At 41.3% G+C, this 288358-nt stretch overlaps 4 protein-coding genes and 1 long non-coding RNA gene across 35 annotated transcripts in view; all 5 read right to left on the reverse strand.

The window, feature by feature from the left end:
* Positions 1-13169: 13169 nt before the first annotated feature.
* Positions 13170-51957, reverse strand: MND1 (meiotic nuclear divisions 1). 4 transcript variants are annotated; one of them, XM_027456644.3, is made up of 9 exons: positions 51803-51957; positions 51373-51465; positions 50851-50916; positions 49908-49965; positions 48768-48916; positions 32633-32707; positions 30749-30863; positions 14507-14551; positions 13170-13425 (listed from the first exon to the last, which is right to left on the reverse strand). In XM_027456644.3, exons 3-9 carry the CDS (start codon positions 50872-50874, stop codon positions 13319-13321), a joined length of 573 nt encoding a protein of 190 aa, XP_027312445.1. In that variant the 5' UTR covers positions 50875-50916; positions 51373-51465; positions 51803-51957; the 3' UTR covers positions 13170-13318. The 4 variants fall into 4 exon arrangements, with proteins under 4 accessions (XP_027312445.1, XP_027312444.1, XP_071893478.1 ...); XM_027456643.3 differs by lacking the exon at positions 51373-51465; XM_072037377.1 differs by lacking the exon at positions 51803-51957 and having other exon boundaries at positions 51373-51637.
* Positions 51958-55621: 3664 nt separating this feature from the next.
* Positions 55622-166751, reverse strand: TRIM2 (tripartite motif containing 2). Of its 17 annotated transcripts, none has more exons than XM_072037379.1 (14): positions 143731-143973; positions 143055-143372; positions 114369-114509; positions 95804-95985; positions 93480-93717; positions 87003-87154; positions 86134-86314; positions 82761-83484; positions 74249-74352; positions 72830-72997; positions 65474-65654; positions 63664-63734; positions 61202-61342; positions 55622-60165 (listed from the first exon to the last, which is right to left on the reverse strand). In XM_072037379.1, the coding sequence occupies exons 4-14, from the start codon at positions 95935-95937 to the stop codon at positions 60013-60015; spliced, it is 2247 nt and encodes a 748-aa protein (XP_071893480.1). In that variant the 5' UTR covers positions 95938-95985; positions 114369-114509; positions 143055-143372; positions 143731-143973; the 3' UTR covers positions 55622-60012. The 17 variants fall into 17 exon arrangements, with proteins under 17 accessions (XP_071893480.1, XP_012956344.1, XP_071893481.1 ...); XM_013100890.5 differs by lacking the exons at positions 143055-143372; positions 143731-143973 and adding exons at positions 120460-120576; positions 126791-127014; XM_072037380.1 differs by lacking the exons at positions 114369-114509; positions 143055-143372; positions 143731-143973 and adding exons at positions 164891-165028; positions 166605-166751.
* Positions 166752-190040: 23289 nt separating this feature from the next.
* Positions 190041-193958, reverse strand: LOC110352970 (uncharacterized). The gene is made up of 2 exons (XR_002402831.4): positions 192067-193958; positions 190041-191869 (listed from the first exon to the last, which is right to left on the reverse strand). It is a non-coding gene; the product is annotated as an uncharacterized lncRNA (long non-coding RNA).
* A 10702-nt stretch (positions 193959-204660) lies between these two features.
* Positions 204661-243460, reverse strand: FHDC1 (FH2 domain containing 1). Of its 3 annotated transcripts, none has more exons than XM_027456649.3 (13): positions 243327-243460; positions 239943-240589; positions 233247-233308; positions 232566-232668; positions 223771-223856; positions 223590-223690; positions 220922-220992; positions 220714-220821; positions 219745-219815; positions 217300-217417; positions 214920-215084; positions 207314-212147; positions 204661-206722 (listed from the first exon to the last, which is right to left on the reverse strand). In XM_027456649.3, exons 2-12 carry the CDS (start codon positions 240426-240428, stop codon positions 210102-210104), a joined length of 3417 nt encoding a protein of 1138 aa, XP_027312450.2. In that variant the 5' UTR covers positions 240429-240589; positions 243327-243460; the 3' UTR covers positions 204661-206722; positions 207314-210101. The 3 variants fall into 3 exon arrangements, with proteins under 3 accessions (XP_027312450.2, XP_071893484.1, XP_071893485.1); XM_072037383.1 differs by lacking the exon at positions 243327-243460 and adding an exon at positions 242896-243279 and having other exon boundaries at positions 206332-206722; XM_072037384.1 differs by lacking the exon at positions 243327-243460 and adding an exon at positions 242245-242266 and having other exon boundaries at positions 206332-206722.
* A 4430-nt stretch (positions 243461-247890) lies between these two features.
* ARFIP1 (ARF interacting protein 1) overlaps positions 247891-288358 on the reverse strand; it is a 42638-nt gene continuing 2170 nt past the window's right edge. Inside the window, exons 2-10 of one of the 10 annotated variants that reach the window (XM_027456654.3) lie at positions 285887-285966; positions 281885-281986; positions 271673-271781; positions 268847-268918; positions 267240-267349; positions 261013-261234; positions 257443-257600; positions 254337-254511; positions 247891-249493 (exon numbers count right to left, since the gene is read on the reverse strand). In XM_027456654.3, the coding sequence (XP_027312455.1) occupies positions 249338-249493; positions 254337-254511; positions 257443-257600; positions 261013-261234; positions 267240-267349; positions 268847-268918; positions 271673-271781; positions 281885-281986; positions 285887-285964 (1182 nt within the window). In that variant the 5' untranslated portion in view covers positions 285965-285966 and the 3' untranslated portion in view covers positions 247891-249337. Of the gene's footprint in view, positions 249494-254336; positions 254512-257442; positions 257601-261012; positions 261235-267239; positions 267350-268822; positions 268919-271666; positions 271782-281884; positions 281987-285795; positions 285967-288358 lie in introns of those variants that run through there. The other 9 variants (XM_027456652.3, XM_027456653.3, XM_027456651.3 and 6 more) reach the window with 9 other exon arrangements.

Raw genomic sequence — 288358 nt, forward strand, 5'->3', positions numbered from 1 at the left:
CTGGGTTGGCAGCATGTCCATCGCCAGTTTGTGGCTCCTGGCAGCCCACTTCGTGCCACAGCTGACCAACATCGCGCTCTTGTTTCTGAACAGTCACCACCGGCTCCCCCTGCCTCCCCAGCCTCATTAAATACAGCCAGGGGACCCACATACTCACCTGCCCTGCTTTGCCATTTCCCCCCCCCCCCCCCCCCCCCCCTTGTGTGTTTTTCATAGGAGGCTGCCCAGCAAAACACACCTGTACAATCACACAGAGGACTCGATCAGTACAGGACTACACTGAGTTATTCACATAGTAGAGCCCATCAGTGATTGAGACAAAAACAAACAAACAAACAAACAAACAAAAACCTTTAATTTTTATGGCTAGGCAAACCATTCAAAGAGAGGCACTTCCTCCATCTCAAGTAAGCAACTCACAAACTTCCCTGAGTACCCAAAAAAAAAAAAAAAAGGCAGCAAGGATAGCTAACTTTCTTTTTATTTATTTTAAAAGGCAATGTTGCTGTTGCAGTATCCACCACATGCTAGGTAATTCAAAAAATATGCTGACACGCTCTGTCCTCTCCTTGCCCTGCTCTGCCTACATTTTTTAGCACATACACTGCATCCACTTGAAAGCGTGGTGGATCCTTGCACACAGCAGGATTTGCAGCCTCCTGCGGGACCCGCCGCGTTACAATAGCGTTCAAAGTTTTATAAGCTTCATTTAGTTTCAGAAAGCCTGTCGGAGCATTGTCTGTGCTTAAAGAGGCATTTAAAACTAAAGCGAAGCTTTGAAAGCTTCAGAGACAATGACACTGGGCTGCCGAAGCCCACGAGCTCGGGACACGTTTTGAAGAGATGGCATCATGTAGCAAGCATTGCACGCCGGGCTCGGAGCCCTGCGGTACCGAGGAAGGAGAGAGCAGCGAACAGAAAATGTGGACTGCACGCTGCGTTTATGCAGCTACGGGTCTGTGCAAAGTGTCTTTAATCCTGAACTGTTCCTGCCCTCAAGATCAGCACACATACATATTTATTCTCTGGGTCTGTAACAATTTCCAAGCCATTGCTATGTACATTTCTATGTTGTAAAGGAAAACAGACGACAACCCCTGGAGCATGCATGATAGAAACTGCCCAAGATGCAGCAGCCGTGCCCGGGAGCTGCTGAAACCTGAGGATTTGTCCGGCTTTGAATCCTCCTCAGCCCTGTGACGCTGGGTTTGTGTGGGTGCCATGCACACCCCTCGCGAAGAGGGCTTGCCCTCCGTCTAACCATGCTGACCATAGTTTGAGCCAAGAGGAAAACATTCCTCCAAAAACAGTAGCCAGTCCTCAACCTGCGGTGGCACCAAGTCCATGCACGTGGGTTTGGAAATAAGTAAGTGCCTCTCTGCTGCACACCGAGTCCTGCCACTGAAAGCAGCATGCCCTCACAAGGAGGACCATCGCCGCCAGCAGGCTGCCTTTGCCTCCCCAGGATCACCGTCCTTCCTCGGGGCTCAGCTGCAGGCGAAACACTCAACAGAGCGGAAAAGGAGCCAGCGCGAACCACGGTGGAGTTGCCATGTGGTTTAATTTTCAGCTTCAGATGGTTTTAATATGGGTGAAATGCATTTCTACTTAATGTCAGCCCAGCTGGACTATTTTTCACTGCAACCAAAAATTAATAAAACAAACCAGCTGGGGAAAAACAAGGGGCATGGGAAGCGTTAGTCCAAAGTGTTATACCCTGATAGAGGCATAAAGCAACTGGAAGCAGTCAATGCTGCAGGATGTCGGGGAAAAGCCTGGCTGTCCAGGGTGCCAGCAGTGCCATGTAGGTGCATTTGAGGGAGGAAGATACGCTGGTCACATGGAAATACACAGCACAAAACTAAGAATAATTTCAAAATGCATTCAAATTGGAAGGACTACTTGGATATAGAAAAACTATTCTGAAGCACTTGTCTGAAACCCTGAGGTGCTGCTATCCCAGACATGACACTGCAGAACAGCACCGCCAGGCTTCCATGTAAGTGTGCGAAGGATTTGCCCAAGCTGGCCCTGCAAGCCAGGATGCCATGTTCATGGGTCCCAGACGTGCTCCTGTTAAGGAGCCAAACGTGTTCATTTCTTCATGGGGTAACAGAGGAGAAACTGCAAAGCTGCAAGCTGCAGTTACATGACAGAGCAACTGCTGCGATGAAAAGGTGCCGCTGTGCAAAGCTGCAACCCCCCAGCTTAGGCAGCAGGCTAGGTTTCACTTCCACTTGAAACTGAGGGGGGAATTTAGGAATCTTCGAAAAACACCGTAAGGAGCCAGGTTTGTGAAGTACCAGGGGTTTTTCATGCCACAGGCTCGAGACCGGCTCTATTCGCACGCACCGTGCAGAGCCCCCGCAGCCAGCCCCACTGGTTTGATGTCATTTTCTTTCCTCAGGAGTCTTCGCCAGAACTCTTGCAGCATGGTGGGGCTGCAGGGAGGTCGGAGCCACCCAAAGGAACACCAAAAGAGCAGCTTTTTTCTCTTATTCCTACAGCAGCCTAGGTAATTAAGACATCTTAATCACCTTTCAGATGTTACATAGAGAAGCGCTCTAGAAAAATCAGACAACTTGGACACGTTGAAGATCTTACTTCCCAGAGAGCAATTTTAGACTTGGTGGTGGTTTCTCAAAGAACATCTGCAATTCCCTGCAGCCTTAAGTGCTGTCATTTTCTTCTGAAAATGCCACTGTCACTTACACAGCATCCTTCCAAATGATTGTGCGTACTTGCAGTTCCCTACAGGAATTGTCCAGCGGCAGCAGCTGGGCAGGAGGTGCTGCAGGCCAGCGCACAGCCCAGCTCCTATCGGCTGCAGCGGCCTCCTGCCTCCTTCTCCACACACTGTGCTGGAAATGTGCTCTGCAGCATGCCCGATGGCCGTGCGGGGCTGCTTTTCCAAACAAGAAAACCTCTGAAAACAATGCATCCAGCCTAGGAAATACGTGGTGGTTGCTCTAATACAGTATGTGTTTATACCCCAAATCTGTTTAGGTTCCAACAAGAAATTAGAAGGTCTCTAACGTATAAAATTTCCTTTAGAACCTGCCAAAACGGCCATCTGTCAGTTGTGCAAATGCTGAAGGACTGGGGCTTTCTTTAGGATACTGAAGCCCATCATACAAATAATAATAGGTCGAATTTCAGTGCAAAACTGTTCGCTTTTTAACATTCAGCATTGCAGCTTTGCATGTGGCTTTCAGAAGCATTATTCCGTATGCACACTTGCACTTACATGTTTTCTTATTTTTTGGCTCACTGGAGCAAGCAGTCAGCTTTTCCCTCATTCCTGAGGGATATCAGGTTACAGCGAATGTTGTTCTGCTCTTATACACTTACCCAGTGGCATATTAAAAATGCATATTTTTCCATTCGATTTTCTCCTTACCAGAGCTGGGTTTAATGCCACTTTTCTTCTCCCACTTGCTAGGTACTGTTTACAAGCCACGAGCTTACTCCCAGCTATAAAAGCGCAGGCAACAACGCAAACCCTGTTTCACCCCAGCTAGGGATACAGTCCCTGCAAGTCACTGAAGCGCCAGCTCGTTTTTAACGAAGGAAATTTACAGCATATCCCTGAGGCTAAAGCATTTTTTCAGCAAGTTTGTTTTGCAGGAGGTCAGCCGAAGACCAGCTCTGGGGGGCATCGGGGACCCCCTCGCTTGGGTTTGTTCCAGCTCTGAGATGCGTTGTTACAGTCAGGCAGCAAGCTTGAGGGAAAAAGAAAAACCCACCAGAAATATGGTGCAGGCTCGCTTAAAGCTGCCGAGTTCTGCGGGGTAGTGAGCTTCCATCTGCCTGTTCCTTGGCTGCCACTGCAGTGGCTCAGTTCAGCAGTTTCATCTATATCCTGGAAGAAACAAAAATCAGCACGACATCCAGTGGGGTAAGCTTGGCTCCCCTCGAGCATCCTCCTGCGCTACTCCCTGAATGCCTCAAGGCTCTTCATTTCACCAGAGGAGAAGGCCAAGCCAGCATCTCCCCTTCCTGCCCCCATGGAGCAGGGGGCTGGTTCCCCCAGCCCCTGCCCTCAGGCAAACACACCTCACACCCGCCTTGATTTCCCAATCTGAACTGCCCCCGCGAGCTCCTCTCACAGAAGCTGCCTGCTGATTTTGAACAAATTCTGCCCAGGAGAAAGAGTGCACACGTGGGAGCCACTGATTGTCCTGTTCTCAGTCTCCAAACGCTCCAGGAGCAGGTTAGCAGGTTTGCTTGGCTTACTGTCCTGCACAAGTGTGCACTCATCAGTGTTACTAACAAGAAAAATATTATCGACATTTTCTTTTTTTATTTGTCTTCAATCAGGTTAAATACATTGAATCATTAAGTGGAGTTGATGCTAATAACATTCTCTTACAGATGTGCTAGACACCGCTAGTACAGAACACTTGAGCAGCGATTTATCACTATTGTAATTCCCTGAAATACAAAGAGGAGGGCTGTAACTGCTCTTTTTCCGGGAGAAAATGATGAAAGTCTCAGCCGGAAAATATATTTGTGACTTGGTAATTGCCGTGCATGAAGAGCATGAACTAGAGGACTAGACAGAAAAGGCCAGTAAATCATATGGATGTAAAAGCACGTTACCACTCAAGCTAGAAGCACTCTTTAAAGGAATTATATTGTCTGATGGCACAATATTTTATTTTCTCTTAACTGAGCATATAAAGAAGTAGATCACTGCTCAGTGTGATTGTGCATCAGCACCTCACTGCATGGATTTATCTATGGCCATATAATTGTGCACGACCAAAACCAATTACATGCCTTTAAGTAATGATCTCACCAACACAAAATATATGATGCTAAAAAGTTAAAAGAGTCAGAGGAGAACACGTTCCAAAATTACTTATACATTTATATTCTAATACAATGTATAATAGCAAGGGGAGAAGACAATATTTCTAACAGGTCTTTTGCGTGCGTGTAAAAGTAACCAGCAGTGAAAATAAGGGAACCATGTATTCCACGATCCATAGTCCCAGAAGCCAGAGGTAGAAAGTTGGCACGCACATACTCTAACTTTTAATCTGAGGTTACATCTAGGTTTTATGCCGTCTTGTGCATCCTCAGCAGAAGAGCTAGGTTATCTTGCTTCATGCAGATATAAACACATCAGGGCTATCTGTTTGGAAAAAAAAAATCAGAAGAGACTTCATTTAGCATGACCAACACATGAAAAGAAAACAGAGGATGCTTGACGTGACTTGCTCAGGGAAAAGGAGAACATTTAAACCTAATGGTAAATGTTACCATCCCTAAGCAAACAAACAAAGCAAAATGAACTAAACTTGAAACTTGGTTTGTTTCAGTATCTATTTTAAGTAGTCTAAGGTAATACATCTGTCCTTCAAAAGCACTGAGAGCTGAAGATGATTCTTGAACTGTAGAGGGATGAGATTTCTGTCAATTCCAAGAATACTTATTCAGAAATCTACTTTCCTGCCCATCTTTATTAAGATTCTTCATCCTATCAAAGCGTATTTGGGCTCTGCAAGCAAGTAGTAAGTAAAATGGCTTTCTTCTAGACTGTGTAATCCTCCTGTACCCATAACCAGGCTCAGTTGCTCCTGCAGTAAAAGGGTGATTCACTCTCCTGCAGTCATTGACAACGGGAAGCTGAGGTGAATGAAAAATTCACAAAATCGCTCTCATTGATTTAAATTCATCTAGCACGCTGGGGAAGTGGCCCAAGACTAATTCAGAAAGGTTTCTACGCTGCCAGAGATCTCAGCCGACCTGAAGACAGGCAGGTCCGCCAGCAAGGTGCACAGCCCGAGCACGACCCCAGTGCGAATGCTGAGCACACCCGGCAGCCTTCTGAGGGGCCAGGAGGGAACGTGTTGGAACATCCCAGACCTTCTGCAAAATTGTGTTTTTGAGGTCAAAATGAGACTCAAGCATAGCAGCTTTAGCCAAGAGGTCAGATGGAGGAGAGTGGAGACATGTCAAGGAGTCATTCAGTACCTGCGTGGGAATGGAGTGGAAGAGGGACATCACGGGAATGGTGGTGAACCCCAGGACACAGATGGTGGAAGGGAGTGGAGGGAAAAGTCCTAGTCCCCCAGACATAGATAAGTTTCAAATGAAAAGGGAGTTTTACTTGGCTAAGCATAGGATTGCTAAAGGAAATTATTTTCATCCTTTTCATCGACAAAAAAGATTTTTCCAGTAACAACATTACCATGGAAACTGATTTTAAGAATAACAAGAAGGCATTTATCACAGAAACCTTACTGTAAAGAAGAGCAAACCCATAGCATCTCATTCCCTAACCAGACTGATGACTTGGTCAAAGGGCCCACAGAACTACAATAATCCATTTCAAAGTGCCGTGGAGCAGCAAGGCTATATAGACCTGTAGCAGCACCCTGTCACTGTGCCTGCATGCCCTCCGAAACTACAGGTGGACAACTCAAAAGGAGGCTTCTCCCAGGCCACAGCAGCTGCCGGGCAGCCTGGCTGCACACCAGGCCTGTGAGCAAGCCGAGCACTGCTCTGCCCCAGCTCGATTAGCCTGCCATTTTCTCTCATTTCATTCACTTTTACTGACTGAAAATTCAGCGTGGCTGAACAAAAGGGCACGCTTGGCAGGCTGAAGCTAGCTAAGAATATACTTTTACGGTCACATTTTCCTGTTTCACTTCCTCTCTCTGCCACAGGGACGAGGGAGGCCGAGAGGTGTTGGCCGCCCCAAGGACGGCCGTGAGGCCCGCTGCACGCAGGCCCACAGCCATGGCCATCGCAAGCAGGAAGCCACCAGCACCTGAAGTTTTCACTCCTGTTACACGGAAATGTGAGCAAATAAAAGTAACTTATATACATCGTCCCCAGGTTTCCTGTCCTGGGAGTAGCTATGTGAGGCTGCGAGTGATAACACTCATATCCTCTGAGAGTAGAAAGTCTGCTTTACACTGATCTGGGATACGAGCACCAGTTCGAGATAAGAAAAGGCATTTCTAGGGTCTCTCTCCTACATACAACATTAAAATGCTGACTTTGGGTGGAAGTCAGCAGGGCTTTTTTCGCCCCCTCATTTTAGTCTTCAGCTCTGTTTTGTATTTGCTTTCTATTTTTATTGCTTCTCCTAGAGCTTTGGAAGCTGTGGGATGAGAGGGTGGTCCATATTTTAGACCTGTATGTGAATCTCTATTTCAGACTCAATTTTATATCATGTTTTCTCAGAAGAATGAGGATGTATGGCCTATGCATGTTTATTCCTAAGTTTAAACAATCGTCTTATCATTTAGGGATTCAATGATAAGGAAAGGGCTCTTTTCTCTTAAAAATAAAAATAGACAGCCACAAAGCTGTAATAACCACATTTTAATAGAACATTTTGATTTGAAACTTTGATTTTGAATTGCTTAACTCTTTTTATTTTTGCCTTTTCCATCCCAAGGACAGAACAGTAAACCAGTATTGCTGTAACACCTTTAATTGAAGGCACTTGCCTTTCACCAGATTAAATCATTGATTTGTTGTTCTTGGTATCACTTTTTTCTGTATTGTTTCTTATATATCCTTCTCACACAGATACAATATTAATGGCCATGGAATAACAAACAGGTCTGCTACAGAGCCTTGACTTTTGTTGTTTTATTTACTGATCTCAGGAACTGACTGGCTTTTTAAGAACATTGAAAAGTATACTCCCTAGAACATATTTTAGGAGGAAAAAAAGCCTACCGAGGAATACAGTTTATTATGATGATTAATTGATATCCATGCAAAAAGAAAATTAATCAAAAGCATTTTTGCCACTGGGATTATGTTTTTATCAAGTACAGCAGGCAAAAAAAAAAATCTGACTCAATAGCCAATTAAATTTTCTATGAAATTGAGAACAAGATATGGAAATCTGACTTTTAGCTTCCTTCAAAAATCCTCCAGATTGCTAGAATCAGTCAGAGGCATTATTTTGCATGGCTAGTAATGGTAATTTGAGAAAACGATGCAATTGCCTTCTTTCCTGCCCCCCCAACCCTTTTCTTCTTAAATGGACAGAAGAAGAAAAAAATATTTTTTCCCCACTGTAGGCTTTAGAAAAGCAATAAGACTTTCTGCACCTCAGCATAAAAATCTTGTCTTCAGAGCCCCACAGGCATTCGACCTGAAGACAGTTGTGAGGGCCAAGGCAGCCCAGTTGAAGGTGAATCCCTGCAGGACCCTGACTCGACGTGCAGGTGGTAGCTCAGCCCGTTCTCATTTCTAACACACCTCCTTCCTCTGCTGGCTTTCTTTAGGGGCCACCGTTTTTAACAGCATCCCTTTTGCACTTCCTCACCAACACAGTCTGCTTTCACCTTCTGACCTGACAAAGGTGCCCCTCAGACTGGAGGACTTGCTTTAGAGCTGGTTGCTAATATACCAGTAAGATTTTTAGAAACTGAAGGCTGGATTTTTCTTTAAATGAAGTCTCTCAGGTGGAAAGGTTCTTCTTTTCTCAGAATTACTTGGGTTTTCAGAAGAAAAAAAAAAAATGAGACAGGAAATTGCCCAGCAAGTTTTGTTTGAAAGCTGTTGGTTGTAAACATTTGACTGGGAATGATTTTTTTTTTCCAAAAGGAAAATGTTATTGACTAGGTAGGGTGAAGAAGTAACAACTGATAGCTGAACTATCCACAGGGTGAAGATTGTTTTGGTATTTCTGAGGCACTGTAATGCTTCTGAAGTGACCCTGAAAGGGTCAGAAGTTCTTGTGGTGGTGTTCACAGATGTTTCTGCCCTCTACTCTTCTTGAGACACAGCTTTCTGCAAATACAGCTTGAAGAGGCAAGTCTATCTTGCAGGTGCCTGCTTTCCTGTGTGGCTGTGCAGGGGAAGGTGTGTGTGCTGACGTGCATGTTAGTGAGAGGAGTAAGAGAGCCATCTGTGTGTGCAGACTGCAGCACCTTGCTCGTCCAGCCTACGTCGTTTCTGTGAGCACATTTGAAAGGGAAATGACAGTGGAGGAATGGAAGAGTAAAAGCAAAAGGAACATGGAAAAAGGACACTGAAGAGTAAGGCTGCTGCTGCTGCAAAGGTACATCCGTGGATCAGATGAATGCTTACACAAATGTTGTATCTTATTAGCACCTGCATGACACTGAGCGTTAGCCTAGGACCTGGCTCTTCAGGCCACCAGACATGCACACTTCTGGGGCACACCGATTTTCTAGAGCAGGCAAGACATCCCATCGCTATCTCAGTAAAACCTCCAGCAAACTTACAGCGCCACAGAAGCCCAGCCCAGTAACCACAGCTCCATGAGCAGCAGAAGTAACAAAGTCTGGCTGCCAAGAGACCGGTTTCCTAGATCCCCATTCCTTCCCCCAAAATGATGCACGTACCATGTCCAACCTCATCCCTGGCAGCACTGCCAGACTCTCACCATGAACTCTGTCACCACCTGGCACCAAAAGCTTCTAGGTCTTACACAGCTATCACCGACATTTTTCCTTCTTCCTCCCACCTCTGGCATGCTCTGTCCCTTCACAAGGGTGAACTAGCGGGTGGGAAAGGGAAAGCCTCTATTTATCAGGCGGCCAGCCAAGCAGAACAGATAAACTGCGAGCTCGCACTGCAGCCCCTCCAGCTGTATTTGGCCGAAATCCAGTGCAAAGTTTAAGAACGCTGTAGGGAAAAGAAAGAGAAATGACAGATGTAATCATACAGACCTCAGCTCTGCAAGAAACAAGGTAAAGACAAGTACCAGCCAGATCATCCAGCTGCTGGGAACATTTCGGGTGACAGGAGGGCTCTGCTTGAAGGAGCTCTTGCATCCAGCACCTCAGTCACCATGACAGGTCGTGTTTCTTTTCCCATTGCTCTTTGGGAAAGTTTCACTTCCAGCTTTGCTGCTTAGTCACAGCATCACCATGCCATTTGCCTCACAGCCTGGATTTTCCTGTCTAAAACACATAGGTTACTGCACTCCAAGCTTAAGAAAGCGAAAGTAATGACATTTCAGAGGGCGCATTAATGAAAGATTTAGCAGCTGAATTACGTCAGAGCACAGACCCTTTTGACTGCTGACATTTTCACGCTGTGGAAGCAAGCACCACAAGAGAAGCTCTAGGGTTCATGCGTGGTGGTGTACAGAGCATGCACGTGGCTAGGTGAAAGAAAGCTGAAGAAGAACAGGTTTTTATCAGGGCAGGTATAAATCAGCAAGCTTTCTTTATACAGATGAGATTTGCAGGTAGAGTGGATGCAAACAAATACTTTATCCTGGGTCTAGGTTTGCCTCACTGTGACTAATCAACACCAGTCCCAAACAGTAGGTTTACCCATCACTTCAGCCTATTACTGTATCAATAAACTTATCACGATAATACTTTGAAAAAGCTGAACCTGATAGTCCTCCTGTAAGAGCTGGGGACTGCTAGAAACAGCTGCCTTTGATCTGCACACTTTGCATTAGTAGCTGTTTCAGTTATAAGCCTGAATTTTAGTAAGGGCCTGACCTTCTGACTTAGCTGTAACAGTTGAAAATATCTACCTTACATGGGCAAAAAACCTACAAGGCAGGAAAAAAAAAAAAGAGGAAGACATATACATAATATAGCAGTGACATAACCACAAGAGTGACAGCAGAATTGAGCATTTTAAAACCACCACTTTCATGTTAGACTCTTTAGAAATATCCCAGATTCTATGCAAGGAAAACTCTGAAGAAACAAACCAGGGCACAAGATTAGATTGATTGTTTACATTTTTTATAATAGGCTAATAGCAAAAAGCATCTCAGAAGGATTATCATTTTAACTGTTGGTAACTTTTAACTCATCAGAAAACAATTCTCTGCTTCTCAAAAAACTCCAAGTGAACACACGTATCTCCACATAATGTAATCACACATGGTTCCATACTATGGGGTTTAGAAGCCTTATCATTTGATGAAGAAAAGCTTCTAAACGTGATGCAGCAATGTGTCTTGGAATATTCAAATCATAAAAATTATCTATTTGTCTCAGAAGGGAACTTCATTTGCTTTTCCCACTGAAAGTCACCTGCATGAAAAACGTAGAATCATGAGAAAGGTAACATAAAGTAAGTCATTTCCACTACAGGAATAAGCATCATTTTCTGATAACGTAACTCTTCTTCACTGCCTCTTTTTAGCTGAGAAATTTCTGTCTTAGTTGTTCCAAAATGGTATTCTTACAGGACAAGATACATTCTCACCTACTTCTGATGCTGGTTAGTAAGCATGTCGAAGACAGGAGAATGACTGCACTTCTGTGTTCTGTTCCGTACCTGCAAAATGAAACTAAAATTCTACAAAAATATATTTCTAAAAATTCTTTGTGCTTCTACTAAAGTTTTGCGTCCAAAGCATGAGAGCTGCATTTGATGTTTTAGAAGTATTGTTCATGCTGGCTGAGGTAGACTTGCTTAGAGATGCTGCAGCCAATCACATTTATTTATCCATTATATTTGTTTATTTATTATTATTTGTTTATTTATTTATTATATTTATATTCTTTATTGCAGTCCACAGCGCTTTCACCCTACAGACAGGAAGCCACAATATTGCAGCTAAACTTACATAGCTGGTCATCTTCATTTCCTTCTTGAATTTGGAAAGCAGCCAAAATAGTAGAACTCCTTAAGAAACCCTTTTTTCTGCAATGTAAGCCAGCTGTTCCAGGTACAATAGGAAGTCTTCGTGCACCAACAGCTCCGGACCATAAGTTACTTGAGACTCCTTGGTGAACAGAAGCTCATCCACGTTGGAGCAATTCTATAAGGTAAGCACCATCAAAGAGTTCATGTACTCCACATTCCTTAACACCAGTAAGCTTTTTGGGTAATCACCACCTTGTGTGTGGCAGATCCATGCTCTCAAAGGCAGGTGTGCACACACTGATACATTAGTAATAAAATCCTTCCACATGCGGAGAAGGAAATGTCTCCATTGCAACAGTGCTCTAAGCACAGTGACATTTTACTACGTGCCAGGCATCACACACATTTTCCTTAGGCAACAGATACCTTACCATGCTACCTCTATATGAGAAAAATTTTCCACTTGGTATCTTCCCAATAACTTCAGAGAAGTGAGATGACAATAGCCAGGGGCACACCTGAAATCCTTGGATCTAAACATACACTGAAATGGAAGCTCTGTAACTGGAAAAATCACAAGAGACAAGCTTCTGAGCATCTCTCTCGCTACATGTCACCTTTTCAGCAATGCTCTCATCAGTGGTTACATAAAAGGCAGACCCTTTCTAGTGATATATGCATCTACCTTGCAGCAGGCATACCTGCCTTCTGACAGATATAGCTTATATCCTCCAGAGTTGTGCAGCAGAAATGTGGTCTCACAATCCATAGCTTCGGGAGGTACAAGCCCAGTCTGTACTCTCAAACCTTCTTTTTGTAGCCCCGCACTGATGAGAGCTAGAAACCAGAAGCAGATTATGAACTGAAGTACTTGTGAAAGTTCACCAAACAAAAACAAGACAATCTGAAACTTGATATTATTTTGGTGGGCTGCTTTTTTAGTTTAAAATTGAAAAAAGCCTGTAAACCAAATAACCCTACTGTGCTCAGTTTTGAACAGCAAATTGAATTGGTCTCTTATATCCCAGTTTAACATCCAAAATCTCATGGCGCTCTGGTGTGAATGGATGCACAGATTCTCTTACCTTCCTCTCCTACTCAGTAAAGATCTTGACCAGAGAAGCTTTCTCAGCATGACTGTTGTCTAATCCAGTACATTTACTGGAGAAGACTTAACTCCAATGAGATAGTCTTTTCCAACAACAAACAAAAGTTTGTCATAAAACTTCCAAGCAGCTCTAGCAACGCAATAAAGAACAACTTGAAATCAAACCTCATCCTTTCAATTCACACTGCTACTGTCTCGGTGCTTGCCATTAATGGGTTATGCCTCTTTTGTATTTCATTTTCTAGATGAGGAAATATTCACTCTATTCCGCATTGCCCAGTGTTTTCCATTCCATTTCATCCTGTTTAAACATAAATCTCTCAGTCTTCTAGCTCTTAGTACTTAGAGCTCTCAGTTAAGCAAAAAAAAAAATAGTCTCAGGACTTTGTGATAATTATCCTCAATAACCTCTCTCCATTCTTAGTCTGTCTCACATGAGTAACCAAGTGATTTATTGTCCAGAGAACAGGAGCAAAAAAAATGAAATGCAACAGACATTTTTAGTATTTTATTAACTTTAACAAAATACAAATTAAAGGGTGATCAGTCATTTTGTCGAGGATTCAAGCACACATTTAAATGCCAGCTGAGCGATATTTAACAAACTATGTACAATTATGTCAGCAATCGACTGCCGAGCAACTAGTCAATGTAATCAAAATCTTCTGGAATTCCAAAACTTTTATCAATTCTGCTCTCTTCAAATCCGAATTTACGCTTGGCCCAGGACTTTATTGCAAAGATGTTATCTGTAAACAGGATGGAAAACATACAGTTTTGAATGTTTAAGGAAGCGTGACTTGTGGTCTTGCATACACCAAATCCATTTGCACCAGCTCTAGAGAAAGGTACATGGTCAAGAACATCACTATTAAGTAGATTTGGAACAGAAAACAAGAGCCTCACTTCTCTAAACATCTTGATAACAACAGCCTGTCATCAACAATAGAAAGCCGTGACAACTGCACCCCCAAAGTTATTTTCAAAATACATAACTTTGTCTCTTCATAAACAGTAAAAAAACAAATGAAAATGAAGATAGAGAATAGTAATAGCCAGAAGCCTATGACTACTATAGGCAGCTGCACTTGGCATAACAGATAATAGCGAGCAGTCCAGCAGTAGTAGATAAATTCTAAACAAAAAATTACAAAGTATATTCCAAATAATTAAAGAAAAAAGAACGGATGTACATATTGCTTGCTCTGCAAAATGGAAATATGAAGAAACATAGCTAAGCTAAGCAACAGCAGAAAATTGAGTTAAACTTCCATACAAATGTTACCGCAGTAAATTTCTATAAAACTATGCAGCATTTCTCCTGCACGTCAAAGCTGATGAATTAGGTTAAGAAATCCCTGCTTTATATTAGCATCCATCATATGGTAGCAGCAATAATGTTCCACAAAGCATTCTACTCTCCAGAAACAGATGAAAAGTCAGAAAAGAAGAATTAAACTTCTTCGATACCTGGAATTATGACAGTGCCAAACTAAACACTGCCATTTCTGGTCTCTTTCTATTAAAGTTTTCTGAACTTAAGAGATTTTAACTTAACCAAAAAAATGAGCTGTAGGCTTTAACATAGCGTGGAAGACAGCACCAGAAGAACAGATTTATTAAAGTGACATTAAGTACATCCAGTAATTAAACTGATAAAATTTATTATTTTTTGAACCATGATTTATACCCAAATATATTTCTGTATGCTTTTTAGAAGCGAGCACTATCCTGCATCAAGCCTAATAAAATTTAAAATTCTTAACATGAGGTAGGTCTTTTACTCAAATTGCTCTAGTGTGAAGCTAGGCAAGATAAATGCATACACACCAGTCCATCTGTTGGCTGCCTCCTTGGCTATTTTGTTTGTTTGGCCTGAAATAGAAGAAGAAAAAAAAAAGAAAAAAAAAAACATAAATCAGAGTGAAATCATACAATAGTTTCAAGATAAGGAGATTACATTTTTATTTATGCCATTTTTAGGGAACCACAAAATATAAGGAAGTTACTCTATTGCTTCCAAAGCCTTTTCCTGTTTTACAGTTTTAAGGTTCCATCAAGCATGAAGCTAAATTAAAGAAAATCAGGAGCAAGGGAGCATAAAAGACACTATATGAACAATTATGAGTTTTAAAAGTGTATTTTAAAATAAAATCCTAGTTTGGTTTGCCTGGGGACTTAATTGTCTGTATCCAGATTGGAACTAGATACATGGCCTGAAGGTACTAGAGGCAAATGAGACTGAAAATATTTTATAATCCTCTCAGCATGTAAACTATCTGTCACATAGGTATGTACGACTCTATACAGATAAGGAAAATGACAAGAGTAACGGTCTATCACAGGAATCTGCAAACATATCACATAGCTCTGGAAAATCCCCTGAGCTTTGAGAACCCCCTCTATGAAACGAAGGCTAAGTAATGCTCCTGGTTATTAGCCTTGGCTTCCCTCACTTAGCACAACTCCAGATTCAAAGACCTAATAATAAACTGCCATTACTACAAATGTTTTTTCTATAGCTTCCATGAGGCAAAACTGTATTAAGAAAAAAATTCCTCTTAGATCACCTTGCTCCCATTAAAAGTAAGTACTGAATCAGATCAAACAGGTTGGTTTGTAACGTGGGAATTTATCAGAATCATCATGGTTCTCACGCCTACTCAGAACTCAGTTAGTCCCAGTCAGTCTTGTTAGTACTTGCATGATAATATTCATTTGAATGGTCAGCATGAAATTTGTCTCCAGGGGTACTGAGAAGTGAATATACGATCAGGTATCCATTGTTGTAAAGATTATACTTCAGGCAAAGTTAAATTATCTTGAAAAATCATCTGTTAGCACGCAAGAAAGTAAGCACTCATTATTCTACCCTTCGGTGTACCTCACTAAGTGATGTGGAAAATGTTTAAATGACAGTAAAATACAGTTTTAATAACTGCAGCTTCTGAGGATGGTATACAATTAGAAAGCTTGGACATACCATAAAGAAAAAGTAAGAAAGATGGGCAGAAAAGGGAGTGGGTGGGAAGATGGCATTTTGGATCATTTGCATACATCAGAAATTCAAGTTATTCCTTGCTGAACAGATATACTCCTTATTTTCGTTGCTGACTTCTTGTTGCCACCTCCATTTTTTCAGTTCCATGAATGGCAGCACTACCATCACGCTGGCAGCCAAGGACATTTTGAACTGTGCTTTACCTGATGCTACACAGAGCAAGTTTGCAGAGTAAGGGCTTTTACTGGTCAAGACTTTAAATGCATTAGCAATGATACTTAACTCATTTTTATTTTTTTTAATGCTTGAGTACAACTGTAAGGTTGTATTTGACTCCAAGTCAAAGTTTGAGTGGCAAAAGCTAGGATGGCATCAAAGTCACTGGATCCAGAGCTGCAAGGTAACAATACCCAAGGTTGGGATGCGGCGACCACTTCCGCGGCGCCTGCTATGGCTCTGCAGAAAGCTCTGCTTTGCTGGAAGCAGCTAAGCAGCCAATTCCTTCGCTTCTGCATCGCACAGCAGCTCTACGCTCCTGCAGCTTTCAGCACACGGCCCTGTGCATAAAGCACAGTGGCTGTACTGGTACAGCGGATTTGAAGAACAGCAGCATCATGGTGCTCCATCACCCTTCAAACACTGTTTACGCGTGTTAAAATACACAGATGCAATCGTGTTTCAAATGTGACTTTTACCTCTGACTAAAAAGGCCGAGGTGACCAACAGATGCAGGTTGGGCAACAGTGTGGCTAGGATAGTGGTGGCTGCCTGTAACAGTGCTGTGGCTAGAAATAACATCATGGTAGCAAGGGCAGGAAGCTATGCGGGGAAGCCCACAGTGGGCAGCACCTTCAATGACTAAAAGAGCAGGAAATAACAAAAACAACAAAAGAAAGTGGAGATTGAAAGTATACAAACAAAATGGTGAAAGATTTTAACCACATCATTCTTGCCATGCACCACCTGGGACTGATCACAGACTGACAGCAAAGCGTCATGCTGTGAGTGTGGAAAGATGACAAGTGGAGGCAGAACTTCAGGACGAGGAAGGTGACATTCAAACAATCTGGCTGAATACCAAAGAAAAGGCTGCCCCAGTCCTCTGGAAGCTGCCAACACACATCCCCCACATTACTGACAGCGAGCTCAGGGCTGGGGAAACCAGAGCCACTTACCTCCTCAGGCACAAGGCATCTCCAGAAAATGCATCCACTAGAGGCTGGGGCAATTCTCGTTGCATTTACACTGGCTGCCATGCAAGAGCATCACACGGAGGCAGATGTGGGTTTATTCTGCCACGCCTGAAGTTGCTTAAGCCAACAGCCATATTGTATCAGCAGCAATGCCAGCTACTTTGGCAAGCTGCAAGGCAGCCACGTGCTCCTCACGTCCAGCTTGACCAAGCTGATGCAAACAAGACAGCTTGCACCGCCTCGTGTCCTCAAGCGAGACAGGCGCTGCCACTGCTGCAGGATGGCGCTGCAGTCTGCTTAACCACTAATTCCTTCACTTTCCCTTTACATTTCTATTTTTCATTTGGGGTGGGGGAAAACACACCTCATCCATCTCCAGAAACCACCGCATTATTCGCCACAGCTATGGGCTGGGTGAGCATTTAGCTATTTGAAGTCAAGACTAAAATGCTTTGGGATGCGGTTCAATTCCTGCCTATGGTTCCACTGCAGAATTTCATCTGCCTGAAAGAGGAACAAGATATTGGGAGTCATGGACCTGCATCACACCAGCAGCATCTTCCAGAGGCCCCGATGCCATCACAAGAACTGAGAGGCACGAAGGAATCTGCACCTGGACTGTTTTATGGAAACCTCTTGTAGTTGCTTGTTGGGACCTTCAGTGGTTGCATCATCTGCACACGTGTGTGTACGAAGGGTGAGGGATTGGAGGAGGAGCAGCAGAACAGCCATCCCTGCCACCTACCTCATGTGCTGCTCCAAGTCAAAGCCGTGCTGCTTCGGACTGCCTGTTCTCCAGCTCCACGGGATCGTACAGCCATCGGCCTCCCACACAGTGGGGTGAAGTACGTATTTACTTCAGTTCCTGTGACAACTCATCGATCGACTTGCCTGCTCCCTGCCTGCAGGACACAAGGCGTTTGCTTGGCTGAGGCACACACCTGTGTCCTGGGCTGACCAGTTTCGGGCACTCATCATTTTCTAAGCAGGTGAATAGATTCTCTCTTAGATTCTCTCTCCTGAACCAAACGAAAGCCATCAGTGCACATACAGCAGTGCAGGACCAAGGGGCAGCACAGCTTGCATGGCTTTTTAGCCTAAATGATTCGATGACTATGATTCTTGCAACACTAGGCTGTTACGTTAGCAAGACGCACCTGGAAATATGCCTTAAATAGTGAAAGGCTATGGGTCAAAGAGTTAGGACTAACCTGTCCTTCTGGAAGTCTCTTCTTCCCTCAACTCCATGTGTCCCTGCAAATCTGCAGGAAACTCAGGAGGCCCACATTGTGGGAAATGAACCATTTTCCTAAGCAGTTTCCTTACCACAGGGACAAGCCTCTGAATCCCCTTAACAGAAAGAAAAGACAGGGAAAGGAAGGCCTGAATGTATAAAGAGAAAGTGGAGGAGGGCTGGAAACACGCTCTTTAATGCAGGCAAGTGACAGCCAGATGGTGACCACAGGGATAAAGGAGCAGAGCAGGAGACTGCCCTGAAGAAAGGACACGTGGAACAGCGGCAGGAGGTGCAGCAAAAAGCCTCCTGAGGCAAAAGGACAGCACCCGACCAGGAGTGACGTCCAGTGGCACAAAACGTTAGTGCAGCAGTGTTTCTAAACAAATCTGCACTGGCAGCATGTACTGGCTCAGCAGCAGCGTGGTCAGCCCATGCTGGTTTTGATTCAGCTCTGGAAGCCCCAAAGCCACTCTCTGCATACTGCAGAACCACAGCCTCCTCTTCCCTCTCAGCCCTGCTCCTGCCCCCACATTTACCCACTTTTTCCCTGGAGGGGATGGTGGTGGGAACTGAAGGTCCTACTTGTGTTCCAAAGTGAAAGAGCCACTTGAGGTTTTCTAAAACCCCCAAATATTTCCACAGGAGGGGAAATCCACTAAATGCCTCGTCTACACAATATGCTCCAGACTTGGTTACTCCTTCTGTCAGACTTGTGATACTTCCATGGCTGAAACACAGTTACAATAACAACCACATCATAAATATTTCCAAATCTACTCTCAGGTTCTTCCCCAAAGCTTTTTTAAGTCCTGCATCTATCACTAAAGTAACACTATTGACTTTAAAGACTGTAAAGGTAACATATTCTAGCTCCAACAGCTATAGTGAAAAAGCTCTCAACAGCCTCAGCCAGCTCACAGCCACCTATAGACCTGGAAAAGAAGAAATTTGTAGCCTTCTTTTCCTCTTCTCTTCTTCCTCACTTCTACTCTGACATTTTTAAGATAACTTTAAAGGTTATTGAAAGCAATGCTTTTATGCATAAACAAAATTTCCAGGATCAGCCAGGAACCTCGATGTCTACAGAATAACAAAAGCTATCTATATTTATAAAACTAGCACAAGTTGTTGGTGGTTTCACCTACCAGTACTAATGCCACATGAGGATTGTGTGGATTTCCCACCTGGAAGATGCCTGACTGCAGAGAGAGCTAGCACCCTTTCAAGGGGACAGCCACCCATCAAGCTGTGGGACTGTTATGCAGATACTTGCTGAAGTCTGAGATTGTATTTTGCACGTGGCTGAGGGAGCAATTTCACAGCGTGAGTTGCAATTCTTGTGTATGAAATGCAGAGAACAGCTGCAATTGTTCACACAGGCCAGTGAGGATTATTAGCCCAAAGATTGCCAGCCACTTTCATGAAACTGGTCAGGGTAAATAAGTTGCATTTACGGGGATTTGAATTCCAGTAACAACTCTGCATCCACTCACACCGAATTTAAATATGAAAAACTGCAACAAATGGAAGAAAAGTCCATGAATGTGACTCTCCAATGACTGATTATTTATCGCAGTCTGCAGTTATTCATTCTCATGCTCTCAGGCCACCCTTACTTTCCAGAAATGTTGTTTACTTTGCTATCACACTGGAACAGATTTATGTTTCTCTGCCCCTTGGAGAAGCATCTTTTTAACACCCCATGATGCACAATTGCAAACACCTTTTCCATAAAAGAAAATGTCTCATGCAAATAAAGATCCCATCTCTAAAGCCCAGGGTAGAATATGAACATGGAAATTCACAGAGACATCGAATTGCTTGGGTTGGAAGTGACCTTAAAGATGATGGAGTGCCAACCCCCTGCCAAGGGCAGGGACACCTCCCACCAGACCAGGCTGCCCAAAGCCCCATCCAGCCTGGCCTCGAACACCCCCATGACTATGGGCAACTTGTTCCAGTGCCTTGCCACCCCTGAGTGAAGAATTACACACCAGTCATCCACCAAGTACAAAAGCTAACTACCTAGCAGCTCGTACCCACACATCCATCCACAAACCAACACCAGAGCCCCTGATCACACGATGATGTGATCAAGTGGCTTCTTCAAACGCCTGAAGCTAAGCATCCTTGAGAGGAAGTAGCTTGCAATGCTGTCAATAGGGTAACTCAAAACATAGCAAGAGTGGTTTTAGAAGGATGTTTTGTAACCAAGTGTAAGGCAGAGATCCTTGTTTAATGCTACATGCAATTTTCACCTTCCCCCATGCTTCCCAAAGAGGAGTTTCCACCTATAAGGAGAATAAAGCACTGTTCTTTAGAAGAATGAGAGCACATCAGAATTTTGTCAGCTTCTTTGAATCCAAAATAACACATCATTCTTCCCCCATACTTTTCCCTCATACTTCAGCATGCCACATAACACTTATCCCCAGGATATTAAGCAACAAATCACAAGGCTTCAGAATTCCTAACAACTGAATTCAAGTCAATGAAAAGATACAACTTCTCATTTAAGAAACATCACAGATTCAATAGAACTATTTATACTGACATATTGCTAAATAATATTGAGGAGTATCTCTTTCTTACATGTAGACTCTGAAAAAAAAAATCAGAACTACAGGAAAACAAGTGTCGATTATTATGATTGCCACCTATGGATCTACGATTATTTTTAAAAGCATGGAACACAACACAATGAGCCTCTTGTGATGGAAAAGCATTCAAGGAATTTTAACACACGAATGAATTAAATTAACATTTCTGTTTCAACAGCTGTATGTACATATATATATATATATATATATATATGCTTAAAAATAAATCTGAGCACGTGCATAAGATAAAGCCACTCATTTATACGGTGAGACGCACCAGCGCACAGTAACGCTACCAATATGCTGATCCACATCTATGAGAATATGCTTTTAAAGGGTCTGCAATCTTTGTTGGAAAAAAGTGTCAAGCCTCATCAGCAAGAGCTCCCTCTGTCCTATATGAAAAGGTCACACTGTCAAATTTCATCAGTAAGTACACAGTGTCTCTTTGAAAAACGTCCAACAGAATTTGTCAGAATCGCTACCAAAAGATTCCTGTGTGCGAAATAGATGTGCTCGTGCTGAAGTTTACTGTATTCACGGACCCACAGAAAAAGCTCACTTACCTTTCAAGTACGCTACCTGAAAGCCCATGCTGAAATCCTAGTGTACAACTAAAATGCATCTGTTCGTATCCAATTAACAGAGCAGAAGTACTGTTCTTTGACACGGGAAACAAGCACAGACGCCTTCTGATTCAGGGCTCCTTTTCCTCTCTTCACTTACTGGTTGAGCTGTGCTGCTGAACTGCATTGCACACAAAGGCCCATCCCAGAGCACTTGGCTTTTTGTCACAGCTGCACACCTCCTGTGCCACAAGAGTTGTAGAGAAATGTCTGCAAGGTGTCTCAGGAGAGCCTCTACTCTCTGCACGCATGACTTGACATGTGTCCAGCCTTACCTATGCCATTTCAGAGCTGTTGGTAGCCTGTTTTGAAGTTTTCCAGTATTAGAGTTTTTATGACCTCCTCAGGCAATCTAGTTCTGTGCTTGATCATTGCTACCATTAGAATAGTTTTTCATCCTTCTTTTTCCTGTTATTTAAAGCTAATTACTTATTGCTCAGTTCTCCATGAACCTGAGCAATGGGCTATTCCTTTCCTTTTCTGAAGCAGAAATATGTATCTTCTTTCAAGCCCCCCCTTTTTTTTTTTTTTTAAATCTTTTCCCCTATACTGTGGTTGCCAGACCTCCAGTCTTTTTGCTGTACTCTGAATTCTCTCCAGTTAGTCATACATTTTAAAGTAAGATATCCAAAACTGAACACAGTGTTCCAGCTGAAGCCTCACTAATGCCAGCATGAGTAGAAAGATTATTTCATGTATCTTATTGCTGGCTACACTTCTGTTCCTGTATCATTGTAAGGCAATTTTGCTTCACAATATGAATATCTTACACTCGATGTGTAAACTACTGTAATCCTGACATCTTTTTCAAGCCCTCCCCCCTTTGCTAATTGCTCCAGATTGTGTGCAACACAGTAACCTCGAATGCATGTATGTCCTTGCACTTGGCCACTACTGAATTTTATCCAGTGTTTCTCTATCTTGGGAATTTGTCACACTCATGTTGTCCTCTGTCCACACAGGCTGTCCTGGTCTCACATCATCTCCTAATGTAACAAAAGCAAATCTTCTGTTCTATTATCCAGATCATTAATAACAATATTGAGCAGAAACAGACCCTATTAGAAGTTCTTTGAACGAACCTCAGATTCTGATGTTTATATTACTAGTGAGTAAACCCTGAGTGTAATAACAAAGTATTACAGTTTCATCACGACTGTGTTTCCCTTCTTTTCTTATAACAACATCATGCAAAACAGCAAAGCAACTTCTCCCATGCCACAAAGGTCTCTTAAACTACCAAAGATAAAATCTGCGTTCTTCTATGGATTCCCAAATTGTTGCTCTTTTCCATTTTTTTCTTATTTTTTTTTCCTAGTTTTTCCACTTAAATTAGTTCATAAAATGCTCAAATGAGGAAGAGAAAAAGAAACAGAAATACTCTCAAATACACCACCAATACTATAATTAATTTTACACTGATACAACCTGCCTTGCAAAATGTCTGCAGTTAAATAGCACTGAATGAGGTACCTACATGAGAAATATACACTCCTAATATGCAGTCCCAATCAAGTTAATTGATTGGGACAAGAGATTTTCTAACATGTGGGATTGGCAACACTTTTTTTTCCTTTAAACAAGGACCTTTGACTTTGCACTGAAGACAACAATTTAAAAATCAAAAATACCTTTCCTGACTTCATTTTACCAATGGAAACCTTGAAAAGATATAAGTATTTATTTATAATTCCTTTTAATATCATCATAAGTTTATCAAAACAGACTGAATAAACGGTACCATATAAAACTAACCTCCAACATTGAACGCTGGGAGACAAGCAAAATAATCTCTCCACAAAAGCTTTTCTGGTTTCTTTTGAATGATCTATAGATGACTTCCATTTAAAGCTGTCTTCATGGTTTTAAAACACAGGCAAATGGATTGCTGCCAATCCATTTCTAAATCAATGAAGATCATAAATGTAGTCACAAGCAGCCATTTTCTACATCACAAATTTTATCAAGTGTCTACCATACTTAAGCAGCTTAACAAATTTTGCCATAAAGATTTACTAGCTCAGACATTAAAATCATTCCCATATATTTCACCTGTCTGCCCCTCACACAACTTATTTTTTTCTGCCATTCCCATACAAACAAAAAAAGAAAGAAAACAAACAGAAAGAACAAAAATAAACCTTGTGAGCTTACTAATTTAATTTATAGAGCATGGAACTTGCCGGAGTAGCCAGTTTATTTCAGCAGGGTGTTACAAATGCTAGCTAAAGATTTGATCTTCCAATTGCCTCTTTTCTGAATCTGTAAGTAAAACTCCACTGACAAAAAAAAAAAAAAAAAAAAAGATTTTGCTTTGCTTTGTGTATTTTTTTTTTCTTTGTTTGTTTGTTTGTTGGTGGTTTGGGGTTTGTTTTGGTTGGTTGGATGTTTTATTTTGGCTTAACCAGATAAGCTGCAGCTCCATTTTAAAGCAAAGCAGCAGAAGTTCAAGCTCTGCAAGAATAATAATCTTGCCAGAATGTGTTTGAGGTATAAAACCATAAATATGCCTGTGTCTGTACATCTAGGACATTTTTTTCACAGCAGAGTAACCTCAGCTGGAGTCCAAACTTTAGGTCAAATGCAGAGTATCCAGAGTTACTCTGAAATACTGAAAATTAGGGCCTTTTGCTGAAAGCCAGATGGCCCTTCTGCACTTCAGTTTCCCAGATTCAGTGAAAAGCCCCACATGTCACCTCAAGATTTGCACCTTTGAAATATACGTGCAGATGCATCGAAAGCCTCAGCAGTCTGTCCTGGTGGTCCTGTGCTTGTAATTCATAGAACCATAGAATGGTTTGTGTTGGAAGGGACCTTAAAGGTTATCTAAATCCACCCCCCCTGCCATAGACAGGGATGCCACCCACCAGCCCAGGTTGGCCAAGGCCCCAAATTCTTCCTGGCTGTTATATTCTCCTTTCCTTCTAAGTGCCAGTAGCTGCTCATTTACCTCCTCCTGATCCTCTGTCATTTAGTCCTTCCCAAATCAATTCTCTACACTGTTCAACTCATCAAGAGTTCAGGAAAATGCCCTTTGAAAAATTTTTACCTGATGTTACCTAGCTGATCAGAGGATACTGGATCGCTCTTCAGGACATTTACCAAGAGAACCACAAATCTGGGAAACACCTGACAAATTACCATATATATGAAAGCCTTCAGAAGAAGCAGGCATAAGTGCTCAGCAGGCTGGCTGGTCGGTGGAAAAGGAGGTTTCAAAGACTTCACGAGATTCTACCACAGGACAAGGATACGTGCATACACCATCAGTTCCTAACTCAAACTGACAAGTCTGACTCACTTGCTGTTACCACTGGCAAACTGCAAGGCAGGAATGAAGGGCCAAGGTGGGAACTTTTTAATCTACTGCTGTTGGGAAGGTCCTTAAAGAAGCACTTCACAGCCTCCAGCAATCCCAACCAGATTCTGCTGTGCAACTGGTTGCTCTGTCAAAGGAACAGCACTTTCAATAAGTGAACTGCAGACTCCCTTAATTTTCAAGAGAGAAAGAAAAGTTGAAGGGATGAAGGTAAAGCAGCAGAAATACTGCAGAAGCCTGCAGTGCCTTCTTGCTTGCGATGATTGCTTGAGGAGCTTTGAGCATTTGTGATCAAATATACATTTGCAATTCCACTCATTATTACCTTGTTCCTTTTTTAACTTTACTTAGCAGTTAAGGTCTATTTTTATTGGTACCGTGTATAATTATGATTACACAGAAGTACTTTTATCATTTGTAGAAAAAAAATCAAGAATAAAGATACCTTTAGTTTTGATTTTGCTCTGTCATTTAATGCAGCTTTAGAATGGGTAAATTAGTTTTTCAGCCTTCCAACTGAATAGGATAGGGAGTGGGGTAAACATTAAAAAAATCGTAGCTTGATGCAGGTAGTGGAGTAAATGTGTTCTTACGTTACTGGTACATATCTATATGCATTCTTGTATGCCATGGTGAAGGAAGAAAAAGGAAAAAGAAAGGAGGGGGAAAAGGGTCTTTTAGGGTTTGCTTCTATTAGTAGCAAATAGCTGCCAGACAGGTATAAAAGTAGGCATTGCCTATTTCCTGTAATATCCTCATCCAGATCTTTAGGAGATGAATGCACTGAATATGTAATTCTACAAAAATTGAGACTAACTAAAATATATATATACACGTGTATATATATTGGGGGGAGGGGGGCTGATTTTAAGTCTATTATTTTTCTACACGCTTTTAAGTGCATGGTTCACTCCAAATAAAGCTCAATTTAACCCTCTAAGGCTAACATAAGTGTGGGTGGAGACTCTAATCTAACTTCAACAGAATGACTAATTTCTAATTGCAGGCTCTTTGTTAATGGTATTGACGCATAAACCATAAAAAGCACAGCTTGCCTCTCAGATGCCAGGTGCATATTTCAGGGTCAGTAGCTAGAAAACATCTTCTTAATTGAAAACTGAACATATTGGATCTAGAGGTGATTGAAAAAACACTCTCTCTATAGGCTTGATCCTATTGACCTTGGTGGGATCTAGACTGTGATTAGAATTATTTAGAGACATTCACTTTCCTATGTGAATCATTGCATTTATAAACACAGCTATATAAGTAACAGTTTGTAAACTGAAAGCACTGGTAATCCTCTAGTTTAAATAATCTTTCTGATACCTTTTTCCAAACAATAGAAAGACTTTGCCATAAAATTGCCCATTAAACCATTTTGTAAGTAATTGGTGTTTTGGAGAATTTTGAGTAAAACCAATGCAGATAATTTTAAAGCCTCTCCATTAGCCAGGACAGTCTTTTCTTCATTTTCTTCAGTACTGTTATCCCCCTGGGAACAGGGACTTTAATAAGAAGTAACCCCTAAAAGAATCTAGTAATTGAGAGTAAGTTTCTGTAATGTCAAATACATCTGTATGCATAACATGTTTTCAAAACAGTCTGAATGCAACAATTACAAAATAATACCTGGGTGTATCAACAATGAAAATCCAAAACAAACAAACAAACAAAACCCTAAACCACTCACCCCACAAATCTGATTTTTTCCATGTCTAAACAAATCAGAATTAGAAACTTTTGAAGCATCTACAATTTGCTATCAACAGTGCAATCAACATCAACATCTATCAACAATGAAAACAACAGCACTTTCAAATAAGTAAAGCGTGATATTTTTTGGTATTCAGTAAACTCTAGTTATTCTCCTAACATTTATTTTTATACAGCCATATAAGCATTAGTCTTAGAAAATAATCTAGACCTCAACTGGACTGATAGTGGTGCCTCTGCGATTACACTTTCGGAGATTCAAGAGGATAACTATGTGGATTTTTGTGGTTAGAAATGCAGTCCATTTCAACCCACTGATGCCCCTTGCTACAAGATAAAAATAAACAAAGAGAGAAGTTTGACATCAGAAATGATGCATTACGTGTGCTGTGCTTGGTAGTTTGCTGCTTTGTGAGAACACAGTTTGTCCAAACCCTTTTTTAAAGTTAAAAGCGTAAGACATAAAAATTATCAGTAACTGGGCATTCTAAAAACATGCTAAATAAACCAGGAATGCTAACAGGCAACATCTAGAAGCCAGCCACATAAATAATGGCACTCATACCCCAGTGGACACACTCACTTCACTCGATGCATAACTGTTTCTGAGCTTACTGTCCTACCCAAAAGCACAAAGCAAGCAAGGCAAAGCTACTGTGAAAAAAATAACAAAATTTTGTTTAGACCCAGCTATGTTTTAACATAGTATAAATTAACATTCCTTTCATCAAAGTAGAATAATTTTTAAATTCTAGAAACATTTTTCATAGTACAGTGAATACTGGAAGTGTTTGTCTGCTTCTGCTTGTAAACTGGTTGACAACTAAGAGCAAAATCAGTATAATTTATATACTTCAGCTGCCAGACAAACCACTCTGTAAAATTAATTGTCAGAATTTTATTTATTTATTTTAGCTCCCTAACCTCTCTCTGGTGGGCAGAAAGAATTAAACTTGTGTAGCAGGTTAATCTTGCTGTTACATGGAGCTTTCCTTGTCAGCCTTATGCAAATTTAGATAAATAATGAACTACTGACAGCTTGCATTCTCCATGCCTCTGTTCTCTACCATCGGCTTTAGGGAATCTACCAGCATCACATCTGTACACATCCAATCTGTATACATACACGTTTGCCATATAGTCCTTCTGCTGGAGGAATAGGGAAACTACTCCACAATGTCTGCTTCCCCATGAGAATATCCTCTAGCCTACAAAAATCTGCCTCTAGGTTAAGAAACAACGGCGCAGTCCTGTGCCAACTGAAGCAGGATTACAAATCCAACACAGAAAAATAAAATCCCAGAACTTCTGTTTTTACTGCCGATGACTGTTGTCAGTTTTACTGCCTGTAATGTTGAGGAAAGATCTATAGCTCAATCCTAAATTACACTAGATGGCTTAAACAACATTTTCAAGGGTCAAACACAAGCTTCCAGCTACAAGAGTCATTAAAAAAAAAAAAAGGAAACCCCTGTATTTTTGCAAATTTAGATGTAGTTTTACAATACTTTACCTGTAAAATGGAATTACCCATGCATCTACAAGACCAGACTATTATGTAGCTTCCTCTAGTGGCCAGTCCCTAAACCTTGCTTCTGCTGCCATTTACTGCAGTTCTTTAAACACAAATGCTGACGTTCTGTGTTCAAGCACTGTAACCCTGGGTAGGCATTAGAGTTTATACTTTAGCTCTCCAGTACAAAAGCCAAGGAAATTAAGGTAAAGTATATAACAAACCATTTGCTATTTATATTAAAAGGACAAGTGGTAAAGCCAGCAAAAAATTGAGTTATTATTTAGTTCTCTAGTTTGCTCCCTGGTGAATTCTAGTATATTTAGTTACATCATCAAGCACGACTTTCTCATCCCAAGACTGAGGAAGCAAGACAGATGTTCAGCTTTCATTGCCTTTAGGTATTTACTACAAATCATCCAAATTTCATTTTAACCTTGGAGTTACTGTGCATATACACGTGCTGGTGTGTGTTTTAATGAGGCTTATTGCTGTAGTATGTAAACCTAACACACACCACTAGGTTTGCTTCTGCAATACTTTTTGAGGGAAAGAGCAATTAAAAAGGCACAGCAAAGCATTCACCAAATTAGAAGGCCACTGAAATCAGAAGATAATTTGACATACCCCTAAAATATTACAAGAAAATCAAGGCTGCTCTGTGATACGGGATTGGAAGTTACAAGTGTGAAATTTTATACTATCGGGAAAATTTCCTTAGAGGTTAAAGCCATTTAAGGAAGGAAAGAGAAAACCTAAATGTAGAATATGCCAACAGCCCATTACAAAACATATTATACTGAACAATCCAACTCTTAAAAAGTGCATTATGTAACCTAACAGCCATTTCTGATTTCTGACTTAAAATGAAAATAAATTAATTTAGATTTAGGAATCCACTCGTTGATCCAACCAAAAATAATCATAAGGATTAAGTTACTGCAATTGTATAGCTAGTGGAAAAATACATATCACTCGTGCAATTTGAAAAAGCTTTAAAAATCTCTGAACAAATAATTGTGATTATAAGGTTGTTCGGGGAAACAGCAGTGGTAACTTTTATGTCTAAATGAATACCTTCAATTGCCTGAAATTCTTTACATCTTCTTACACTAAAAACTATAACTTCCTGCATCTTTTATTGCCTTTGCACTTGCCCTCACTCTGGAATGAGAGAAGTCTCATCCCCACCCCCCATCCATCATTACCATTATTATTTAAATCCTGTGAAATTCCATTCAGCTTTGACAAACAAATTAATTCCCCCAAACTGACACTTAGCCATTTATACACTGCTAGCAAATTTAGGCAGTGCAACAATGACTGATAAAACATATAACAAAGCACCAGCTTTTTAATTGAAGGTCAGGGACAAATTATTTTCAGAACACTACTGTACATTCCCCTGGAAATGCCATTCCCCTGTGTAGCCCTACAAGGCTCACAAAACCAGCTCCCTTAGACGGGAGCTCCATCCCTCCATTGCAGAAGCTCATGTGAACCTTACACACAATTCAAAGAAGAGAAGGATGTGCCTGGAGTAATTAACGATTACATTTCTTCCTCTCTTCAGATATTAGTTCCCATGTTGCCAGTTAATGCAGTTGTGTCCTGCCATTCAGGCTGTGATTTGTTCCCTTGTGCCTAGTATTTATGCACGTGCTCGTGGCAACTGCTTCAAAAGAGGCTCCTCAACACCTTCAGTCCAATGCTTACTGTAAGGATACCTCGGCACTTTCAATACCTGGCACTATGAATCCTCTGCTGTTGGTATCTGCCTAAATTTACTCATTTCCACAGCTGGAATGTGTCTGTTATTTCTCCTCAGGAGAGCACACAGCAAAGGATTTACAGTACTGTAACCTCAGGTCTCGAGTTTGCTTATTCCCTTTCATACCGTTACATCCTTGGGGAAAGATAATGCAGCTGATGAAAAATGTCACAGCCCCTCTAAAGAAAGAATAGCTGTCCAATTGGAGGGTGTGCTGCCAATTGTTTATGTTCCTGGCTTTCTCTCAGCACATTTCTAAAGCTGGACTTTAAGGAGGAGGAAAAATAAGGAAAGCAAAACATTTAGTCATGTATTTTCCTCAAAAAAGGTCTGTGCCAGTTTCTCATCACCGTACTGGCATTTTGGTATTAGAGCAACTGAATATGCAGTGGTGTTTGGGTAGCAACCTAAGAGCCTAATAAATAAAACATGAAAGTAGAGAAAATTCAATAAAATTTCATGCATGCTTTTCATTTTTCATGTTAAGGATCAGAATATTAAGTACATTTCACTGGTCAGTTCTGTATTAAATATTACAGTCACTCATTATTCCTTGTATTCTATTTGAATTAGAAACTTCAACCAAACCCCACAATTTCAGAAAGTACAAACATCAAGTAAACAGTGTAAAGACATACTTAAATATAAATACAAATTAAGTGTCTGTAATGAAATGCTTATGTTTTAAATAGAAAAAACAATGGAAATGGAGTGGTATCTTATTGTGTCAGTATGGGATTGAAGGTAAATAGGAACCAGTGAATACTTGCCACACACGTTAAGATTCAGTTACAGAATTATTATGGCACCAGAAAAAATGGTCCTGGCGTTAATCATAATTATCAGAATTATTTCAATTTTAGGATTGTTTGTTAACAGCTCAGTTGTTGGCAGCGTAAATACCAATTTAAAAAAAATCACCCTATATAGTATGAGAACACAAAAAGAAATGGTCAGTGTACCTGTATTTTATTGCTTACAGATTAAAAAAAAAAAAAGCAGCTATTCATTGGCTTATCTCTGCACACCAGCTTTTAAGCTAAAAATGTGAAGACATTTTCCATGCAAAAGTTCACTTCAAACAATATGGACTTACGCATTTCTTCAACAACGTCTGGATCACATTCTCTGTATTTGTCTATTTCTGCCTTTAGCTGCTCTTTTTTCTTCCGAAGGGCTGCAAGTTCCTCTGTCAGCGCTGCACGTTCTGCCTGAGGATTCAAAGCACGTTGGGAGATTAGAAAAAAAAATAAAAAATAAAAATCAAATTATTGCAGAGAACATTTTTCAAAAATAAAAAGATATAAATTTGAAAGCTGTTTTCACTACTGCTTTCCATCAACGAACCAACTGAGCATTTTATGCACACACAACTCTTAGTGACACTCAACTTTCTTCCTTCCTGTTTGTATTCAGTATCAATAAGGTTAAAATGGATAAGCAAAAGAACAAATTCCTACAATCTTTGAACTCAGAATGGTTTAACAAACTCAGGTTAAAGAACATTTAAGATCACTGGTCTTGTCATTAAAGACTGCACTTCCACGTATCTGGATACTATGTATGAATGCCATGGTAATGTATTTTTCTTCGTGTTTGTTCCACAGTGTTCAACTGTAGCAGTCTCAAAAATAAATTCAAATATTTATGACACGGTAGTCTTTCCTGGGAGAGCATACCCTATCTACCTCAAATGTTCTACTGATTAATAATATCTGCAGACACCTGACTCAGCATGAGCACTCCCGTAGCCAACTCAGCACATATTTCAAATTCAGCCTGTACTTACAGCCAACCTCTGGACCTGGCTGAAGACTGGGATATTCAAAGATCTCATGCCAGTGCACCAGGCAGCCTCAGACAGACAGGTAACAAGTTTGTAAACTGTCAGGTTTTTATCCAGTGACAATCTCCACAGCAGCCTGGCAGTCTGAAGCATTTTTGAATTTCCACATTTGCAAAGCTTCTGCCTGGATTCAGCCTATTCTGAAAACGCAAAACGGAAATCAAAGGCTTCCAGACACTGGGGTATGGAGGCCAGCTGCTCAGACATACATCGTGATCTAGATTTCTCAGGACTTTTTCCGAATGTTTAATCTGGAACTGAGGTGTTGGAAGCATCAGGCAAAACAGGATTTCCAGGACCAGTCGCTTCCTGTGACAAGGTCAGGCCGCATGGTGGAGAAGCCCAAGCCTCTAAGTCCGTCTGGAAACCTGACAAGCACAGCTGTATGAGAAACCTGCCTGTGTTTCACTGATTATGGTCAAGCTCAGAGTGCTTCTACAAAACGTTCTGGATTCTAAGATATGTCTCTTTCTTGCAAAATTCCATCCTATATGAAAACTTCTGTCCATCCCTGTTTATGCGTTTACATATTGGAGGTTTAAACTAGTCTACATTGAGCATCTCAAAACGAATCAGCAGCTAGAATACCATATGATTTTCTTCTAACATACTACTTCATATGCATGTTAGATGTGAAGCCTACATATTATTTTACAATGTATTTTAAACAGCTTCAGCATGCAAAGAGCACCAAGCTTAACTGACTTCTCAGAATAATAAATTAGAAATCCAGATTACAAGTAAAATGTAAAAAAAAAAAAAAAAAGATCCCCAACTCCTAAATTCACAGTTACTAGATTTGGCAGTTCAGCAACCATTGGCAACTTTGGCACATAACTGTGGGTAGGTCAAGTTTAACAGTATCTTTAAATCTGAAAAAAAATGGAAAACTACCAGACTTCAAGCAGTCTCATTTTCTCAGCCTGGAGCACCAGTTGTCAATATTTTCCTCAGTAGTACATGACCAAATAAGGAAGAATTTAACATTTAGGAACATCCGATTTTTTTTCTCCCTTCCTCATCTTCAGTACTTCAAAATCTTAATGGATTTCCAACAACTCATACTATTTGCAAACTGGGAATACTTGTATCCTGTTCCCTAATAGGATCGCCTCCACCCCCAAAGCAACTTACAGTATCTTCACGTCCAATTTTTGATTTCTCAATGCTTTTCTGTAGAGCCTCTTTTTTCTGACTGCTTTCAGCAAGCTGATAAAAGAAACAAAGAATAAAATCAACCTATTTCAGTGACATATATTAAGCATACTTATGAAAGTGTGTATATAGAGAAAATATTAAAACAAATAGAACATACACTTCAAGTACATACATTTATATATATATATATATTTATAATACATGTAATAAAAATAAACTCAAAATAAATACAAAACCACACAAATATAAGTCTGGGGCTCTGATCCACAGAAAACAATTACAGGAAGCAAGTTTTTTACTCCCACACCACGTAATCTTGTTACGTGCTGCATGTTCAGCATGGGACCAAAATCCTGTTTCATGCTGTAGTCTGGGATCTCTATGCAAAGGCCTCCATGACATGGAGGCTTTGGACTAGATAATTTCTTTTCATCCATTTCCAGCCCTTTAATCTCTCCCATAGCCACTCCCTTATTCCCTAGACAGGGTGACAATAGCTGTAGCAAATCCACCTGCTCAGCTGCTGATACCAGCCTTCCCCAACTTTGCTATGCCATTGGCACTGCCCCAATCCTTTTTGCATACTGGTGAATAGAAGTCTCCATAGCTCTAAGGCATGTAAAACCATGGCCCCTTTTCCTATGGCTAGATTTCTGAGTTGCCCTCCTTCCCAAGTGAGGCCGGGGCACCTTTCAGAGAAGACCCCATCTCCAATGCTGGTACAAAGCTCCCTGCATGGTCCTGTCACTCCAGGACACATCAGTTATCGAGAGATCTCTCTCAAATTAACCTGCCGCCCATCCTGCGCCACGTCCAACCAGTTTAGTTGGACGTTTTCCAGGGACACTTTGGAAGCTGAGCCGGATGCGTGACTCACCCGCTGCTCCTCGGGGACGCAGTACTCAGCATTAGCCAGAGCTTCTTGAAATACCACACAAGATGAAGAAGAATGCAAAAAAGTTCTAACAAATATGTAGTTTGGAAAGCAATTCCTTAATTTGAAACCCCCTCTCACACACACAAAAAGGAAACACTGGGATTCTTTGTAAGAACTAACTCTTCAGCTTAACTTTGAGATGTTCTGCGTATCAGTCAGGAAGAAAACTGGTATACCAGGTTAATTGCAAGGAAGATGGAGGTGGCTCTGAGATCCCATGTTTCATTCTTAAAAGAAAAAAATAGAAATAGAAATAATTCCAATGGCAATGCCTTCCTCCCAAACTCTCACAAGGCCTCCACTTCTACGTTCCCTTTCTCACTGAGGATCGCGCTTAGTGGAAGGGCATTCCCAAACATTTCCTGCAATCCCTTGCCTTAAGATTTAATCATATTTATATTCTCATGCAACTGGAATGCCAAGACCATGTTAGTCTTTACATGAAGAAGCGTTTCTGCAGCATGCTCCTCTCTTGGTGGACTACATGTTATCACATTGCTTACACGAATTCAACTTGTTCGTACAACGCAAACAGAGCTGCTTTGGAGCTATAGCCACGATTCAATTTCTATTTAAACTTATGTCCAGTATGCATTTTCAGAAATACGTATTATATATAAATGCATGAAAAGTATGAGGCAGACCTTATTGTCAAATCTTAGGTATCAGACATAAAGGTAAAAAGAAACCCCATACTGGTGGGCTCTGTGGATTAGGCCCCAGACCAAATGCAGTTCATTTGGTTTGGGGAAGGGTCTGTGCATTTCTTCTGTACCTCAATTTTTCAAAACTACTTCCTCTTTCTGGATACGTATCTGTTCATGCATGTGTTATAAGATGAATGGCAATGCATATATGATTTGGGGAAAAATACATCCAGCTGTTTATTCATTGCACCACTGAAAGTAACCACCTAGGCGGTGTGGTTTTCAGTCTGTGGCTTGAAGTACACCAACATCTTAATTTTGGTGGGGAGCTAAACAGTACTCTTTCTGGGGTTTCCACAAAATTCATATAAAATTAAATGTGTTAGTGCCCACATCAAGTCTTACCAGGCAGAAGTACACAGTTCAGTACAGGACAAGCACTTAGGTGTAGTTTGCAGTTTATGAAGCCCAAGGAAGAAAAATACCAAAACACACATCATTCAGCATCTCTGAACAAAGAATTTGTCTGGAACTAAACTCACAGAGGAAGCAGAAATGCCAAAGAGCTTATCTAGGTCTATATAAGTGCATGTGCAAAGAAAAAGACAGTGCTCTCTGGAACATGAAAGCCATAAAGCTAATTCCTCTGATTTCATATTCATAAGGTTCTTTAAAAACAAATCTGCATTCTCTAAGATGGAAGCACAGGAAAACTTTTCAGAGAGATGCAATAAAATAATACAATCTGATTACCGGCTTGAAAGCATGTTCCTCAGTATGGCATCTCATTATTTTCTTGGTCCTCCATATTCCAGAACATTTAATTATGAGACAGTAATGATAAGCACTGAGATGTACAGAAATTTCTTTGCCAGGACTAGATTCTGACCTACATAACGTGCAAGGTTACCGTGCTGCAAGACTGGAAGACCTTCCTCAGCCTAAAAGCAATGATAATTTTTATACAATTTTATTGAAGATTTTTGCTTTATTCTCTCATGGATATATATATAAATATATCACTATATATATATATATATCACTATATATATAAATCACTATCAATAATTCTAGAAGTTCTCTTTTTACAAAATAAAATGAACCCCCTGGTCTCTATGGATTATTTAGAAGTCATAGTGGGTGTTCCTATGACAATAAAAGATAAGGGAAAGAACTGCAGAATGAGAAGAGAGATTGAAAAAAACCAAACATAGGATGAGAATGCAAAGGGCGAAGAACAGATGGCCAGGGTCTGTGTGAGGAATCTGTGAGGATGGAAGAAACAGGAAGGCTTGGATAAAAAGGCAAGAACACAGCTGAAAATAACTGCACATGAAAGGAAAAAAGATAGTTAAGGATAAAGGAGTCAGATGGAGGAAGGATGAAGACAGATGATACAATACTTAACTGACAGGTAAGGGCAAATGGTATATGACAGGTTACAGGGCATTAAATGGAAAGAAAAAAAAAGACAGAATTTGCAAATGCTGTGTATGTATGTTAGCAGAGGATCACATCTGGCCAAATAAAGCAACTCACCTTCCCACTCACCAGCTGTAGAAAGGTCTGATTGTAAAGGAGCACAGTAGCAGATGGAAGATTTCAATCCTTGGAGTAGTCATGAGACGTTTTTCAAGTGAACTGACAAATAATTTCTCAAGGAACATTAACCACCCTGAGAGAAGTCTTACTCCTGCCAATAGCTGTGGGATTGATCTGGAGGAAAAGCTACTCATTACCTCCTCTCTACATGTGTCAGGTCTGACACAAGAACAACCTTCTGCCACAAGTGTAACTCATCAGATGTGGAAATAAGTGCAGAAAGATTTTCTGCTATACTGTAAAGTGTCATGTCTCCAGCCTGTCTGTTCATGAAGACCTCCTCAGAACCAGCACACGATTAAGCAAGGTACAAGAAAGCAGGAAAAACTGTCAGCTCACAGAAAGCTGTTTAAACAAGTGTGTGGGGAGAACAAGACTAAATAATGAAAGTAAAAAAAGTCAGGGGGAAAAAAATCTCCACAAGAGTATTTTCAGTGTTTGCAAAACATGGTGGGAACCTGCAAGAAGGCAGATAAATGAGGTAATTAACATTTATAATAGAGGAGAGTTGGGAAGCCATTCCTTTAATTTTACAGACCTCTGTGGTCAATTGACTGACCACTGGCCTAGCCCTGACATTAATTCAATCCCAAGTCCCCCAGAAGGATGCTCGTTCCTGCTTTGCAAGGGACTCAGAGCATTTAGCTATACATTTGTGCAGCAGTTTGCACATGTTAAGTGCTACATGCTGATGATAACCATCACCCCCATCACAGGCCTGGGGGTCTGGTTTGTGTCAAGGGATACAGATTAGATGTGCACAGGCAATTTATAATACATTCTGCACGCACCATTGCTAGGGTTGCACTGTGGCAAGTCAGCGATGTACATTTGGAAGAGGAACGTTTAACCCTGACACACAACAGCAGCAGGTTTCAATCCTCTCTCTCCTCCAAATTTGCCTGATAGGGCTCTAGCTCCGCACTATTGGTATTTTATTCTCCAGTAAATGTTTTTGTTGGTTGTATTCCTTCTGGTTTCTCATTTCTCAACCACTGCAACCACCAGTGTCCCACCAAGCATGTAGCCTGTCTTCCTAGCGTTTTAAAGTATCTACAAACCTGGTGTCAGCCATGCAGACGCAGGCCCTTGTATGTACACTGGATGTGGATCAAACCAAGGTCTCGCACGCTAACCACCGAGAGTGTTCACAGATGTTATCCCACTGTCATTATGGTCTTAGGGAGAAATATCAGACGCTTAGTTTTCTCCTGGCCAAAATACTCAACCCAAAATGGTATTTAAAAAACTACTGCTATTGTGTGCACCACTCAACTGTGGCACTACAGAAGAATTCAAGACATCCATTTTTTAATTGTTCATAACTTTGCTAAACTATTTACTTGAGTTTTGAAGTTCTCTATGCTTTGTTTCAGGCCAGAGGCAAGCACTCTTTGCTTTTAGCTTAAAGAAATGTGGTCCGAGAGTTTCGGGGTGACATTTGCAGCAGAGCAGTATATTTCTGTCCTATGTTAAATCTAATTCACCACTGAAAAAGTTAAGTGGAATTGACAGAAGGCATGGAGAGAAAGTACTTCAAAGCATTCCTCTAGATTTTAAAGAAAGATTAAAAAAAAAAAAAGACTGATAGCATAGAGAGAGTAAAAATGCAAAGATTAACAGCCAAAGTACAATCTGAAAATATTGAAAACAGACGCCTTGTGTTAAAAGAAAGGCACAGCACTCCACTAAAAGCAACCGCTCAGCAGTCTCTGTTGACTAAAACAACAAAACTTAAAAAACAGAAAGGCACATTGACGTGCAGAATTGTTTTCTGAAGTACTGCACAAAATAAACATACAACTACTTTTTACATCAATTCTTGCCAGGGCCTCCAAACGCACAGAAGTAAACGTCAGGCTTGCTGATCACACTACTAGCACGCTGCCAGTGGAGTAGAGAGAGCATCCACCACGACCTGCAGCCCTGCCACTCCTGCCCTGCTCCCAGGCCGCAGGCACACCGCTGTTGAAATGCCATTTTGCACATACACGAGTGAAGATGGGGCAGGCCCCAGGTCCACTGGGTCTTGTGTCAGGGACGTTACGCACTTCTAGAGAAGCATTTACTTGAAACACAAGTACAACTAAATTACTTTTTCCTTTTTTTTTTTTTAAAATATGATTATGAAAGGTAGAGAAAAGGAACATTTAATGTCTTAACCAAGGTCATTACAAGTCACTTGAGCAATATGAAGTAGGGAGCTATGGTTGCTGGGGCTCGGAGGCTATGAGAAGCACCTGGGAGACAACAATAATTAAAGAAATACAGGCAAGAGTAAGCATAGAGATGAAAGCAACTCAGAATAAGAAGACTTAATCCAGAAATCAAAGAATAGACAGTAAGAGTTTTACAGGAAGAGAACACCATAAAAGAGATTAGCAGCAGATTTTAGAAAAAAAAAAGGTGAATCACAGCCCACCATATTTCTGTACTTAAATATTTCTTTTTTTTCTTAAACACTGAATTATAGGTATACTGGAGAAACGTTCAGTACAAGAATTCTCTTCTGTTTATGCTTGCTGAAAATTTTACCATAAAAGATTACCTCAACTTTATTGCAACTTCTGAAAGAATTGGTTCAAAAACTTCCTGAAGATTGAGAATAAATACAACTTTCCGGAGAATAAGGAGACCCAAAACCCCAGGAGAAGTTATATTTGCTATTCAAAATGAAAGGCCAGTGCACCAATACTTTTAAGTGAATAATACTTTTTCTAAAATACTGTGCTATTATTTCTGCAAGTTATATCTTTTAAAATAATTAACATATAGGTAATCAGTGAGTATTTTTCTAAACTTTGGATTATAACTTTTGGCAGCGATGTAAGGGTAAGAAACTCAAGCTAAGTGAAGTTTTTTGGGGGAACCTAACTGAACAGATATCTGACTCCATATAATTGTCTGATGAAGCACTGTTAAGATCATAAAAATAAATAAATAAAAACTCTAAAGTTAAGTCTGAGCACTCATAAGCCATATTTATATGTTTTGCACTAGTATTGATGTGGGTAATACTGATGTACTTATCCCTCCCACAAACATAATCCATTTTGTGTTCCAAGATTAAATTTAGGCCTATAATCCTGATTTATTTGGCATGCTAATAAAAACTGATATATCCCACAGTAAATAAGGTATGGCTGTGTTCTCAGGAGGTACCGTGGAGTATACGATGAGTCCTGCCTGCAATCGCTTTCAGATAAAGAAAATTGAATGGGCCCCATACATGGAAGAAAGCAACGACACATTCTGCCTCCAATGGAACCTTCACCCATCCACGTACAAATCTTGCATTGCTAATTGCAGTTCTTTTAAAGATCATTCATATACAGTAAACCACTGTACATTTAAGTGTTTTTTTAATTCAGTTATTTTCTATCCATTTAGATGGAAAATCCATTTAGATTTGCCTTAAAGGTTAAGTTACAGTTTACTCAGAGAAGATGTCATGCCACGAGTTTTTGGTTTTTGCATTATTCATTTGCAACACCATTTGGTAAGTACTGGTTATGCAACGAAAACAAAAAAAACTCCAGGCCAACCCCTTTAATGCACAAGAAGTGAAGGAGACAGTTGTGCAGGCTGAATGAAAGAACTGAATTTCACTGGCTGCTTTCAGAGCTGGCATAATGGGAATGAGCTGAGGGGCAGATGGCTGTCCTCTCAGATACAGATACCAAGTATGCCAAATCAACCTGGAAAAAAAAGGGGGAAAAAAAAAAAGAACAAGGAGAAATGCCTGTCTTCAACCCTGCCTCACAAATGCAGGTGATCTAATAAGACATGCTGAAAGAACCAAAAGGCACCCAATGCAACTGACAGAAACAGAGAAAACATTAATAATCTGGACATGAAGGATGCTTGTAACTGTGCTTTAGTGGATTTACTAAACCAAAAAGTGCAAAGTGATTGTTAGCAGGTCTGTTCAAAGGAAAATAGAAACAAAGGGTAAGAAAAGAAAAAAGTTCTATTTTATCCCCAAAGGGCATTTAAAAATTGCTATCCTGGTTAACCAGCTGACAATGCCTTCAGGGACTCAGCACAGAGTCCTGAGTCAAAACACAATATCCATCTGATACTCCCTCAGCTCAAGTCCTGCCTAAAGATTACAAGATACAGTTCAAAACTTTATTCCAGAAACTTTAGAAAAGCTGAAATTCTACTTCAAGGTATTAACAGTAAAATAAAAAGCCTCTGTATAATACATTATCAAATATCCGAGTTTTGACAGCACCCTTGCATATTCACTTTTTATTCCAATTTTACAGCTTTTAAGCAATGCTCAAACAGATAACCAAGTCATCTCAAATTCCAAATACGAGGAATGCTCTTTGATGGAAATACAATGTGTTCAACAACAATTTGCTGCATGTCTATGTCAGGAAAGACTTTTCCCCTAAAATCCCCCAGCTTCAAACTGACTTCACACATTTGGTTTTACACTCCAGTGAATAAATTGTTTCTATTTCATCCCCTCCAGAAGAGAAAAATGCTATGAAGTGAAACTTAAAAATCCTATCATGCACTTATATTTTATTTCTGCATGTGCTCATTTTCTGAGTTAAAATACGCTTTATTAATCAAATGACAAAACTTGAAGGTGAAAGTTCAGATTAAATAAGATTACAACTCACCACCTCCATCAAACCCAGCTTTGAAAGGCAGTACTGCATCTGCCTTATCCCCAGGCTGGATGCTCCTGGCCTTAGAGCAGAGGCAAACTTTCACGCTTGCCACACAGCACACAACATCTAAGCCCTTAAACTTTCTCAGGATGCTGGGTTTCAGCTAATGTGCTGAGCTGTCACTCACGATATACAAGGCACAGGGGTGCATCTGTGCCAGATTTGATAAGGCTTTTGGAAAGAGCGCTCTGTTTATTCCCAATTTCTTTGCATTTCAGATCAACAGTTTCACTGCAACGTCAGGATCAGGAATACATTTGAGCCAGCAGCCTGTGTGCAAGCCTCTTCAAATAGGAAAGGTAAACCATGTGAAGACATAACGTGAAAAAAAACACAGTTTCACAGAACACACAGTCAAAAAATACTAGTATTTTTTACTCCATTAGAGCAGAATGAATATATAGCATACACTACCAGGACACAGTAACAAGACATCCCTTTTAATAGAGCAGGATTCCTCCTCTAAGCCTACTTTATAGTCTTTACAGGTACTACAGAGCCAGCTCAGAAAAAAAAAAAATGCTCTTAAATCATGCCAGTTTTAGCTTATGCTCACCAAGGAGGCAGGAAAGGAAAACCTACACTGCACAGTTGCCATCAATCTAGTTACATATTAACAGCTAGTAAAAGGAAAAGCATGAAATTCTGCTAATGAACACCAAATTATGAGGTTGCTTAATTCTAACAGAAGCCTCCAGAGCACCATATTTTTAGAAGTCTGCCATGACAGCAGTAACTAAGCATACCCTCCAGGGCTTTGTAGCATGCCATTAAACATAATCCAGAAGGCTCTAATGAGTTACAGCATTAGAAGAGTATTCTCTGCTAGACATTTTAGGACTTACTAAATTCAGAATCATTTCAAGGCATCAACATTTTTTAAAATGCAAGATGCAAATAGGTGAGAAAAAAACCTGAACTGCTTCAAAGAAAAATTTATTAGCATCTTCCAGAAGACTGATTCAGGGAAGAAGCTTTACAGGATCAGCAGATGAATGAGCATAATGCAATCAACATATTATCTGTTTAGATGACGCAGATTCTCAGGCACTTGCTTTTAGGATACTTCTTACTGCTACAACGCCCACTGGATAGTATGAAGAAGCAAGACAGACACCATACCAGCTCCACAGCTGTACGTTTCTTTATGTATCTAGTCCTTTATTTCAAAGGAAATGTATAGGTCTGTAAAAGCCTGAAGGCTGAAAATAGGGAAAAATCACTAATTGCCTCTGTTGGGAGAATCATCACTACCCAGAAAAAAAAAAAACAGAAGGAAAAAAAAAAGTAGGCCAGAAGGGAATGGAACCACCCCGATGGCTGGGACTGATAATTGTCAAAATGGCCAGGCCAATACAAAAAGAAAAATAAATTAGCAAGTAGAATCCTAAATCCACTCAAATACAAGGGGAAAAAGGGAAGCCCAGCATGGATATTGAAAGACTACCATAACTGCTTAATCAACACATTGGGATCCTGCGTATGTTTTATAATGGCATTAAATAGAGAACTCTTTAACAATTATACTTTAATTTTTCCTGGAAAGGGACAAATTAGTATGCTTTCCACAACTTAATAAAACAAAATTATAAGCACACATATAAGAGAAAAATGTCTAAATGAATCATTCCCAATATAACTTGCACACATTAGTTGCAAAACTACTGACGTAAATCACTGGTTTTAAAGGACAATTCCTCAGTATGCTATCCTAACATTCATAAAAATCATACTAAAAGTACAGACCCAAGCTTTTCCAGAAGGTATTTCACCAAACTTCAAGACAAAGCTATTTATCTTATTTATTTTATTACAGCTATTCAAGTAACTGTAACATGACAAACTGATAAACAAAATGAACAGCCCTACAAAGGGCAGTGGGCCATGGATTTCAGAGGTGTTGCACATGTACATCTAGGGAGACCCTGCATTCAAAGCCGCTGACAGAGACTGAAAACCAAACGAGAGATCCAAGGGGCTCTGCTGAAGGCCGATATAGCGTGTACTGGGGATACCACTGAGAAGTGATGCAAAAAGCTTTCTTCAGAGCGCCTAGCTCCAACAGGTTGAGCCAAAATGCCAGCCATGGTACACGGGGCCTGGTTGTCAGCAGCATGACCTGAGCACCATGAGGCCGTTCCTTCCCCCTCACGGGGTGTCCGCCATGCCTGCCGAGGCGTTACCTCAGGTCAGCCACGAGGCCTTGAAGCCAGCTGGTGCTGAGCGCCTGCAGCTACACGAAGCCAGGGATCAGCCTCAGAGCTGCGTGGCGGCACGCTGACATCCCCATTGCTTGGTTGGGGAAGGAGGAGGTTGCTCAGCCCAAAACAAGGCGGACAGCAGAGGTTTCTTTCGCTTCAGCCAGTGGCCTCAGGCGGTCACAATCCAGCAAAGCTTCCATGCAGGAACCCAGTCACAATATTTGAGGAGGAAAAAGGTATCTGGCTAAAAAGGATAGATAGAAACCAAACTAGCTGGTGGTTCAAACCCCAAATTTTCTGTGTGCATTCTGAATAAATAAGGTTCTCTCCTTTTAGCTAAATTGCCAAACATAATCCAGAAGGCCTCAAGCCAGATTACTCACCAATATGATTATTTTTTTCCATTAACTATTTTCAAACAATGCGCATTCCTAACAAAAGCGCTTCCTAATATAGCATTCCCCAAGTATTTTTTTTAAATGCATTAAATCCCCTATTTTCATATTTCAATGTTCCTAAATACAAACAATTTAGTACATGTGAAGTCACTATTTCAACATGTTCATTCCTGAAGAACTTTTTTTTTTTTAAACTAACTGCCAAAAGTGAGTTAGGATATACTGACTTCTAAATTCTTCCCCAGGCTCAATAAATGAGTCATGGGAAGTGAAAATCCCTCCTCTTACCAACCCTAGGGCAGGGATTTGAGGAATGAAACATCAACTAATCTCTTCCATCTTAACTAACACTTGCCCAATGCAATATTTAGTGGGAAGAAAAAGAGAAACTGCCAGAAACTCTCCCCAAGTCTCTGTTGATCACGTGTATCTTGAACCGAGGTCATGGACCAGCATAGAAAGTCCATCCAATATTCCCCTCTGAAAAGATTTTCATTAATCTTTGTTGCAGTAAAAGGTGATACCATCCTAGTCTCTGCCTCAGAAAAAACAGGAGCAATAACAGAGTCATGTTGAATTTTGCCCTTGCAAAATCTAAGAACATAAAAGAAGAACCCAAAAGAAAGCAACATTATGAGAAATAAATTGCAATGATTGACAATAAAATGGTGAAATAAACTGTTTTGAACTGAAGAGAGAAATGAACCGTCATAAAACCAGACTGGAGAAAGGAAGTAAACTTCTTGTTTCCCCAAACTACTAAATTACGGTATTTCCAGTACTGCCAATAGTTAACACTAACAACAGAAAGATCTCTGTTGAAGAACTTGGTCCCTTAAGCCCAGCAGTGTAAGTACTAAACCTGTCCTGGGCAGCTCAAGTAGAGAATTCCTCGCTTTGTCTATTGTAGACAACGTGCTGGAGAGATAGGACGCTCCTTACAGCTTCTGAGGGTTGTGGTTCACAGCCTGGTCCACCCTCAGGTGAAAAAAGACCTCAGTGTTAGCAGTTACGTTAATTAATGCTTAACTCAAGCCACTATAAAGCAAAATGCAAGCAGAAATTAATTCACCTTATCTAAAACAGACAATAAAATAGCACAGGTATTAAAAGACACATAGATAATGAAAGAAGAAGAAATAAAACAAAATCTAAGCTGAATCTCTTTATAGTAAGGTTACATCAGAAAGGTCTCTGTTTGCCTCACTCACTGATATGCTGTTTCCTTCCCAGTAAAAGTGCTGTCAGAGTTTTGCTGCATATGTGCCTTCTCATCTTCAGCAGGCAATGAATCCTTCGCAGTCATATCCATTCAGTAGGCAACATGTCCAGCAGAACAACACACAAACCCAAGATGCAGTGTGTATGCGATGTATTACCAACTCTCGACTGAGATGGAACGTGACTGTGAGTAACATGCCAGAGCTACTCATCTCCAATCTCCTCATTTTATGCATGCTATGAAATCAACAAAAGGCAGAAGAATCCTCACCAGAAGATGATCTTCCTGCTTACACTGCACAGGTCACATTCTTTGCTAGCTTAATAAAACCCCTGAGCTTCCAGTATTGCTAAGCCAAGAAAAAACAACTCATTTTGTCAAAACATAATTGAACATAAGTAATACAAAACTTCAGAAACTGACTGCCAGGAGAATATTGGTAAAGAATAAAACTGCATCCTTCCACCTTTTTTTACGGGAAGAAAAGAACCAACCCCTTGAGTAAAGCTTCCACAGTTCTCTCAACAGAGGTAGAGTTCCATTAAAGATTTCTCCACTTATAAACCTTGTTTAAACAATACTTCTCAATCCACACCCTCACTCTGGTTTCACAATCTCATAGCTGTACTGATGCCATAATAAACCAGACCTGCAGAACAATCTGATTTAACCAAAATGCAGATTCCACTGTCTTTTTCGATGGTTCAATTCCCAACTGCATAAGCATAACTGAGAGGTGAAGTACAAGCATCTGGCGGAAGGCATAAACCTTTAAGAGCAGCCGTGCCACTGCACAGCAAATCAATCCAAAATCCATAGGGACCTACCAAGCAGTTCTTACTCTGACCTATTGGAGAAAAAAAAAAAAAAGAAATCAGCAGAAGCTACACAAAGCAAGGGTATTTGTGGTAACTGCTTTTCAGAAAAACAGGAAGAAGCCCAAAGAGTAACTCTGGTTTGGAGAACAGCACTAAGATCGTAATCCTAATGAAATCAGCACAGGATTTGCCATCTATGTCCCGTTCAGGAGTTTGCAGCCTTATTCAAACACATGCCCCAGAAAAACATGCTGAAAAACGAGGAAAAAAGAGCTATGCCAACAGAAACAACTTTAATTCAACCATTGTTTTTGAATGCCATATCTCTGCACAAGGAGATCACACCAAAGACGTAACAAATCCTTCCTGGAAAGAAAAACAAAACAAAACATAACAAAACCAAGGATATAGACAACAACCATGAGGTGTAACTTTTAACACCCAGGCAAACATGGCATACTCTTTGTTAGGAGTAGTGAGTCAGACCTCTCTGCTACTGTCTCTCTGTTGGGGTGTGGCTCAATAATCACCAAAAAAAAAATGAACCAAAAATTCTGTTTCAAGACTCCCCACAATCACATACTCTGTCAGATGCAGTAAGCTATGAGCTTTAGCTTTGTTAAATCGTTATACAATACCAATGTCTGCAGTCAAAAGATGCTGTAGCAGGCCTGACTAGTCAAACATAGGCCCGGGCTCCACAAATTAACAGGAGAATTTGCGTTATGAAGTAGCTTGTTCTGTTCCTCCACATTATTTTCAAATGTCTTGGTTCAGCATGTGGAATCATCCTTTTCCCTCAGCTATTTACCCATGCCCTCAGCAAACAAAGGTACTGCCTCTAGGTTTAAAGCCTTAACTGTGGATGAACTAGACTGCTGGATTTTTAAACTTCTGCTTTAAGTAAAGCACTCCAATCCCAGCTTGTAACTGCTAAAGAAAGAGACCAACTGAAGCAGTTAAACAAGTGATCTGGACAAGAGGCAGAAAGAAAACACGTCTCACAGCACGCCACAAGCTGTGCATGGGAATGATCAAAGACAGGCAACGTGCAGCAGAAACTGTACAACAGCTTACTCCTTCCCTCTGCTTCACATGTTCTGACAGGACGTTTTGTGATACCTGGTGACTGGATTTAGAAACCCCTTCAGGAAATGTGCGTGTGTTCACATAGAGAATAACACAAACACTAAATACAGCCGAGTTAAGCCCACAGACAGTATCTTTTATCATCTTGTAAAAATGTTCTGAGAGCTATTCATTTGAAAGTGCCACCCCTCCACTGTGTCAACAGGGAAAGGTTTGGCTACTGGAAATTGTTTCCCCTGAAACACTGAAACGTTTCCATTCTCATCAAAAAAGCAAGGTAATGAATAAAACTATTTTTAAGGACTTACAACATGTTTTAAAGAAAATTCAGGAAGCCTGTATATTAAAAGTAGGACTTGGGTTTGCAAATAGGGTCTGATAACAAAACGTCTTCTTTCAACTGCAACAGTTTTAGTATTATGAAACTGTTTATATCAGCACAGTTATTTCTAAACAGAAATAACCACAAAATAACATTACACTAACTGCATGACTGTTATAATACCATAACAATAGATGGTACTATGCTTAATAACGTAATAGTACATTTAAGGCAGCACATGTTTGTAGACAATCCCTGGATACTTTCAGTGGAACACGTTACATTCATTCTGCAAGGCATTCAAAGGAAGATACTGATCATGGTATGCTAGAGGCTTTCTTGATCAATTATCTTGAAAATTCAAGATAATTATCTTGAAAATTCAAGACTGGACCCAAGGGCAAAGACAAATGCCAGTTCCATCATTCAGCTACTTGGCTACAGTGTGTCACACAATCAAAACCCGGAAGAATCTGTGAGCAAACCATTGGCATTCAACAAGACTAGGGTGTTTGGTGAACAAGTACACAGAAGTTTATATCCATGATGCTAACAGGTCATCTGTGATGCTGAGAAAGGTACCCAAAATAGAGCAAGTCAGTGGCAGACCCTGAAATGAAAGTATCAATAATTCCAATGACCCAAACAGTACCACAGCAGCTATCTCAAGCAGCACTCTTCAACTCATCCAAAGCACCTGCCTGGAAGGCTGTCACCACGCAGTTCCAGTTAGTGATGATCAGGAGTGCAGCCTTCCACAGTGCTTCCTTCTTCAGAGCCCTGAAGACATCACCAGCTCACAAAAGCAACACAGATCTGTGAATATGGTAAAAGGAGCCAAAAGTTCTGGCAAGTCTCATTCTTAACCTTAAAAACTGGAGTAGATGCACCAGGCATGTGACAGAGTACGGGTACTCCCCTCCCTCTGCCAAATCCACACAAGCAGACACACAAAACACTTTGGGATGCCTGCCTAGAGCATGCAGGCCAGTAATTAATCTACCCTTTCCCCAGGGCAAGTGGAAATGACCTTATGTTGGTTAAAAGAAAGCAGTGGACTCTTCCAGTTTAATCATGAAAGATTTACAAACAGTGACAGCATCGCCAGGGACAGCTGACAAGGTTACCTCTCAGCTGTTCTTACTACGCTCTGTGCATAAAGAAGGAACTTCAGCTACCAAATAACTGCGTTGATCAGACTTTTTACTTTTATCTTGGTGAAAAGACTTCAGATTCACAAAATACTTTTTCAATTCATATTGGGGAAAAAAGCACGTTTTTATACATTTAATTTGCAGCACTAACAAAATAGCTGAAGTTGACATACAATAGCAATGATGACACCAGAGCTATGCCTGAAGAAAAGTGTGCGTAAAAATTTCCAGATGCTACAAATAATTTTCCATTAATTCAGCTAATTCTTTGATGAATGAACATAACCCTAAATAAGCATGCGAAAAGCTGGCGGGGTTGTTGTGCAGACAATAAAGACCATAAAACTAGTTTATTGAACTTGTTATCATTTACTCCAGTTGCAAACAAACTGATGAATAGATGCTTTCCCGCTCCAATTAGGAGAAGCAAGAAAGACACTTCCTAAAAACTAGTAAAGCCAGATCAAAAGAACAGCAGCGTTGCAACAAAAGATGCCTTGCTCTTCTGCAGGAGATCACATGAGCGAGCAATTTGTTCTTCTCTCCTAATAAAAGTGCAGTACTGGATTATAAAAGTGCACACTAATTAAGCTATCAATAAGAACAGATGTGAATGAACAACGGCCCTAAGTAGAAACCACTGCCACATGGATTTGGGATATCCATTTCAGACCTCTCCTGGCTTTCAGAACATTACCACATGGTGGCCTGCGCTATATAAGACACATAAAAGCATATGTTGCCTAATTATTTAAAGGAAGTCCTTAAATGATGTTTTCCATCACAAATAACATGTTTTCACCAGCAAGTGGCAAAAAGTCTTCTCAAGCTCCAGCAAGATTGGCTTCCAAGACTTTTCTGGGGGTGCTATCAAGATAACGAGAAAGAATCTCCTATCCTGACTGCCAAATGATTCCCACAGGAAAATAGGGGTATGTGTGTGGGGGTGTGTGTGCACGAGAGCAAGTGAGAGGAGCAAGAGGGTGTAAGAATAAATTCTGGTTACCAGGTACTTTCCTTAAAACCGATTTACCTGAGACTGCAGTTCTTCTAACTTGCGCTTCCTGGCATGAAGAGCTTTACTTGGAAAAGCCCAAAAATAATTGGAAGTTCCAATTCTGTCAGTGTCCACCATGCCATCGTCAACTAGGCTTTGCAGAATGTCTTTCACTGACATTGAAGCTAATAAAAACAAAAATATCACATTAGAACTGCACAGCACTGCCACAGAACCATGGAGAATTATTAATACAGTTAGACACCATCTACAGTCATCTGTATGAATAATTTACAGTAATGTCAGCTAGCTGGAAGGTTCCAAGAGGACACCATGCTTGATGCTTCACTTCAAAGAACGAATCCCTTTGAAATCAGCGGTTTCAACATAAAGGCTGCTATTCAATGCAGTCTGCTACCAGATGTTTGTAAACCGCTCACAACTATCACAAAATATACATCCTTATTGCAGTACAATAGCGTGACAAACGCGTGAGGGGGCATTTGAAAAGTTGTCTTGCAATCTTAATTATAACATGGATTAACTTATAATTTCTTGATTAGGACTGTGATTTCATCTCACTTTGCAATGCTTACCAAAGCATTAAACAGCAGTAGAGGCACTAAACCCACCTGCATACAGGCTCAGGAGTGACAGATTTTGCATTTGATTTTAATCAGTTCCAATACAGAAAGTTGTTGTAACGTTATATACGTGCAGGAATTGTTCATTCTGTAGCAAATGTGGGGTACAACTCACCATTTTAAGAATTATTCCAGTTCTGCAAAGGGAACTAGTTATCATCATCCACAAGCGCTGCAAATACTTCAAGCTAATTCCTAGTTTTCAGTGTCTGACTTTCAGTTTCAAGTCTAACAGGGACTTTCAATGGACTAAGGTTTTGTTTTGGTTTGTTTGGAGGTAGCATCTCAGTAATCTCTAATTTTGGCACTATAATCCAATATAAGTGACGCAAACATTAGCAAATAATGACAGGAGAATTCTGTTGATGTTACTCCTGCAGCCCTGCCATTGACCACTGTCTGCTTTTCCAGATATTTTTCCCATTGCTATTAAAATAACAAGCCTACGACCAGAATCAGGAAAAATTACACTATTTGACCTGTCCCAAAAATAATCAATGGCTCGAGAGAAAAAACCTTTGTAAATACTTACTAATCCCTTTTTCTTTTGGAGCAATCTTCTCTATATCCTTCAACTGGAACACATCTTTCTGTGCAAAACACAAAAGATACTTCAGCTGCAAATGACAGCACCATCTAAGCCTGTATGGTTTTTACACTAAATCAATGCCAACAAAAGCAAGCAGGAAATACACTGAATGTTTATCTTTTGCTAGGGAAATGTGATGTATATCCCTCAATAGAATTAAGGCATTCTGAGAAATTTAAACAAAACAAAAAAAAAGACTATTGCTGTCTCTAGAGTAACAAAAAAAGAAAAAATGAAAGAAGCAAAAAGAAAAAAGAAAAAAAAGAAAAAAAGAAAAGAACGAGAATTTTTTCTTTGTTCCAAAAGAGTCGCCAAATTTTGCCTAAAATTAGAGTGAAAACCCCTTTGAGGGAACAGAGTCAGGGTTAGACTGTCTGCACCAGATGCAGGGCACTGCATTGCTAAAGTACTCAAAGGTGACAGTAAATGTTTTAATAACATCATGCTGTACATATCCCACCAGTATACACATAGGTCTGCTTTTCGGATCTCCAGGTTTCTTCTCCCCAGTGACCTTTCAGGCCTGCTCTGATCTCATAACACTGAGATTTCTCTCGCCTCTCAAAGTCAGCAAGATCCTTCCTAATCTCTCACTGTTGTTCTTATGGTACCAGACTCAACATGAGAAGATTTGGCCCCAAGAAAGATGAACACGTTGAGCATTTAACAACACCTGTGTATCTTTATGCCACTGCTCCGTCAGGGGACCAGCCACCTGATCCAAAGTTACACAGATCCAGCTCCATCCCAGTAATTTATACAACAACGACACAGGGCATCAACGAAATGCAGATGTATACACACAATTCATCTACAATTAACCTCCTTTTAGGGCCTATCTTCCCACTGGATGTAAATGCAGGACAACTTTAAGCAAGTGACTTACTGTTTCAAAAAAGATCTCCATCATGCGAGCTCTCTTCTCCTCAACACTCAGCCCTTTTTTCTTGGACTAAAACAGGAGAGAAAAAAAAAAAAAAAACAACATTCTTCCATCTGCATAAATAACATTTGCTCAGAATTCCTACCTATGTACCTCTAAGTTATGTTTGCCATCCTTTTAAATACCTTACCACTAACCTTTCACAAGGAATTGTTACACCAAGCTGACCCATCTGCAATGAACATGTATTAAAGTGCTGGAGCTGTACTGTGAGTTAGGAGCTCACCTTTCATGCAACCTAATCAAGCTCAAGCCTCGAGGTTTCCTGGCATAGCCAAACAGTTTATTTTGTTTGAATGTGATTAAACGTGTATTTATGCCTATTCTCAGTAACTTCCCCAAACGTTTAATAGCTCTTAAAAAGATACGAATGATTGTCTCTTGCTTTTTGTGTTTATAATATTTAATCTTGAGCAATGTAAACACTAACGTGAAAAGGGATAAAGTGCATTTTTAGGTACTAACCCTTCAGATTTCCCACTCAGCTTCCTAATTTCAAGGTCAAGCTTTTAAAGCTGTTTTTCTTTCATTTCTTCTCTCTGTAGCTGTGCGACCCAGCTGTAAAGAACACAGACTGAAGTACAACCAAAGGGCAGAAACACTAGGACACGGTAACGTTGGGATACAGCCTCCCACAGACAGCCAGGATTTGCTTTCACTAGCTTCATTTTCTATAGTTTTACAACGCATTATTCGTGTTTCCCCGAGCCCCCCCTCCGCACGGCCGCCCTCCGGCAGGCAGCGGCCGTTACCCGCCGCAACGGAACGGCCCCTGCCCGCCCCGCGCCCCTCAGCGGCCCCCGCCCCGCTAACGGCGCCGGGGGTGAGGAGGAGGAGGAGGAGGAGGAGGAGGAGGAGGAGGAGGAGGAGGAGGAGGAGGGTGGCCCCCGCTTACCATGGCTGCCTCCGGGCTGTGTTTGATTTGGGCGCCAGGGCAAGGGCCGCCGGGAAGCCGCCTGTCAGCCCGCAGCGCCGCCTGCCGCCCGCACCCCGCCGCCCGCCGCCTCCTGTCAGCGGCAGCGCCCGGGGCTCGATGAAACCGCGGGGGGGGGAAAGGAAAAAAAAAAAAAAAAGTGTAAAATTACATCCTGGTTTCTGCACCTTGTGGAGTCAGCCGAGAAATAGAGCCTCGCGTTTGAATAAAGCAGTTTCCATACAACAAACCCACCTCTGTTTGAATACCACGAAGCAGTTTATCACCTCAAATATTTAAAATACCACATTTTTTCTTTTTTTTTTTTCAATTATTTTTTTTTAAAACCTGAAATCGTATGCCCTCGTAGGCAGGTGAAGCAGGTTTCGCCCCTGGTTGCAGCGGGTGCAGGTCACACAGCCCGTTAAGGCGCAGGGGCCCTGCTGCAGTTCCTCAGGTGGCGTTGCCCAGGCTTTGCTGACAAGCTACATTCACCCTGCCCACACTTCTCAGTGCACATCCATTTTATATTTCATGTGGAAAGTGCAATCTTCTTGACAGATATAATTGCCGTATCTTTGATATATCTTTGCAATGCTGAAATTTGTTCACTTCCACAATACAGAGCCTAAAAAATACTTCAAATCCCACCACCGCTGGCTCCAGCGTTGTTTTTGAATCTCTATTTACAGCCATGGGTTTGAGAACCTGCAGGACATGTGCTGTGTGTCTCTGGGTAGTGAAACCCCCACGACAAGGCGTTGTGGCCTATGCACCATGCAGCCCCACATACACACCATGTCTTACTTCTTTTCCCAGGCCCAACAGCAAACATAAAATACAGCCACGCTAACAGTGCTATCGCACACATAGCCTGGTGAGGGAGGATGTGGGGAAGCAAAACCCCTCTCGACATATGGAAGCAAGGGTCTTGGGCACATCTGGTGTTGCTGAAACAGTTGTTCATCGCGATGACTGTTCTAACAACTTTAATTACTCACAGTTCATTGTAATTATTAGTTGTGCTGTAAATTGCCTTCCTTCGGTTACAGCGGTCTTGAGAAATTGCTCGGCATGGTAACAGCAAGGGGTTTCTATCTACCGTACTAATTGTAAACTCTAATTGTAGAGTTTAAGTTCAGGCAAATAAAAACATGCCAGCTGAAACGTTCAGGTAGTCCCATAAATATTGTTCAGCACTTTTATGAAGTGTTCCCTTTCCTGAAACCTGAAGCTCTCTTCCACACAGACCTAGCAATGATCCCATTTTTCAATGTGTGCACTGGTGTATTGCTAAAAATGAAATGCAAGTTTAAAAGGGCATTATTAATATGAAGTGTAATACTTACACAAAATACAAAGCTGCTTGTTTTCTTATTATTCCTTGTGCATCACATTTTCAGCTTGTTAACCTGCTGTAAAAGCTGACACTTCCCTTCACCTGTTTTTGAGGGCTCCTGCTCTGTCTGGGTGCTTCCTCCAGCCAGCCCTCAAAGGGTTCCCTTCCTGGGGCTCCCAGCAGCAGCTGCTTCCCTCCTGTCTTTGCACCCTTCTCTCCCCCAGGACATCCTTCACAGCCTGAAATGAAACCCAGCTCCGCTCCTCTCAAAAGGTTGCTGTGGCACTTGCAAAGCACCTGCTGCAGCATGGATTTTCTCTAAGCAACACATGCCAGTAGCAGAATGGGTGTTGGAGCTAAAAATGCCACAGGGAGATGAGGAAAAGCATGAGAGGAGGGCATTCCAGAGGGCACTCACTCTGAATTGGTTTGGGGCACAGGCCTCAATGTCTTCTAATTAAAACTAACTAATTTGAAAGATGACCAGGTGGGAGAGGTCCCAAACAAAGAGAAAGTACACAGGAATATCTCCTGCTCTGTTCAGTGATGATTGTTTTACATTACTGGATAAAGTCTGAAAGAACCACTCTTAAATACAGAAAGGCCTGGCATTTTTATGGGCTTCAGAATGTTTAAATGTAATTGTTTAAATATAAAATGATACTGGATGGAAATACTGTGGAAGGCTGGCACATAACTGTGCTTTTCTATTCGAAATTTGTTGTAATTTCTGTGTGATTTTCTCAAGTTCTAACAGCTTGGGCAGAAATTCCCTGTGCTTGGTGTCTGAGGGAGATGTCTAAGCACCAGCTGCAACAGCTTTGCAGTTCCTGAGATCTGAGGCAGAGAAAAAGACCATTGTTTTGTCAGTGTTAAAATTTGCTTACATGAGATAGATAGACCTTGTACTCCTTCATTTTGCTCTTAAAATTCTGTAACTGAATTACATTCATAAATACTGTTTGAAAAGGCATTACAGTGGTGTTGGAAGGCAGGAAGGTTAAGTAGGAGAGCAAAAATTGTCTGTTTTACTTTGGTTTTGTTCCTTTTGGATATGTGCACTATAGGGCAGTCTTCACATGAGCTAATTTTTTCAACAGAAGGAAGGAATTCAAGTTGACTAGCAGATGAATTCATTTCCAGAAAATTAATAGCAAACCTTCTGGGTCCTGTGGGCTACCTTCCACAACATCCGTATGACTGGCACCAGAAGGTGCTGTGGTGGAGCTGGAGGCTGGAAGAGAAGGGGAGCTCTCAGAGCCACTTGCTCATCAGTGGTGATACCAACTCCTCTGAGGGCCCAGCAGGCAGCAGTGGGACGTGGCCAGGCATCAGGAAGCAACGCAACCCACGAGTAATCCATGCGGGGCAGTGTCTACAGCATCTGCTGCCTCCTGTCATGCTCAAGCAAGTGTTTGGGCTCCCAGCCTGCAAACAGGCATTCTCCCTGCAAACATCTGGCCGGGTGGGAGATGCTAGCTGGCCCTGCGGCAGTGATCACTGCTGCCACATCTTTGCTAGCAGACCTCTGAAGTAACCACTTACCAACTCGATGAAATGAGTAGCTTAACTACTAGTTTTTTTGTAATACGTCATTTCACGTTCATCTGACACACGGGAGGGTCAGGAAACTTCAACTGGAGGTAGCGAGGAGCAGCAGACAGTGGGTCGCTCTTCCACCAACACAGCTGGTGCCTGGGGAGAGCATCTGTCCGCAGAAATTGCATTGACTGTTCCAGTTCAGGGAGTTATTTTTGTCTGGTGCGAATTAGGGAGCATTCACATGAACTGTCAGCAAAACTATGGGGATAGTTAACTGCGGCGTGGTGCAGCTGCTTGTGAAAGAGAATTTTAGCTTAAGGAACAATGAAGCAGTTTTGATCATGTAATTATTTATAAGTGGTTAGCAGTCCTTAAAAAGAGAGATTCTGGGTATCTCAAGATGGGTGCCCAGAATATATGTACCCTTTTAAATTATTTTGCCCCTGCTTTCCCTGATATTATTTCTTATTTGTGAAAACAGAATTCCATATTCTTCTTCACATGATTTCTAAAAGATCACACGCTTATCTCTGCACAGAATTCAAGCAAGTACCACAGCAAAACCAAAGAGGAAGTTGGCCATTTGCTGCAGAAATTTCCTGGTAAAGAGCAGCATTCTCCAGTGAAAATGTTAATTTTGATCACTGAACTTTTGATTACTGAAATGGAACATGGAGGACAAGGAAGCCCACTTCTCTGCCTTCTTTCCAAGAGGATCTAAGTCCCTCTTTCCTTTTCTTTTTTTTTTTTTTCTTAGATAAAAGCTAAACACCTGTGAAGTAATTACAGTTTTATTGGCTTGTGACCTATGGTATCAGAGCTTCCTTTTCAAAAAAAAAATTACCCATCTTGCTGCATTATGGAGATATTTTTAGGGACAATGAGTACGAAACACATGAAAAATAAAATCTCAACGAGAATAACAGAGGAAACAAGCTTTATTTTTATTATTTGAAATTTTTGTGCGTGGTAAAGGTACACATTTGACTCTGATTTTCCTACATTTCCAAGACAGAGTAATTTTTATTTTTATTGTCGGCTAAAGCATCAATAATACCGTGGCACACAGGAAGCTAAAACTACACACACACACACACACACACACAAACACTTTGATGCGCATCTTTCATCCTCGACCTTAAGGAGACAAAGTTTGTGTTTAGCCTCGTAGGGATTCAAAAACAAAACAAAAACAAAACAAAACTGACAAACAAAAAAAAAAACGCCACCATCACCAACAAAATAAAAATTAATCATGAGTTTCAACAGAGCGCAAGACTTACATAAGACTTACATGTACACAAAACATATGAAATGGACTTACAAAGGTGGAATGTACAAAAAGCTTTAAAAAAAATCAAGAGAAAAGACAGACTCTTGGAACCGGAAAGCTGCAGCGTATCAACTGGTAGAGGTTTCTAATGGGGGTACTGCTGTACACTGTGCAGCTCAGGGAACATTCCCATGTCATAAAGCCAAAGCAAAATTGTCCGGGTTAAGGCCGTGTTGCTCACAAACATCACTGAAGTGCTGTACATTCATCGGAAATAACGCAACCAGTTAGGAACCTTCCTACTGCGGAGCACAGATACCTTCCGTGCACTCTCCACAAACAGACCAAAACAATCACTGCTCACAGTTCTTCAAGAACAGTCTCGATGTACACCATGGTTTCATAACTAGCTGTCACCCACAGCTGGAAGTCATTTCTTTATAACAAACACAACATATTGGGCACTTATAGTTCTCATTATGGCAACACTAGATCCTTAATTATAAAAAATAGTGACGTAAAATTGAAAACCCTCTAGCTTTTACAGAACAGAAGAGCATTTACTAATAAATAACTCTCCGTCTACATTAGACAAATGCTTTGCCTTAAGCCATTTTCCTTTTCCTATTCAGCTACGTTGCTGCTGTTTTAAGCTAGGTAAAAATCCTCTACTATTTGTAGTGGATCTACCTGAATAGATCCTTTTATTCTGTTCACAAAATAATGAAAATACAGTTGGCTAGTTTGTCCTAAAATACTCCAAATTACACAAGATCTGATAACCTTTTGTGATTACTTTTGAGTTGAAGATTAGTTAAACGAAGCACATACTTTCACCATTCATGCTGCGCTGCTAGTCAATTAGCATTCCAGGGAAGTCAAGGGAACATTTGGTTATACCTGAAATCTGGCAGCAGAATGCCTGTAAAGCCTTTAATAAATGCTAACAACTCAGTAAATCAAGTAGTGCAATTTTGACGTTCACTTAATTGAAGAAGAAAACAATCTGCCAGGTTTTTTAGAACAGAATTTCTGCTTTGGTTGTTCTTTGTAAGGTTAGTAAGCCAAGCATTTTAGCTAAGTTGACTTGAAAAGCACACTGCAGAAGCAACATGTTCCTCAGTTTTCCTGTGCCAGGGAGATAAGGTCAGCCTTTGGAAGGAAATAGCCTATGCCACTGAATTTGAAATTGTAATTTGTAGCATTTGTTATCTATCAGAAGGAAATCCAAATCAGTGCCATTTTTCAAGTGCCCTAAGTGCTGTTCTAGTGTCCGAAATATTGATAAGATGGAAAAAACAAACCACTATTCAGTCTTAAGAAAAAACCCACATCACCCCTAATTCTGTTAGCTTGGTAGAAAGGGGGTTGTGTGCAGAATTCCACATTTCATCAGGATGCCAAGGGTTGACAGAGGCTACGTAAAATCCTGATGAGCAGCACGGTGTCAAATGAGCTGAAAATCTCCAAGTAAAGTAGATGCACAGAACAGTACAGTCCTAAGTATACGTTTTGATATATGGGTTAGGGTCTGATTGCTGTGGTTCTCAGAGTTCCTGGCAATGGAGGATTTGGCAATGTTTCTTTAGAGGAAGCCACGCAAGTTTAGTAAAATGTTATTAAGAAAATTCAAATTTGGAACTGGATTCAATCAGTAGTATCCATAACTGACAGCAACAATACAGTTTTCATGTTCTTTTTTTTTTTTTTTTCCTCTCAAAGAATCAGTGCAACTCTTTTTTTTTTTTGTGTGTGTGTGAAGCAATATAGTTAAAACATTATCACAGAATATGTACCTTTTTTCATTGATAATTAGCCATCTAAGGGTATTCCAATGTTAGAAATTGTCAGAAGGTTTCTTATAAGGACACTTAGAAGAAAATTACTTGATCGTCATAAAATTTGATTTAAAACTTTGTTAAATTTTGATAGGACAGTTTATTGTATAATATCTGAGGTAACTATCATCTTAGGAATTTTAGGACAAACTCAGTTCAAGCAGAGGCTATTTTTTTCTTTTGGTAATAACAGACTTGATTTTTAACATTTCAAAAATGTTACCACCAGTTTCTTAGCTGCATTATATAGTCCAAAGCTTATGCCTTATACACAAATATTTATTCCAATGAAATAAGAAAACTTGTCTTTGCATGAGATTTTGTAAATTGACTCTATGTGCAAAAAAATAAACAAGGGAAAGAGAAGAAACAGTAATTAAAAGAAATAGACAATACTACATTTAAGAATTTGTGGGTCTGCATTTTTACAAGTCAAACATATCTTTCTGAAAAACCATTCATTTCTTTTTTTTTCACAAATTGATTGAAACAACTTTAACCTTTTAGAAATAAGACAAAGACCTGTAACAAGTCATTTAACAAAGGTTTCTTTCAATTTTGCGAATATGCTTAAAACGTTCCCCTGTTCCTGACCCAATGCCCTTTTGTTTCAAGGCCCTAAAAATTAGAAGAGAAAAATGCTACTTGTCACACTGTTTTAGGCATTGGCAGCACGCTCACCAGCTCCTCGAATGAGGTTTAAGAGTGAGCACCACTCTTTCTACATTAGGCTATGGTAGCAATTCATCTTTTGACCACTGGATTTAGAATTAAGAGTAAAGCCAATACTCGTTTAAAAAGGACAAATACACACTTAAAAAAAAAAATTAAAAACAGAACCAAGTCATGTGATTGTAAGCATTTCCAATTAAAATAATACTTAACAAAGAACACAGTAGAAAGATCTGGCAGGAAGGAGGAGGGACATTTTTCAGAGTACTGCCATTGTCAAATGGCACACATATGTTCCAGTTTGCTGAAATAACATACATTTACTTTTTAAATTGTTTTCTGTCAGTCAGTCATACGTACATACATACAAACAAATCAGAACAAATCTCACAGTCCTTATTTTATCCTCTAACAAAATTCCCTTTGATGAAGGACTTCAGGAATTGGTTCAAATTCATTCTTATTTGTAATGTGTTTTTTCCTCATGTAAAAAGAAATAGCTTTGGTAACCCTTGGCTTTCCTATACAACCTCTGTTTACCACAGTTCCTTTGGTTGTATAATGTAGGTCCTCCATAGGGGTACCTTCTCTGGCTTTCTGTCCTGTGTGATGCTGCATTTCTTTTATTTGTTAATACAATGAGTTGCCTTAAGGAAACATGGCAATGAACACATATGAAAGAGTGGCACACATGAGGTTAATTGAGTTGACATTGTAATAACCCTGATCCTAATGAACTAGTTTGGTGTCAAAAGGTCTGTCGTTATACAGAAATTCAGCTCTCACTAATGTATCACTACAATTAAGCTTTTCCAGAGCTTTAGAAATGTCAGGTCTCTGCAAAGTCCTTCCAGCACATTGAGCAAGAGGAAGAGTGAAGAACAAGCACATGAAACAATCCTTCATTAATCCCACAGGAGCTGGGAACTTGCATTGATTCTCATAGTGCTAAATGTTGAGCTGCGTTAGGTCTGACAGTTAGAACTAGACTGATTTTGTGTGACTTAACTTTATACTAAAAGGACCTACTTGTTATAGATAGTAAGACTTAAGAATGTTAAAAGTGTAATACCTACCATGATAATGAGATCTAGAAGATTCCCAGGATCACCTTTGGGTGAAATAATGCATAACAATGACACTTTTTCAAATTTGGAAGCTCTGAACAGGAGCTACCTTTTGCAGTCTTCAAATAGCTTTGGGGATTCTTCCCCCAAATTTTCTCATTTTTGCCTAACTAGTTAATTCCAGTTCTGTAAGTTGCAGTTTGTGTTTAATATCACATTGTCTCTATGAATTCAGTTAAAGAGGATTCTGTGTAATAACCCTTACAACAAAAAGTTGAGTGAGGAACGTAAGAGGTGCAAGTTCTATGTAAACAAGATTAAGTTTGGAAATTAACATGAGAAGTCCATAAGAGACTCCATCATAATTAAAAATGAACTCAAAGTAGGAGACATCCTGCCTTGGGTCTCTGGGACCAGTCTTTGCTTACGGGTGGAGGATTATCCATCTCCAGAGCTCGTTGTTACTGTAAGTATCGATAGACCTTGAAGCAGTGATTTCCAGAGTCTGCAACTACAACGTGGCCATCTGAAGTAAGGGACAGACCTTGGGGGCCATAAAGTGGGTCAGCAGATGTGTTAATGTAGGATAAAAACGATCCGCTTCCATCAAAGACCTTTGGGGTGATAAAGCACATCAGAAAAGTTATGAATAAAAAAGAAAACTAGCAAAACTCTGCTTTCAGTTATACCACTATTCTTATTTTTGAAACTGTTGGCATACATACATATCCTAGAATAAATATACACAGAATCTGATCTGTTAGTCTCATAATATGCAAGTTTATATACAAATGTATTTCCTTATTAAAAAGAACTAATTAAGGCTACCAGGATCTTTGGCAAGAATTAAGCATGCAACAAAATAATAATAAAAAAAGCATCTTGGCTGTTCCTTGCTCTAAAAATAACCAGCTAGAATAAAACAAACTCAATGAGGGACTCAACCAACACCTTGTTTTCCTAACAAATCTTACTGTTGTGGCTAGCATGAATCTTAGGTTCCCACACAGAGAAAACCAGGAATTTGTTTACGCTATCGACAGTGCTTCCTGAGAACAGCTCACGAGCAGCTCCCTTATTTTCATATTCAGTGAAACTAACGTCTACATTTAGTTATTTATTAGATATTCTTTGGCAAAAAGCTAAGAATTTTGTGATTAGCACTTGAATGATAAAAAGAGTGCAACTCTATTAACATAAAGGCAGAATATTTTTCCAATATTTTAAAAAGGTGATAAAAATCTGCTGCATTTGCCTCAGGGTATACAGAGATTTTTTATTTTATTTTATTTTTTTTGTATTTTCCACCATGTCTTCAATCTTCTGTTATGATGATTATTATAAATTACTGTAATCTCACTAAAGCTTGTAAGCCTGAACTCATCACATAGCTTCCGGGGAACTACTTGGAGACAAGAGCCTAAGTAACCGTCAGACTTGCCAGCAGTCACACTGGGAAGTCCATGGTCTGACACTACCACTTCTAAAAGTGGACAGACCAACAATGAGGCATCAAAGAAAAAACGCTGTGTTAGAAACCACATCACTGTTGCTGTCCTGCTTCTTGGGAAGTCTGAAGACTTTAGTGACCAGAGTTATCAATCCATTAGTTTTCCTTATCGAGCACCTTTGAAATACACAAATCTCTACCTGTATTCGGCTGTTTCCCCAATCTGCTACAATAATATTTCCATTAGAGTCTACAGCTACTCCAGTTGGTGCATTAAACTGTCCATTGCCTTCTCCGTTTGATCCAAACTTCAGTATGAATTCTCCCTCTTGGTTAAATACCTGTATGGGTTTAAATAAGAAAAGGAAAAAGCATGACATCACATCAAATATTACTGATCTACTACTACCAGTTCACTTATTAACAAAATTGGGAATTGAAGAATTCCAAGCAATATTCTCTGACTCAATCACTCACTCCCTCTCTCTCTCCCTCCCCATCCTTTCTCAGCATGGACATTTATAGTTCTCCTATTTTGCTCTTATTTTAGAAATATTTAGAAATATGATAAAAGAAAAATGAACTCACTGACAATGCCAGCACCAGCCTACATCCTGAAAACAAGCTAAGCAAAATAAGAAGCATTCCCATAATTAAAAAAGCCAAAATATTTAGAAAGTGAGATTCAGGATGTTTCATTTACATAACATCATAACTATTTCCATTTATTTTCATCCGTCTTGGACACAGGCCCAGCTGTGCCACGAGGTCCAGCAGTGTTCTTAAGGACCAGCTGTGGCCCAAACAAGAAAATGCAAAGACTTGACAAGTGCCAAACACACACCGAGGTGCTAAGAAGGTGGGAGGTGAGAGGACATCAGCCTCTTCTCCAACACCCACAACGGACAGAGAGAAAGCCTTTGGGGGTGGAAATGAATGAAGCACCAGGGTGGTGCCTCAGATGATGAAAAACAATAGGAAAAAAGTCAGCTAATATGAAAAAAAAAGGCAAAGATAATTTGCTCTCTGCCTGGATTAAAATAGGGTGTCAGTGACAGAACAAGAGAGAAGCTTATATTGAGGAGGATTTTCTACAGAAGATGCCTGAAACGAGGAAAAAGCTTGAAGGTTAATGGCAGAAGGAAGATAATGCTTTGCAGAGTGAGGATGTATAATTCAAGACACTGGTGGCAGGAAGAGGATTTGGGAGCCATAAGAATGAAAATTGTTTCTGTACAAATGTATTTACTATTTAAAACAAAGTTTACTCTCTGCTCTTTTCCTCACCATCTAACAAAAGATAACAGCATGATTCAGTTTATAAATAACTCTCAAAGTGTCAACAACTATCTGCATTGATTTAGAGAACGCTACAAAAATAAGAATCCTTGCCAGTTAGTACCAAATTGCAACAAATAACATTTTTATCCCCCTGAGTCACACCAGACACAGACAGGACACTCTGTTCTCATTAGCGACGCAATTTATTTTAATTCACTAAAATGCCTCGTTTCTTACATCTCTTCACTTGCTTTTGTTCGTTTTACTTGGCTCTCGTTGTTAACTCTCTCCAGGCATCCTTGTTTCCACAGTAAGCCCTGCTGGTGGAGAGGTAATTTATGGAGCCACAGACCTCCTGCTGCTAAATCACGTAAACACTCTGCGACAGGGCTCCTGCCACAGCCTTGGCTTTACTGTCGTAATCCAAACCACATGAGTCGCTGTTTCTTCTCATGTTCCAAGAGCGTACAAAAGCAAGATCACTGCTCAAATGCTAGGTGATTCAGCACCACTATGGACATCACGCTGTATAGGCTCAGTAGTAGGCAGCCAGAAATTCCATATGCCACGTAAACATACACAATTTATCATTTTAGTTACAATGATGAACTGGACTGAGGCTGCATGTGTGCAGAGTGCAGAAAGTGCCTGAAAGGGTTTGTCATGTCCTGAAAACAAACACAGGTGACTAATTTCTGAAATGGTCTGTAACTCCTTAACATAAAATTTCCATCACATCTCAACATTTATCCTTGTTCTGGTTTATTACTGGGACAAACACATACACCACCCAATCTTACCATGACTGTTTAACAGGCCATGAGTCGGGACTTCCCATGTGACTAAAGACTAGCGGACACTTCTGCCCTGTGCAGGATGTACTGGATAAAAACTGATGGTCTGTATCACACAGTTGTTAAGACTATCATGTGATAAATGGATCCAGAATAACAAAGCTTACAAATATGGAATTAAAGGCTGTCAGGTATCTTCACTTTGTTCTACTGTATTCTACTAGAAAAGTGGGAAGATTTTACTTGGATATTCAAAAGCAGTTATGAGTTACCTAAAATAGCATAGAACAATAAATAACTGGCTTGGCAGACAGCTAATCAAAAATAACCACAGTGATACAATTTATCTCAGGTATAACTTATGTTTAAGCAATTGAATTAGAGAACATGACAGTGAAACCAAAGGCAACTGATTGTATCTCCACTAAGCAATGCACTGCATGCAAAGGTCTCCAAATGTGCAGTCTTCTCATCAGGCCTCATACATAGCGAGCATCAGCTCTTTGTTTTTAACGATACTTTATTTTCCCCAGGAAAGTAACATGATATAATAAAAGGCTTTCCAAACTGCTATTAATTCACTGTACCTTGACAGAATGGTTATGAAAATCTGTAACGATAATTTCATTGTTGCTGTTTACAGCTGCAAAATGAGGACCTGCAATACAGAAGAAGAAAAAAACTAAAAATAATACCACTAAAATAATGTTTAAAATAAATACATCAAAATATCACTATGTTTGCTTTCTGAACAACAAACAGTTAAACAGGACAATCCATTTCAAATTACTCATATTTGAAAGAGTAAATCAAATTAATCAAATTGAAAGAACAAATGAAACATGAAATTACATTTCATGTTTAAAAAAGCTCAGCGTTCCTTTTTGTAAACTAATCATTTATTCTTCAACCATGTCAGCTAGTGCTATCATACCAATTAGCACTGTTTGTTCCTTCCTCTTCCTCTATATACGGATGACTACATAGATATTAATATGCTTATTAAGACAGCACAGTGCTTAGGGATAAAGTTGTACATATAAAATGAAAATAGTACTCAAAAAGTACGGCTTTAAATGAAATCTTCTATCATTGTTTGCTCACTTCTTACAAGCTCTCAAGGAAGCAAGTTTTAGGACAAATACAAAAGTTAACTAGAATAACACTGCCAGGGGAAAAACTACATTTTTGTTTTCTAGTTTATTAAGCTACATGCACAAACTTACATAAGAAACTGTAACTTGAAAGCAGGAAAGCACCTGAATCAAAATACTTGGTGCTATTTTGAGTTATTAAACTGGAACTCGGTTGCAATTTTCACAGTTCATCAGTATACAGTATAAAACAGGTGAAGACCTGTATAGTGAAAACACTCCAGTAGTGACAATTCACCTGTTCCGTGTTGCCTACCACCAAGAATAGATGATACATTGCTCAAATGCACTTTTAGAGAGTACTTGCATACCTATTATCAGGATGTATTCTTACAAATTTTAAGATGAAAGAAATTGGACGTACCCAGAAAATGTTGGTGACACTTGGCTGTGTTACAGCCAAAGCTTTCATAAATTATATAGTTTCACTTTATACAATTATTTTACTTAGATAGTTTTACTTTTGCCATGAGATACTGAAAGAGATCTCAAGAAAGATGAGAGCTGTTATATCATTTAAGCTATTTCTCTCTTTCGCTGTGAGCTTGTCAAAACATCAGACCAGTCTATAACTACTTACTGTAAGTGACCAAATACCTGCAAAATGACCTGCATATATAATTTGGTGTCTTCATTTCAAATTATGAAAGAACAGCTTTTCAGTCAAAATATGTATCAGTTTTGTTGTTTTTCTTTTAACCTAATTGCATGTTCTCATTGAGAGACACCATGTGCAAGTAGTCAGTTGAATATATAAGCGGCAATTTCCCCAGACTGGCATTTCCCATTTGCATAACTGTGTCTCCCTGATCTCAATCTTAACACTGTTCCATTATGCCTGTTTTCTAATGGGAAGATATTACTTAGGGCATGGGTTAATGTGTATCTGACCACGGGAAATACAAAGCACGATGTCTGAGTTGATTACCATGAATGGCTTAGCGTGGGCATTGCAAAGCATTTATAAAATGCTGGTTAAGATCAGTCTTTCTCGGGTCAGTGATCTGAAATGCTTCCAGGCACAGAAAGGTAGATGAAACAGCCCAGTTACAGCTACATTTGCAGAACAGATGTTGCAATCTTCCCGGCCAGATAAACAAATGGTGAAGTGAACAGAAGCTGTGTGTTTAGTAGAACCTTTCCCCCCTCAGGAAAAAAATGAGTAGGATAGAGCTTCTTCAACATGCTCAAACATCATGCAAATGTGAGCAGAAGAGGCAAGAAAAGGGGATTTACATATTACCATCAAGTGTACCTGCAAACTGCTTGTCACCATTTCCTCGGCTACCGAACCGGGTGACTATTTTCCCATTTGGCTGGAAGATGAAGACGCAGCAAGCTTTATTGTCCACCACAATGATGTGTCCATTACGATCCACAGAAACGCCTTTAGGGCCCATGAGCTTTCCAGACCCAATTTTGGCCTAAAAGGGAAAACACAGAACAGGAAAATACATTAACGTGATAGAAATAAGTTAGTACTGTTCAAAGATGTCCTGCATTACAGACACACAGTAGCACGGAGAGAAATTTTTGTTGGCAAAAGTTTGCCAGAGGAAAGTGATTGCTTTATCAACTCAGATCATGTACTTCTTCATTATATCTTCAGCCAAACAGAAAGATTGTTTTCTGTATGTTCTTTCTGGAGTGGAAGATCTGCTACCTCATTAATCTCCGTGTCGTCTTCCACCAGATCTACCTGGGACTGCTTAGACACTTAAAGTGTCAGCTGAAACCTGCAAAGGAGTTAGGATCATGCTGCCAAACTGCAAATGGAGTAATTTCTGAAACACTAAAGAAATCAAAGTTTGGTCCTATCTTAGGTGAAATAAAAATACTTCATCATTTAAAATAGGACTCGTGTCTACCAAAAACATCTGCCGGTATAATCAACAACAGGAAGGGAACTGTACACAATATTGTACCAATGGAAAAAAAACTTCAGTGGAGATAATGTGGATCTCACACAGTGAGTTATTTAGAAAGGCTGGAGAGCTCTCCAACCAGAACATATTAGAAGGAATGGGCAACTTATACACCTTGTTATATATTCATAACATGCATATGTATATTTTTATATACACCATTATAATAGATATTACAATATAATTTTACATACATCTATATGAAAATACTTCTTTAAGTAGGCTAGATGTATACATGGGTATTTACACAGCTGATTGCAATTGCCTTTTATTGGGTTTTGTGCATTACAATGGATTAATGGCAGGTCAGACTGTAGCTTAGCCTTCCTATTCTCTTTTTTTTAGTTATTATTCCTCTTAGTTATTCCTTTAGGTTTAAAAAAAAAAGGAAGAGGAATAATAACTAGAGAGGCAACTGTTGAGCTCAGCCTTGTGTTCTGCATTTGGTCAGACCTGTTTTCTATTCTTGTCACCAATTACAGCTCATCCTCAGGGCGAGGAGCTGTGGGAAGCTCCAAGCTGCCCCTCAGCAGCTTGGAATATTCCAGATTGTCCTGTTAGCACAGGCAGGCCTCCTGGCTGAAAGCTGTAGGTACCTACACCAGAACTGGTGAACGTTAGATTCCTCTCCCAGACCCCAGGAAAAGCCAACAGAAGCTACAGCCAGCACCTCTCCTTCCAGGAGAAGCACACAGGTGGCCACCACTGGCCTAGACATATGTTTTGACTGCCTCTCAAAAAGCAGGGTGAAGCTAATGGGAACTACGTATGGGATCTACACAGTGGGTGGCTCTAGGCAACAGCATCCCACCTAGCCCAGGGCAAGCAGAAATTGAGGCAAAGCCTTCACAGAACCCTTGAGCTACCCAGGCATATACCCAAGAAGATGCTGTGATCACCTCCCAAACCATTTCACATTTTTCTCCATTCTTCCTTTTTATCGTTTTCCCCAAGCAGATTCTAGAAGCTGGTTTAAACTGCATATAATCAGTCGAGTTTTGACCTTTCAATTAAAAAGAGAAAAAATAAAATAAAAAAACACGTTATAAAAATACCACCAAATTGTTTGGAGGTTTTGTTGTTGGAATGCAGCAACTTGCTTGCTGGTTTGGGAGGGTCTGGGAGGAGATGGGCAGCTTAAATGATGGGCAGGTTTGGAAGCAATTTCCCAGATTGGCTCCAAAAGTCTAGGCTCCTGCTGGCCTTTTTACTGTTCTGGACAGGCAATCCTGGCTGTGCTGAAATTATCGATCCCAGAGCTTCCAGACCCTGTAGTAATTTGTCAGAGATATTTTATAAACATAATTTTATGTTTCCAACTGAATTTAAATGAAATGGATAGGAAGAGATTCATATTCTTTATGAAAAGACCATTTTTCACTGCGCTGCCTTTGCAGAAGGAACAGATCACCACTTAGAACAAGTGATGCATCTGCCTTCTGTGTCCGTCTCCCTGCCCTGCTGCAAGTGGTGAGGAGTTTTCCCCTCTGCTCAGCACTGGTGAGGCCACACTTGCAGTACCGTGTCCAGTTCTGAGCCCCCCAATAAAGAGAGGTGTGGACATATTAGAAAGAGTCCAGCTTAGGGCCACCAAGATGATCTAGGGACTGAAGCATCTCTCATGTGAGGAGAGGCTGGCAAAGCTGGGACTGTTCAGCCAGGAGAAGAGGAGGCTCAGAGGGGATCTCCTCCATGTGTACCAACACCTGGAGGGAGGATGCAGAGAGGACAGAGACAGGCTCTTCTCAGTGGCACCCAGGGACAGGACAAGAGGCACTGGGTGCACACTGTTACACAGGAGGGTCCCTCTGAACAGCAGGAAGCACACCTGTGTGGGTGACGGAGCTCTGGCACAGGCTGCTCAGAGAGGCTGTGAGGTCTCCTCCTTGAAGATCTTCAGAAGTCACTTGGATGTGTCCTGGGCACCCTGCTCTGCGTGGCCCTGCTGGAGCAGGGGTTGGAGCAGGTGGACCCAGAGGTCCCCTCCCACCTTAACCACCCTGTGATTCTGTGAGTGGCTGAAGGTCTCTTAGTCCATGACTGACAAGGCAGGACAGATTACAGGGCATGGAGAAGATCCATTGCCTAACTCATTTTGCTCAGTTCCCAGATGTTTTTAAAGCAAACAACCAAATTAAGATCTGAAGGAGCTCAGCTGTCCTTAGGAAACCCCATGTTCCTACTCTACCGTGCATTCTCATGGGTGGGGTTGCAGGAGGTAGAAGTAGGAGCCATCCCAAAATAAAGGAATCTAGATTCCCTGAAGCTGTCTAGTATGAAGTCAAAAGCATTACTGCACAACCTCTTTCAGTCTCAAATAAAGAAAACCTCAGGGAATAAATCTTGCAGCTTAAAAGACTACGCTTAGCTAGCATGCAATGATCATGTGTCTGGCTTATGTTCAGATACATATGCTCTTAGAAATTGCCCAATATTTAGACAAAAAACACCTAATTAAATCATGCTAAAACATCCCCAGGAAAAACTATTAAAAATGACTGTGATCACCAAGGGAAAGACATGAACACACCTACAAAACGTACTCAGGTTTGCATAACAACAAAGCAACAACATAAACCAATTGCAAATCAGTAGATTTATTTCCTCTGAGGTGATTAAATCATACTCCCTTTTTTCTTCTGGGCTGCCTGGCTGTTTGTCTGCCTGTGCACTGTACCCACCTCCTTACCATCTTTCCAGGATTCCTATGGAAAAATGACTCAGACTCATGAGTACAGTGTCTTCCTGACCATATGAATACATAAGAAATAATAATTAAAAAAAATCAGGAATAAATCATGTACTACAATAACGGGCACTCAGTGCTGAGAAAAGGAACAAAAATCACTATCCTTGGGCCAGGATTTAAAATACAATTTGCAGGCAGCAATAAATTATGTCCAGCTAGAGCCTGAAGTTCTTTATACTAAGAATCTCTGTTTCCAGTTTAGATCAAAATACATTAATGACACATCACTGGGTCTGGCTGAACATATGCTTTGTGTATTTTTATTTCAGAAGGTTTCTTAGAATTATAGGTTTGATTATTTAAAACAGAGTATTATGAAACCCAGTCACTCCTGTTAAGTTTATGAATGGAAGTATTTTCAGACTTCTCTGCCATTAGAAATGAATAAAGTATAATGAATCATCTGAATCCTTAATACAAATACTGTGTTTAATTGAATTCAGTCAAGGACATTATGTCCCTTATTTTATAGGCACTTATGAATTTAGATTGGTTTTCAAATATGTGTTTATAAAGCCACTCTACCAGAATGGAAAAATATTCCACTCTGGGATATTCATAGAGGTGTTTTTTTGTTTTGTTTTGTTTTGTTTTTTTAAAAAGAGACAGCTAGGCTATATAAAAAATGAGCTAGACTCTCTCTCTATATATGTATATATATAAAATTATATAGACTTTTCCACTGAAGTAGTAGGTGTGCTGGGGCTTTAAGTTCATTTCCACCGATCTTGTTTCTGTCAGAAAGGTTCATGAGTGTTCATGACTGTCAGGAATTAATTTACAGACTTAAAATACACCTCTTGCTGTACCAGAACTTCCCTAACATGGAGATGCATCATCACCACACATTGCAACTTCACACGATAAATGGATTTATCATTCACTTGACTGTCTTAATTGAACCATGACCACATGCCACACTCCACAGAACTATTCCCATCTAAACAAGCAGCCAGCTTCAAGCAGCTCCCTTCTTAGTCCCTCTAATGAGACAAGAAGAAATAAAAGTCTGACAGATAAGGTCCTTCCGTCTTTTCCCACCCATCTTAACATGATGTCTTAACTTGATTTACAGCCCTGGTTGGCTGACAACAGGCTGTCTTAGATGTGACCCTTCAAGACTAGAAAGAAAGAAATCTTGTCCTCAGAGAGCCACAAATCCTTCTTGTGGCCCTAGCCTCCAGTTCCTTCACTAGGTGTGAGCACAGAGGCTGATACAGCTGCTTCAGCATGCGTTCTCTCTCAGCCTAGCAATTAAGACATCTTTTATAACACTTTTCTTAGGCAATTTGAAAGTAATTTACAGAGGAAGCCAGCATTGTTACTCAGTTTTTATACATGAGCAAATAAAGCACTAGGAAATGAAATGGAAGATCGGTAGTCACCTGGGAGACCCATAACATAGCCAGAAACAAAAGCCCCAATTTCTAAGACCCTATCAGATGGTTCATTGTTCAAAGGATAAGGTAGCCTTTCATTTTAAGAGACTCATGTTTTGGTGTAACTTTAGCCGAGGGTTTGCCAAGCTCTGCATTATGCCAGCTTCCCAGCCTCGAGAAAACGGAGCGCTGTCTGTGTTGCCAGCAGCGACTGAGGAAGGTGACACTTCTCTGCCTGGCAGAGCCTGCTGGGGTGAGTCAGCCCCCTTCTGTAATCAGGGAGGTGCCTGGGCCTGGCTCCAGGAGAAATCCGCCTCCTGGCTCACACCTCTATTAAATGCTGCTAAGCTAAAGGAGAGTAGATAGAGAAAGAACAGATCAAGTACAAAACAGGCCCCTGATAATGCTGAGTTAACAGCTAGCAGACCCCCTGTATCACAGATGATACAGTGTCTTGCAGGCACAATCCTTAGAGGTGAAACACCATTAGCCCTTTGTCTATCTGTGTATCTTTGCCAGCATTGCCCAGTTTAATCTGACAGAGCCCCCATAAGAATACCTTTAATACTATGAACACCTAAGAATTCGTGCAGCTCTTCCCAGATTGCCACAGGCTAGACCTGGTAAAGCTGTGTCCTGTGCTTCAACTGTGTGACTATGCCTTCCATCCATATATAACATGCTTTCACAAATAACCCCGTGTTTTTCTCTCACAAATATATTTTGTTACGTGAAATCTAAAAGTAGTATTGTATATTGATAATGTTTCATCTTTCATTTAATCAGCCTCGTCCCAGGAACTATGAAGTCCAATGCACTAACTAGTATTACCCACACAAACATTGCTGACTTCATGTAGCTTCTGCAGTCCAGCAAAAACATTAACTAAAAGTGAAACCAGGCTCCGTGTCAGAGGAACTACCTTAATTCAGTTTGTTCAATACTTGTCGCGCTGCAGGTAGATTATAGTATGTAGGATCGTGGCTCCTCCAGAGCCATGGTTTTTCCTCCAGAGCTGACACCATCCAAAATGCTGGATTTACAGCCTGTCTGCAGAAGGAAGGAAAATGAACTCTCCACCCTCTGTTTCCAGATCAAGCCAGCTCACACTGAAGATGTTAATAATTATTTATACCACACTTAAGTTACTCAGAGTATTTAGATTCTTAAATAACTACATCTTTGTTTCCTTCTGGTGTCTTCATTTCATTCAAGGCCTTCAGCCAAAGTGTTCCTGTGTACAGTTTGGAAACTACTCAAGAAAGATCATACATTCTCTGCAAATGCAAATATTTTTTAACAGCTGCATTACATATTAGTACTGTTTTATTTTAGCTTGGAGTCTACATGAGATCTGGATACTTTTAAAAGCATACAGGTGTCTGCTTCTCAGAAAGGGATCACTGAGGACCCTGCAAGCAGAACTAGCTATTTGCTATACCATTTGTCACTTTGCAAAGTCTAATAAAGGAAGGCCATTTCTTGGCAGCCACATGATCATGTCAGGACCTGAGCTTTTTGGTCATTAGGCTGCCAGAAAATGCCAAACAGGTGATTTATCTCCAATAGAAAGCTCTAGAACTAAGTAAGTGTGGTAGAAATTTCCCTGCAGTTTTTTTTATCTCTAAAACCTGCTAAATGCTGCTAATTTCTGCTAGAGATGGCTATTTCTAGCATGCATTGCCAGTCTTTGTAACACGCATTCAGAGAACAGCGCCAAATGAAGGCAACTTTTAATTCCCTTTGGAATTGCAGCTGGCTCCCAAACATGAAAAATACTGCAGGTTTGCAAGCCTTAGTGTAGTACAGTAGCTGCCTCTTTATTTTACTCCTATGAGAATCACTAGAGCTGCTATGAAAATAAGAAGTACACTCTTCTCAGAAATTCTTATTTTGGAAGCCTGACATTATTTCCTGCAGTTTTTCCACTGCACATCACCCCAGATAAAATACTCCTGACCATGCTATAGCACTGGAACAACCTCCTGGGATGCCTTTCCTTGCCTTTATTACCAGCAGGACCATACGTGAATTATGCACCTGATTTGTTGATACATATGGAGTAAACAGAGGAAGTCACCATCAGTCTGCTACCTTATGTTTCCCTTCCATATGTCACTGAAGACTTCACATAAGTTTTTATGTCTGTCTTGTGTGTAAATACATATACACACACGCCTTTTTTTATAATCAAAATACTAATGATATGATGTTGTTAAGCTAGTCCAACTACACTTGATTGCATGAGCTATTCTGAACAGTGAGTTGCAGAAAGGCATCCAAGCACCCAGTGGGAAGAACTGTAGATTGGAATGTATCAACTCTGTCTGTTATTACATTGGCATCACAGCTGTGACCTCTTCCTATTTATTATACAATGTGGCTGTTTCCACATTACAACAACAAAACTTGGACTAAGTTACAAACTATGTAGTTTCTTCACACAAACACACACACCAAAAAAAAAAAAATAATCCTTTGCATTCCTTTGTAACAAGGAAAAAAATAAGGAAAAAGCTCAGCAGAGCTCACATGGTAACTCATACCTTAAATTTTCCATCTGATGAGAATATGCTAACCCATTTGTTATCATAATCTGCAATAATGATGTCACCACTGGGATGCACAGCCACTCCTGTTGGCCGTTGCAACTGGCCAGGAGACCTTCCTCTTATGCCAAAGCGACTTTTGAACTGGCCATCGTTGGAAAATATCTGTAACAGAAAACATTAATTTTAAAACTAAGTCAGCATAAGAACATCATCTATTTCTTGGAGCTTACATTAAGACTGAACACTGTAGTAAGGAAAGAGTTAGGCACATGAAACACTTTACAAAATCCATATTTGAAAGTAAAAAGCCTAATTTAAGAAGAGGCCTCAACCTGGGTCCTGATTTCCTAATAAAGACTTTCTCAGCACTTACATTGCACTGTTTCTTCAGAGATCTCAGAGTAATTTACAAACATTAGTGAATTATACTTCACAATGTCCCTCTCAGGTAGTTGGAAAGAAGTGGTGTTATTCCCATAACAGAAATGAGGAAAACGAGTGTCTCAGCCACAGTCAAACACTTAGACTTTAGAAAAGATAGGAGCAGAAGCTGAAAGAGAATTTCAGTACGTAATTATTTAACTTCAGAATAAGTACTGGGCCACTTTCTGGGAGATCTGTTAAACTAAAGGCTGCAAATTACCAAGTGTGAGGGTACTGATGAATATTTGACTCCATCTCTTTGAAGAGGCCTGAAAACAAGTTGTTACGGCATGTGGCTTTCTGGTTCTGATATACTAAGAACGAGTCACTCACTTCTGCCTTGTTCATTGCTACCACATGGGCAGCCTGAAGAGCAATGACAAACTGTAAATGGTTTAAAGGACACACACATACACAAAAAGAAAAAAAGAAAAAAAAAAAAAAAAAAAACATGGCAGGCAAAATAGAAAGCACAGCTTGATTTTCACACAGGTTACAGGAGCCAAGAAATCACGGGTGTCAGGGATGCTTGCACAAAATATTTTATCATGATACCAGACAGAAAAATCCATTAGGCAGACTAAATGTCATTTTAAAATGACTTTTTTTTTTTTTGTATTTGTGCTCACTTAGGAAATGATACTTGTGGCACTTTGTCCTATATTTATTTTGAAACACAGGGTGATAAATTTACAATGTAAAATCGTATTTACAAAAGGGCATTTTTACCAGATCATTGCACTGTTTGCTTTCTCCAATCACTGCCAAACATAATAAGGAAGGAATATACTCTGATATGCATATTAGATACAGTGCAGATATGAAAAAGATAGCTGCAGGTCAAGAAGATGGGATGATAATGGATGATGTTGAAATTTCTCTGAATTTACGTGTCCTTGAATTGTACAAAATCTGTCTTTCCTGGAATACAAATAAGGCAAAGGCAGGGGGGACAAACAGAAGAATACTGAAACTGGCATATCCTCATACCTGCACACACTGGTTGTTACTGTCTGCTATTAATATTTTTCCATTTGTAGATGCAGCTACACCTTGAAGATTTGTAAATTCCCCTTTGTTTCTTCCTTTGGTGCCTAAAATTGAACACAAAACACATAACAAATTAGGTTAGACAAGACTAATCAGTTAGGACTTAAATGCCAATACATGCATTTATTACATCCTTGATGTATGGATGCCTACATTGAAGAGTTCTTATCACTGGTACAACTTCAAAGAACCATCTCAGTAACAGATCCCAGTTAGGTACAAGAAGAGATTGTCCTTACTCTTATCAGAGGAATTACCTCTGGCTTTTGTGGATTAAGGTGTCTTCACAATTTCACAATTTGCCTCTTGCGAGAGGTTACAAGTAACATATTTTTCACGTGTTTGACTTTTTTTTTAATATGGATTTTTATTCATCTGAGAAGGCAATGAAAGAGGCAGTACTGGGGGAGTATACAGATAGTCTAAGATAAGAACCTGGATGGATGACAGGCGTTTAGTACAATTAGCTAAATCTCCTCAGTCAAGTTACAAAGTCAAGGAAGAAACATACCGGTCATTTCTTTGGATGGGGCCTTTTCAAAACAGGGAAGTTTGCCACTCACTCATGCAGTTTTCATTCACAGGATATAAAAGTTCCCTTAGACAGGAAACTGTGATGAAGAACTGTTTTTGAATGACTGGGACTTGTGGACCAATGAAGACCAACACCTGGAGACCGAATCTTTCTGCAAAGAACTTTGATAATCCTTATAAAGTAACACACACACACAGGTCCCATTTTTATCCAGGACAAATGCAATAGCGATTTACACAGAACTGTAAGTCTTTTCCCCAGAGGGTCTAATGAGATAAAGAGCAATAAAAAGTCAGGTTTTCACAAAAGTTCATTAAGTTTAGGTGCCTCATCACGTAGATGCTTGTTCTGAGATGTTCTGAGGAGAACTGTAAAGCAAACTGGTGTCTTTAAAAGGTCAGCACTGAAGTGTCTGGTCCAAACTACACCTGGAATACAGTAACAGTATCCAAATTCTGCTGTGTTTGTAAAGAAGGCTCAGGGGTCTCTAGACAAGCTGGAGTTATGATCTTGAACCACAAGGTTATTCATAATGAATGAATGAATTTCAAAACAACAAAAAACAATTCTATATACTGTTCTATCTGAGACTTGGATGCAGAACTATTTTTCCCTGGTAAAGTATTTTTACAAGCATTCACTGGCTGCCTATCAGACATTAATTGGTTTCAACTGAAGAACTTGTATTTTACTGTAGTCAGTCCAAATATCCTGGAGCTCAACGATTAAAACTGTTCTGACTGTGACCCCCAATAGAAGGCATCCATATTAGCTCTAATTTGTATTTAGCTTTCATTAGGGATGTGCACGCTCTTAAAACCCATTCCTTCAGCTGTGGTGATGGATGTGGGATGCATATTTCCTGTCACTGGCCAACAAGCAACATTCAACTCCTCGTCACCTGGTGCTGAGAACAAGTCCCTTTGTTCCAGGCTTGTTTTCTTATCTCTGTATGCTTACATCTTCTCAACAAGGCAAATGCTCCTCAATTTCTGTAGTCCAAGAGGAAACTACATGGTAAGGGAATAGTGAGTTATGCACCAATTATGTTGCCCACACTTGAGCCATTTCTGCGTATTCTTTTACTGAGCAGTGCTTGAGGGATGCCTGCAGTAATTTTTTTCCACCATATGTTAATGTTAAGTTTCCTTTTTGCCTTTTAGCCAAAGAGAGTGGATGAAAAGTAAGAAGTGTTCCTTTTAATACCGAGAGAAGAGGAAAAACATTTGTTAGAAAAGAGGAGGTGCAAGCTAGAGCATCTGGAACCAACTAGCATAACCATTGTGGAATGTATGCGCTTTCCCCTTAGAAAAATGTTCATTTTTAAAGATAAGTGAGATCTATATAAAGAGTTACTCAGTTTTCTTCACATATGCATCAAAGGAGGGGGTGGGAGGGAAGGAAAAGAAAAAGAAAAGAAATTACCCAGGAATGCCACTGTCACATTTCACAGTAAGTTTTAGATACTATATTTTACTAGCACAGTGTGCAGATGAAATTCAGCCCCATGAAACATTCTTATGAATAGCACTTTGCAGTTATTAAACCCAGGACACAGGTCCTAATTTGCACACAGGCTCCTCTACAGTCTCCTCTGCAATGGGACAAATTTCTCGGAAGAGTTCAGCTGAGGCTAGTGAAACACACACCTTATTTCTTAAATTATGTTCAGGAAGAAAACAGATAACCTTGAACTTCCTGCTTTGAATAATTCACTATGCCAGCAAAGATGTGCAGCCAAGCACAGGCAGTGGCAGCAGCTCAGTTGAGAGGAAAGCTTGTAGTAGCGTATGTCCACACTGGGAAAGCAGGATCCTGCAGCCCTGTAATACCAAAGGATGACGGCTCCTCCCTGTTAAGCATATTCCTGCCTTACAAACACCTGCCTGAGGGAGAAACTTCAGCAAATCTTTTACTGTGAGGTATCACCTCTCTGCACAAAGGCAACCAATGCTTTGTCTTCTGTTCTCCGGGCAGTCAGTCAGTCTGACTGACCCCAGCCCAGGGCTGGGGCTAAAGGATGCACTTCTGGATCCTTGTTGCAGGGTTTCCCACACAGCTTGGCTTGGAGATAAAAACCTGCATCTTTCATATTTCTTGTTGCCCAGCCTTGCTTTCCTTCTGGCTCTGAGCTACTGAGGGGCACAACGGAGGAAAAAGACATTTTACTGAAATTTCTGCAGCAAGCTGCTTGGGACTGGGAGAGGAGAGCAGAGTTTTCTAAGGGCGGGCTGAACAGAGCCATTAGGAATCAGATCCATGGAACAGCTCCTTTCAAACCATCGCTGTATACAGTTCTCCAAATAAACAATCAGATTGGATTTAGCCCTGTCTAATCCCGGCTGACATTAATCATTGTACCCTGCACAAACCAATTAATTTAGCTTTGAAGATAGGCGTTCAACAGCTGAGTAGCCATTTTTCAGCTCAAGACAATGCAGCACACCCAGAATGCTGCAACATTTCAGTCTTTTGTTCTTGCACAGTACAGGCCAGGTTGAATCTCACCAAAAAGAAGAAAAAAACCTAGAAACCTATAAAAATCACAGGGGTTGTTAAAAATTACATCACGTACCTAAGTCTGCGGTGTAAGCGCAGGGCATCTGGACAAACCTGCTGAACAATGTTCATTTTTGATACTCATAAAAATGGAAGTTTTTTGTGTTTTTTTTTTTGTATGTTTGGTTTTTTGCTATGTTTTACTGATGTGAGTAATAACCTCCCTGCTTGCTAACCTAGATTTACCAGCTTCCTAAAACAGAAGGAAAATACATACCACTCCCCCCAGCAGAAAGGGAATTTATTCAAAGAGACAAAAACCCTGCAGAAAGATTAGAGATTAAATGGGAGACTGAGGATGCAGTACCAATAGCATGTTGTTTAACTACTATTACTTTCCTCCCTACAACACCAAATACTTCTTCTGGGACTGTACTCTACATGGTATTGAGGAAAAAAAAAAAAAAAAAGGAAAAAAAGGAAAAGATAAAACTGAACAGCATGGAAAGCCAGCATGGAAAGCACAGACAAATATGAAGGAATTGCTTTCTTGTTTCTTTGTTCCTTAGCTTCATTTCTTTCTTCTCTTAGAGGGCCAAAAGATATTTAGTCAAACCCTACACATTATTAGTATATGCCTCTCCTGTAATAGAACTGAAACACAAAGGGCTCTGTAGCAAAATTGTACTAAATCAGATTTAATAAACTACAAACTTATCGTAGAATAAACATCAGTGTTACTAATCCAAGTTATCTGAGTTTTAAAACCAGTCTGTTGCATGAAGGCACACAGTGTTTGTAACCTGTAAAGAGGAATTCAGTAGGAACTCTGGCAGACACACATACTGTTAGTAGTGGAGTTTGAGCTAATTTGTATTCATTTGCTTGATGCAACATCTGCCCCTAAAAGCTTGGCAAAGAGCTCTGCCAAGCCTTGCTTGTGTGACAGAGCCCCACCGCAGCGAGGTGTACACGGGTCCTAGGGGTAGGTGCACCGCATGCCACAGCTACAGAGCTGCTGGGACAGCAGCAAGATCCCAGACCACAGCGGGCAAACCTCTGTCACCACAGGTCATTGCCTCAGTCTGAGGCATCAGAGTTCTTTGGCCCCAGTCCGATACAGGTACGGCTGCAAATCTTCACGGTGTAGGTCTGGCCAAATTTCACACTGGCAGTCACAAGCCTATAAAGAGTTCATGACTGGCCTCAGAGGGATTTGAGCTCATAAACTGGAAAATGAAATTCTATTTGCCCATTACAAGGCTTTCCTATTTCTACAGAAGTATAAATTCTGTATAGAAAATATATCCTACTGCTTCTTAATTGGTGTGTTCCTAGTTTCTGAAATGGAGAATGGAAAACAACTGATGAAAGCGTGTCAGGAGCCTCTGCACATCTCTTCCTTCCCCAGTGCCCTTAGCCTGGCCGTAACGTGTATAAAGTTGGACCTCCCTGCAAAGGCTGGGACAGGGGAATGGATGAGCAGGTGCTGCTTGCTATGGGGGAGCTGGGATTCCTCTGAGCCAGGCATACACGGAGGCTCAGTTAGAGAAATAGACATATTTCTCTATATCAGTTAGAAAAATAGACATATTTTCAAGGTATCCATGCAGAGAGCTCACTTTTATTTTTGTAATTTCTTAAGAAGTTTATACCTATAGGCAGCCCTCTTTCTTTCAAATTGGACAATCCAATACAGAATGTCAGGCTGAGGCCTTCAGAGAAGATTTAAATACCACATTAAGAACAAGCCCCCTAAAAATTTAAACATTTCCCTAAAACCAACTCACAGCTCCCCATTCATTATTTGTCAAATGTAAATCTAACCCTTCTGCTCCCCCTGAGCCTGCTTTGAAACTGCACTCTTTATCAGGCTACCAGCTATTATTACACAGGCCTTCTTCACGAGCTCATATGTGGAGTAAATTCACAGTAAGGTTCCTGTTTGGTTTCAGCACTGATAACAGCCCAGATGATGACATCCACACCTAGTAAGGAAGCTGACAGAAAGCACTGTTAACAGCTTATTTTCAGTCTTTTTTTTTTTCTTCTAAAAAATAAAAAATAAAAATGCAGAACAATTTACACCCATTAAACTTACCAGCTAAACTTAGCCACTCAGTTACATGGTTGAACAGAGAGCTAAACACAGTCTGAGGAAAAGGAAAATTGAGCTTTCTAGCAGAGAGCCAACTCTCCATCTGGCTGTGCCTGATGCCAAGTCCAAGCACAAATAAACGAAGAGAAAAAGAGAAAAAGCAGTTGAAGTGGGAAATGGCACCACTACTGCTAAATACTGTCAAAGAACCCAGTCATGAAAAGTGCCAGAAAGAAAAAAAGAAAGAAAAAAAAAAGGAGTACCAAGGCATACAGCCTGGTATGGCAGAGCTGGAGCACAAGACAGGGTCCTGGCCAGAAGAGGAGCGATCTGATGCCACCCATGGCTCTTAACCCTCCTTTGGGGGACCTGGAAGAGGCTTACCAGGGAAGGTGGAAGTGGCTGACACTTCCCTCACCTCCACATTCTTCCACTCAGCGTGAGTTTAAGGCACGAAAGCTGGGTAACAAAAGAGCCTTTCCTCTCACAGTAATGCTTCCTACCACTTGCAGCAGTAGAGAAAACCATCGTACAACAATTATGTTCTGGATATCACAAACACAGTCTTGCTTGTGTATGCACAAACTAGGTACATGCCACAGAGACGGATTTTTGTAAAACTATGTATTTACTTGTTTCTTTTCATTCCTGTAGCAAGTTTAGCAGGCTGTAACATTTAGAACATGAGAACTGCATGGACACACTCTTACAGCTCACGCCTGCTTAAAAAAAAAAAAAAAAAAAAAAAAAAGGTTGAGGTCATAAATCATTGAGAGAGAAGAAGAGGAAGCAAGAAATACTCTGCTCTTTTAAATAATGAATTATATAACTGTATGAACGTGCAGTCAATAGCGTGACCCTAAAGTGTCTAGATAGAACCACATGCCTTTTTAAAAGCCATGAATATAACGGAATTGGCAACGGATGCAATGCCCAATTCCCCATGAATGAAAGCACTTACCTGCACTAATGTTGTATTAATATTATTTTTTAATACCCACACAAGAACTATCTCCTGCTAGGAGCTGAGTGATTTACTTGTGCATACAAGTCCATATATCAGCATATATACAAGGGCATGCTCCATATATTCAGATGCCCATAGGAATATTACAGTATGATTCTCCAACACAGCTGTACAAGCTTCTGGCAGCCCAACTACAGGCTTTATCTTGCCCAGTTTAGAACAAAAATCCAGATTTGGCCAGGCTATCAGAGCTCAATATAAAAATATACAGTTGTGTTGGAAAGCAACAATAAACTTTATTTTGCATGACTTCATCAACAAATGAACCGAAACTCAACTTTTCCAAGTGCATTGAAACTGGAACTGGACAAAATCTTAAATCCCTGAAGGCTATCCCTGTGAAAACGTCAGAAGTTTTACCTGTGTTTATTAATTACGCATATGTTGGAAGCGTGTAGAAAGCTAAAGCATCGCAGCTGCAAATACTTAAGAGACTTTTCAGATGATACATAACCCCACAGGGACATCCTTATGCAGGATCAGTCTGTGAAATGAGTGGCTGAGAACGGAACGTGGAATGGGATGAAGCATTACCCTCGGTTCAGTTTTTTTAATAAAACAGCAATCCATATATCCCAAATGTGGAAACTCATGAAGGGTTTCAACAAGCTAAAGCTCTAGAACTAGAGCTATGCATTTCATTTTTTTTTGTTTTTGTTTTTTATTTTTTGGGGGGAGTTAGGGGACACAGAGCAAGGAAGACAGCAAACAGGGAGGAAGAAAAACTCTGAAATAAAGAACATAATCTATTTCATCACAACAACAAAAAAAGGACACTGAACTTTTCAAACAACATTCAGATTGTTTTAGAGATTATGGTGTATTGGAGAGAACCATTTGGACAAAAGGAAAAAAACTGCAGCCATACTACTGTTTGGTAGTTAGGTTAGAAATTGATCACTAGAAACAAGGGATACAGAAGTGGAAATTGTAATCTGAAATCCTGTTAGTCCATACCGAAAGGTTTATAACAAGAATATTAAAGTTTCAAAATAATTTCAGGATATTTTTTCTTAAGTATTTACTATTAAACACGTGTGTTTTTCTATTCGACTCTAAGAGGAATTTGAAGTCTAAGTCAACCTTGTCTCCATTTAGACATGCAATTTCCACAAACAGACAAATTAGCGCTTGATGTAGGTGGCCAAAAGGGCCAGTGCTGTGAGAAGGGTCAGCCACAACGGCCCCCTGCCATTCCCAGGCATCCTGTGTCTGTGCAGGCTTTTCTGTCCTGCTCGTGTCTACTACAGACCTAGGGAGACCCTTTCAGTCTGAACCTGCCCATCGAGCCCCTTCTCTGTTTTTCATAAAACATATCACAACCACTCCCAGAAGGGTTCAGAGAGACGCTTTCTTTCAGACCAGGTCTGAATCACCGTAGAACTTATCGTTACTCACAGTAGAACAGGATACCATTGACTCTGTATAAATGCTTGGAGTTGCTATATATAGGGGGTTGTTTATCTTACAAGGAAATGCACTGGCCATCTGGGAAAGACCGGACATTTTGAGTTGTTCCATCCAAAGGTTGCACTGTGCTGTCCTGTCAGTAAGCTAAGCGTGCATGCTGAATGCATTTTCTGATATAAAACTTAGGTTATCGCACAGACTGTCTGTCACAGTAAAGATTCCTAAAGAAATACTGACAGACGAGAAATCAGGTAGACAGGGCTAACTGACTGACAAGTGGTATCCAGATAAGTTTTCAGCAGAACTACTGAAAATCCCTCCAGGATTAACCACCACCCATTCTCCACTACAAGAAGGAAAGCTACCTTGCTGACCAGTGGTCAAGCCTGGTAAACATGCTGCTGAAATCCTGGCTTGCACCTATCAGGAGTTAACTTTGTTAGCTTTAGCTTTAAAACAGATTGCATCAGAAGAGCTGAAAGAAAATCACAATGACACCTGGATGTTGTGTTTACCAAGCATTAGAAATGCACAGATTTAGAGATATAAAGAACCAAACACTATATAAAGAACCAAACATATTAAGACTGGGGGGAGAGGGAACACAAATAAGGGAAACCCTAATTTTGTCCAGTGCTGACATCAAGAAATAACTATATTTGTCCCAGATTTTAGCATGTATAGATCCTAGTTAATTAATTAGATTAATCTTTAACATAATCATTTTAGAGAGGGAGTCCTCCAACTTTGCTTCTTGCCATGCAACTTTTTAAAGAAGTAATTTAATCTAAGTCTGCAGCATTAATCTTATTATATTGCCACTTTTCATCCAGTTTCACCGAGCTATTTTTAAGAACATCAGTAGTCAGCACAAGTCACCTACCTACTCTGAAGATCAAATCATCTTCAATGGGATTTTCTTTTCTTTTTCCAGTGCTGTACATGCTCGCAGGTCTTTTCACAGCTTTCTGCTTCACGTGACCACTGCCAGGAGATTTAACACGCCTCTTAACCCCTTCAGTGGTAGGGGACACATCCGCTGACCTGACCACTTTAAGTTTAAATGGGCTGCCCTTGATATGCTGATCATAAAGTCTCAGTGACAAAGTGAAGTCCCCTTCTTTCTGAACAGTATACAAAAATTCGTAAGTGCCGTTTTTATTGTCAAGTATTTCCCCGTCTGCTACGCTCCCGTCAGGCGTGCTCAGTTCAGCAGTCAGGTAAGCGTTCCCAGATTTACAGAGCTCCCCATCTTTGTCCTTCGTTGTGATGGTAACAGACATGGGCTGTCCGATCACAGTCTGCCTCAACCCCTCACCTGTGGCGACTGTTTCAGAGGCAACAGCATTGGTGGTTAAAATGGTACCCAGATTGTGAATTGACTTCTTCAGGCCTTCTGTTTCCACTATGAAGTCCAACTGGTCGTTTTCACGGGGCTGCAATGGGAAGTCCCGCTCGGCCAGCTCATTCAGCTTGTCGCTCATCTGCTTCTTCACCAGCAGCACTTCGGTTTCAGTGCCATGGTTGAGGGCTTGGGCCGTAAAGTTGCTGCAGCTTTTAATGCTCTCTTGTCCTTCCAGTAAGGTATCCAGCTGCGTTTGGAGGACCTGTGTGCATTGCCAAACACCAGATTAGCATCACATTGCAAGATCTGTGCTAGCAAGATGCTGCATGCTTTCTGCCTGAAGGCATTTGTACAAACACAATTTATCATGCTTTACTTTACAGTTTATTTTACAGTTTTCTTTTAGAAAATGTACTGCACTGATTCCCTGCACGTTCTCAGAATACCACACTGACACAAAAAATGTACCCCATTTTGCGTCTCCAGGGCTTCAAAGATCCACTGTCACTAGTTTGAATTATTCCCTTTACCTGCCTTTATTTTTTTTTTTTTTAATATAAAAAAAATGTGGAATTTTAAGCACCTTTCCATCTAATTCTCAGTTACAGTTAATGAGATAGTTAATGGGAAGCAAGTTGTCTGCACAGAGAGAGAGAGAGATTTTAAGAATCACCAGGCCCATGAACAAGGAAGGCTGCAAGGACTTCGTAAAATGATTTCTTCAGGGCCAGAGGAAACTTTGTGTTACTCCTTCCTCTATGGAGAGGGACAAGAAGGAATCTACATGCATCCTGAGGAAAAGTGTCATCCATCCTGAGGAAAAATTCTTGACCTAAGTAACTGAAGAAAGTAAAAGTCTCCCCAGCAGAAGTTGGGAAAGATGATTCCCCAGTTTCAGCAGTCAGGAGAGGGAAATGTAAAGGATGGACCGGGGATACTGGAAAGAGTTGGGCTGAGTAGCCTGAAATTTTAGTGGGCAGCAAGTAGCTACTCTGTATTTAAGACTGAAAAGGAGCTTTTATTATAGGCTCAGTTCTGGCCCTCAGTCTAAAATCCTTAAAACAGTATTGACCTCAAAATTGTTAAGTGTGGGCTGGGAACAAGGCTAACATTTTTTTTTAAACCAGTTTTGTAATGAATTAGAAGAAAGATCCCTGAATTATAACAACCTAACAGAGAAATTCATGGGAGTCTGGAAAACACAAACATTCCAGTTATCCCGCACAATCTCCACTGACAAAATCCCCAAACCAAAGGACTCAGTCACACATGTGGTATGTTTTTCCTACAGAAAAGAACTAGGGCACAGGCATTACAGTGGATCAGAGAGGTTATTTGTTGACTGTCACTGTAAAATTAGTATTTTTGAAACACTTCAGTTGATTTTAAATTAAACTTAGAGACTCTGTGTCTATTGCTATGAGATACTCTTCCCATGCTGATAAACACTATGTAATGATACTAAGGGCATTTTTTTTCTGATTTTTATGTAGCTATCTCTTTCTCTCCACTCACTGGGAAAAAAACTGTTAACTGTTACCTGTTTAGATGCCTAGAGAGGCATCTAAAAACCTCCCAGGATTCAGTGCTGGGCATTTCTGATCTGCCATGCCTTTATTCCAGGCCATAAACAGTTAAACAGACAGCATAGCTAGTAAAGTCCCGGGATGACAAAAACCCCCTACACTCAGGATAAACCACAGACTGTGGAGGAAGACAATTTGCAGCTACATTTTAAAACCGTTATACTCTCAATGTAGCTTTCTTTCATTATAGACATGGAAAATATTAAGTCCTACCATAACTAGCATTTCAGATGTGTTTAGAGCATTTTACATGAGACCTCTCTCAGTCCACTGGACAACCAAAGCTGACTTGCTAAATTTCTTTTAGTAAAGAATAGCTCTTCCTTTTTTTAAAAAAATTTTTTTTGCAAGGTCAGAATGATGAAATATTTGGATTTGAATTATTTTGCAGGCCTACTGTTCAGTCCAAAACAAAATTTATTTCTAATCGCTCTTGCTATACAAACAGGAAATGCCTCTTTTATTGCTTATATGCAGCTTCATAAACTTTGGTTCTCTAAATCCTAAAGCATTGGAACAGGCTGCCTAGGGAGGTTGTGGAGTCTCCTTCTCTGGAGATATTCAAGGCCTGTCTGGACGCCTACCTGGGCAGCCTGCTCTGAGGAACCTGTTTTGGCAGAGGGGTTGGACCCAATGATCTTCTGAGGTCCCTTCCAACACCTACAGTTCTGTGATTCTGTGAAATAGTTGAACATGCCCCTTTAAACAACAGTAAGATAATTTAACATCATATTCCATCTTGTGTGAACTTCATACACAAACAGTATATTTTCTTGCTAAGTAAATACAGTTTTGGGACATCTTGGATATGTTTAGATGAACAGAATTGAGAATCTGAATTCAGACCTATTAATCCTCAACCTGTAGCTTCTAGGACGAAATATGTTACCAGGCATTTGAATGGAAACACAGTGCTTTAAAGCAAAATGGTAAGACTTGCTCAGTTCTTCGGGAGAAATTGTTTGGCTTGTATCTTCATGAGAGGATTCATGGAATTGCAGCCCAAGGAGTTCAGACTTTAGTTTGGTATTCCCTTATTGGCATCTGTACATGAAACACGTGGGCTTTAAGCAGATACCTGCTCATTGTGCTGGCTGTTTTAGATCTCCTCACACCACATGCATGGGGCTAGCTACCCATACAGGGTCTGGATACCATTTTCGAGAGTGCGCACCCACAAGCAAGGCTGTGAAGTACTTGATTTCAGGAAGACAAAGTTGTCCTCTGGATCTCAGACACAATTTGTCAAAGTGGCGTCCTGCATCATTTATAAAAACTGGCTGTTAAATTAATAGCTTTTCATTGAAATGAAACATGCATCTTACTTTGTGTTTAAGGCCATAATTCACTTCCAGTTCCATAAGCAGCACACTCTTTCGCACATTTAAAGTCTTCTGGAGTTCATCAAAAGTGGAATGAATGTCATCTACAATGCTAGCCTTTTGGTTGGTTAACTGGTGTATGATTTCAGATATAAAATGAAGTGCTGAGTCGATCTCTGGAAGCCTGAGGGAGGGATTAAATTACAAAGATTGCTGTTTCAAAAGTTATTAAACATTGGCCCTTGCCCTGACATTTTTTGATGAAACAATCTCATCACCAGGCTGTCTTTAAACTCGGTCATTTCCCAGAAGTAAGTTCATTCTTTTTATAACCACATAATGGTTTGGGTCTGATAAAACAAGGCTAAGCCAGGGCCCTCCCTTGTGGAAATTCATTACACTTCAGGCAGTTCCAACAGGGAGGCATTGGATTCTCTGTCCTTTATGCAGATGTATCTACTAAGGAAGAGGGAATCAGATTTACCCCAGTTTGTTTTTGGTTTTGGTTTTGTTTTTTTAAGCTTTTCTGCCACAGTAAAGTTTGTACTCGTCTAAGCATACAGTATTACTTATTTATTATTGAATTCATGGCTGGCTAATACTTTTCTCCGTAATATTTTACGCTCCTTCTTTGGAGAACACTTGTATTTCCAACAGCTTCTGTTTTGCAAAAGACTAATAGGTATCTTTTACTCTTTTCTTTAATCCCTCAGTGCATCAAACTCACTGGATTTTTTTTTCCCTTATGCTGTCCTCTATGCAATCCCTATTTTAGGGTAAAGGCCCATGGCACAAGCACATTAAAACAATTACCCAAGGTAACACAGGAAGCCAGTGCTAAAACTGAAAAATAATCCATGAAGACTCTGTACCGTTTGTTGACAGCGTCCAGCTGGACTTGGAGGGAAGCCTTGTGTTGCTCCACCACATCCTTGAGTGGTACTGTGGGATGTTCTGCATGTTCTCCCTCTGTACACTCCCGGCACATGGCTGTCTCGCAGGACTGGCAGTAAAATTCCATCACCTGAAAAAGTGCACAGCTCTAGATTCAGACACAGCAGCAGTACCATCAGCTCTAAGCACATCTTTCTGTGCCTTAAACTCATGCTATTAACCAAGCTCGCAGATTACAGTTCAACGTGAAACAAAGACACCAACAATATACTGCTTAACAGTTGTCTGTTATTCTTACAGATCTCCTACCAAATGCATTTTATTCTATCAGGAATAATCAGAACAGCAATCTGGAAAATTCAACAATGGACCCCAATGCTAGCCCTAACACCATCTTTATACTGTGGAATAGTAAGCTTTGGTGTTTCTCTACTACTCCATGAAAACAAAACAAAACAAAACAAAACAAAATCAGGGCATTCTGATCACCTCACTAACTTAATCCTTTGTCTCCCTTAAGGGGCTGCCACAGAAAGTGTAAGTTTAGGCTGTTTTTCTTAGCAGGGCCACTTGTGCAACACAAACTCAACTGAGATCACCAAACGCCATGTTTATTTGCTACAGAGAAACACCCTCAATGAACAAATGTGCTGCAGGGCAAAAGCTCTATATCCCACTACTAATCCCTTAAAACCATCAAAACCCCATATCTGAGACTATAATAAGAGCACTCATCTACACTTAAAAAAGCAGAAGATTGTTTCAACCTGTTAAATACCCAGTCAAACGCTGTCTGGTGATTAAAAAATAAGACCTTCATTGTGTAATAAATACCCCCAAATCTGAATATACTCATGATGGTGAAGAAAAGTGCTGTGTACAAAATCATATAATAATCAAAATAATGCACATACATGCAAATTCAGCATGAGACAGTCTTTTATAGCTCAAAAGTTTTTCAGTGCAAATAATTTTAGGCTTATTACTGAGTGTGTAAGAAAGCTCACAGTACATATGCTTCAAAGCAAACCATTGGCAGCTTTCTTGCGTTCAGCACATAGCATCAGAATCTTGAATAACTCGGTTGATGCTTTTGGCACTCAGACCTCACACAGAGGAGTGTGCTGGAGATGTGGGTTGACATTAGGTGGTTGTGTGGGTAGAGTAGAACCAGCTGTTTTCAGGTACCTGAGCAGAGGGACCTGTAACAGCTCCAAAGGAGCTGGCTGTTCCAAGTCTTGAGAATTAGGAGGGAGAAGTATTATTATTATTAGAAGTACTATTAGCATTAATGGGGATTTTCCTGTGATAAGCTCCTTTCCTTCTTATCTCAATTCACAAGACATGAGATTCACACATAGTGAGGGTTCAGTTGTTTGCTGGCCATTTGTGTAAGCCACTTTAGAAACAAAGTAAAAGCTGTCCCCAAATTAAAGGGGTAAGGAAAGCACATGTAGACCTAAATAATGGCAACTCCCATTAACACCACTCCAGTAATCCTGAACTTAGACAGTAGTGGGTCCTCTGAGGCCTGGCAGTTATTTTTGTGATCTCTAACATGTGGGGTAGTCTCACAAACATAGAGGAAGTCAGTTAAACAGAGCTTAGGATTCAATTATTTACAAAGGCTTCAAAAATTTGCAACCAGAACCAACCAAAATGAACAACATTTTATTAGGAAACTATAAGCCTTTTTATATGGTCATAAACATTCACTTATTTTGAATCAGTGTCAAAAGTTCATCTTTCTGTCTCTTCATAATTTAATGCTCATGTTCAAGAGATTTTAACAAGCTTTTTTACTTGTTCTATATTTTTTTATCTTTGGATACAATGATAGAATAATTTAATATTTCTGTTTCCTATTGAATACTTCATAACAATACCATCGTATTTACAACAATATACATGAGAGAAAGCATCTCATTGGCAAATTAAATTTTAGCCTAATTGACTTTCTTCCTCTTTATTCAATGCCAGAGAAACATATAAGCCAAAATGGTAATAGCAAGCAGAGCATAAAGAGCTAAAATGCTACGTCTGCATAGAAATTGTCTTCTTTGCCTCAGTCACATTCAAAATGTGTTGAGTGAAACATTTTTCATTTCTCATGCAAATCTTTGGATTGTGCCATGGCTGAAGAAGAAAGAAAAGCTAATATTAACACAATTCAGGCCTCAAGTACTTGCATGAACTGATTTCCTAAGATTTTATCTAGCACTTCCTAACCATCTAAGATTCCATATATTTCATTTTTTTCTTAATTTCTAAGTAGAGGCAGACATGTACTACTGGCTTTTCCTCTCCCCTCTCCATTCCCAACATGAGCATCACATTATGTAACATTCCCAGAAAACTTTTCATGATTCAGGTTTGTTTCACAAAACATTTCAGAAAAAAAATTAAAAAATAAAAAAAAAATTGCCTGAAACGCTTTTTTTCCAAATGTCCTCTTGTGCAGGATATACTGTGGCATCCAGCATTGCCTTCTGCTATGTTTCCACTGAAGTCACAAAACCAGGCAATGAAAACAGCCCTATCAGCTGTAATGAAATGTGAGTTAATACTCACTGGTTCTGAAATCCTCCCCACTGACTCTGCCTTAAACCAGACCAGGATATTTCAGCACAGTGATCTAACTAGAGATCCACACATCTTCACCACTGTAATTTAACTGAGTTACAGATTTGTTTTCCATTTGCATAATCAGGTCTACATGTACTTCTGAAATAGATTTCACAAAGCCAAAACACATGGATTCCAGCCCTTCAAAGTTCAGGTCTCAAGAAAAAAGCTCTCAGCAATGACAAGCCTCATTTATCTAAAACTACATCTGAATAATCATATTATTCATCCTCTGCTTTCTATTTGTTTGAATTAAAACACCAGTCCAGAGAAAAGGAAGTGTTTGCTCTTTGCCAGCCCTCTTCCCCGTCTCTCACCCATGTTCAGTTCCTCTGTCCTAGAGCTAGTGTGTACCTGAGATTTGTATGTTTGGGCTTTTAGAAGAATACAAGTTTGGATTACCTGAGCAGCCCTCCCAGACTATGTGGCAAAACTTAGAAACACACTCCTGTTCTCCCAAGTCTTAGCTTTTGCCTACCGATGCAGTAAACCTGAAAGCTTTAATCAAATTTAAAATAAAAGTTTACAAAACCGTTATGACTTAAACAATATACTTACATACAAGTAAACCACTTAAATCCCTTGTATTTAATCAAATACGATTATATCAGAGTCAGACTACTGCTCCCTAACTGTATTAAGTGTTTCTGGTGAAGGAGAACAATATTTTGCCAGCAGTGATCTCAGTTCATTAGTGCTAATGCTCATTAAAGGTAAGTTCTGACATTCTGAATTTTTCATTTAGCCTCAATGATACACTGAATATTGCAGAGTACAGAAAAAATAGATTACAGTTTAATGGGATACACAAGTGACACAGTGGGAAGTATAGAAGCAAGGAGAAAAAAGGGTTTAAAAGATATTTTATGAAGCCATTTCATCAGAACATCAAGGATAGATGCTTTCTTATCTTTCTATGAGAAGCACATAGGCTGTAAGCAGAAGTTGCACAAGTTCAGGAAATATTTTTCTAAACACAATTTTTTACTTGTCGAGTTCCCAAGCTATTCTATCAACTTTCAAGAAAAACCTAGTCAGAGATGAGACATGCTCTCTTGTTTCAAGTGTTTAATCTAGTATCGGGTGTGTTCTCTTGTTGCACTCTACAGGCAGAAAATAAACTGCACTTGTAAAATTGAGGATCCTAGGCTCTAAGCTGGCTTTCACTTCAAACTCAGAAAAGAAAAAAATCCATATTATACAGTAATGGACCTACAGTTACACATTGTTCCCTGTCCAGGCTATACCTAGCCCCTAAATGATTGTAAACCAACATTTCCAAACTTGCATGCTTATGCCCAGCAGGAGTTACAGGAGTTTATAGCAGCTGAGAATAAAGCCAATCATATTTGCATGTGCAGATACAAGATTAGAACCCTCTCTCAGGTTCAGAAGTTCCTAGCATATGGGCCCTACTATCCCAGTTTCACAAGGACATTTTTGTGTTCTGTGCTTGGTGAATAAGGAAGCACTAGTTTATAGTTCCAGCACAGGAAATCTCTTACGTTAAGATACTACAAGCTGAGTTTCATTTTTCATAAGCACGCACACAACAAAGATGCCACAACAGAGGATGAGAGGATGTGTGCAGAAGAACTAGGATATACACAAACGTATGGAAAGTATGAGCGGTGGCAACAAGACCAACTGGAAAGGAAAGCACTTAACCTACAGGGCCTGAGGAAAGCTAAGATAGAAGCAGACAGGAAACTCAGTAAGAAAAAAACAGCAGTTTCTATCTGATTTTAATCACAGAGGTTTAAAGCCAGCATCACTGGAGAGGCTGAAAAAGCTTGTTTAAACAGAAACTTGTTTCCAAGCTAATACAAAGAAAATCTGGAAATATTTAAATCAAACCAACTTGATTCAAATTTTTCCCTCAAGAGCAAAAATACAATGGATCTGACAATACATATGATCATACCCAAGCCAATGAGGAGAGGATTCAGTGCAGAATGACTGCCTGTTCTTTGCAGGCCTCCTCCTCCAGCCACCACCTCAATCCCCCCTCGCTCACTCCAATATTGCTCCTTGCCATGCAGCTCCCTGCCATGCTGTGTACCCATGAAGCCAGCAACAGCTCATTTCCTCAGTCATGCCCAGGGTGCCCGGCACCCTGCCCTGCACACCTTATCCTTCGGCCAGGCCTGCCCAGCCAGCCTTGGTCAGTTCTCCCCCAAACTTACCTCAGTTCCCCCCATTATGGTGATTAACATGCACTTTACCTTTTAATTTCCTAGTTCACAAAGCTTTAAATTGGTGCTATTTTCAGCTCTCCCCAGTTATTTACTGGAACAAGAAGATATTCCCATCACACCCTACTCTGCATCTTAAAAGGCAAGCTATGCTTCAAGGCAAGCCGACTAAGTTTATTTTAGAGGACTTACAAACACATCTTTCCATAGAAAGGAATTTTCAGAGAACTATAAGGTGGCCCAACTTTAATGTAGACATTTTTTTCTACATATACCCAAAGTGTCATCAGTTGATAATGTAAATTGCAAAACAAGTAACATCTTCATTTCGACTTTTTTTTTTTTTCTGCATTTCACAAAGAAATATGAAATGGCTCCTATCACAATTCCTCTATCAGAAAAGAACTGTGATTCATGTTAAGGAGATCCAACAAAATGTAAATAAAAAAAATAGGAATACATTAATGAGTAACCACTACACACATACAGGTATAGCACACACTAAAAAAAGTTACGCAAGTTACTCATTAATCAGATTGTGAAGCAAATCAGTTCTACAAGCCAACCTAACTGCAGCAGGTTAGTAAAGGAGAGGGAACTGAGCTGTTTCTCTGGAAGAGCAATGAACACCTATCAACTGAATTATTTCTATACAGCCCATACACCTAAACAGAGCATTGAATAAAACAGTTCACAGAAAGTTGTCTTAAAATCCTGGCATACATTTCTTGGCTTGCACAGAAGTTTACAACACTACATGGCTCAGTTTTTCAATATGGTCTACTTACACACTTGCAAAGCCTAGCTTTGAGACAGAAGCTGATCTGCCTACCATGAAACCACACAGGTTTACTGTTGAAAATGCTGAAAGCTGCAGAGTTGGAGTAGTTCTTGTAATAATATTGGAATATTTACTCACTTTGGGGGCACTTGCCAATGAATACAGTGATACCATTTGAGGGTGTATGGGAGAGGATGCTGGACAAAAAGAGTAGGTGGTGGGAAAAAAAAAAAAAAACAAAAAGAAAACAAACAACAAAGCTGCCTCCGAGGACTGATAACACAGGAGGCACAAAGCACTGCAGATAAACAGTAGCTCTCTGTTTTAAGCCTGTGCTGACCCAGCGCATCCTGAGTTAGGATGGCCTTTTACTTGGCGCTATGTTAACATGCTCACATAGCTTCTGGGACTGCCTCCAGTCTCTCAGGGTCAGTATGCGGGTAGGTTATGCTCACAAGATACCTGCCTCATACTGCCTAAACAAGCCCACAGGTTCTCACCACAATATTTGAGCCTATGAGTAAGACAGCTGTGGAAAGCCATCCCAAAGAGCCAAAGGCAAAAGGTCCAGGGCTTGCAGGGGAGCAATTTTGACCAAATGTACTAAGAGGAGGTATCACCAAAAGCAGTTGTTAAGATGAAATAACGCTACTTTAAGATGCTCCTCTGAATGTGTTTGAGTATTGCTGGTTTTAAGAAGTCACTTGTCTTTGCTGAGCTAAAATAAAAATCAAAGCAATCGTGTCATTCCAATTCCCCCACTACCTATTTAAAATGACCTGTCCATGTTAAATAACCAGACCAGTCAGCACACATCAGTACCTGTGCATATCACGGGAGCTCATCTCACTTACATTTCCGTCATGATTGGGGCAGGAGAGCGGTTTGCCCGCAGCAACAGCGGTGACAGTCTCCAGGATGGAGGACTCTTCAATGCTGTTGTCTGGCGTTCGTTGCAGGACATCCATCAGGTTGGTAATAAAGAAGTTGTTCTGGAGTGCAGAAACCCCTTTCTCTGGCAGAATGGAGGTCTGGCGGCACACGGGGCAAGAAAGGGTTAAGCTATGGGCTGGAATGTAATTCTGTAAGCACCTGTGGGGAAGGGAGGTGGAGGGGGAGAAAGAGAGGGAAAGCATCATCAAAGAGGAAAAAAAACTCCCTTCATTTAAGAACTGGCTTGAAATAGCACTACCCCAACTTACGGGAGAAAAGGTAAATCATATTCCAGGCTTCAGAAGGGAAGTATTATGGGGACTTTTTTTTCCCCTGCCACATCAAAAAATGTTCAATAAGCTGACATCACTGTGAGAGTTATGGGCCCCTCTTTGAGCCATTCATGCTGAGCTGATCTATTCTTTGAGACATCTACCGCATCCTGTTCTTAGGATAGTAAAAATGATAAACTATCCGATAAAGTTTGACAGACATCAAGTTATTGCATTAAGCGTACATCTTTAACCGAGTAACCGATGGTTGACCTTTGTCTTTCCAAATGAATATCCTTTATTAACTTGTATCTCTGGGTTTAGTGTTTCAGACCTAAAACCTGGTCCCAATGAAACCAATGGAAATTTTTCCATTTATTTCAATTAGGAAAGTTATTTGGCAGTTGGCCAAAATCAACACAGCTCACTCTGCTTTGTTCTTACTACATAGAGAAACATATCCTAAGTTATCATAGTTTATGTTAAGACAAGTTTTGGGGGGATTTTTGTGTTTTATTTTTCATTTTGATTAGTTCGCTTGTTTTAGAGAGACTAAATTTCATAGAATACAAATCCAACACAAAGCTTCTGTTATCAAGAATATGCAGCAGTTCTTCTGGCCTTGAAATCCAAGTTAACAACTGCTGAGCATGCAACATTTGACTGCAATTCAATATAGCCCTGTAAAGACGGGAAGCTCTGCAGAATGCAGTTCTTCAGGAGTCTGAAAGGCGAGCAGTGCTACACCGAGTTGTTCATGTGATGCCAATCAAGGAGGGTGACCTTGCACAGCTATGTGTCTCTCATCCACTTCCAAGCACTTTGCTTGCACCACTCTTCATCCTCCCTTGGCAGCCCTCCTCATGACCCCCCAGTAAATGCTGTGAAAGGAGAGCTTAGGTTTTGTTCATCAGCTGTACACTGGAGGAGTTTCTTCCAACCTCTCTCCATAACCAGATCAGCGTAAGAGGCTTACAGTGAAAACCAGAAGCTGACTTTAGGATTTACACATGAACTGAAGTCAAGAAACTTAAGACGCAATGGTGAAAATCTTGACTTCACTGACTTCAGTGGGAGTTTCACTGCTGAATTCGGTAAAGACAGAGTTTCCTACTCCTTTAGGAAAGACTTTAATCTGGCACACTCAGAGATCCACATTTTTTCTTGTAAAATTAAAATACGCACATCACAGTTCTAAGAGGTGGAAATTTCCTGAACTGTGTTCACATGAAGCATCATTTATTATTATTCTTCTGCCATTCAATATATAACCCAAAGAGGTGCATCCCGTCATCAGATCAAGACTTCTAATCAGTAATTCTTCGGCTAACTTTTTTGCAGATGCTGTATTCCTGCCACCGTTTGAATGGAGAATACAACATTAAAGTATCCCTAGGTATGTATATTTAATTCAGATGAATACAGTAGAAGGCAAATTGCTGGGTTTTCTCCATCTCTTTTCAGAGAGTTTTTCTACTTCAGTCAACCAAGCTGCAGAATAATGAGGACACTTAATCACCGGTTATTAATAATGTATATATTGTGTCTAACCCTTGGACATTAAAGGATGGGATAATTATTTTGCTACTTAGTAAACCAACAAAGAAAGGTTTTTATTGTTTCTAATTAAAGAATAATCAGTATAAATGAGGCTATTATATTTGAGGCTATTAATTTGAAGACCAAATTCTGACTGTGACCTTATTCATTGGTGTAACTCTATTCATTACTTCCAAGAAATATATTTACTTACTTTTGCATAAAGGGAAAGTATTCCAAATACTCTGTCTCTTCTGCCTGCCCACCACATATAACAGTTTTTACCTCCCTACTTCTCCAGCTTTCCCACATTTTATTGTCCCTTAACATGACCTTTACAAGTAAAGAGAAAAGTCAGCGTCCCATAAAGGACACAGGCTTCTGTGCTCGTTCCAAGACAAATGTCAAGTTACAAGCACAAAGAAAGGACTTACCTTTCACAAAAAGTGTGCAGACAGGGAAGTACTTTGGGGTTCTTGTAACGGTCCAGGCATATGCTGCAAATCAGAAACTGCTTGTCAATCTGACGGACCACAGGACTTGGGATGTTAGAGCCTTCACTGGCCATCCTAGACCACTGACATATGGATCCTGTTCCCTTCTACCCTGCACACTGCTGGAGTTGGTTGAGAGGGAAAAAAAAGAAAAAAAGAAGAAAAAAGGCTTATAAACTACATGAAATTACAAAATTGACAACCAATTCACCCATATTTCATCCTGATACAGGAATTCATATTTCCATATAAAGCAAAACCAATGGAGAATTAAACTTCTAAAATGTTGTATCGGTGATCAAAGACTGGGAAACAGTCTACCCCACCATACATAACACCTCTGTGTGAGCACGCATTTCAGAAAGGCATGTTGCCTCTGAAATATGAGTTACAGGGCTGTTTGGTTTTAAAGACATCCACGATAAAAGTGTTCTTGTGCCAGTAGGCTAGGCCACTTCTAATAAACATTGGATTTCTTACATCTAGAGCACCACTGGCAAAATGTTTAAACTGGAACTGCACCAGCCAAATGACTGTGTCACAGAGTTTAAGAATGGTTCAACCTAACATTTCTTCCCCTTATCGGTGCTGATCGTGCCAAAGATATGCTAGGCTTGGATTTCAGGAACTCCAGCGAAGGAACCTCTAGAGCCAGCCCGTCCCTGGGAAGACAGTGCTCAAATTCTGTATCAGCAGCAGAGGTGGGGTAGGTGAGGAGGAAATCCTCACAGTAACAGAGACTGAGCAAAGAAGAGCCAGCTGATAGCTGCTGGGAGTCAGCAAAGGTAGGGCTGAGGGATACAGGAAGCACATCCAGATAATGAATGCAAGGAAAATGGCATTCCAGGCAGGAAGAGTACTCACTGAAATGTCTCCACAACACTGGCATAAAAAGCATGAAATGAAAGGGAAAGAAGCAGAGCTATTGACTGGCAGAATTAAAATCACAGGTTAAAGGACCCCCAGCAGATTTGGAACTCCTCCTGTCCTGCAAGCAAGGTGCTGGGAGAGAAAAATTTTTCAACTGGAGGCACAGATTACAGCAACAGAATTAATGAGAAGAAAGAGAAAACAGGAGGAAAGGGAAGGGACCAACCTCAGGAAAAAGTTAACTGCTGGTTAGAATAGGTTAGGAAAACCTGACAAGCAGAGCTCCTGGCAGGGTGGCCAGCACAGCTCCTCTCCCCCAGCACTGAGAGGTGCAGGCTCCCTCCCCGAGGAGCCGAGCACAGCTGCTGTCCTAGCCCTGAGGCCTGCCAGTCCTCCTGCCTCCACGGAGGAGCAGGGGCTCCTTTTCTGTATGAGCAGCCAGCCCAGCTGGGTGCTTCCACTGCAGGCACACTCCTGAGGTGGTTCCTTCTTCCCTACGCACTTTCTACCCCAGCTTGTAGTCATCCAGACAGCTCGATTTTTGGCTTACAGGCAGCTGAGGCTTTCCAAGACCCCCTGCCTGCCACAGGTGCTGATCACTCTCCCTTCCAGGTCACTCACTTCCATAATGAGTGCTGTGGCCCATGGCATTTTACCAGCAGCGACACGTCCTGATCTTCCTTAGCTGTGTATTAAGCTGTGCAGGTATGGCTGGCTTACTACAGTGGACAAGTGGCTACCTCTAGGATAATGATGGTGCCTATGGAACAGGGTGCACTGACCTCCCCTGTAACAGGTCCCTGGGGATTTGCCTCCTCTGCTAACAAGTACAGCAGCAGAAAGTTATTCCAAGTTAAAATCCCCAACAGCGGTAACTGACCTGCAACTTGAGGCACAACATTTATGGTGGGCCCTTTGGTCTCCTTTTACCCCACTAAAAAGGGGAATCTGTAAGGTTAAAAATTGTTATAATATTCATGCAACTCAATGTTTGCTCATGATCCAAAAATGCGTGATTTCAGAATTGATCATTTGTTTCACTTGTTTCCATTTCCTTCCCTACCTTAAAATACAATGTCAATATTAGAAAAACACAAACTGAGTCTATTTAAACGCCATAGATCACACACAGTAAATGCTGAGGGATCAGTTATGAACCCACATCTCCTTTTAAAAGCTAGAGTTAAAAAATGGCTTCACAAGAAGTGGAACAAAATTATTCAGCTTTCACACATGGGAGTAGAAGGAGCAGGCTATCAAACATGCATTAACACATTCGTGCATTCGGCTGTATAACACGCTGCTCTTCAGCTGTGTGCTTCAAAAGACAATCATTTCACCATCGATGCAGCTGCATTTGCCTCCCACTCTCCCAACCCGAAAATTAGGGGGGTGGAAACCCAAACAAAACAAGGAAGATAATCAGAAGCAGGAGGATGTCTTATCAAAAGCACAGTTTCCAAACTGGACACCAATACATTATGAACAGTGCAACTTTTTTTTTTTTTTTTTGTTATAGACTAAGCATAGACTATTTTTATTAAAAAATGTACTTAAGAAACAAAAAAGTAGGTCTCTAATAATGCTGCCTGCCATTTAATAGAAGAAAGCTCTCTAGCAACCAAACATGATTTACTGCAATTTCTTTTTCAGCCACCAAGTACACCAGCAAATGCTGTTTATACATGGACAACTCACATAGCCTGAAAAATTTCATGTGCATTTCATCTGATCCTCATCCTCATTTTCTGAACTCCCCATCTCATTGCAAAATCAGGTGATTCTCAGCATTTCATACATAGGTGTCATGCCAGCTGCTTTAACTTTCAAATACTCACACTTTCAGCTTTGTCAGTCAAAGGAAGGATTAACGAGAGATCAGAAATAAGTGCTTTTAATATTTGTTGTTTTGTCTGGAGCACAGCAGGCCATGATTATCATTTATTTCCTGTGCTCACATAAATCAGGCTGAAAACATGCACCTGAAAACAGAATGTCATTAGCACAGTTCAAGCTGTGGCCACTACATGGTACGTTAAATTCTTACACAAATTATTCATGTTAAAAGTTTGTCAAGTATGTTATTTCCAGGACTGAGCATCTGATTCCACAGTCTCCCTCAGCCAACTTCACCTTTGATGTAATTTTGCTAAATGTGGTATGGCTATGGAAATGGCTATTTTGTCTCAATGAAAGCAACTGTGTAACCAAAGACTATCTGAGGAAAAGTTGCAAATTTTAATGATCCCTTTAAATTTGGCCAAAGACAGCATTTATTCTAATTTTCTGCAGCGCTATCAGCAATTCCTCAAAAACAGCAACATAAGTTTCAGATGTATTGGCAGCGGGAGATTGTGCAAAGTAAGACTTTTTTTTTTTTTTTTTTAACAGAAAACCCATCATTTTAATAGTAGCATCTTCTGGGAACTGCTAGGGTTCTTTTCAGAGGTTCATTTTTGTCTCAGAAGACAGAGACAAAGAGCAGCTGAAGTACAACCTTTGAAAATACATCTAAGTCTGAGAATCACTGAATCACTTCTCCATATATTTACACTTTATAATTTAAACAGGCAAAGCTAAAGGTTTTTGAAACACTGCACCAAACAAGACCTACAACCCCACCCATTTATCTCTAAGAGGCACACACAGAGCGGAAGCCTGGGTCAGGTTTGCCAAATTAAGTGCAAAAAAAGGCTGGGAAATGTACACCCTTTGTCACCCATTTGAGGCTTAAGGATGATTGTTTTCAGCCATCCCCAAAATTACATTAATTATTTTTCCTTCTTGGAGATAGGACTATTGATTTGAATTCAAGATGCACTATAGAGCAAAGAAAGGAGGAAACAATGGCTCTCTAAGCTGGTGTAAAGCCTTGCCCTGCTACACATGCATGCCTCCAGGAACCAAAGTCAGGGTGTGGCCTCACCCATATGAAAAAGAACTTCCCCTACTATTAAAAAAGGGGAGAAAATGTTAGGGTACAGCAAATAACAGTTCCAGAAGAGCTGTTTCCGACAAATAGTCACGCAATAGAGAAGTGCACCCTTTCTACAAGTCTCTTTAACTCGGCTCTTCAACCGTTACCGAATTCTCTGTTAGTTTCCATGGCCCAGCTGAGAAAGAGACAGGGGGAAAACTTGCAACTGTCCGTTTCCCAGGGTTTATCCCTAAAAGCACAGAACTCCCTCTCGCTGAGATGCTGCTATCGCCGAACTCCACCCAGCCAGAAATGCAACTAGCCTGAAAGTACAGCCTGGGGAGAACAAATTGCATGCAGCTTGTTCATCCTCTTCTTATCAATGGCATTCACAACCCGAGGGTCTATTCATGTCTGATGAATGACTAGGTTTCCAATGGTAACGTTTGCAAAGGAACGGCTAGGCCTTGAGAGCGGTAAGAAAGGGTGGGGAACCTCAACAATGTTGCTCCAAAGACTGGGGGAGCTGGGCTTTAAAACTCCTTAAAACAGACATGCCATCTGTCCACGCTTTTTGGGAATAAAGGGCAGATTCGAGACATTTACAGCAGCAGCCCCAAAATGTGCCGATACAGGACACAGCAAGTACATCGATAATCATCACCGCCACACAGCCCGCTTGGGTAGAAGGCTCGACAAGCTACATTTGCATTCCTTTCTCTCCCACTCTTGCAATCAGTTTGGTGCCTTGTTGTTTAAAACACAGCAACCCTCTTCATTCTTACAGCATGCAGAAGCATAATGAACAATCGGGGCTGAAACAGCAGCCACCGGGAATATAACACTGAGCAAAACTCGAGCATTTTCGACCTACCCATCTTTGTAGAAAAATAGCTTAATCAGTGCAGTGCTGAGGACCAAATCCTTGCAGGGTCGGAGCTGCAGTTCCGCAGTAATCCAAACGAACAAAACATCATCTGTCAATATTTCAAGCCTCACGCGTAAAACCGGTTAAGGATCCCTATCGGAGCACGGTCACCGTTAGAGGCACAGCGCATTTTGTGCTCTAAGGAGTGATGCTCCATTCCACGAAGAGGACAGGTGGAAAGAAAAATGGAAGAACGGGAGGAGGCCCAGTGAAGTCGTCATGAATTTTTTTTTCCCCCCCCCGGGTCATTTACAAGTGGGAGACCCCTTCAGGATGCAAACCAATCAATCTTTATTTAGCACATCTTTTTCTCACTCAGCCCGTGTAGAAAGACTGCAGCAAAGCGTGCGGGGCATTGTGGGATAGGGATGCAGCAGAGAGCTGCAAGGAGATTCGCTGGGTTATTTTTTTTTCCCTCCCTACTCGGCGATCAGCTGTTCGGAGGCTCCGCGCAGGGCCATTGAATTTGGGCACCAGAATGTTATTACAGGATTAGCGGGCGGAGACAGCCACCAGTGTGCAGCTGGCATGTCAATGCAGCCCCGAAACACATATGCAAATATTACTCGCAAATCGGAAAAGGGATTTGAGTCCCCGGGGGAGAGCTGCTATTACGCAACGTTGGTTATCAGGGCGGTCTCCACAGATGAAACGAAAGCACTTTCATTTAGAAAGGGAGATAAAGCTTAGTGCTCAGTGATTGCATTCGGATTTGTCCAGGATTCAGAGTATTTCTTGGCTTGGTTATTCCCTGCTCCAGCTTCCAGCACCAACAAAAGACCCCACAAACGCCCTTTGTCCCTCCAGATGTTTAAAGCAGCACCAAGGAACCTCTTCAGAGAGCTGTGCCACTGACACACAAACCAGCAGCAGCTTCTTGCACTACAAAGCCACGAGTTTAACCTGACTTGAGTCAGCTCAAACACTCACAGCTGTGATTCGTAACCTCACATTCAAAGAACCAAGAGACTCAGAGCCAGCAGTCTGCTGAACTTCTGCACAAGCATTAATGCGAAGTTGCATTCCCTTAGTGAATCTAATAACTTATTTAAACTAACTAACTAACTCACAGATCAGTCCAGATTTTACCAGGCTGTTACCAAAGGAAATAAAGTTGGTGTCAGTGGAATTTCTCAGTTATACAGAGAAAGTTGCTCAAAAGATGCTTGTGAATACACAGACACTACTGAAGCTAAGCAACATAGAATTAGCTTTGTCCTCCAGTACAACAGCTGGTGGGCTTTGCAGACAAGGTAGTATTTGCATCCCTAAATACAGTGAATCTTTTCTTTTGAAAAAAGCAAAACAAAATGACAACAAAAAAACTCAAATCATATGCAAGTATTTCAGCTCACTGAGGCTAACAAAGCTTCCCACAAATAAAAGGACACAAAAGGCCATTTGCATCACGAATAAGAACTGTTGGCTTTAAATACTGTCTGTGCTACTTGGACTTAATTAGAAGAGGTAGGGTTAGTTTAGACCTCACAGCTTAAAAAGTTGCCCTACACTCTTTAAACAGTTTCCAGAATATACTTATTCTATTCTTGGACTGACCAGGTAAATAGGATTAATAATCATTATCATGACTGACATTTAATCTAAATTCCTGTTAAAAACATAGAATCTCTACCCATCATTTATTTCCCACTTGGCAATCACTAAGCCAGATTGGTTTTATACATCGTGCAGATCCAGCCTGGTTTCCCAGGGTAATGCCCACTGGGCAAAAGCATGTTGTAATCCAGTTTATAACCTGAAATGAAACATCAGGCAGCATGCGTGCATGTGTTAGGAGTCTGGGTGCTCATGCCAAAATGCTGCTCCTCTGATTCCCTCGACATGTGCCCAACTCTGTCAAAGAGAACAAAGTCTGTTTCATTTTAGCTCCACACTCAGCAGGTCAGAAGAAGCAGGGATCTGCACGGCACAATTCACAGCTTAAAAAAAGGCCAGAGTTTCAGGCATATTTTTGGAGGGATGGGGGTGGGGTATTGCTATTCTTTCTTTGGGTTCTTGCTTTTCTTTTTCAACTGTACAGAGAACTCCATTACAAAGAACAAGCTAAAATTTTAACTCCCACAGCTAGGAGATCCAAAGTCTTTTGTTTTTGCCATTTGAACAAAGGCACGTTTAAAACAAAAATCAGGACTGAAAACTCTGGAGTGCACCCCCAGTCCTGAGGCAGAGGGCTCAGACAGAAGCACACAGGCATCACTTAGCTGCTTGCTTTTCCTTGCTCATTTCCAGCATCAAGTTTACATACACTAAAACAGAACAACAAGGATCGCTCAAATTGCTGTTTCCACTTACAGTCAGTAGCACGGACTACAAACCCCTCGATTCAGAACCGCTCCCGTAACATACCTCATGGCCAAAGGAGACCGCAGGACTCACAGCTACAGCCACTCTTACCGGGAACTACAACTCCAAATGAGAGATTGCTTCAAAATGCAGTTCTCATGCAATTAACTCCAAGAAGCTGCCTTCTGACAATGCTCTTATGTTCTGGAAATGATTCTGCTTCTTAAACAAAACAAAGCCGTGGTACTGTGGCAAGGAAGAGGAGACAACCGAAAAATGAGACAACAGAAAATCTCATTTCCCTTGAGATTTTGGTTCTTGCATGTTTAATGTTGACACATGGGCTCCTTCTCCCTTGTGAAGAGGAAATGGATTTGTAGCTCAGTGAGCAATCTTGCACTTTACCCCATACCAGTTATTGCCAGCCCATTTCAACCAGGTTTATTGTATGTCTGTTCTGAGCTGGGGGAAGGGCATGGGGATTGTTGTTCTTTATTTTTCTTTTTTTTTTAAAAAAAAAAGAACAAAAAACACTAATCTCCCACAGAAGTTTGCTGCGCCCATTGGAAGTAAGTTCTATGGAAAATATATAGCTCATGCCATCTTTATAGCACCACAGAAAGGAGTGGTCTAGCCCCTGCTATCATCCCCTCTAATTGTTACAATTTTCAAATAATTTCTTCTCCTTTTTCTAACACAGCCTGAATTAGCATTCTGAGGGAGTCCATAAATGGTAAGTTACAACAAAAATCAAAACCAACCCCAAACCTGTAGCTAATTTACAGACCATAGCTGGATATTGCTACATCCTTCCCCTAATATTAAATGAGTCATTCAAACACTCCGGGTTAAGATTAATGGCCTGCACCGAAGTCTCTGTCATAAATTGACTGAAGGGAGAGTAATCTAACTCAGCCTGCTCTACAGAAGATTTTAAGGTCAGCAGAAAAAAAAAAAAATATTGTGTTAGTCCTAACTAAATGGCTAAATAATACAGTTGCAGGAAATAAGGCTGTCTGGAAAATAAGAGGTGGGAGCGACCAGAAATCAGTTCCCCAAAGCCATGATGCTGGGAATGAGGGAACACAAACACAGGACAGGATGGTCTGTTCAGCCACCCCCTGGCTCCACACTGTTAATTTGGTGCTGGCACCAGGAAATCAGGTGGGGTGAAACAAGCAGGCTCTGTCATTGTGGGACCGTGCCTGCACCAAGATCACGGGCCCTTAGTCATCTGGATGGGATGGTGCTGGTGGAGGCTCCCTTACCTTTCCCCACCGTAACAAGTGCAACCTGCAGCCTGACCCAGCGTGCTCCAGCAGCCCAGGCAGGAGCTCAGATGGGCAGGGAAAAGCCAGGGCTGCTCGCACTGCAGCCCTGCTCGCAGCCACAACGCCTCTGCCCTGAAAGGAGCTCTGTCAGGAGGTGCTGGCTCCTCTCCCTGTGCCACAGCCTGGAGCCATGATCACCCGCCCATCTTGTGATCCAGTGGGGCAGATGCTCTTCCCCTAAGCCTGTGATCCTACACATGGTTTGTCACAGCCAGGAGAGGCAAAGAACTTGAAAGGTTTGCCTGGGAACTAACACTGGGCTGCTGAGACCTTCACAGCCCCCACAGCGCCCATCCTCCTCTGCCTTTACCACCTTATTCTGTTTCTTTCTACCTCCTGCTTACACCTAGCTCTGCTTGCCCAGGCTGTGGCTTTTGTAGCAAGCCTGAAGCAGGCATTTGCCATTGAGGTGGCAGGGCCAGGCACTGCAGCCACCAGAAAACAGCTCTGTATCCTGACATCTCTTCGGCATGGCAATGGGATCACCCCCAGTTCGACTGTCAGATGTCAAGGTCATGAATTAGATTTCTTTTACAGGCTCTCACCTGCTGAAGACAGGAATAACAAGGATAGAAGCCACTGCTATATATGAAAACTACATCGTTTTACTTGCTTCATGTTCTTTCCTCTTTCCTCAGTTTGTAATCAAAACCTATAACAATACGTGTGTCTGAAATAAGTGGGTGGGCCTCTTAAGACACCAACATACTTATGCTTTATACTCCAAGTTGGAGAGGAGAAAAGGGTTACAGCTGACATGTAACCCTCCCCCCCTTTCCTTTTCTCTGCACATCCCCACAACCTCTGCTTCCCTCTGCAGTACCCCAACACAAAGCAGGACCTTTTGGTGGTCCTGTTTCCATCCCTACACACCCCATGTTCCCACAGTCTCGCCCTCGGACAAAGGGGAGCCTTTCTGCTGGCTGCCCTGCACACACCAAGGGATAAGGCTGGCAGGTTAGAGCTCATATTATCACCCAGTAATCACACACTTGAGATGTGGTACTTACTTTAAGGCTATTTGTCTGTCTGAGGTTTTCAGGACCTCATTTCAGGACCATAGCCCTTTCCGTGTTTAATAAAACATTTTCTCAGGTGAGCTATTTTGAAGAAAAAAATCCACAGCGAGGCAGATCCAAATTATTATTTTATGGGCTAGGTGTTGTGCAGGCCTAAGTAAAAGGATTTTAAATTCTATACTTTTCATCCAAAGCTGCTAGTCAGAGCATCCATTAAAAAAAAACAAAAACAACAACAAAAAAAACACTCTTCTGATTAACTACCAAGTGCCACTAACATGATCCTCACACTTACACATTTTACTTACGTATTTTTGACTCTCTAGGCCTATCTATTTTATTAACAATAACAGGTTTCTGTTCAGCCTTTTTAGGTACTTGAACTCAAAAAAAAAAAAAAAAGCTGAGCTGGCAAATAATTAAAACTGTGCCTTAAATCACTGCAGCTTCCATAAACAGCTGCTCAGAAATGCTACTTGAAATCAAAGTGCTCCATGGAGACTCCACACTAATCACTGCTAAACCCTCCAGGCGCAGGACATCAGGTAGTACAAAAAGCAGGAGGCTGAGCAGGAATCTGTTTGGGAAGAGGTCCCTGGCCTCTTCTACATACTGTTAGAAATAAAGCACATTAAGAACTGCTCTAGGCATTTTCTTTAGAGCTGCTGAGCAATGGCAAGAAAAGTAAAAGGTAGATGCAAATGCTTGGTCCTGAGCTGAGCAGTGAAGGTTGAACTGCTCGGAGATCATCCCCTCCACTCCCTCCTGAAACACCAACCTGCCCCATGCTGCACCTCTGCTTGATCTTACAGTTCTGCAGCTCTCCCTTTAGGAGAGGTGATACCTTGAGTTTAGTCATATATTCCCCACTGACCTCTCCTCTGCTTCTGCTTCCACTTGGATCGTGTTGAATTAGCACAAAGTTCAAAGCAGCAAGGGACAAGACAGCACCCAGCTATCACCACATGACATACAACTTCTATGCAAAATTAACCTAGAGACTGACAGCCCTTCAGGCTTCTTTCTTCCTCTTCTTTTTTTTCTTTTTTTTTTTTTTCAACCTTCAAAATCCCACTTCTCAACAGAAACAGCATAAGAAAAATAAACTGGGAGAAAAAATACAGATGTTTCACAGCAAGAAATGGCACAGTATAAGCATTAAAAAAAAGCAAACAACAGAGGCACAGGAAAGCACAGGAATTCATGTCTCCGTAGCACATGGGCTGTGTAGATAGGGTGCCTGAGCAGGTGGGATTTCTGCCAAAAACACATATGGGAGAGAGACTGAAGGACAGGAGGAAGAAGAGACCCTCCCCAGCCCGTGAGCATGCCGAATTCAGTTTCACATAACCTGCAGCGCTTACACTGTTTAAAGGATGAAATACTGCTTGCTGCTTCTCTGCATTTACCTGAGCTTTTGTACAGTATCCACCTCATTTTCTCGCTCGGAGCCAACAGCGATGTTACCTTCTATGTCTGCTGCCTTCTTCTGAACTGAAATGCCTTTCAAACACCCAGATGTATGTCTAAGCATCTATATATCACCCTCGGTCTCAGAGAAGACCTCAACCAAGCGTTAAGCGGCAGGCAGAGGTTTACCCAGGCAGGCTCTTTACACTGGCAATAACGCGACACTGCACTTTCGCAGCAAGTAGGTAAACACGTAGCCGCATACGGCAGGTACTCTGGCACCAGAAACAGCGAGACAGTGTCAGAATAACCTTGGCAAGAGCAGCTCTGTGGGTTATAACAATAGTTGTACGCACAGGAGTTAAACCGACCAAAAAACAGTAACACAAAGCCATCTGCAGCTCTTGTGGGGAGCTCCAAGCGCACACAGCCTGAGCCCGCTGGCTGCAGCGCTGCCTTCTCCTCCTCCACACTCACAGGGTCGCTCCATTTGAGTTAGCATTACCCAGCCCCAGCACCTCGGAGCTTGGGAGCACCCAATGGCTGCACTTCAGCGGGTGAACGCGCCTTTCCAGACCGCAGCAAGGACACGCGCTTGCTGATTGCACTCCAGTGCTCCTATTTAAAGAACTGTTGTTGTGGGAAAAAGCTGAAACCTTTCTGCAGCATAGACGATGCATTCCCCATGTCTTGTGCCTTGTCTGCAGAAATGCACCAGTTCCCAACATGCATTTCCACAGCAGGGTTTCACTGCAGCCACAGTAAGATGGGGCCTCCGGGCAGGCCCCCCGTGCCCCTGAGCAGGCCGGGCCTCCAGGCAGTCCTCATGGTCCTCCCCCAGGTCCCACCAAGCTGCTGCACTGCCTCAGCCTGGCCTTTCCTCAGGCCTTTTCCACGAGGCACAAGTTTTAGAGCAGATACAAGCTGCATGGAGGAGCAGCAGGAAGAGGTGCCCGCCTTAATCCTTCTCCAAGAATAACTCTCCTAAGCTTTCCCTTGGACGTCCCTTCCAGGTTCCCACGTGCTAGCAAACACACAGGGCAGGTTCAGGCCAGATGCCCAAGGCTCCTACAGGGTGCTGGCAGCCTGACCGTGAGCAGATGCCCATCACTGACAACATGCCAGCAGGCTGCAAAAATTACATGCTCCAAAGACCCTCATACGTATCCTCCTGTCTTTCCAAATTGACATCACAACTTACAAAGTAATAGCTAATGAAAGATGAGAGAAGTAGTACCGCTCATATGGTACAAATTTTAACACTCCCAAACTGAACTGGGAAACACAGTACCTTCATTTCTATACAAAAATACATCTCGTTTACCTTATGGGAAAGCCAGTGTGTCTGCAAATACTGGGAGCGCCCTAAGGACTCACAAGTCAGCTACTGCAATTTAACCACAATGACACAACCTAACACAAAGCACTTTCTATGCTATGAAATAAGTTTTCATAGGAAGCCTTTAGTTTGGACGAGGGCTATTTTTATAATCAAAGAAGTGCAAGATTGTAGCATATAAAGACCAAATTTTTTGCAGTCAGACATCAGGATTAGATTTCGCCAGCTTCTTCTTTCTGCAAGTTCTGTGAAGCAATGTAAGAGCTGCCTGAGAATTTAGCAGCAGCCCCTGTGATGACTGTGACAAGACAAAACATGCTGTTCTTGATATAGGTTATATGCAGTATCATCGAAACGACAACACCTGTTAGAAAAGCATGTGAAGTAACCAGCTGTAGGCACTGCTGTTAAAAGGAATTGAGAAATCCTAGTAGAAAACCGGTTACAGATACAATATACATGCTCTGCACTATTTTGGGTGCTGAACTTCTTCCCTGGCTCAGTTAGCACAGTCAGGGGCTGTTAGGACACATTTCAGATAAACGCTTCTGGAATGCTGATGAACCTGTAAGTCTGAGTTAAATTTTATTCACAATTTATATCCACTGCATTTTAATCTTCCTTTTTAATGGCCACAGATGAAAAACCCCTTTTGAGGCTATCAGCCATGTCCTGGCTACTTCATTCTGTGAGCTATGAAACTCATTGCCCCAGGGTGCTACAGCTGTTAATAATTTACGGGCATTCCAGGACAGAATGACAAATTCACAGAGGGTAAACTGATTCGAGATTTTTAAATATAAAGACACCTCCTCTACCAGAAGCAGAGCTGGAAGCACAAATCCCTGAAGATGAAAGAGCATTCAGGGGCATACTATTATACGTCTGATCTATTTTTATGCTTCTCTGTAGGCACCCACTGTCAGCCACCATCCAGATTATAAGGCTGAGCTAGATTTACTTTTGTTTTGACCCAGTCTCACCTTCAAAATACTCAGTGTAGACATCACAGGAGCTGTCATAGTAGCCACTCCCTTTTTGCATAGTTAATAGATAATAATGGCACCACAGGGCTGTTTTTATTACTTAGCGGAGCTATTTAGGGATGCCAGGTGAAATGAATCCATCAGACTGCTGCCTTAATACACAACCTGTTGTATGAAGAATGCCACTGAGAGCCACAGAGCATCCTACATCATACGGACAAGACATGCAACAATGGAGACCGACTGGTCATTGCCTCAAGCAGGGAACCTTTTCGTAGTGAATACAATATTAACCTACCATTTCTCCACATCCTCCTTCCTTTTCCAACATAGTTTATCCTCCAGGAAAAAAAAAATACTTCTAGTGATATTTCCTTAAGACCTTGCTTCCCTGCAGAAGTACTCACTCTCTATTTTTCTAAATGTAATGCCATAGAGCTTGGGGAAAATAGGCCTTTATTGCTGTCCTTAAATACCATCTAATTCCAATCCCCTGCCACAGGCAGGGACATCTCCCACTAAACTAGGATGCCCAAAGCCCCATCCAGCCTGCCCTTGAACACCTCCAGGGATGGGGCATCCACAGCTTCTCTGGGCAACCTGTGACAGTGCCTCACCAACACCACAGTAAATTTCTTCCTAACATCTCATCTAAATCTATTCTCTTTTAATTTAAAGCCATTACCCCTTGTCCTATCACTGCACCCCCTGACAGAGTCCCTCCCCAGCTTTCCTGCAGGCCCCCTTTAGATACTGGAAGGCTGCAATGAGGTCTCCCCAGAGCCTTCTCTTCTCCAGGTTGGGCAACCCCAACTCCCTCAGCCTGTCTTCACAGGAGAGGTGCTCCAGCCCTCTGATCATCCTCACGGCCCTCCTCTGGCCTCATTCTAATTTTTCCATGTCCTTCTTGTGCTGGGGATCCCAGAGCTGAATGCAGCACTCCAGGTGGGGTCTCACAAGAGCAGAGCAGAGGGGGAGAATCACCTCCCTTGCGCTGCTGGCCATGCTGCTTTTGGTGCAGCCTAGGATACGTTTGGCTTTTGGGCTGCAAGTACATATTGCTGGCTCGTGTTGAGCTTCTCATCAGCCAACACCCCCAAATCCTCCTCAGGACTACTCTCAAGCCATTCTCCACTCATCCTGTATTTGTGCTTGGGAGCGCCCCAACCCAGATGCAGGACCTCGCACTTGGCCTTGCTGAACCTCAAGAGATTAGCACAGGCCCACCTCTCAGGCCTGTCCAGGCCCCTCTGTACAGCATCCCTTCCCTCCTGCGTGTCAGCCACGCCATACAGCTTGGTGTCATCGGCAAACTTGCTGAGCTCAACATATTGTTGGGATCTTTTCAAGAGTATAAGAGTATTTTCCAAGTTCAGCAAAATCTTCTGAGTGCAATCTTTTTTTTTTTTTTTTTTTTTTTTTTTTTTGTCTGTAAGTAATTATGTCAAGTGCATTTGTTCAATATTCCATCACTGCTTTGGATGGTTTATTGATCTGCACAAGCTGTAGGAGTGTCTTCATATCAGTCAAAAGTTCAACATAATATAACCAGTGCTCTTTCCTTGCTAAATCAACTCATAAGCACTACACAAAGCACACTGCAAGATACCACAAACCTTCAAGATAAAAAATAACCCAGTTCAACTAAGCTTGGGCATAGGAGTCAAGCACAATACAAATCTTTGCATAGACTAAAATTTACACTTTTCCTTGTAGCCATCATTCCATGTGACAGTTTTTCAAATGACAAGTTCAATGAAAGGACATTATTCATTAAGCCTAGCATTCAATACTGATAAAAAAAAAAATCAACAGAAAAAGAGGGAATTCTTAATCTACATTTCCAGAATGGGGATGGGAGAAGTCAAGAACAGAAGCTCATGGTAACACAGAGCAAATAGCTTTACATGACCAAAACAAAACAAAAACAAACAAACAAAAAGTCACCCAGAAATAAACTGATCATACACATGTTTAGACAGACAAATAATACTAACACAAATAAATCCATACTGGATTAGGAACCAGCAGATCGCTGAACATTCATCTCATGTATTTAAAAACTGTCCAGAAGCAACCGCAGCTACTCCAATCTTTGTATCTCTTCTGCAGAGGGCATCCACCCTGACTTAAGAGCTGAAGATCCACCTAATTCATTGCTACTAACATCCACCCAAGACTGCAAGTATTCAGAAGGTTTCAAAGGAAGACAAAATTAATAATGGTTTTACACATGACCAAAATGCTGATCATAAAAAGCCAACCTGTCCAGTCCTTTCAGGGGAACTTTCAGATTATAGATGATATCTGCAGTCATTGCAGTCATTTGCCTTCTCCTAGGGGCAGGGTATATTCTTGAAGTTAATCTATTACCTTAAAGATCCAATATCTAACAGTAGAGTGTTATGGTTTACAGACAAACTGCTGCCAAAACAGCTATGGTAGCAGTCCAGCTATACAGGATATATTTTGATGCTTGTGTCAAGCAGATCACCATGTAACGTAAGAGGTGCCAGAATACATGCTGTTAACATTTTTCACATGTCTGTGATTAGCCTCCTTCTTAATTTAGCTATGCCTTTTTTAACCTTACTGCATGAACTGGCAGCAAGGTGGATGGAGCCAGACCACATCTACCTGCCACAGTAGCTGTTCACTGCCTCAAGTAGTATATTACAATTGCTATTTCAATTCTTCCTTTTGAATGGGATCTGCTTTTGAGCTCTTACCTGTCGTCCAGCTGGCAAGAGGGAAAGCTGCCTGGTGGCCAACAGACTTCTCAACTGACTAGATCCTTGGCTCTCCCCATAGGGTACATTAGAATGGCATGTTATGTCATTTATTTCACTTCATACTAGTCCAGTTTCAAACTAAACTACTAATTCCAGCTTTTAAAATAAGCAATGCCCAATCCAAATATAGCAAAACACCCCAAATATTAGAAGGAATGACAAGCAATGCCAGGATAAGTCTATAGATTCTGTGACTGACAATATCCAGAGTTTATTGTAGAAAATAGTAGACAAATGTCTTTAATATTGCAATTTATACAATAAATATTTAATTATTTCAATCACAGAAATACAACTTGGTCTTTATAGAAATAAAACAAATCAGAAAGGTTGATAAGAAACGCCACCTGCATCTCTCCAAAGGTCAAGATGAATTTTGCTCAGAGGGTGGTGGGCTTAATTCCAGTTGATCAAAAGCAAGGGAAAAGCTCACACAATTTCTCACAAAATAAGATTTTTTTTCCAAATTGCATTAGCTCAATGTTAGCAACCAAGAAGCTCCTCCCATTACAGGCACATGTCAACATAAACCTTACAACACGCCAACAGACTGTCTACAATACAGTAATGTCATATAACAAATACAAGAGCAAGCCCAATTCTAACAGAAGAAGCACGTCATAAGCAATAACCCATCAAAAACAGAGGCACAAAGAGGTGAAGTCTATTTATATGACTGATAAGCCGTGTTCTTTTCCCTTCAGTATTTTAGTAACCTCCAAACAATGATAATTTCCTTTCCAACTTTTCTTCCCTTCAGTAAGTACTGGTTTTGTTTTGGAGTTTTCTCTCTTTTTTTTTTTTTTCTTTAATAGCAGCTCATGTCACACACTTCCACGTGGTCAGGTTTTTTGTTTGTTTCATTTTTTCTTAAACCACAACCTGCGCTCTCTAGAAATAGCATATCTAATTTTGGTTCAAGGTGTCAGCCAAGCATAGGATCAGCAATTGTGGATTTTATTCTGACAGTCATAAGATTTCTTCAGTGTGGTCCCTGAAGCCTGACTAAAAAAAAAGCAAGTTCATATATGTTATCCTGCAAAGTATAGATGGGCAGGTGTCCAGGAGAAAGTTTTCAGGGCTCCAAAAATTAAAAAATAAAAATGAAAAATAAAAAGGAAGAAAAGTTGAAAAACATTGTCTTTGAGTTTTCAAACCATTTGTAGATTCTTAAGAATTAATGGATTTTTATAATACTGCACTGTCCATACAAAATATTTAAATTTGTGGTGTTTTTCTCTTCTATAGTACAGTTCTATTGAGGATCATTCTTTATAAACTGAATTATTTGGAGTAAAGATGTGTTTGCTGCTGTATATAAACAAATAGTTCAAACCAGCTACACTTGTACCCTTGGGCATGTTTAATTTTGATGAGACAACATGCCTGCCAACTGATCAAATCCAATTCATTTACACTTGGCCCAAGAATCTCTCCTACCTTATCATACATCCTGCCTTTGTTTTTGTATAAATACTTGATGTGTCTAGACACAATCTTACACATTTCTGCAAAACTATGCAGAAATATTTTATGCAGATGATTAAATTTCAGCTTTACTATAGTAATGTACAACACTTTGTTCTCTGAATTAGAACACCCAAACCTTTTTAGTTCATTTAATTCCCCAATTTTCCTCAAAGGAATCAGGAGCCTCACTGTGTTTATATAAGCTGTTCAAATCCTAGTTTTGTTATGAATTAATTAAATTCCATTATCAGGCAAAGACAGGCCCAACATGTTTTTGAGATGGCTTCAAGCAGCAATTATCTGGGATTTTCCAGTAAACAACCCGACCTTCAAGCTGGGATTGCCAGAGAAAAATACTATCATGGGCTTAGGAAATCCCCCAGCTGCACTGCCATCATTGTCCAGGTAAGATCTGAATTTCCAACCACTGTGCATACTGCTGGACATAGCAGAATTCAGACACCACTTGTGTACTCTCAGGACATGGACACTGCTTATCTCATACCTGACCTCAGAGCCAAGACTCCACTGAATTCATACACAGAAAACAACTTCCAAAAAAAACATTTAAGACCTGCATTTCCCCCTCTCCCCCACCCTAAATAAAGGCATTAAACATAGTCTTCTAGTTTTTATTCTGTATCTGGCATAATACATTTGCTGTCTCCCTTTTAAAATTCAATACACAAAACAGAAATTTTTCCCCAGTTGGCTGAAATAGATGTTTCCATCTAGAATTTGTTCTGTCATAAAATCCACTGCATGTTTCCTTTTGGCCCTCAAGCAGCATGCATTAATGATGCTCCTTGGAGTAACAAAGAGATTCTGTTTAACCTTCCCTCTCAGGAAAGCCTTGGTGTACCAAAGCCATTTCTCATAAAAAATGACGAAGCCCTCGCTGAAGAAAACACCAAGCTGTTCTTTATAGCCAAACTGCGGGCACTGCAGGACCAGATCAGAGATGTGAGTTTCTTCACAAGTTTGTCAAATGCTTTGCTGAGAAGTTTAAGGAAACCTATGGCTTGCCATAAACAATTTTGGACAAGGGTAAATAAAGCACAGAAACATTGTTTCATTTGTCAACAGCCAATAGAACAATCACCCCCCCAAAAAAAACCTCTCTGGAAATAGGGACTAACCTCAGCTTTCTGCTTTCTTTGTTTTCTAGCAAGACGTTGCAGTTTCAAGACCAGGTACAGTAGCTTCCTGGTACCTTCTCTCTATAACCGCTCCAGGCTTTAGATTTCATGAGTCCATCTTCCAGAAAGTCATGGGGCTAGCTTTAAAATAAACAAGTTTATATAGATTTTAACAAACCAAGCCTTTTAGTACACTTTTCAAGCCCTACAGTTTATATTCCTACACTTATTCCAAATATTTTACATTGCCTAGAAGCTCTCATTAGCATCACTGGTCAATTTCTGTTCAGTTCTTGCACAAGTGGATATGTGGAACTTTAAGAAAGAAAACTTCTGATGGTTATATCACAATAGTTGGTCACTATACCACTACATATCACTATATCACAATAGCTGTTATCCAGGTAATAAATCCATTGCCCTCAAAGACAAATAATCTGAGGCTGGAACAGACAGTGGCTTTTCTTATACCATGTCCTTACCTAATAAACACTTATTTGGTCACCGTACTGTCACCACATTTTTCTTATATACATACAAATGGACATTTGTGTCATTGTTCTGGCTTCAGAACAATGACACAAATGACACAATGACACGAATATTTGACTTCAGGGTGATTATCGTCTTATTCTTGGTATATTACCTGATACATTATATTTCCTTGTTCTTTCTTACCCCTATCAATCTGCCTGACATTCTGCCTAGAATGCTTTTTGAAAACATTAAAATAAAGTAAAAAAAAAAAGCGCTGGGGGGAGGAAGGGGGGATTCATGCTTAGCAGGGGAGCTGTGCATCAGGTATTGGCTCAAGTTAATTTTCTCAAAAGCAGAACAACAGAATATGGTGACATTAATGCCAACTTCAAAAAACCTGACACCTGTGAGAAGCAAAAGTCTCCCTCCTAATAATACCTTGACATCGCCCTCTCAAATTTACAGAGATTTATTTTGCCTTGAATAAACATCACTGTGCCTTTCCTCGGCAAACTGCTTGGCTTTGTTTCAATTATTGCTTTTAAATATTAAAGAGCAGGAGGCATTTGTTTCCCCGTCACATCCTGTCCTGTTTACACAGCATCACACCATCAATCCCCTTTGAAACGCTTGCTCTTACAGCAAGCTCGACACACACACGGTTCAATCAGAACATTTCCTATTGTCTCGTGCCAGCCACAAACGGATTTCTGCACAAGCACTGAAAAGGTTTAAAGGTTTCGACAGCCACCTAAAGCTGAGCCGGCACGACTGTCAGAGAAAGGTGCTGTCAAACTGCTCCGACTCCGCCACTGCCACCCTGACTTTAGGAAGAGAAACGAAGACAAAGCCCTCGCTCACGCACACAGCTCAGCTCCTGGCTGCAGCTCGCCCGCTGCTCAGCCGCTACTCTCCCAAAACACTCGAGAGCAGGAAAAAGCACAAGGATAGTTAGAGACGAGTGTGAAAGTATAACTTACATTGTTTAGAGAGACAGTGGGAAAGGACTGCTGCGGTTTCTTCGTTATTTTACACTGCTGTTGGCAGAGCAGACAACCACAGAAGTTCACCTACAGAAATCCCTCTTTAATTCTCTCTCTCCCAGTTCATTTACTCTACAGCCTCTCAGCCTGACGAGATCCAACAGTCAAAAGTTTATCCCCTCGTATTTCCGAATGATATGGCCGACTCTCCTTGGACACATACCAATGATGCAGTAAAAATAGACAAAAGGGGGGGAGGGAAGAAGCGATCTAGCTTGAGCCTGAATCTTCTTAACTCAGTGTTTTCTGTAAAAGCTGCTCTCATGTCAGGAGCTCCCATCCCTGCGCTAACTCGCAGAGCACAGAGTCATCCATCTGGTTTTCATAAACTGCAAATTACGAGCGAAGCGGGGAATATACACAGCCCAGCTTTAGCTGAACTCCCTGAGCACCAGCCTTACAAGTAACCTGAGGTACAAAGGCTTTGAAAATAAACATGCAGCCCCACGCCAGACTGACTGCATGCACTCTTGCGTGCGTGCAGCTGGCCGCCTCGTTGCCCCCCAGCAGCCCTCAGCCCCTGAGAGCACCCCACGGCTCAGGGAGGTGGCAGACACTTTTCTTCCCCCCCAGGGGAACAAAGCAAGCTTGCAGCCCTCCCTCCCAGCACAAACAGCCTCTCCGGAAAGGGAATTTAAAAAAAAAAAAAAAGCGCATTGCTTAGTTCAACAGTTTAGCAACTCAGTAAGAACAACCTGGTTTTTATAAACAGGGAAGTGAATGCTGATCCACTTACATCCTTTAAATGCTTCCAGGTGGGAAACAAACCCACTGGGGTCTCTCTCTTTTTTTCCTTTTTTTTCTTTTTTTTCCTTCTCATTTGCTGTTTCTTCCTCTAGTAAGGCATCTCACAATCAGTGGACAGTTGCTTGATAGAGAGCCTCTGGGGTGATCCTGTCCATAATTACAATGAGCACTACACCAAAAGTATCACAAATAAAACTTCTAAAAGCACCCAGTGAAAGTCCCTGACTTGGGGCTCCCAAGTCACTTTCACACCCTAGTTTCAGCTATTTAAAGATCTACTGCCCTGATTACATTCAGATGCAAGAGGCCTGAGTGCTCACCTACATTTCTGGGTAGCTCAAGGTTTTGAGTCAGAACAAAATTATGTGTTTTTTTCCAACAAAAAATTGCAAAAACAAATTTTCTCTTCTTTACAGAAGATAAAGAAGTTTTGCTGTTGCTCGAGGCAAAAAGTTGTTGCTGTGTTATTTATTTCAAAATATCAAGTTTGATTTAGTCTTCAGTTTTGCCAGCAAACTTTTGCAAGCTTTTCTGCTGGGAATAAGTTTACTCTGTTTGGACACTGAGAATCTGTAAATGAGGCAGCTTTCACCAAAGCATGAATCAGCGCAGTGAGTCATTAACAAAATAAAAACACCATTGTAAACAGTCTGCCTGAAAATCCTGAGCCTTGTCACTTGTTCCACTTCTCATCTTTGTATGATTATGATCCTCTACTTGGATTCAGGATTGATATGACTGGCTTGTTATTAAAAAAGAAAAAAAAAAGATTCTAATTAATAGATACAAAGGAGAAAATTATGAACTAATTTTCTGTACATGTACTTTTGCCTGTGCTGTCACAGTTCCTTCCAATAGTTGTAGAAGCCATTGCATAATTTTGATCAAATCTGGTAGAGGGCTAGAGCTCTCTAAGGTATTACATTCCTACAGCTTTTGTGAAAACAGGCAGCCCTCCAGAAGAGTGAAATACAATCTAGTGATCCAATGTAAAGGGCTATACATAAGCTCAAGTCATATTATTAGACACGAGAGCACCCCACACAAACAAGAGGTACATGAGAACAGATTTCATGTGTCCTACTACTTGACTGCTACCACAGTTGTACATCTTTGGCCTGCAGGCTAGCATTTTTCCTTTTGTTCTGCTCCCCTAAGAAGGTTAACAGCAAAACACTTGAAATGCACAGACATCAGCTGAAGCAAAGGTATCTTTCTGATATAGCAGTAAACAGGGTTGGTTAACAGTTGAGTTATTTTTCTTAGTAAACACTCGGGGTCAATTGACTACATCTTACTTTTATCAGGACTGATATTTTCCATGAAATCAAAGGACTTAATCCTGGTTCAGAGTTCAGATTTGGGGGCAGAAATTGTTTCACAAGGGTACAGCAGAATAGCCCTTGCGTGGCTTTCTGGATGTGCAGGCTCTCTTCCCATCCATACTGATATAGCACAGGACAAGTTGAATGAGCATTATCTTTGGAATAAGAATTCATTTTCTAGTGAGACATGGTGTTAAAGTGAAGAGTAGGTGGAAATTACCACTTTCAGTTTGTGATGATGGTGCAGACAATGTTTTTTTTGCCTTGAGGAGCAAAGGCATTACTTACACTGATCTCTCAGGTACCCTTCAATTTATTTGTTCTCTCAGAAAAATACTGCAGTCCATTTACATCAAGAGTTTTTTCACAAATAACTGCTATGTAAAAAAATAAAATAAAATTCAAGATTCAGAAACAGAGGACTGATTTTAAACGTTCATTTTCCAGGCTTTGGGGATCATTCTTATTCTTCAGCTGTTTCCCCTTCCTTTCCTGTTCTTCATTTCCTCCTTAGTATCACCCCTCTGAATAGAAGCATCCTACTGCCCACGGACATCTCCTGCTCTGAGGCAGGCTGGCTGTGTGTCCCCTCACTGTAGCATGCACTGCTTTCCCCTGGATAATACTAAGACATCATTTGATACCCAGTTTCTTACACACCGTCTCTGTAAAATTTGAGGCAGACAAGCACCATGTTCCTATCTAGCACAGGGGTGTTAGTTTTCTCGAGAAACTGAAATGAAAGATATTCGTCAGTTTGCTGATGAGAGAAAATTTACAGTAGAAAGCTTTATACAGGAACAACTGCAACAAAGACCAGATCAGTTCAGGAAAACTATCTGCTAAGATCCATTTTCTTTCTCAGAAAAATGGCAGCTTCCATTAGGAATGTTTTCAAACGCCAGCTACAAAATAACCTTGTTATTTTCCATGTAAATAGAAAACAACCCTGACTTTTCACCAAGATAAACTACACCAGCAGTGTTAGCAGGACAGGGACTAGGAGAAGGATGCAGCTTAGATCTTGGTAATACTGATCATATGCAACTTTGTGTTTAAATTATTGAAATATATTTTTTAACTGCACTGTATTTTTGTTAAAGCAAAGAAAATTGCCCCTCCTCAGTAAGTGACAGGTTTCGATACACAGTAGGTGGCAGAAATTGTCTCTCTCTTGGATTGGATTCTGCTCCCATTGGGCCTAGTGGGGTTTTGTTGGAACTTCTATATTGTAAAGGTATAGATGGAAGCAATTTATTTTCTATCCTGTTGCCTTGCAGTTTAAATACTGAGAAAGTGGTAGGTGAAAGGTCTGGGTTTGTTGGAGAACGCACCTTACCATTTAATTTGAACCTATGAAACTGCAGAATGATGGAAGCTCAGGATGGGAGATTAACAAACCAGGGATGCACCACACCTCTGTGTTCACCTTTCATTCACACAGTAGACTACTTGGTGTAGGATTTTAAATACATTTCGGGTTGGTCATAGTTCAAGTCCTATATGAATCTTCCGATGCAAACAAGCTGTCATGCTTTGTACAGACTGAAAAACCCCAAGTCAGATAAACAGACAAATCTACCCTTGGAGGAGGAGTTCAAGGTGAAGCTTCAGTTCTACCATTGATGAAATATAATAATGTAGATTTTGGCACTGACCATGACCCATTTTTTAAAAGAATTAGTTATGATTTTAAACATTTAAAGCCAGCACATGGAGTATCTTGGATCAGGGTTCAGATGCTGAGCTTGTATTCATCACTGTGAATTTGCTCTCTTACTGTGTGCTTCATTTCAGTATTTCAGATTGTTGTCCAGAGACATAAGTTTGGCAAAAGTCTGTTCCCCTGCAAGTTGCTGATGATCTGAAGAGATAATAATACTGTGATAATTCTCTGCAGTCTGCTCCTACTGTTAGATCAGGATTGGGCTGCTTCAAAGCTGTTGGTATTTTGCTTTATAATGCAGTAACACTCCTTTTCCACAGCAAGCAAATACACAGCTCAGACAAAAAATATTACATTATAACCTTGATGCCATAGCTGGAGTAGCCCCAAGGCTGCTGATATTTTCACTACAGCCTGCAGTAGCCCCTGGCTGTCCCCAAGAAAAAGCAAGAACATACATAGCACTAAGCCACTTTTCCACATCAGCTCTCACTTAACATCTGTGACTGCAGGGATCTGGGCTTGCCTGGGACACATAATCTGATTCTGAGAGCTCTGGTGACATTCAGCCTTGTCCCTTCTAAGTGAGCTGCAAGGGTGAGCCCTTTTTTCACACTCTGAAGCCCACAGTGCAGAATCTAATGGCTGGATACTCCTTTGTCTTCTTCAAGCTTACAAATAAGCCAACAAACAGCATGCAATGTATTTCTGCCAGTGGCGTTCATAAAGGTCACAGATTGGAAGGATGTGATTCCAAAAGACAAACATTAGGCTGTTTTCAAAGGTTCCTGTTTCCCTCCCCCACGCCCCAGCAGCACACTCCTATTTCTTACCTTGCACTGTGTGGCTATGTTTTCTTACTCTGACTGTGGCAATTTTGGGACCTCCAGTGAATGGATGCAGTTCATTACTTGAGAGAAAATTAACCCACAGCAAAATGCATCAATTTTCTGCAAGGAGAGTGAGATGAATTAGCTCACAGGTCTGGCGAGTGCCACAGGTGATGAAGAAATTGAGCATTACGGACCAGAGCAGGGGAAGAATGAAGACTGTGAGCCATTTTCTCAAGTTGCTCATGAAAATATACCATGACACAGGCAGGTTAGCACCACACTACTTCTGCCTGCTGAAGCTCAAAGCCCCACTTCCATGGCCGTCTTGACCCTTAAATTCTGGCATACCCTCAGCTTGCAGCAGGCCCACAGTTCTACTCTGTACTGCCCTGAATCATACATAGTTTGCTATCCTCAAGAATTAACCACGAGCCCAGGCTCCTATTAAATCATGGTGTCTCAGCATTACTGTTTTTCAGGACCTTTCATTCACATAAGCACATTTTCTTTCAGAAGCAAGTGTCCAGGAAACACTGATGTAATACATTTTCATATGGCTACATTCACGAGAAGTTCAGAAACAAAGTAATGTGTCCAAACCCTCTTTAAAAAAAAAAAATAAATAAAATGTTGTTCATTCAAGAATCAGAAGTGTTACCATGTGACCAGTAATACAAAGAAAAGAGCACATGGATAACCACAGCAAGCAGTTCAAAAGCCCTTGTGGGGCTGAAGTTGGTTCACAAGATGTGTATTGAATACTGTGCAGTTTGTTTGGCAAAAGAAACAGGAAGGGCTACATTTTCTAAAAAGCATACCAAGCTTAAATATTTATTGACTTAGTTCTTCTCTGACCTTGCCCGGAGCCATCCATTCTTACAGCATAAAGGGCCAGTATATGCCTGGTCTACCCTACTTTTCTGCCCTCAAGTACAAGGAGAAAGGAAAAAGAAAGTCTGTTGAGACCTTTGCACTGAGGAACATGGAACTCGGGGAGAAAAAAACAGCCTGTTTGTGACTGCAAGCATGGGACTGTAGTGGGAAAGACTACAAGAAGTGGGTAGGAGGAGAATACGTCAGCGGGTGGAGGGCTTTGGGGGAGCTTGTAAGGGCTGTGAGGAAAGCAGAATAAGCATCTTAAATGGTATGGAATGAAGAGATTAAGGAGGACTCCTGGGAAGAAGGCAGCTCTTCTGGAGAGGTTGTGAACTATGTGGTTGAGGTATGGGGACATGGACTGTAAGCAGTGAGGAGCTAGATGCTCTGCACTGGCATGAGCTGGAGACTGGGACAAAGGGTGTGGGGCCTAAGGCTAGGAGACACTAAAAGCCAGAGTGAAAGCCTGAGGGGCTCCTGGCTATGCAGGGCTTTGGGGCAGATGTAAATACAAGGAATCTCTACTGAGGATACCCTAATTCAGGTACTTAAGCACATATACAAGAATGTTTCCCCTGCTCTTCCTACCTACGTGATCATCTCTTCCCACTCCTATATCCCCTTTTTTTTTTTTTCTTCTGTCAGAGCCACATAAGTGCTAGCTCACATGTTCCCATCTGTGCATTGAAGCATTACATTTTCCATAGCTACTGAGAACCAAAAAAAAAAGTTTAAGAAAAGTTTTGATGCAGCTCTGGCTCCCAAAACATATGCGAGAATGTATATATGCAGAATTGTATGCCAGGATATTACCGCAACAAACATTAACATCTGTCTCACAGTAGATTAGGGCATTATACTCAGGGAGCATGAGGTAAAAATGCCTGCTGAAGACACCATGTAATGAGAAAGAAGTCAGGAAGAACATGAGCCCCAGTATGAATTGATTACATGAGATAAACTACAGTACTAGCCTTGAAGCTTAATGGGTACTATGCTTCTCGGTTTCACATGCTGTGAAGCAGCAGTGGTAAGAGGAAAAGGCTGATGGCAGGCGATATTTTTTTTAGACAGCACCAACCAGGACAGAACACAGCAAGCTGCCCACTCAATTAAAGGCCTTTTTATGCTTAAATTGCTGCTTTCTCAGACCTTCAACCTAGCTACGCAGGCAAAAAGGAAGGAAACTGAAAAATTTAAAAGCTCCTTTGTGGATGAAAGAGCAGTGGCATCTATAATATTTCCCGACTACCTGAGCACATACTGGGACACAGCTTACTTTCTGGGCCCAGGAGACGTAGGGTAGAGAGAGGAATCTGGGTGGGCCACCTGGAGGCTGCAATTAATTTTATACTGTTTCTGTACATATCCTAAAAGAAGGTGGTTAGCCAGACTCTGCCTTTCCTACACTATCAAACTAATGCAGCTATGCAGATGGCCTAATTCTGTAAGCCAGTGATTCCTGTAAGAAGAAAGCTTCAGGCTTGCTTGTGGAGGCCAAGGGAGCATCTTCCCAGCATGGGAACAGAGTACAGACAGTACAAGTACCGTGCGTTGCTGATTCCTGTTTCCTTCAGCATTTCAGGCCAGCTGAAAGGCCAGGTACACAGAACAGGAGGGAGAGAAGTCAAAAAGACCTGTGGATTCTGGTAAACGCAGATTTAAGGCAGCACAGGTCTGAAGGCCACTTAGCCACTGCAGTTCCCTCTATCACAGGCAAGGAAGGTCCCTGTTCTTTCTTCCTTGACCTGTTTCCCAGTATATTGCAGGCAGAGCACTCTACGTGACTGTCTCTGTAGCAAATTCTCAATTGAGAAACTTCTGCCATTGTTTTGGGGTGAATTTTGCATGTATACCCTGCCTTGCAATCCTTTTCTTTCCTAGGTGCAGTGCTTTCTCTGAGCAATGTCACCAAAATACATGTAAAACTCTGACACCAGCTGGAGATCCTCTGCTTTTGATCTGAGTACTAAAACCTTTTTAGTTTTTTCTTTTCATTTTTTAAAATGAAGCAGTATGTTGCACTTCACTGGCCACAACATCCCTTACCTAGAAAAGGATCTAATACCCAGGAAAATGGACCTGAAAAAATACAGTTAAAGATTTTAAAAGCTTTCCTAGGTGTGGGTGAAGGTTGAGGATAATAGCATGGAGAACAGTAGAGGGTTCAGATTTAAGAGAGAGGACAACCTTATACAGGGAGGCTGAGGATGGTTTGTTTGCAAACCTCAGTCTCTATTCCATCGGAGACCCGAGTGCTGATCATGAGGAGTTTTACAAGGAAATCTACCCACATCTGACAGCAGGCTCCCACAGTTTCTTTCATGCACTCAGATGTTTTTTCTTTTACCTGACAGCTCAGTTTTCTGTTCAGACTCAAACAGCTGATGTCTCTCTCTCATCATAGACTTAGCTGATAAATGTCAGGCAGATAGGACACATCAACAGAGCACCTGCAAATAAGCTGAATCCCTGAGAAGAACAGCGCCCTCAGAGCCTCCTGTTTTCACTGAGAATTTGAATGCTCAGTGTCATAAATTACAGTTCCAGTAACACAAAACTTATTAATCTAGGTAGCCATTCTTTCCCGAGAGATGGATCAGATTTGGGAGCTCACCTGACATTGTCAAGGACAAAGAAGAGGAAATCTAGTAGATCAGATTCAACTTTACAGTCTTTGCCAAATATTGTTAGCAGATTACAATTTTCACTAACAAGTCAGGGTTTTGGTCAACCCCTAATTAATTCCCTCTATTAACTGCCATATTACTGAACAATAACATGAGTGCAGCTATATTGCACGTGCCAGCAGAACATGCCAGCCACAGGGAAATGTTGGCAAGTGATCCCACAGTCAACATGCAGTGCACCTACAGAGACAGAGGAAGAAAATGAATTGCCCTGAAAACACAGCCCTGGGAAGCGCATCTTAGTTCTATTTCCAACTTTTTGCAGACTTCATTTCCCCCTCTTGTAGATTGAGGATGATATGCTAATCTGCTTCCTTGGTTATCTGAAAGCTGAGTTAATGAGTATTAGTAAATCATTTTGTTTCCACACACTGCCTATCATCTCAGAATCAGAAAGTACAATTATAGTATATGCCGTTCGCAGTAGTCAGTTTCTTTATTTTTTTAATGAAGGATGTTGATTCAGTGCCCTGTTTTAGCAACCTCTGTGAATACATCTTGAAAATTATCTCTCTGGGAGGAAGACAAATCAATTTTAATCTGCTGCCTGTTTACTCTGATGTAAATCAAACAGGCACAGTCTGCCTCTACAGAGCAAGCCATGTTGTGCTGAGCTCGTGATGCACAAGGGAGTTCTTTCTTTATACGGGAGACAGACAATGTGGTAAGCATATTGATTATTCCTAACTGTGTACGATGAGAGCACAGCAAAAACTCTTAGGTGTGCATTTATGCCTGATTTGTATCCTATTCTGCTTTTATTTTTATTTAGGTACTGAGATCCAGGTCTCTTAATCTATAGACAAAAAAACCAATTTCATTTTCATCTTTATATCTCAAGGCTTAGTATCTATCTACTAGAGTAACTGAAAACCTCCAGTCTGCGTTCACAGCCTGACACAGAAGCAGCCTATTTCTGTAATTACCTTTTATTCACACACTGTATTGCTTTGGAGGAGGTTCAGTCTCAGAACTGAATTGTTCTTTTTAGTGTTTTAACAATAAACCTCAATTTCTGTGAGCATCAAGACCCCTCTAGTTAGAATGTACAAAGTACAATAGCTGCCCACAGTTTGGCTGGTTTTATTTGCAGGTTCCTCTCTAAATATCTCTTAACCAGTGTTTTGCACAGATAATATTGCTTGATTAACCCTCTGCAACTCAACACTCACTAAATGAAGCAGTCCTTAGAAGCATTATGGGGGATATGAGCATTAAGCTAAGGGTCTACAACTGCATTAGGGCTGTCTGCAGAAGCAGTGCACTGCCCCAAAACGCAAGCAGGAGGGCAGACACAGGGGCACAATTATATGGCAACAGGTCTCTCAAGATTTTATTTTTTTGTTATGACTCAAGGCTAACCGGGATCTGATTGAAACTTCAACGTAAGATTAGTTCTGTGACTTTAAAAATAGGCACAGTGAATATGCTTACGTACAGTAACTGCTTCTCCGCCCCCCCCAGGTACTCTGAACTCCAAGCCTGAGCTGAAATTTCTGCAGATCCAAGCACTTCTGGTTCTGGCAGCAGCTGAAGCAGCACCCTGGAGAAGGGACCATCCCTGCCATCCTGGCACTACTGAAGTACTGTCTTAGTGCCATATGGGACATTTCCAGCTACTCCAGAACAAGGAAGCACTGAAAACACTGTTGCAGCCTCATCTGCTTGAGGCTTCCCACTCAGTTTTGAGCTCAGAGCACTTTGGATAAGCAGCCAATCTGCTTGGCCAATCTGAACCCTGGGAGATATACACAGGCATCCCCAGAAATTATCATTAGCATTATCCAACAGAATTTTGTAAAATAAATGAAAGGAAGAAAATGACATAACATATATGAGTGGCCTCAGCAATATGCTGCTAAGCAATAGATACTTTGCTCTATGGTCATAGCAAAGTCACTTAATCTGTTATATCTCAATTTTCTTCATTTACAAAATGTGAATGAAGATGAGCTCGGCTACCACCTGAAATCTAGACAGACTGGACAAAACTTCACTGGCAGAGTGGGTCTGAGATTCTGCATGGTGTCCAGCTGATAGCGTCATTATGATTTTCTTTGTAGGTGGGAAGGGTGAAAGAATCTGAGAAGTCCATCAATATTTGCATTGCAGGATTAAGTTTAAGAATACCGCCCAAATGGACTATTGTATTTTAAATTCTGAACATTAAAAAATGATATTAAAAACAAAACAAACAAAAAAAGTAAAGCTCAATCCAGTCTTTTGCTCTGTAGAACTGTGAATTTTTCCTAATAGCAGCCACCAAAGAGAACAGAAATCTCTGAACATGACTTTGTTTTTCCTATGGCTAGGCATATATTTTAGAATATGACAGCACCTATCAGCATTTCAGGAAGCATTCATTTAACAGTACCCCATATCTAGCCACTTCACACAATGCCATTTGACATTGCAAAACTGTTACGCTTTGAAACACAACTGAATGGTCAAGTACGGGAAACACAGCTAAAAAGAACTAGATACTGATTAATTATTTACCTATTTATTTATTTAGTTTTAAAAATGCAAGTTTAAATGGGTCGTGTCCCCGTTAACTTCTGCCCTCCCAGGAAGGTCTTATCTGAGACTGAAAGAGCGTAATCCTAGTAGTCATGACACTGCATACAAAGTAGCTGCTTTTTTACATCAGACAGAGGAAAATACTCTAACAGCTGCCTCTGTGAACGGCAGTGCCTACCTGCCTTGCTAAAACATCTGCCCTTAATCTTAGGAGAAAAGCCACGATGAGGCAGAAGGCTACTTACTGCCGTTCCATAGAGTCCGGGCAGCAGCACGAGAGGCTGAAACTCACTGTGCCTCCGACCAGAGGAGCCGGCTCCCTGCAGCACTCAGACAGTTGGTCCCACTCTGGCCATCAGGCGGCTGCGTTGAAGGGTGGCCTTGCACAAACACAAACAGCTTGTCAGCACAAGCCAAAGAGGCGGGCCGGCCCTGCCGGCCACAATGCAAGCCAATGATTAGCTGCTCGGCGTTCTGGGTGTTCGAGATATTGTGTTTCATTCTTCAGCAGGGGCTGGCTGGGAAGGACTAGTGCTTGACAGTTTACTGCTGGGCAGTAAAATGCTTAAGGCGGAAGGAAAAAGAATCAATAAGTCACGGGAAAAACACATAGTTGCTGCGATTGCTCTTAGAAAACCCACAGGCGTCCCCAATGCATCGTTTCTTTTAGGTCAATCAAACACACACTGCAAACTGAGTCCAGTCCATATTTGCTATAGAGAAGTTTCACTTGCAAAGTCTCTGATTTTTCTTCTCTCCACTCTTTTTCACATTCTTATCCTTCCTAACATGTTTCATTTGCTGACACCGTGGCTTCTCACTTGTCAGTCACAAACAGCTTTGGCCCTGACCTCCCAGCCTTTACCGATCTTCTTCATTGCTTCTCTTCACCTCCATTGTCACTGCTTGTTCCTTTGGTCATCACCTTCCCTTTGGGGCAGAGTCACAACCCCAGCACCCCCAAGGTGAGGTTTTGTGAGACGATCAAACTAATCTAGCAACATACTGCTGGTGAAAGTGGAAATGCTGAGCCTCCCTTCTGCTCACCCTCCCCCCCCCCCCCCCCCCATCCTTCCAAGAAAAAGCAGGGTAGCACAGAAGCAAATACATCTAGGTCAGTGTAGTGATTCTAACAGAGAGACAGAAGAGCTGCTACATGCAGCGAGTACTCCCTGAACTCCCTGAAATTTCTCTTTCTGATCTTGCCTCAGCCGTCTATAATCACACCTGTTTCTCCAAGTTCTTATCTCCTTCGTTGTTTGAATTGAACTGTTCCTATTTAATTGAATATCCTGCTTACAGCTGCTGATCCTGTTTCATCCCTGCTCTGTCCTACTTTTTTGCCTCTAGTTTGGCTGTGAGGCCCGTCTGCCGCTGAAATCAATCTCATCAAGTCTCTTACACCAACTCCCTGGATGAATATCATGCTTTGTACTTCAGTCTCTCCGAGCAATTTCCCTGCTTCAGAAATAATTAAAATGCTTCTTAAATGCCATGCCATCTTTTTGGCTTTCGCTGTTTTTTTCTCTGACCTTTCCAATTAATTCTTCTCTCAGCATCTTCCTCACTCACTCCCAAGGCATCCTACTTCTTGTTATACTTCATACAGTTTTTACTGTTTGCTTGTGCAGGCTCCTGTTTCATTTTTGTAAGCGTGCATTTCTATTTTTCAGTCTTCTGCTTCTTTCTGGTCCTACATGTTACCCAGTGTTTTAAGAATACTGCATTAAATGCCTTGACAGCTCCTAGTTCTCAGATCCTTTTCTGGGAGCATATTCCAGCCGGCCGATCACACTCCATTCATTACTGCCTTTACAGCCTTGGCACAAGCCGTTTCCCGTCCCCCTGCTTTGGTGAAGGAGCTGAGCCCCCTGCAAAAGCAGATGCTGAAGTTAGCACCTCGTTGGGGTGGGCAGGCATATCGCAGCTCCCAGGCTCCTGCTGACAGGCTGCGCGTGAGTTCTGGCACACTGCGCTGCATCACAACATGCCTGGGTCACGTCTGCAAGTTTCCCTTCACAGTGAGGCATACTAGGCACGTTTCTTAATGATAGCTGAGATGCTAGTGCAACCGCACGGCTCCATCAGCTGCCATCCAAGCATACAATCTACAGCGCCTATACCTTTATCCAAGTCTGCTGCTTAGTTAACCCTAAGCTAGGCACACTGACAATATTTTATTAGAGATCTCTTCTTTAATGTTTTCAGTATTGATATTTACTGTGTGATCACAGGATTTGATTACTTCAGTCATTTTGATTACTGAGCCTGGATCTCGTTCCCAATGCACCTGCATTGTTCTCCCTAGAAAATTCAGCATCTGAGGTCATCTTTTGTTTCATAGCCCAGCCACACTGCCTACACATCTCCATGCAAGCCAAGTTTTCTTGTCCTGAGCTTCAAGACCTTTTCAGAGTTTCTCCTTTCTTACTGATCCACTCCCACAGCTCTCTTCACCACAAGGCCTGTCTTTTCAGCATTCTTTCTTCCTACAAAGCACTTTTCTTTCCACCTTGTCCTCTATGCAGAGAATGCCCTGCTTGATCAAATCAAAGTATCTATTTCCCTTTCTTTTCTACAACCCACACGACACAAAACATTGAAATAATATATCAGAATGAGTCTCAGGAGCAATAAGTAGACTACAAGTAACTTCAGAAAGAGAGATGCTCCATACACAATATAAATTTTATGTGCTCGAATTTTTCTATCAACCATATGCCATATTTAATGCACCGTTTGCTGCTACATTTTTAGTGGAGAGGATAGGTATCAAAAGCCCTTGATGGACATGGATCAAGTGCTCAAACACTGTACATGAGATTGTGAAAAGACTGCTATGAAAAGACTGTTTGTAGATGCACAAGAGAAAGAAAGCTAGCTATTGCATCTCCGATTCCCATGGCAATTTATTTAAGATGCTAATTCAGTGTAACCACAAATAAAGAAACAAAAGAGAGAACAAGAATGAGCTGATTTAGTGAACTATGTTGAAAAGGCAGACTTCAGACAAAGTCACTCTGGGTATAACTCCAGTGACTCCACTCACAGAATTATGCCAAGGATGAAGCTGCCTCTTTGTCCTTAAGCCTTGTATGACGCAGGAAAACTGTCACCAGCACTGCCAAGGGTGCAAACCCAAGTGCCAGCTAATCTGAAGACAGCCAAGCTCATTTAACAGCTCAGTTTTACCAAAGAGGCCATCCAGCCCCTCTCTTCATCATGACTGCCAGCTGCACAGGCCTGCCCCCTCCCTCACACGTGCTCAAGGAGCCGTGCGATGGCTCACGGAGCCAATTCTACTTGCTGGGTATGTTTTTCAGACAGGTTAACGATCTGACTCATCTCCCTGTCATGTCAAACAGCGCAAGAGGCAGCAAAGGAAATCAGTGATCACATGTGGCTGGAAGCAGGAGAGGTAGAGAGGTGGAGACTGGGATCTGTCTTCTTTTTTTATAAGCAGAAAGTTGGCTGTCATCCCCAGAAACCACCATCCCTTTTGGGGTGGGACCTAAAACTATGAGGTCCCAGACCATGGCACTCTTAAGCACAAGATCCTAAAAGCACCTAACACCCCCCCTTGCTTGATTACCAGCAAGCACTAACATGTTTTAATAAAATGTTGTCAAAGTGAAAGTGCAGTACTATATTCATTAAATGCAGGTTTCTGAAAACAGTAATAATTTGGTTTACCGGGGGAAAAAAATGGATAGGGGATAGATTCTTATGGGGGGGGGGGGGGGGGGGGGGGGGAAAGCATTTAAGTATTTTGCACCTGAAAACAGAAAGCATTTGGAATATGAATCACCACAATTTAACCTTGCCTACTCCCTAGGTTGCAGGCTTCTCCATGGGGTAACATTTAGAGTCTGTCTCCTTCCCTACTTCTATCCATGCATCTGGCTTATACCATTTATTCTTTGCTCGGTAGAGCTGTTATTCTCCCTTTCCCTTTTTTGTGGCCTCAGCCTATCTTCAGCCTGCCCTTTCTTCTCAAGACACAGTCCCAGCTGCATGCTGTTTTGCCTGTCACCTTCACCCCTTAGGAGGCCACCAGGGAGCTTCAGACCCTGGGGCTCAGCCTGACCAATTTGTATCTGTGCCTCCACTAGGAGTAGTCCTCTCCTGCTTCCCCAGCAGTAGCTATAGACGCTGCAGAAGGGAGTTGAGTAGGAAGATTTTTTTCATGTTTTACTGGCCTGGTTTCAATTAGAAAGTGGGTCACAAGTTGTTCCCAGAAAGCACACAAGCTCAGGCAACAAAAGACTTTGGATGGTGACAAAAGTGAAACTCTGTACGTGAATTGTTCCACTTTTCTTTTAAAAAAGGAAAAGAAATCACAGAAATGGCAAGGGGAAGGGATCATGTGCAGATGTAGCACACTAACACATGAGGCTGCAATCAGTGGGAACTTGGGCTTAGTCCCAGCTCAGACCATGTGCATTTTGAACTTTGAGCTCTTGGACCATTTCCTAATTAGAGAGCAAGGGGCACACTGTGGAACTATTTAACCCTTTTGTGGTGCCTCACAAGGTCAAGGAAATGCCAGAAAAGACACTGGGGATATGTCTAGCCCCTGGAGATCACATCTGACTACAGGAAACATCCCTCTGCTCCAAGTGATTTAGTGAAAAAACAGCTGTCAGCACATCACTGTTCATGGCTCGCTACACAGAAAGATGAAGCTCGCAACTCCTCCTTCCTGCACCGCTGAAGGCTTGCTGGGATGTCCCCTATTCTGCCAGCTCCCCATCTGTAATGCCACACCAGGGATCTGATCAAAGCAGAGATATCCACCTGGAACTTAATACTGGAAATAATGCCAAATTGTACACAGAGACTTGTTTCTCTACAGCACAGGAGCAGAAAAGCAGCATAATACTATAAAACTGTAAGCAAAAATACAAATATCATTTATCATGGTAGAAACTGTGTTGAAAGAAATAAGGTTACATAGCTGATGTACATCAACAGCTGTGATAATTCCTATCTATCCTATCACTGACGTTCTAGTTAGATGTGGATTAGTGATTTAATCCTTTATATTCCACTGTAAAATATCAATATTACGTCTCATCTATTTCACAGAACTACTGTGTGGATACATTTACAGCACCTTGAAGCTCTCATTGAAGAAATTCTGGACACGCAGACTCTTACTGCTTTCATTATTGATTTAGGAAAGACATCTTTCCAGAACCAATAAATACAGGATAACTAGTTTGGCAGAATTTTATTTCCAACAGGAGTTTGCTGGATAATTTAATGCTTCTAATTTTGACCTTCTCTGGTTGATCACAGTACCAATTAAATACTGTTAGAGAACATCAGTGCATAGAGCATTAAAATGAATAGTCCAGAAATTTTTCTTCATCCAGTTCAACTGATGTGGTCTTTCTGTAAGTTTTGTTTCAACTTTGACACCTCTAAGGTCACTCATTCCAAACATAATACAAATATACTAATAAAAACAGAAGCACCTCCAAAAATACATGTGCTGTGAATAATGATTAACCTTGGAGTCACAGAGCACTGTAAATCTTCAGGCTAATATTCCCTCTGTGCAAGTTCTCTCCCTGTTTTCATTGGGTTCCTTGTCCTGGTAAGAGACGGGTCACAGAGCTTGGAGGAGATGTTTCATGTACAAACTACTCTCTGCATATGCTCTATCCTACTTAAAGACTAAGTTCCTCAGTTTTCCATCTCACCAGAGACTTTTTAAGCCTTAAGGTTTGACCAGACTGCACTGCGCTTCTGACACTATGCTGCCCTACATAAATTTCTCCCATACCCCAGCTGGCTGTAAGCTATCGTGATCTATGCTATACTACATTATAGTCACTCCTCTGTTAAATTCTCTGAATGAATCTAGGCATGATATTTAAATCCCACTGGTGCTCAGTGGTGATTCATCTACTTGTAGTGGGATTTTTTCAAACAATGCTGAAACACCCCTTAGCTATGATTAGCTTTGGAGTTCACAATATACTCCAGAAGGACAAATGTTTTGCTTTTGGAACAGACCTACATTCAGTGGCAGGTACTTCCAAAGAGAGCCACTGACACCAGCAACATCAATATATTTCAAACAACACAAAAATATTCACCTCTAAGGAATGCTTTTCCAGATAACAGCATAAATATTTCAAGCAGTATATTTGGAACAGAAAAACTGATATGAAAAAACATGCCATCTCCCTTTTTAGGTATGGCCTTTGTAACACGGGCTTGTTCTTCACACTTCTCTGGGTTGAGATGTCCCTGGTCACACAGATGAACTCGGGGAAAATATTCAGAAGAACTCTTTGTGAAGACCTTGCTGTTAAGCAACAAATAGATATGAATAATTAGAAGACTGCCTTCAAGATAGCAGTGGCTCCTGTTCCCATCATAAAACCTATTTATCTTGAACTCAGACATAAATATCGCACTCACTTGTTTGGCACAGGACCAAACCTCTGCAAACAAGAGCAAAGGATGCTCAGAGAAGAGGAGGTGTTTGCCCATCAGAGGAAAAATGCTCAATTAGCAATGCAGTGACCTTGTTTCAAAGAAAGCACTTTAATACGTGCCTTCCTTTCAAGCATATGAGAACTCCTGCTGATTTCACTCTCACATCAATGAGGTCAGCCATGGATTTAGCCAGGAACTAAAAGGAATTAACTCTCCTCTCTCTCTCTCACACACACACTGAGTAACGGCCAGAGTGGTCTGCACCTCACAGTGCAGATGAGGCTCAGTCCCTTCATCCCTTCCCACTCCCAATAAAGATCAGCAGCTTACCTCTTCTTGAGTGAGGCTACCCAGCTGTTTTATGTTGGCTGTCTACATATTGAATCTGGGTGAGGGGGATACCAAGAAAATGCTACACCCAGTTTATTTCTACAACCCCTTTTCTATCTAGCAAACCAAGAGAGCATGTTAGTTACTTAACATATGGAAACACTTAAATAATTCAAACAGTTGAAATGAAACTGTAGAGGCACAAAAAAAGGTCAGAATCATTCACTTGAATGAACAAATGCTTTTAAAGACAGTTTTAAAAGATGGTAGTGTGTACTCACAGAAGCCTGAAAGCAAGCAAACACAGCAGTCTAAGTATTCAGCATCCTCATATAACTGGGTCACATAAAAGGGAACTTTTGATGACTTCCAGGTGTTCTGAAGTCAGGCTCCTTGTGGTCACCCAGTTCCCTATAAAAACAGGGCCATGCTAGTTTGCAAGCAAACCTCTGTTACAGAGGTATTCTGAACTGCAGGAGAGGGGAAGAGCTGAATATCAGAAGACATCGCAAACTTCAGCCACGAAGAACTCATTTAGAACATAACAGTCCCCTGATCCAAGCAGCACATGGCTAAAGCTGTTGTATGATCAGCACCAAACTGCCCCCATGCCTGGAGTTAAGTCATATCGTTTTATAGCAGCCTAAGAAAACTGAACTGGGGGTCAAAATACTCCCAGAGCTTTCTTCTGTCAATCACGCATACAAGAACCAGGATAAAAATGTATAAAAGACAATGCTAGCAGACTGAGCATACTGAGATTCGTGTTAAAGGCAAAAACACAAACAACTCTATAGGCAAATGGATAACTGCAGAGTGAAAGCAACAATGCTATCACAAATTCCTAAATGGTTGATAAAACTCAAGCAAAACTACTAAACTAATGCACACTGAAAGAATGCAGCCCCATTTGGTACAGTCTCACTATTTTGACAAGACATGAAATTCATGAAATGATAAAATGCTCCAGAAATATATATTCTGTTAGAGATCTGCAAGCATTTAAAACATTCTTCATACGAAAATGGTTGTATGAGAGTGTATTTTGATACAGCAACTGTAAGTTATGGAGGAAAATCCATATAAGAACATACTTATAACCAATATAAAGTACAAAGAACATGTCTGAGAATTTAAACATACTTAATTTTTTATTCAGTGTGATTCTAAAATCAACTAGGTAGCTTTTTATTTGCCACCAATAGTGTCTAGATATGTCCAGAAAGATTTCTTGCTAATATTACATTGGGGCAAGAACAAAGTGTTTGAAATATTAGCCAGCCAACCAAGAAGACTGGGGATATTGTGTAGTCTATCTTAAGCAAATAAGTAAAGAAAAATATGTGTAAAAGCAATTCCAATGCTATCTACATTAGCAAAGACTTTCTGAAGATATGCAGAATGAGAAAAAAATTGAAGTATCTGTAACTTAGATCCAGCAGCGCTATGTTTTTTTTTTACAGTTACAGGAAATCAGTTCCACCTCAATTTTTTATTTTTTTTTTAACTGCCATTAAAATAATTGATATATATATAAATTTATATATATATAAATAAAATATATAATATATAATATATAATATAATATATATATATATATATATAATTTATATATATATAAAGTGTTTCTTTCAGCAATTGGTCTTAGTGCTATTCTTGCTCTAGAAGTACTGAGTATGTTGCCTCATTCCTTGAGCAAGGACTCCCTGATTTCTGTTAAAACAGTCACAGCTGCCTGACTACAGCCCAGTGCCCTACCAGGGCCTTTGTGTTGACCTTGTCTATGGCATGGATTAAATTACAGCTTGCACACTGCAGTCCATTTGCACGCAAGGAACAAAATGGGTTGTGAGGCAATACTGCACAGTACCCAGAGTCTGGATGAACAGCAGGCCTTGGGAATTTCTGTGTATTCACTTGTGCTTCTCTGCATGTTTGTCGAGATGAGCCATGTGGCATGTTTGAAAGAGGTTTCTTGCTTAGAACTGATTGTTTGCTCTTGGTTGCCTTCTGACTCAAGCTGAAAGAGATCTCGTAAAAGGAGGTATTGATAATCGCTAAAATTAAGCAATTGTTTAATTAATTGACTTATTTTAAAGCTATATTTCTTGGTCATTTTAAAGACAGGTTAAAGATATCAAAAAAGCACAAGTCAGCCAGAAAGGAACAGGAGACTGTTAACATGTAAACATAAAAACAAAACAAAAACAAACAAAAACACATTCAGATAGGCATTTTGTTCAAAAAAAAAAAAAAAAAGAAAGAAAGACAAACATCAAATATTTTGTGAAGTCCTCTAGAGATGTCAATACTGCAGTAAAATTAAGCTTGCACCAGAGATAGCCTTTTTTATATAAGCCTTGCAACTGAGGAAGATATGAAACAAGACACACTGAACCCAGTTACACAGAAGAGGCCAGATTACATTTGCAAGACTCTGAAGAAAACTCTTTGATATGAGGAGAAGTATTCCCATGGGTGGCTCAGAAGGTAGTAACTTTACGTATTGCTGTACACAGATTTCCCAGCATGAAACAGTGTTGGCTTTTTTTTTCTTGCATGTTTTACTAACACTATTTCCTTACTGTCAGGGCTGTTCTTTCCCCATTTAGAGCTATGTTAGGCAGCTCAGGACCTCACGATGGACAAGATGTGAGCTGCTGGCTGTCTCCTCTGCAGGTAAGCAGTATTCAAAGGTCAGGGTCCAGAGGGAATCTGTGCAGTGAATGAAGTCAAATGAATGGAAAAAAGACTCCTCTGTCACTGTATTTCTCTGAGTTGGCTCTTAGTGGGATCATACGTTGTCTATAGCAAATAAAATGGCCAACAATTGTTAGCAGCAACAATTAAGCCATTCATTGTGCCTTTCGGAAAATGATGGATGGAGTTTCTTGTACCAACCACATCCCAGCTGCACTCTTTATCAATTCATCCTTCATAAAAGTTGTGCTATTTGAGCATCTGCTCTGAATCAGTAGATAAACAAACTACTATGGACTTCTTTGTATACACATCCATTCACAGACAGAGACAACACCCCACTGACCTAGAGAATTACAGTGCGACAGACACCCCTGCACCTACTTTTAATCTCCACACCTGACTGAAGCAGTCAGTTGAAGAGCTCTCTCGAGTTCTCCTTAGTAATAGCAAATACCTTTATTTGGATAGCTCACCAGAAGCACAACTGACAACACGGTAATGTTGTGCCACTTCTTGCTCTGGCCATACTCAAACTTTCCTCAGCAACAGATAGAGGGGAAGTATTTTTAAAGGAAAAAGCTTTTCAGAGGATAGGGTCAGACTAGTGGGGGGTCTCTGCTGCTGAAAGATCTAAGCAACCTTTTCCCAGCTCAATAAATCAGGGTTGCTTAACGCCCACCCCTGTTTTTCCAAGGACTAGCTAGATCAAGGAGTGTCAGAAAGCTCTCTTCTTTTAGCCCTCCACAGGACGTACAGTCAGGTGAGGTCCCCTATGCGTCTGACTGCCCTCATATCTTCAAAGCAAGCAACGCAAAAAAACTTTTGTGCTTTCTTCAGAAAACTTTTTAAGGACAGACCTGTTTTTTAAAAAACATTACCTGAAAACAATGATGTGACTTTTTGTTGCCCCAAGAGACCAAACTGATAATTCCCAAAATATAAGAATAATGGTGTTTTACATTGTGGGCCTCCCTTGCCTACACTGTCTGACATGGAACAAGAAATTAACATTCTGGAAAAAATGAATTAGCTGAAATTATTTCAGTGCATGAAGAACCAAGGTCAGGATCAAAGCAAACCATCACGAGTCTCCTAGTAATTACCATGAGAACAATGACTTTTCTCATCAATGATTATTGATTTCTAGGTCTTTGATTTCCATACTACGGTGTTTATTATTAGCACCATACAAAGCCATCCATGTTATAAGCCCTGCTGTTAACTCTCAGCATGCTCTTAAAAACAAAATAAGCTGAACAAGTTCGTTGTTTTACATCTTAAATTGCACAGCCATCATTTTGTGAATCGCAGAATCAAATAAAAGAGTACTTTGGCCATCCTGCTGGGTGGAACAGTATGACGGTTGGAAGCCCCTTCAGGGTAAAATTTTGCCATGAGAATATTCAGTATTGAGTTACATTCACTTGTAGGATGGCTACATCTTGGCTGAAGGTTAATATACATATTGCCTTAAGAACTCCAGCTCATTAAAATGATTTGGGTATTAGATGATTTAATTCTTTAATCAGTTTTCAGACTCATTGGTTTGCTTTTACATAGGACTCACCTAACACCTCAGCACAAACTAATGGCTAATTTAAAATCCGTTTGAGGGCTACACATACTATAAGAGAGTTGTAACGCGCAATGGATTCAGATATGTCAGTAGGAAAGAACTCAATGTCAAGGGAGTCAATACCAACCTCCTCTTTCAAAGACAAAACAAAACCTAGCCCTGGTATGCAGGAGGAATTATTTTTCTACACTCCGCTGAGGCAGAACCAGAGCTATATTTTAATGAACTTATTTCCATCCAGCAAAGAATGGAAGTAGGTTTGTAACAATGCAGAGGAAGCTCACTTTTAGTCTATAGACTCTCTCAGTTCTTAAGAAAGGCCCCTTGATTGATTCCCACTGAATCCGGAAAAAAAAAAAAAAAACTCAGACCAGTGAGTATTTAACATTTTGGAATGTCTTTGTAAAGACAACTAAAAAGAACTGAAGCCTTTAAAAGTTAATACTAATCATCTTTCTAAATGACAAACAAGCTGCAGTGGTTATTTCTCATCTATCATCTTTAAAATCAGGTCATTACTTTTAGTAATGCTTTGAAATATGTGAATGATAGGACAGGATTTCAGAAACTCCTTAACAGTAATCCATACTACTCCTGGGGATAAATTATTTTGCCTTGGCCATTCTAGCTTATCCATTTGGGAATCATAGCATTGGGGAATCATAGCATAGCAAAAGGCACCTGTCCTAATACTCCTGAACTAATGAGTTCTGCAAAATCCTCTCAAAGTACTTGCAAACCAGATAAGATACTACTTTATCCATTCAGATCAAACTAGATAATTGCATGCTTGCAGATAATCTTTCAGAATTGTTTTATTCATTGTTCCCTGCATTCAAGGAAAAAAAAAGACAGTTGATGAGTACAATAACCTTTCACGTTCAGCAGCTTCCATTCATTTAGATTCTTGCAACTGCCTTCTGGAAGGGACAACAGTACCACTGTCAGAATATATTTAAATTTTGTCCCATTACTAATGCCCACTGTTAGCTTTGTGTATTTTTATGATAACATAATTATATAACATAGTAATATAGTTATACAAGTTGCAGTGTCAATACAGAAGAAGATAGTATTGCAGAGTAGTTTCAACCTGAAATAAATTTATAAAAAAATAAAAATCAAATTCAAGGTAATGCAGTTTTCCAACTGCAATTTGACCCTCTGGGATTCTTTAGAATTTTTAGTGCTGCATATATAGCTAGGTTCATGCCCTCATACTAAAAATGGCAACTAGAAATCATATGCACAATATAAATGTCCAGAAAGAATAATTATACAATTTTGCTCAGATATGTCAGTTACACATTGCTCAGTTAAGCTGTAGCTTGCATTCATGTGCTCCAGCCTTGCTTCATGAAGGATGATCTGAAGATTGTACACACTGAAATACCATCTCGATGGAATAGCATATTATAATATGGGTATTTCTGACTTATTTCACATGGCAGATTCAGTTCTTGTTTATGGGTATAAAAAAAACACTGCCTACCTTACACCATACCCTTCAAACAAAACATAGCAGAAAAGGTGATGTTAACAGATGTGTGACTTATCCTGAAATCTACTTGTAAAATGGGTGAGGAGCAGAAAGACAGGAAAAATTGGCTTTACAGAAAACACGGATATTATGAGCCCCACTGTTCACAGTACATGATCCATGATGAGTCCATCATGGTGATTACCATCTGACGGCCAAGTGTCATGTTGCTGCTGTTTCATTCCAATAATTAACATTGAAATTTAGATCCTGTAAGTAACTGCAGGTAAATATGCTTCATTAAACTTAATAATGAATATTATTGCCCTGGTAATTAAGGTTATCATCAACATTATTAACTTAGTAATTACTAAAGTCAATAATAAAATAGTGTCTTAATGATTTTAAGGGAAATCTTCATTACTGGTCTACAACTACTTGTAATTGTAGTCATGCTTTGGTCAGTGGAGTTAATTTCAATTAATATACTTCATTAACTTCATAGCTAAACTCTAACAGCCTAAGGCAAATATTCCATTCCATGTGAATCAGTATGACAGTTTTGAAATAAGGTCACAGTAAGTATACATTTTCTTATTTTAATTACATGCAATTTCAACTCATATCTAGGCAAAACTCTGGCATCCTCATGACCAATTCAGTTTCAACATACCACTGACATCAGTATTCTGACTTCAGATAAAAATACAAACACAAAAACGGGTTGTATGATAAGATTTGACATGTGGATCACATATAAGTAAAATATTTGCTTCTTCTTTCCCTCATGGCTAAGCTTTCACTTTATTTTTACAACAGCTTGTAAGTAATCTAGGTCCAAGGATTACCTTCTGTTTCTATACAGTATCTAGCTCAGTAATATTCCAATAAGAGAGTTCCTGGATGATACAGAAATAGGAGAGTAATAATCTAATATGCAGAATAAAGTGAAAATGCCATTGCTGTGATCAGAATTTCATATCAGGTGTAATGACTGATAATGTTTAACAAATTGATCTGACTCTGCATGGCTTTTTAGGAAACAAACAAGCCCTGTATATTGGATTAAAAACAATTTATAACTGAATGAATAGACCCGATTACTTTCTTCAGATTTCTTCTTCGTGCAAAGTCCACAGAAAAACAGTAGCATCTTGTTTGTTTATTTTTTTTTTTAATTATCATGGATGACTAAATAGACCGTAACTACATGTGGCTTGCTGTTTGAAAATCAAAATCCAGAATTCCTTGTAGGTAGCTTTCTTGTGATTGGTTACGTCAAGCAGTACATCAGTTTCCTTTTTATTCCTCAACTAGATAAGCATAATACTCTTCTTCCAGACAGATTTCTAAGTCTTGGTAAATCACAAATCATGGAAGTGCTTGTGGAAAAGCAGATAGAAATTAGAAGAGAGGTGGGAGGGAGAAACAGCAAGGAGGAAATACATTTAAGGAAATTTGTCCTTACCTACCTCATGTGCTTCACAATTCTTCATGTAGGGAATTAGGAAACAGGAGTGGATCATAATAATGACTGGAAAGAAAAACTCTGGTCATTGACTGCTTTGCAGGGGTTACCTGCGTTGGCAGCGCATCCTGTATTTTGCATAGAGAACGCTGAAAGTTCTCTTCAACTATGGCCAGTTGCAACCTGGCCAGACAAGACTGGCCTGATACAGACACTGGTTTAACCTTTCTAATTCTCCAAGTGAGGTCAACCAAAAGGCGAACAGGATAGTTGGTTAGTTTCCAACCACCCATACTGCTTTCCTACAGGCCAAGGTACAGGATTGGGTAGTTTCTCATCTCCCACACCTCCCTGAAATATGCGGGGGGGGATGACACACCTACAGTGCTGGCGATCAGCATCACTGATCTGGTTCTGTGCTGTTTACCAGGGTAAAGGTATCTGCAAGAGGCTAACACAGCAGAAGGCATGGGAATGGTCAGACTTCACTGCTTTCAAAGAAAGCTACAAAGCATCAGTGTACATAATTACAAATGAGGTTTCAGCTCGGGGCTGCAGCACCAAGAACTGCAGGGGATTGTTTAACATTCAGTGAGCACATGCCTAAAAGTCAATGCACACACTTTCCGAATTTCAGCATCCAGCTGCATGCACATCAATGAACATTGCTTAGGCTTCATCAAGATCAATTTACATCGTGGATGAGATCTGGGAGAAAAACTGGTATATGGTTCAAAGTGCAAAGTGTACAAAGGATGCTTTTTTGGATATCTGTCAGGAAGATGCGAGAGCAGATTTTAAGTAAAACACCTGAGATTTTTCATCCATGTCCCAAATCTGAAATGATTCAGGACACACATGAATTATTTCTCTACATTTTATAGACTTAAGCAGGGGCTTTCCGTATTTAATCCAGGCAAGCAGTGGATTAACTGCCTTCAGCCAAAAGCCTGCCAGCTGACACCCTTTCCCTGCACACATGGCATTTGATGTCTGCCATTTTAACATTTTGACATTTTTGTGAGAGACATTGTCCTAAAAGGTCACCACTTGTCTCAGCAGTTGGCTTGCTGCCACTCAAGCTTGGGAAGATTAGCTCCACGGCTGTCATCGAAAATGACCGTTTTCAGAGCTAAGTTTCAGAGAAGCTATTAATTTCTAACTGTGTACGGGGAGGGTGGGAGTAGGGTACGCACTGAGGACAAGAGGAAGAGAAGCTCCAAAATCACCTTTCAGTTCCTACAACGAAGACAGGCATTTCTATGTATACATCTGTAAGATGAAGCTGAAATACTGAAAAAACAGCTTCTAAACAACAGATGGACCAAGCACATAACCTGTCTTATAACAGCATTATAGAGACAGTAATACTATGAATACGTTTAGTTCTTGCACCAAACAATACAACATACTGTCTCTCTAGTCATTTCACAGCAGTCACCTCTTAACTGTTATCATGACTTTTTCACGAGGTTCAAAAAAAGCTTACAGTACCGAAGCAGTCCCTAGGAAGCAAAAACTCGCGTAAATAAAGCAAGAAACATGACATGGCATCTCAGACAAACTGGCTATAGCCTGCATTTCTCATGCAGTTATCTGACATTTATACTTGTCACTGATTGCAGGCTGTTTCCAATAAACAGATTTTGTTCACAGAATACTATGAATTCACTAGCCATGAACTCAATAGAACAATGGTACTACAGAAGCTTTGAACTAGAAGGGAAGCTAAAAAAAACAGGATGCTGTGTCTTCAGTGCTAAGAGATTAAAAAAAAAAAAAAAAACACTCAACAAATACCAATTCTCTTCTTTACAGTATTACCGCGACACCAAGAAACCTGCAACTCCGCTACTTCCCAACAACCTTACCATCCTGCCTTCATGCCACAAAGCAGATAAAGATCCTCTTCATGTACAAATAGAGTGAGATTGGTGAAAAACATGCATCGCTCACCGTGCTACGTTCATTGTTCTTATCAGGTCAGATGCAGACTTACTGGTGCCCCTTATGATGACTATTTGTGCTTCCGATAATAAGGTACTGCTGAGTTTCTTAATGAGAAGTCCAGTTCTGCATTTTTGGATTTTCAAAGAAAAGATTCGAGGTGAAAAATACCACGGCAGATTTCTCTCCTATATGTTCACAAGCAGCCTATTAATACTGAAGTATCTTTCCCACTGCATATCTAATTTTATCTAACAAAACTATCTATCTAGAAGCACCCCCTGCATTTGCTTGGGTTCTTCCCTCGGAGACAAAGTGGCAAGCAGATATCCCCAAAATCAACAAACATAACTGCAAACTATTTGTTCTGGAAAGCTTTCATGCATCCCATTCCCTTAGCAGCTCTTCCACTGAAAGCTGAAACAATACTGCATAGAAGCCTTCCCTGTCGGGATGTTTTCAGCTTTCATCTCTCTGCTTTTTCAAGCAGAACACCAAGGTAGAAACCCTAATTAGCAATCTGAAAGCAGCACACAGGCAAGGAATACTTACATTTGCAACTGTATTTGCAATATTTGCGCACTGATCCAACGACTGGTGATTACAAAGAGGAGAAGGAGCTTTTTAGGCTGCGTTTCAAGCCTTGTAGCAGTGTAAAGAAGGCAGTTATCTGAAAGCTACTCATTTTCTATATGCTGTGCTCTACTTTCTTCCCATGTGCATACAACACAGCTGCCAGATTTAATAACCATGTCAGCCTGCTTTCCCCATAAAGCAGCAGAGATGACAGGATGAAGATGAAGTAGCCAGCGTGTTAATCTGTAGCTATGGCCGCACTAAGCCTTGAATGAATGTCATGGTTTTATTTCCCTTGAAGAAAAAAAAAATAAAACAGATCAACATTATTTGTGGAGAAATGTGCCAAAGGATTTCAGAAATGTGAATCCATACTTGCCTTCAGTGACATTTAAGCATATTAAAAGAAATGGCTTTTTTTCCTCAGTTAACAAATCCTAGGAATTGATGTTGCAAAAAGGAATTAACTCCTGATCTTTCATCACACATTTTTCCTAGCAGCAACTGCTGGTACCCAAAAATAATAAAACCATTAACCGACAAATTAGTCGAGATAGCCAACTCCTCTCCAGAAGGAATTATTTCCAAATCTGCCTTTGCTGACTTCTTTCAGAAAAACTGAATTAATAAAAGGGGGAAAGTTCTCATTTACCATTTAAATCCTCCCATGCACTGTGGTTCCCAGAGCACTGGACTCTCTTATCAGATGTGGTCGGTTCACTGCCAAGGTGGAGCATTTCCGGACCTCCATCTGCAAAACCAGCTCCAGGTGAGGGAGGGATGGGCAGAGTTTACATGCCAAGAGAAGGTGCCAGACATACAGACAAAAACTACAGGCTAAAAATAAACCCAGAAATGAATTTGCAGCAATGTGGGGATGCTGCAGAGATCGTATGACAGCTGTGTGCGTCTCTTTCTCTCTCATTTATATTCCCTTCACTTCCCTTGGAGGCACCTGTCTCAGCAGGGAGTGGTTTCTGTGGAAACTACGGACAGTCGGTTTACCCCTCAGAGAAACTGTTCCTATGGCAACCTTACATAATGCATATGGCCTAGATTCTTCCTAATAATAAGGTAACACTGAAATTCTCATTACAAAATTAGTGCTGATTAGTTTTGGGGGCAAGAAAGATAGTTATCTAAAAATTGTATCCGAAATACGAAATATACAAATGATATTACAAATTAAACGAGAATGTAGCGGGCACTGTCACAGCACCACTCACAAAGAAAATAATTTCTAAATTCCAGTAAGCAAGGTCTATTATTGTGCATTTATGGGAAGCGAGGAGAAAGGGAGGCATTTAGTTGACATTATGGCTCAATGTAGCAATCGATACTGCACATTGAAGTGTAGAGGCTTTTTTTTTCCTGTTTATTCTTCCAGCAATGGAGATCTCACTACATCTACTACATTCAAAACGGAAATATCAGCTTCAGAATCACTCATTAGACATTATGAGATTGTGCTACATTAAAACTCGAGGAAGTGACTGGAAGGAGCTGTACGAGTCAGTGAGGCATAGTGTGCAGTGGAGCAGAAAGCGAACAGGCAAATTGCTGTTTACATGGCTTTCCTCTCAGCTGGGAGGAGACGAACCTGTCCACAGCCATGGCAGGGAGGGCAGATTATCCGATCCTATTTGGGAGACGGGAAGATGAGGGCCCTGGTAATGGGGCTGTGCAGGCTTCTAATTCAGCAGCTTAAGACCTGCCTGTGTTGGAAATGACATGAAGTCATGGTCATGTAACAGATGTTTAGTGACTTCTGTAAGGCAGGAAGGTGTTGTCTCCCCTCCAGCCACACCTGCAGATAGCCCTTTTATTATTAAGAAAAAACACAAGTCAAATGATTAAAAAGTCAGAACTATACATTTACACAAAATAAGAGATCTCAGTTTGAAGAATCTTGTTGGGGAGACACGAGTAAAAGCCTATCTTTGAGGTATCAGGGTTGTGACTCAGTGGATCACAATCTCTCTTTACCTGTCAATCTAGCAAATTTATTAGCATAAAATACACTAATATACATGGGGACTGATTATTTTCCTTTATGCCTACTCAGAAGATGAACAAAAGATAACACAGCCTACAGAGTATTTCCCCAAAATTTAAGCAAAGTCCTCCTGCGCTGCACTGTGCAAAGGGGTTCTCCAGGTGGGACAAGGCATTGATTGAAGCCCCACAACCTACAATCTCACGAGGCTGAGATGACCCGTGCTGCCTGAAGGCAAGGTGCTGATCGGGATGTTGCTTCTCCAAGCAGGTGTTCAAGAACCAAGAGCAAGGTTTCACTAAAAAGCAGCTGGTGACACAAGTGATTGGGACATCCAGTAAGACAAACCCAAGCGAAGGGATTTCCCTGACTGGGAAAAGTTTGACTTTTAAACTAAAGAAGAAAACTGCTCCATTAATTGCATTGAATACCCAAACTGACTTACACAATATACACCTACTTTGACAATCATACTGACAGATTGGCTGATATTTTTTTCTCTTTCTTCCAAAATTCAAGTGTTCTATGAAGATGTGAAAGTATTAAACGTTATCTCTCTTTTACAGAGAAAAACAAAGGAAGTTTGGTGCATGGTGTTAATTTCAAATGGATTTGACAAAGGTTGCCACCACCAGAACATTCTCTGCACCTTATGTGACTGTGATATTGGATAAATCAAAGAAGTTTCATACTTAGTCAAATATTACACAGGAGTCAGGCCTCTCTGACAGTTGATCTTTGAACCTCTGATCTCATGTTCTATCCACAGGACACAACAACCAGTGTATTACAAACAACCCTTTGCCTTGCAAAACTGAAAATAATAAAAAAAAAAAAAAATGAAATTAGAAAACATTTTTATCATCTTTCCAAATTAATCCTACATACAAAATCACATAATAATTAGACAATGTCTAATGAAACAAATATTTAGTGCCCTAGGAAAGAAAATATACTCAAAAGAAAAGCAATAAAAGTGAAAATACTCTGTGAGCAAATTAGAAAGAGCTAAACTGTCACTTAAATTCACATCATTCTGACATTTTGCTATGTAAAATCTTGAACTTCTAAGAGTATGTTGCACAAAGACTGCAAGAGGGGCAAATTGAGAAATTAATATTATAACCAAAGAGGGTAAAGAAATGAAGAAAAAACAGCAAACATCTGACATAGAATGAGAAAACTCAACTAATTCTCATAGCTGTACCAATTCTCCCATCGCAGAATAATAACCAATTGTTATTGTTGGTTTCGTGGCTTCTAGACCAAGTTATTTTTTAACTGATCAGCTCAGCACAGAGGCAGCATGAACTTGGATCCATCACCATTTACCTATGCAAATAACCAATTCATAGACACCTGCTGCTTCCTCATGGATAGGATGGGGCGTCTGGGCATCAAACTCAGAAACAGGCATCTCATTACTACCAGTGTACTCCCAGTAAGTTAACCTAAGAAGGAACATTGCAGCACTTATGTTTCTTCCTCTAAATTCCTTCTTTAGCTACGTGGGGATCTCAAACTGCACAGATTTCTGATCGCACTAAGTGACCTGGCTGAGATACTGCTGAGAAGGCAGTTAGACTGACAAAAGAAAGATTTACGTTCACAGCAGGGCGCAGGCACGCAGAGATGCAGCTGTAACTCGTGAACTTGCTGTTAGTTTCCTTCCAGCACAGAGTTAGCTCACTCCGGGACTACAAACTTCTCTTGACAGCTCTGGATCTGCAATAATTGTCTCTTCGCAAAGAGACTCAGAAAACATGTAATTGAGCTATTACAACACGGACACTGTTTGGCACCTGTCACTGAACATGATAGCAATCCTACAGCCTAACACACAGCTGAGAAATGCTGACTTTCAGTGGTTATATCTAAAATGCTATCTACCCATTCCAGCAGTACTTATTATGTTTCCAACATCTTTTCCTATCTCATTACATCAAGCTTAAGAAAACCCTGTATTAGTAACACAATATTACATATGGCCTTCCTCAAAGGTAGAGAGAAGTGTCAATAGAAACCTTTGTACAATATAACAGTTATTCCAAAGAAATTTCTAGGTCACACATTGCCTTAATTAGCTCCATGCAAGGCTTTTACATAGACAAACTACTTCAACAGTCGATACCCTGGAATTACATCAGATTTATATTGCTTTTGATACAGCAGTCTCTTTCCTGCTATGGAAATCATCTCCTGTATTACGGAGAAAGGTCCTTCTTTCTATCTACTTGATAGAAATAAATAAAGGGGGAGACAGATTTACAAAGACACACAGGCAGGGTTGCCAGATCCTAACTGCCAGGTGCCTTATAGGTTGCAGATTTCCCCTGCCAAGAGTTCTTAGCTTAAGCAGTCCACAGGAATGACACCCACAAAAGCCAGCACACTAGCACAGAGCTGTCTAAGATAGTTATTGGGGAAAGCCAAAAAAGAGACCTTACACTCTATTCATGAACTTGGTATCCTCATCTGGGTTGCAGGAAAATGCCCACCTCTGGCTGGGGTTCATACACAGCCACTACCTGGAATTAACTGCCTACCCCTACCCTTTCTCACAAAAGTTGACTGGCAAAGAGATGGGAGGCAATTACAATACTCCAAGATGAGAGCATGTGGCTCAACTCCACTAGCATCCAGATGAAAGTTTAACCAACATTCCCCTTCTTTAACAATATATTTTAGGTTATTCTAAGGTAGGAATCTTCCTGAAACAGCTGTCCTGCTACTAGTAAATAACAAAAGGAATGAAGAAGAGAACAAAGACCACCGTGTAACCTAGTAGTCAGGCTGCTGGTTGAGGCACTAACCTGGCAAGTCCAGTCTCTGCTTCAGTTATTGGCTGCTCGTCAGGAGTAGTACCAGGTTTCTGGGTCCTGGATGGTAGGAACTGTTTTGCTGGGGTTCAACAGGTGCTTTCCGAGCAATGTCAGACAAACTGCTTTCAGAGAGGACAGGCACGGAGTGTCTTCTGTGACAGCCCTGACACGTGTAGGTATGAGGGAGATGCCCAGTTTCTGCTGTTTAGCATCTCCAGACACCTGGGTTACGTGGCAGGTTTTGAAGACCTACATTTCTGCCTGAAGTGTTTAAGGTGGCTATTAGGTACTTGAGGCCGTCTACAACGCAGGAACAGGGGCACCTGAGGTGGCAGGGATCTGCATTCCGACTCATAGCCCAGAAATGCTGGGGAGCTCAGTGCAGGAACAGAGACAATCCGGCCCTGTGCATGGTCACCAACAAGCCCTAGTGCTGTGCACAAAGCTGCACTCTCCTGGGGGACCTTTCCAGACCAGCGGTTCCTGAACCCCAGTCTACCCCAGAGAGCGGGCAGGCCCTACCTCTGACTTCAGTCCCTGCTTGGATTTTGCCTGAGTTCAGCCAAGGAAACGGTCATTATAGGGATTAAAACTAATCTGATTTCATCTATCTTCGAACACACAGGAAACAGATCAAAGGTGGATTTCTGCTTGGGTTTCTCATGGATTTCAGATTCAGTTAATGCTCCCAGCTGCAGGCCTGCCTGCCTATTTCTTTCCCTGTTTTAGAAGCAGAAATCATTGCCAAGGCTCCAGCAACCATGCCAGAAAATAGTGACAAACAGTGTAAGCTGATCTGGCAGGCTTCATTAAGGGCAGATTAAACGCTGACAGTCCCCAAGGTTTTTGTGATATGATTGCATGACATGGCCAATGAACTACTCACTCCCTAGGGTGAGATGCAGAGATGATGTTCAACTGCCTGGAGAGTGGAACATAGACTGCTCTGTAAAATTACATGTTATGACGATGTAACATGCAAGGTGCCATCCCTAAACAAGGTTCTTCACCTCAGACAAACCCCGTGTATTGCTAAACAGAAGTGTGTTTATTCCTAAGGGGACTGAATGATGTAAAAAAATCAAGACACCTATAAAAGGTTGAAGTGGGAACTCAATAGTTCAGCCCCAAACTCGGAATGTTTTGTCTTTTTTCCCTATGCAAAGTTAACAGTTCCTGTCATTTCGGATTTTTTTTTTTTTCCCCAATAAATACTTGGGAATGGTCAAGTATTATTATACCAGAATGTCAATAACTAAGATTCTCAGAGTTCTCCGTGCTTGTGGCAAGGTTGTCTCGGACTTAAAACTGCTTCCTAGATCTCCTATCTACTTGTAACCTAATGATTTTCCTTGCTTTACAGAGTGATGGATCCACAAGTTTCTAATTGCAGACTGTAGGATAAGATTTCCCTTTTCAATCCAGAATACCTCAAATGCTTCCAAGTTTTCCCTTATATCACGAGATGAAATTAGAAGTTCCAATCCAAAGTGCTGCCGCTTAACATTCTGTTCTACGTGACTCTTTCTGTACTCATTCTATCCAAATAAAATGGATACGGAATCAAATGCATTCACACAAATTTTTAAAAGGCTCCACAACATAGAAAGAAGAATTTTAGCCATTGTGATCTTATTTGTACAAGCAGAACAGATACAGCAGAAAGAAGCTGCATTGGGTCTATACAGCTACAGCAGAGGAGGGTACTTTAAGGTAACAAACAGGAGAGTAAAATTTGCTATTTACACTATGAAGTTTTAGAGTTCTAGTGGTGTATAAGTGAAGGTGAAAGCCTTATCCATGCCTCAGTACTGTAGCTAGAAAAGCAGGAAAAACAGATATATAAAAATTAACATAATCAAAAAGTGGGAAACAATCCTGCAAACTTCCATAGAACAGTGTTCTGAATTCAGTCAAAAAAAATGTGTTTCCTTCTGGATTGCATCTATCAGCATAAGTTCAGAAGAGGAAAAAGGGCTGTTGAAGTTGTCACATACCCAGAGAGTAATGCATCCAAAAAGCAGAGCACAACTTCTTAGCTGTCTCACAGGTTTTGAGTTGCTCATATGATTCTTTTCCAAAGCAGCAGGTTCTGTCTTTAACAGCTATTCATAATTTCAAACACATCTGGATGTGTTTTAATGAGGTTATATCTACCAAAAGCTTCTTGAACACAGTACATGCAGCATCCTGTTTGTAGGATGCCTTTATCGTTAGATTGTTTGGTTTGCTTACTGCTACTACAAGACAGCAGGTGGAACTGAGGTATTGGTATACACAGGGGAATATATATCTGTAAAAAGGAAGTCAAACAGTTATTTGGAAAACAAATGAGCCATTGGTGTCACAATTTGGTCTTTTCCTTGTCTACCTTCCACATTCTCCCTGCATTTTAGTACCTCTAACTGCAAAACACAGGAATTACTCAATGCCATCACCATAACCAGCACTTATGATCTCTCTGCTTAGCCCTTTCAGCCCAGGGAGCTAAACAAAGAATAATTAAAAAAAAAAAAAAAAAATTACCTTTAGCTCTTCTGCTTCAACTCAGCACAGAGACACTTTGTTGCTTGCTGTGCCCGTTTGTGCCCTAGTAGTTCTGACCTGAAATGGATGCCTCTAAGACTCCAGGGACATCCAAAGGCAGCTTTCCACAAACTGCACTGCTTACTTGGAACGTCTTTATGTTTGTTAAATACAAGGAAATAAGTTGAAACACACAAACCAAAATTACCCTCTGGGAAAATTATATTCCAATGTGACTAACACATTCAGCTATTTAAACCTCTTTATGGCTTTACCTCAAATTTAAAATGAATTGAGTAGCTTTCTGGGTGTGTGGGGTTCCAAGTGGAATGGAAATGATGAAAGCACTTATTCAAAACACTGGTTAGTAACCTTTTCCAGCACTCCAGTCCAAATCAGCTATTTGAGGGGATTACTTATAATTTATGAAACACACACTATGTCATGCTTGCAAAAATGAATTCCTAGAGAGACCTAGAATGCTGCAGAAATCACGGCAGATTCAGATGAAGATTGTTGGAAGAGGGAGGAAAAAGCTGCAGTGATGTGTTAGCAGTATCATTTCTCTCCCTTGGATTTTGCAGTAGTTCTTTTCAACGCACAGAGTTCCTTCATTTCTGGAAGTGAGAGCACTCTGGCTTGGTGAGAAAGAATCAAAAGTGAGTCTCTTCCTGCTATCATTTTCCATAGATACCAGATTGATTTAGACAGATCTCAGATAATCCCGGTGCCTGGAAGTAATCCTGTAACTCTAGGAGTTGCAGATTCCCTCCTGCTCCCAGGCTGAGACTGAAATCACAGAAGAGAAAACAACTCATGGTTTTACAGAATAATGCTCTCATACCCATCACAGCTTTTTCAGCAGCATAACTCATTGTACCCTTCAATCTGAAGCCTGAGAATTGAGAAAATACCTCTACTTGCTTTGCCTCCTCTGAATACTGCTGCAATAGATGACATCCACAAGGAAATCCTGGGTAGAAAAAAATGTGTTAATGGATGGCTTTAAATCACACCTTTGATCCTGAAAGCAAGAAAATTTGGACAAAGCCCTGTGCTCACTGTTTTCTATTGGGTATTTCTCTGCTGAGCCTAAAAGCTCTTTACTGACCCCACAGGGTGCCTAATTCTCGTTCGCAGGCTTAGCCTGTTAGAACTAAACACAATCTTTAGAGGCACCGCAGTGCAGAGCTGGGATTCTTCAAGTAGATACTGAGCATCTAAAAGCAATGCACCTGTAATTCAGGATCTCAAGTTATTAGTCTTATTTCTAAGCCGATTCACAATAGCATCTCAGGGTGTACAGAGGCATTCTATATGATTCAAGGACACAAGTGTTCAACCACAATTCTTGCACTCACGGAGTACAGCCATGTTCCTGCTTTCTCAGCTCAGATGCAATATCACAGGCATTTCGGTAACTGTGCTAGGAACATCAGATCCTAGATGATTCTACTTTGCTGAAGAACATCATGCATCCTTTGTGTGAAATAAGTTTTCCAGGTACTGCTACAATCAGCAGTATACTCAAGCAACTAATCGCTTTAACAAGACTCATTATAGAGAAAATGGGATTTTAATCTCATTGTTGACTACCAAGTAAAGCAGATAAATAGTTCCTTTTCTTTAGTATCAGCATCTTATTTGGTTTTATTCCCACAAAACAAATGAAACAGCAAGAGCCCACAGATCTCAGTTAGCAGCCTGTCTTGAATCTGTTTGGGCAGTTAATGCATAGTGATTTCTCTCCTATTTTATTTAAGGAAACTCTAGCACTGTTTTCCACAAAAGCATCATTTTCTTGCAATGAACAACTTGCACCAAAACCATAAAATAATTTGAGATTAACATTATATTAGTCAGTAGTTAGTATTAGTAGTTAATTAAACTTACTGCTTTAATTACATCAGTTGCGGATTTTAGACTTCACTGAAAGCATCAGAGATGGTGAGAAGGACATTTTCATTTCATACTCTCTCAGCCCCCTAAATCTTTCATTAAAGCATTTACTACACACGTCCATTCTGAACAACTCCAAAACTGTGCTAGAGCCAATGAAATCTGGCAATCATGACCACATTCAGAATTACTGACTAACAAAGAAGATCAAGGTCATAACCACTGCCTGCCAAACAACTGGTTGTTGTGATCCCAACTATGGATTTTCACCCTTCTTTTGTTGCCAAAGCCCTTTCTATAAATGCAGACAATGGGTGCGTAGCAATTGCTCTCTGTTGCTGGGCTGCTTGGAATAGAAATTGTACTACCATCTTTTGACTGTAAGGAGAACTACACCTTTAAAGTGTCTTCCTTCCGTATTAAGTTACTGCAGTTAAGTAACCTTCTTTAAGTCAGTGAATGAAACAAAAATCCATTTAAACACGGAGGCACAAGATGTCCAGTGTAGTCAATGAGCCGAGTCCTTTACAAAAAGCAATTTGATTTGAACATACCCATAAGAAGTCCTATAATTTTGGACAATTACATTATACTCAAGAAAAAAAAAAAAAGGTAAGTCTTAAGTGTGTCAGCTACAGCACTGTACTCCATATGTTTTACTTCAATACATTTACTTCTTACGTCTTACTAAATTGTTTGGAAGCAGCTCCACTATCACAGCTCCATGTCTCCTCTACATGTATCATTTCCAGTCTGTACAACTGCAATAGTGCTCAGTTCTCAGGCAAATCAGTACAGATCAAAGCTGGTATTGGCTACAGACTCTTTAATTTTCAGTGAGTAGTTTATTTCGAGATCAGTTCATAAGTGATGGATGGTACCACTTTCTGAAATGCATAGTAATCTATATAAAACACAGTTCTTTGGGAGGTGTCATACAGAATTATAGGTAAATGTCGAAGTCTTAGCACCAAGAATTCTTCCACTTCTATGCCTAGATGAAGTTCTGCAACAAGCCAAAAACACATTGGAAAAATTCATAAAAGGTCTTCTGAGGTTGGTTATCCTACACTATGCTCATATACAAAATAATGATATTTTGAAACCATGCTAACACACAAAACTGACATTTTTAGGCAATTGCAGATGAATTTCAAGTATTCACAAAAGACAAATTCCAAAGCATTGCAAACAGGCACATATATCTAAACCCCAAAGTAACATGTAAAAACGTACACCGTCCATATGATATTAAGAACCATTTTGGGGGTGGAGCATTTAATAACATTTTTCTGCATGCCAACAAAGGTTCTGTTGGATATCTGACAACAGAAACATTGTTTGAGTATGCCATGATCTGGCAACAGCATTCTTGCCAATCCCTGAAAAGAAACCACTGGCATTTAGGGTGTGCATTATGGCATGTGTGGTTTAGTAGTACTTCACCACTTTATAAATTCAGGTCAAAATCTTGGTTTCATTGAAGTTAATTTGCTGCAGGCCTCAGTGGAGCTAGGCTTTCATCCACAATATCTGAGAACTGGGTCTATAGTCTGGAGGATAATATTTAAAAAAAAAGTTATTTTCCCTCTGCAAACAGAAAAAAAATACATAAACAATGACTAATTGGTGAAGTTCAAGTTTTTTCTTATGACTCTTTTCCCTATTAATTATACTTTGCTGTGTACAGTTTTTAAGAATCTCTCAATTTATGTATGTACATATGCAAAGAAATTGGGAAACAGCATATGTATACAGACAGGCTAAAGATAGGTGTTATCTTTCATTTTCTTCTCCCATTAGCACAGTTCCACTAACTTGCAGTTCCTCTGGTGTAACTGAAATTATATATGATGATAGAGTAAAGCCATTAATTCAAATAAATTTTTAGTGCTCACCTGTAATATTAAGCAAGCTATTACAAAGGAAAAATCAACAGCCTTGACAGGCACATTTCATTTTGACCTCTCATCTACATGCTCTCTGTAAAGGACCATCACATACCATAGTACTGTGGTAGCCAACCCCTTCACACTGGACACAACCAGGGGTTTAACTTTTATACCAGCTGGATGGACAGAACACTTCACTACTGAGTAAATAAAAAAAAAAAAAAATCATGTTTTATCAGAAGAGATTTCTATAATCCCTACTCCTTAGCAGCAATGAAAGCAATGCCCCAACTCCCTTGACTATGTACAACCTACTTTTATCCCAGGTATCTCTAAATAAAGCAATAACTCTGGTATTAATAACAGTGCTTCTGTGTTTATACACAGAACCTAAAATTTGATCAAAGAAGTGAATTCTCTCCATCCCTTTTTGTCTACTGGTTCAGAAAATCACTTGTGATGGTGTCTCTCAAGGCCTGGGGATCTCTGATCTCAAATCTGGTGTCTCACCAAAGACACCGGTTACTGGCATGATAAGCCCCAAGAACTGGCGATGCACTGAACTTCTGATCTTTTACATGTCTGTACCCAGTATTCACAGCGTTAGTTTATAAGGATATGCCTTTATGAAAAGCTATGTTACTGAGGTTTGAGCATCAATCAGCTGAAAGAACGTTTAGCTTGCATTGGACTAATGATTCGTTTGTAGTCATGTAAAGCAACTAGCCTGTGTGCTCTCAGGGAAGGAGATGACTCTAGCTAACACCTGAAATACACCAGCACTTTTACAGTAAGGTGAGATGTCACTAGTCCTGTATGAGAAATATTAAAATTGACCTCTGAGAAACTGTTGAATTAAATGGAAACATGAAGACAAAGAAAGAGGGAGTGCCTGAATCTGAACAGAATTCCAAGAAGAATTTAGGTAGCTATCAGATACAGATAAGCCCTTAACATTGTCTTCAGTGATATTTAAATCCAGAGATGTGCTTTTTTGTTTATGAACTGGATCCCAACCACAAAGAACCAAAATATTCTGCTTACTAGCTGAAACTAAGCTAAAATAGTTAGATATAAAGGGTTGCTTTTATTTCTTTTGGCTTGCCTCTGCACCTACTAAGTTCATTGTCTATATTTGTCTTACTAAGTAAATTATTCCTCTACTTTTATCTTATAGGGGATTTTAGGTTAGCTGGCAATAAATAAAACGTTTTGCTGTGGTGGGTGTGGACATGGGGATTGGACCACTTTTCAGGGTTCAGATGCCCCATCATAAGGTGTCATACAGAATAAAGAAAAAGTGAGAAGGGCCTCCTTTTTCTAAGCTTCTTTGCCTGACTGGGAAGCTGGCAGTGCAGAGTGTCACTGTGGATGAAAAGTCATCACCACTGATTAACAGCGGCTGGAGATACCCCAGCACGCATGGTAACTATGGGGAAAACACCAGGACCTTGGTTATCACCCAGACATCTTCAGTGATTCACATCACACTACTCCATCTAGGCCAGGCAGGACAAAGTGAGACCCTGATTCATACACATATATTCCTAAACCCCATCAGAAGAGAAAAGCAGTATTGAAAGCTTCTGCTTCTTGCCCAGCAGTAAGGCACTGACAAGATATCCTTCTACCTCTGAAAAAGCAGTCATCAACCACAAATCTAGTATATGACAAGACTGCAATGCAAGCAGCAGTTTCCTGTGCTTCCCCTCTTTATGGAGTGTTATTAGCTTCTTTATCATCATTATTCTTTCCTGACACAAACATCCAAAGAAAAAAGCAAAGATCTGAAAGGTTATACATGGGATTCATGTGCTGTAGTTATTTTTTTTCCAGTACATTTACAGCACTGAAAGGGAAGATTTGTAGCGACATTCCAAGTGCTCAGAGTGAGGATCCCTATTCACAGGGAAGTAGGAATTAGACCCCTACTAAAAAGATGAATCCAAACAAAATAAAAACCATTTGCATAGAAAACTGATCCACAGAATGGCATTGTTCACTGCATGGGCAATGCAATATTTCATGATATTTCATTTTCACAGAAATTATTTCCATGTGCTCGATTACAGGCTACAAGCAAATTCTGAGATTTCTCTGCATGCCACAGCATGAAACTGATGATCTACATTTGATCCTAAATGCCTGGCAGGTCTGAGTCTTGATATGCCTTTGTCTCTTACCCCATTTTTCTTCGAAACGATGAGCTTCTTTCTGAAATGCAATAAAACTTAAAACTGTTCGCTTTGTGCATATGCTTTCAAGCTTTTATTCTATACCAAAATTACCTGGAAAACAAGATGACAGCACAAGAAAAAAAAAACTACAGAGATATTAAAAAAAAAAAAAAAAACAGGGTTGGCAGCATATTCTGGAAAATGCCAAAGGGTTTGTGGAATAAATCCCATTTGGAAACTTTTGAGATAAAAGAATCCAGCTGTTTTCAAACACCAAATGCACCACTAAGAAGTCTCTAAAATTGCAGAAATGTATTAAATCAACAAAACATATCATCCTCCCACACAAAACAAGAACAACAGCAACAAAAGAACCACAAAACATTCCTATTTAGATAGACTTCAGTGCTAGCTGAAGTATGTCTCTTCCAGGCAGTTTGTCAAAAAATATACACTACAAAGCACATAGGGGTGAGGGAATTTATGATGCTTCAGGCTATTGCAAAGCTAAGCAGAGAGATGAAAGCATTCATGCTGCTAAGGGACCTAGAATAAGGAACCAGGTCGAGCCATACTATGATTGGAACCCTTTGCAAAAGCTTTTCTATCAACTCCATTAGAGTATTTCAATGACTGTACCACTGAACACGAGTTCCTGCTTTAGGGCTTAATTCAACGTTCACTGAAGTAAGTTGTGACTTTTTACTACCTTTAAAAGGTCTTTGGACCAAATGCTAAAATAATAAAACCCATCTATTTCTGTATCTTTTCTTCTGCTGTGCCTAACAAAAACAAAAAAAAATATTATTATTTTTTTAAAAAAAGAAAAAGCGCATGGTATATAACCTGATCAACTCCTTCATGACACGCAGAGCATGAAAATGCATAGATCTGAAGCATACTTCTAGGAAAACCTGGACCTTGGAAGTATTTATAACACAGGCTAGCTCCTTCATTGCAGTAGTAGAAAACACTTGGAGAAGTCTGCAAGAACTGCAAGAATACTGCTCTTTTAATTCTAAAGAGATTTTCTATTTTCAGGCTGTCATTCCTTGCCATTGTTCCTTCAAAAGGGTACCTCGTTTCATAGGTTTCTAGCTCTGCTCCTCACAAGCAGTCCCCTGGCAGAAGTTAATACCCTGCACAATCCAACTAGTTGTGTGACTGCACTCCGAAACAGAGCTGCAAAGTGAATTGGCACTACTGAAAGTCAACATATTTTGTTTAATTTTTAAATTAAAATTTTGTCCAATGTCCAATTTTTAAATGGACAATTTACCAGTTCTAGGTTTGAAGCCAGACACAGTAGCACAAGTGTGGGTAAGGTAGCTTCCAGTAAATAAAGAGAAATGAGCCACTGGAAGCTACTAACAGAATAATGCGCTGGGATAACAGCCTGGATGTCCAAAAATCCAGCTAAAATTCCTAATAGAAAGAGTTCTCCCTGTAGATAAATAACACTGAAAGGTAGCAATTTCATTAACTATGATGCAATGTGAAAAGTTCTACTCAAAGTTCCTTATATCTCTCCTTATCTTCTGATAATACCACAGGATCAGTTATACAGAGTTTTGAAACTCACATTTCACAATGTGAATTTCCATTTGGTCTTAAAAAAGACAAAAATAAAATGTAAGCAAGAGCAATTCAGTAACTTTGCAGCATGAAAAATAAACAAACTTTACCATTTCTAAATACACACACACAAAGAACATAAAATATACTTGTGCTGAAATGGCTGGAGACAGAAGGCGCAAATTTAGCAGGCAAGATGACTAAATAAGAAGTAATGCATCCGCATTTTCCAATTAAAATCAGTTTCACTTTGACTGGTCCACTGAAAAACACCCTTTTTGTCCTTTATCAAGTGTTTTCCCTCAGCTTGAAAGGAAGCAGCTAAGGAACATCATGCTGAGCTTGTGTACAATTAACTTCACCAAGCAATGAAACATTCAGAGAAGAAACAGCAGCCCTTTCTGTGATATGTAGATTTTTGCACTGTGCTTACACAGTGCTGAACATTCAGCATGATAAAAGCATTCTAGCTTCCAAGATCTGTGTATTTATTTTATTCTATTTAAATGTTACCTCACTACAGTCTCTGTAACACACCTGAAGGAATTACAGAAGCTGTAACACCACAGAAAGTTATTTTCTATTCAGTTTTCTATCAGTATAGACATTTGGGCTTTTATTCACAGGGGATGCCTATGTATCCCTATGGATCAAGCTATCCATAATTATATGAGAGGCACCTTGCTACAGAGGGTCTGTCTTTTTTTTTTTTTTTTAATATCTATACATATTTTTGACATTTTACCTCAGCCCTTTGAATTTAGATGTCTGAAGAGCCCTGACGTGGTCTACATGAGAGTTCATCTTACTCCTTCTGATGCATATGACAGATCTCTTTTGAGTACCATGCCTGGCCTTCAATCTGCCAGCAACTGCTTTGTGAGAGTCTTGTTTTTATCAGCTCATCACATCCCCCTTGTTCAAACAATGTTACACAGATTCAACATCAAACTGACAAGAAGCACCTTGCTGTAACTGTACCTTTGATGTTTTTGGTTTTGTCCTTGGTTTTGTGCTCCCCACCACCACCCTGCTCTAGATTACTTTAGGTAATAACGAGCTTGACTTTTGATGCTCCAGTCTTTGAAGTACTGAACTTTTGCATGCAAATGGCCAGGTTTCACTGCAGCAGAAAATAAGACTTTGTATTTTTTGATGATTGTTTGAACTGAATCTATTCAACATGTCTGCATAAGGCTGACTAAAGAGGTGCATTACTTTTACATCAGATAAATCTCCCACAGACCATTTTCTATGCTTCCTGGAATTTATCTTCTATGAAATTTTAAGTGCCAGTGTTGGAGTTGGCTGAATGTTACTTGCCAGCTGACATTAATTTTGCTCTTCTCTAATTCACAACCACTCACAAATATTTCTCACTTTTGAGGAACACATCCCTGCATGCTTTTGCCAAACTCTTTGGTGGCCCATTTCACAGATGTCAGTTGCTCGTGAAAAAAACAAAAAAAAACAGCTATTGACAATGTGCACACTTTTCATCCAGTGCCTTTTTTGATGAGTGGGTGGCTGAAATTTTCATGGAAAAGCAAGAGAATGCATTTCCATGATGAGTCTTCTGGGATGTGCAATATCTCCACGACTGTTCTACCATTGTAGAAATATTAAAGACTGACAAATAATATAGCCACTATAGTCTTCAAGAATGTTGGATTAGAATGATTCATTACTGTATTTACAAGATTTCTCTTTTTCCCTATATTGCCAGCCCCAACCACTATTTCCCACAGCAATGGTGGCTAAAAAGACAGCAGCAGTTTCATGCTAATGGCCAATGCTCAATTCTTCCACCTGCAGCTTATATGCAGTGAAGAGGCTGCATCGTATGCTTTTTAGATGAGAGTATCATTACCCATGACTTGAGGTATCTCCAGTTTGGCCTATAGCAAACGTCCATACTCCTCCTGCCTGCCCTTCTGAGCAAGCTATGGACAGCACATTAACCACTACTGTGAAGTTCCTGCTGGCTTCCCACCCGGTGAAACTACAAACATTTTAAGCTCTTGTTCCTAACCTAAGAAAAACACTTTTAGTTACTGGGACCTAAAAACAACCCCCCTCGACTGCCACAAAAAACAGGCCTTGAGGATACTGAAACTGTCGGCAGCTTATCAAGAAAAATTCCCAAGTGCCTAAGGGCTGAACATTTTTAGCTGGCAGACTTGAAATTTAGGACATAATATCAGGAGGGATTGGTGTGAGTTTAAATATACCCAGGAAGATAGTCATGACCCAACTCTCCTCATACTGCACAGGTATCTGTAAGGATGAGTGCAGAACACAAAATTGAGCTCACAAAAGGACCGCGGAAGTCCTAAAAACACACCGGAATAAGCACCAAGAACTAAGCACTGTGGTGGGTAGTGTGCTATCAAAAAGGAGGGGCTTGAACCTGGGATCAGGAGAGGGGACTTGAACCTGAGTGCATCAGATAGCGGGCACAGCTGAGCAAACATTTAGCTGAAGCCACTGAGGATCTGTAGGCCTCCACTACACAGAGGGTGAACATGATTTATCAGAACTAGAGACAACTGACAGCACAAGTTGGTCAGAAGCCACAAATCCTAACTTATGTCCACACAAAATGGAGCTTGCCACCCTTACTCCAGCCCGAGAGCTACAGCCCTGCACTCCCAGTCTGGTCAGGTTCTCTATAGACAAACAGAGGCATATGTGTAATATAATATGTGTAGTCCCCTTACTTACAGCACCTATGTCATTCACAGCAGGATGGGTGCCTGGCTACAACAAAGCTTTGGGTAGGTTACAGATCTCAGGCCCCAGCAAGAGTACATGTTAAAACCGGGTTTAGTGGTAGGAGTCCCACAGTATGAACATTTGTTACTATGAAGCTCAAGACAAAGCAACTATTCAGTGACTTTTATTTACTTATTTTAAAAGGATTTACAAAAGCGGCTGATAAGAACTAGCTGTACTTCACTACTGAAGACAACTGAGAAATAAGACACCCTTTATTTTTGTCCAAAACACCTTCTTCAATTGCCTTATTTTTTATTTTGCCCCCCCTCCCCCCCGGGTAGAGCTGCTGAGAAGTCTGAATATTAGAGGTAGTGGTGACCCCTGAAAAATCCTGTCAGCACAGCAGGCATTAAGCATTTCTGAAAATGTTATCAGAACACAGAAAGGCAGTAGTAGAGTCAAACACTGTAAATCTCAAAGATGTTTCTCTTTCTGAACAAGTGTAAATAGGAGCAAACAAGTCAAGATACACCACGTAGCTTCTTTGTTCAACAAAAGTAACAAGAATAATTTGTATGTGGAAAACTTCTGAGCAAAAAGGCATATGTTGGCATGACGATAAATTGAAAAGCTATTGCATAGAAATACAACAAGAACAACACCAGGGGATTATTAAGAGGGCAGTACTCCAGATTGTCAAATGTGGTTTGTCAGAAATATGAACAAATAACACTTTCTCTAGCTTAGTTGAACTTGCAACACTGACCCTCAAAGCTAGTAATAAAATTTTCCAAAGAACAGGAACAAATAGAAGTTGCTTTGTTGTATTCTTATTTTTCCAACTTTTTAGGAATATCTTAAGCCTAGAAAAAAAAAAATAGCATTTTTGGTAAATAGATTTTATTTCATTTGCATTCTTTGTTACCCTTAGAACATTCTTTTAATCACCTTACAACTTCATTTTTTTTCCTTCATCCTTCTGTTTCTTTTCATTTTTATGTGTTTCAAAATAAAAATTTAAAAACAAGATAATTGGGGAAAGTGGATAATGGCTTTCTGCTTTCAAGAACAGGGATAAAAGTTGTAAGAGGGGATCCAAAAATAAACACATACTGAGAAGATCAAGAACTCAGAATCTAACAGCTGAATTTACCCCACTGGCACATATGTAAGCTGCTTTGCATAAATCAGATGCATTATAGAGTTTGGGATAAGATACTCAACTGAAAAGTTACTTTAAAAAAAGTAAAATACACACAGCTTACTGAAGTCATGAAGGACTAGAATGCAGCTTTGCAGCTTTTATTTTTAATAATACTAATTTATATTTCAAGTTTTGTTGCAAACAAATATTTTTAGAATCAGTTAGACAAAGAGGTTTGAGCTACCTGAAGATTAATATTTTGGTCGCTAAGGACATTTAACTGAAAACATCTACTACTATTCTACAGGAAATGTAATTTTTTCTGCTAGAAACAGAGGGAAACATTTCAGAAGGATTGCTTTTATGACCTTCACTGTCCTGGAGGATGAAATGATCATTCATCCAACTGTATTCTTGCTTTTGCCAGCAAAAATTACACTGCCCTGATTAGGTTTTCCATGTAAATGAATGAAGTCTTTCAGGAGCTCAGGTTTTTCAGGTTTCCCTCAATAGTCAGCCCTGCTAAAATGGGGCATTTCCTTTTAGTGCATAGTTTCCTACCAGTAGCCAGGACTAGCGATAGACACAGCTGTGTCAAGAGATGGAAAAGCAGAAACAACTACAGAGAACATTAAATGTGATGATTCGTTTTCTTTGTTTTTAATAAATTTTAACATCATCATTCCTACCTCTGTACCGTAAAGTTCAATCCTAGCACATCTGCACCGTGGTACTGCAGCTGACCACCACTGATCTGAATTTGAAATACAAGCAGCTACTGAACGTTACTCAGACGTGCAAGTCACACCAAGCCTTGTGTTACTTCAGCTACAGGTCACAAGAAATACATTCACCCTGGCTTAAGCCATCAGAGGCATCTCTCCTCTCTGATGTGTTGCAGGAGTATCCGTACTGAGGAAGCAAGGCCTGCTAAAATTTCAAGGTGGTAGGTTAAGGGGATCGTTCAGCAGACTATCCCGTGGTGACAATGAAAGTGAGACCTTTTGCAGAAAAGGTGTTTAAAAAAATAGTACTTTAAATTTCAGTGATTTTTCTGCCCAGGAAAAGAAAATGCAAGTATTTTAGCGTAATACTTAATCAACAACGTTCAAAAGAACAAGAGTTAAAGTTAAATCTAAGAGTATGTACTTTGCATTTTATTTGAAATCCTACTTTTTTCTTCTTCCAAAGAGCTCCCTTTCCCTTGTTGCCAGGGCTTGTGTTTTCCCTCAGGCTTGTCATAATCCTCAATTCCTTACAGTTTTGCATTTTTCTCCTCTAAGGCCTTTCTTCTGTCAGCTCAGAAAGACCTTTCATTTCATGTTCTTTTTTTTTTTTTTGGCCTCTTTTTCCTCTCAGGCCCTCTCTCTTCTATACTCATATTTACTACATGTGACCATGTTTTACATTTCCTCACTATTACTTTCCTAGGGTTTCTTTAATCCAGTGCATCACATTTTACAAGAAATACGTCCATGTTGCTTACTTCTCTCCCTCAGGCACCCTTCCTCACCTTTCGTATCTTTGACTAGTCATTGCTTCTCTTTCTTTCAAGCTATTTTCTCTTCAGTCTTACATCACCTTCCTCTGCTGCTATCACTATCAAACTAGTTAATTGTTTCTGTGGGTAGTGGGGCAGCACTTAAGTTAGCATATATTCAGACTGTTGCTGCCCTCCCATAGCGAGGGCTGACTAACATTAAGGCCCAAGAATTGTTGTCTCAATTGATGTTGTCTCAACTGATGTTTGAGACAGAAAAAAACATCAGTGTAGATGCAACCTGCTCTTGGAGTTCTAAGAAATTGGGGACTGAAACATTTCATCAGTACTAATCTTGCACTGATCTTTAAAACAGCTGCAGTTAAAGAATTCTAATTCTGACTGATGCAGCCTGGATCACTAAATTATTTATTTATTTATTTATTTGCTTCAAAAGCCTAACCTCAGCCCTGTAAGGAGTCACCAGCTATGGCTTAAAGCAGTGTGATAGCAGTCATAGTTTATAACCAGGCAAGGGAGCAGCAGGTGCAAAAATCAGGCATTTCTGTCACTTGGCAGAGCAAAGCTGTCAGGTCAGTATCCCTAAGAGTTGAATGAGAAAAACTGGAAAATCAACTTCTACAGGTAGAGCTAACAAATGTTATTGGGACATAAGAAACCCATTAGTCACAGAGAATTTCAAGAACTCAAAGGTGCCATTAATAAAAACGTAACTACTATTCCCAAACTATTTTATCTGGCAGGTATGCATACATTTTCCTTTACCTATGATTATCCAAATAAATCAGTGCGCAAGCACACATTAGATGGGACATTCTCTCGAGAGCATGGAAGGAGGTTTTCAACCTCTGACTTCCCAGGCCAGGGGAGATATAGGGGGCAGTCACAATTAGCTTGGAGCTGCTGGTCTCAGCTCAGTTGGGCAAGAGAAGAGAAGGAGATAATATCAAGCACTGGCAGTGCAGCTCTTTAGACAACAGTAGTCAGTAACGTAAGTTTTTAAAAGCCAGTTCTGGAGCTGGCTATGATATTAATATTTGGTCCTAGTGAAACAGACTGAGCTTTCTCCAGGACAGTTGTATGCAAAGCTGTTTTTCTGGGCTGAAGCTGCTGTCCTGGTCTAATTATTGTAACAATTCCATATTCCCCTGATTTGTGCAATTACCTTGGGTTTGTGGTTTTGCAGAGAAGACTGCTATTAAAACAAAATCAAGCCAGTTATTGGTAGCAATAGTGCTTGCATTACTTCAGCACCTCTGAAACCTAGTCATGGCTCAAGATTCTGGTGTCCTGAGGCTATGCTGAGGAGGATGAAGGCAAGTAATGAGTACACATCGTATGTCACAAGATGGAAGCACTGCAACTTTCTCCACTTTAGCAGTATGACTCGGCATTTCACATTTGGTTCTTTGTGACAACCTGGTATCCTGTTGCCCACTGAACACTGGCCTTGGGGCCAACCCACAGTGACAAAATACAATTCATCTGTTCAGATATGAAACCACCTTCCTCAGAGCAGGGTCTGTTGTGGCGAAAGGGAAGTAACTATTGTAGGTACTCACATGGTTCCCATAAGAGCGATACTGAAACACCTGACTGTCCCTCATGGACTCTTCATTGTGATGTCCCTGTGCAGAGTTGAAGCCTAGGATCCAAGAGACCTTCTGGTCGAATAATCTTTCCCAAGGTGACAGAAAACCCTGTGGTAAAGCACAAAAACAACTCAGATTTTCCTAGTAACATCAAGGCTTAGAGATCACTTTCTCTGAACAACTTTTCCTCACATCACACTAGTTTGACATGCTTATGAGAAGTTAAGATGCAAGAGTTCAGACAACATATGTAATTTTTCCTTTTAAAAACGCCATTGCAAGGTAATTTTTTTTTTGTAACTTCTTTTGTTTTAAAATATACTAGGAAGTTTTAGGCTTTTGAGGGAAAAAACATCAAAGCCCCTGAACACCACAAAGTTTTGTAGCTTTAGTGCAGGACTGGAAACCACCAATGGAAAGTCCTAAGGCCCTTCCATTATCTTAATCATGTTTCATCTAAAATAGTTACACCATTTCTCAAGCAGCTGCTATGTAATCATAATTGTACTTGCACTGCTTTTCCCCCATGTGTTTTATAAAGTGAGCAAAATTTTATTAACCACATTTGAGGAGAAGCTCTCCCTACACGTACATTTTTCCATTCAACCCAAATAAATTTTCCTCCTCCTTCTCGATTCTACCCTCTTCTTTGTTCAGCTCCACTGGTGTTTACTCACTTTCCCCACCCACATTCTCCTCCATCTTTTTTTTTTTTTTTTTTTTTTTTTTGCAGTCTCTAGAAAATAGAAACTTTATAAATTAAAGTTTAGGTGAACTCATTCCGTGGTTCAAGGAAATAATAGTTCTGAATGAAACAGTTCAATGTCTTATTTTGAACTAAACACAAGAGCCATGATTTTAATGCTACCCATTTATCCCTCTAACAGTTCACTCCAAAAGGTAACTGCGACGGTTCTCTTAGAAAGGAGTACTCCATGAAGGTACTGTGGTTGCATATTCATTGGGGAGCACCTAAAAAAGCCACTACCGCAATTATGTATCATTGGTTGTGTGTTCAAGATTAAGCTAAAACACTGTTTAAACCTTTTGGATTACATTCTGTTATCTTTGTCTATATACTAAGAAGATTTCAAATCTGCACGCCACCCCTTAACTCTAACAATAGATTAGCATAAAAACCTGTAAGATTATAAGTCAAATGTATCACAGATACATCAATGTGAATCTGCCATGCAGTAGAACATAATGAAATTGTAAGCATGTAACTTAATATCCAAAATTTATGAGTATATTGTATATATATCTTGTAGGCTTCTAAAAAAATTCTTTCTAAAAATCTACTCACTAAATGAAAGACAAGATTACTGAAGTGTAATCTTACCCTTCCCCCCCCCAATATACAAACAAAAAATGAAGTAGCTATAAGATAAAGTCAGGAGTCCTTGCTGCCATTTCAACAGTGAACACTGCAAAGCCAAAAAGTGTGTTTTAATATTTTGTACAACCAACATCCAACTTTAAGCAGCTGTCCTATGAAATTGTAGACAAGGAGAACAAAGAGCATGAACTTTCTCATCAATTTATGACCTGTCTCCAGTGCCATTTCTCTGCTTTTAAACCAAGAGGAACAGGCAGTTTTACAGACCATATTCACCTGCAGACAAGAGGTAGATAAGTTCATTCTTTCTTGTTAGTAGAACAAATGAGCATGTGAAGAACTTACCTTTTCCTCATTTTCTTGATTCCAGCTGCTCCACAGTCTTCAGCTTTGCACAACTTCCCCAGCCTGTGTGACCCCACAACAGAGCATTGAGTGATTCATTGTGGCAAACTTCCTTCTGTTCATCCTCAGTTTATGAGGCCAGGCTGGCTGAAGTGGATGACAAAAAAGAAAAAGGAAAAAAAACTAACAAGTGGAAGCATCCTCAGGAGAAACTACAACCATTATACGAAACAGTGGGTCTGATTAAGGCACGCTGTTCTCTCAGCATGTCAGCCAGTTACTTTAGTGACTATTGACTTTGGCTGTAGGTCACTAGGGTGCTAATGCCAGGCAAAGCAAAAGGCATCTTGTCCTTTGATAGGATTTAAGGGTAATCTTAGGAAGGAAGAGTGAGAACACTTATTAGCATTTGGGGGTGTGATTCTTAATCCAGCAGTGGTGCATGGCTGATACATTAACTGTTTCACTCACAGGAACGAATGGAAGAAGGTTCTGCCAAGAATCTGCCTTTCATTGACTGCGACCACAAAGTCTGAATCCCATTCTTAAATCAAAGCCATGGTAAATGCTGAGCCTGTGTGTTTCACAATGAGGGATTAATTCTTTCTTTATGCATAATCCTACCTGCCCACAGAGGAGACACTGCTGTAGAGAATCTTTAAAAGCCTAAGCAAATATACCTAGTATTTTATACAATACTTACAGAGAGACACAGAGGGAGAAATATTTCTGCATGCATTTTTCTCCTATTTAATCAACATCATCAGTAGCTAAACTAGGTCAGGTCAAAAGTAAGCCAGTAATGCTTTCTCCACTTCTTCCCCTTTATCATCAAATCCTAATACCATGTGTGGCATTGCTGCAGGAGCAGCCAAACTGCATGCTATATTTTACTCTTCTTCAAAGCACTGTAGTTCTGTTGACTACTGCAGCCTCTCGGACAGGAAGACATTCTTTGCCCCTGCAGGTTTACAATTTTACCATACTGAAGTATCTGCATAAGCAGCTCAGGCAAAAATCTTTAATTTGCAGCATTCTTTAGACTTCCATCATACACACCTATTTGCGTGTTGCAATAATACATCCAGGAAAGCAGACTTGCTGACCTACAGTCAGTCCAGTACAAGGATCAGAGGGAGATGTGTGGCACTGATGAGACTATCACTGCTGCAGTCATCCATATGAAGAACACGAGGAACATCTTTCACAAAATTCAGCTGCAGGTTTTCCCCCATGTCCTAGGGACAGAAAAAAAAAGAAAAAAAAAAAAAAAAAAGAAAACCAGCCTATTTTATTAGTGATTAAAATATATCACAAGCTTGCCCAATATACTCACTGAGTGGGCACAAAGGTTTTGAAGTTATTCCTTCCTGCAATAGCTATCAGATAACAGAGTAACTGGAAAGATATGATCCACAACAACGTTGAGTTAGAAGTCACATCCACATGCGAAGTTTTATTTAACCCTTTGGTTTGATTGCAAGTAGTCCTGACAACTTTTTGGCTTGTTGTCAGCTTGAGGTGGAGGTTGCAAGTAATTTTTTAAACTCCCTTGGCATAGGCAGCATACCTCTCTTGATTTAAATTGAAAAAATTGCTCTCGCTCTCTGGAGTCTTTACCAGCTTAACATCCTCCAAACTGGATCTGCCAGCAATAGCACTAAACAACAAAAAGGGCATTAAGCGAAGGCTCTGATGGCTCTTTTGAATTTGTTGTGAGATTCCCAACCCAAAACACATCCTGTTTAGGTGGGCTCTGTTCTTCTCATGGTGGACAAGTTGAACATAAACCAGTGGTGTACCCTTGCAGCAAAGAAGGCCAATGGTATTCTGGGCTGCATTAGAAAGAGCGCTACTAGCAAGTTGAGGGAGGTGATCCTTCTCCACTGCTTAGCATTGGTGAAGCCACACCTGAGTAACATATTGGTATTATCCCAAATGAGATACTCCCTGTTAGGGCCGATAACAACATTGCTTTTGGAAAAAGAGCTATTAGTATTTGCATCATGTCTTTATGGCAGTAGGATTTTTCCTATTTGACTTATAAGTTTAATTGTTAATTAGTCCATATGCCAGATATCTCATAAAAACAAGCCAAGACAATTCTTGGTTCAAGCAATCTGCATTCCTTAACAAGTGGGAATTGTTAGCAGGCAATAAACAAAATAAAAGAAACAGAAAATTTAAAGAGGGTAACACTGCCTATAAAAAGGCCAAAAGTTATCTATGCATATAGTCTGGTCCATGCAGACAGAACTATCTGCCTGTGCGAGTCCCGCAACAGTGAAGCTTCATTGCTGAGCTTTCTGCCGCATTTTTCTCTAACCTCTGCCTTTGAATTTAACAGAACATGTTATGAACACCAAAAGGCAACCCACTGTTGTTCACAAAGAACACAAACTCCATTTGGTAGTCCATTACCTAGGTAATCTGATTAGTCAAATTTGGCCAAAAAATAAGTAGAGCTGGCCACACCCCACCAGCTGTGCAACGTAAAAGGGACTAGCATGCTATTATGAGGGACCTGCAAAGACACATCACTTACAAGCAATCATAAAAAAGCTAAAGATTAAGATCCTTCAACCTTCTCATCTCTAGGACATTCAAGCCCCCAAAGATTTGAGTCAAAAGTTACCAACTGCAGGCAAGGACAAAAGCATTTACACACTGCTGCTTTTCCAGCAAGTCCTCTCACATGCACCATGTACAGCTTCTTTACTGATTAAGAGCCTCAGTCTCTCTGCATCGTATCTTGTTTTGGCTTGTACAGCGTAATATATTTTGCTTCATTTTCACAACTGATCTCAGTGACCTTTTCAGACAGATTTAGACCCGTCGTCTGATAATTTATGAATCCTGTAACCTGATCCGGGTGTCAAAACGTTTACTTGATTAATATATTGGCTGAAGGACCTTTAAAAACAGCAGAGAAGGGATAAAATGCTACAAGATGGCCACGTCATGACAATCTTCTGGGGCAATGGCATAACATTGAGAAGTTTTCTCTCCGCCTTTAAGCAACTTCACAAACTTGCTCTCGCCAAGGAAGGGAAAGGCCTGGAAATAAAGAGCTATAGGATAGCTCAGTGGAGGAACGTACAAGAGCAGGGCACATTTCAGGTGGAACAAGACATCTGCTGAGTGTGAGAGTCTGGCCTACCTCAGTCTCTAATGACAGGAGGCCCATAGGGTAACAGGTTAAGCCATGTGAAAAAAAAATATATATATCCTAACAGTTTGGCTTCCCACAATGTTTATAGCCTCCAAACCCCTTTATAATCACAGATCATTTTCTTCAGTACAACGTTATATGTCAAGAATTACAGTGATTTAGTAGGTAAGACACCTACCTTGCGGAAATGTACTATAGTTAAATTTAATAGTTGCTTAATTTTCTTCTCCAGCACAGATCGTATCTCAGACTTTTTCTTTACTTAGCTAGTACATATTTAGCAGCTGACTGCTTTAAAATACTGAGACCTTTTCAGCTGTGTCTCTCACTAGTATTACAGAAATACAGTATTCTCATTTCTTCGCTGCTACTTCTTCCCACATTGACAGGAAGTAAGACAGTCTTTTACTCTATTACATGTTCTTTAAATGTTCCATATCAATTGTTCCTTGGAAACCTTCATTGCCTTCAGAGGAGAAAAGCTATAAACATCTCTCAGCTGTAGCATGCAATACTTGAAAGCACATGCTGACCATTCTGATCTTTAGAGACCCAAGCCCCTCACAGTGCTGCCAGGATTCTCAAACACAGGCTCAAAACATTGAATTAATCAACATGAACATGGTAATTGCTCGACGCCAGAACTTTTGAATGAACATTTAAGTAGTATATCTCAGGATTTGTGTCATTTATTGCACAATGTTTTTTTGTTCCTCTGTCAGTCCACTCAGACTTGTCTATGTTACTTCTCACAAATGAGATGTAGAAAAAAAAAAAAAAAAGGGCCCAGTTTATTTTAATCAAATACTGTACCACCCAAGAACCGCAGCCGGGTAATTTGCAGTTTATTCTTAGGTCTGAAACCAGCTTACACTGACAGGAAAAGAAATTGAGAAGGTTATCTCCCACTGACCTGTCAGCTTCTTCCTCACAAAAGCACTGCAGCTTCAGGGTTGAGCAATCTTCAGACGTAAATCTTAACAGCTCTGTAAACATCTGCACGATGGTTCATCAATTACACTTCCATGCTATCTGTCACTATTGAAGTTTGGGGAGAAATTCCTGAGCAGATCCATTTGTTTGTTTTACTGCAAAATTACTTTTCTGGGAAAAAAAAAAAAAAAAAGTTTGCCTTTTTTCTTGGTACACACCTAGAAAGGGAATGAGGAAACATTGCCAGGTTGTTAACCTAGCAATTACCTAACCAGAGACATTTTTCTCCATTTTCAGTAGAATATTTTTTTTTAATTTCATTAGTTCCCTAAGACAACTTTCAGGTTTGTTGTCATTCAGTGCTTTGAAGCTGTAGCACAAAGCAAGGCAGGGCAAAGACATCAGTCACCTTAGTATGAATTGCTTCCGCAACCAGCCTAGGCCAGTACCCCAAAATACACCAGGATCACTTTTAGCATCTAGATGTACCTCATGTCACAGGGACAAGCCTTAAATATTTTCAAAGTGCAGATTTTAGTCTCACTGTTGCCTCAACTGTGTCCATGTAAATGGCAAATTATTTCCACTAGCACTGAAGAACAACTGAATTTACTGAGAATCATTCATACAAATCATTTGTCAGCCCTTTCAGGCAAAACCTTTTCCCCTGTTTCTCTACAGCAGGTAGCTTCACATCATCCTGACCTGTGACAAGGGCTTCAAGGCACAAGAGAAAGACAAAGAAAGAAATAGACGTATGTGTAGAGAGATCCATCTGCAAGTCAGGAAGGAAAGAAATTGTATGAAAAGAACCTGTGGCCTAGAGATGGTTCTCACATTCTTACTTACCAAACATTACAGCCTTGATGGATAATCCGCATCCTTTTATTCCTCCTCTTCCTCTTATACCCATGAGGAATTGCTATCCTTTGTTTTACTTGGAAGGAGAGTTGTGAGTGAGTGTGCAAAACCAGGTCTTTGTCTGTAAAGTGCTTTACCCATGTGCGGCAGTATTATACAGACAGCTTTTCATGACTGCATTTTTCTGTGGGAGCAGGATTCCTCTCCCCAGGCAGCATTGCCCACTAACACTATCATGAGAGAGCCCTTGGAGATCCTGGGCTGAAAACAAGTGTGACATATCATTCCATTCAGCTTAAAATGCAAGAGAACCTCTTCTCTCATCTTAATGAAACCGATCTACTTTTAGAAGCTACTTTTTTCCAGGCTCTTAAAAGATAACTCAAAACCTCTGATCACAATGTTTTTTGTTTTAAAGTTACCACAGTGTGCCAGGAAGTAAATACACACACACACACACACACACAAAAAAAAACCCTGCAAACAAGGTGTCATACCAAAATTAACTAAATTAACCATTTCTTTTAGACCTGAGGGGCCAAATGCAGCTTCATGAGTCAACCCAGGCAAACAATAAAAATCAATGAGTTTGACCCACAGCACTTTTCCATCTGCAACAAGCCACCTAGAGGTCATGCTCATAAAGATCTGGCCATTTGATTTGTGGCACAAGTGTATAAACAAGACAAGCACAAGAAAGTGGATGAAAGAACAAAGAGAATAAAGTTTTTTTGGGAATCTAATCAAAATCCAGGTAAGATGATTAACAGTGAAAGGAGTTCTTTTCTTAAGAAGGGCTAGTTCTCATTTCAAATAAGAAAGTGTAAGATTTCCTGCTGATTTATGACATTTTCAGATCAAAAAACAAATGAAGATGCATGCAATGGAGAGGGGCAATATTTCCTATCCTGTTTCACAAACACTATTCAAGAAAGGAAAGAAATTGTGCTCAAATCTATACTTCTGCACATCGCATTTGCTGACTTTCAAATACATATCGACTGAGCGAAAAAGTTTAGGGATTTGACATCCATCAGTGAGGAGAAAGCTCATCATCCACATTCCTTGCAGCTGCTGATACTCAGCCAACACACTCCTACTCTGATGTCAGTGGTCTAAATGAGGGCCGTACTCTGATAGCTTAATCCCAGGAAATCTCTGCTGAATTATTAGCTGAGGCTGACTTCCACAACAACTGCACTCTGCTCCTCATGCACAGAGAAGATTCCCCAGCTTCCGATTCCGGCAGGGAGGATTCTGCAGCCATTAAAACCTGGTCCAAAGTCCAAGCTTACCTTAAAGAGAGATTTGTTCACACATTGACCACCAGCATGAGCCCTTGGTGGAAGGAAAAGAATTACCCTGTCCCTCAAGTGATTAGAATTGGGTTATGTCCATAATTACTAACTGCAGCAAAATGCCATCATGGCACTGAAGGAAAGTATTGAAAATATTTAAAAAAAAAAAAAAAAAAAAAAAAAAACTTCAAGTGTTCAGTACTTCATTTTCCCTTCTACTGGCTGGGAAGCTAGTCTGTTCAGCTTTCAGTCTCTTGTGGATATCATCATTTATATATAAATGGAAAATTTGTTCATGACTCATCTGCCTGTATTACCAAGTGGATTTTTTAGTCCAATAGCCAGACGTCCATTATGCTGGCTGCTAAATGATTTACATTGATTGAGTATGCACTGTGTGCAGCTCTTGCAAATTTTATATGCTGGCTGTACAGAGGATGAATACTTGCTGATTATGCTCCAAGTAGCAACGAACCCAATTACCTAAGCCACTAACTCCCAGTAAGGAAGCCAGAAATACAGCTGTTGCTTCACTACCTTAAAGAAACATTTACTGTTTGTAACCCAAATTACTGAAAATTGAAATAAATTAGAGATTTACATTAGTGAAGAACTGCGCTATGATTTGAAATCACCTCTTTTAATAATTGCGGTTAATTTCTTGTGCTCCAGATCTGCTATTCCAGAGCACGGCCTTACCCAAGACCCATGAAAGTGGACAAGAATCCAGGTACTTTAAGAATCTGAGTGACATGGAGCCACAAAAATGAAAAGTCTGGACAAAAAAAAAAAGATAAATTTGAGGACTGAAACATAAGGATATTTCTGGTTCTGAACTATCTTGTGGTAAAAAAAATGAATCCCATCATACATGGAACAAGTTGTATTGCAAGGAATAGGTCCTAGAAACTGTAGAGGAATCATTTCAAAAAAAAGATTTTGTCTGAAAGTAATGTGCAGAGGTCACCTATACCAAACACCTTTTCCACACAGTGCTAACTTCACATTAGATATTGAGATCCTGGGCCTTGTCTATCTGATTTTCAATACAGATTGACATACCATACCTTTGGCACTGGTTCCAGTGCTCTGCCACTCCCGCGGGTAAGATTTTTTTTTTTCCTTTCCATGTCCTACTGGAAGTTCCCTTGTTGCACCATGTCACTGCTGCCACGCATCCCTTCATTGTGTGCCTCCTGTGTCTGAGCATCCCGGCTCTGTACCGTGGTGCCAGAGAAGAGCCACCACCACCACAGGCTGCACATCCGAGTGATAACAGCAGTGGGCCTGTACAGATCCAAGACCAAAGAGAGATCAGCACCGCAGGAAGCAGCTGCAGTTCTACAGGTTAAGGGCAGCTAGAAATTTGGCCAAGAGCCTCCCTTAGCATGCTCACATGGCATTTCATGGCTCTGATGTGCTTTTAATTATCTGACATCACCACACAACTCTACATCCACAACGCTGCTGAGTCTGTGCTTAGTGGAAGGTCTTAAAGCTAGGACTGGAATAACAGGAAAATCCGAACAGGGTGAAGAACAAGCTTGTTCTTTTAAATTCACATGGCACCTGTCACACAAGCACTTCTTCCCTTCATGAGCAGCAGAGCAAGTCCCACGCTGTATCACAGAATTAAATAGAAAAGGCAAAAAACAACCAGTGTGATTGAAATCAGACCCCCCTCCTCACGTTCACAGAGCACATTCTGAAGACTGGTGGTTAATTGACTTCCCGTTCCAGCCAATAATGAAATTCCTGCCCACAAATGTAACTGCTGTTCTGGACTCTGAGGTATACACACAAGGTCATTTGTCATTAAAAACCATGAGGGGTAAAGCACTCCCTCAAACACAATACAAAGGTGCACAACTCCAGAGACTCAGTGTTGATCTAAGCTTAGCAATGCAATTGATCCAATAAACAAAGGCACAAGATGTCCCTTTTTTAAAATAAATTTTTGCAAGTGAGAATCCTTTGTCTTCCAAAACTGAGATAGTCATGGACAAGGCTTAACCATACCTTGGAACCTAGGATGGCTTCCTGCACCTGCCTGAGAGGTTTGGGAATGGCAAACAAAGCATATCATCAGAATACAAATTCCCCAGTTAGCAAAAGGCACTATACATCAGCTCCAACTGCACGGAATAAGGCAAAGCAGAAAGAAATTAATTACAAATCTCCTTTCCACAAATGCAATATGTGGATTTGGTCCTTTCTCTCTGGAAAGGCAGATAAGGTACTTCAGAGGATGATTCTGGAGGCCAGTTTATTCACTTACTCTATCTCCTGCTCTGTATCTTTCAGACTACTCTGTACAGTGGCTAGAAGGAAGGATATGAACAGATGGCTGTTTGCACTGATAACTGTGTCTGCTCCTAGTCAGATTAACTGATTAAATCCCAGTTAAAGATTACAGCCAGGTAAAATGATACAGACAGTGCTTCAGTCACTCTTCAGAGTCCAAGTAAAGAGATTAGGATGCATTCCTAACAACAACAACGAAGAAATTCAATACATGTTAGGTAGGGGTTGTGCAAAACACACTGCTAGAGCATACAGTATTTGTCCTTCTAAAATACAGTTTTAAAGGGTGTGAAATTTACAGGAACATGAAGGTCAAATGGAAGTTTAGAGGCATAAGGCACTCATGAGAGTCAAATGAACACTTACGGAGAGAAGGCATGCACGAGGATCAACAAACCCTAGGATATTTGACAGAATAGTATCAATGTCATGATTACTTTTTGCTTATCAAGGCTTTTGGCATCAAGCTATGCATGAGACATAGGGGCTGCAGCAGTATCCAATTTCATACCTCTTCTGATCATGCTGAGAAGAGATTCCCCTTCAGAAAAATTGGGAACATGCCAGAAGATTGGAGCATTGTGCTGATACTCACTAAAAAGGAGAATGCATTGACCTCAGTAATTATTACCCTCAGTGCATGGCAAGATAATGACAAATCCATGCAATGCAATCAATAAAGAATGAAAGGATGGGAACATAAGCAGGGATGGTCTACTCAATTACACGGAAGACAGACACTGGCTCACAAACCTGATTGCATTCTCTGAGACCGCAGAATTGATTGCTAATAGTAATCGTGAAAATGTAACGGCTTCAGCAGAGTACTTGACATAGCGCTGTATGACACTCTACTTAAAATGGCAGCTCTTATCCTACATCAATGAAAGCACAATAAATGGACTAAATATTCATTAACTGGCAGAGCTTACAAAAATATGTGACCAGGTGTGGAAGTTTCTAGTGGAGTTCTACAGGGTTTCATTCTGGGTACATAGCCCATAAAGTTGTTTCTTCCTCTCCAGGGAAGAAACAAATGTTTGTTCCTTATACATACACTTATATGTTTATCATACTGAGATTAATGAAGGGTAAAACAAATTTGGTCATCAATAAATTCAGTTTAGCAATGCACACTTCTCAAGAAAACACAGTACGCGTAAAAATAGCAAGTACAAGTTTCACATACAAGCTGAGTGCATATTCTAGGAAGCAAAGAACTTGAAAAGATTTTGGATTTAGGCAAAATTAAGAGAGTACAGACATTTCTGCTGAAAGTAGAATGGATGTGTACAATCCCTGAGTACCATGTTGCAGCACAGGGGAGGGGAGCTGCATTGGAAATGAGCTTGCTTTTCCAGGCTTCGGTTAAGAACTAGGGAAGAAGCAAAAAGAGGCATGAAGAAGAGCTGAGAGCTCAGCAAAATGTTTTGCTGTATGGGCTATGGGCTACCAGAAGAAAACAAATAGATTATGTGATTACATTACATAAATCCTTTGTAAGGAGAAAACTTTTTTTTTTTCTCCCCCAGATTTGTTTAATACGACAGAGAAACAAATGCAAAACACCGGTGGTTCAAGCCAAGCAAATTCATCTGTGACATTGGACAAAGTTCTACTCTGCAAGGTGATTAACCAGAAGAGCAAAGTACCTGGGGGAAGACTTTTCATCTTTGCTTGCAGTTTCCAAATGAAGACTGGAAGTCTTCAAGGAGAACAGAAGCTTTAGTCTGACTCTTCAGATCAAGAGGAAAAACAAATCTGAAACTCTGCTGAAAGTACCAGCTTTCATCCTGTGGTGCTGGACCACACTTTACTTCAGAGGCCTTATGATCCTTCTCGCTATGCTGATAGCCAGGTCTTTTATGAGTCACCTGCACTCAGCTAGGGTTCATCTTCTTCCATGACAAATTCTCAGGTTTCTCTACACATGTTCCACATATCTTTAAGAGGACTAATGAATAGGCATGACCATTTTTAACATGTGTAATGAGCAAAAAAGCAACATTTTCAAACTGTTATCTAAAAATCTGTTGAAATACACATCGCCCACATCCACGTGCGAGGTGCCGAATGGCTTTACTGCATTCCAAACACAGACTTAGCTGCTCTCAATCCTGACCTCATCTCTTCTTCTGCTACTAGAAGATGCAGTTCGTTCCAGGCCAATACATATGCTCCACACCCCTGCTTCTAAAAGTTACTGAAACAGATGACTTTTTCGTTTTTTCTTGTTTTGAACAGGAACCTCAGGATCACACTAAGATAAGCCACTTATTTTTATTAGATCACATCCTCCCCTGTAACTTTGACATTGTCTCAGTGGGGGAGAAAGCCTTCAGGAAAACACTGTACAAGTCCCTCACCCCCAAACTGCTCGCTTTCTGCAAAGCAACTGTAGCACCCTTAGAGACACACACCAAAACATTGCTCTCTCAGTTCTTTGCAGAAATACACCCTCCTTCCCCACGATTTTCTCCCTGCATGAAATAATCGCAGTATTGAGTTGCCATTTTCAGATGCAACCTCAAAAATCTGTTATTCCTGGCGCTATTATCAGTTATTTCTGGTGTCACGCAGCAGGGCCGCCAGGTAAACCCCACACGACAGCACGGCGGCTGCCAGGCGGCCGGGAAATGGCGCCCGCCTCCCGTCGCGCCCGCAGCACTGCGGCCGCCGGAGGCCTCTGGTGCCACCCAGCGGACACCTCGCACCGCCGCCGGCCCCGGGGGACCTCCGGGGGACACCGTGCCCGAGGAGAAGGGTGGTGGCCCTGGAGGAAAGGAGGAGAGCCCCACGTCTCCTCCCAGAGCCCGCGAGGAAGGGAGGATGGTGGTCTCCTGTCAGAGCCGACCCCCAGCGAAACAGGGCGTCCTTTATAGGACAACAGTGTGCAGTTTTAAACTGCAGGAGTTCCCTAAAAAAGGAACGAGGTTTGATTTTGGAGGAGGATTTGTAGCCCAGGAGCAAGGCCCCACAAGCAGCCACCCACACCCTTCGTTAATTAAACCCAGGCCAGGCTCTGCCCTCCCATTAACAGGCAGAGAAGCAGCACTCAGGTGCTCTCCAACAAGCTCAGTCAATGCCATCTGCCACCACCAAGTGTTGTGAAACGGCCTCTTCGCTTGGCTTCCTGCGACCTGTCTCATTAACGAGGCTTCTCATTAACACCAGCCCCAGCTGCAAGTGACACCATGCTCCATCCAAGTGGAGCCCTGCTCTACTGCCCCGCACTGCGCGGGCTGGAGGTCGTTCCTACCTTCCATGGGCCTATACTGACCAGGAACTAATAATCATATATGCACGGTGCACGTTTTTACAGAGTTCTGGGGTTTACTGGTGTTTTTGTGCTTGTTTGTTTTGTTTTGACATAAGAAAAGCTACTTGTATTTATGCTGTTTGTGCAGGATGCAAGTTCCAAAGTTTGCCTGTTGCAAAGCATAAACTGAATTTCCACAGATGCTCCTCTTCTGTCAAATCCATCTGCAGAGTGAAAATTCATTTAGGGCAAATGTTTTTAGATCTAGCGCCCAACCCAACTTTGACCAAAAAAAAAAGACAAAGACAAAGGCAGCCCCTCCTCTGCCCCCAGCTGCGAGATCTAGGCCTGCAAATTTGCTACATAATTGAAAAAAATGCAATTTTATTCCAAGCATTGCTGCCAAAGCTTAGTGGTAGGACCACACTGAAGTGGGTGCAACAAAGAGATATAATAATCTCTTCAGATGTCCTTGGATGCATTACCTCCTCCAACCACTTAACTGATATAATGAGCTAAATGAAGGCATATGGGCTTTGTATCACAGAGCTGCTGTCTGTAGTAGGTGAACTAATACAATTTCTAATGTAATGTTTCAAACACTTATCTTGACTCTCAACATCTGCAGGAACTAAGCTATAAAATTTAATTGCAGCTAATATGCAGACTTCAAACTTAGTCTGAACGAACTCCGGTTTTCTCTCTTTTCCATCCAAGAAGCACACACCTTCCCCCATCTCTTCCTGGAGCATCCTCAGTCCCCATGCTGCTTCCCCACCTGTAGCACCAACAGTCCAAACCCTTCCTTCCTCTCTGTGTTTTTTCCACCACTGTATACTTCTATCTTCTTTGCTACAGGCTCTCTTTGGCATAGCTTTGTTTATGTCTTGTTTTGATAGCAATGAACAGATCATTATCCACAGGGAAGACAGCAACACAGTGTTTCCCAGTTGTTTTGTTTCACACAGCCTGTAATTTTTATGATAACAGGGTTATTTTTTGGTTGTTTGCAAAGTGATCTGATAATCTAATTGTATTCTCGATTTCCTCAGACCTTCTCAAAGACATTTGTTTTTTTTATAGTCTTCTTTCCAAATCCTACAAGTGGCATTTTTCTTACCATTGCCATTTAGTACTTGTCTTTCAAACTTTGCAAGCTGCTGTAAAGAGGAACACATACGCATGTTCCAGAACAGTGTGCCCTTCTCCATCTGAAGGGCACCTACACCTGTGGTATCTAACAAGCATTTTTAATAAGCTATTTTTCTATTACTTTGTTGCACCAATGATGCATTGCCACAGACTGCTAGCAAAGGAGCTGTTTATCAGGTCTCTGCCTTGGAAATCGCCATCAATGGGCACAGATGCCATGTACCCACACAAAACCTTTCTTGGTGGGCTGTGTGGGTGGACCCAGGCCTGCATTCCTTTAAATACTTGTGGGTACAACCTAGTCACATCCTTACATTTAAGTATTGTCTTAAGATAATACACCAGATAAACATACATTTAAGATGAATGTTGTCTCAGTTTTACACCCCTCAAAGTGAATGGACCATCTTGTCTTTTCTGCTTGTTCAGTGCTTGCCACTTTGGTGTCACAGGCTACCAGCAGGTCTACCAGATACTTTGGCAGTACAAACAAGTGCTAAAAAGTATTAAATTGACATATGGAAACATCACTGTAAGGTTTTCTCTTGAGGTTGGAGACAAAATAGATTATGTCCTACATACATCAGAAAAGAGCTTGAAAGTGGTTTTTTTTTGTTTGTTTGTTTGTTTGTTTTTAATTTTATATATATATATATATATATGATTACTTTGGGGAAAACACAGGTGGGTCTGAGTCATATAAATGTCTGATTTTCGGAATTGCTAAGCCTGTATAATCCCCCCCAGTAGGTCTGCAAGTCTATCCACAAGAGGGGCAGTAGCACTGTATTCCAGCACTGAACTTGTCCTTCCAGATGCGGTTTTAGAGCCGGAGATCAGGACATTGATTTTGCTTAATACATCACTGACACTGCCATTTTAACAGCAAAATCCTCCATCCGCACTCTTTTAAGGAATGAGGAGCCAGAGCCTGTCAGGTGGATTAGCCATATGTCAGCTCCACAGTGCACACCACAGCAGAGCCATAGTTAATCTCAAACCTTGATCGCAAGCCAAAGGGAACAATTATATAACTTAGAAATCTGAAAGGTGCATAGAACAAAAACAAACAAGAAGGAACAATCACCCTTACTTACACATATGCACATTTTACTACAACTATTAGGCAATCAAGACTGTCATATAATTGGCTTTTTTTAAATTACAAAAATGATGGAAGGGTAGCAGTAATTAAAAAGTGCAGGCAAGACGTTGAAAGATGATAAATTACACAAAGGCAACGTGCAAATGAAGCAAAACCTTTACAAGTATTTATTCGCTTCTTCATGGATTTACCATTTGTCATGAGAAGCCAGTGTCAAACTGGTCAGAAGGACATGTAGCCCTTGGAGGGAACAGAGTCACCAGACCAGAAGATTACTTTTGAAAAATGGTATCAAGCCCCAGAAAAGATGCAAGCCGTAGGAGTGGGGCTCTTCACTGGGACAGATTGCACGGGCAAGTTCTGTGGCACACGCCTGAACTGTCACGAACATCCAAAGCAAACTTTTGAAAACTGATGAAAGGAGAAAAAGGTCCACTAGCATTATTCCTCCCACATGGTTAAAGGAGATGATCATGCAATTAATTCAGCTTATTTAGTAGGACAGTGCCTAGGGCCCCTCAAGGTGGGGCCTTATTATGCTAGGCACGTAAAAACAGAACAAGTCTCTGCCCCAAAAAGGCTTACACTCTCCCCGTACAAGGTCAGAGAGAGGAGGATGAAGGAGAAGCTGAGTGAACTAGCTGTGGAAGTGAAGATATTACTCTGTAAAACACGCTAGAAATTATTCTAAGAGGAAACTGTCCACTTAGGTAGTTTGAAATGCCAGCCTTTCTGCACTGCCTCAGAGCAATGCTCCAGAGATCTGCTACAGAAACAGATGTTGGTGTCACTCTGCACAGGAAGGCCACCAGTCCGTAGTAAACTCCTCAGGCATACCTGACAGCAGTGGCTGTTTTTCCACAGAATAACGCACAGGAAGCCAGGAAGCTAATGGTAACTTCACTGCTCCAAGGGTCATGGTAGCAAGTCTCCAAACCTGGCAAACAGTTTAATACCAGATAGCTAGACATACGTTCTTGCACATATTATCTGCTGAGATATTATTTGCAGCACGTGGGTTGCAACCAACTCATTCGTATTTGCAGCATCCTTGGGTTTTCTTTTCCTTTTTATTTATTTATTTTTGGTTGTTTGGGTTTTGTTTTCCAAAGATATCCCAGGTTGCACAGCTCTCTAGCACTTTACTTATACATTTCCTAATCTACTGTGGATATGTGGCATTGCTCCTCACTGGCAGGAGCAAATTCTTTACACTAAGTAGTGCTAGTAATAATAACTTTTGCTACTTTTCTCTATCTTCAAAGCACTGAACAAAATAACTAGCTAAACTACTCAGAATGTTTTTCTATTTCTATTTCTATTTCACATTTAACAAAACTATCCATTTGCTTTGTGCCCACGCTCTTAAGGTACCGCAGTGAAGGTGCGATGGTAAACTCTAGCAGAGAGATGTCAGGCCTGACCTAATCTCCACTTCAGCACATGTGTATGCATACACAAGCCCGTAAGTTAGATTCGTGAGTTGTCCAGATGAAGTCATGGATAGTGGTCACTATAACTGTGGTTGTTTTTTTGGTTTGGATGTTTGTTTGTTTGTTTTTTCCCACATATGATGATAATTTCAGTGAGAATAACCCCTAGTTTGGATTAAAAAAACAGAAGGAAACAACCCAAGCAAAACACTGGTGAGAGGGCAACACGTACAATTTTGTCTGTCTGGTCTGTTCTGAGCTGGAGACAAAATGGCTGGCATTCTTTCTTGCCAACTTCGACATTAACAGGAGGCACTGAAGCCAAAGGATTGTGTGCTGGCCTCAAATGCAGAAAACCTGCGTTCTGCAAGCTGCCGGCTGAGTGACACAAGGCATACTTACTTCCACATGCCTCTCTTTCCTTTCCCACCCATTGCTACTTTTGTAGATCATGAACTCATCTGGATAGGAGCTGGCTTTTTTTATTCTCTCTGTGCACAACAGAGCCCTGATCTCAGTTGGGCCTCTAGGCACCAGGTTAATATGTATAATAATAGCGTGGTACAAAAAAACAAAGGCATAACAGTTTCATGACAGAACGCATCTCAGATGAGTTAATGTGTGCAAAGCACTTTGAAGTTGAAAGGTACTGCAGCATGTGAAAGCTGAGCAGTACTTTCCTATGGATTTGTTGATCTTGAAGACTCGAGAAACCACTCAAAACATGCCTCTACTCAGCGAGATGCAGAATGCAAAGCCCTGCTATACACTCTGATCTCCAGATTGAGTACTATGTCCAAGAAATTCCTACTCGAGGATGTCATTAATAAAGCCCATGTCACTATAAGCAAATATCCTTACTTTTCGCACCTCTCTATATTAAAAATGAACATCCCTGGGGAAAAAAATGCAAATAGGTTTTTCAGAATCCTGCTGATTTTGGCATTGTCTCTTCTCCATTGCTTTGAGTCACTCTTGCTTTCTGGTTCTCCTATGTAAGCTGCTATGGGAAATCCAAAAAATCAAAGAAAAAGAGTTACAACCTGCCAACAGGTTGACATGAATCTTATCCATTCTGGATCCTGCAGTTAAGCTGACATTCCAAAGCTCACTGAAGACAAACAGATCCCCAACCAGGAATAAAGAGCATTTTGTGAGTACATCCAGGTTTCTTGGCTGGGGTCTTTCACGGGCCTGAGGTGAAACTCAGCGCAAGCACTCCTTGGATTGATTGCAGACCCAAAATGCTACTTAGGCTCATGCTTGCTTGAGTTGTTCTCATACTTCACTGCTTAACACTACCATTTACTGTATTTCAGGAACAATGAGCAGCCTAGCTCAGGTTTAGGACCTACCTCACAAAGGACACCCCACAGTGTCTCGGAGCTCATGTTCTGACCGAGACAAGATGCAGTAACTGAGCAAAATGTCCCCTGAAGGAAAGCACAAAGGTTACAAGAGAACAAGGGGGCTGCACAGAGCAGCTTTGTGCCTAATTTTGGCCTTTCTGAATTATCAGTTCTGCACACTTTTGTGTACACATAACGCACAGTAACCTGCACCAATCCGCCCGTTTACACATGCATCCATCCAAAAGGAGCAAAGCTATAATTAAATAAGCCTGACAGACGCCCACAGTCCCCACTAGCACCCACCCCCGGCCGCAGACGTCTCTCCAAAGCCGATGCCACTAGGTGGAGCCAAGCATCTCAGTTACTCCCTGGCCATGTGCACAGCTGCAGCATCAGCTGCATTGCCTAAACCACAGGTTTCAACACGTTTCTTGCTTACCGGGCAGTAATGTTGTTTCCCTGGCCAGTTGATACAGGGACAGGCTGTGGCGAATTGTCATTACGAGATTGCAAAACCCTACTCCCCAACCGCGCTGATTCACCCTTAGCGGAGGGTGATGTCAGTCCGGGTAGATTTGGCAGACAGAAATGAGTTTGGGAAATGAAAGGAGGGGCTTCTGCTTATAGGGTGGAAGAGCCTCCTCTGTAATAGCTGCTTCTGGTTATCTAGGGAACGAGGGAGTCTGGCAGCTCCTGGCCCTTGAGTGAAATGCTTCTGCTCATCAACAGCCTCCCAAGAGCTGGCAGACATGTGAGGAGCTTCTCCATGCTCCCGTAGTTGCCCCTCCAGCCTTTGTGGCAGTCGAAGGAGGACATACCTGGCTTTCAGATGGTCCAGTGATTACAAATTGGACAAGAAGCTGCCTGTTTTCTTTGGTGAGGGGTACGGCAATGGGGAGAAATACAGGGAAAATGCAGAAAATACAGGGAGTAAAATAAAACCCCAGCCTTGTGGTCCACACAGAGCAGAAAGTTCAGGAAAATGATCAAAATACGGGTAGCAAAATGGCTGTCACTGTGCTGTTACATGGGTGGTGATGACAAGAGGCTGAAAACTGGTGCTGTGCAAACACACAGTCCTGGAACTCCCCGCCTGGAAAAGGAAACAGTGCCAGGTCTTGTTCATCCAGACCTTTTGCACTGATTTGTCTCCATCTCTTTGGAGGCCAGCAGAGCTACGTGTGCTCAGCTGCCCACAACAGAAGGGATTATCCCACCATAAAGGTGGTGAAAACCATCCAGTTTATTTTGTAAATCAGTTTACATTCAACCATGTCCATATCTAAACATGGTGTGGGAAAATCTGTTTATAAAGACACTGTAAGCAGAGGAAACAAATAAGCGTGGAAATGAAAGGGGGAAAGGTTAAAAAAAAAAGTCATTAGCAAATCAACTAATTGCAACATCTAGAAAATCATTAGGATGCAGATTGTCAGGCTAAATTTGAATTGCATTTATCAGCAAATATCATGGACTGTGGCAAGCAGGGAGCAGAATGTAAATACAACCACAGCTTGAAATGTATAACGCTATATAGATTCTTTGTTGAAATGGGAATGGGGATTAGCTAAATCTGCACTACAATGAGAGCTGTATATGTGGGTCCAAAATAAACTTCAGAGAAGCTAATGTGAACACAGAATCAGATCTTAAACTTTATAGTGCACTTACAAAAACTGTGTTCATCAGAAAAAGAAATCTTTAGTACATCATTAGATAAATCTGCAAATACCATTTTTCTGCCCAAGTCTAAAAGTATTATCCAAAATAAGCCTGTATTCATATTTACCTTGTCAAGTGGATGTATCTACAGAGATACCATTTATCATCTCTCACTCTTTATTCCATGCATGTCTCATAGTGTGGTGATCTCAGGTTTTGATCATTATGAAATTAATGTTTTCTGTATGCCAGCTCTTTCAGTGGCAAATACCTAGAGGCAATCACCCTTAACAGGTGTTAACGGTGAATTATGCAAAGTGGGTCGTACAATCATGGGTTTGTACAAGAGCAGCCAAGTGGCCCGACTGCTGGAGGACCTCTTCTCTTCAGGCAAAAATACTAAGATGCTTTGCAGTCAAGGCAAGTTAAAGCCTGCAGGAAGGGGTGTGGTAGGCTCACAAAAGTGTGTCGATGGTCAAGGTGTGTCCCCGGTGAGTCATTAGTGTCACATTGCATAGCCTCCTGGGACAGGTGACATTTGGTAGCCACATTGCTAAACACAAGTATTGGTAAACCTTGCTACTGGAGCATGACGTGACCATCCTGGGCCTTGCAGGCACATCGAGGAGCACGGCTGGCTTCATTTACAGGGCTGTTATCACCTGGGATACAGTTATCACCTGAGAAGAGTTGAGGCCTCTGCTGTTCTCTAGTGAACAATTTTGAGGAGATTTTGGTAAATGTCAACAGTCTGCCCATATAATACCCCACTGTAACGAACAGAAATAGCTTTTTTAAATGTAACTTATGATTAACTTTATCCTCAAAAAGCAAATTATTATTTACTATAGTTTAAATTTGCTGTTGGGAAGCTGGGGATAAAAATAAGTAAATAAACTTTTTTTCTATGTTCCTGAGCTTTAGACAAATTTAACATGCTTAGCCAAAGGTAATTCAGCCTTTGGCTTCAGCTGTGCTACCCTGCTGAGGGAGATTGAAGCCCCTTGGTGGCACCACCACAGTAAGGCCTCCTGGACTGTCCTTTGAAGTGCGCTGAGGTGCTCCATGTCCCGGATCCTGCCTCGCACCGCTGCCCGTACCGCCGAGGCAGCTTGCCTGCAGGCCTGCCGAGACTCGCCTGCCACCCATGGTGCTTGAACGCCAGCCTCTGCTCTGGGCCGAGGCCCAGCTCCCGCAGGGCACCCCGCGAGGGGAAGAGCTCAGGTACCCTCCTGCAAGCCCAGCCTGACACCTCTGTCAACATGGGCAGCACCAAGGCCCACACACCCCATCCAGGCACCCCACAGAGCCACTCTGAGAGAGCACTAGTCACAAGGATGAGCAGCTGTGGCCTGAGGGGCTGTGAGCTGTGCCTGTGAGAAGCCCCACATGCAGCACACCAAGGCCTCATGCGCAGTGAGACCGCTGCCTCCAGCCACAGGGCACAGCAGGACACAGGGCACATGCCCTGGTGGCAGCAAGCTGGATGAGGGGCACCCCTCTGCCAGTGAGCTGGAAAAGTCACCCGGGTGAAACGCTGAAGTGACTCTGCCTTGACTCTGCCTCCCAGCCTGTGAGTTGCTGTGAGAAGTGTTAGCTTGGGCACAGCAGGACCTCATGCTTCTGGGTCTGCTGGAAACAAAGTGCTGTGCATTGGGCTCTTTCTTTGGCTGTCAAACCCTAAAGTCACATTTTCAGCCAGCTCAAACAGATACTTTAGCATCCAGCCAGGAAAAATGTAAGGCGATATTTACATATCTCTGTGTGTGCATGCCTGTTGACACTGTTCACCACCGTTCCAGTGTTAAACACAGTGGTGCCATGTTTCCTCCCTTCCCCTCTGCCTTGTTACTACCAGGGTTGGCTCCTGCACTTACAAAGCAGCTTTGTGTCCTCCCAGGACATAAGAGAGGCTGTTCTAAAGTCCGGCATCTGTCATTTATTGTTTACAGCAAAAGCTGCAGCTTTGAGCTGAGATCAATGCAGTTGCTTGAAGTGTTGGAGAATGTGCTCAATTATCACCAACCTTCCTGTCATTTGTTTGTATTGCTCTGCCGTGCACTCTGGCTGCAGGCCACAAGCTCCAGCAAAGCCTCCAGAGCCGGACAGCAAAGGCAGACATGAAAGGCGCAACCACACACCCAGTTAAGCCGAGAAGCTAAAATTAAAGCTGGTTGGAGCGGTGTGAAACGCCCTGCAGGCAGCAGGAGGATGTCTTTCTCCTAGGACCTTTTACAGGGCAGCAGTGAAAGCCCAAACATAACAACCGATAGGGGGGCTTGCTGCTGTCTCTTGCTGACCTGTCTTCAGAAGCAAAAGCTGTGTTTGCTTTGCCAAAATGAAGCCGGCACCTCTTGACGGTGACGTGCCCAGCAGGTGGGAAGTCTCCTGGCTGGAAATCTCCCACGGTGTCTGCATGGCCACATCCAAAGACCCCAAACTGAGATGAGAGGCGTGCAGTGGTAGATGCTGCAGTGCGATATGTCGCTGCCAGAGGTCACACACCCTGACATGAACTATTCCCACCATCACTTGTAAGAAGCCAGGGGAGATGCAGGTATAGTTGTGGCTAATGGGAATAAGATCAGCCTAGATAGCGCGTTCTGGGAACAATGTGATTGTTCAGCATCACTCATACAGGAAACCAAACAAACCCTGTACAAACAGAGCCGGTTCTAACCCTGAGAGCTCCTTGAGGCAGCTTCTGGTGCCCCACAGCACAGGGACCCCCCAGGCCTGGGGGGTGGCAGGCAGGGAGCAGTGCCCTGCTTGATGGTACCGCTGGTGCCCCCATTGAGCCTGCCCCTGCCAAAATGTGGGTGGGGGGGCACAGCCCCACACAGCTGCGAGGCAGTCGGGATGGGAACACAAATTAAAGCCACCCATTTATGTAAACTACCTCCAAGAACCAAATGCAAAAACAGACGCTTAGAAGCAGAACTGCAATACCAGTTTCAGTCAGGACCCACTGGCGTGCAAGATGAATTATATACATGCAGAATTTCAAAGAGGATTAATTAGGACAGGCTGAGTTCTGCCCACATCTTAATGACCTGAATAGATTATCCTCTCCCTCCTTGCTGCCTTGAGCTATCTGACTGGGGATTGTAACTGCAGATTTTCGCTTCGCTTCACACTGTAAAACACAGCATCAGCTCCATGCAGAGGGCAGGGGGCTGGTGATGCACTGCTGCACCCGAGGAGCTCCCATCACCCTGCTGGGGGTGGCTTGTTTGCAGAGACAAACTGGGGAACAGCAAGGGGGAACAGGCTGCCCAAAATGAGTGTTTCTCCAGTGCTTCTTAAGCATTGTTACAGGGAAAAAAAAAAAAAAAAAAAAAAAAAAAAAAAAAAAAAAAAAAGAAGAAGAGAGAGAGAGAGAATAAGTGAGTAAGTGGAGGAAAAACACCATGAAGGAAGGATTATGATAGCAACCAGATGGAGAGTTTCAACAAAATAAATCAAAAGATGAACAAGAGGCACAAGATGCCCCTGCACCTTGCAGTATTTGCTTACAAGAAGTGGTCCCAGTTCTACCAAATAAACTGTTGCTGTCTCATGGTGGACGGACAGCACACAGCCTCCCTCCAGCCTGCACAGGGCTCGTCTGCAAAGCTCACACTGCTCTGCCCACCTCTGCACAGACCGGGCGCTCTCCTGCCCGTTCTGAGCATGGGTAAATAACCCCACGCCTGCACACCTTGGGGTGAGTACATTTTTCATGGGTGAATACAGAGTTTCCAAGTGATCAAGATAGGCTAACTGGGAGTGGGAGACTTGATTATATAGCAGAGCTCATGGATTTCCATGGAGGCCAGGAATGCTGTGTCACAGGTGTCACCTGTGCTATTTTCCAGGACCGATTTCCAAAGGTAATTTTTTCAGTTGCAATAAACAGCCTTGGAGTAGCTCTGGAGGACCTACTTGTCCAGAAAAAATAAAAAAAATAAAAAAAATAAAAAAGGAAACCCATTTAATTTCTTGGTAAGAAACTGTGCCTGTTTGGTGAACCCTAATGAGCAGAGCCGCAGTAGTTTGTAGTAGTTTGTATCTATTTATTTTCTGTAGATCACATCCATTGACTGTTCCCTTATTGGGACAGGCAGCCAGGCAGCATCCTCACAAGCCTAACCCAATGCGAGCATCACTTCAACTCCAGCACAGTGCAGAAAAGGTGACCTGGCACAATCCACATCCCACAGCTCTCTGCCAGGCAAAAAAAAAAAAAAACACCACCATTTGGGTTCTCATGCCATTTATTTTATGCCCTTTTATCCTGCAGCTCTGCCTGTGTTCTTTCATGTAATAAACAAATCACAGGTCTTGCTTTACATATCGCCTCACATGAAATCTCTTTCCGGCACTTTGTCTAGAAAGTGCCTAGCAGACCACTGCATTAAATAAAAATGAAGTCAAGCTTGGAGCTCCCCTACCCAGAGCCCTGGGGTTTACAGAGCCTTCTTTGTGCAGTTTCTATTTCTGTCTGATTAAGCTATCTAATTCTCAAAGATTAAGCTATCTAAACTGACTGAGCACTGAAGCATTTAAAACGTAAATGCACTGAGCTTTAATCACAGCCTGCAGACTACCTCCCTCTCTCTCTCCTGCATATACGTGGGGGCTATTTCCTGGCCACTTCTGGGCATTGCACCTGCACCTGCTGGCACATGCACATCCCACAGTTAACCAGAGCACTGCTGCTGTGTAAACTGCTGGTAAAGTGCCTTGGGGATCACCCATCCGGCAGAAGAGAGGCCTAGGTGGAGGCAAACTCCTCACAGGGTGTGCGGCAGTGCTGTGGACTTTGGGGACATGGGCAGCTCACTGCACGTGTGGTCAGCGCTTCCCCAAAGCCATACAGAAGTCAGGTCACCCAGAGGTGTCACCTGGAGGGTGAAGGACAAGGTGTCCAGGCGTGAGGATGCGAGGCCGAGGGTGCAGCTAGGGCAGCAGACGTGGTCCCATCCCCCCTTCTCTGTCCTGCTGCCCCCATGGCCTGGCACAAGCCGTGGCACCCACACCAGTGGCTTCCTTGTTGGCTCGGCCTGCCTTGGTCAGGCAAAACCATTGTCAGCAAGAGGTCGGAGAGGAGGAGGAAGGCAAAAACACGGCTCTCCCATCCAAGGCCAACTTATACTCCTGCAGAAACACACCTCAGAGAAGCAAGAGTTGCAAAGTCCTCCTCTTCTCCCTCCCAGTAACACACTGTGAGAATGAGACGTCCCTTGATTTCTTTTTACATTTGTTCTCTACACAGGGAACGTTGCAAATCTGCACGGGGAGCCCTGGGAGGAGAAGACACGCTGCGGCCATCCTGCAGCTCTGGTCGCAGGGGAGAGTGGCTTCCTGAGCCACAGGCAGCATCTGCAACATCAGCTTTACCAGGCCTCCACAGGCTGCTGTCACATTAATTTGCCTAATTGCTTTTGAACCAACGTACAGTTTGGGCACCTGGAGCATCCCGTGGCAATGAGTTCCACCAATTAATTACGTCCGCCTGAAAAAAAAAAAAAAAAAAGACTTCCTCCATGTCTTAAAAAAATATCTGCCCAATGATTTCATTTAACGTCCATTAAGTCTTATGAGCAAACGGCTCCCATTCCTCCTGTTACTCAGCAGGCTGGGTACTGCTGCTGTAGCCCCAAGCCTGAACCTTTCCAGGCTGAAGCTGGCAGCTGGGGTCTCCTCACACAGAGGCAGCGTTGCATGCTGTTCCTGTCATAAGCTCCCTGCCTGTCCCCCTGCTGTGCACCCACCATCCCATTCGGTGGGAGCCAAGGGTCTTGGGCACCCCTTGAAAATCCTCGTTCAGTGCCACGGGCCGGGCACCAAGGCTGCTCCCAGTGACACCCACAGCAAGCCTTTGTTTGCCGGTGCCGCTGCCTCTGAGCCAGCAAACAGTGGGTGGCTGCCCCAGCTCCTGTGGCTGGGATCACGGGTTGAACAGAGGCAACGTGTTGGCTGGGCAATTAGAAGCGTTACAGCAATTAGCCTCTTACAGGCACTTGCAGTGGGAGCGCAGCAGATAGGAAAAGACATGACCTCAGCCCGGATCAAATAGGCAAAGCCAGCCACAGCGGGGACTTCTCCCAGAAGGCAAACAGGCGAGCTGCGGCCCTGCCAGGCCCAGCATGCCGGGCAGCCCGGCCTTTACGGCTGGCCTTTTTCTGGCTGGGCCTGTAGCCCGCCCTTCTTCAAGCGCTGTTGTTTTTCCCTTGAGCACCACAGCCGTTGCCTTCACGACGCGGCTCCGTGTGCCGAAAACACACTGCTGGCACTGCACCGTGCCGAAGCCTTGCGGCTGGGTGGCTCCTGACAGCGCCGAGCTGGTGGTGATGGCCCCTGTCCCGGGAAAGGTGAACCAGGCAAGCGCCAGCAGGGACGTTCCCATGGCAAACCCCGACTTATTTGCTGGGGCAGGGACTTTTCCTGTGGCTGACAGCATGAATCACAGCCCAAGCCTCCCGTTTTTTGGCTGAAAGCATTCGCAGGAATCGCCACTGCTCCTTCTCTCACGTTGCTCTGCAAAAGCTGAGTAAAACAATGCAGTTGTTGGCTTTGCAGGAGTCAGGCAGCTCTTCTGTTAAGCAGAGGATTTTGATCATGCCCTGTTATTTCATCTCTTTAGAATATTCACCAGACAAAGTAATTTTCCTGTCTCTGAGCAGCGCTAAGCTGTCAGGCTCCTTTTCTCTGAGCAAAAAGCAGTGCAGCATCTTCCCCCTACACAAGTGCTTTTTTGGGGGAAGAGAAAAAAGAAGATGAAAAGAGAAGAAAAGGAAAAAACAAAAACCCAACCCCTCCCTCCTCACGCTGGTCAGTTAGAGGCACACAGTTTTCCAGAGGTGGCAAGAAGAAGGAAATCGTGGCTGTTCACATAAAACCCCAGCACCCAGGAACTGCTCGTAGCGCCCAGGAGAGTCAGCCCCACCTGGTAGAATAGTTTCGAGGGGCTCATTTAGCTGCTGGAAATAAAATCCCACCCTGCAAATATCTCCCCATTGGGAATTAAGCAGCACTGGGGCTAAAACTGGGCCTCAGACAGGATGGTGGGGGGTGAAGGATGGGGGCAGAGCGAGAAGGGATTACCCAGAGCCCTCCCTCGAAGGCAGCACAGACACTGCCCATGTTGTTTCTTTAATTGCGGAAACAATGTGCTCTTTCACAGGCTGCAGGTGGCTCGGGGCATGGCAGAAAAGGGACATTATGGCTTTCCACCACAGCCTGCTTGAAAGGTTTGGAGCCCTATGCACAAAAAAGCCTTTGCTGAGGGTATGGCTGCTGCATCAAGTATCAATGAAAGCTGCGTATCTGCTGCTATGAATCCGATCGCCACAGAAAATGAATGGAAAGCATTAAGAGCAGCAAACGGTATTTCAAGCTGCGATGAACAGCATCCAATTCATCAGTGAATAGCAACCCTGGGTCAGCGAAAGAACAGCTTTGTTTGAAAGAAGTGTGGAAGTGCCTCGAGCAGTCCACAGGAGCAGATGGGCAAAAGAAGGAGCCAGAAACACCAGCACTTCTGAGATCTAGTGAGGGGCCAGCCCCGAGCAAGGCAGTCTGGCTGGCCGGGTGTGCAGAGGATACCTGGGCTGAATGCCCCAGGTGAGCTGGGTGATGGGGCTGTTGGCTCATTCACAGCACCCCCCAGGTGATGGGGCCGTTTCCTCATTCACAGCATCCCCTCATCATCCCATCCTGCTCCCAGCTGCTGCTGGGCTCCCCCTGCCCCAGGTGCCTCTGCCCGACCTCCAGGCCAGATGCTGCCTGCAGGGTGGTGACAGCAAGACAGCTCTGATAAGCTCTGATGGCTCTGTACTTAGGGGAAATCCTCTTGGCTCTTGCCCAAGGCAAGGAAGGCTCAGAGGCCTGGCTTCCCAAAGGATGCATCCAGATCAAAGCCTGCTCCCCAGCCGCCACCGCAGAGGCATCACCTCCAGCCATAACAGGAGGTTATAAAAACAAGGTCTCTCCCTGACACATCCCAGGCTGCAAGGAGGAAGCAGCTCCCAGGACCTGGCTGCCAGCATGCTGAAGGCTCACAGAAATGCTGCTGGACCATAGGGACACACAGGGACGTGCCCCAGCTGTGAGAGGCAGGGCAGCAGGCACCACTCAGCTCTGTGCCATTCTTGCCTTAGCTACAGGAGCCCGGCATGGGTCTGGGGATGCCTCCATCTGCTCCCACTGTTGCAGTCCCACAGTCTTAAAATCCAGAGCACCACAAGGCTCAGGGCCAGCTTCTCAGTGCAGATGATGCCCAAGAGTTGAGCTGTGACAGTTTATGTTGCTTTGATAATTTATATCCCGTTTTATAGCTGTTGATGTTACAACTCCTTCAACATGAAAGATGGCAAGGCCCCCGTCTTATGGAGCTTGCAGTCTAGTACAGACAGGTAAACATAACAAGTAGAAACATTAAACTTTAGGTAGGGAGTGGGGACAGGTTGAGGGAGTATGTACAGAAATTATCTTTGGCACATCAAAGAGCTGGAAAAAGTCCATCAGAGGAACCTTTAGGCTATTTATGTATTTCAGGTAGCAAGATAAAATCATGAATAATGAGTTCCTGCAGCCTCTTTGCAGAACCAGCACTGAAGCAATGCTTACAGAGGCACTTCTCTGCTCACCTATGTCCTTCACACAGGGTACAAGGAATCCTCCATGGGTTTGCCTTGCTGACTTTTAACCAGCAAAGAGAGGAGAAATAGCAAGCAGTATGGCCATGCCCTCCCCACCAAGGTTTGGTGCCTATCCATGACTTCCAGATCACAAGGCTCATCTCCCCAGCACCATCCTCGGCATCTTTCTCCTCGTCTTCTTCCTGTTTTTCACATTTCTCCATTCTTTCAGACTGCTTATTTTGAACTTTAGTCCCCAGAGCTCCCAAACTTTGTCCCTGCTCCCTCTCACCATGCCCAACCCATGCTATCTCCAGTGAAATCCTGCAGCGCAAGGCAAGCTGCACACCAAGGAAAGGAACAACCAGACCCAGCTCCAATGCAGCCAGTGCTCGCCTCTGCTCCTGCCATCAGAGAGCGAGCACATGCTGAGGGGACATGCGTGGATCATTCCCTCCAAGGCGTTCCTGCACTGTTTCTCTGGCCAGGGGGTGAAGGCCTGAGACCCATCCCTGACAGGCTTTGGAAATCCTCTGTTGCAAAACTCAGGATTTCAGCAGGAAGAAAGCAACCTGGACAACTTGCTTGTGCTACACCACTGGGCTGTAGGAGGCTCAGGCTTGTGGGGGCTGGAGACAGCTCCAGAGCAGACCTGGGGATGTTTCCCAGCTTAATTTAATTATCTTATTTGTGAGGGCTCCCGCCTAAATAAAAATTGAGCAGACCGACACAGGGTATGAACTGTTTCCAATACAATGCAAAAAATTCATCACCCAAACAGACAAACATACGTGGCAGCACAGTTTGCTGTTTCGCCGCCAAACAGACTGAGGTAAAAATGCCAGTCGATGAAATCACAAAGACATCCTGCGTTTACAGAGGCTATGCATGCTTTCCACTAGGCTGGAGGAGTTGCTTCAAGTACAAGCCTCGGTAGCCAGGATGTGGAGTGAAGTAGAACTGATGCAGGAAAAAAAAGCAGCCCCATCCGCTCCCACTGCGCCAGCCCAAGCTATGCTGTAAAGAACCAGGTTAAAAAAAAAAAAAAAAAAAAAAAAATCCAGCTGAAAAATAAGCTGGTGAAAAGCATTATTTCTTAGCCAGACAAACTGTGCAGTCTATTTCATCCTCCAGCAGCCCAGCATCTGTGGGCTGTACCAAGCCTGCCCCTGGGCAACTGCGTTGCGACTCCTCTGCTGAAGGCAAGCCATTGCAAGAGATTGCAGTCATTTTTTTAATTATTTTTTTTCCCCTGTTGTTGTTCCTCTTGCTGTTTCAGCCTGTTCACTAGTTGCAGCATCTCTTGTGGTTCCTGTCAGACCGAGGAGCTTGGTGGCATTCGCCTGGAGACGCCTCTCCTCAGACACCTCATGCTGCTTCTCTGCACCCTGCCTGCGGGACAGGCAGAGAAACCAGGGGGAATCACACAGCCTGACGGCAAACCCCACCACCACACAGCTGAGATGGTGAAGGGGCTGGCCAGCTACTGGCACACATGGCTCTGAGAGACTGCCCTCAGCTGCCTGACAAACTGAGACAACTTCCAAGGCCCTTCTGCCCTCCCTGGGCCGCTCCGTCTCCACCATTGTGGCTGGAGACCTGCTGCCCCTCACAGGGCAGGCAGGCCAGGCCCACCTCCTCGCCCAGGGCCCCCTTGTTTCAGGTCTGCTCTGACCCCAATGCTGACTGTGAGGGGAAGGCAGAGACTGATCTCCAGCACCTCCTGCTCGGGCGAGAAAGCATGGCCTCGTTCGATCCCTGCAAGCAGCCACTCAGATATATTGCAGGCCTGCAGGCTTCAACACACAGAATAGGCAATGGTATATCACACAAGGAGTTACAAGAGGCTTTCAGTTCACCAAACGTCGCTTTTTCCACCAATTCAGCATGGATCTAAATCCATGGAGTGCTGTGGGCTGCACAGCTCTGAGCAAGGGGCCAGCAGCTTGGCCTGCTGGGCACAGAGCCCAGGCTGTGCTCAGGGCTATCCCTGTGCCTTCCGGGCTCCTCCGATATAAAATCCAAGCAGTAACCCAACCCTGGCAGAGGCAGCGTGCTGCATAGGGGCCGCATGAGTGAGCCGAGTGACCGATCATTTCAAGGCAAAGTAAACAGTCAGGGAGAAAAAAAAGCATGCAAGTGGATTGGCGTAATCTATGCCAAGAGAAAAGGATGTTTGTTGCACAAATAAAGTGAGTGGGAGCAAGACTTTCCTGCCTGACTGGCGGAAAGGTCCATAAATCAAGACTGGAACTCCTTGCCACGTATGTGAATCAATTAAAGCACTCGATGAATCATTTATTTTCAACATAGACAATCAGCAGCAATGGTTTGATGTTCAATTGATTTCTCATTTGTCTTGCTTCCCTGAGTAATGACAAACAGCTCACCGCTTACACGGTGCATGTCTCAGCCCGACTGCTCCTGGAGCAGCTTCTGCTGCAAGGCATCAGCCGGGCACCTGCTCCTGCCTGCTGGCACTTCACGCCTCGCGGGCACTGCTCTGCAACGCCCTTGGCTCTGCTCCTCTCACCGATCCCACACCACGTTACATTCTCCTTGGGTCTTCTTTCCTTTCCTTCTTTGACAAATTAAAAAAGTTAGAAATGTTCATTCCCACTGCTTGGCATGAGAGCCAGATTCCTGGCTAGAGAGCATCAGTGTCCAACTTCTAAACAGCCCAAAGTCTATAGAACAGACACAGGCTGCCCACAGAGGCTGTGAGCTCTCCCTCTTTGGAGATGTTCAGAAGCCACCTGGACATGGTCCTGGACACCCTGCTGTGGGTGGCCCTGCTGGAGCAGGGGTTGGACCAGACGGACCCAGGGGCCCCTGCCCGCCTCAGCCATTTTGTGTTTGCCACAGAAGCAGCAGAGATTTGCATGCAGTAGATGATTATGTGCCATAAACATACATTGCATTGCATTCATCCAGATAGCCTTGTAAAACACTTCATATGGCCCTCTAATTTGTATTTGTGGACGCCTCGTGATATATTTCAATAGTTATAATTGGGAGCATACCAAAATGAAGTCCTCAGTTTGGGTGCTCGGCTTCACCAACTGGTAAAGTGGTAAAGAAGTGGTGGTCATTAAGACATCAAATCAACAATGTGGATGGATTCCTGTAGCCAAATAGTTAATTTAGGGTGTGCAACTTAGACTGACACAAATATCTGTCCTGAAAAAGGAAGTCTCAGCCCTTGCTGCTCGTTGCTGCTAGCTGATACGAGGCGCCACTGGGATGGGGCCAAGGTGTGCATTAGCATAATCCTATTGTGAAAAGTAAACTGATAAAAGACAGGTGGAAAAAACGGGCACACCGAGGTTTTTCATTCATGAAAACAAGGTGCTTGTGCTGCTCAGTGCACAAGGTTGAGCGTTGATCTGGGGGCACGAGTTGATCCCGTTGATCACGGGAGCCGAGTACCTTGGGGGTGACTGAGACCCTCAGTGTGCTCATGGCCTCCGGAAAAGGAGGCCCTGAGCTGCGCCGCCTCTTCTGTAGGTTGAGCACCAACGCACCAGCACCTGGCTGCACAAGCAGCTGTCCAGGTTCAGGGGCCACAGGCAAAATCCAGGTGTCGGTGAAGTCCAAGCTTTTCAGGCTGTACTATGGCGAATTTTATGGACAGACAAGCCATACTGTGCTGCTGGCTGCCTACAGTCCCTCCAGGAGCATCCCCTCCCTTTTCCCCTCCCATCACCCCTCAAGAGAGCAGGGCACCCAACAGGCACCTTCACCTTCACAAATGAGCTGGCATTCGTCAGCCCTCAGGGCTGAGCAGTGTTTGAAGCTGCCTTTGTGCTGTAACACTGCCCAATAACCCCCACTGGGCAAAATCTATTGCCTAACATGCTGACCAACAGATCTCCTTGCTTCTTTCTCCTTCACAATATGAGCTCTCCCGAGTCATTTTTGGCCATATTTGTACATAAGCTGGGCACAGGAGTACTACAGGGTAATAAACAACTAGTTTGCACTGCTCTCAGAGCATTTCCAAATGCCTCTGCTTTTCAGCCACTTCACTGGAGAACCTCTCAAAAATCCTCTTCCATTTATAGCCAGGATTCAAAGACTGGAGCTCCATTGCCCACAGCCCTCCTGCCCGGCTCTCCCACATCCTCGCTCCGGCAGATCAGTAGGAAAACATCTGCATCCCCAGGATTGCCCAATGCCCAACAGCCCGGGAAGCTGTTGAGGCACCTCTCTCAGAGCAAGCCTTGCGTCACCTCCTGCGTTTGGGCAGCGGTGCGGTCATGACTCAAGGCAGCGTGCGCAGAGGCTGAGGAAAGTCCTTTCAAGCGGCTCTGGATTCACCTATGGGGAGCGAGCGCGCCCAGGGTTCACCCCGCCTGAATTCAGCGCTAGCTGCCTGATGTCACCGCGATTACAGCTTACTTCCTTCAAATCCTGCAAGCCAGGACACAGCAGGCGCTCGCAGGGGCTGTGCAAAGCGTGCCCGCAGTGTGCCGTACCCAGCTGGTGACACGCTCCAGTGCACGCGCACACCGGCACAGCAGCTGCTCCGGAAAAGGCGAGGAACTGCTCCTCTGGGGTTCCTGAGCTTCCCAGCTCAGGCAGAGCATCCTGCACGGGCTCAGTGGTACTTTGCCCCCATTTATCAGCTCGTCCCTTTTACTGATTGAATGATGGGGCTGCCCCTGGGATAGGCAAACATTAGGGCCAGAGCGGGAAGCTGAAAGGAAGGAGGAAAATTCACCAGGCCAGCTTTCACAAGTAATGCAAATCTAGGGCTTGGTACCTCTCGGCCAACATTCAGTGCCACTGAGAGCCACCACACTCAGCTTAGATTTCCCTGAGGCTTTTCTGAGGCTCAGCAGCTTGGGCCTGAGAAGGAAACATTAATGGCCCTGAGCGGTGGGTGGTGGAGGTGGTGAAGAACCTGATGGTCTTTGGGGAGGCTGTCCCATTCAGGGCTGGTTTCTTCAGCCCCATCAATGCTCAGCCCAACAGCTTCATTATCTAACTCATGCTTTTAAATGTGGTAAGCCACCACTACACACATAGCAGAATCAAGGAGGGGAAAGCAGCAAACCCACTGACCTCCTGCAGCAAAGGGTTTCAAGGGTCAACCAAGGGTCTCCTTGGTTTGAATATATGGCACCTCGAAAGCAGGTCCTTGGGATGAGGCTTTCTCCTCTTTCTTCTGAAGCCTGAGCTCTGGCTGCCCACCCCCACACAACAGGGACAAGGAGCTGCTTTGAGATGCTTCACTGTCACAGACAGTTCCAGCTTCAACAAAATCCACCCCACCAGCCTTTCTTGCCAAAACGTAGGCTGATTTTTAATTTCTGCAAGGCTTACACAATTTCAAGACAATATTAAAAAAAACAAAAACAAAAACAAAAACAAAACAAAAACAACACTTTACCAATTTTCTACACTTGTCTTGATTTTGAAAGACAACACATCTTAAATAAATAACTAGCACTTCTCCTGGTCTCTGCAATTTGAGATTTGTCTTTGGAAGAGGAGAACAGGGTTTTTATTGCTTACACTTGAAACTGGAACAACACACTTGATGCCTGCTCAGAAATGCGCAAGCTCTTTGAAATAATGACACACCGCATGGGAAGGTGTAACTCATGCCTTGATTTTTAGAAAAGGCAAAAGCACTTGAGTGCAGCTGAGTTAACTTGAGTTAAACTCGAGTGAATCCTTCAGCTGGGTTCAGCCAGTTGCTTTGAATCAGTATTATGGTTACTTGGGTCCATGGGCGGCCAGGCATGGTGTGCAATAATTGCAGCCACTTAGTGCAGTAAACAAAAGGAAGAGATGCCCAAATAAATTCTTAAAACTGACTCCTCCATGGACCATGTACTGCATCCTTCCTCCTGGCCTCAAAGATTTTGCTCCGAAAGCCACTTCAAATGACTTGTATGCCCCTTGCCATCTCCTCCTCACGTTCTGCAGGAAGCATTTTGCCCTGCTGGTCCCATAATGCTGAAAAACGTTCCCAGTTGAGTCATCTGCGAGCTCTTTCCTGGAAGGTAGCTCCTAAACTGGGGCTCCAGTGACCCGGCCCCCCTCAGCAGGTGGTGGCATCGACCTGATATCCCCCTCCTGGTGGCCCAGGAAGCGCTGCAAGTCTCCTCAGGCTGCGGTGACTCACGGCGAAGCTGCCGGAGGTGGCTTTGGTGGAGCACGGCACCCGTGACTCACCCCGCGCTGGATCAACACCCGCGTCCCAGGCCCAAAGCAGCCATTTCGGAGCCCTCCTCCCTCCGCCCCGCTCCTGCTCTGAGAAGTGCAACTGCTCCGGTTGCCATAGCACGGGGCTCGGCAATAACATCAATAAGGAAAATGACCCGGGATGAGGCCATCTGTTTTATAGTCCCTCTGAGGCACCGCAGCGAAGGTGTTGCACTCGATTGAGTTGTGTCTCACTCCTGGGGCACCCAACGCAGCAAGCAGGGACACGTGCTCAATTAGGGGAGAAGGCTTAGGGGGGACACAAAAGTCCCCTCTGTCTAAAGGGCAGCCTTAGCTGCCTTTCAGGGAGAGAATAGAACAGAGAAAACAGTCAACATGGACACACAAAGGTCAACAGAGCAGCAGCATTTAATCTGCACACACATCAGAGTAGCTCCAGGCTCCTCGCTAGCTTTAGCTTAAGGCAAGGAAGAAAGGAAACCCGGGAGAACAGTCTCAGAGCTCCCTTTTTAAAGGACACCAGTAAATAATCATTAGATGTTATCACTGCCTCCCTAATTACAGAATGCTCCCACATGGGAGGGGAAGAGGCTTACTGAAAAACGCCTATTCCTAGCTCAGGGGACAGCAGGAAAGGGGAAGGGAGCTGCAGGAGGCAACAAAGGGGTGAGCAGACAGGGTTTGTCAGCGCAGACATCATCCCCACCAGAGAGATGGGAAGGGCGAGCACACAACTCTGGCGGAGGACAGCCCTGGTGATACCAGAAACTTTCAGGCCCCGTAACTGGCCACGTAGTAGATGCCTAGTTAAAAACAAACTCTGTTGTCAGCCACATTTACACTCTGACAGAGGAAACTGGCCACCGAGAGCAGCCTGGGGAGCCATGGCAAAAAAGACAGGCCAACCTCCAGGAGCTCCCTGCGCACCACAGCATGCTGCTGCCGGACAGGCCTTTAAGCAGCGGCTTTGGGTCTCTCCATGGGCCACAAGGACACCAGCACGAGCAGCAAGGCCTCCTTCCATGCCAAAGGCCACCGTGCCCCTAGGGACAAGGCCGGTGCTGGTCTCCCTGGCCCCTGCGCCATCCTGGCAGCAGGCCAGGGCCTCCTGGGGCCTCCTCTGCCAGCCACTTCACTGCCCGGCCCGTGTGGGTCTTCTCCAGGAGGAATCACAGCTCCTGCCCCGCAAAGGCTGCCTCGGAGAAGCAGAGATCTGATAATAAGAGCCTGCCAGTTTGGCACACAGCGTTGTAACAGATCCAGTTACCAGCAATTAGACACTCCACCCCGATTAATTCGTGCTAGAAATACTATGACGGTTTTAAACAGAAAGCTTGATTATCTGTTCGAACTATTTACCGAAGGTTGGGGTGAATTCTCTGTTATTTAAAATGTTGTGTATTAAGGCTGGACATTTTATTCAGAGATATTTACTGTAGTTTAAATGAGATTTATTAAGAGAAGTATTTTAATGAAACAGGAGGTTAGCCTCGATCATACAATGGCCCTCTGTGATTAGTCACACACCTGCTTTGCCAATTCATGCTGAATTTTGAAGCTATGCATTCTCACAAATTTCTCTCTCATAGTCTTTATAATACTGTCGGGTGATTTTGCAATTACAAAATGTCTCCTGCTGTATTTCCACATGCCCTTCTCCCACGGGTTGCTTATGCCGTGTTTCATGTTCTTTCAGACACCTTTGTGCAGGCTGGGGACACAACAGGCCCCCAGGAGGCTGGGACAGGCTGGAAGCTCACCTGTAAAATTGCCTGGTTTTGGCTGGGTATGTTGTTTAGTGGAACCAAGTGGTCAGGAAGCATTGTTTAAGCTCCTGCACAGGCAGAAGACAGGAGTTAAGATTTGGCTTGAGCATTCATCTCTTCACTATAGCCATCTCCTTGCTGTCTTATTCCGTCTGAGGTCCATTTGGGGCACAAGCTCTGATCTTGCACCCCCTCCACTGCTGCATGAACGGGTCTCTGCATCTTGGAGCAGTTGCTAAAGCACCAGCAGGAGCTGCCACACAATCCAGCCCACGCTCCATCCAGTTGGGTTAGACGTCTCTGGCAACAGATTGCATCAAACCCTCCAGAGGAGCACAGATATTTTCCTGCAATGAGAAATATTAGCTGAATTTCTAGGCTTACCAGTTAGCTTCACACTTAATATAAGCATTTGTATTACTTGGGATGAACATAGTGGTTCTATCCTAAGTGTGGGTGTGCTGATTTCATTAGAAAAGCCACGTTGCAAGCAAAGATATGCATCTGAAGTGTCACATTTATCATGAGACTTGCTGCTTAGCTGTATCGTTATAAACAGACATCCTATCCTGGAGGAGACAAAGTAGTCATTGGGAATATTTATTATATCTTACTAAGCTGTTTGGCGGGTAAGCCCTTTAAGAGCAGGCTAAGCAAACACCTGCCAGGAATGGTTTAGCTATAGCTAATATTGCCGTGGGGCAGAGGGACAAACTCTTTGCTTCCTTCCATTTCTCTTAGACCCGTGATGGCACTGTCGTCAGCGGCCCACGTGAGCCTGCCCTCAGGTGAGCAGCACCGGACCGATGTGCGGTGTGGTTACCAAATATCTCTCACATCTCCTCCTCTCTCTCCATCCAAACTGCAAACATCCACCCTTTCCCACAAGCCTCTGCAACTTCCAGTGTTTTGTTGGTTTTTTTTTTTTTTTTTTTTTCCATTGATTTGTCTTTAGTTGAAAACTTATTTATTTCTTGCACTCAATAGGTTCCCTTCTGCTTCCAGGGTTTTCATAGAGTCATAGAGTATCCCAAGTTGGAAGGGACCCATAAGGATCATCAAGTTCAACTCCTGGCACTGCACAGGTCTGCCCAAAAGTTTAGGCCATGTGACAGTGCACAGTCCAATTGCTTCTTAAAATTCAGACAGGACAATCACCTCCCTCGACTGACTAGCGATGCTGTGCTTGATGCACCCCAGGATACATTTGGCCCTCCTGGCTGCCAGGGCACACTGCTGGCTCATATTCAACTTGCTGTCAGCCACAACCCCCAGATCCCTCTCTGCGGGGCTGCTCTCCAGCGTCTCGTCACCCAGTCTGCACGTACAGCCAGGGTTGTTATGCAGGGGTGTTAACAACAGTAGATGGGAAGGTGAGGATTTTTCCTCCAATTCCTTTCCCGACTCCTGCCTTTACTTGCTTTAGCAACTTCACACCACCATCAGCCACTGAAGGCAGACTAGCATCAACGGTTGCAATATATTCCTTGGACAAGGTGGCAAACACTTTTCAAGCCTTAACCTATAGAAAACCAGCTTGGTGGTTTCCCACCTTGAACACCCTTGTTTCAGCAACACTATTATCATGAGAACCTCATGCCCCCCTCTTTTAACCACCCTGTGCTAACAGCAACACCCTGAGGTCCTCAGCAAAGCGGCATGAGTGTGAAATTTGTCCTTTTTTTGAGCAGGTGGCTGCACAATTTATTTTTTTTAATTTTTTTTTTTAGCAAAACCATGTTTAAGTACTCACAGTAACGAGCAGTTCATACACTACATAAATACACTATGCATACACTCAAAGTGCTCTCCATTTCATGCAGCGATTAGTCACTTCCAGCAGAAGGAAGGCTGAGTACATATTCTCTCAGAGGCACCTCTGGGCTTCTGAGAGCAATCTACTGTTGTCAAAAGGTCTTGGTCTTTACTGTGTGAGAGAAAAAATCTGCTGCAGTCTTAACCCATACCATGAAAAGCTGTGTGCCAGTGTGAGAAAAATAATGCAATTATTTTGCTCGGATGCGCAGGGAAACGGCACCAAACTGGCTGCACAAACCTATTTTGCTTCTGGTACCAGGATTATGGGTGGGGTGAGGAATCACTTAGCCTTAGCTTTTTAAGCTGAGCTGTTGACATTCTCTCATTATAGCTTTCCAGATTTGAACCACAATGCTAAATCACCCACACCTTTATTTGAACAGAATTCCCCCTCTGCAAAATAAGCCCGTGTGCTCCTCTCCTCTGTGCCCCTTCCTGCCCCCCGTCGGCTGCTCGACGTGGTGGGAGCGATGTTAGCGCAGAAGAGATGGGAAGTTGAATTGAAGATGAATTCTGACTCTTCCTCTGCTTGGTGACAGCCACCTCCAGCAGCTACCCGCTCGCACATACAAGGCGAGAGCTACAAAAAAATAAACGTAAACCCTAAAAACGGATCCCATTTTTGTTGCTCTATTCCCACATCTCACTGGAAGCTGGCAGGGAAAAGTCTCAGCTTGCAGGTTTTGCAGACAGACGTCTGACTAGCCTGGGCAGAAAGGAAAGGAAGCAAAAGAGCAGAACAGCCACTGAAGAGTCAAGAAACAAAGAGAAAGCAGGATGGAGTGAGCAGAAGAGCACAGAAATGCTGGGGCGTGGAAGGGAGATAAAGAAGGGAGATGAGTTATTAGTGGAAGCTGGAAAAATTAATAGAGGAGGATGGAAAACTGCAATAGAGGAAATAGGAGTGGGAGGAAACAGTCATGGGATGTAAAGGGGCAAATACAGCTGTAAAAGGGTGGGGGAAAATCAAAAACACATTTACACCCATTTTTCATCCTAAAATGGGAGATTAGAGATTTGCATAGGGAATATGCTTGAATCAGTTTAAATGCTGCATGAGAAAGAGCAGAAACAAAAACGTGAAGCTTGCAACGTGTCCTATGTTCAGCACCAGAGCTGAAGTGACTCCAGCAGCACTCACTCAAGTAATTTCTGCAGTGATTGGAGTCAGGCACAGGGGATTCCTCGTTTCTCCTGGACACTGCTTCGTAGCTGGGTTAGCCAGAAACAGCAGACACACGGGGAAGTGTGAGGATGCTAATGATACAGAGAAAAGGATCCACATGCTTTCTGAAAACTTGTCTCCAGCTGTGCCTGTCCATTTGTAAGCATCACATTTTCCCTCATACACGTCTCCCTATTTCCACAGGCAGCACGCTGAGTACTGGACCTCAGTAATTCCAAGCTGCCAATCATGCACGTGTCCATCTTAGAAACAAACTCAATTCCTTCCCAAAGCTTGATCTGGACCACCAAAAACATGCAAAAGCTTCCCTTTTTTTTTGAAGAAACTATTGAAAGTGCACTGGACAGTTCATTCACTTTTTTTCCCTGAACCCATGGAAAAGGATCAGGAGTAACCCCCAGCAACAACACCACAGATGCAGATGCCGGTTTGGCACCCATTGACCCTCCTTTACTGCTGAAGGAAGCTTTTTCACTTGTAACGACAAAGAAAGGCAAGGGTAATGGTAAATAAAGTTGATTGTAAATTATTATGCAGAAGTGGAATCAAAGATTTCCAAGCCAGCTCCTCTTGGTTGCCCAAATAAACATTGTTTCTGTTCAGTTATTTCAGGATAAAGAGGAAATGCGAACTTTGGTGATCTGAGGCTAGACAGAGATTTGCTTTTATGCCTATTTTGCTGGTCCATCACTGCAAATGTTGAAAATAGCTGGTGCCCCTGTGCAGCAGAGAGTTACTTGAAGCTACACGCTCTATGTGATGGTCAAAGTCCTATTGTGAAAAATGAAAAAAAAAAAAAAGAAAAGAAAAGTAGGTAATGTTCACCTCTCTCCTCCATTTGGCCTAAGAGGAGGCAGCAAAGTCTGTTGTTCCCCTTCTCCCCCCAAACAAATAAGGATGGAACAGGGTAAAAAAGGAGCTATTGTTCAGACATGATCAAAAGCAGGAGACACATCGCTGTTCAAAGGGAGTCTGTCCCGCATCCCTGCTTCAGATGGGGTGAATGTTCTCAGAAATGCTTGAAACTCTCCCCCCTCCTTCCAGACAAGGCCACCCTTGTGGAGCATGTGCTCGGCCCCTCCAAACCTGAACACCGCCGCTGAATTCAGTGTCTTAAATGGCCTCCATGCTCCCCACTGGTTCAGCGCATAAAGAAAAGACATCAGCAATTGGGGGTTAGTGATTTTTTTTGGTCTGGTTTTAAAATCAGCAAGTTGCTGGCTGGGACAGTGCACGCTCTGCACTCTAAGCCTTCTGCCTGAAACGACACAGAAGCCAGCTGCACGGCAAGGACCCGCGCAGCGTTGGCTGGAGCAACTTTGTCCGAGTGCAAGTAGGCGATGCTGCTGGTGGTGGTCGCACACTGGGAAGAGAAACACGCTTTGTTGCCACAAGAACCCTTCTCACATTCTTTGCCTCGGTGTCACTTTCTCTACAGTCGCAAGGCTGTTTGCTTGGACGCCAGCTTTAACAGCACGCAAGATTTCCAGAATGCATCTTTCAGCCAGGAGAACAAGACAGATTTTTATTGGCTTACGAGCAATAAAGAAGTAATGTATTTCTGGCTATTTAGATAGTGACGTGGCTAAAGCAAACTCCTTTGTTTTCAGCAGCTGCTAACAATACCTGTAGGGAGCTGTTCCCAAGGCAGTTATCTCTGGCACTGGCAGCAGGAGGATGTAAACAGCATGTATCAAGTTAATGGAAAACGTCGAGCAGCCAGCTCGGAAAGGAACTGTGTTCAGCCGGGCCTCTCTCGCGGGGATCGCCTCCTCACGTGGAGCAGCAGCAGCAGCTTTCCGAGGGCAGGTCCTCCTGGGCCTTGGCTCTCCGTGGCTGCGCGTGGAGCTGCAGGCAGCGAGCCGTGCAGAGGATGGGGTCACCGTCACTGTATCCGAGCTCGGGGTCAGCGCTGAGCTAACACGCTGTGTGCTCGCTCCCAGCCCGCTGCTGGCTCCTCTCTGGCTCGGTCAGAGCCAACGCGTGAGCGGCTGCATCCGTCCACACAGACATAGCCTAAGATGAGAAAGATAGCGGTGGGGTTATTTTGAATGACATAGCCCGGACTTGCACGCTGTGGGAGGCGTGATGGGAACTCTTTCTGTCTTCCCTGATAATTTAATGAGCTGTTGTAATGAGGGATGCACTGAGCCCCTCATTTGTATGCAGTTCCCACATGAGATGTGAATATTAAATTCCTTTAAGTATGAATCAGCACCTCTCTCCTACTCCCACAGCTCCTTCCCCTATCTCGCCATCTCTTCCAGCTCCGCAGCCCCAGATTCCCCTGCGGTCCCCCGGGCTCCCCCACTTCACTGTCACCTCAGCAGCCATCAAAGGAGACAGATGCGCCTCTGATCGCGATCACAAGCAGCAGCCGCTCGGCAGAACAAAGCTGGAGAGAAGGTCTCGTGTCTTTCTTCAAAACCGACTGCAGCCCGGCTACCCCCGCGGCCTCTTTCTTTGGGAAAATTTCATGACATGGGAAATTAAACCTACGGGGCAACGCTGTCTCTGACAGCTGGTAGTTTAAATAATGAATTGGTAATTATAAACCCTTTTGAAATAAAAATGAAGTTTAAAAAAACATAAACTTTTGAGACACACCTTTTGATGGCGCAGGGCTTTCCCACGTAGATTCCATCAGCAGCCATCACTCAGCGCTGGCAGACAGCAGGTGCTCGCCGCTCCGCACGGGGAGAGACGCACTCACCAAACGAGAAAAGTCAGGGGCTAGGCGAGTTTGCAAATAGCAGCAATTCCAGTCCAAAAATCATTTCCATAGCAGAGGGGAGGAAGTGCTCCCTGAGGACAAGGAGGCTGGCTGGCTTTCATTTTTTCCGACCCATAGACGTTCTTTTTTTTTTTTAAGCAGCAAGGCAGGAAAAATTATGGGAGAATGGGGTGGAATGTGAAAATTCAGAATTGCAGTGTAGAAATCACCACCTGCTCCTGCAAAACAGGCTACTCTTTATTTCCAAAGCCCTGGGAGCTGTAAACCAGGATTTCTCAATAAAGTGTGCTAAGCTAAAAGGCATGAAGATAGTGACAGATCCAGACTTGTTAGTGCCATGAACATTTGTCTTGGCCACATCATGCAGTGCATACACAAAGTGCTGCATCTACCATCTAATACCTTCCACCTTATACCCAAACATGTGCGGAAAGCCCTGCCTCAGGAACATTCAGAAACTAAAGACGAATTGCATGTCTTAGTACAAAAACAAACCCGGCACTGTAAAAGCCAGAATTTCTGCTGTCAAGTCCGTCCTTTTGGGATTTTCCCACAGTCACCTACACTCAGATTCCAGTTGCCAGAGACCTCCAGGACCAAAGCCAAAAGCGTAACAGGAAAAAGAAGCATAAAGCTCATGCCCAGTAAATGGGAACTTTATTAAACTACCAAGTTACTCCGAAATGTATAAATGTTCCATTAAATACATTCAGTTTTCTTTTACACAGATTTATAGAAACTTATTTACATATTCCAAACACATTTAAATTATTTTTTTCAAGCTTACTACCAATAAAAGTTTTTTTTTTTTTTTAATAAAGGAGAAGAGTTAATCATCTGCTTTTGCAGATGTGCATACACACAGATACAAATAAGGAAAAGGGAGATTTTTTTTTTCTTTTAAATCTAACCCACAAGGGAGGCAGCATCCAAAAAGCTTATAGGGTTTCGAGCAAAAATTCACCCTGACCAAAAAGTGGGCTATATAAATTCTCCCTGTGGGACAGACTCAAACAAGAAGCCCTATGTAATACTTCGTGGTGTTTGGGTATGGTGTCTGCAGTAAGATTTGCTGGTATAAAGGAAGCACTAAGAGCCCCTTGCCAAATTCAGAGTACAAAGGTAGCTGTCCCTGATACTATCCCATGAGAAGCATGTGAGCAATCCAGCGGCTCGTTCTCATTCCAGCACCAAGGGATAGAGCAGACAAGCAGATCTACCATCAGTAAGTCAATGCCACTTGTCTGAAGAGATTTTCCTTTTATTTTTTATTTTATTCTTAAATGAGGCTTCATTTGTAAGCAAGTAAAAAGGCAACTCTTTAAATAAGATGCTTAGGAGAACAGCGATCAGTTTCCTCACCTACGTACATTTCCCTTAGGAAGATGCATAGCACGCTGAACAAGTTTTCCCTCATTCTCTGTACCTTAGTTTGGGAAGATGTTAAAATTTGTATCTGCAGGAAAAAAGAGCCGTTTTTATTTTGTAAAAAGCTCATCAAATACTAGTTTAAGTCATCCTTTGGAGTCTTTAAACATTAAAAACCACATTCGAAGCAACCAAGGAAGTCTACAAAACATTGTCATGCGTAAGCTCTGTGTTTCATGCTAAATATTCATGTTGACAAGGAGAGGAGAAGGAGGAGGCAGGGAAACTGATGGCTCAATGAGAGCCATTGCAACATTCAAGTAATTTGGTAGTAGATAAACCAGTGGAAACATGGAATAGTACGAAAGTGCTCGGCACTACAACGCAGCCTTCAAGACTTGAACTGCAAACATCCTTGATATGTATCATAAATATATGGCACTTCTGTATGACCCAAAGCTGGCAAGTTTGCTTGTGACTAAAACAAGTCAGATGAGGAGTAGGCATCATCCCAATGGTTACTGATGGCCCTTCCAACAGGCACAGCCTCCGGCTGTGCTGCTCGGCGCAGCACCAGCCGTATCTACTCGTGCATGCAAGACAACGCTGCCACATTCTTGGAGAAAAAGCCTCCTGGCCAGCAGAAAGTTTTCTCCAGACACACGTACACATTCATAAAACATGCTAGAAATTCTTCAGTGAGGTTAAAGACAGCCACAAACAGAAAATATCCCATTTTACTATTTTTTGGCCAGCAGTTCCCAGTCTGTCCAATTGCCAGCAATGGACTTTGCAACAGGCAAAAAAGAGTTCCTGAATCCGAGGCAGTAGAAGCAACGAAAAGCACGATCACCCACGTTCATTTTTCAGTACTGTTCCACAGGATTCATTTTAACATCAAATAAGGAACCGACCAGCACAAACGCTTGAGTCTTAGGAATAATCTTATGTACATACAAACTGGCCTTTATCCATGCTTTCTGTCACAACGCGTTTCATCTTGTAGTTTAACTGCTTTACAATTTTTGGCTTTTGGTGACCTTCTATAGGATAAATACTCAAAGGCTTGCTGTTATGCTCTTATTCCATCACAGTAGCTTCAAATACATTCAAATTCGCAAAAAAAGGATTTAGACCAGAACCCGAGTAGTTGCCCTTTTCCAGTGGTGTGCGGTACTTCAAAGAGCACATGGTGTTGCTTCTCAGCAATGTTACCGTTTTAAGGAATCCCACGACGCAGACATCCAGTGCTTGAACAAGTGTTCACATTCCAAGGTTCCCCAAACCTCTCCCTTACTTCAGCAACGGCTTCAGTATTTTACCTATTGTGGTCCGGTTCGCATCTTTCAGTTTAAGAGAGGACTTCTCCTCCATTCCCTGCTCCTTTGCTGAGGGCTCCACTTTGGTGCTGACAGTGTCACCCTGGAGGAGGCTTCTCCCAACCGCTCTGGCACTGTTTGCTCTCTTTAAAGTACTGCCCCCATTCTCCTTTGGACTCGTCTCATCAGAGGTTGCTGCTGGCTTTGCTTTAGGCAGCCTCTGGGACACAGACCTCGTGATGGTTGGAGGTCTGGATGAGCTGGAGAGATCCACTTTTGCACGCTTTGAAGAAGAAGCCACTGTATTCCTTGCGAAGCTGGGGACAGTGGATGGTGTCTTGGGGACAGTGACTGGGGCAACTTTGGTGTCATCTGCAGGGGTCTGTGGTTTCACGCTGGAGCGACAGATCTTTATTTCATCTGTCTTCGATTTTACAGTACTCCTAATGGGTTTAGAGACGGGCTTCTTGAGAGCGACTCTGTCCCTCTCAAAATGAGCGCTGCTTGAGGTCACAGTCCCCCTCTGTAACCTCGGCTCTTCTACTGACACGCTGTGCCTGTAAGGACTCCTCGGCAGCGTGTCGGTTGTGCCTCGGACAGAGCTGCGACGAGACAGACGACTCTCCACCGTACTAGTTTCACGAAGCGCCGGCTTGGCTTCGGGCTTTTTCACACTGCTTGGTGGTTTGTTAGACCGAGAAATAGGCACCACTTTCCTCATACTTTCATTCTCAGAGGCATTCAAAGTTCTTACAGGTCTGGAAGAAGCTGTGTGGCTTGGGCGAGTGCCACTGGATTTGGAGGAACTTGGAGATCTGTCCTTAAGAGAGTTTCTCTTTGGTCCTATCGCGTCTTTATTTTTTACGGACTTTTCTTTAGAAAGCATGTGCTTGCTGTTGGCATCATCCTTATCGTTTGTGGAAGCGTGAGGAGACAGATCCTTGGCAGACGCAGTATTCAGGTTCGAGAAGAGCGTTCTAGACCTGTACTGAGCCCCACTCACAGAAGAGCGTGCTTTGCCAGCCTCACTTCTTACTTCGTTGCCTACCGATTTGAAATCATTTCCCTCTTCAGAGTCCAGCGTCAAAGAGCAGTCAGTCGTCGTATCCGACACATAGAACATCGGCCCGTCGTCCCTACTTCCAGAAACACTTGTATCCAGAGACATGGGGCTGCTGCTGCTGGGCTCTGAAGCTTCACTCTTGCAACCCACTGCCTTGGCTTTATGGTCATGGGCCTCTCTGGAGCTCCTGCAAGCTGGAGGCAAGTCGTCATCAGCAGTGCTAAGGGAATGCAAGCTGAGATCATCTAGAGTCTCCAAGTCTGTCCCACCGACATCCTCTAAGTAGATTAGAGGTGTATCTTCTGCGGGCTTTGCTCCTTGAATGTCAAACTTACGCAATCCTTTAACAAGTTCGTGCTCCTCAATTGCAAGGGCCAGAGCGTTTATGTCAGCGGACTCCTCGCAGGAGGCATTAGAAGTGTGCGTGTTGTAGTTGGTGCTTCTCGGTGGGTAGCGGGCACCAGGACCGGCTGAGCCACCAAAGTGACTGGACTGTGCTGGGGGCAACTGCAGGTGGTCACCTCTTTTCCCTTTGGTTTCAGACTGCTGGTGCAAGTGCAAGGTATTTAAGTTGAGATCTTTAGTTTCTTTGGATTCAGTCCAGGCCACATTGGGTCTTGCTTGTCGGGTGTTTGCACGGGGAAGGCTGTTAAACTTGTTTGGATCCTCATCTTTTGAGATCTCCAGGAAACTCTGCAGCTCCCTGTCTGCAGTAATCCCCAGAGAAAGTCGAGAGCGTCTAGAATTGGGGTTTCTGTACGAAGGGCTTTGGGGTCTCTGCTGCAAGAAGGGAAGAAACTCTTCAAGTCCTTTTTTGGCCAGCATTTCCACATCATTTTCACTGCTGCTCCGTCCAAAGCTCCCAAGCTCTCCAGCTGCCCAGGATCGACGCTTCTCCTCCAGCTCCTTTCGCCTTTGCAGATGATGAAGTTCCTGAATCTCTCGTTCCCTGTTTTCCTGATAAAGAAAGGCATAAATCCATGTTACAGAGGACAGTGCCCTACATGAGAACAAGTTGCCCTGCTTTATCTTTCCCTTTATTTCTTCCCGTCATATTTCCTTCTGCCATCACCCTCCCTCCACCCCCAATACATACAACCCACATGACTTCACTGTGGCAATCACAGTCTGCAAGCATTAACCATACGGGCAGCAGTTCCCTGCATAACTCATGCTGGAGGCACATCAGTCTGTGCATTTTCTTCTTATGCTGACCAAGCTCCTGCACAGCACAGAATGTGACCTGTCAAACCCAAGCAGATGTCAGGTGCACTCAAAGAGTCCCTGCTATATATGGAGAGCTTGAAATCTGCTCGCGGTACGTTTAGAGTTGGCGGCCTTATCTGGTGAGTAAACTTCCACCTGAGCATTACATATTTTACGACAAACTCGTCTGATGAGCACACAGTCAGTGTGTTCCTTCCACTGTCCCATATTACAACAATTGCAATTGGAGCAGCAAGTGGGGTTGCTGTGGGGTGCTACTTACCTCCAACTTGAGCATAACAGAAGGGGAATTTTATGAAAAGGCATTCCCTACTTCCACATGAAAGCAAATTAAAAAGTTTATTCGATGCCTCATTATCATTACTTAGACAACAACTGACACCTCTCAAGGACCATTAATAAATGCCTCATCCCAGATTTGGACCTCTTGTTCACTTCAAAAATTGATAACTACTGCTCAGAAGTTGCCCAGGGCAGGCTGGTGATTTTGCTAACGAAGCTACTGGGTTCTGGTTTAGAAAGCAGCAGTTTGTGTTTGAAAGACAACACAGGAACACCTTTCTGCTATAAAATCATTGCCAGTGGATTATTACGACCGTCAACATTTTAAGTGTCACCTCTACACTTCAGATTTAATCTAGGTGCAACTTCAGTTGACCTTTCCAGGTTATTTTCTGAAATGGAGAACCTGGTTTTCTAGAGCCAGTACAGCTGTAGCGAAAGAAAGAAGAGAAAGGGCTAGTCTTGACAGAGGATTCAAAATTACATCATTTTCCAGCATGTTGTTAAGTCTGCCCTCAGCAAGCCTGTATGACACACTGTTTAAAAAAACACACCTCTATTTGTCTGAAGCACTGTCTAGTTTGATTTTCCCAGTGTTGTGACAACAGAAGAGCTGCACAACTATAAACAGTTGCCTGAAAGCTTTCAGTAAACAAAAGCCTAATGCTGAAACTCCTTTTGATGAATGGGTTGATCTACACCTCTTAAAGTGGATTTGAGGTGACACTGGGCTGTGAAAGATAAGATGCATTAGAGACCTCAGAAACCCAAACAGCTAAGAAAGGAAAAAGAAAAAACTTGCTTTTCAGGAAGAATGTCTGTGACAGGGAGCTTTCTTTCACAGGCGTGGAATTACAGAATTAATTCTTGCCTAATGCTAAAGCTTAACTTTAAATATCCCATTGTAAAGAGAAATAGTTAAAAATAGTAGTAAGTAGATACTACTTTCGTCTTCCATACTAGACACAGAACATTTTAACCTCACCCAAAACATGCTTCTGGAGATTTTATTCACAATAAAAATCTATTTTAAGCACATAGAGCCATATTCTAAAATTGAAAAAAAAAAAAAAAAAAAAAAAGAGTTAACATACAGTTTGAAATATGTGCACTTGGCTATCGTGTGTAAGCCATCTTTTCACACTGCTGGCTGTGCTGTCCACATGTTACATTGAGCAGACCTGCAGTCTCTGTTCTAAATTGTTCCGTTAAATTTGTAGGGACATAGGTAATCCACATGAAATACCTAGTAAGTAAATCTTTTCAATAGTCACAAATAAAAGACTAATTTGTCATTATTTTAGAGTGTGATTACTTACTACAGAGAGAGGAAGAGAGATCCCCATGGGACCCTGAAGTAATAGCTATTCATCAACCACTTGTAATGTGTGATTATGAATTAAATCCCCAGCCCTGAATAATTGAACACGTCCTTCATGAATGCACAAAGTCACCTCTCACTGAAATGTCTGCAATAGTTACCACCGTTTATATCTGTATAATATTCACATGCATAACTACGTGCTGCCTTGGGTGGTAAACGGTAGGTAAGCTAATGGGGCAATGAGATGTTAACTGAACGTCCTCTTAGCTTGCTGTAATAAAGAATGTTCTCTCATTTCTAAACTAAAGCTTTTATGCAAAGTGCTGTCAAATGCAGATCTCATAAGGCAGAAAAAATAAATATATTTCTGGATCCATCTAATTGATGCTATTTATAAAGTCCTAAAAATTATTTGTAATGACAAGCAAACTTTTCTCAACCAAAATTGTAACCAGTGCTGATATTGCTCCTTGCCTATGCTCATCTTTGCATACTTGAATTATTTGGGACCAATTCAAGGTATGCAGTTAGTTATATACCATATAGCAATTGTCAACCTTCTCACCAAAGGAGGAGAAAGAAGCCCACCTACATGCAAGCCCTACAGGCTACCCTGACAGAACACCTCAATGGTCCGGCCAGCCTGAGCAGAAGGTGCAGAACAGAACGAGAGCTGATGAGTTGGCAGTGGGACTGCATACCGGGCTGGGCAGGATGACCATTTCCATAGCAGTTTGCTGTAGCCATTCTGGCAAATATACCAAATACCCCCAGATAGGAAGTGTCCCATAGGCAGAAAACAAATAATTTAATCCATGTGGGCCAGCATTTATTTCAAACGAGTGGGAATCGCATTCAGTGCTTAACAGCCTTACTGCAAGTTTAATGGTGCTTACCTTAACAGCCTTGTTGAATCTAATGCAGAAGTCCCTAAATATCTGGAAACATTCATCCAACTTCATAGTTTCTTTGTCCTCACAGAAGAAGTCAATGAGAGCGTTTCCTTCCTTTTGCAATTCCCGTTTCTGGTGTTCAAGCTCTTTTAGATGTCTTACAGCAAACTGTAGCAAAAAAACACAGTAGGGTGAACTAGATAGAAAAGTCCCAACAGGTGATGTGAATATTAAGAATTTAAGAAAACCACTTTCCATCCTAGAAGCTGTTACAGAGCCCCGGAAATTAAAACTTTGAGGGAAAACTCCTAGTAACTAAAAGAAGCTTCTTGTCATTTCAATAAATTGAGTAAGGAAGGTCAAGGAAAATGCATAAATCAAAATGTAAATTCTAGTGACAAGGATACAAACCAGGCAAAAGTTCAAAAGCCCTTGAACTGACATAGAACTTTAATTCTCAGTTGAGTAAAACCAAAGACTGTACTGGTGGACCACTTTGGAGCCCCCCCAAAGCTCTCATGCCTTATTTTCCCATTTTCCTGGCAACTTTCAACTCAGTTGAAATGGGTTAGTTCTTCCTCTCTGATTTTCTCAAAAAAAATCATGAATAAATTCATGGATATACATCATATGATCCACTGCTTCCTGAGCTGACCTTAGACCACCACCAAAAAGCCTTTCATGCCAGACAGGTAAGGAAATACATATACTACAAATGTATTTTATGACATCCAGAAATCATCCCTGTAAAGTAGTTCTTTGAGTCAGAAGTGTAGAGCTATACAGACTTGGTTGGAGTGGATTGTTGGAAAAAAGTCAGGAGGAAGACAACAAGACTGTAGTTAGACTTTGAGCAGCAGAACTACTTAAAAGAATTTCAGAAGTTGCTCCTCTGTCTCTCTGATCTACATCACCAGCCATTCACTCCCATCCTTGCACAGTCCCACATCTGAGAACACATCTGACTCAAAGTAATGTGGGGAGAAAATTAATTTCCAGACAAATCTATTCTGACACTGTCCACCTCATGATCACCTAAATACTTCTTGTACTGCAGCACTGGAGTGTGAACAGGCAGCTGGAGGTACTGGTGACCATTTAAGACAACCCCACCTGCCAGAAAGCTACTTGCCAAATGATGCCAGTAGGGTGGGAACAAATCTGACTTGTTAGCGTTCAGAAAAAAAAAAAAGCTGGATAGAAGATAAACTGGACAATTGACAAGAGCATACATAGAAAATTAGTTCCTCCCACATATTTCAGTAATTTATTCATGAGGATGAGATAATGAAGGCTGACTTTCAATCAGCTTGGTTATCATCTGCAATTTAAAAACAAAAACCGGAAGTGTTTGTGTAAGGTATGTATTTGTAAAATTATTTTTTTTCCCAACATTTTTTTGGAATGTGGCCTAAACAAGGTTGTAGCGTTACGTAAAACCATCTATTAAATTAAAAAAAAAATCCCAAACATGTCAGAACAGAACATTAAAGAGTCTGGGTGCAATGGATAAAAGCCAATATTTCAGAGTGAATGAGGACAGCTATTTCAATCTTGACCCGCCTCTTTCTTCATCAGCTTCACATCTCCTGTAAAACTACAGGACTATTAACTACACTTGCAAGTTGAAAATCAGCGTGGGTTAAGTTCCAGTTCCAATGCCTGCTTTTTCACTTTTAATAACTATCTATAGCATGAAACAGAAAAAACGTTTAATTGAAGTATAATACATATTTCTCCAGGCATCACCCGGAAAATACCAAGAACTTTGCATCAAAGCTAAGCGCTCTGCTTCAAAGTGAAGTGCTATACACATTCATGGTTATGAAGTCACTGCGATAGGAAAAAAGAAAAGGAGAGCCTACCAAGAAGAAATGGTACGGCTTAGAATGATACACTCTGTGTGAAGGGCAAATTAGTACAGAAAACAGCCCCTTAGCATGCAAGCTGCTAACAATATCTCCCCAGTCACCTAACAGTCAGGATTAATATGCATAGCACAGCCTCAGCAAAAACTGGCATGATCCAATATAATGTCACAGCTGCCCAAAGTGTAGTATCTGTGTGTTAAGTACAAAACCAGAGATCAGTCCCAATTGTCTTATATTTTAACTACAGATCTCCAACAGTGATTTCACAGGCATCAAACACGCTTGCCTAACAAGCCTCAGCCAACGTACACTCAACATCCCTCCTAGTAAAAATACAGTCTTTCCAGCACTCTCGACAAACAGCATATATTTGGAACATCTTCGTACAACTGACAGAGTAGGCATATCGAAACAATGCTTCACTTTATTAACTTGTCCACGCAAATTACACTGAACTGAGGAATGCTACTGCATTCAGGTGATAATAACGCATTAACACATATCCTACAAACCTGGAGGAAGCTTTCCATCTGGTAAAAGAGTTTCGGGTCTCGTCGAATGCTGTCTTTAACAGATCTTGCTTTGAAAGACAGTGACTGAAGCTCTGCTTCTAAATTATCAATGGATAACCTAAAAAAATGCATATACAGAGAATACTTATCAGTGAGAAAGAGTTGCCCCTAGGTTAGCCACAATATGCATCAAAAATGGATGTTTAACACGAGGTGCAAGCTGGCTTTTAAACAAGACCTGCCTGTTCAGGAAATATTTCCAGAGTATAAATCGAAAGTTAGGAGAGAGATAAGCACATTTCTTCTTATTTGCAAACTGAAAAGATTCCCATGGGGTGTGGTTTCACAATTAACTCGAGCCAGTCCTACCCAGCCTTACCACCTGAAAGTGCAATGCCACCCTGCCCAAGCGCTCCTTTTTTCTCCCTGTGGCCTGTGCTAGCACTCATCTTCTAAATACAGCCATATCTGCGAACTGAAAATTAACCCAAAGAAAGGTAAAACAATTTGCTTCCAGATGGATCATTTCCTTGGTCCATCTTTTTACGTTACTGTTTAAGTGCCAAAGCTGGCACAAAAAGGGGTCAGAAGGGACTGTCAGCCAGGACTGCCCATTTTGGCAATAACATGAGGCATCATGAAATTGCATGTTATGTTCTTCTAAGTTGTCACAGCAATGTAGCCCACACAGTCTCGACCCAGCAGTTGTAACATTTCATCCTTCTACCACATACCAGCAGCAGAGCTGCTCCTGTTTTTAGGCAAAAGGAACTCAACAAATGTAAGATCACAGGAAAGAGCTCTCATCTGATGTAATCTAAGTCTTATCCTGGGAGAGGCACTTTCCATACGATGGGAGCTTCCACCCAAATCCCTCAGTCACTTTGAGGGTAAACACTCCTAAAGCCACGACATTTCCTTCACAAGCAAACTGAGCTCTGTCTGGAGTTGAAGCACCACTATTTCCAAAACAGTAAAAATTAACAACTGCACATATGCTTGTAAACTACCCTTAATTCACCAACAGACAGACTTCAACACAGTAAGGCTGAAGACGTGTGGCAGACTGACTGATGGCACATGGCAGAACATGGTGACAGCACGTATAAATGAATATAATGTGTGTTGTGTTTTCTCTGCTTACTTAATCTCCAAAGGTTAGCTCCCTGCTCTGGGAAGATCATGGGTGTTTTTGCAAATGAGAAGAGGTGTACATGATACAGGCTATATTTTTCTGCCTGTGAAAGAGGAGGATGAAGGACTACAAGGAAAGAAGGTGAGATAATAAAAAAACAAAGTACATAATGGCGGTTGTTTTAACATGCTCTAATTGGAAGGATTTATGAGCAACTTGTACATGACAGTTGTCTCTAATAATGATCTTCCTCACACCCAATGGTAGGACATGTATTTCATTTTGTTTCATTTTCCTGTAGAGTACATTTCACGAATAGATTTCAGCAAGAGTTATAACAGAAGATTTTCAGCATTGACAAATGTGATCAAAGTACCAAACGGCTTGAAAAATATCACCAGTTTTCAGATTCTGCCTGTTCCCCTGTAGTTTGCCAGGGGGCTTGGATGCCGAGGGAAGCTACATTCCCCAGCAGGCCACGAGGCAGACTGCCAAGAAGGTGTGTGGGTTGGATGGCAGAGAGCCACACAGGTGGTCCATCAAAAATTTTCTGATTAACTCCATGGCCACTCCTTTCTTCAGAAGATTTCAGAGTCCTTTGCAGACATGACTTAATTCTGCATCAGATATAAGAGCTTGGATACATTTTACAGCTGGGAAAATAATGTAAATAGATTGCCCAAAGCTCAAGGAGCAAGGAAGTAGCAAAACTGGGAGTAGAACTCCAGGATCGCTAGCTTCCAGGTTTGTGCTTCAGATCGCAACATCTCACAAAGGCAGGTACAGTTATCAAGGTATGAATCAGGTTCAGTTTAAAATTATGCAGCTAGAGATGTTGAGATGAAAACACAGAGCCCCAAATCCTTCAGATTTTCCACCTGACAGAAATGGAGAAGCAAACCAAGTATCAAAACACATCTAAGAGAAGCCATGGCCAGCACTTGTATCTGGAACCACACTTGGAAGAGCACTGAACCCCGCTCAGAGACAGATGAAAATTGGTTTAAAGAAAAACATCAATGTGCTTTAGCATGATCTCTTAAAAGTAGCATCCATGCGCATGGTATTTGACAGAGACGAAACTACAAAACACTTCTGGAGATTGTGTCATAAAAAACCTTACACCTGAAGGCACATTGCAGGCATATTTCTGCTAGCAAATGGAAATGCAGCCCTCAAAGCTATAGTAAACATTTGTAAAGATCTCAGTTTTTGTGCCAAGACTTCTCTGAATGAGCCTCATTGCTGCACAAATAAAAAAGTTTCAAGTCACAGTCTAACCCTAAGTTCTCAGTTTTCTTTTGGCTTACCTGGCAGCATCATGAACATCCCTAATTTTTTCTGAAAAGTTGAGAAGAGCAGCATCTTTCTTTTGGGCTTCCTGAAGCAAACAGAACAAAACCAAAACACACACAACCCATTAACATTCCATTACCAGGCCAAAGTACCTAAATCCAACAGCTCTAAAGCCTCTGGGAGGGCATTTAAAGTTTTGTCTCCTGCACTGTTTTCCTTCCTGTGCAATCCTAACACAACTGAGCAGAGGACACCACTTAAAAGAAAAGCAGGGAGAACTAGAAACATTAAACAACAGCTTCCATTTCACAGTCCACAACTATAGCTGCTTATACCAGTGAACCCAAGTCACATTAATAGGGAATGCTAGGGAAAGAACAATTTACTGATGCCTATTGTTTGAGCAATAAAACAAAGATACAATGTTTCCTGCACAAACATCAATTAATGCCCCATTGTTTGCTGACTAGAAATCTGTTAAGCCAGTTTGTACACAGATAACCAAAGGCACATATGGAAGCATTTAAATTCCCTCCCTTCTAAAATCAAAAAGTTTGAAAGGAAGGAAAAATAACTAAAAAAATGTCTGCTGCAGCTTTAAAAATACTTGTCAGTCACCAAAGGTAGGAAAAAAAAATAAAATAAACAGAAACATGTTGATGAAAAGATTCAGTAGGATGATTAAAAGAGTACTTAACAAAAAAAAAAAGTCACTTCTACATTGTAAGAATTCAGGACAGTAAGAGATAAGCTACAGTAAGAAAGTTAGATGAAGGTAAGCATGAGATTAAAAAATCAAGCTTTCCATGGATTTCTGGATAGGGTGACCAGAGATAGAAAAAATAGTGAACTTTGTGTAAGGAGGAGAAAAGAAGAGGATCAAAGCCTTAAACAAGCCACTTTTTCTGAGAGACATGGCTCCTTATATTGTCAATCATCTATGGCTTTAGGTTTGCATCAGTTACAAAATAGCTTTTATATACCAGAGCAACAAAATGCAGCAGGCTCATCCCAGGTTTGTTTGCTTTTGTGTCCGCCAGCTTGAGCAGCGACGACAGTTTAAATCCAACAGCATTGCCAGCATAACCTCCCTAAAAAGAAGGAAACAGCTGAGGTGCGTGGCATAAATGGACTGCAATACTAACAATGAAGTTTGGTTGATCAGCCGTCCCCATTTTAGATGTCACTTACCGCATTCATAATATTCCCAGCCTGGAGGACCAAGTGCAAGATGGAATGCAGCTCCTCACAAGTCATTAACTCTGTAAGGAGCAGAAAATTGCTGTCTAATAATTGTTTACAAATACACACACACTTAACAAACTGCTCTTCACATCAAGCTTTTAAAGATATTGATTTTTATTTTAACAAGAAACTACAGTGAATTGAAAGGTCATGGGAAAAAAAGGTCCTATATAATTCAAAGTCACAAGCACAGTTGGCAAACCTCAAGTATATGTTCAGACTTCAGCTTTGCAAGTGTAGTATTTCCAAGGCAACCCCCAGTAGCTCACAAAACATTTGGGGCCTGATCCTGCAATGTGCAAAGTATCTTATGCAAGTGTCCTCACAACCTGCTAAATTCAGTGTGAGGCAAATGTTCTGCACCTCGCAGGATCCATTGCCATCTGTCAGGATAGGATTTTTGAACAATTATTCTTTTTAGGGAGACTTAGCCATCAGGCCTGAGAAGACATCAGACAATGTTTTAATTTTCCATTCTTATCTCACTCCCATTATGAATCACTATTTTATTTCTATATAATCACCAACTCAGAGTGGCATTTGTTTTACCTCAGTGACATCAAAGACGATTAGCAAAGTTATATTCGGTGTGAAGCAAAGAGTCGAATGGAATAGAACTGCCACTTAAAGCTTTTCCATCACGGAAGCTTGCTTTGTACACATGCCCTTTTTGCAAAATGCACAGTAGTGTTCTGAGTTCGTACATGTACACCTCTTCACCCACCCCACACATGAACAGAAAACAACATGTGTTTAAAAGTCACTGAGCATAGCACCTTAGAAATAAAGGCATGGGAATTCAAAATTGCTAAGAGTTAATAAATTAACATTACACAAATGGCAGAGTAAACCAAGTAACTGCAAATTCGCAAGTCACCTATAAGGCAAGAAAATCAATGTGAGCTGTTTTTAATGTAAGGTACTAATAAAAGGTGGAATCCTTTCGATTGCAGTATAAATACTTTTAAAAACTATTTCGTTTCAAAGTTCAAATTCTGAAATTTACCCCACATTTAACTGCTTAACACAATGCACTAATCTATCATGTTGGAAGCAGACAGCCCTTGTATCTTTGGATTTCAGTGTTAGCAGGATAAAATCATAGAACTAATTAAGCAGTCTGAGATCTAACAAGCTATAGGTGAGGAAGTAAGGGGGGAAGAAAGAGGAGGGAATACAAAAGAGAATACTGGATTTCATAAGGCCAAGGAGAGAAAGCAACATCTGAAGTTTTTGCATACTAAGAGCCTGCTTAGCGTCACTACGAGATACATCCATTTGTAGGCGAGATGAGACTCCACCAAGCTATTTAGACCATCCTAAGCCTTAGTGGTTATCAGCGTTAGGATTTAAGTAAATATTCTCGCAGCTTAATTACAAGGAAAGAAACAGAGTAGATGGGTATAGAAAAGTAGACAGAATTCCTAAACAACTTCAGGCTATCAACAAGCCCTCAAGTGAAAAGACCAAATGGAGAGGAGCACATGACACAACTGGACTGAAGACAGGGAAGCTCAGTCTGATTTGCATGACTGGCCTGGTGCAGGATCTGGAGACTAAAGTGTCTCCTCTGGAGGGAAAGAATTCATCAGAAAGGTCCTGGGTGAAGGACATGAAGGACAATAGGGCGCGGCTGCTTTTATACATAACATATTCCCCTCACCTATGTCTGTTGCTCAAAACAAAGAGCAATGATTTCAAAGAGCTCCCAATAAAAGGCCAAACTCAAACCTCAGCTTAAAGTAAGGGACATTTTCCTGAGTCAGGAAGGACCAGTTCAATCCCCACAGTTGGGAAGAACACACCAGACTTTTCTCCCTTTTCCTTCGCTAAAAATGACTATCCTAAGCGCTGGTGCTCATATTTGAATATTTTGACTACTGTGCCTTTTTATCCCACTAGAAGCAGTCTAGACAGTGCTCCAGTAGTCTGTCAGAAAATTTACCAGCATGAAGCAGGACTTTCATACTGAGAAAAAGGACAAATAGGTACTCAAGGCATTTGAAAGTGTCAGCATTAATGTTAAATTAAACTAGGACATCAGTTATTTTCCCACAGAGCAGAAGATACCAGATTAGCTTAAGAATAGCCAGTCGTAGTATTTCAAAGCTTGTGAAATGTAGAGAACATGAAACAGAATTACATCTCCACAGTAAAGATTTTAGCCTCTCAGTACTGCCACCTCAAAAGGCAGCTGCACATAGGGAAATCTGAAAGCTCTACAGTGATTTTCTATATAGATCTCTGAAAATGAGCAAAATGTTTAACAATGGGATTCAATCACAGCAACAGTGATACATGGAAGAGTGAACTGTATTCAAATGACAAGGATTTGTCCTAATTTGATCATGAACACCTTTGCTTGCGTCAGCTTAGGATACGCTGTTTGTAGGCTTTGGTCATGAACTCATTGGTAGTGTGTCCAAGTCTCCAGATTTTTGATTTTGGAAGCAAAGATTCACCAGACACACCCTGATGGCATTTGTCAGAGGGGAGTTAGCTTCCTTTTAATAGTGAAGGTACCTGAAATTCAAGCTCTGGTCTTCATAATGCAAACTAATTAACATGCTAACAAAAACAAGAGTATTATACATGTCCCAACATGCTTAATTACCTTTTGTTGCCCGTCTTATAATTTTCATGTCATCCTGCAGAGAAGCACAGGAGGGTGAGAACTCCCTCTCTAACACCATGGCTTCAATCCTAAGAGCGTAACTGGAGCAGACAACAAACAGGTTTAGAACTGACAGCCAAAGAGAACCATCATGAACAGAATAAACCTACTATCTCCTTACTTTGGCACCTGGATTAGTAAATACATGAAGGAATCAGCTTGAGACAGTTTTGATACATCTCCATCAAAGGCTTTTAATTTCTTTACCTAGAAAAGAGAAAAAAACACTAGCAAAGAATTTTATTGAAGATCAAGATTAACTTGATTCTGGAAGGAAACACCCTGAAAAACAGTAAATTTAACAGGAGTTAAAGAGTTCACTCAGTGGCTAAACAGCTTTAGAGCCTCGGGATTTGGGCACATCCCAACCAGAAAATAAAACCATTAACACCACTTCTCCCCAAAGCCTAGCTACAAAATCCAATGGAAAAAACATGGTACCATCACTCTATCTCCTCCGCTCCCTGTCCCCAACTACTCCCTCACACATGTTCAGTTGGTGTTTAAAAAACAATAAAATTGGCCTCATCATTATGTCTAGGATAACACTGTTCCAGTTTCCCTGTGAGAATCGGTTCTTCTCTTTCTCACTGGTCCATTTGCCATTCTCCAACTAAATTTTTTTTCTGCCAGGAAACAGCTGCTTAAGTGATGATCTGAAAAATGATCCTCAACCTTTCAACAACTACGATACACACTTGGGCATAACCTCAAGTACTGGGTGTAGTTTAACGTTAACTGTGTTCAGCATTTTCAGCATAAGACTGCTTAAGTCTCTTTGGCACTGCCTAAGTCTCTTTTTTTTCCAGATACTTGCTTCAACTGTTGCCTCTAAAACTCTCTTAAGGGGTAAAACCTAATGCTCGAGTTTATTTTTTTTTCATTCATATGACATAGTTTAAAGATAAATGCAAGGTTGCATTTTGAAGTTACTTGTGGTCAGTATTTTGAGACAGCGTTTACGTGTAAAGGAACTATCACTGCATTCATTTTGTCAATCTTCCTTCCCAGCTCCACCAAAATCCATATATTTGCATGATCTGCAAGCCACTGATCTGCCCACATACTTAGTATATGTTTATACAGAAGAAAGGGAAAATACATGCACATACACTTAAGTATAACTGGAATTTCTTCCACATTTCCCAACACAGCAATTGTGTCCAAAAGCAGAGCTCACTCACAATTATGCTATTTCTTCATTCAACCAACAAGTTCACATCCAGTATCAGTTGTACACTTCCACTGATTTAAACACTACCCATCAGCCTTTCCTTTTATGACATTACACTTAAGGCCCATTCATAACCACATTTACACAGCTGCTTTTCAGTTTTAGGAAGCTTGTTAAGATATCATGGAAAGAGACACACTCCATCAGGGCATCAACAGTTTTCAGGCTGCCAGGAATTAACAAGATATCCATGAGTTCTAGATTTATTTTTTTTTATATTGTTGCTGTTGTTTGTGGCTGTTTTTTAATTTTGATTTCACATTGTAAAAAAAAAAAAAAAAAAAGAGCAGTACTGATTTATAGTGAAAGACAACACAGGTTATGCTAAATCAGGGATTTAAAAAAAAATATCTGCACTTGCAGAATAAAAGGATTCTTAAATCACTTTTTCTGCTTCATTCCCATTCTTTCTTGTCCATACCATACAATACAGAGGTGTTGAAAGCACATTAGTAAAGAGAAAACAGAAATTGGAAATTAAACCCAGAATAACAAAGCTTCCTTTTCAAATTTCAAACCAACAACAAAACAAACCAATATAAAAACTTCTGCCAGAAAGAGAATTCCAAGCAAAAAAGCATTTTTTATTCAGACTATCTAACTCAATGTCCTAACCTGCCATTTAGCTCAAGATATTTGGACAAAAGCTCCTTCTAAAGACAAACTGCATACCATTTATTTGAGGCCTGAGAAAACTCCTAATTTACAGAGTCATTCAAGAAGTCTGCCAACAAAAAACAGGAAAGACCAGACTCGACACTCCTGATATTTCTAAGGTGTTAAAACAAGCAAGAAACAAAACCCAAATAAACACTTTTTCCCCCCTACATCATGAAGTGGGGGGTGGGAGACAGTAAATATCTCAGGCAGTCTTTGCAGGTGGTTCTTTAACCTTCCCAAAACATAGCGGTCTACTTTCTAAGCAACAAAACCTGCAAATTCTCCAACTTTGTTTCAGTATATTGCAAACATCAGTTTGCCTATAAAGGACACAGGCATTCAGATTTTCATGGGGGGAAAAAACCCACCACCAACAACAAAAAAACAACAAAAGCAGCACACCACTGCCACCCACAAATCACCAAGATGAAGATCATGTAACCACAGGCATTTAAAGAAAGATGCAATTTTAAGACTTAAATGCACAAAAAGTGAAGAACAAAGCCTGAGATACTCATACAAATAATAACTTATGCTGCCTGAACTACATTTAAATGTAGTGCTGTAAGCAGAATCAATGTTACTTATGTGGAGTGTTAATGCTGCAATGTGAATTTTTCTTCCCTGGGAGCCGAACGTTTCAAAACTTTTTGTGGACGCTGGATGAAATCCACTTTCTCCCACCCTGTACCAGGAAAAATGCCTGGAGTGGTACAAGGGCGTCAAAACCCCAGAATTCACCCAGAGGAGTTTTCCTGTACAAGCAAAACAGAAGACATTCACCTGGCTGCTTTCTGATGGGTAGGATGGGCTGTGAATGTCACAATGCAAAAATTTGGGGCAGTTGCCAGCCCAAAAGAGAGTCTGTGTAATGATCCTTAAAATAAAGATGTTCTCACAGCATGGCTACGCTTTTTCCATCCCACATCAGCCATCTTAAACGCCGCTGTCTTTGCCCTAGATGTCCAAAACTACCTTTATAAGGAATAACAAAGAATCTTCACTAACAAGCCCCAAACCCAAGCAAGGTAGAGGACAGTGACCCACTCCACAAAAACACAAACAGGGAAGAGTTACGAGGTCCCTTTTGTCCTACAATTCAGCACCTCATAGCCTGGTTCCCTTTGTGAATTTCAGTTTTCCAGACAGGAGGCTGAATCCCATGTTAACCCTGTCTTAAAACTGGAAATACTCTGGGGAATGGCTAAGGACAACACCTCAATGAAGTTACAACACCACTTGCATGTGCATTCCCTCTTTGTTACTCAATTCACAACTGAAAAAGTCCCTTTCTCCCATCACGAAGCAGAAATAAAAGTTACTTGTTTGACACTCCCTATAAACTGAACTAACAGCTTCTATACACCAAAGCTCAGAAGTTTTGGATGGCTGCCCCTACGTGTTCCAGGGCTACTCAGAAGCCCATGGGAGAGGCCTCTTCTCTCTACAGCCACGTTGCCTCAGTCTTGCTAACGAGAACCAACAACCTCCAGCACTCCTACAAGTGGGAGTCCAACCAAAACACCCAATGCAGCCAGGAATTGCAAAGAAACTACGGGCACTGTCAACAATGGTTGCTATTAATCATGTGAGAAGATACAATAGATAGGTTTATAATTAGTCTGAGAACACAAAAGAGCTTAAAAAAATGTGGTTTATTTTAAAATCACAATGAATAACTCAAACATTTCCAGCCTTGACCTCCTCTCTCCAAGCATAACAAAATCTTTTCCACAACCGCATGTAACAAGACACAGCAGTGTAACGCATACATGCAAGACAGCAGAATTGTATTGTATGCTCAGTTCTGTATTACTCAAATTGGGCACAGAGTTACTAATTTCATTTTTTCATCATATTTGTATATGGAATATGCATTTGCACTGTCCATGCATGCCCATGCACACTACATCAGATTTTAGATACTGGAGGTTCTCACATAAATAATTTGCTTCAGTTATGAAACACGGAAAGCCTGATGTTTTATTTGATTTGTGAGCACTTGGACTAATTATGACTACTGCAAATATCATTCCTCACAGATAGGAGAGCTACTGCATTCCTGCCACTCAACTTCTCAGACATTTCTTGGCTACCAGCAGTACTTACTTACAGCTTCTGGGATTTTACTGGGGCGTAGAACAGATATGCTGCACTCCTAAATAGAAATCCAGGATCTCTGAAGAAGTGTATACATCAGTACACCACTCATCCTCAAATATATGTCTCTAACTAAGTGCTTTCCCACGTGCCAATCAGCTAAGGCAAATATTCCCCATATTACAAATAAATAAGTAAAGCCCAGTGCAACAGTCCTGAGGAGTAAACATCTCTCTGTTGTTTGTGTATGTGGTGGGTTTTTTGTTTGTTTGTTTTTAAATATTTCCATAACATTGGAAACACTCAGGGCACTAGAGAACAACACAACTGAAAAACACCAAATCACGAGGGCGTATGGGAAAGCAGCTAATGTATTAGGTGGTGAGATACCATGGGGCACATGCTTGGGTAGTGGCAAACCTCTATCAGCTAATGGTAAACAGAAAAGGAGAAAAACCCGTAGCTAATGTAAGGGGTGAAAAAAAGGAAGCAGAAGACGAAAGCCCTGAAGGATGGTCAGCTGTACAGAGCGCTGACTGAAGGAAGGAGGGGACAGTCGCTGTACAAACACGGTTTGCGAAGGGTAGAGCTGATAGACAGAAACAATTCCAGTAAAGCAGGTGACAGATGACTAGGGTTTTAAAACAGTAGAAGAGCAAAGGACGGGCTTGAGAGATTGTGAAGGAAGACATTGTGTTGATAACCTGGGCGTGCATGTGTGTGGGTGCGCTGATTAGTAGCATGATACGCTCTCTTCTGTATATATTTAAAAAACAAATTCTAGCTATTCTAGCTCATTAAAAACTGGACTCTCACCACTTCTACCAGTCGGGGCCTGCTGAACAGCGCGACGATGTGCACACACAAGCAGCTAAAAGCTTCTCTGTTTTGGACAGGAACAATAAGTAAGTAACAGTTGTCAGCTGTTTTAACAGGACGCAGTTAAGAAACTTAGCTAGGAATCTGTTCAGAAGTGATGTATCAGAGAAGGCCATTGCTTCAGCCACAACAAAGGCTCCTTGGAAATCAGCATGAGCTGCAAGAGCAGTCAAGCAAAGGAGAACCCAAATAGGCATTTCTTCCTCTTACAGAGCTGCTAATCACTGTAAGGCACAAGCAGCAGGGCTTCCAATGAGGCTTATCCAGTCAGAGAACCTATCCTACCTGTTAACAGATTTAGAAATGTTTAGACCTTCTCCTGTTCCTTTTTTCTTTTTTTAAATCCACGCTACTGTGGCTACTCTGGTGCCACTCACAGCCCTGAACTGTTGAGTGAAACACTGCAGCAAGCTGTGGGTTTGCCGGTTTCAAGAACTTGTCAAGTTTTTCAAATTAAACATTTGAGAATACCTAAACATTTTCAGTGTGACAAGAAGCCTTCACAGCAGTGCCAATATTTCAACAATGGTCTTATTCACATCGGAAAAAAAACATCCAGCAAAGAGACAGTACTTGCCATTTACACGCAACAATCCCAACAGCTTTCATAGCTGGAAGAAAAGCTAGAAAATTACTAGTACTGACACCTATTTCTGCATGTAAAGAGTTGACACAATACAGCAACGCAAAAAGAATAATCCTAAAGACAGCAGATGGTAAATTATTTGTTAGCCTGAGTCTTTAGCTTCCATTCCCAAAAAGCTGTTCCATCTCAAAGATGCTGGAATGCCTCTCAGATGTCCGAGATAATACGGACTGAAACGGTGTAAAATGTGTGCATATGTCAAAGCAGTGACTAGGAGAATGCTGAGGTAATGTGACTATATACCATAACGCTTCTAGATAAGATTAGAGTATAAAGCCAGTGTTTATCCACACCAGATAAACTGTAAAGGTTGTTGGTCATAATGAAGGAGTGAGGTGGTCCAGAGTTGCCCTTCCTACAGCTGTGACCAGGAATGGTGTTCCTCCCACCCTGCTTTCATTTTGACGGACTAAAGGTTTATGGTACCATATAAAAGAAAGAAGAAGACATCTCCAAACATGCAGCTATCAGGGCGGAGTATATGCCCGGCACAGGGTGCTTGGACCTTATTCTAACTTGCAAGACAACTGTGCTACTGGGAAATGTAACTGCAAATAGCTGAGCTGCCGAAATGAAGGACATACAAAGGGGGAACTGCAAAAGGACAGCCAAGACAGAACACGTAACTGAATAACAACTAACTTTGTAGGAGCTGACTGCCTAGGTCTCCGCTCAGGGCAATTCTCAACCCCTACAACAACAAAGCTGGTCTTTAAAAGGATGGGAAGTATCCAAAGGTAATCCCAGAGATACCTTGCTGAGAACACGTGCAACATTCTCCAGGGACATGACAGCAGTGGGATGACATCATGACACCTTGCCAAAGCTATGTCACGTGCTATAACCACTAGATCAAAAAACAATTAGGGACTATTAAACCAAACAGGGAACACCAGAAGAAATAGCACCCCTTCATCTGATATCTCCAGTGACTTCAGATTATTTGTATGTTTGTATGGTTCTGATGCCTTCCCCTTAGTAAACCATGAATCCGTATTTCAGGAGGCAACTATTCAGACTAGGAGGCAGATGATAAACTAACAAAAAAGAATAGGGCATACAAAGAGAAAAATTAATATACATTTAGGAAAAAAAAAAAAGCGCTGAGAAAGACAAACAACAAAATCTCTAAGGTTTCTAAAGAGATGGATTTTCTTTAATGCACTCGTATTCTAGGAGCCACAAGTAGCAAACGAGTTATTGGACTCACTCACTCTTTGAGCACTTGAAGAATGAGGACGTGAAGGCACTGAAACACTCTTCCATTACGGCAGCACCAACACACACACTCAACATATTCTCCCTGTCCCACCCCAGCTATAGCTGTGGTACTGTACAGAGCTTCCCATTCCCAGGAAGCAGTGAAAGCTCCAAGAAATGGAACAATTACAGGGAGAACAACAATGGGGAAAGGGGGTCTTTCCTTTTCCTGACCATGAGTAAAGAGATCTCTGAAGCATGGCATTCATTAAATAAAATACAAGTATTTTCACACCAAGAACAAGCTTCTTCTCTGTCTTCCCTTGGGAACAACAACAAATCTAACATCTGATGCCCCATAATTTCTAATAGTGCTCTACATCACAAAATCTCTTCCATTAATTTCTGAAGCGGCTCCTTAAAAGCACTTCTTAAGTGTTATGGTCCCGCTATCTTGATGGGTGGGCCTGTTGTCAAATCACAGAGTTGGAAATAAACAAACCTCTCAACCCTGAGCAGCACCAACTGGATCTATCTACGACGTGGCTAGCTGAGTACTGAGGACCATCTCCTGGGGATTCGGAAACCACGTGCTGCCTACCAATAGTTAGCAGGAGGATGCATTTTGACTACTGTCATGCTCCAAAAGACAAAATTCAGCAATGCACATTAGACTTCGAGTGGAATTACAACACTTAAATCACACAGCAGTACGCCCTTTGAAACATTTTCAACTTGTGTTAAAATAAAAACCAAGATCTAAACCAGAAAGAGCAAAAGAAGAAAAAATACATTTCTCTCAGCTTACTGCACTCAATATACACAGTTACCTAGGAGTCACTTAAACTCCACTGTTCTCTCTGCCTGCCCAGAGAGATAAATCCCAGAAAGTTAAGTTCTGTTTAAATATAGAAATGTGCACTAGAATTCAAAAAAGGGGGAAGGGGAAACAGTTTGAGCCCCCAGAACTATTTCAGAACTATTTTTACCACTTTTTTTCATATTACACATTTAAACTTGCTGATATCATCTAACTCTAAAAAAAAAAAAATAACACTTTTCTTTTTTTTTTAAACAAGATTCCCTGCAAAAGAAGCTCAATTTAGGGTTGAATAGTCAACAGAAAAATAATGTGTGTTTTGCTAGTGACTGGATCTGAGATTTGCTGCTGCACAGAGGAAACAGAGTGCTTGGACAGCATGACCTTGAAGTGGTAAAGCACATGAGGTGAGGCTGATCACTATGTGGACGTTAACTAGCAATTTCCTGAGTTTCAGCCATCACCTTGATGTGAAACACTCAAGCAATTCCAATGGTAATTCTGTCAAGTTTGTGGTACACATTTCTCTCAAGTATGTACTAATGGGTCAGTACAAATACAAGAGCAGACAGGGAACTGTGCATCATTAAGCAGGGCTCCAGGTCAGTTGATGAAGCTCCTAAATCACCTGATTGGGATTGAAGGGTGGGACCGTGAAGGGAGAAAGCAGCACTTGCACATAGGTCATATCATGGGCACAGAAATGGAGCAGAAGGTGCTGCTGGCGATTATATTCTCCTTCGGAGAACTGAACAACGTTAGCAAGTTGTACGGGTGCTGCACAGAGGAGCAGCCTTTCTGCCTTCCTTGGAACCCAATGACCTGGGCCAAGTCACAAGCAGATCCCAGATGCACCAAGAAGGCAGCAAACCGTGAGGGATAAGAGAGCACCAGAGGATTGACGACACTCAGCTCCCAGGCACTGCAACAGGGAAGTACGAGGCAGGTGCCAAAGAAGTGAAACAATTTGTTTGCATTAGGATATACTTTGATTTGGAGTTTCCTGATCCGCAGTGCAGAGTTCTCTGCACTGCACACAGGATGGTTCCCTTCCTTGGTAGCATGTTTATGGGACAAAAGCTCATAAGGGACATCAGAGATCAAAAATACCTTAGCAGTACTTTCTTTAAAAAGCAGGTTAAAGGTAGGTGAAGTTACCTGATGAGAAGGGAATGACTACACTGCAATCTCAATGCCACATGTAAAATGAAGATTAAAACTTTGCACTCAGGGATTTCCTATCCCCTGACCTAAAGATAGTTCTGGATCCCCACCAATGCCCATTTTTTATTTTTATTTTTTGACAGCCCTTCATGTTGGGATCCCAGACAGTAGAACTCCACAGAAAAATAAGCTCCATGTAAAACCATTATTTACCTCCTCTGCTTCTGGCAACAATTTAAGAAATTCATTCAGCAATTCAGAACCATAGGGCTCACTTCTTCCATGATAAATATCTTCAATGATGGATTCAGCAGACCTTGAAAAAACAATTGAGCATACACATTTCTAACACTTGTAGGTTGAATAGTTACAGAAATTGAAAAAAACATCACGCTTGTGTTACTGAAAGGAATTATAATGAGGTTATCCGTATCTGTGTCTGCAGCAATGTTATTCTAACATTAGTTTGAGTGATGCCTTTACTAAAAGGTAACATCAGGAGTGAATACAGATAGCATTGAAACAGCTTACTCTAAAACAAACAAACCCCCACCTCAGCTTTCTATTAATTCTTTATAACGAAGGGGGCCCAATGAAAAGCAGATCTCATGCAGTATTACATGAGATATAAGGGCTTCCTTGAACCGCACCTGAAAACTCACTGCAAGTAACAGAAGCAAAATCTGAATGTTTGGGGATAAGTCATAATGGCTGTCAAAACTAAGCATTATTAAACAAATTATGAAGTGTAGTTACTTATGACTAGCGTGTATAGGACTGCAAACTCCATCAGAACAGAGCACAGTATACCATACATTTGATGACAACTGATATTCACTATGAATTGCACACATCTGCAGCTTGCACTAGCAGTATGGAAAAATCAAATCTTACTTTTTGAATTGCTTGAGAAATATCCCAATGTTCATACTCCGCTTTGCATCCAAAATGGAAACCTGAGAGAGAGAACAAGAGAGATTAATCTACTAATACATAAGAGAATAGTACACAATGCAGATATCCTTCCTTAAACTGCTACAAACAGTTGTATGCACTTGCCACCAAAACACAAGCAAAATAAATAATTTCTAATCAAAGAACTAGTTTTTACCAGGGAAATGCACAGACCACCCACAACCCCTTTTCTCAAACAAAGTGTAAAAACACAGCAACATTATCAGAAGGAAGGAATAAAGTTCTATTTCATTACAAAACGAAAACATTCTTCTTGCTTATTTCACAACACTGTATCTGTAAAATGTTGATCAAGTAATACTTTGTGCTGAGTCTGGAGGCCCCACAGTTAGTTAGCAACACACTTCAAAATCCATGCATTTCAGAGGATACATACACAGCAACTATGAGGACAGGCTTTCCATAAGCAGAGGTCAACATGCAATACTGATTTCATTCATGTGGACTAACAGCCACGCTGATCAAATGGAAAGATAAACCAGCCAATCTTGAATCAAAACCTGAGACAGACGACATTCAAACCTGTTTCCTTGGTCTAGAATGAAAACAGAAACCCATAATAAATGGGTCTCCTCCCCTCACTATACTTTAAAGATGATTTGTTAAATCATCTTTGTTGTACATCTTACATGTACAATTCTGGAGATTAAGCAAAAAGGTGTTGGTTTTTTTTTTTTTTGTTCCCTAGCTTTTTTTGTCTAATTTTAAATAGAAACATTAGTTCTTTTCATGCTGCTTTTTCTGACTGCAATGACGTACAACTGCAAACCTGAGATGCTAGCCACAGTTCTAGAGAATCTTGTCCTGAAGGTTAAAGTTTTACCACAGCTATTTTGGTGGCAACAGCTAGAAAAGTCAGGAGGTATACAAGGACAAGAGAATTGCTTCATGCTAACAGTGCCACAATAAATCAGCTCAGTACACACAGATGTTCAGGACTGCTGTTGGACTCACATGATGTTTGAGGTTTTGGCAAGTGGAAAGGTGTCTTGACCTCTGTGACAGCATAAGAATTGTATGTATATATAAATAAAAAGTTGGCATTGTCAAGAGATAGCCTGCAGTCAGCTGGCGATAGGGAAAATACAGGTATGGCTAATGCGCTATCCGCAGCGTACTACTGCATGCACATAGAAGACAGCCTCTTCATATGCTGAAAATAAAAGGGAATCAGATCCTAAAGTTTTGCAAAATCTGGGAATCTCCTCTCTCCTGAAACCAGTAAAGACCAGGAAACACAGGAAATATCAGAGTATCAGGTTTAATTAGATGACTACTAGCCTGAAACCCTTCATTTTTAGCATATGCAAAGATAAGAGGCCAGGCCATGGTTTATTCTCTCCTTATCTTAGGAGTTGAGAGGCCCCAACAGATCATTAAGGGAAAGCCCCTTAACATAGGACAGGTTCAGCTATCTCTTCTCCTGCACTATCTAATCTGTTTTCAAATGCAGGGACCTCTCACTGACCTCTTGCAGTGCAGCTCCAGTCCCTAATTGCTCCGATCACTGTGAATTCTCTGATCTCTCTCTACTGGTTTAAGTCAAGTAAGTTCTGCCATCGCGACTTTAGCTTTTGGGTTGTTTGTTTTTTTTTAAGCATTTTCAAAGACAATCTCCAGTACACCTCATTTTCAGTCATAGTTGGTAACTATTACAATAAGACTGACCATCTCCTGGGTAAACTTGGTTTCCGTGGCACAATTCAGATGTACATTACAACCTCAGATAAAACTAGAGATTTTTTTTAATGTCTGCACTTGAAGAAAAACAAGGGATGATAGCATATAAAGCTGCATTTGCCTTATCAGCATGACATAATACAAATATCATAGTTGTTCTTCTTTTATGTACAGGGACCTTACATGCTTTTCGCTCTGACTGTACTCTAGTTTTTCCCACTTTCTTGTTCAAGCACACCATCAAAATGCATGACTCAGTTTATGGTCATTCCTCGCCTGGTGTCCTTTTTAAGATTATCAAAAGCATTTGAAAAAGCTGTCATTACTTAACTACCTTCAAGGAGTTTCCAGACGGGAGTGTGAGGAGGAGAAAAGGGGAACCTGGCAGACACTCCATAAACACACCTCCCAACTCTGCACAGAAGTACGGTACCTTCCACCTCCCATTCAGTAGGACCTGGCTGCATATCAGATTTAACAGCCTTAACATCTATTCACAGTGTCTACTCCTCTTCCCCACTGAGCTTTTATTCAATTTGGTCCTTGCAGAAAGCTATCTGCATGATTTCCTCCCAGGCGCTTGCTTTTTGCCCTTTAAGCACTACCCCAGCTTTTCATAAAGCCTGCTTCTCTCATGTCTTCATGCACACCTTCAGTACCGCTGCCAGCACAGCACGTCCTGGATCTCTGCTTGCCACCTACAAAGACACCGCAGTGCTGTGTACCACTGACATTCATTGACTGCTGGACTCGGGAAGCAAAGAACTGAGAACAGGCTCTCCCCACTCCCTAGGATCTTCCACACCAAAGAAAACCTCTTATGGTTCCTTATGATTTACTTCAGGTCCATTCAGAAAAGCTTTCTCCACTCTCATCTTTGACTCTCCTGCCAGAGAACACTATTAAACCTCTGTTTACCTTACCGTGGAAATATTACAACCTGCTCAAATGCCTTGCACCGCCTCAGCACCTGCACTTTGCCAGACACGCTTGCCAGCAAATGCAAACATCCCAGCCTCACACACCTGCCATCTCCCTTTCATAAACGGTTCGATCCTTTATGGAGGACAGCTGGTCCACTCCCAAACCCGCTAGTCACCACCATCATCTGCAAGCTGGTGTGCTTTTGAGATCTACAGCAGGAGCAGACCCTGGAGGATAAGAACAGTGTTGGCTAACCAATATTAATCCACCACTGTTGGATTAATTCACTGTTTTAGATGCAGCTGCGTTAAGAGAAGGGGGAAATTAGCTTGTGATGTTGTGATGATGGTAAGAGGAAATTTGCTCCTGAACCCTGACACGAATTTTCAACCAACAGTAAAGATGCAGAGGAGCGTTTTGGGAGACACAAAAGGCCTCACCTCAACCCCAAATTTGCAGTCACTGTGGAAAGGCAGCAGGAGTTCCTTGCCATGCGGTGGTCAGTGAGGAGCAGGAACATGACAAGGTGAGTTTATGACAGACAAGCGAAACCAGAACATTGCATGGATTCTCTGGATGAGAATCACGGGTTTTCACACAGTGGGATACAGTTCACGAATTTTGGCAAGCACGGACAGCCTGGCAGCACAGGCTCAGTGCTGGAGATTAGGAGGGACGCAGACAACATCCTGCTTCAGCTTCCAGTTCGCTTTACAACCTGCTGAACACCAGGGTTGAATTCATCATTTGGGGCTCTGCTCCCTGAGTCACACACAATGCCTGAGGAAAAGGGCACTTCAGCAGGCCGGGCAGGCCAGGCAGCAGGGCCGCCCCCTCCATCTTGCCCTCCTGCCACACTCCTCACCTGCTCCCTCCCCAAGGCTGGCGCTCAGCTCATTGCTTTTTTGCTGGGTCTGTTCCCTGCTGGATTAACGGGCTGAATCAGCTCTCAGGAAGGTGGAATGAGTGCTAGAGCTAGTATAGGCAAAAGTGAGAGAGGGCACGGCCAGGAGAGGGGGAAGAGACATACGCTGTTTGCCCCTTCCACCTTCCTTCTCCTGTCACGAAGCCCTCGCACGGGCTCTGTGATTCACTGCACCCTTTCACAAGCCATCCAACTCCCTAAAATGACAGAAAACCGCTCCCAATGATGCCAGTGCACACATGAGGGGAAGGGGGGACGGGAGCTGAGGAGGAAGCCAGGCCAGCTCCCTCGGCCGGCCACAAACCCTCCTGCCTGCTCCAGCACCGGGCAGGCCACACCACCTCCAAAGACGGGGAAAGTAATTTGCAGCCAGTGTGTAAACTTCGCTCTGCACCCCCTGTTTTTGAGAGACTCAAATTACGCGAAACCATAGCGGCAAATTAAGCTCTTAGTTAAGGAAACATGCTAATTAATCTCCCTTAAGGGTTTGGTGAGGGCTTGTTTATGAAAAGGAAGGCATTTGCTGTAGGAGTGAGGCTCAAACCTCAAGAGACTTCAGTTATAATAATGATGTTTAGTACCAAGCCTCCAGAACAGGGATTCAATAACCTGAGCTGAGCTCCTAAATTGCATGCATATAGCACTGCAGAGCGAGGAATTAAAAGAGAACGCAGTTCTGTCAGCTCCTACAAGACAAAACTTTTGCCAGCTGCCTCGTGATTTCATAATCGCGCTGTGCAGCAGGCATGACACCCATCTCCACCAGTCTCTGCGGAGTGCCCTCAACACTGGCTGCAAGCAACCTTCAGAGCTCCTGCTGATGCCCCCACACCGTGGGGAGGGGAGCACCTGAGCCAAAAGAGCAGTCTGTGTCCACGCACAGGGGCGTCACTTTGGACAGATGCTGTTTTCTTCAGATTTGGACTAAGCAATTCTTGAATTTAGGCACTTGAAACTACCATGAAAATTTGCTGCTGACACATGGCGACAACTAGACTGATTCCACCACGCAAATTCGGAAGATGCAGAAGCCACAACATGGCCAGAACAGAACCTCAGCTCCCTCAGCCCTACTCCAACACCGTCTCTGCAAGGCCACAGGGATGCCATGTGCCTGTCTGCTGCAGCGAACCGAGGATACTCGTCGCAACACTGGGGTGAGCAGCAGCTGCCAGCACTGATGACAGAGAGCACAAACACTGCCCGTGCCTCCGACCTCCATCCCTTGCTGCTTGATGCCTACAGTAACGCCGAGCATATGAGCTGTTGCGTCCCGTGCTTCCGCGCCTCCAGTGACACGCAGCTCGGCAGCATTATCCCCTTCCCTCCTTACTAAGCAGCCAGTACCGCAAAGCCCATTAGCACACAAGAATTGCTCACCGCTGTCTGACACGCTCTTGCAGCGTGCTTGACAAGGAAGTTGATCGTTTTGGCACCTAAGCAGCATGATAAGCACACAGAGGCAGGTCCTGGTCCCTCTCTGCCCACCACCTGCAGAAGCAGTGGACGGGCATCGAGCTGCCAAGGACCACGGTATCAGCTCTGGATGTGTGCAGAAGAACATTAATTGTAATAGAGTGGGAGTTTGTTTCCCTCATTTTGCAGACCCATATTTTTAATCTCCAGCATTGCTCCCCAAGATGCCCCAAGTCTCAAGCTGTACATTTGGAGCACACTGGGGCTCCCCCTGCCCCAACTGCTCTACACTAGGGGCCACATTCAGTTTATGACATTTATCATCACATTTGCTACATCCAATTCTTCACCACATGGCACTCCTGGAAGGGAGCAGGTGCTTCTTAGGAAACACGTGAGGAAGGAGCTGTGCTCATCCACATGCAGCACAGGAAGTCTACTCACTGCAATCCTGATTCAAAGATGCACATAGCCCAAAAACAGCGCAGAGGTTAATCACTACCTCTGATGACAGCCTCAATTACTTCTTCCCAATGTCAGGGCTTCAGAGCCTGCAGTACTCATACCTGTTTTAAACCCCTGTTTATTCTGGGGTTTATTCCTCTTTATGCTATGTACAACGTGAACACTATCGGCGCATCACTTTGGTCTTGCTGATATTTTATTTTGATCTCTTCCAACTTCTGTAAGACACCATCAGCTTTGAGTCCCTATTTTTTCACTAAAAACTGATACATAATCACATCTGTTAACCCTGTGCCCTCTGTGTTTTGTTTACAAGCTAACATGTAAACACACACAGCTGTGATTAAATCTGCACTTCTACCCCCCAATTACTTCATAGAAAGATCACTTGAGACAATTCAGCCCAGGCTTCAAAAAGAGGCTACCTCTAAGTCAGGACTGAAGAACTAGAAAAGTTACTTCTCAGTTTACTGGAGAGTGCACCTGGAAGTGTTTCAAGTATACCTCTCAGCACCAGAACAGAAATCTGTAACAACCTTCTGTTCGAGTTGAAAAATCAAGCAGGTTATTTCTGTGTCCAGAGCAGCCATGGTAGATGCAAAAAAAAAAAGTGTTCACTAGCAACATTTATGGAAGTTGAAACTTTAAAGTTATCTCAATTGAATAACAAATTCCCTTAACCAATGCATTGTATTTTATTGCCTCATTGTCATTCCGGTACTTCCCTTCTTGACGTATCTAAGACATCGGAAGTACATACAGAACATGTTAACCCTTGAGATATGACTCTCCTCCCTCCTGCCTAGTATATATTTGCATTTTGATTGTGCAATGGACACAGTGGAAGAGCTGAAGATAAAAGCTACAATGCACTGAAGTTTCACACTAAAAACTCAATGACTATCCAATGAAAGTAAATACAGGTGCGTTCAGTTCACTTCGCTTTTATTTATTTTAAGAGGTGGCCAGATCACAGCACTTTCCCAGGTAAAAATAATAAAACACTGTTAGCCCTTTGAAAAACAGATTTGTGCCACCAAGGACAAATCCTCCCTGTCGTTTATCCTCCCTGTCGTTCCCCTCCCATTCAAATCAAGGCAAATTTATAGTCAGAATGGACCACGACAGAGACAGAGGTAAACAAAGGCCAGACAGGATTCATACCACAGCATGGTGGAAAAGAAAGATTGAACTTCAGTTCTTACCTCCTCTTTAGTCTCCTTAAACGAAGACTTTAAAGACCGACTTCTGGTGTCCTGGGGCTTGGTTTCTTCCTGCTGCCCAAACAGCTCCTCGATCGTCTTGGTGTCAATCTGATACTGTGGTCTCGCCGCGATCGTCCAGATGTTGGTTTTGCCACGGACCTGCTCCTCAGGGATGGTTTTCCAGAAGAAGCTCCGCATCCGCTTCTTCCTGCCGTGGCTGTCGTGCCCGTTGGTCAGCGGTGGAGGCAGGGGGGGCGTTGGTCCCGGCAGCGGTGGGGGCGGCGGTGGGGGCGGCGGCAGCCCCGGGGGCGGTGGCGGGGCAGGGGGTGCCCCGGCCAGGGGACATGGCGCAGGGGGCGGCGGCGCCGCGGAGGGCGAGGGGAGGTGCGATGCCACCGTGGGGTCCTCGCCCATCAATCCCGTCGCGACCGAGATGGCCCCATTTTCTTTGTCATTGACCAAGGAGAGACAATTCATAACATGCATCTTACGGCCCCTCCGAAGAGGAGAGCGTCAGTGCCTCGGGTCTGCCTGGCGCATGGAGCAGCACAGCAGCGGCGTGCGGTGCGGCGCGTCACAGGGCGCCCGGTCGAGCTCTAGTCTGCCAGCAGCAGCGGCTCACGAGGGGACTGCGCCATCTTCATAACCTGCAACGAAGGGCAGCAGGGAGACTCGGGTCAGGGAGGCTGGTGTCGTGCTGAAAAGACACCAGAATTAACACGTAACGGCCATCAAGAAGGAAAATTTAGGGCACCAAGCATCCTTCTTGAGGCAACCATGTAAAATCTGTCCATGCAATATCTCAAATATTTGTGGGGACTCAGACTTGGAGAATACATATAAAAACAAGAATCTCTCCTAAATCACACACAGCAGATAACAAACCCGTGCTTTAATCTCAGTTCGGTGCAGTTTTGTAAGAGAAGGTACATATCCCAAATTATTAAGCCAAATAATCGTCGACTCTTTTGCCCAGGGAGGTGGTTGAGTCACCACCCCTGGAGGTGCTGAAGAAAGGCGCAGATGTAGGACTCAGCAGCATGGTTTAGCGGTGGACTTGCCAGCACTAGGCAGAAGGTCGGACCAGGTGATCGCAGAGCCCTCCTCCAACCTGAACCATTCTGTGACTCCTGATTTTACCTTTTTTTAGGTGATTATGCAACACAGCTAGAAAATCTGACTGCTAACTACTACTCCTGCGGTAGCGGATTAACGGCATCAAATAGACCCCGTCTGAATCTTTTGGTGTGAATCCAAGCTGTGTTAAAATAACGAGTGATGTGTGTGATAATTTAACAGCCTGTCCTTATGTCCTGCTTTTTGGCCTTCCTATGATGTGACCGTCCATAAGGGAAGGACATCACACCGCCCCTCGGCTCCCTGTGTCCGCGGAGCACCCACCTGCAGTATTTGCATTTTACCATTACTTGTCAGGCTACGCTGCCTGCCAAAACACGCTACGAGAAGACAGACTGCAGTTTGATGAAGCTGTCCCTTATAATTTACTTCAGTATCTAGGTTAGCACAGCAAGTTCAATAAGCAGAGAGAGGGCAGAGGAACCCCCAGGAACAGGAACCGACACATCCTAAGCACTCAGCACACAGAGCTTTACGTAGTTCAGAAAGCTCTTCTGTCTGCCCAGATTACCTCACGAGGTAGCTTAACAGGAATCACAACAGTTTTGAGCAAGCTCTCTTATACTGCCACCTACGAAAAGCAGATACTGACATTGACGGCAAACCTTCAAGAACGACTTCTGTAGAAAGCACGATTTTGACAAGCCACGCCTGTTGGCTTTACTTTCCTTGTATTTCTCAGATAAGATAAGTTAAAATATTTCAGGTATAGACTAATGAAGAATTCCATGGCTTCATGAAAACACGCTCGTTATCTCAAAACCATTTGGGGAATTCACAAAAACCAAAACCAAATAAACAAAAAACCCTCCAACCAACCAAAAACAAACTAAAAAGATACCGCACAAGAAAAAATTATGTAGAATAAAGACAGCCACCGAGCAAAAATCAGGCGCAGGAAAACTCAAGCTGAAGCAATGCGCTGGCATGAGAACAGCATCGAATCAAAAGTTTGGCACGGATTTAGCCGTACGTCTGTTCTGCAGGGTTCACATAGAGCTAATAGCAATCCAGATCGATTTGACATTGTCTAATGGTGATGAAAAACCTTTGCTATTTTTGCCAGAGATCCATCATTAGAGTGTTCATGAACAAACAGATCCAAGTACAGAAAGAAGCCTTAGGGCAAATTCTCTCTTGCTCCCGTAAGGACTCGGCTACTCACAGCTTCTCTGAAGTCAATGGGAATTGACACAGAACCATCCGCTTCACCTGGTCTTCCCAAAAACTTGCACAGGTAGCAATGACCTCCCCTTTCTCGCTTTGGATTTTCTGGTCTCGCACCAGAAGGTGTTACTGAGGTGCTCATGAGAACAGAGCATGCTTATAAAAGCTCGTGTGAGGTTTAAACCATAGGAATGATGGAAAGTATTTTAATGGCAGGGTAAAGAGGGGAAGAGCTACAAAGAAAGTAGATCAGGATAAAGGGTTTCAAATTCAAATCAGCATTAATACCCAGTTGCTATTACAGAGCGCTGCGCTCATTCCTCTCCTCCCAAGTTCATGATCAGAGATGCACAGAGGCATGAAAAAGCAGGTGCAAGGCGGTGGAAAGAAATTAACCACTCAGGGCAATTAACCGCTGCATTAATTTAAAGAAATACTCAACTTGGAAAAAAAATAAAATAAAATCTTGCCTCCCTAGCATGTACTTCAGAGGGAAATCTGCATTAGCCCGCCTGCCACCAGCACAAAGCGGCTCTCGGCAGCTAGTATTTTCCAACTCGGGTTCCCACAGTTAAAAAAAAAATAAAAATAAAATAAAAGAGGGAGAAAAAGAAAAAAAAGAGACAGACAGACAGACAGACTGACCTACCGTGCCCCTGGGCAAGGCGTAAGCGCCTGGTTTTGAAACTCCCCACAAAATTTGGGCAAAGCGGGGGTGAGAGGCTGGGGAGAGGGCGGCGGTGCGGCACCCGGCTCCCAGCGCTCACACGGACGGACAGGGGGACAGCGGGGACAGACGGACAGCGGGACGGACGGGTCGGGGAGCCGGGCGCTGCTTTGCGAGGCAGGGACACTCCTAGTGAGAGGCGCGGGGAGTGCAGCAGCGGCAGCAGCAGCAGGAGGAGGAGGAGGAGGATGGGGGGGACAGCGCAGCCCGGGCAGGCGGCGGGCACAGCCCCGCGGCTCCCCTCCAGCCACCCAGCACTGCTCCCCTCGCCCCTGCAGGCAGCTGTGCCCCCAGCCCGGCAGCAGGTGAGGCTCCCGGCCCCGTCCCCGTCCCCGTCTCCCCGCCGCGCTCACCTGGGCCCGGTCTCGCAGCAGCCCCGGGCGCGGGTCCCGGCGCGGGTCCCGTGGCGGTGCCGCCGCCGCCGCCTCCTCGCATCGCGGCGCGGCTGAGCCGGGCCGGGCCGGGCCGCCCGCGGCCGGGGGCGGGGCTGCGCGCAGGCGCGGGGCGGGCGGGGCCCGGCAGGTGGCAGCGGGGGCGGCCCCGGCGCTGAGGGGGGATCCTCAGGGACACGGGGCCCAGGGACCCCAAGGCGCCAGGTCTCGGGAATGAAGCGGCGTGCGCACAGCTCCAGGGCACGGAGGCCTGGAGCGATGCAGAAGGGCCCGTGCCCGGTTTTATGGCACAGTGTGGAAGCCAGCAGCGCCCAGCGCCTCACAGCAGGGCAACCACAGCAGTCCCCTCACCGTGCCCAGGCACCAAACCCCATCCCTCTCACTGACCCAGCCAGACAGCCCATTCAATACATTTCCCTTTCTAAAACTCTCAGAATGAAAGCAAAATTTAGGGAATGTGATATTAGGACTCGGTCACTGAAGCCTTAAATCCACTGAGCAGAACCCATGGAGCTGCAGCAAGGGCAATCCCTGCCCTACCACGCATCTCGACTTGGCAGGGCCAGCAGCAGCTGGAGAGGACAGGCTGAGATCCCAGCCAGCACGGACATTCCTCGAGAGTGCGAGGTCACCAGGCAGGGCACGGGCAAGGAAGGGCAGCGCTGCCCGGACTGTGGCTGCTTGTGTTGGAACCAAAGGGACTTGTTGTCGCTGCTGCCAGCTGTGAGCGCAAACGCTCACCCTACGAGACTAAAAGTACAAGCCGAACGAGGCTTACACAATGTCATATTAAAAAAAAATAAAAAATGAACAGGGTAGCAAAGAAGCTGGGAGCCTGTCCAGATGTGAAGATAAATTCTTAACTTGTCCTCATCCTGTGAGATTTATTCCAGAGCATTTCTAAAGCACAGTGTCAGCAAATTACATTTAAGTTTTCAGCTGTTTTTACCCCCCTAACAGTGTAACCACTCGGCATACAACGATTTTGCCCGCATGGCTAAAATTCAGAGGCACAAGCAACTGAAAACAGGTCTTCACAGTAGGAAGTATTAAGCAACTTTAATAACAGGTAGACCAAGCAGCCCCACCTATAATAAGCACCAAATGCACCTCCCTAGAACAGATAGCATTTAAATGGGTTGGCATACTCTGAAAATAAATCCCACTGTATTTTAAGATTTCTAGTTAAATGGAATACTCAAGAGTCTCCAAGATGACTAATTTTAACACATTACTTTTTTTTTTTTTTTAAGAGGGGGAAAAATTATTTTGGAAGATCTGCACTTCTTTGGAAGCAGAAGGAGCTTCTAATGCTTAGGTTGAATATGAAAGTAATGATTAAACCAATCTAATTTTAAGAACAGAATTTACATCACTTGAACAAATGGCAGAGTTACCCCTGTCACAAGCCCTCAACTCTACAGTGTTTGGAGAGGCAAGGGAGAAAGTTTATTGCAACACTTTAGACACATTAAAACCAAGGCCTATTTGGTTTCAAAATGAAGGACTATGATAGTTGACCTTCTCTTGAAGCAAAACCCTGCAATTATTAACCACTATCATATAAAACTACCATGATGCATACGCATATGTAAGAAAGGCAGATCAAGACTGAACAAGCAGCACTAATTTTTAGCCTTATTTAACTCTGAAGTGCTTGAATTTACAGCCTTCAATACTCTTGAGAAGGTAGCAAGGTGTATAATTATTATTTTAATTAGCACAGTTGGACACACCATTTGTTAAGTACCATTAACTAGGAACACACTGCTGATAGCCGAACTGTTCCCAAATAAGCCAATGCATCTATGCTGGCATAAACAGTAATAACAGGACAAACCCAAACTAAACATTTGTTTCAGGCTGATTCTGTTCTGTATCTTATCTCAGCACTTAATTAAGAAAGGTTATCGCACATCCATAGTAGTACCCATCTGAATCCTACCACCCAATGATGCTCTTCATCTCTTTTTCTGCTCCTCCTGGAAGATCAAGTATTTTCATTCCTCCAAGAGTTATCTAGAAAACAGGTTCTCACAGAGAGAAGAGGCAGAATGTATTTGCTCAGGAAGTGTTTTTCAGTAATTAAAAAAAGCCACATTTTGCTGAGTGGCTGTACAATGTACAGTCTAAGTACTTAATAGAAATACACTATTTCAATGTAGTACAACAGTCAGCAACACAGAGTTGTTGCTGGTCCTATCTTTTTTTTTTTTTTTTTTTTTGAAAGGCAACTCAGGTGCAAGCAGTAATACTTTTGGTTCCTCAGTCATAGGAGATCAAATATTAGCAAGCCATTGACTGTGCTTTTATGTCCAAGGCCATTGCTTTGCAAGGTTCATATGCTTCTCTGGATTTCCATTCTGTGATACTGATGAAGTAGCAACACACCGTATTTTTATTTCCACTGCTTCTCTACCAATTCAAGCCATTCTTCTCCCAGACAGGCACAAGCTATCCTACTTGCCATTTTTAAGCTACAGGGTAAGGTACTTCCTTATTTCACTTCAAACTCCTGCCATAACAACACAAATGGGTCAAAGATCCACAAACAATGTGAAGTAACAAAAACAATATACAGAAATGTAAACACAGCAAGTCACCTCTGTGCATCTCAAAAAAAAAAAAAAATTCGATTTGACAAAGCTGAGCTCCCAGTAGCTGGATAAATTTGGGTTAGGGGTGATCACAATATAAACATGAAAAAGCCAGTGACTAGCACAAGCTCTACATCAAGAGTGAAGCATGGAAAAGATAACCAGACCAAAAAAAGATAATTGCAGAGGAGGAATGCTGAATAATTATGATATTCTTGTTGTAACACCACAATAAGGAACAAAAGCAGATAAGCAGAGAAGACAAACTGAACATGCCTTCACTTCAGTTCAAAACAGAAGAGTTGAGAGGAATGATTAGCTTTTCTTTTAATTACTTTGATCATTTTTTTAAGCAGAGAGGGATAGAGATAAGGTTGGGAGAATGTGTTAAAAAGATTGAAATCAAGCTGCTACTTTAATGATACCAGTGTATTATTACTGTACTCTACTAGCACAGACCTCTCTTCAAATGTAGCTACAGATACTCTTCATAACCAGAGAAGGCTTTGTAAGGGCTTGGTAAAGCATGAAGTATGCCAAAGAGCATTTTCCTTACATGTTAGAGTAGAAGAGCTGCTGTAGAATTCATACAAAATAACAGAAGCCACAAGTTGCAAACAAGCCAGGAGCGCAGGAAACGTACAGTATGGTCACTGAGAGAAACAGCTCTGTAGGTCCCTGCTTGGTAAGTCAGCTACGACAACATCTGAAGTGCTGTTAACTACTTGAAATCCTTCTTCTTGCTGAACTTCAGGCAACACTAAGAGCACTAATGCAGTAACTTGTAACAGAGAAAATCTTACACAGACAAGACTCCAGTAGATGGGGGTATGATGCCCCCTCCCTTGCCGAAATAAAAAACCACCACCACTGTGAAACAACTGTCCATCTAGATGAGCGTCAGCGTTAGAAGCTCGATATACAGATATTTTCTCTTTTTTCTGTATTAGAAAAACAAACAACCATAATTATTTCCAACTGGAAACTTCCGCATATGATCTCCAGAAGAAAAAGTTTCTAAAGTTGGCTAGATTTGAAGTTAGCTTTGAATATCAGGCATGAATTTGAATTCTTTCATGAGCATATATTTCACATTCTTTTGCCACCATCCATGTGCCACAAAAGGAAGTCACTTCAATATCCCATCAATCAGCTAAACACAGAATCCTCCTCTCTGAGGCTATCCATTAGAACAATTGCTCTGGTGAGCAAAATGGAAATCATTCTTCCTTCTCTCTGGTCTTAAATGCTACACTGAGACTTCAGCAAGTAATCTCTTTTGTCCAACCTTTCCTTCCAGTTGAAGACACTCCATCAGTTTTAAGCCACTGCAAAAGTTTGAGGTTTGCACAATGCCATAAGTCTCCTTCCTGCACAAAACAATTTCAGACCCAAGTTCACTCTTACCACTTCTGACAGATCACTTCCTTCTGTGCAGGGACTATATTCAGCAGGAAGAGCATGAATCCTGCACTGAAACCAAAATTACATGTTTCCTGTATAGTATTCTGAGAATAGGTATTGCAATTGTGATCAATAGGTTTGCATTCTCTACCCCTGCTACGATATCTGTACATCCTACCTCAACCACACAGTCTACAGCTAACTTCTTACCTGCACCATCATATCGTACACACATCAAGATTCGTAGACAGTAGAAAACAACAGCTTCATAAAAGTTGTTAAATATGAAGTTAGCTTTAGAAGTTTAAAATCAAGAACATACACATACTAAAGGATTTGTTTCACTTTAAGTCTACATTCAACTTGAACTTGCACATTATTAAATCATCCTGAAATAAAGTAACAGCAGCATTATAACCTATGGATTTCCCAGAAATTCACGGGTAGGGGTACAACTCAAATACAAAACTGAACTTCCACTGCAGAAGCTGGGTTGTACTCTTAACCATCACAAGTCAAGGAAGTTAGACTGCAAACACCTTTAATATGAATACAAAATTCACAGAGGATATACATTCTGGGGAATGTAAATGAACGATAACAAGAGATTCTGACAGAACAAAAACATAAGGAAGGCTCTGTCAGGCCCAGAATTTAATGAGGAATGATTAAAAAGTTTGATTTACAGTTACAATACAGTTGTGTTAAGCACTGAAAACTTTAAGAATGTCAGCTGAAAGGCATTTGAACATACAGTACATAAATCATACAATCCACACAGTTGTAAATAACATATTTGAAGCATTTCATTTTACTTAATAGAACACAAAGCAATGTAACATGTGCAAATGAGGACTTCAATACACTCAATTTAAAATGTATATGATAAAATTGACAGAATTTTACATTTAAAGAAGGACTATGCTATTGATGGAGAAATTAAAAAAAGAAATATCTTCCTCATTACTCCCCTTACTGACGTATGCTTTTCAATTAAATAGAAAAATCATACTGGCCCAATTTCCTTTCTCAAAATCGCATCCATCCATGAAGATTAACTAAAGCTTCAACTCACTCTAAGTGTACAAAGAAACAGCATTTACACAGTCTACTTTCCCATGATGGGAACTGACAAACCATTATGTGAAAGGGTTCTTGGATTATGTACAATGGTTGAAAACATTATCTTATAAAAAGGCACATACTTGTGATTTAAGGCTAGTACGGTTGTTGTTTTTTTTTTCCATAGAGAAAGTAAAATTTTAAATGAAATTAGTACATTGTATGGTCAGCCTCACTCAGCAAACCATTTGGTGCAAAGCAAAAACGTGTGCTTAGAAGCCTCAGACTGACAGTGATTCTTGCTTTAGTGTTTTTTTCCTTTAATTCTATGATGGAAATGTACATCTTTTTAAAAGGCATTTGCTCTAATTCCACTAGTCAATGAGTGTTCTGATACTGCTGTCTTATACGCAGGTACTGCATACGGACCTTATATTATTAATCTGCAAAATATTCTTTTAACTCTCTCCTTTTTAAAAGTCATATGAAAATCATTAAAGATGTTTTCTATATTCATCTATAAAATACCAGATGTTGGTACAAATCATGTAAACCTCCATTTGGAAATATTTTGACCAGCCACCAAAATGACCAGAGATCACGAACATAATTTGTCAGTGCAAATCTATATAGTTTTCTTTCCCCTCCCTCCCTCCCCCATCCCAGCTACAGAAATAACCACCAACCTTCACATACAAAAGGAGTGCTCTATATTTGAAATGATAGAAATTATGTTTGGTTACCTTAAAGTTACCCACTTTCCCACCAAATTCAGTTTTACAGTATTATAAAAGGGAAAAAAAAATTAAAGCTGTCTGTGCAAGAATCACTACAACAGTCCTTCAACCCCAACCCTTAATTCTTATTAGATTTATTGATTTTAGGTTAGCATCAGCTCCTCTTCTCTGATTACTGTTCTTCAAGCCAGGATGGAGCATCTGCTCCAGGAGTTTTCAACTTGATGTGGAACTGTTTAAGTGTCTGTTCAAGCTGCTTTTGATTCCCAGCAAAGTACGCTGCAATGGCATTGTGGAACAGAACGAGCTGATTGTGCAACACCTTAACCTGCAGGCAAGGACAGAGATTGGTTCAGATGAACAGGCAGATGCAAATAACGTCACACATCCATTATAACAAAAACAGGCATATCTGAGATGCTCAGACGTCACACGAGGTTATTTAATGAAAGTTTACAAATACAAAATGCAAATACAAAATTCCCTATTATTAAAGTCATTTAGTATTTTCATAAAATAAGCTTAACTAGCAACACCAACTCAATACGCACGGACCACAAGCAATTCACTGAACAGCATAATGCTAGCAAATTACAAATACTTGATTACTTGAAATTAGATGCCATACCTCTGTGCAATATACCTACCTGCAAGCCAAATGCATTTCCCTAAGACACTACATGACAAATGCTTTAAGTATACAGTTCACTTATTTGTCCACTCCTGCAAAGAGGTGCTGTTCTCTGGCTTTTGCATACCCAAGTCAAGAAAAACTGATGCTCTTTTCCCAGCAGTATTTCTTGCCCGCCTCCTGTAATGCAGGATTATTTACAGCGCTTAGTCAATATCTTGATTATAAAACGTGCGGAGTAGTTGTGAAACACAACTCATCGCAGCAATCAAAACTTGGGGAGAAGGGCACGAAAGCAGCCGGAGGGCATCACTGTTCTCTTCTGGTCTAGTCCCCGATGACAGACTGTAGTGCTGATGAAGTCTAAGCAAAGTCAAGTAAACGTTACATTTTCACTGTAGCACAGCAGGAAACCTGAAGTCATGAATGGGTAGTAGGGTGATGAAAAGGCATCCGTCCAGTGTTACTCATAGCCAGAAACTTGTCCTTTTTGTTCCTGAGTGTACTCTCAGCCCAGCACAACCCTACTCTCGTGCCAGAAAGCCTGACTGCCGAAGAGGCGGCCCTGTGCCTGTTTCCAGCCTACAGGACCTCAAGCCCACTTGGACAACATGGAAGAGAACAGAGAAACAGAGTGGCTGACTGAGCCCAAAGGGATGAAGTGGCAGGCAGCAGGTTTAGATTTCTCTATAGGTACTTTGCTTGGGAAGCTTTTATCACAAAGCTTCTGTGAACTTCTCTGAAATCATCTGATAGTTGTATGTATTCAGTCAGGCCTAGGCTTCAGTGTGTTTATATACATACACACACACACACGCGTATGCACACACAATCAAGAATTGACAACAAAGTCAAATGATTCAAATTGGAAAACGCTTTGCTTGTTTGTTTTTGAACTACCAAAGCTAACTCATTTTATGAAGTTCTATCCCAGAGCCAGATCATTGTGATATAAGTTAGGGGATAGTTATCAAACTGGTAGCTGAGGTGCCAGATCTTACTACTTCTGCTCTCCTCCTTCCGGAGACAGATCCTAAGCCAATCCCCAAAATGACTGGGGGAACTCATTGTCCTCAGCTCTATTAAACATTCAATTAGAGCATATACTCAACTCCTCCTGTAAGCTCAACGATGAAGCAGCAGCCAGGTAAGAAAAGAGAGTAATCTGATATCTCAAATCACTTGATGTCCACTGCAACAAAACCCCCCAAAACGTCTGAAATCTTGACTACAAGCATTCATTTAAAACCAAGTTCAAAGTGAACCAGCTTTCCCCTGAAGAAAGCTCAGCCTTCCCCACTCCCGTATCCAACCATTGATCCCCACTGCCATAGTGTTTCACCTTAGGCCTGTGTTGGCAAAACACTCATGCAGTTATGCAGTCAGTTGGATCAGGGAACAGATCTAGATTAAAACTAACCAGACAACAACATATTTGCCTTATCCTGGATCCGTTCCCCAATCTGATTCTCTGCACAGCTGCAAAAACACTTTTGTAAGCACAACAGAGAAGCAATGTGGGGGAAGGGGGATACAGGAGGACGGGACCACCTCCTTCTACACCAAAGCCTTGATGTGACTGTCAGATTACAGAGCTAAAGGCCAAATCTTAAACACTGAACTGCAGCACCCACTCCAGCAAATAACCATTTGAAGATTTGCCTATCAATAAAACAACATCAATTTTAAGTTGCTAAAATATGGGTTCCAAAGTGCAACTAGCATGCCTGTCAAAAAGCCATCGTGTTTTTTCAAATTGAACATCATTTTAAATTATTGCCCCTTGTTAATTAACTATATGCATATCTGTTCCTCATTATGAGATGAGTAAGCATTCCATAATAGACTTGGCAAACTTTAGTCTCAAAACAAAACTGAACTTTCTACATAAACAAAAAAATGGACATGGCCTAGAGAGATGCGAGTTTCCTATTTCACACACAGAAGATACTGTAGGTTGGAATTCATTCCCCACGTTTCCTGTTTTTTTCCCCACATTTCCTCATGCTTCCTTTGTGTGTATATGAATTATTTTTTTTTGTATTGCTCAGACTAAAAAAAATACATATTTATTAGGAGGTAACCATGAACTGATATATCTAACTGAAAATTAAATCCTAAAATACTTAATTGCTTTGCTATAGCCAAGTTTCATTATACAATTCTGCATTCAGGACAAAAAAACAATAACTACGCTTGAGACTACACTGTAGTGCATCCTGTATCAGAATATAGAAGACCCCAAGCCCCAAGGGTTCACAATCAACAGCAGGAAAGCTGTCTGGCTACTGCACCATTCTTACCTAAAGAATTCTCTAATTAATCTCTGAACTATCACCTCTGGATCGATGCACCTCTGGACTCAGAATTATGACGATGTGTATTAGTAACACTGATGATCAGAGATTTGCACATTCTAGCATGTTGTAACACACGTCTGGCAAGGCCATTCCTTGTTCAATAAAGCTACTCAACTACTAACCTTCATTTGCCTTGCACACAATAAGCCTAAAAAAAAAAAAAAAGGCTTTCCAGAACAGCCTACAAATGCAGCCCTTTGTGAGAACCCAAGTAAAACACTACATGTATTTTGTCTGACTGATCTTCCTTTATTTTGACCTCCCATTCTATTAAATGGGCACCAAGACAATTTGGTCCCATGAATGGGCACACTAAAATAAACATCAAGTTCCTGCTCCTCCTAAGGATATAGTAGCAGTATAGCCACTATTATGCCCTCCCTAGAACTACTGTAACACCTTAGCAATGTCAAAATCGCTTTTCCCTTTGCCAATTCAACATCATATATGGTCTTCAGTTTAAACCATCTCCTGAAGAGTGCACCACTCCATCAGCTGAAGCAACAATATTACAGACACACACAAGCATTTACTGATCGGGTAAGCAATTGTTCGCAGGCACCTTTGGAAGAGGTAGAGCATCTGGGATTGTAGGAATTAGATTTTAATTTCAATTAAATTTAACACTTCTTGATCATACAGTTAATAATCCTTTAAAGTATAAAATACAATTGACTTAAGAGCAGTTGCATATACTTTATATGAACCTAAAAATTAAAATGAATGCTTGTAATGGTTATGTAGTTGTCTGGCTGATCAGTTGTGCATTCCGATTTTTTAATACTAGCTGCAGGACAAGTATGAGGTCTCACATGAGCTCTCCTATGTTGATGTTGACAAAAGATGGTTGACACCAGAGAAAGGAATAAAGATGTCAGGTCGGTAAGAGGCATCTCTGTGATAACCACTGCCTCTGACTACATATCAGGAAACGCTCTGGGCAACAGAAGAACAAAAAACCCCAAATAGACAGCTGCAACCTGGAGAAAAAAGCTCTTCACAAATTTAGGATTAAGATAACATCAAGTATATTTTGGAGAACTGTGCATAAAAAAAAATCCAAAACACCAACAGGGAATTTATGTGAGCAGGCCTCTCAGTACAGAATTATATTTAAGCCCATTATTTGACTGTACAGGAAATCCTTTCTGTGGTTTAATTGGGAACAAAGTTCCAGTCTCCCTTTAGAAAATATTTTGACATCTCTACTGTCAAAACTTGGAAGTATCAACCAGTGATAAAAAGTTTTAAGCATGTTGAAGTCCCCTCTTCATAAAAAAACGGAAGGAAAAAACTATCTTCCAGAAACTAAATTTGTAGGCTGTGACTGCTAACAGGATGTTTGACCTAATCCAGGACTGTCTGTCACTAGGAAAACAACTTCACTAGTGTTCCATAGTTATTTATTTATTTTTTTTGGGGGGGAAATAAAAGCTTTTTTGTGAAGCAAGATGGAAGTAAAATGTTTTCACTCTGAAGCTTTCGTACCTGTATAAAGTGATCATTGCACTATACAGTTAATGCAAACCAAGAAGTATGGTAAGTGTTATTTTGACTAAATTGAATTTAAGCATCAAAATTCCTATACAGATATGAGCTGGAAGAAACAAACAGTTTCACCACAATCCTGTAATATATTAATATTAAACAACATACTAAAAGAGGAAAATGATGTAAACAAAAATAGCCAACACCTTCAGGATACCCATTTTCAACCTAGTTTAGTTTTAAAACTTAAATTAGTAAATCCTCATAAGAACATAAGTATCAGCATTTAGATTAGACTTCACCTCGTTTAGGACAGTGAGTTTTGACAAGAATTTTTCCATTTGCAAGTTAATGGGCTACAACTTCATCAAGAACAATGAATGAAACTCAGGACAATACTGGCTTTAAAATCACCTGATGACCTGGTTCACTAACTCTTAACACACTATCTGGGCTATGTGGTTCCAGACCCCTAGTCCTAATGCAAATGCTGGTATAAAGCAACAGTGCTCAGGAGCTATGTTTCCATTATATATTCTTTTGGAATTGAAGAGGTTTGTTTTCTCTTCTCTTTGCTTGCTCTACTTTTAAATTAAGATGTATTTTAAGATCAAATAGCTAAAAGTATTTCTAGCAAAGCAGGAACATACAGGACAAAATATCTAAGCACAAAACCAGAAGCTGTTACTTACCTTATTTTCTTCCAAAAATTTCAATTTGATAGATACATCATTACGCATCTTGTCATACTTCTCTTTATGCACTTGAAACAACTGCTGTGATTGCTCAATCTTTGGTAGAGTGTTTGCATCACGAGGGCCAAGATTCAGCTCTTCCAGGTCTGTTCGATAGGCATCGTATTCAATCCTGAGAAAAAAGAGGAAAAAAACGTAAAGGCAACGTGTCTTAAAACAGACTTCGCATAAGTGCCAATTACAATAGAAAGTAAAGCAAACAGTCTAGTAGGGGGAAAAAAAGAAAAAACCAGGCAAGTTATCTTGATTAATAGGAGGGAGAAAAAAACACCTCTATGTACATAGTATAAAAGCTGCTTCCACAGCATTCTGTTGCTGTCTCAAACATGCTTCCAACCCTCTGCTTTGTGCAGGCTTCAGTGGTCAGGTCCTTTCCTGGGACATCCGAACTTATTAAGACAGTTTATCTAGCCACAGAGTGTGTTCCCATGTGTCATTTTCTTAATGCTGAATTATCATAGTGAACAGTTTGCATCAAGAGCATGAGAAGCACTATAGGCAGGGCATCCCCTTAAGCAGAAGTGAGTAATGGCTTACTTTACCAAAATTACCAAAATGTCCCAAGGCTTTTACAACATGTTCTAATTTAGCTGCTATCCCAAAACTGGATTTGAACAATCCACCCTGTGGATACAGAGGCTGCTTTTATTTATACCCTGCCAAGGGCTCGTCTTATGTCCCTAGGGAAGTCAGATACCCTGGATCACCACCACTGAGAGAGAAGAGAAAAAGTTGTCTAACAACAGAGTAAGTATTTCAGCTAATCCTGCAGTGAAGGCATATATCCCACTTCTAAATAAAACCAGATGAAAAAGGTTTTCTAATATACTTTTTTTTCCTAGCAAAGTCAGCAGCAATTAGCAAGTAAGGAGAAGCCAACACTACAAAAAAATAAGAAATTGTCATAGATGCTGCTAGCAAAAATTGAACTGAAGTTATGGTATTGGCTCTTGCCTGATAATACTTTAATTAACCCATCTAGTCTTCACATATCACTATTTAAAAAAGAAAGCCTCCTGATACTCTTCCATGTTAGAATGTACTTTTTACTACACAAATCAAGATGCAGTCATACCTTCTCTCATTTTAATGAGAAAAAAAATTGAAATACTTCTGTATTCACGAACAATAAACTTCCATTCAGTATTGTCTTCAAAAACATCAAGCAAATTTTTGTTAACAAAATTCCATGAAGTTCAGCTTTCTGTTCATCAACATGTAACATTTGTGTGTGGAAAAGCACCTACAGATTATTATTAAAGATATCACGAAATTCATCTTCTGCTTTCCAGCGTTACATAAAAGCCTACTGAACACTGGATCCTTGCCAGATAAACTATTTTTATATTTTAAAACATTACTGCAAATGGATGAGACAAACAGTGACAGCCTTTAAATTTTTTCCCCTCCTCCTATGCAATATGGGCTCCTTTGTTCAGTACCATCTAGCACTTGGCCAGGTACAGCAACCAACAATACCCAGAGATCAGCCTAGGGTCACAAGCACCCCTGCCCAAGCCTCACTCACTACTCGTTTGGTTTTGGTCTTAAAATAGTGGAACCTAGTGTATCATGTGATGGATACCGATTTCAATGGAACAAACCAGCCTATTTCTGTCTTACTTTGTCAAGTATAGACATTTATAAAACTGGAAGCATCAAAACTAAAAGCTAGTTAAAAAACAACTTGTCAGCTAGTGAGATAAGCACTCCAAAGGATAATATGTATTCTGAGGAAAAGTGATTACAGTATTCACTGGTCTCATCCTGACTTTCATTGCCACTATGATTCAGGCTTCAGTTAATGAATTTATGACTTAGTTCCAAAAGGAAACAAATTAATAAAGAGTTGATAGAAGAGGGAGAAACAGATGAATGCTAAAGTAAAACCATGTAAAGGGAAGAGAAAGATCAAAAATAAATGTGAGCTATTTTCTCATTGCAAAGTGACAGACTGGCTATGTAAGTGAAGAACCTTCATAACTTATGTGCTTTATTGAAATGACAAAAATAAAGTATTTCTTTGAGGAAGAGAAACTCAGAAGTACTTCAGGAGGAAAGAACCATACGCTCAGAAGGATTGGCAAGAACAGTCTTAGCAGATATATAAAGTTTCAAGAGGATGCCTGAAAAGCGTATGAACTGGCTTTATTTTTTTAAGGTAAAGGATTAAAAAAATAAAACACAACTTAACTGTTAGGTTAGTTATGCTTTTCATGCCTTTTGAAAGTTTACCCGAATATCAAAACAACTTATAAACACTTTGCTTATAAATGTGCTTAAAGCATTAGAGGAGAACCATTAAAAAAAGGAGAAAGCTATAGAACTCAAGACATTTGCAGTTTTTGACCTGAAAATAAAAGTGCATTAACTGCATCTTTCCGCAAATTAGAAGAAAAATGCTATCTTCTTTAATGAAACTGAAAGAGGAAAAGAATGAAGCATGAAGAACCACAACTCTAGCCACTACCAGAAGAAAATTTGTCCTCAGAGTGCTGTGCCGTATCTGGAGTAAAGGAATCTCCTGGTCAGGAAATCTGTTATCTTCTGCTAGATATTATTCACCCATTATGAAGTATTTTAGGTTTTTCCCTTTCTAGGCCAAACCTGCAACTTCTATATAAAAATTGAAGTGTGAACTACAAGTATTGTGTATCAACAGAAGCACACGATGAACTGCCTTTCAGTCAAAGATTATTTCATTAACTACAACATCGCTAGATCAAAGGGTTAATCTTGCACTGTTCCTCTGCTTAGAAAGCCACCTTAAGCTAGCAAGCAGTAAAAAAAAAAAAAAAAGCTATTCTTTTTCAGAAACAAAGATAAAAAAGTAAAATGAAGTCTACACCAGAACATTTACAAAACATTTGAAGATATGTACAACAAGATGGATAACTGTAAATTCTCATTATGTAAGTTGTGTTATACTGACAAGGTTTTAGATAGCAGGTTAGTAACTCAAATGCAAGGGCTAAACTGATATAAGGTTTGTTTCCTCAAGATTAATTGGTAATTAAAATAGCTAGACATAGAATAACTATACCTTGCACTTTCATATTGTTTCACAGTCAATAACGTATCCTCAATTGTTTTATTCACCAATGTGTTCACATTGGCAATAAAGAAGTTAATAGCCCCAAGAAGAGTCTCTCCATTTTTAGCTAGAAGTTTCTGCGTATCTGCATTGTAGCCAAACTCCTCCTGTAAACAGAGCAGAGAAAAGAACTGTAGATCATCTCAAATCATAACATTCATCAGCAGCTATAAAAAACATACAATAACACAGACATGGAAGTTCTGTCACTTCTGTTTGGACACAGTTATGATTAAACACGTATGATTTCAATACAATAGTCAGTTCACAGCTTTTATCAGATTCCTCTTACATCAGTAAAGCACTGTTTACAATTTTGAAACCATGTGATGTTAAACCCTATTTCATAATGTTTTTTTTCTGAACTTGAAAAATATTAATGCTACCTAGAAGCGCTAACAATCATTACGTTGTCATTCAGCACTGGTTTAATCCAGCATCTCTCATGTGGTTGTCTAGGTAATGCCTTAATGCCAACAGAGACACCGCTACATTAAATACAGTAATATAACTAAATTCACAAGGGCACACAGCATTAATTAGCTAATAAGTTTTCTTCTTACACATTCTGGAAAGGAGGCCTGAAAAAAAAAATTAAAGATCTGTAATATTTTATTAGGCTGTAAATAACCAAAAAAGGCAGAGCATCACAATGGATAGCAAATAAAAGCGATAACGTAGATCAGACATAAGTTTTAAATGAATAAGGGAGAAATTATCTCCAAGGCATTCGGGTCACATTTGGATATATGACTTACTGCCTTTATTTTTCCTCCCTTTTCTGACAGCAGCATAAGCACTGACCAAGGCTGCAAAGATTTTCCTAATGCATGGATGCCAAACAAGTCCAATTATTACATTTATGTCATCCATATGGCATCTTCATACTCTGCAGATGGGAGTTCTCATAAAAGAGTATAATTTCTGGTTGCAATGGCTATAAAACACACTAGGAACATATTTGGAACTTGGTCTGCCAATAACTGACTCAGAAGCACTGTATTCTCCCAGTTTCCTTTCATCTAAAACAAACAACCGAAGCCAAATGATATTTCATGTTAACTTAATGACTTCATGTGGGTAAGGCTAATGGGCAGTGGTAAAGGAAGAAGTTTCTAGGAAAGGAGATGCAGTGGAAATGAGCAATTTAAGGGAGAAAATAGGAAGACAACGCAGGGCACCTTTTCATGAGCTAAGATCTAAAAAATCCTGCTAAAAGGTAACTTTGTCTCCTTCATTTTGCACAGCTGTTCGTATGGCAGAAGTATTCCCTCAGATCACCACAGATCCTGCTGAAATCAAGTAAAAGCATTTTCCAGCTGGTTTTCCTCTGACATTGCTAACTACACAGCAACACAAGCACTAGCACAGGGAAGAAGCAGGAGCATCCAGGCAAAGGCAACAGCACAAGTCAGACTGCTCCTCTAGCAGGACTTAGTCTGAACTTTTCCTCCTACAGGCAAGACCACAATTAGTTCTCCAGCTGGTCCTCTGACCCGGATCAGTGCAGACCCAGATGAGCAATATTACCCAATTCAAAGCAGGGGGGTAAGACAGATGGGACCTTAGTGGTCTGCGGTACTGAGAGACAGACATGCAAACCACCAAAGCTGTCTTGCTACTGGTTCATAATTTCACAGGAAAAAAAGTGAGTTTTGTCTGCAGCCTTTGCAGATAACACTTATGACAGACAGGAAATCCTTTCTGTATCAAGAGTTCGTGCTCTATGCACAGGTCAATTAAAATTGGAAGGCATCAGTCTGTATAATTAGAGGCACATGAGCCTGGAACCAGGAGTTACCTTTGTATCCAAGAGAGAAACTGTAAAACATTCATACTAAGTAATGCCTCTGTAGATACCACATTAAAATCTCATTTTGTTAACATGCATAAACCAAACAATATTACCTTTAAGAAGTGATTTTTTCCCCCTTACATGCTGCTATCAAATTAAACATTAAAGACTAACTGTCAGAAATTCCACTTGCAGCCTCGCACAAGTTTCAGAAACAACAATGCTATCCAAACATTCAAGAACAGGCCGGGCTACAGACAGTAATACAGTACAGATTAAACAAAGGGAAAACACAAAGAGGAAAGAGACAAACATCAGGCAAGTCTCCAAGAGGCAAAGGTTAGATAACTTTTATTACAGCAGCAGAAACCTTTATTTGATTTTTATGAACAGCCCCATTCAATAACCTACATAAGAGATGAATGACTGAAACAAATTCCAAGACCAGTACAAGATGCTGAAAGAACCTGGAGGAACAGTATTCCCATTAGAAATACAAGCTATTCATGGAAAAAGCATTCATTAAACAAGAGCACAATGCCAGATTTAATCCAAGTTTCAGAAGAAACATCCAGCTTCAGCGCATACTTCATAACAAAGTTCTGCCACAAACCACATACCCACATTTGTGTCAAGAGTCAACTGATTACTCAGAACTACTACTTTTAGCAGATTTGATTTCTTAGCTGCTAGAAGTGCTATATTTTCAGATTTTCATCTGTCAGGCTATAATACTAGGACTTGCACTGCAGTAGATTTTTCTTTTCATTTTCCTTTTTTTTTAAAAAACAAACAAACAAACAAAAAAAAACTAGCTACCAGTTAAGACTCCTATTTATAAACATTAACTCCATCTCCTCCCCTGAAACTCAGGAGGAGTAGGGAATCATGAAAAGGGAGTAATAAACACAAGTTTCACCTTTAATAACAACGTTAATTGGGGCTGTTTTGGCACCTGTGTCTTAGGAAATCATTAAAACCCTGGTTTTCCAAAGGATCAGTATCGGTATCAAACTGATTATTCTGTAATTTCAGAGTTCAATCACTGTAGAAGCAAACCAGCTATTTTTTGGTATGCTACATTTACCTTCTTTCTTTACAGCACACAGCTTTATGATCAGTAAGAAAATGACAGTGTTACATAAGCTTCTAAACTTCTAAGAACAACCCAAATGCAGTTATCTGAAATTGTCTCTCTCGCTCAGAAACTCCAAAGAATATAGATTAGTCCTGTTAGTAGCAAAATTCTGATTAAAAAAATGGACTCTGAGATGAAGTCTCGGTGCTTCAATTTACTATAGAAAAATCATTTACTCACATTTCACATGTAGAAGTGAAGTAATGTGCCCTACTCTACTTACTCCCAGGCATATTCCCCAAAGACATCCTGTAATTGGCATGAAGTAATGCTCTGGAACACTGACATTTCATTAGAAGCAAAAGGAGTCGTAAAATGCATTTTCTATACACAAAGCAAAGTTGTCAGCTCTTGAGTCCAATTATCAGCTAAAGGCAAACATTTAGAAACAATTAAGAACTCCAGTAACTGCAATGATATCCTATAGTTTTAAATTAATTACATAAATTTTTAACAAAAAGAACATCATGTTGTTACCAACAATGCTTATAGAAATAGCTGCTAGATACTATACACCCTGCACAAGTCAATTAGGCTTATCTTCATCTCTGCCCTTTTTTTTTTTTAAACACTATAAAAGTCTTACATGAAGTTCCAATGATTTCAAACTCAGGTCAGCAAAAGCATCTCCAAGTTGCCTCTGGGTGTGCACCATCTGGAAGAGTTGTGTGGACAGTGTCTGTGCCAGTTTCAAGATATTTTCGTATTTTTTTTTGTTATCTCTCAATATATCTATTTGAGCTTCTAGTTCCAGATCTACTGTTCTCGAGCCACGACCCAGTTTTTCAGAGATGATCTGACGTGTACACTGGAAAAAAATTTAAATTATAAAGAATCAAATATATCCAAGACAACACAGCATACACCCATTTTCAGCTTCAAGGGACAGATAATTACACACAATTCTTTCACAATCACCCCTCCCAATATAAGTTTGCACAACAAACTGAAAAAACAACACACTCTTTAGAAGTTCATCAGGACTCAGCAAGAACAGTTGGACAAGTCTCAACTCTTACTAATATGAATATTCAAGTTAGCAAATCAAGAGCATAACTAATTGCTTCTCAAGTAAAAGAATGCTTATCTCTTTTACATTTGGTGAATCTTATTAAGTTAAAAGAAGCAATTATTTAGCTCGCTATATTAAAGTCCATTAATGGAAGTACTACCAGTTTTGCATAAAAATTTCTACTCAGTCATCTTTCAGGCTTTGTCTACCAACCATCCAATTCCAAACGACGCATAGCTGCTTTATTTATTTATTTATTAAGCTTCCAGTGAGACCCTGAACAGCTCTAAGTTTTTACTTTCATTTTTTGGAGATAGAAGATGATGGATGGGAGGGCCATCTTTACTATGCTTTTAAAGCTGACTCACAACTTTCACTAAGAAACATATAAAAATTATTAAAATGCATTTCTCATTATTCACACAGCTATAAAATGGAGCTAATTGTTAAGAGTACTACTTGTAACCAAAAAAGTCTTTCTGAGGCAGCTCTGCAGTTCATTAACACAGTGAGCAACAAAACCTGCTCTTCCTAAGCCAGCCAAAGGGTACGACAGCTTCGGCAGCTGCCACATTCCAGTTACCTGTGACATCTCCTTGCCAGAGATTTGAACCCGACTCAACAGTGAGCCTCCCAAGACGCACCACTGGGGCTTCCCCTTGGGTGATGCATCGGAGAAGCCAATTGCCAAGCAGATGTGGCAAAACCATGCAACTTCTCTATGTAAAGGAGCAATTATTTGCTGCTCTAGTTATGATTAATCTTAAATTAATCCGTGGTTCCAAGAGGTGAAGACAAAATTAAGTTACACATATGAAGGAGGACTGCTAGAAACAGAATTACAAGGCAACTACATTCACAAAAAAAAAAAAAAGCACAAAATGTAAGTTTCATTAGGAGAGATAAAGCCCAACTCTATCTTAAAACATATTCCCAGGGTACATTACACCACTAGATTTTCCAGGATTGCCAAATTCAAGGAATTTGGATTAGTCTGGTCTTCACTTACTTCCAAAGGAGATACTCTTTCAACCTTCTAGAACTTCTCAATAATTTCTAAATTGAATAGACAAAAACAAGGAAGACTCAAAAAAAGAATCAAGTAGAACAAGATGGTCATAAATGATAAGCTTTAGATTGGAAGCCAGGAGTTGGGCTACCTCATTAGACTCAACAAGTTAACAAGAAAGAGCATAGCTAACCTAGTAGAAATTTTTCTGTCAAGAATCTGAAATTTTGGAGAGCACACCAGGTCATATCATCACAGAATTGACCTTTAATACTAAGGCCTGCAACTGAAATTGTAAAAAGTCTTAAAGAGTATGCCAGGAGTATAAATAAGCATTTGACAAGACATAAAAGCAAACATGGAATTAAAGGAGAAATGCTGGCTATTTTCCAAGAAAATGCTCAGACACATACCTATTGAAATTAAAGGAAACGTCGTGAAAGGTAGAATTTTTGGAAGCAAAAAAATTTTCACACAGGAAGAAGTTACTTTCACCAAAGGAGTACTTGCCTCAGAAGTTCTGACAAAATACATGAAGAAAACAGTACTGGCAAATGAGAAAATGAGGAATGAGTCAGTTGAAATACTTATTCCGTATGCTTCATTAAAGTGAGATGTAGTTGAAGCTGAACACTGAACAAGAGTAACAAAGGGGATGCACCTACCTACTGTTTTCATTTACGCTGGTTCTAACTGAACTAGCTTAAAGACAGTTGCTCTATTTTCTCACTAGAAAACAGAGAGAATATTCCACACGCAAATTGTTTGGCATTGTTTTAAAAAGAAACCTATAAAGAACATTTTCCTGCATAATAATACCACGCTTCTCAAGAAGTGAAAAGGTATACGAGGCAAATTTTAAGAAAAATAATTCTCAAAGCAAAAAGCAACAAACAACAGCAATAGATTTAAGGGAAACGTCTCAGAAATACAAGTTCTACTAGTAGTCCAGTAGAGGCTTGTGAAACAGATACAGTGTTTTTTCCTCAAAGTTTAAGCTGTTGTAACCCAGACTGCATTAAAAGAAGTGTGACCAGCAGGTCAAGGGAGGTGATTCTCCCCCTCTACTCTGCTCTCTTGAGAACCCACCTGGAGCACTGCTCAGCTCTGAGGCCCCCGACCTAAGACAGAAACAGACCTGTTAGAGCAGGTCCAAAGGAGGGCCACAAAGATGACCAAAGTGCTGGAGCACCTCTCCTGTGAAGACAGGCTGAGGACATTGGGGTTTTTCAGTCTTGAGAAGATAAGGCTCCAAGAAGACCTCATTGTGGCCTTCCAGTACCTAAAGGAAGCCTACAGGAAAGGTGGAGAGGGACTCTTTGCCAGAGCATTTAGTGATAGGACAAAGGGAAATAGAATCTGAAAGAAGGGAGATTTAGATTAGATATTTGGAAGAAATTCTCTACTATGAGGGTGGTGAGGCACTGGCACAGGCTCCCCAGAGAAGCTGTGGCTGCCCCATCCCTGGAGGTGTTCAAGGCCAGGTTAGATGGGGCTTTGAGCAACCTGGTCTGGTGGGAGGTGTCCCTGCCCAGGGGGATTTGGAACTCAATGATCTGCAAGGTCTCTTCCAACCCAAACCATTCTATGATTCATTCTGTGATGAAAAACAAGAAGATAAGCTGCTTTATTAGAATCGTTGAAAGCAAAGAAGAGTCACAAATTCCTTGGGTCTGTCTTACTACTAAAATGAAAAAACCTCTCTCATCCAAAGGGGGAGTCTGGGGAAGGGAAAGAACAAAAAATGCTCTGGCTGTTAGATTATGGGAGAAGAAAAGAGAACAACTTTTGAGGCTAACTCATGATTACTAAGGAACAGAAGACTGGAGGGAATGAAGAGGGCCACTAGTTGCAAAGGCAACAAAATAATCTCATTACATCATGAGTTCGGGGAGAAGGTTAAGTGGTCTATGAAAATTCACGATTAGGCTAGGCAGAAGTGCAACATCAACCCCCTGTAATTATCAATGGTAAACAGTTGCTTAAACAGACACAGAAGTAGAAGATAACAAAAGCAAATGTGTCCCATTCACAGAAACGCATAGGGGACAAAAAACAGGGTATACAAAATATATACAGGCATACTTAATCATCACCTCACAGATGGGTATGATCTCTGGACGTAACAGAGAAAGCTGCTAAGGAGTGGTATCTGCAAGTAAGAGCTGGCTGACAAAGAGGACAACTGGAATGGAAAGCTAAAAACAAAGTGACAGATACTGACGATGCCAGGAAAAAGGTGGAAGGTCTCTGAAGCACACTTTAAAGAAATCGTTGTTTAGACACTGACGATCTATCTTCCTGAAGATTTCACACATCTGATCAGTGAGGAAGATTTACAGAAGAGAACCAACTGACTTCGCAAAGCTTCAGAATTTTAGTTCCAGTTACACATTTCTTAATTCTAAATGGTTCCCAGCAAGTGGCCTGCAGAAAAAGGAAGGCCTAAATAAAGACTGATCGACTACATCTCATTGTTGATGTACATTCTATCAAGGCACTGCAGCCGTAACACAGGAGTTGTGTGACTCATACATCAACTGTTGAAGTCGGTAAAGTCAAAGCTTAAAAAATAACTTTTCTGAAGTTTAAAAAAAGCAACTAGTGATTTGAAGAGTTGCATTCATCCAATAGTCACTTTCTTCATCTAAATGCCCACACAAAGTTCCTGCATACATTTCAGGACAAGGCATTACTGGGATACACCAAAGTTCCCCTCACTCAGCACCCTACCTCTCACAGTGGCCAAAAGAGGCCTTAAAAAGACTGTGTGCCAGCACACAGAAAAAATTTCTTCTAAATTCAGTCCCCAGAATCCAGTAATTTCCATCTCATAATCCCTGACACAGTGCTGGAGATACTATTCCTGCCAGTTCCCTAAATAACTTGGTAACAGCTTCACCACTAACTGCACTTGCAGATTAATGCCTAGTACATAGAATGACATCGTTTCAGCTCCTAGGGGTTCAACTGCCAACTTCCCTAACCATGTATTGCTGCCCTTCATTTCCACATCTAACATATAATCAGTTAGCTATTACAAGATAAAGAGGAGGTTTCTTCCCATGACCTTCCTGAAAAGAAACCAATGCCACTATGTCCACAAATTGAAATACTGTCCCTAACAAATGACACGTTTTTTTTTTGTATAGACTGTATAGAAAGTATTTTAAAGTGGCATCTCCAGGGACATTTGTATAACGCTACGCCTATTCAGATAAACTCAGATGATCTAAGACAGCTCTAAAATAAAAGTCACGATGTTTCAGGAGTCCTATCTTAACTGATTCACCTCCTCAGGCATATTTGAGAGACAATCTCAAGTTTCCAGATTCCAAGAAGACAGATTCATTTGATTTTCTGGAAGTGCTAGTCTTCGCTATTCCACAACTGATGAAATTCTAGGTTTCAGGGAGGGAAAGGTTTAAACCAAGAAACACATGTATATACTTTTTTTTTTTTTTTTAAACCAAGACTGCCAAAGAAATAATTTTCTGAACAGGGATCTAAGACCACCATTCCAGCACTTTTCACTAATCCTCTGGTTATTGGTGTGCATAAACAGGTTTATAATCCTTCTGCAATTGTGACACAGGGTTTTCTTGATTTTGTTCTTTTAAAATCAAAGCACCAGAAAGAGAGAGTAAGATCATATCCTCTTATTTATTTGTGATATAAATTTGTGGTATAGCAGATTAAGTCTCAAGAGTCAGTGTTTCTTAAATGGACACAGAATTTTAGAGAACAACTTCAGCTAAGTAGCATGTACTCTGACTGGACCACAGAAGGCTGCAAGAAAGGCTGACAGACTCCTGCAGTTGCCACAAAATTTATGTTACATGCAAAGTAGAAATTCTAAAATCAATTTAGTTAGACAAAGAAAAGGATCAAACTTCTGATTCTACCACAAAGACCAGCACAAACATTTTCTAGTGGGTAGAATGTCCCTATCATCCCCTGGTTCCCATCCTTACTTGGGTGAATGCCCTTACCGGATTTGAGAATACTGGAGGGTTTCAGACCTCTGTTTTACACAGGAAAAAAATTTAAAACAAATTTCTCATTGCTTTATGGTTTGATGCAGGTCCTACTGATGCACACCCCTACCTGTCCACACCTCTGCCATTTGAGTTTTAATGCAAAGCTGTTTTTCAAAACCAGTCTTTGTTTAAAGCTCCTGATTAAAATATATTCCATGACACTTGTTCCTTACTTTGTGGCTTTTTAATGAGAGTCACAGCTGGCAAATTGGCTCTTTAAGAACCTTTTCTTTTTTCTTTTGTTATTACCTTAATTTCATCAATTACCAGTTGATCTCAAAGAATTGCCATTGGAAAATAACATATGAGTTGAAAGCAACAATTTCAATACTAAGAAAAAATTCAGCCAAGATATAACAAAAACATCAGAACAGCAATTAACAAGTTTGGAACTTACACGTGGGCCTATGAGCTAAAATTCTACTGTATCTGTAATCAGCTCAGCAAAAAGACTCAAGAGTTAGAGTTGAAGTCTGTATGATCTTTTGAAGGGGACAGAGACATAACATTTCCTCCTTGTTATATAAATGCCTTTAAAAAATTTCCCGTTTAACACCATGGATTTAAAAAGGCTAACAAAGGTTACACCTGGAAGAAAACTAAGCCTTCTGCACACATTCTTGTTTATGCTTACTGAAACAACAGATTACTTCCTCTCATACCGCAGCGCAATGCTTCGAAAGCTTTAATCTGATCTAGTCACAAACTCATTTCTAGAATATACATGCACACACAAATGTAGGACTGCGTACCTTGTAGGTGTTTAGACTCCACTTTCTCACCAATTCCAATTTCTCCATTGCTGGATTCTTTACTTCATCTGCTAACACAACAGGTCCACTCTTCTGCTGAGCTCTGCCCCCTGTGTCAGAAATAAAGCAAGTCTTTAAGGCCTTTTTGTTTTGTTTAAGGGATCTACAGCAAGTAAGGAAGATTTGTGCAATTGCACATGCAAAAGCAGAACAAGGTGAGAGTAACAGCTTTAATAAACAGGCAAATTTTCAATATCGATTCAGAAGTTATTTTATAAATGATAGGAAGCATATATATAATATCAGTAATTTTACGTAGCGATAGGCTGAACAAAGCTTACCCGAATGCAAGGAATTTTACTAACCAACCTTACAATAGCTTTAGATACACATTTATTACCTAATCCATGATTTAAAATTCCAGTAGTTGATCATCATCCTGGATTTAGCCAATCTAAAAGTTGGTTTACACCCTGCAGATCACTCAATGAAAACGATTGACATATAACAACTGCTGTAACAGAGTACATCCAGTAAAACCAGTAAAGAAATCTCAAAACAGACTTTTCCTCCAATGAATGTTAGCCTTTCCAAAAGACATTTTCAGCCACAAAAAGAATCACTCTTTAAATATATCTCAGCTTTTTAGCTCTTGGTTTAGTAATAATTCTACAAACAGCCAGGGTAAAAGAGCAATGAAGATACAACTGCAAGCAACACATCAAAATATCTACAGCCAGTTGGCACATATTTGTGGTTGAATACTGAGCGTTCTCAAGCTAGTATGGGATATCACAGATTCTAAGTTTTAATTTGGAAAAACTCATTCTGGTGTCCTAAACAGTAAGAACTGCAAAGATCTACCAATTTAAGCAACTTTATTTATTTATTCATGTGCAGTTTTGACTATTGCTGCTTCTATATCATTCGAATAATCCTGAATGCTACTTAGAGTCACCTTAGCCCTGCTAGGTTATTTACGTAAGTAAGAGCTTGGAAAAAGAGTCTATCCAGATGCCTCAAGATACTCCTTTAGCATCAAGCACCACTGTCCTTTACGTCTTCAAAATGCTGTGCAAACATTAAGTAATTAATCCTCTCAACACCCTTATGAGGTAACTGAATAAGTTCTCTCCTTTTACATAGAAGGAAACAGACAAAGATGTTAAGTAATTTGCCCATAGGCACAAAATGAGTCAAGTGGCAAAGCCTAGTTTGGGTGTTATGAATTCCTAATTGCCACCTCATACTCAGTCCTACTGGAACATGTGAACATTTTGGCAAAAAGAAAGCCCAAAGTTTCAGCTTTAACCTAAATAAAAGATCCTGGTTATTCACATTTTGCTACTGTTCGTTAGTATGAAGATTCGGTAATTAATTGTTTTTCGCATTATAGAGCAAAAAGCAGCATACAGAAAGGAAAGCAAAGGATATTTTGTCAACCGTTAAAATCCAGAAATGAGAACCACCAAAAGACCCCAGAAATTGCATTTCTAAATAACAGTAAATCAAATTATTAGAGATGGAGGAGTTAGTACAGCGTCAGCAGACACAAGGGCGTTATCCGTTCAGTGCTATGATACCTGTGGGAATAATTAAATCACAACCTTGTCCAGCCAGTCTGCTAGCTGCTGCACTGCTAGGAGATATAACAGATGGTTTGGGTGATGCTGAGGAACCTGAAAAGTGGACACATTTAACATGAAAATCCACCATCTTCCCTTCGGAGCCAACACGCACTTTTACGCAGACAGGTTTTCAAAGCAACAAAGTATTTGTTTCAGCAACACACTAAGTATTCCCAGGAAAGTTACTGGAATCTCTGGTGGAAACACTTTTGAAAAGGTGCAGATGTTCGTATGAACTTCTCCAAGTTTTTGTGATTTAATCTTTTTTTTTTTTTTTTTTTTTTTTAAATCATGATGCCAAACTTTGCTTTCTTCTTAAAGAATCGTCAAAATAGAACCGACAGGTTCACCAGTGAAGTTTACACTGCCAACAGAAGATTCCAGGAGACACTGTTAGAACATGCGGCTGCTGCAGTTGAAACCACTGGTTTGGGGTTAGGTAGATTTTACGCCGCAGTGATGCTGAATGATATTCATGGCATTAAGGAATGAAGCAGGCTCTGAAAATCTGGACCAATTTCAATTAAACTTGATTACCATCTGTGCCTAAATCTATGACAAAAAAACACCTCAGCAATAACCTCTCCTAAAAGGACAGGAGAAAGATCATAGGAGCCATTAGCTGTTAAGGTGTGTAACTTCCTTCTCAAGAGAAAGGTTTTACAGCACTAGCTTGCTATCTTTTGGACAAGACATACCTTTCAGTGATCTGCACTGTGTGCGCTCCCTAAACAGTTTTAGGATTATGTTTTTCAGTGCTTTGCAACTGTTCCATATGACAAATGTAAAGTGACAATCTTACAGAATTTTCAGGACTTAAAAAAAAAAAAAAAGCAAGTTAGCTTTTTCTCTGCAGTAATGAGTCATCAGCATATTGGGGGGGGAGCTTTCATTGCTTCTGCTGAGAAATTCTGATACTTCATAGGGCTGACAGTGTGCCCATTGCAGGATTGGGGCAAGGAATTAAAAAAAGCCCAAGCTTCATAGTTTGGGCTAAAACTTATCAGTAACACCAAAAATACCAGTTGAATTAACCAAATCAACAAACAGCTTTTGCCTTTTAAATATATTCTGGAGTCCTACTAGCAACAAGGGGTATACAAATACAACAATAAAACATTTTAATATCACACAGAAATTAAAAGATTGAAAGGTATCTCATTTGCTGTGATCTTCCGTGGTGGTACATCACATATGGGCTGCCAGTAGATTTATCTAGGCATAAAAGTTTGATTGCAAGATCCTACTGAAGTCCTAAAGACCAAATCAGTTCAGCAAGTGAGCTAAGACAAGTGGTTAAATAATAATAATGAAGAAAATCCTAGCACTCAATAGTATTAATGCAGCCTTATGCATGTTTTGCCATCCCGCCTCTTCCCCCAAATCCTAAAAGCTCTGCTCCTCCAGCATCACTTATTTTGCATTCAAAAAGGAAGCCTGAATAAGGACACAAAGGGAATAAAGAACATTTAAAAACAGGGTTATCATTTCTATTTTTCTCCCCAGTTTTATCAAGAGCCTAAGCCTCTACCACTACCACTTCTACCATTTCTGTCTGATATATGAACATCTGGAAAAACCTGAAAAAAAATATCCTTGGAAGAAAGCTGTAGTATCTGAAGTGTTAAAAACATGTTCAAAGCTCATAATTTGTATACAAAACTTACTGCAGAACATTTAGATTTCAAACATATTAGCATAGCTTGAAACGCATCTTAGACACCATTTTCCTTATAGACTATGGCATGTAACAGCTGCAACAGTTATGCTGCAAACAGAATACAAAAAGGCAAGGATGATGAGCAGTTTGCCATCTGCTCAGTTTTTACCTAGATATTTTGCTAATTCCAGCCTTAAAGAAACCACAGCATTCACTTAGTAATATATGTAAAGTACAGCATGTAAATCACTGTTTTCATAAGCGCATTTCACAAAACAGGAAATGAAGCAAAATGTAAATTAAATCTACGACTACAAAGAGACTTATTTTCACAGCTGCTCATTTGAGATCACTTCCAACCTTTCAAATTTAAACATCGTCTAAGCTACATAATTCATTAAAATATCCCTTTCACATACTATATCATTGTATGACTGTTTTTAGACAGATGGGAAACACTGACATTACTGGTTTGTTTACCACTGTTTCTCGCTGTTTAATACCAGTTTATACTTTTTTAAACATATTAAGACTTGTATTGGGAATAAATTATTAACTAAAATCCTCCTGCTATAAACAACGGTGACTGTGTTTAGAAGATATGAGGAAACTTTTTCATTATGTAATACTTGGAAAAAAAGATCCAAAGCATTATCGCTCCTGACAATACATTAAAATAAAGTTATGTATTATAACAAAAAAGGAGAGATGTCTCAAGAGCAAAGAAGAATTTCACTAGTTTGTCTGTTTCCGCTAAGTGAACTGTGTATCCAGACATAAATATGTTACATTTCACATTGGAACAACACTTGCAATGTATTTATCCACATTTTAACAGACTTTCAATGCAATGTAAGTGTTAAACCTTTCAGTTTGACACAGTTTCAAAGTTTTCAAGTGAAATACTTCTATAACTGCAGGCCAATTTTCCCCTCAGCTTGCATGAGCCCTGTGACAGATTATAGAAGTGCAGCATGTAGCTCTATTTTAACACCTCAGGTTGTCACTAACATACATCAATCAATACATCTACACCCAAATGCTCCAAGCAGCTACAGAACATTATTATTTCTGACCATATTAAAAAATATGCCTCAAGACTTTAAATTGAAAAATCGAGGTTAAAAAAAGCAATTTACCTTTACCTGGAAATGGTCCTGCCTCAACGACTCCTTCTTTGGTGCTGTCAAAGCCATGAGATGTTATTTTGGTTTCAGAGAGTCCAAGTCCAACTGGTAATGAACGTTTCAAGTCCTTAAAATATTTGAATAAAATGGAAAATTGATGTTAAAAAAACATAAAAGTGACTCCAAGGTATTATAATGTAATCTCAGCAGCTCTCAGACAAACAGTTTTGCTTCTAGCCTGGAATGTCTTCTCTGGTGTCACAGCACTCCATTGTGATGTACAAATAAAACAAAGGAACAAGAAGCACCAAGTATAGCTTGTGTATTTATTTAAATATATTGGTGTGTTAATTCTACGTTTCCCTTCTGCCATTTACAAGGAAAGAAAAAGTTACAAAACCCACAGAGCTGTTCAGGTTTAAAAGGAAGGCACAACAAGAATGCCACCTCTTACAGCAGCTGTTACCAGAAGCGTGTCCCCATCACCATGTCAAGGGGTCCGAAGCTGGTCCAAGCACCCAGAGCCACGTACTCATGCCTTCAGCTAAAAGCAGATGGGAGTGCACAATGATCTCAGACTAAGGGCAGACAACATTTTACAAGCAAGAAACATGGCAGCAACTATCACAATGTTAAAGATGAAACACTACTTCACTCCAGGCAAGAAATATCTTTAAAATTTGCAGCATCCATTAACTCTATGAACAGTACATGAAGTCTCTACACAATCTGACACTGTAAAAACATCCACTTCAAGAGTTTCCCCCGAGCACCTACTCAGTGTCACAAATGATCCCTTCAGGGAGCAAGAAGCCTACAAAATCCTTCAGCCTACCTGCCTGACCACTTCAGGGCTAACCAGACGTTGAAACGTGCTATTGAGGGCATTATCCAGACACCTCTCAAACACTGACTGGCACGTGGCATCAACTACCTCTCTAGGAAGCCTGTTCCAGGGTTTGGCCACCCTCGAGGTAAAGAACTGTTTCCTAATGTCCAGTCTGAACCTCCCCGTCACAGCTTTGTCCCATTCCGTTGTGACCAGGGAGCAGAGACCAGCACCTCCGTCCCCACCTCCCCTGCCCAGGGAGCTGCAGATCACAGGGAGGCCGCCTCTTGGCCTCCTGCTCTCCAGGTGAGACAACCCAGGCATCCTCAGCCTCCCCCCACAGAAAATGCCTCCCAGCCCTCTCACCTGCTTTGTTGCCCTCCTCTGGACATTTCCAAGGACCCTAACACGTTTCTTATGTTGTGCAGCCCAAAACAAATCAGGGAATCACCGAATGGTTGAGGTCCAAAGGGTCCAACACCCCGGCCAAGCAGGGTCACCTGGAGCACACCGCACTGGATCACACCCAGGCAGGTTTTGAATATACCCAGGGAAGGAGACTCTACAACCCCTCTGGACAACCTGTTCCAGCGCTCTGTCACCCTCACAGTTTTTCCTCGTATCCAGATGCAACTTCCTGTGATTCAGTTTGTGCCTGACAGCCTCCCTTAAGATATTTATATATAAATGTATAAGAGATCCCCTCTCAGCCTTCTCTCCTCCAGGCTCAGCAGGCCCAGCTCCCAGCCTTTCCTCCCAAGAGAGATGCCCCAGCCCCCTCCCCTCATTCACAGTGAGGCCACACCAATGCTAAACACAGCGAGAGAATCATCTCTTCTGACCCGCTAGCTCATCACCCACTGTACTGCCAACCTGTCCTGACATTCAGGCAACTGAGGTCTTCACAGAAGACCAATGCAGGCCTACTATTGAAACATGACTTCACATTTCAAAATTCACATTTTGAAATGTCCAGGCATTCACTAATTCTTTAAAGTAAAAAGCCAGTGAAAAGCTACTCTGGAAATAAAAGCAAAAAGGTAAAATACACATCCAAAAAACTAAGGATTACGGAATTAGAAAACTGGCATTTTATGGAGTCAAGTACTGTTTTACATGCCCTCTGCTTCTATACAGAGGCAAGAAAAGGTAATACTACAGAGGAGCAATAGTGAAATATGCACAGAAAAACTATACATAGCTTTGAAATGCCTCTGTCTGGACAGGGACACAAACTATTTCTGATGTAATTAAAAGCATCATGTACAAAGTAAAACCTTTACAATCCAATCCATGCATAATACTGCAGCCATCCATTCCACAACCCAGAAGCGAGCTAGTGCCTAAGAATGACACTGCCCAGAGGCTCAGAAGGTCCCCAAGTGGCTTTGCATCACGCTCCCACAGATTTAGTCAGTTGTCTTCAGTTTAAGACAAACTCCTGAGAGGAGGGAAAAAGGAAAAGCTACAAACATGAACTCCAACGTCACAGAAGTCCTGTTGATGTGGAGAACACAGGATGCTACTGCAATCAGAGTAACCAATTCCTGTAGCTGTACTTTCACTCATACAAACCAGCTATTTAATAATAGATTATGCTACATTTGTGTATTTGCAGCATTATACCAAAAAGAAAAATGGAAAAAATAAGTAGTATGAACAACAGTAGTCACACACAGAACCTGATCTCACAAATAAAGCATACCACACCATCTGATACGTACTGCTTTCAGCCTTCACAACTTATTTCTGGTACTTCCATTTAAGTACTTGTAGTTAGTGGTGGGATGGAAGGCTTTTGCTTCAACTTAGTGTAGCTGGCAGACAGAGTCCATTTAACTCCGAAGCAAGTCAGTAGGAGATGAAAAAGCAGAAAAGCTTGCAAAAGGGTAACTGGATGGCAGAGGAGAAGATGCACCAATTTAACAAAAATGACACGGCATCAAACATTTTCCCCAAGGGCACCCTGGCACGTGGTATAGTCTTCAGAAATATTTAAATATGAAGCCAAAGAAATGTAGACAGCTAACCTGCATAAGCATGTTTGAAACAGGAATCTAAGCAATCATCTGTATTTTGCGTTAAAATGCAGAACATCTATTTTGTAAATAGAAAAGTTCATATCTAAACTTAAGCAACTGTACTGCTTTTATACATTCAACTTAACTCTAATTTGAAGCTAAACACAGGCTGAACAAACTACAGGTAAATAAATCATTTACATTATTATAACACACCCTTCTCCAAAACAAAAAAAATATGATATTCAGGTCAAGAAAATATATTCAAATCTACAATTGGGTATATACATAGTATTTTTATAGACATATGTAACTACACAGACAGGCACAAACATTTATTCAAAGGTATCTTTCCTTTTAATGGAAAAAAAAAGGGCGAAGTTCAGTGTAAAGAGCTGCATTCATGCCTGTTTTTAATACTTTTACTAACTAGCTGAAATATACCTTCCTGAAGACAGACATTTATACATGATGAGAATTGTCATCAAAAAGTTAGTGATCATCAATCCACCACCTCTATATTGTATATAAACATGCAAGCTACCGTTCAGTGGAGACATGTTTCTGTATGCAAACTTGAGTTTTTAACACGTCATTCTTGCAAATGGTAGTGCTACTTTACATGCATTAAAAAAAAAGGCTAGCCAAAAATCTGTGATCATTCTGATGAAGCAATTTATCACTTTGATAACTTACAAGGGACGATTTAGAAACAGCCTTAGAGTAAGGAAAAGACGACACGCACAAAACTACATGTTTACAAGAAGCTGTGACAGTAATTGGAGATTTTTGAATGGTAAGGAAGTTATGTAAATCGCTTTCTTTTTTGTTCCCATCAACACTTCCTGTTAAAACATGGGAAGTGAAGTCAGATTCTCCTACAAGATGACAGTAATTATATTTTGACCAGTTATTGGTCTTCTAACTAGTGGGAATATTTTGATGATCCCAAGAGCTGCTTTCAAATTTGTGATTTCCTATCTTCTTCGTAGTCATTTCACTAGAATTCCAGAATCACCGACACATCTCAAAAGTTTAACTCTGAACATCATCACCATAAAAAGAGATGTTTCATTCATTATTTTCAATTGTATGTTGCTTAAAAGCATAGCATTGGTTTATGCAGTTACCATCTCAAAGTACTTTAACACTGTAACTTGACTGAGGCCCAGGACTAGAGCTGTAAGAACTGCAATTTAGAATATTCCCATTAAGTGAAAAGGTCAACTTGCCTATTCCAATCTCTGCCATCTAGGATGATAAAGGTGCAAAGAAGTAAAAGCATGAAGTACAGGTACATAAGACAGCTGCACCGTTTAATTTGGCCTAATCAAATCAGTGCAAACCTACACAGTAGGGAGCATTAAAACTACATTAACCAACCTTTGCTTGAATTCCATTTTCAGTTTAAATCATTGTATTAAGCTAAAGATATTTTAGTAAGGTTAACCTTATTTAAGTGCCTCCAAAAGGGGTAATCATCAGTTAATTATACAGATCATGTACATGAACCAGTATGAATTTTTGATGTACCAATCCTGTGACATGGTAGATACAGCAAAGAAGTCATGCAGAATAGGGTGTACGTGAAGGAATTTTGGCTGAGTTACAAGGCTGTTTTCAAAAAGACAATTCCTATCCATGCTCCTCATACTCATCTGAAATGAAGAGGGAAAAATATCAAAACTGTTGTCTCTCCTACAGGTAGAATCATGGAGCCCCTACAGCAAACAAGGCTGTACTGATTTCACAGTGTCAGTCCATTATTAACGTATCCCCAAGTATCATCATCTGCTACTACTAAATACTTTTAAAAGATACGGGTTTAGTTGCCTTTACTACTTTCAAGAAATCTCTTTAAAAAACAACATGTCACTGGCTAACTCAAGGAGTGAATCTGTTAAAAGTTGAGCAACTAAAACTAGAAGCAACATACACTTTTTTTAAATGACAGATGACATTATTAACAAACTATTCAAGTTACCTCTGGGGAAAAAATTGTAACATGCCTTCTTGTAAAGTTCAGTTTAACATTTTAAAGATTAAAGTACTCTTTAATGAGTAGATCTAACATCTATCCAGTAAGATATAAGGCTCTGAACTTTCACTTCTTGCTTGTTGTAATATGTTAGTGGAGCTCCTCATCCTGCATTTTTCTCTTCTCCTTGCCCTACTACATCACTTCACTCTCACCTTCCATGAAATAATCCGCTAGATCCTCATTTCAGAATAAATTCCAGCTCTCCTCTCATTTATTTTTATGCTTAAAGGTTTGCTCTACGGTGAACAGCAAATGGACTGACACATCTCTTCCTATTCCCCAACATATTGCTCTTTACACAGAAGATCCTTTCTTCTTACTCTACACCTTTAGATTTACCTAATGTCGTACTAAGAATCTGCTTTTACATCAGTTTCCCTTCTACTCTCATCATTCACATCCATAATTTTCACTCTTCAAGATTGCATGAAGCAGACCACTTGGCAAACAGGCAGACTGCTCTTTGTTTCATCTCATAAAAACAGTTTTCTACAGCTGATGTGCAGAAAGAAGTTTTAAATCAATCTACAGTAATTAGAACATAATTGCCCAAATTAAGGTCTAGCTACGCCAGTTAACACAGCAAAATCTAAGAAATAGGAACTCAGATGTTTCATGGAGAACTTGAGTGATGAGACTGGGGGAGTTTTGGAAAGGCAAAGACAAGAGCTTATTACTAGTATTACATACAATATTTAATAATGTTTTTGTCCCCACAGGAGTACAAAAAGAGGCAGAAAGGAATCTATACTGAAAATGAAAGGAAACAATTGGAACAGGAATTTTGGAGATGGAGACTGTTAAGAACTCAACATAGATTTGAAACAATAGTTTCAACATAACAAGTAGCTTACAACTGCCTGAATGCCTTCACAGACACGAACATTTTTAAAAATAATTTTAATTATTCCTGTGCAGCTTCCACATTATGCCTTTTTTCAATAAGGAGCCATATAATACACTCCTCTGCACAGTCCTCAGCTCCCCAGCCCTTCAGGGACATTAAAGCAACCACTATTCCAATCAAAATGATAATAGCATGGGAAGAAAACTGTGGGAGGAAAATCCCCTGTAAAAATCCTCTCTAAGTCAGGGATAAGTGAAATAAACCAGTGTAAAATAATAACCAGCAAGGTTTTCTGTTTGAGTCTTCTTGTACAAAGCAGTAAGAAAAATATGTTTCCTTAGTAATTGCTGAAGTCCTCTATTATTAGCATAGAGTAACAAACATCCAAACATTGGCAAACTCTTCTAAACATCAAGTCTTTAAAGCATAACTGAGTTTCAACAGAGCTTGGAGAGCTGAAAGCACTGCATCAAGGTTTCCTGTAATAAGGCGACATTAGACATTTCATCCAATGATGATTGAAGCCACAGGCTTTATTAGTTAAAAAAAAAATTCCATCTACCATACAGACAGGACAAAACTTGTCAGAATTCCTTAGGCATCTCTTATTATTACAAACGAGAGAATGAGTATGTCCCAGCATATTTCTGAATGAAACTTTACAGCTAAGCAAACACTTAAGTTACCTCATAAATATTCTTTTGATTCTTTTTTCTTAGACATAGGGAACCAACAATTTACTGAAGATCCATCAAGCAGTGCTCTAGCCTATGTCCACAAGGCTGGAACCAATATGCTTCTCCTGCAATTAGGTTATGGCAATCCATTCTGTCTGATGTTCTGCACAGCTAAATGCATTTTCCTTCAAACAATGAGCAACGCTGCTTGCCACTTCCAGGTAAATACATTTGTACAATGTTGTCTTGCAAAACGAAATACTTGCCACGCTTGAGTACATACAAACACCACGCTCGGTGAAAAATTTCATGTCTGTGCAACTTACGGATGAGGTCTGATCAGAGTGCTAAGGCTGCAAGTCTAGACTAAAGCTTAGTTTTGTAACTAAAGAACCCTGAAGACCCTAACTACATATTTACTCAGTCTACCAAAACCATGCAATCAAAGCTGCTGAAGTACTTGTGGCAAAATAACAGTAGAAGAGCAAATAAAAACACAGGGTAAGTCACATTTTTTTCCATTTACATCTGAATGGTACAACATCTAGATGAACAGCTCCCTGATTACAGCAAGTAAAAAAAAAACAAAACTAAAGTAACCTTACTCCCCAGCCATCCGACAAGCTGTAATTGAAATGTAGATTGGAGTTTGATTGGACTGAACTCCAGTGTGGTCAAAAATTCTTACTGAGCACTGTGGTAACAGTGCAACTTCAGAAAGGAGCAACAAGCCATTACTTAAGTGCCCTCCTAAAAAACAGCGCTTAGCTTGTCATTTCCATAAGTTGATAGGAAAAAAGACCCCTGAGAACTTGGCACGTAAGTTCTGCGGTGCAATGTGTATCGCTTTAGGTTAGAACAAAAAAATTACTGAAAATATTGGCACGAAAAAAAAGAAAGAGGAGAGCATTAAGCATTAGAAATAACAAACACAAAGATAAATAGAAGCTTAATATTAGAATTTGAGACTAACAGATTAGTAAACAGATCTAGATGTTAATTCCAAGAAGATTGTTTTCTTTGTTTTGTTTATAAGCAGCCCTGGTTATCACATATTCTGAGTTTAGGTCACACATGCAGGTCTTAACCTGTACAAGACAGTTCAAAAAAATTCATCTTCACTGATCCCAGAATAATTACTGTAAAAGAAATTACAGCAGTAAATACAACTATGTTTGCAAAGTATAAATTTTCTGCAATTCATGCAAGTATTTGACCCATTTTGGGGTTTAGTGGAAGTTTTAAAACAGAGTAAACTTCAAGCCACAAAAGCATGTAGCATGCCAGCAAAAACCTACCTCAAATTTTATATTTGGCCACAGACAAATACTTATTTAACATCTCAATTTTCCACAGAACATGGTAGTTATACTTTGAATAAACAAGGGCTCTGACCCAGACACTAAGTGCAATTTCCATTTACTGTAACTACCGAAGAAGTATTGAACACACTAGAGTGAAGAAGCAATTCTTAGCCAAAGAAAGATACCTCTGAAGCAGCAGTCAAGTCACAGCAGCATCAAGGTCATCAGTCTTAAAAATAGTAAATTTGCTTCTCAATTTCCAGCTGAAACCAAATTTACTGTCACTTAAAGGTAGATTTCAGTTGTCCCATTTAGATATAAAGATATCTTTATCAAAACTTGGATGATGTGTAATGAAGAGAAGTTAAAACCAGGATTTACATTACGTTACTAGTAAATTTTGGTTGAGCAACAAGTCTTAAGAATCATGTGCCATCCCTTACTGCCATACATTTGGGGGGTAGGGGACAGGGTTGGTTTGGAAAACAACTCCAAAACCAAAAAACTGAGTTCTTTCAGCAGAAGTAGAAAAAAATAGTACCAAGTGCAGTATTTTTAATATGGAGCTCCAACATGGATGTAATAGCATCTCATGAAGTTTTATACCTTTTTACAGTCACGCTCATTATACAACTACACCACAACTGAAGTCAAATGGATGTTGTTTCAAGGATTTTTTTTTAACTATCTATTAAATTTTGCTGCATGTATAGTTTATTTACAATAATAAATTAATAATTATAATATGCAACCATATATTACACTATTAATATTTAGAAAAAATCCTCTACTAATAGACCTTTTATAGAAAAAACTATTGCAATGTGCAGTATCTGCTTCATGGTTTGTCATTTACTAGCTTCAGAAGAGCTTCCCCATTAAAGCGAAAGCCAGACTGAAGTCAAAATTATGCCTACACTTATTTTACCAATAACCAGGAAGTATATTCATGGCGTATGTGTAATTTGTTTTTAAACTTGCAGAATTGTTTCCTACCCCCCAATAATCAGCATTTTAATAGGACAGAACAAAACATAGATGTTCAGCTCAGTATTTATTTTAGAAATAATTCTGCATTGCAAGTCACCATGGAACTGTCAAAGCTTAGAGACTTCCTTAAAATCTAAATCTTGTCAGATATCAAGTAGGTGTGAATAATTAGCTCATTTTCATAACTCCAACTGTAAAGCAAAGTAAGAATAAAGAAAACCAATCCCAAATTCCATAAACTGTACCATAGTACCCTCTGCTGGACAGTCAAAGACAAGAAGAAATGATAATAAAGTAAAGCAAAGATAAAAAAAGAACCACAGACAGATCTTCACGGAAGTATAGCTTCTTTTCTAAATGCTACAAACACATTGCATTCTGATACCGCTCATAAAGTAGTAATCTTTTAGCTTCAATACAAGAAAAGTTACTTCTTCCTTGTTTACAGCTTCAAATCAGAATGTGACCATCTTTACTTCGAGGCACATTAGAAGTAGCTTGCCTTGGACTACTCAATACTTTTTCATGTATATTAGTTTACGACTTGGTTGCCTGAATTCACAGGAGCTGGTAATGCTCATATTTTAAAAGTGCTTATTTTCCTGTTTAACGGATAAAATTGTGCAATTAAAAATCAGGCTGCTCAAGGTTAGAGTTAATAACATTGAAATGTATACATGCAATTGTGCATTACAGAGCCAGATTTCACACTAAGAAAAGACTGCTATTGCTAATATACCCTTTTCTATATTAAAAAAAAAAGCTATTGCAATGTGTAATCTCTGCTTCATTTTTTCCCAGTCAACTTTAACAATAATTTATCAGTTTCAAAAGAGGTTTTCCACTGAAGCTAAAATCAGAAGACAGCCAGAATTAGGCATATGCTTATTTTACCAAAATATTTTCCTTTTGTTCTGGCAGGCTGTCAGGCAATCCCTGTAAATCAATCCTCCAGTTTGTTTAGAACTAGGTTAAATAGAAAGAAAGAGTACAAGTAATGTAAGTACCCCAAGAAATTCTTTTTCCTCTTAAAATAAGAGAAAATAAAAACCTTACATCAACAGTTGTAACCAGAGACCTACAGCTTACATAAACTCTATCATGTTTATGTCTCCAAGCTTACCGTCACCATTTAAAGTACAGTGTATGTACATCACATATATGTCACATACATACACACTAAATGTATTTAAAACTGCAGCTTGACTTAATTATTAGAATCGGTAAGGTATAGCAAACTACTTAAACAATTTTAGCAAGAGCCAACTGTAGTCTGCTACAGCATTTAATAAAGCTTACTGTAAAATTTGAGATCCATCAGAAAACAAGCTTGTGTAGCATGATTTGTACATACCCTTATGCAGAATTTCCTCGCTATTCTTGCGAACAAGATTAACACATTTAACAATCTAAACTTCCAAAAGCTTTGCAGAGCTATCTTGACTGAAGTCCTCTGTGTTGCATTGTAACTTCAGCATTTCTGGGAACAGTACATTGTTAGACACCAAAGACAATTCTTACCCTATTAAAGCTGTGCTCATGGGAATCTTCCAGCTGTCCATTGCTAGTCACAGGAATTTCTGCTGCTGAATTTTTGGGAGACTCTTGAGCCATTGCACCTCCCTATTGTACAAGAAACAGGTTAGTATTTGTCTTAAATTTACAAGAAGCGATCTGTATTAAGATATTTGATGTTTTAAGTCTTCTAATAGCCGATTTTATTTCAAACTCCTTTTTGGTAATATTCTGATATACTTGGTCTGCAAAGATGCATTTCATCATGTACCCTGACACATTAATAAGCTAGCACATCTCAGAAGTAACTGAAAGCTTCAAGATTGAAAAAAAAGAAACAACCAAAGTTAACTGATGTATCATACGACAGAGGGGTGCCAGAAAAATTAGACATGGGGCCAAGCTCAAGTATTTTCTATAGACATACTTGATCCTTGGAGTAGTTAATGCATCTCAAACTACAACAAAGGTCAAGTTTGTTGTTTGCTAAAGCAAATTGTACTCGCTAATGAAAAACAAGAAATATAAGAAAAGAGCAACAAGTTTAATCACGTATTACCAAAAAAGTGATGATTCCGAGCTTTAAAACTGTTTAACTTGCTTTTTATTTTACCATAATATAGTGCCACCTTCTGACTAAACTGTTGGTATTCAGCTCTGACTCAGACAACAGCAGAAAACCTAAAGCGAAATGTCGAAACAAGAACTTAAAAGCATCAATGCAATTCAAGATTCAAAGTCAGTTTTGAGATGCTGCTGTTTCATGGACAGCAGAAGCAGTTGTGTAACCACTGCTTTCAATGAATGACCTACAGTAAAACCTAGAAGAGAGTCTCACAAGTGATGGACACCACATACAAGCACCTGAAAAGGAGCAGCACCCCATCATTCCCAAAATGAAGACAGAGATGCTAAAAATTTATCAAGCCACCGCTGCCCATATGTACCCTTCCCCAAAACATACATATGTTGGTTCTTTCAAAAAGCTACCCTTAACTCTGCAGGACAGCTTCATGAGTTAACTGAAGTGATAACAGGACAAAAAGAATCAGAATATAACCAAGCCCGTGTTTGTTCAACTACTCATGTGAAAGTTGTCTGAAACCTTCAAACATGCTCATGCACCTTTGCCAGACTCCAAAGACAAGGCACACTATCAACACGTATGTGAGCATGGTTTCTTTCTTCACTTAGAGCTCAGAAGCCATCAAACTGAGCCAGCTGCTTTTCAGTCAGAGGCTCAGGAACAGACCCAGGCCCATCAGGCTGAAGTACCAGCAGCTGCTCCAAGAGCACACGAAGCTTTTGCGGGACCTCTGCATGTAACGACTTCCTCAGGATCACCTGCATCGTTCTTCATTGACAACACCTTCTGTCACAGCCCACTGCTAGTATTCCCCTTACTCCCTCCTATCCTCTCTTGATTTATGCACAGATTTTGGGAGTTCAACACATAACACCTGCTCATTATGCTCTGAGGCCTCCCAAGCTTTCTTCTAACTAGGCACTGTCTACAGGCTCCAACACACATCCTCCTCTAATTCTAAATTGCTTTCAAAGCCATGTTAAAATATCTTCTTCCACAGACTGTAATTTACCGAGATTTCACCTCATTTGGTCTTTTGAAGCACAGCTCACCATTCACACATCATTTGGTAGCTTTAAAACCTGATTTACATTTATGAAATTTGTAATAAGCTTCTTGAATTCTGCAACATAGAACAACAACACTAAGAAAATGGCAAGGAGATCTAAGTCCACCAAGTTCTGAGTAAATGTTACCTTCTACACAGAGAAGAAAAAGGCCAAGGGCAAGCCAGCCTATGAGAACCACACACACAAGAACACCAGTCTTTGAATACACCCCACAAAAATCAACTCTGAGGTGATGTATCTTCCTTTTTGAAAATCAAGACTAAGTTAGCAACACTGAATTGAAACCTACTCTTTCCAAAACTGCTTTATTAAACATAAAATGAGAAGCAAAACATTCAGGCACAGCTTCTGGAAAAAAAAAAAAAAGTCAAAATATTTTAGAAGTTCTAAAAACACAGAGTTCAAAATCATGTCAGGAAAAGTCAGCGTGCTATGCACTCAAGGAAAAGTGACTTTACAAGACCCTACCTTGCCCTATTGGTCACTCCTATTAGCATTCAGTGAGTGCCTTCTTTCAGCCCTAGGAAGGAACAACTCACGTTGCATGGTCACACCAGCCTAGCAGACCAAGTTCTCTGCAGAGACCAGTTTTCAACCATGGCAATTATTCACAGACATACAGGCTCATGCATACACATGTCTCTGTCAATACTTACATTAAAAAACCAACATTCAGCAGCTTCTCTGGGCAATTTACAAAACCCAGGAAGGCCTAGAAGCAGCTCAGATGTTTATAGGTATTTCTACTTGAGGCAAACCTCGGCATCACGTTCAGAGAAAGCAAAAAATGACTTGCTAACTTCAGCTTCCTGACACGTCTGAACGAAAACACCGGCCTTGGTTGCTGAAAGGAGGAAGTTTCACTACTCCCCCTCCCCAGTCCCTGCCGTGAGCCACAGGGTCCCACCTCCCCGCCCCACAGGCCAGCCGCTCATCAGATTGCGCGGTGACCAGACCCCACTCACTAACCCTGCAGGAAGACCTTTCTGCAGTTTCAGTAAGTTGAATTAGTTTACAATTAAGTCAGACAACGCTAGAGACACTAAGTGAGCAGCATCAAAAAGGAAGTAGGATGAACTGTTAGCTCATCTCAACAAGAAACTACAGCCTGTATTTTTGTCAGTCAAAGCTAGCACTGCTGTCACGAACAGCAAATCCTTGCCCTTTTTTCTGCCCTTCACCCCTAACTCTTTCCCTCAAGATCAATGTTGCCTATTTCCCCACCTCTTCCCTGGGCCAGCACATGCGTATTTGCACAGCAAACAGAACTGCAGGAACAACGCAGGTTAAAAGGAAGTGACCTATGCCCAAAAAGGGGATGGGGAGTATTTCTACGCAATCAGTTCTCCGCAACAGTTCATCACACTGCTCCAGCACTCCTACCTACCAACTAGGGGGGGTGATGATGGAATAAGAAAGTATTGAGAGCTAAGAACTGCTTTTGGCCACAGTACCAGGTAAGCCTCAGTAATGTAATCAGTATTTTGAAATACTGCAAGTGTAGGCTATTGCCAAAACCAGTGGTCACTGCTCTTTGCTTCTGAAAGCAGCTTCCTGCAACTTCACTCACTGTACGCTTATTGCTCTGAGGGAAAACTAACCCATTAAATCTAACGGTGTTTCTGTTAAAGCAAGGAGGATGATTGCTGAACAGGGCACCCTTTCAGCAAGCGCAGCCCGCAGCTCATTTAAATTGAGCACACAATGAAACTGCATCCTCAGAAGAAAACCTATCATATGCATGAAGAGTAAAGGAAATCCAAGTTCCTGAATTTGAAATTGAAATGAAACTGATTAGTAAAGGAATGAATGAATGAAATAAACAGCACAGAAAACAAGTACTTGTCTTTTTCACTCTAGAGCACTCAAAGAAACATTTCTCTGAGTGGCTAGCTGTGAGTGGGAACCTTCACAGTTCCTTCATAATTTTAGGAAGATCAGACTTCTGGAGATGCAAGCTGTAGCTGCGCCCAAGAACACAAACTAACCACCCCAAAAGCCAACAAAAAAGACTGATGCACCATGCCTTGTTACAGTCCGGCTGCACAAGAATTGCTACCTTGCAAGCACCAATCCTTTCCTCCTGCTGTACACACCTGACTCTGCCCTGCCCGAATCTGTTCGGCTCACAAAGCAAACACCCAGCAGCGGACTACTGGTTCAGGTACTCATTTCTCATGAACTGGATTGTTCTTAAATGTCCCAAAACCAAACCCACCCAACTACGGACAATATGCATAAACTCCTACCCCCAAAACAACTTCCCTGTGCTATGTGAATCATCCTTTTTGTCAGTCTGAAACCTCACTGGGATTGGCTGATCTCACACAAATACGGCTACCACCCAATCACCTCGGAGTCAGACTGCACCTCTTCTCCAGCTGGGGGAAATTCATCAAGTGTTGCGGATTCATTCCTGTGTTCTGACATACCTGAAAACAAAATAGGGTTGGCATGCATTAATTGGCGTGAGAGGAGCTGGATGCTGCACCCTGCAGAAGTTCAAGCAGAGGTTCAGAAAAAGATTACTTTAAAATAATCTGTTAAAGCAAAGAGAAACCTCCCTGTTGTGATGAGGACCAGGATTTAGCTCTCTGAAATGAGGACTAGGAATCCAGCCTAGCAGAAGCTCCTGTTGGCAGAACAACCTTCCCTGCACAGAACGCTCAGCTTGCAACATCAAACCTGGGCAGTCAAACAAGGTTCTGCAGCACCAACACAACAGTTACATCCTACCACTGCAAAGGACAGGATTCTGTTCAGAAATCAGGTTTACCCACGTTATAAGAGTTTATATTGATACTAATTCACTGGAACCCAGCAAGCTGCTCAGTCTGTTATGCCCAACCAGGAACAGAAGTCTCTCCATTTCATTATTTCAACAGATGGTTAAAAAAATAATAAACATCTCACCTATAGAGGCAAAGACAGTCACTAACACGGAACATGTGCAAGAAATTGTGATTTGAGTGATCATGAAAGCCAGCTACTTTCCTTACTTAAGCTGTATTAGGCACGCAACCTGAATTGACTTCAAACAGCTGGTAAGTACAGGTGATACTGCAACTCACCCAGGGGTTTCCAAGGAGGAAACAGCAGTCATTAAAAATTAAACAGACTGTTAGCACTGAGCATAATCATACCTGACTGGAGTTTGTTAGCCTTGCCCCACTGTATACACACGCAGTCACATCGGAGATTTGAAAAAAAGCAATCACCGCCTAAATTGCATTTCAATTTCCCACGGTATAAAGCATTCTAAACAAAGCAAATAATTAATAAGGTAAGCAGCTCGCATGACAGGGGAACTAAAACAAGGACACAAAGGCTGAGAAACAGAACCATCTAGCTCATGTTACATGGGATAACCTGTTACTTGCAGCGTAGAAGCCAAGGCATAAAATTAGAGAACTCCTCAGAAAAGATGGCAATTCTTTCAGGGCTATCACTGAGTGACATGGGATTTCCCTCCTACCCACTAATACTAAATTCCTTTCAAACTGATTTGCAAATTATGCATTTTTTATTAATATGAAAGACCACATAGCAGAATGACTGCTTCCCCACACAACCCATTCTAGACCCTTACTTCCAGCTGAGAACAACCAAACATCTTCATGTCTAACAGCTGTCTTCTGAGTAGATATAAAATTTCCAGTAAGGACCAGAATAAGTGTCATTTCTTCACCCTGCTGGCTAAACAGCAAGCTGAGTTCATCTTTCAGCGTGGCCTTGGCTGCGACAATCTGTACCTCAGTTTCAGGGATCCCAGAGTTTTACCTCACATAAAGCCTCACGTACCACCACAATGCTATTTAAAACTATTAAACGCTAGAAGCAGCAAAAAAACCCACAACATTTTCCTGATCTACTCAAGAATTCTTAATAACGTAATATAGAGGCACATACCATCTCACAAACCCATGTAGAGATACTGTGTAAAAACAAAAACAATTAGGAAAATGTCAATGACATTTGCTGTTATACCCCCCCACACACACACAGAGCTGCTTATATCATGTTGTTTACTTGAAAGCAAGATGAACACGTGCACCACAGCTCTGCAGATGACTCTTTAGCATACCACAACATCCCTCACCATCACCTGCAACCCCATTGTCCAAAAGCACTGGTTTCCAGGCACCGATTCCCAATTCTCACTCAGGTACTTTGGCCCTTTATTTTACACGTCTTCACCAAAGCTTTAATTCCACTGGATGCTTGGTGGGAATGTCCCTTACTACCACACCCAAAGGAGCCCAGAAAGCACCCTCTATGCCACTGCTAAGGCAGGAACAAGAACTGGGACCACTTAACCATCAGATGCGCCAGACTTGGTCTCAGCAGACAGGAACACGCTCTGAAGCAGCCATCCGATCTGTCTGCATGGTTCCTTCCCTGCCCTGCAGTTAATGCATATTCACAGCCTTCTGTTTTGCCCAAATACGACCATCTAGTCAGGGAAGCAGCTGAAGCATTTAAGCATGCCCAAAACCATTCTGAACCCCTCTGATGAGCTGACCAAGTCACAGAACCACGATACTCATTCCTGTGAGATTCCAGTCACATCCAAATGATGCTGCAAGCGGCATCGAGTTCCTCACCTCAACCCTGCTGTAAAAGCAGCCAAATGCTGAGAGCTGTTCTGGAAATACTCACATGGAAGCAGAACAGTAGGGAAAAGAAAGTTTAAAACCCCAATATTCCCAATACCCACTGCATTCCAGGACTACATAGATGAAACAGGTTTAAATTTTACATGTTTGTGTCAAAAAAATCACGAGAAACAAACCCCCTGCTTTGCAAGAAGCAAATAATCTACTT

Source organism: Anas platyrhynchos, chromosome 4 (assembly GCF_047663525.1).
Source record: "Anas platyrhynchos isolate ZD024472 breed Pekin duck chromosome 4, IASCAAS_PekinDuck_T2T, whole genome shotgun sequence".
In the NCBI taxonomy this organism is placed as follows: Eukaryota; Metazoa; Chordata; class Aves; order Anseriformes; family Anatidae; genus Anas; species Anas platyrhynchos.

Coding starts and splice junctions, on each gene's coding strand:
- MND1 (XM_027456643.3), bottom strand. Junction 48,917..49,907: donor TCCAAAAGAAAAAGGGATTA/GTAAGTATTTAC, acceptor TGTTTTTATTAG/CTTCAATGTCAGTGAAAGAC. Junction 30,864..32,632: donor AAATTGGACGTGAAGATACT/GTAAGTTGCTTT, acceptor TTGAATCCTCAG/GCAGAACGTGCAGCGCTGAC.
- TRIM2 (XM_072037380.1), bottom strand. CDS start 95,937: ATGGCCAGTGAAGGCTCTAACATCCCAAGTCCTGTGGTCCGTCAGATT. Junction 72,998..74,248: donor GTAACAACCAGTGTGTGCAG/GTATGAGGATAT, acceptor TTTCTGTTACAG/ATATTTTCCAACGATGGCCA. Junction 60,166..61,201: donor GGGGAAACAGCCGAATACAG/GTAGAGATTTGT, acceptor ATCACCCCAAAG/GTCTTTGATGGAAGCGGATC.
- FHDC1 (XM_027456649.3), bottom strand. CDS start 240,428: ATGCATGTTATGAATTGTCTCTCCTTGGTCAATGACAAAGAAAATGGG. Junction 223,857..232,565: donor TGTTGCCAGAAGCAGAGGAG/GTAAATAATGGT, acceptor TCTCTTTTCTAG/GTAAAGAAATTAAAAGCCTT. Junction 217,418..219,744: donor GATGTTCATGATGCTGCCAG/GTAAGCCAAAAG, acceptor GCATTTTTTTAG/GTTATCCATTGATAATTTAG.